This window comes from Sphaerodactylus townsendi, linkage group LG08 (genome assembly GCF_021028975.2).
Source record: "Sphaerodactylus townsendi isolate TG3544 linkage group LG08, MPM_Stown_v2.3, whole genome shotgun sequence".
In the NCBI taxonomy this organism is placed as follows: domain Eukaryota; kingdom Metazoa; phylum Chordata; class Lepidosauria; order Squamata; family Sphaerodactylidae; genus Sphaerodactylus; species Sphaerodactylus townsendi.
The window spans coordinates 67,188,754-67,452,152 of record NC_059432.1 but is presented as its reverse complement, the minus strand read 5'-3'; the positions used below and the strand labels follow the sequence as shown (position 1 = coordinate 67,452,152).

General features: G+C 41.2%; 1 protein-coding gene across 1 annotated transcript; it reads right to left on the bottom strand.

Annotated features, from left to right (window-relative positions):
• Positions 1-39,497: 39,497 nt before the first annotated feature.
• On the bottom strand, positions 39,498-261,680 carry HS6ST1 (heparan sulfate 6-O-sulfotransferase 1). The gene is given in 10 exon segments (XM_048506772.1): positions 39,498-39,575; positions 39,578-39,643; positions 39,646-39,687; positions 39,690-39,770; positions 39,772-39,813; positions 39,815-39,916; positions 39,918-39,977; positions 39,979-40,282; positions 125,424-125,429; positions 260,439-261,680. Coding segments are annotated over 10 exon segments (1,299 nt in total). The 5' UTR covers positions 260,957-261,680.
• Between the last annotated feature and the right edge of the window lie 1,719 nt (positions 261,681-263,399).

Below are 263,399 nucleotides of genomic sequence, written 5' to 3'. Positions count from 1 at the left end.
ACATTTTTTCTACAAAACTAGGGCATTGTAGAAAGGGGGGTTGTAGAAAGATCTGTCTTGCTGGTTTACAGCGCCAATAAGTAAATTTAAATATCATCAGATTCAGCTGACTTGACTTTTAGTATATAGATTTCTAGTGGTCAAAACAGCTGTCTTTCAAATTTCAATTCATTATAGCAAAGAAGGGTGGCCCTTCTAATGCAAGGATTTTCCTTTAGTCCAATGCCTTCTGGGCTTAGGGTAAATAACCTTATCTGAAGGGCAGGCTCACAAGCAAATCACTATTAGAATATAAGGAATACCTTATATAAGCTTGCAAAAGTGAAGTACATGCAGAGTGATGTGCTGCTCTTGAAGAAAACTCAAATTATGTTCACATTTGGGACCCAGATATGAGATTATTGCTGTTGAATGCAGCCTAGGATATATACCTCTATCATAAGGATTGAGAGAGTACTGTTCCCTGATCTGAAGCAACTTCCACCAGATAAGTGTCAGTTTACCACTTAGTAATATTCTGCTTGGTTTTTTCAGGGTATAGTTGTGGTGTTTGTGATACTCTTTGCTGAAACCAAGCAGATTTGACTCTAGATAGCACCTTGGTGGGAGACCTGCTAATAACCCCTTGAACATCTTGAAGGTTGAATATTAAAAAATTTTTCATAGCAGTTGCAAATACATTTTCTACAAATGCTTTGTGGTGAGGAAATGTGTATGTTTATGAGTTGCTCTCTGACACACATTTTTAATTAAATGAAAACCCATCACACATTTTTCAGTCAATGGAGAATAATGTTAACACTTAGCCTTCTGCTGCCTGATCTGCATTCTTATAACTAACCATGTGGAACCAACAGTAACTATGTGAATTCCCTATGGGGGGCAGGATCAGAAAAATACTAAAATACAAGATTCTCAGCAAGGCATAATTTATTCTCTAAGATTTCCCTCCAGCAATTAATTACCATGTGAAGTTAGGCTTTGCCTTATCACAGAATAAGCTTGTTCTGAACTGGTTACTAAAGGATGGGAGTAACTTTAAACACTATGTAGCAACATGCAGTCACGCTTTTAACATACATTCTTTATTTCCCAATTAGTATTTATCTAGCGCTATTTAGCCATGTTTTCTGTTGCACAGTTCTGAGAAGTGTTTATATCATAGTGTCCTGTTCAATAAATAAGCTGTTGTCTTCATCTGCCAGTGTCCCTGAACAATAGTAAAAACAAACCAGGATAGAATCCCCTTTTCCATTCCTACCAGTTTTGCTTCCATTTTCCGGGGTGTGGGAAGTTCTGTTTTGCCAAGGCACACTTACTGCTAGAATATTATGCACTCCATCTGGTTCAAGTCACCTTGCTGAACTTTCTTGACTCCAAGATAATTAACTTCTCACCATACCTGCTTCCTGCTTGCATGCCAGCTGCTTGTGAAAGATTTCTATTCAATTATCTGTATTCCAAAGAGGAAACAAGAAAAATTACTTCTGCCTACTAAGGCTTATTGTTAACCTGGACTGCCCCAGAACCTTCGTTCAGGCATTTATTCTGCAATTTACTAATCAATTTCTTAAAGGCAGAAGAGCAGGGCCACTAATATATACATTTCAACGTATTTAATCTATATATATATAAAAAGCTAACAGTGTTTTTGTTGATTATAGTATAACTCAGTAACTGCTGGGCCAATTCCTCTGAAAATTCCCAGCCACTATGGTCAGCCAGGTGAGAGTGTTTTTAGATGTTCACATACCTGAAATTTCACACCTGGCCCAGGTAAAACGCCTTTTTCCTGGCGCTCCATGGTAAAGGACATGCAGCTGCCTGTGTGTAACTGTCACCCTTAGAATGTTCATGCTGCTTAGAATGTTCGCTCAGATGGCCAGATATGAGCAGTGAAAACAGTACATATGCAATAACGAGGGAGAGGGAAGGGAGGGAGAGGGAGGGGTGGCATGTAAGGGAAGAGAGGGAGGGAGAGGAAAGGGACGGAGGGGGAGGCATGCAAGGGAAGAGAAGTGAGTGAGAGGAGAGAGGGAGGGGTGGCATGGCTGGGAGGGGAGGCAGGGGGCCCAGCATCTTGATATGACCCACCTACCCTAGCGGAGGAGAAGGGAGGGAGGGGGAGGGGTGACATGCAAGGGAAGGGAGGGAGGGGCCAGGCCCCCTAGATTCCCTGAACACTGCAGTTACAGTTAAGAAAACCAGGCACGCATTACTCAGAAGTAAGCTTGGTACAGCAACCGTGACGTACTTTGAATGGCTGCATCGCGCCCCTCAGAGGGTTTCCTCAGAAGCAACACCCATTGCCACCCACCAAACTTTTATTTATTTATTTATTTATTTATTTATATTCATTTTTTAGTCTTATAGACCGCCCAACCCCCGAAGGGCTCTTACTTACTCCCAGGTAAAGGATCATGACCAGCCAGCCTAGATGTGTGGGAGGGGTGCCTTTCCATTCCCCCCCCACAAAGAATGCGGGCACACACATCAATGACATCGTACAGTATCAGGCTGCGTGTTTGCATGAGCACGTACTGCTGGCCTCTGCAGTTGATTTGATGCAACTGTTCATTTCCCATTTCATCACAATAAGCCACAGCAACGCGTGGCCGGGCCCTGCTAGTTTAATTTAAACTACATTCTACATTTGAATCCTACATTTTCTGAATTCTACCAGAGCTTGGTATATTTTTTGAACTCTACATAAAGAGAACAAGGTCTCGGGTTTTTGTAACAATTTTGGGAACAATTTCTGACTGATTAAATTAAATAAAAATAATAAATTAGGGTTAGGTTTAAGGCAAGGGCAGAGGCTCAGGCTTGCCTTAGTGTTACGTTGAGTTCTAGGGCGCAGTCAGAGAATAGGGCTATGGTCAGTTTTAGGTTTTGGGTTTTTGTTACAATTTTGGGAACAAATTAAATAAAAATAACAAAATAGGGTTAAAGTAAAGGCAAGGACAGTGGCTCAGGCTTGACTTAGTGATACATTGAGTTCTAGGGCGCAGTCCAAGATTAGGGCTATGCTCGGTTTCAGGTTTCGGGGTTTTGCCGTAACTCTTGCCCTTGCTTGAAACCCAACCCTAACTTTTTATTTTATTAAATTTATTCAGTCATAAATTGTTCCCAAAATTGTAACAAGAACCCGAAACCTAAAACTGACCTTCAATTAATTTTTGTTACAATTTTGGGAACAATTTATGTATGAATAAATTAAATAAAAATAATAAGTTGTGGTTAGGGTTAAGGCAAGGGCTGGGGCTCAGGCTTGCCTTAGTGTTATATAGAGTTCTAGTGCGCAGTACGCTAACAGGGCTATGGTAACTTCCAGGTTTCGGGGTTTTGCTTAACCCTTGCCCTTGCCTTTACCCTAACCCTAATTTATTATTTTTATTTAATTTTTTCAGTCTGAAATTGTTCCCAAAATTGTAACAAAAACCTGAAACCTCAAACGGACCATAGCCCTATTCTCAAATTACGCCCTAGAACTCCACGTAACACTAAGGCAAGCCTGAGCCACTGCCCTTGCCTTAACCCTAACCCTAATTTATTATTTTTATTTAATTTTTTCAGTCCTAAATTGTTTCCAAAATGTAACAAAAACCTCAAACCTAAAACTGACCATAGCCCAATTCACGGACTGTGCCCTAGAACTCCACGTAACACTAAGGCAAGCCTGAGCCCTGGCCCTTGCCTTAACCCAACCCTAACCTATTATTTTTATTTGATTTATTTTTTGTTACAATTTTGGGAATAATATATGACTGAAAAATTTAAATAAAAATAATTAGTTAGAGTCAGGATTAAAGCTAGAGCAGGGGCTCAGGCTTCACTTAGTGTTATGTTGAATTCTAAAGCGCAGTCCGAAAATAGGGCTACGGTAACTTTCAGGTTTTCGAGTTTTGCCGTAAACCTTGCCCTTGCCTGAACCCTAACACTAACTTTTCATTTTTATTTAATTTATTCAGTAAAAAATTGTTTCCAAAATTGTAACAAAACCCCGAAACCTAAAACTGACCATAGCACCATTCTCGGACTGCGCCCTTGAACTCAACTTAACACTAAGGAAAAACTGAGCCCCTGCCCTTGCCTTAACCCTAACCCTAAGTTATTATTTTTATTTAATTTATTCATACATAAATTGTTCCCCCCCCAAAGAACCCGAAACCTAAAACTGACCATCGCGCTAATACTGGACTCCGCCCTAGAACTCAATGTAACGCTAAGGCAAGCATGAGCCGCTTTCCTTGCCTTAACCTTAACCCTTCTAACGGAGTTACAACGGTGTTACACTGGCGTTACAACAGCGTTGTAATGGTGTTACAACGGCGTTACAACGATGTTATAACCCCGCTACAATGGCGTTACAATGGCGTTACAAAAACTCGAAACCTAAAACTGACCATAGCCCTATTCTCGAACTGTGCCCTAGAACTCAACGTAACACTAAGGGAAGTCATGAGCTGCTCCCCTTGCCTTAACCCTAACTCTTATAATGGCATTACAACAGCGTTGTAAAGGCGTCACAACGCTTTTACAACAGCGTTACAATGGCGTTACAACAGCGTTACAACGGTGTTACAACAGCATTACAACGGCGCTATAACGGAATTACAACGGCGTTACAATGGCGTTACAACGGTGCTATAAAGGTGTTACAATGGCATTACAAAAACTCAAAACCTATAACTGGCCATAGCCCTATTCTCAGACTGTGCCCTAGAACTCAACGTAACACTAAGGGAAGCCTTCAGCCGCTCCCCTTGCCTTTACCCTAACTCTTATAATTGCGTTACAACGGCGTTACAACGGTGTTGCAACAGCGTTACAACGGCGTTACAACGCCATTACAATTGCGTTACAAAAACTCAAAACTTATAACTGACCATAGCCCTATTCTCAGACTGTGCCCTAGAATTCAACGTAACATTAAGGGAAGCCTTCAGTCAGCCCCTTGCCTTTTAACCTCTAACTCGTGATAATCCAAGGGCGTTACAACGGCAAGTTACAACGGCATTACAACGGAAGCGCTATTAACGGCGATATAACGGCGTTAACGGCAGTTAGAACGGGCGTTATATTAATACGGTAACTGTGTTTAAACAAAAACTCGAAACTTATAACTGACCATATCCCGATTCTCAGACTGTGCCCTAGTACTCAACGTAACACTAAGGGAAGCCTTCAGCCGCTCCCCTTGCCTTAACCCTAACTCGTATAATGGCGTTACAACGGCTTTACAACAGCATTATAAGGGCGTTACAATGGCGTTACAACGGCGTTTCAACGGCGTTACAACAGCGTTACAATGGCGTTATAGCGCCATTACAACTGCGTTAACAAAAACTCGAAACCTAAAACTGACCATAGCGCTATTCTCAGACTGTGCCCTAGAACTCAACGTAACACTAAGGCAAGCCTGAGCCACTCCCCTTGCCTTAACCCTAACTCTTATAATGGCGTTACAACGGTGTTACAACAGCGTTATAATGGCGTTACAATGGCGTTACAATGGCGCTATAAAGGCTTTACAATTGCGTTACAAAAACTCGAAACTTATAACTGACCATATCCCAATTCTCAGACTGTGCCCTAGTACTCAACGTAACATTAAGGGAAGCCTACAGCCGCTCCCCTTGCCTTAACCCTAACTCGTATAATGGCGTTACTACAGCGTTACAACGGCGTTACAACAGCATTATAAGGGCATTACAACGGCGTTACAACGGCGCTATAACGGCATTGCAACAGCGTTACAACGGCGTTATAATGCCATTACAACTGCGTTACAAAAACTCGAAACCTAAAACTGACCATAGCCCTATTCTCAGACTGTGCCCTAGAACTCGGCTTTGTAACGGTGTTACAACGGCATTACAACAGCATTATAAGGGCGTTACAACAGCGTTACAACAGCGTTAGAAGGGTGTTACAACGGCGTTACAACGGCGCTATAACGGCATTACAATGGCGTTACAAAAACTCGAAACCTATAACTAGCCATAGTCCTATTCTTAGACTGTGCCCTAGAACTCAACGTAACACTAAGGCAAGCCTTAGCCGCTCCTCTTGCCTAAACCCTAACTCTTAGAATGTCCTTACAACGGCGTTACAACGGCGTTACAATGGCGTTATAACAGCGTTACAACAGTGTTACGAATACTAGAAACCTAAAACTGACCATAGCCCTATTCTCAGACAGTGCCCTAGAACTCAACGTAACACTAAGGCTAGCCGGAGCCCCTGCCCTTGCCTGAACCCTAACCCTAACTTCTTATTTTTATTTAATTTTTTCAATCATAAATTGTTGCCAAAATTGTAACAAAAATCAATTAAATAAAAGCAGTAAATTAGGGTTAGGGTTAAGGCAAGGGCAGGGGCTCATTCTTGCCTTAGTGCTAAGTGGAGTTCGAGGGTGCAGTCCGAGAATGCGGCCAAGGTCAGTTTTAGGTTTTGGGTTTTTCTTAAAATTCTGGGAACAATTTATGACTGAATAAATGAAATAAAAATAATAAATTAGGGTTAGGGTTCAGGCAAGGGCTGGGGCTCGGGTTTGCCTTAGTGTTACGTTGAGTTCTGGGGCGCAGTCCGAGAATAGGTGTATGATCAGTTCAGGTTTTGGGTTTTTGTTACTATTTGGGAGCAATTTATGACTGAATAAATGAAATAAAAATAATAAATTAGGGTTAGAGTTCAGGCAAGTGCAGGGGCTAAGGCAAAACCCCAAAACCTGAAACTGACCATAGCCTTATTCTTGGACTGTGCCTGAGAACTCAACATAACACTAAGGCAAGCCCAGGCCCCTGCTCTTTCCTTTATCCTAACTCAAACTTATCATTTTTATTTTATTTATTCAGTCATAAATTGTTCCCGAAATTGTAATAGAAACCCGAAACCTGAAACAGACCATAGCCCTATTTTCGGACTGCCCCCCCCCCCCCAGAACTCAGTGTAACACTAAGGCTAGCCGGAGCCCCTGCCCCTGCCTTAACCCTAACTTATCATTTTTATTTAATTTTTTCAGTCATAAATTGTTGCCAAAATTGTAGCAAAAATAAATTAAAAAAATAGGTTAGGGTTAAGGCAAGGGCAGGGGCTCATTCTTGCCTTAGTGTTAACGGGAATACTCAGGCACAGTCTGGGAATACGGCTACGGTCAGTTTTAGGTTTCGGGTTTTGGTTACAATTCTGGGAACAATTTATGACTGAATAAATTAAATAAAAATAATAAATTAGGGTTAGGGTTCAGGCAAGGGCTGGGGCTGGGGCTTGCCTTTGTGTTATGTTGAATTCTAAAGTGTAGACCAAGAACAGGTGTATTATCAGTTGCAGGTTTTGGGCTTTTGTTACAGTTTGGGAGCAATTTATGACTGAATAAATTGAATAAAAATAAAAAGTTAGGGTTAGGGTTCAGGTAAGGGCAAGAGCTGAGGCAAAACCTGAAACTGGCCATAGCCCTATTCTCAGACTGAGCCCTAGAACTCAACGTAACACTAAGGCAAGCCCGGGCCCCTGCTCTTTCCTTAACCCTAACCCTAACTTATTTTTATTTAATTTATTCAGTCATAAATTGTTCCCAAAATTGTAATAGAAACCCGAAACTTGAAAAAGACCATAGCCGTATTCTCGGACTGCCCCCTCAGAACTCAACGTAACACCAAGGCTAGCCAGAGCCCCTGCCCCTGCCCTTGCCTTAACCCTAACCCTAATTTATTATTTTTATTGTTCCCAAAACCCGAAACCTCAAACTGACCATAGGCCTATTCTTAGACTGCGCTTTGGAACCCAACGTACAGTAATGCAAACCTGAGCCTGCCCTTGCCTTAACCCTAACCCTAATGTATTATTTTTATTTAATTTTTAAGTCATAAATTGTTTCCAAAATTGTAACAAAAACCTAAAACTGACCATAGCCCAATTCTCAGACTGTGCTCTAGAACTCCAGGGAACATTAAGGCAAGCGTAAGCCCCTGCCCTTGCCTTAACCCTAACTTATTATTTTTATTTAATTATTTTTTGTTACAATTTTTGGGAACAATTTATGATTAACTAAATTAAATAAAAATAATAAGTTAGGGTTAGGGTTTAAGCAAGGGCGAGGCTAAGGCAAAACCCCAGAACCTGAAAGTGATCATAGCCTCTGTTATGGATCTGTTCCTTCTAGAACTCAACGTATCGACTCAGCCATGCACTGAGATCCCGTTGCCATTGTCCACATTTAAGTCACGTAACCCTAACCCTAACTTATTATTTTTATTTAATTTATCTAGTCGTAAATTGTTCTCAAAAGTGAAACAAAAATAAATTTAATAAAAATAATAGGTTAGGGTTAGGGTTAAGGTAAGGGCAGGGCAGGGCCTCAGGCATGGCTGAGTGTTACGTTGAGTTTTAGGGCACAGTTCAAGGATAGGGTTATGGTCAGTTTCACATTTCAGGGTTTTGTTACAATTTTGGGAACAATTTTTGACTGAATAAATTAAATAAAAATAATAAATTAGTATTAGGGTTAAGGCAAGGGCAGGGGTTCAGGCTTGCATTAGTGTTACGTTGAGTTCTAGGACACAGTCCGAGAATAGGACTATGTTCAGTTTTAGATTTCCGGTTATTGTTAGAATTTTGGGACCAATTTATGACTGAATACATTAAATAAAAATAATAAGTTAGGGTTAGTGTTAACGCCAGAGGCGTAGCTAGAGAAAATGGAGCCCGGGAGTTTTGCACCCCACACCCCATATGGACAGCCACCCTCCACCACCACGACCAAACAACATTTTTTGCATTAGATCATCTCAAAGTGACTATCCCATTGTAGAGCATGCCCGAACACACAAATCTGAACACACCCAGGGCTCCCTTGTTTAAACAACATTGAAAGTGATGCTATTTTTGAAGGGGGGGAATCCACTCTGAAACATCATCACTATTAATGTTGTTTAAACTAGAGAGCCCAGATTCTCCTTTTAAATCCACTACAGTAGGTACACATATTCTATTTTCCTGAAATCAAAGGCTGAGGCATTCCCCAAGTTTAAGAATTGGGTTGAGATGGTGGAAAGAGTGTTTGACTGCCAGGTATCCTGTATCCAGAGGTGGGGAGTTCACCGGTAATCAATTCCAGACATGGCTAGAAGGAAGGGATATCCAGCATCGTAAGACAAACCCATTTTGTGTGTATGAGAATGGCGTCTCAGAGAGAAAAAAATCTGTTTTGAAAACTCTTCAGCAGAGTATGTTGTTGGATGCTGGTCTACCAGAGTATTTCTGGGCTGAAGCCATAAACACAGCTACCTATGTGCTAAATAGAATGTGGTCTTCAGTGATAGAGCAAACCCCTTATTTTCTGCTGTATAAGAAAAATCCTGATTTGTCACACATGAAAATATTTGGGAGTAAAGCACATGTTTTGGTTCCGCCACAACAGAGAAAAGCTGGTGAACCCAAGTGGCAAACCTTGACTGTAGTAATGCACCGCTGACCCAGCAGCACCGTGGTCGAGCGCTGGACCCCCCCCCACTCCGCGTCTCGTCTCGTTCTTGCGCTGACCACGTGGGTCGACTACACTTGACCTTCTTAGGTTACGAAAATTTGACTAAAGGTTTTTGTTTTTTCTTACATTTTGGGAAAGTGGTCATTTCCAGAAGTGCTAATTTTGTGAAGCATGCAAATTGGGAAAAGATTTACTCCAATACCGGTGTTGCTTCCTTTCACTGAGCCTGAAGCAGTTGACGGGCAGCATTCTTTGCCAGGCACTGCTCAAGCTCAGGGCTCAGAGCGTAGGAGTACGAAGAGACCAAGAGTTAAACAATCTGACTCTACAGAATCTGAGTCAGAAGGGGAAGAAGGGGAGGAGGAAAAAGAAAAAGTAATCCCCCAAACTTCAAAAAGAATGAATAAGGGTGTTCCACCAGACTGGTATGGGCATAGTCAGAATGTTTATGTATGTCAAACATCTGTCTATAACCCGCCTCCTATAAGGAGATGCTGGCTCTTCCCAAAGATGAAAGAGAGAAATGGGAAGAGGCCATGGAAGCAGAACATAGCATCTTAGTGAAGCAAAATGTTTTTTCCAAGGTGTCTGTACCCAAAAAGCAAAAAGTGATTGGTTCTAAGTGGGTGTTTAGATGGAAGCTTATGCCAGATGGTACTTTAAAATATAAGGCAAGAATAGTCGCCCAGGGCTTTGCCCAAGAGCAACCAAAAGAAGAAAAGGTTTATTCACCCACAGCCAGACCAGAATCACTGCGTTCAGTGCTCGCCTTAGCTAGCAAGTACAATATGAAGCTCAAACATTATGATTTTCAATGTGCTTATCTGAATGCGCCATTGAAACAGAATGTGTACATGAGGCCCCCTGCTGGCTATGAGGGAGATAGCCCTAATATGGTGTACAAACTTCATCGTTCCCTATATGGATTGGTTCAAAGTGGTCGTAACTGGTATTGCTGTCTTGATGCAAAATTGAAGGAATGTGGTTTTAGCCGCACTACAGCAGATGCATGTGTGTATGTAAGAGGACAAGCACTAGAAAGAGACATCATACTTGTGTATGTAGATGACATCTGTGTATGTGCTAAGACAGAAAAACAGTTAGACAGAATATATAAACAACTGTATGAAACCTTTGTGGTTAAAGACCTGGGAGAAATAACTCATTACCTAGGCATTGACATCAAGAATGTGAATGAACAAAGTTTCCTAATGAGTCAACAGAAAAAAATTGAAGCCATAGTGAAAAAGGCTGGGTTGGACAACAGAAAAACCGTTTCTACTCCCATGACTGTTGATTTCTGTAAGTCATCCAGTACAGAACTGTGTAATAACCCAAATTTATACAGGTCATTATTGGGAAGCTTAATTCACATCTCAAACTGGACTCGTCCAGATTTGACGTTTCCTGTGAGTAAGTTAAGCCGTCATGCTGCACAACCAACACAACATGACTGGGAAGGCTTAAAATGTGTCATATGTTACCTCAATGTTATTGCTGATCGTGGATTGTTGATCCAAGCAGAACAGCAAAGCAATAAGCTGTGTGCTGTAGCTGACAGCTCCTTTTCTGATGGGGAGAACCATAAATCCTGCACTGGGTTTGTGATAACCTATGCAAACGTTCCAGTTGCATGGAGCTCACGTAAACAGACATTGGTCAGTTTGTCTACTTCAGAGGCCAAATTCTGTGCCATCTCAGAAACCTGTACTGAGTTACTGTGGCTCAACAAGGTCCCGCAGGGCCCGGACAGCTGGAGGAAAAGTGTTCTACCAGGCAGGGGCCAGGGCTGTAAAGGCCCAGGTAGAGGCCAGACGCATCATTGAAGGGCCGGGGACTTCCAGTAACTCCGCCGTTGCCGAACGCAGCGGCCTATTTGGGACATATGGGGTAAGATGTTCCCGCAGGTATGAGGGCCCCAAGCCTTGAAAGTTAGTACCAACACCTTGAAGATGATCCGGAATTCCACCGGGAGCCAGTGCAGATAATGCAGCATGGGGGTAATACGATCTTGATAAGTACCCCCATAGGAAGCTGAGCTGCTGCATTCTGGACCAGCTTCAGCTTCTGGGTCAATCTCAAGGGAAGGCCTGTGTAGAGCGAGTTACAGTAGTCCAACCCCGAGGTAACCATCGCATGGATCACAGTGGCCAGGAGAGGTAGGGGGCCAGCTGTTGGGCCTGGCGAAGATGGAAAAAAGCAACCTGGGTAACATGAGCCACCTGGCCTTCCATAGAAAGGGAGGAATCCAGGCGGACCCCCAGGCTACAAGCCAGAGTGGTCGGGGCCAACATGACCCCTTCCAAAACCAGTGGCTGAAAATCCCTAGGCCTCTCACCATGGTCCAGCCAAAGGACCTCCGTCTTTGATGGATTAAGTTTTAATCTGCTCTGCCTCAACCAACCAGCAACCGACTCCAAACAATGCTGCAGAGCTGCAGGGCAGAGGCCACCCCCCTCTCCATCAACAGAATGAGCTGGGTGTCATCAGCATATTGGTGACAACCCAGCCCAAAGCTCCGCACCAACTAAGCAAGGAGTCGCATATAGATATTAAATAAGAGCAGGGATAACAAGGCTTCCTGGGGTACCCCACAAGAAAGCGGGCACCTTTGGGAGGCTTGGTCCCCGCACCACACCTGCTGACCCCTATCCCAGAGAAACGAGGCAATCCACTGAAGGACAGTGCCTCACACCCCGGAAGCAGCCAGGCAGTGGGTCAAAAGATCGTGGTCAACCACGTCAAACACTGCAGTAAGATCGAGCAATATTAGCAGCGCTGATCTGCCTTGGTACAGCTGCATGGGGAGCGTAACTGTGATAGCGACAAGGACGGTCTCCGTCCCATGCCCAGCACGGAAGCTGGACTGGAAGGGATCATAACAAGCACTTTGAATTGAACTCAGAAACAAAAGTTGCAAAATGGACAGTGTATGTTCCTTGGCAGATAGTCCCTGACAGCAGCTGGGCTTTGCATTTTGGGCCAGTAGTTGTTTTTAGTTGTCTTCAAGGGCACCCCATGCAGAGTGTGTTGCAGTAATCCAACCAGATGAGATTACAGAAGCAAAGATAAGCATTTCAAAATAGCAAGAAAGTTGGCGAATCTGATCACCATGCCAACCTGCTTTTCAAGCAGAAAGACAGGGTCCTTGAGCACCCCAAAGTACTTACCCTACTCTAGAAAACCCAACATTACTCCATCTAGCAAAAGTTGATTCAGTCCATCTAGAATATCAGCCTTCCCAATCACCATTATTTATGTCTTTTCTGGATTGAGCTTTAGTTTGTTCTGCTTTAGCCGTTTGAGTACAGCCTCAAAGCACCGGTTCAGAACCAACCATCCCACCCTTTAGAATGCATCTGGAGAGTTGGATAATTGAATATACAGCTGGGTAGTATCTGCATATTAATGATAGCCAACCCCAAAGCTCCAGACTCTTTGTGTTCTGTTAGACAGAAAAAAATGAAACCATTGAAGAGTTAAGCCCTTAATACCAACTCCAAATTCAAGCTGGTGAATGAAAATGGAGTGGTCAACTGTACTGAAGGCCACTGAAAAGCTCAACATTATCAACAGGAAAGGTGATCCGTTGCCCAGCTTTAAACAAAGACTGTCTATCAGTGCAACTGAAGTTGTCTCAATTCCAAATCCAGATCTGAAACCAGAGTGAAATGGACCATGGTAAACCCCAGAGCTGCGTTGTCACCATAGGCCCCAACATGTTCCCTAGAAAAAGTAAATTTGAAACTAGATTGTAATTAGCCACCTCATTCCTAGCCAATTAATTTCTTTTTCAGCAGAAGTCTAATAACTGCCTCCTTCAAAAGCTTAAGGAGAGTAAGCATGAATATGATTCAGTATCTCATTTTATCAGCAAAGTCTGCTCTTCTCTGTTTTAATCAGCTAGCTTGGATTTAAAGAGTTGGTTTGACAAAGATTCATTGGAGCTTAGTTCTGGAATCTTTTCTCAATATGAAAACACAATTCTGGAATATGGTAAAGTCAATAAGGAGTGCTTCTAGGAAGTGCCATTCCTTTCCCAGTTAATCAGTTGACAGTATAGGCCTGAATTTGAGGGATAGGATTACAGGTCAGGGGAATTTCAGCTAGGTTGAGAAATAAGCTGTAACTTTGTTCAGATGAGTATAGAATGTAATTAATTTATGATGATTTATGATGATCATCATTTATGATGATTTATGATCATGCTATCAAGAGCGCTCCTAGCCGATTTGTTTTCGAGAACATTTGGGAACAGTCAGTACCTATAGGTGGAGCACTTGTGCTACTGAAAACTCTCCATCTATAATTCCCAGCAGTGTTTTTAAATAGGGGAACACATTTGTTCCATGTGGTTTGAAATGGCATTTAACTTGGGGAAATTAACAGAGAAGAAAGGCAAGTGGCTCTTACTGATCTTCATCAAAATTGGGTCTCAGTACAGGAAATGCACTGTAATTATCCAATGGCAACACCAATTGTGGTGTTTCACATGTGAGCCTCTGGCGTTTCTTCAAAACCACATGCTGGTTTTGAAAAATATGAAGGAGATATGTCGGCCAACTGATTAAGTTCAAGAACTGCTACTGTGTGCTAACACTTTTCCACTCTTCATTTCAGGTCAGAAAGTGCAGGCTTAAATATCATCTATATTATCATAAAAATCAGTGCAGCATGAGTACAGTCTCACAAGCAGCTTTGAGCTACATTCCTGTTTTTGAATAGTCCAGATGAATCCACTGTTTCATTACCAGTTTTCTGAAAAGGAAAGGTTTTAGAAGACATCTATTATAGTGTCAGTGTCTTATTTGGAAGAGAGTTGTGTTGGATTTTAAAAAATCTTAATTTACAAATGTACATCTTCAACTATCTCCATCAGTTACCAGGTTCCGTTATGCCAGGCTATGTAAAGTTTCTTGACTGGACTTCTAAAGACCGAAAGATATGGTTCTATTGTCCTATTATTATGACACGAGGGATCTGCTTTTTTCACTGCAGAAATCTAATTTATTCTGTTTATAAGAACAGGTTGATTTTTTGTGAATGAAAAACCTCCACCGGCTTTGCCAGCCCAGGTGAGTTGTTTGCCAACTGTTTTTCAGTAAAGTCTGACAGTGATACAGCATATGTTTCTACCTTGTTGAAAGAGCTAGCCTTTTGTGAGAGATAACTTTTTTGCTCCAGTTATTGATCTTACCTATATCCTGCAATACAGCCAAAATTTCATCATTGGAACACATGGCACTATATGTTTTGAAAAGGTTGCAATGTTAACCCCATGCTAAAAAATGTGATCCTCTGATCACTAAATGTGTTTGCAAACGGGTGCTAGTTCGAGAAGTGGTATAGGAGGACTCTTTTATTTGAATCTGTTTCTTACAGAATAATACATACCCCGTTTCCTCTGCTCTGCAAGCAGCAAAAATGATTTGAAAATAGTTCTAATGTTATCTAACACAAACTGCTCTTGTGTTTGGAGCAACAGGGTTTTTTATTTTAGCTGTTTTATTTAAAAAACAGTATCAGCAAATCAGAATTATTTTGGAAAGGTGGAGGCTGGGGGAGCGAAAAGAAGCTGTCAGTTCACTACTTCAAAAGCTCATTGTGGAAAAACCTGACCTTGCCTCTTAAGAACTGTCTGGCATGTTCTTTTCATTGGTTCATTTATTTAAGACTGTAAAGTTAAATGCCCATGGAGCAGAAAATCAGACAGAGCAGCTCTCCTACAGGCGCTGCAAAGCAAGATGGCTGCATGGTGCATTAAACAGAGTACTCTGCTGACCCTGTGCTGGGAGGCTGTGGGTTCTGGATCATTGGTGCTGCTGTAACAATAGGAAGTATTTCAGGAGTAATGAGACCAAAAAGGAGAAAAAGAGGAGGTGGGTTGATACTGGAATTTTGCATCTGTAATAAACTACAGGCTGCTTTCTCATATTGGGATAAAGGTGGCCTTAAGAGGCTTTCCAGTTCAGTAACTGTAGCTCACCTGATGCCATAGTCAGTGGTCCAATCTAGACAGTACTTTCCTATACATCTAATTATTTGTGACTTTAAACTGACATGAGTGTAACACGTGCAACTTGAGCAGTAGATCTGTACCAGACTTCATATTTTAGATATCTGCATCAGGGTTTTTGTTTTGTCTAGTCTGTCAATTAGGCAGCAACAGATCAGCATAGGGCTTTCCACATCTCATCATAGAAGGATGTAGCCAGGACCACAGGTTTGGTGTCTGGGGGAAGGGAAATGCCTGCCTTCTCCCTTCCAGTTCAAAACTGCTCCCCACTGATTTCTGGATCACCAGGAAGTCACAGATGAGTGCAAAACTAGGCAGTCCTTTTAGTATTATCAAACAATCTCTTATGACTGAACAGCATTTTAATCTGGGTCTTACAAATCCATCTTAATGTGATATTCAACTTACAAAACCCGGCTGCCTTATGTTTCCTTACATATTTCACAATTAATAGGGAATGGTGGTGCTCCAAGGCCAGGGATAATTCCTTATTACTTAACATGCATGTAAGGACTGTTCCAAATAAAATGCTATTATAGGTCACAGTGTCCCTTCACTTGTAACACTTTGATCCCTCACCCCAATATACCAGTTATTTGTGTCCACCCTCTTGCTTTGTAGGTGCAATTAAACCTTCTTCACCATATCTCCTTGCTCTGGCTTGGTAATGAGGATGTCCATGTCTCTCCTCTCCTGAATATTTTAACTGCTCTGCCTTCCCTCTAGAGCTACAGACCAAACAGCCCTGAAATAGTGCTCCTGGGGTCAGGGGACCCCCAGAACAGAATGAGAAGTGAGTTCTGCCATGAGAAGTGGGAACTGACAAAAACCATAGCCCAGTGGATTTTTTTTTTTTTTGCTGGATCAACCCCATGAGGGTGCAGTGTACATTATCATGGGATCAGTGGCATAGCACCAACAGGCAGTGAGAGAGGTGTGGTTGGGCTGTCTAGGGGGCAGGGCAGGGATGTTCTGGGGCAGGGGCGGGGGCGGGTGACGCTGCAGCAGGGGCGCATTGTGCACGCACCCCCTGGGCGCAGTTTCCCCTCGCTCCACCTCTGCATGGGATGAGAAACATGAAATTTGCACATCTACTTGGAGTCAATTCTTGTTACAGAAGCAGGTACACTTGGGAAGTCCTTGGGATTTTTCCAGTTCTGCTTGCCCATGTGGTTAGTACAGTTTCAAATTCAATGCTTATTATTTGGGACTGAACCACCTGAGAATGAGTTCAAGTGAAAATCTCCCTGTTTTTGAAAGATGTAACTTATCAAGAAGATGATTTCAAGTGTAACTTTCTTACTACTGTTCATGTTGCAGACAGATTTTGGCCTGCGAGGGTAGTAGCACATTCTAATACACATGATCTTCCACTTAGTTGTTTTTGTAATGGTGCTCTAGGTAGAAATAGTCTTATAGGGTTTTTTTTTCAAAAAATAGTTTTTTTTTCAAAAAAATTTCCTCCCAGAAAAATTAAAACATTCTGGAAAGAAACACATGCAATAATTCAGAAAACCTTAAAAATCAAATTTTCAGTAGATGTTAAGATTATGTCATGATTAAGCAGATTGCCAAAAATATTTCAAAAATTTCAGAAAAACTGTTTTAGTATTTGATAAAGGCAGAGTAGTGCTTACAACAAAATGGAAGGTACAACTATGCCCAAAACAAGAGAATTAGAAAAATAAACTACTGGAATAATGGCAAAATTAATGAACCTTGTGAGTAAGTGACCAATTAAAGAATTCCAAAATAAATGTAGTTCATATTATTTATATTATCCCCTCTAAAGAAAAAGAAAAGAAATAATAATTGTGAAAAATGACATTGTTGAAATGATTAATATATATTATCATTAACTTTGATGATGTATTGTATAAGAGTGAAAAGGGGTTTAAAGGGAAACAGGCCAATGCCTATCACTTTAAGAAAAATGTTAATGTAACTTTTATTCTGTGAGAAAAATTTAGGAAATTATATTAGAAGGTATTTTTTAGTGATACTATGTACTTTAGATTATTAGAATTTATATGTTAAGAACAGCCATCATTAGTAATTGGTAATTATTTTTGATTTCTATATAATATTATATGTAGAATTTAGTGTCATCTCTTAACCTTTGGAACCCATTGCAATTGTGAGTTAATTCTTGTTTCTGTTTTCTGCTTTGTCAATTTTCTATTTAAATATTTTTAGAAGGAAATTTTCCTTCCAGGAATACCTTTTGTAGTGGTCTACTTTGGCCAGAAACTATGTTGATGAATCTTAGGTGTATCGTCAAGCAGGATAGAGAATAACCGAATAAAACAGTCTCTGGTGTATAGTGTAAGGCTAGGGGGATAAATAAACTGAATAAAGTAGAACCACCATTGTTTAGGTGAAGCATACATTGCCTGCTGCATGATACATTATTTATTTCTATTATTTATGACCTGTCATCTTTCACTTGTGGACAGGATCTGCTGTGTCACTGGAGAGCTACAAGATCATTAATAACTCAAAGAAATGAATAATGTACCTGCAGGTGGCCCAATAGAATTTTACAGCCGTCTGTTGCTGTGGAGTGGCAGATACTTATTTATTCACCATCAACATTTTGTAATTGGTAACTCTGAATGATTTCTACTAGTATCTTGGACAATAAACTGCTATGAAAAACCAGTGCCTTTTTCAGTCCCATAGTTCTGCAAATGCACCAAACAGAAAACTAGTCAAATATAATTTAAATTCAAAATGGTACAATTTGAGCAGGAAAAAGAGGTCAATCTTCTCACTATGTGCAACTTCTACTGTAACTATAACTTGAAATAATGTTTGACAGCCTAAATCTATGATGTGATGCAGCAAGAGAAGAAGCTCGTTTCCAGGTGACACAGCAAGAAGACAACCTATTATTTTATCACTATTACATGACACAACAGGGTACAAATGACTCTGTGTACCAGTTTGTCATCAGAGAACTATTCAGTGATTCCTGCTGCTATGGTATTAGGACTCAACAAATTCTAGGAGCCATGGCACAAGAGTTGCCAGGCAAGAGATGGGGGGGGGGGGTGTGTGCAATCATCCCCGCACAAAGTCACAATTTCTGGTGCCACCCTGATGTGCTATCACACTGGGGCGATGCTGTAACACTCACATAAAACTCTATGGAAACCATAATGTTGTTGGGTGAATGCTAGAGTATCATGATGGCATCACTTCAGGGTTGTGTTACAAATTGAGTCAACAGGGGAATTACTGCTTTTCCGTTGTTTCACTGGCCAAGTTCCTTCTACCACAACAGTGACAGGTAGCAGGACATCTCCCTCCAGAAGCGAGCATCCATATAAGCCCATGTGGCACCTAGTATTTTCAACCAATACAAACTCTTGACCTCTTAACTTTGCTACTCCTGCTTCTGACAGCTCTTGTCCATCCTTCTTCCCAGTTACAATTAGAGATGTACACTGCTAGCTTTGGAAAGCTCTTCCGTATACTGATTGTTAGGGTCAGGGTGGTTATTTACATCTTGAAAAGGCATAATACAATATTTATGTTGCATTTATACTCTTGAAGCTGAAAACCTGAAGTACTGTATTTTGAGACTGACTTCATTGAGATCCTAACTGCTACCTGGGCATATTTGTTTGTAGTTCTGTTTGATCCCCCCCCCACCCCCACCCCCAGTTTTCTAGTTTTATATTTGGGTAGATATTAGCTTTTTGTTCTGATGACAATCAGACATGTGCATTCTCTCTCTTGATGGTCTTGGAGGTAATCATGTGCCATAGCTGCTTTGCCCTTGTCCTCTGTAAGTCAAGGATGATAAGGCTTCTAAATTCTTTATACTATCATTTTAAAACTAATTTAATGAAGAGCAGAGCAAGTGATAAGATCAACATAGTGTTGTCATTGTCAGCAAGTCCTTAGCTACAAAAAGGATTATGACAAAGAGACACAGGTACTAGGCCCCTCTTACTGCTGACTGTGCTGCTCATTATTTGCAATTAAGAATCAAAATGCTAAATGGCAAATCCTGCTGATCACCAGAGGTCCTGGTATAGGTCAGTAGCTGAACATATTCAGGGTAGAGCTGAATGTTCACTGCTGAAGAAACATGCAAATCACAGGGGCATGGACATCTTGCTATACTAAATAATAGAAACAAATCCTAAATTTACAATGTTAAAAGTCTGAAGACCAATGTTATCAAAAAGAGTGTGAAATGGAATTCTACTTGATCACTGAATAAAAAAATATTACTCTGCCACATATTGAATAATCCAGTTTACTGCTGTGGCCCTGCCCAGCATAATGTCTATTTTCAGCCAGTTTGGGATTGAGTTGGTATGATGTGCAAAACTAGAATTAGATTAAGGTCAGAGTTTCTGTGGCGATCATTAGGAGGGTTTTGTATAGCAAAATTCTCTTGGTATTTTATATCGTATTAGAAATGGAAGATATTATTTTCTTTAAAAAGGGTTTAGACTGGAGTAAATCTGCATAGAATTGCCGTGAAAGCCTCAGAGGTCAATTCTCACAGCAAATGTATAACGGGTTGCAGTCATGACTAAGGAACCAGTTTTCCTGTTTTCCCGTTCACATGCGTCCCATGCAGGCAACGACTGGAGCCCATAGAAACAATCCGGGTTGCTTTCGTGCCTTCGCATGGAGACGCTTCTCATTTTTCTTTAATTCCCTGTAATACATGAGTACTTATGCAGGAATGTAGAAATGAACCCCCACAGCCATGCTGCTCATCCTATGATATGACCAGATGCCAGTGGCGTAGCCACCAAGGGGATGGAGGGAGGCGGAACGCACTAGGCACGCGTCCCTGCAGAGGCGTGGCGGGGATGGATGGGGGCATGGCAGGGGTACAGGGCACACGTGTGTCCCAGGCGCAGTTCCCCCTCGCTCCGCCCCTGCCAGATGCACCTGCATAGCAATTTGCTAAATAAAAAAGAAGAGGCCTCCCTGCAACTACCTGGCAATGGCAAGTGGATTCTTCCTGACTGGGGATGGTGTGGTAGAAGGGAGGGAAATTAAGTGCCTCCTGCTGCAGCAGCTCAAATCTGGGATTTTTCAAAAGGATTGCTGGTTTAGTGATTTTGGAAAAAACAGGTTGTGGGAAATAAAACGAGGCAGGCTCGTTTTGGGGACAGGATCTGTGCAAAGGCCCCCCCCCCCCCCCGGGTTATATAGCATCCTGCACCCATTATATTTGGTCTGTGCAGAATCACCCAGATGTCTAGGGAGAAGATAATTATGGCATCTTCAGTGACACAGGAACTGCCAGAGAAACAGCAGAACAGCTGGTGAATGTCAAGGGGACTGAATAGATAGGATCAAAACCTAAAATAAAAGTTGCGGAAGAGTCCAAATAGATTATAAAAAACCCACAGGCTATAAAAAAATAAACCCACTGGTTGCAGTTTTGGGTCTTTTTCATTTTCTGTTTTGTGACTGGTTGAAGGCAATTTCCTCCTTTTTCTGTTGTTAGGTTTAAAACATCTCCGTATTGCTCCGGGTTCTATCTTTGAGCAAGGCAGATGAGATCTCTGGAACTTCCCTCCAAGTTCCCATTTTCCCAAGCCATTTTATGTTCTTGTTGGTAAGAAGCCAACTGAGAACTGTCAAATCATAGTGAATTTATCTAAGGGACATGTTGCCTTTAATAATTCTAATATTTAGTTAGAGTTATCACTGTAATGCCCTCTGGCCAAGTTAATTAATAGTCTTTTGTCAGGCTATTAATCATCCCTCATGTGGAACTGAGTGAAGTCCCAAAAGGTGAACTGCACTTTTCTGAAGGTTTTGCTGTCAAAGTTAACGGCAGTCCTAGAAAACGTAATAACACAACAAAAACTGGATAGCTTTTACAGCTTCACTTCATAACAGGTTGCAAAATCTTTGCTGTGTGGGGTGAGGGAGCTCACCAGGCCATCTGGAGTTATAATAAATCTGACAGCGGCAGTGATCTTAGAATCAAATACAACTTAATTATATTAGGAAAAATGATTTTCTAATTAACTCACAAGGAAACTGTGTGATTCATTCATGCTAATAGAGTTTGAGAGTTCAGACTTCCTCATCAGTGTCATAAAATCATCGTCCCTTAAAAATTACCCCCCCCTTCTCATCTATATCTAAGGAGACCTTGATAGATTAATTGGGTATTTAAGCAGACTTCATATAACTCTAATAATGATTTTTACATTTTGACATTCTATAATGTCTTAAGCTATGCTTTAAAAAGCTCTTTTGAAGTCAGCTGGCTTTGAGGGAGTCGTCTTCCTTGAAGCTAACTTCACATGAATCAATACTGAGATGTTTGTCAGTCTGATGCCTGACTGTTAAAATCAGGAAATAGAGTCTTACTCCTGTTAAAGTTTTAGACAGCTTAAAAGTAGTTGTAGGGTTAAACAGAATTAATTAATTTTTTTGTGTAAAGATAGCATTATGGAGACCTGGGGGAAAATAATGGAAAATTCTGGAGAACCAGGAGGCTGGTGGTTGGCCTGGTGGAGAAGTGGGCTGCTGCCCCCCTAGGCCGACTTCTTTTTCAGGAGAGGAGAGAGGGCAGGAAGGGAACCAGGAGGCTGAGGGAGGACCCAGTAGAGCAGAATGTCGGGCTGCCTTGGGTTTTGGGGGAAGTGGAAGGGGAGGAACTGGGAGGCTGGTGGCAGTCCCAGTTGTTGGGCCACCTTGGTTTTTGGGAATGGTGGGAGGGAGGGAACTGGGAGGCTGGCAGTGGGCCCAATGGAGCAGCAGGTGGCAAGGTGCTGCTGCGAGCCCATCTGGCTTGGTTTTTTAGTGCTGCTGGGACAGGTTGGTTTTTGAGAATAATGGCAATTTTTCAACCAATGGGTACACAGGAGTCCCACATGCCCATTGGTTGGGGGTTCATCATTGCAATGTTAAATAATTGCATAGGTAAAGATTTTAAACAACATTGGTGTGATCTATGTATTTGGATACACTGCTTCTCATTACTTTAACTCTTGATCCCTAACTCTCCTCATGCTTCCACTCCTCATTATAAACTATCTTTTTGCCATAGTCAGTTTCCAACACTGTTCTTCATTGTCAATCTCTCTACTCCTTTCTTTCTCTTCCACACTAACAGCTGTCCGTCTCTCCAATATTCCATCAGCTCTCATTAGTTGCACACTGAGGGAAGTGGAATGGGATCTGTCCATCACAATCTAACTTCAACTCCCCCTCCCCCACTTCTCAGAGGATGAAAATTAAGATACACGTACTATGGCTGCATAGGTTGCAGCAGTTTATAACTTTTTCAAATATGTGCTTTCAATTTTTCTTATAAAAACAAAGATATTTATATGTATTGTCGAAGGCTTTCACGGCTGGATTCAACTGGGCGAAAACTAACAAAATGAATTTCAAACACAGATAAATGTAAGATACTATACTTAGGCAGAAAGAATGAAATACTCAGATATAGGATGGGTGACACCTGGCTTGGCAACAGTACATGTGAAAGGGATCTGGGAGTTTTAGTAAACCACAAACTGAACATGAGTCAGCAGTGGGGTGCAGCAGCCAAGAAAGCCAATGCAATTCTGGGCTGAATCAATAGGATTATAGTGTCTACGTCAATAGACATAATAGTACCACTGTATTCTGTTTTTGTCAGGCCTTACCTGGAATACTGTGTCCAGTTCAGGACACCGCAATTCAGGAAGGGTATGGACAAACTAGACTGGGTCCAGAGGAGGGCAACCAAAATGGTAAAAGGTCTGGAATCCATTCCCTATGTGGAGAGACTTAGGGAGCTGGGTAGGTTTTGTCTGAAGAAGAGACGGTTAAGAGCTGACATGATAGCCATGAAGGGATGTCACATTGAAAAGGGAGCAAGCTTGTTTTCTGCTTCTCCAGAAACTAGGACAAGGTATAACCCTTTTGGCCATTTATAGTGTGTGGGTATTCTGGGTCAACTTGTGTACCCCCAATTGCATGGTAGCTCTTTCCTTTGCTCTTAGAAATACTGGTCATGTTCTTCAGCGCTGCTTTTCCCCGGGCACACCTTCAAGACTGGTAACTATCACCCTTCCTTAAAACCTTATCCAACTTCCTTCCTTTTCTCTTAGTTGGCTCTTGTAAACTTTGTGTGTATACACTCAGTGCTTGAGACATATTTCTTGTATTACTATTTTTATTCTTTAATAAAACCAATTTTAATTATACAGGGCTTTCCTGGTATACATAGTTTATTGATCCCAGTTATCCTCTCTTGTCTCCAGCTAATTCCCCCAACCAAAGTGGAGATTGCCTGCTTTGAGTAACAATCTGGTTAATGAATTTCACTGTTTTGTCTAACTATACCTTGATTGTAATATTTGAAAAAGGTCTTTAAAAGGCATAGACTAGAAACATTTAGAACACCATGGCCTTTCAGTTTGATGTAAATTTGACGTCACTACTGAAGCATCTGGCTTTATCACCTCAGCCAGACTGAAGAATGCTCTTGGACAGAAGAGCAGAAAGGAAAAACTCCTGCTGTTTCTTATATATTCTGATAATACTCACCTATATTCTTGGCATTCCCCACTGGTAGCCATTTGTGTTTCTCATGGTGTGCCAAGATAATTTAACAGCCCACGTAGTGGATATAGTGAGGTTACTCTTGGCATCATAGTGTTCACTCTCAGTGCAGGTGATACCATTTTTTCACAAGCAAACTGGGTAAAGGAAGGGGCTGAGAATTTGATGGCTTGACTATCAAGAGTGAATTTTATGTTTAAAATAGATTCAGAAAAAGAGAACATATCAAAGCATATGGGTGTGTTCATCACTACCATTACAGTGGAAAACTGGATTATGACTGGCCATTTTGGGATTAATCACCTAATAACATTCCTTGCCTCAAGGCTGCCATCACAGCTGGATTTCCAGGTAGCTGGAACTGCACCCAGAATTCATTGTCCAAGGAGCCACATGGCATGTGAGTTTATATTGGATCCTATATAACATTATCCCTCAGGAGCATACTCGAAAATGTGTCTCCCTGGGCTGATTAAAATCAACTTCCTGTCAAGGGAGGGGGGCTTTTTTGCAAGCCCCGACTGTTCCTTGCTGCTGAGGAGACTTTTTTGCTTGAGCTGCTTCTCTGTCCAAAAGAGAAGGACATAACCTCAACTTCCTTTGTCTCATTAAGTCAAACAGATGAAGAGATTAAATGGTGGTTGGGGGTCATTTCCCTGAGAATTGTCTAATAGTTGCCATACAATAATACAGTTCCTCCAATGGAAGGGGGTGTCACAAATGCTCCCTTAGAGCAAGAAGTGTTGGAGGACAACCAGTGGATTGTCCTCTTCCTGCTATTAATCAGGCCTTATTTGTCCTGATAGAGACTGAAGACTAATCAAATACTGATTGTAGTCAAGATAGCCAAGTAGTGTGACTACACATTTAATGTTTCTTCATCTGTTTATTGCGCCTCTTGACATTTGACTCATGGTCAAAAGGAGATAACTAAGGTAAATTAGAAAGGAAATGAGAAAACTGTCTAGATCTGAAAGCAAAGAACCTGGGCATCATTCACAGCCCATGCTTTTTGCACTGGCTTTCCATTCATGCCTATGGATGTATTGATTGCAGCAGAGCCATGGGAATTCCTTTATAAATATATAAATATATATTTATAAAGGAATTTATAAAGGAATTTATAAAGGAATATATATATTCCTTATATATATATATAAAAATATATATTCACCAATTGCTGTGATTTATCTGGTAGCTAGAACAAATTAAAATCGATAACTACAAGGAAGCCAGGAAGTCTCCATATCTGTGACAGCTGTCTATGACACAATCTTACCTGTCCCTTCCCAAGTTTGTATCATTCATGCACAAAACCAACTTGGATTTTCACAGGCCACAATAATTATTTTGTTCATATTTAGTAGTTTGCTGAGTTTGCAGATAATTTTCTGCTAGCTCCCTTCACAGGACTACAGTCAAGGGTTTCTAGACAGGACCGTGTGATTATTAAATCAGTTTAAGTGTGTAGAATGCCGACTGGCTGTGTGATGAAGGCAAAAGAAAGGCAGTGCTGTTATGTTTGTCATAACTGAATTGCGTTGTTCTTGTGGTTGTGAATAAAACAGAAATAGTCCCCAAAGCCAGGTAGAAGGAGAAATGGAAAAGGAAATCCAAGGTTAGATGCAGATTATGTGCTGTTGATACAGAAAGATATGCACTTCTGAGCAGCAATTCGCCACTGCCCCTTTTGGTGTGATTGTCAGGGTCAGATTTTCATTGCTGGAAGAGCAGGCAGCCACCTGGGGCAGCAAAATAATGAGCACAGCTGCTTAATGTTAGGAGAAGACGCTGGATATATACAGTGGGAAGACCTAAGGCAATTGACCTAAGGCAGCTGTCCTGATGTCCCATGAGCCCGTTCTGGAAACCGTAATATGACAAAGCATAATAGGAACAGATCATTTGTCAGCATTATGGCATTAGGGGTGCATACCTGTCAATTTTTCCAGAAGAGGCAGATGTCTGCTCCTCCAGCCTCAAGATTCTCACCCCCTGCAACAAGCTAATGAACCCAGGACAGGTGGTTTTGTTTTTACATTCATTTGGATCTCCAGCCTAATAAATATGAACTGCAATTGGTCATTGGCAATGTTGTCTTGCTTGTCCTAAATTGGTCTTGCTTGTCCTAAGGCATGCCTGCATATTCACTAAAAATGTATCTGATCTGCATTTTATCCATTCTGAGTGCAACGGTAGCTGTTTTAGCAATCATAGCAGCAGTAGTGTGCAGTTTGCCCACTTTATCTCCCCCCCCCCCACAATAAGAATATGAACTCTGATGCACAAACAGGGGCAAAGTTTAAGAAGACCAGATGGTCACCTTTGTGAACCGGGATGGGGGGTAGGCGGCCACGTGCGTGCGTGCAGCCGCAGGATCGCACTGCCTTCTGGGGCTTGCTGTGCTCCTGAGGCCGTGTGAGCATGCGCGCGGGGCTGCAGGATCGCACTGCCTGCTGGGGCTTGCTGTTTCCCGCCCTGTGACAGGTGAAATGGCAAGCCCCAGAAGGTCGTGGTCCTGAGACCGCGTGCACATGTGCGCGGGGCTGCAGGAGCGCACTGCCTGCTGGGGCTTGCTGTGCTCCTGAGGCCACGTGCGCATGCGTGCGGGGCTGCAGGAGTGCACTGCCTTCTGGGGCTTGCTGTTTCCTGCCCTGTGACAGGTGAAATGGCAAGCCCCAGAAGGCTGTGCTTCTGCAGCCGCATGCACGGTCATGCGCGCGGGAGGCTGCCGCACTGCCTTGTGCCCCAGAAGGCAGTGCGGCAGCCTCCCAAAAATTGGGATAATTGAAATAACCCGCAGGACGCGGGACAAATTGTTTGAAGGCGGGACTGTCCTGCAGTCTGGTCAGCCTGCCAAAGTTAGAATGTTAATCAGGCTAGTACTGGAGAATAATTTGCTCAGAAAATGTGATAGCCACTTAATCTTCAATTTGTGCAAAACATTTGTGAACTGCATGTTAAATACTCATTTTGAAACAGGAAATGGTTGTGTGGACATTTCCTTAACCTGGAAAAAAGCTGCAGTCTTCCCTACAGCTTAACTTTTGAGCACTTCCCTGGCTGAAGCAAGTCCCAGGTCTAATCCTTGGCATTTCCAGAAAAAGGGTTTCAGGTAGCAGGTGTTAGGAAAGACTTTTTTTTCTGCCTGAGACACTGCAAAGTCACCGTCAAACAGAACAGACAATAGTGAGCTGGACACAGCATTGGCCTGACTCAGCACAAGGCAGCTTCATATGTGCTCAACAATACATAATTATTAATGTAGTGCCACGAGTATGTGTGGTATTTTACAGAGCACAAGGAAACAGACCTCTGCCTCACAGAGCTTACAATGTAAAATCTGACAACAGGGTGATAGAACAGGATGAGAAGAGAGGAGGAGTCAGTGATAGCGTCCATTCCCATCACCTATGTGTTCAACTTTGCTTTAGAAGGAAAGGGTGCTGATTATGTCAGTCAAAGACTGGCTCTGAGCAGCGGTCTGAAAGATGAAGGCAGTTTCAGGTGTACAAAGTGGTAAGGGAGAAATGCTGGAGTTGTTTGAAGAAGCACTTTGAATGGTTTGTGTTGTGTGTTGAGCTATTGAGGTTTCTGTAGTTGTGGGGGTGATATCAGCTGAGAGTGTGATGTTTAAGTGAGTGTATGCGTAGTTTCACCCTCTCTGCCTGATGTATTATTATGGAAGCTGTCCATGTAAATAAACCTTGTCTGTTTCTGCACAGCCAGATTTGTGGGGCTGCATTGGCATGATTTCTGCCAATGCAAGCCCTGGGGCCATTTGCACGAATGGCCCCACGGGCTGTGCAGCTGGCAGAGCAGGCTCCGCACAGCCGCACAACCCCCAAATGGCTTCTTACCTTCTCCTGGCTTCTGTCACTCTGAGGAGGTCAGGGGACACGCCCCCACGGCCAGAGCGACTGCTGCAGCGACAGAGGCCAGGAGGCGTGTCCCCTGGACTCCTCAGAGCGACAGAACTCAGGAGAAGGTAAGAAGCTGTTTGGGAGCGGCACAGGGAATATGCCAACTTCCACCTGGTGCCATTTGCTCAGCGGTGGGTGGAAGCTGGTGTATTCCAAAAACCTCGCTCCCTGAAAGCAACATCTTCACATCCCGTGTGTGTGTGTGAGGACGGCGCTGCTGCGATGCAGCAATGCCTCCTGTGCGAACAGCACCCCAGGGATGGTGTTTTTTTCTGTCCTTGGGGTGCTGTTTTTTGCCCATGCGGAAACGGCCATAGTTTTTTACCTTGCTGCTCGCTTGATGATTGAGACATAACAGTTTGAAGGCGGTAGAGTTGAGTGACGTACTCAAGAAAGAGTGGTTTGGGACACAAGACTACAGGGATAAGGAACAACAAAGCCTTAGGGAGCTTGGTATGGACAAAAGTATGGACAAAAACTGAAACTGTCAAGAGGACTGAATGAAATGTTGTAATAGCGAGAAGGCAAGAAAATGATGTGTGTGTAACAGAGAATGGAATTGGATGAGTAGTTTCCATGTTGACATTTAAAAAAATCATGATTGAAAAACACTGAATGAGATTTACATACACAAACAATAGGTACCACATTTGTGGAATAACATCATTGTATTAGGCATAGCTATGTTCTGCAGACACGTAGGCCTGTGCCAGTCTAATAGTTAGTGTCCCCCTAAGCAGAGTCATGCCTTTCTAAGACTACTGAAGTAAATAGGTTTAAAAGGGCATACCTCTGCTTAAGGTGGCACTGCATGTCCTCCTTAGATTAAAGGGAATTCAATTAATTGTCACTCTCTTATGTCCTATTACTTTCAACAGGACATAGCTTGACTTTCCTTGACTAAAATTGGACTATAGACGGAGTCCGTAAATATCATATTTTCCTTCTGAATCTGCCTGGGTTAGTTTAGCGTATGTGTGAACTAACTTGCTTATTTACAGAAGCTTTCCCAATATGTATGCTCTACTATTATCATTACTAAATGACAGTAAGAGCCAGCATGGTCTAGTGCAGGGGTCGGCAACCTGCGGCTCCAGAGCCGCATGTGGCTCTTTTGTCCTTGTACTGCGGCTCCCTCGTCTGGCGCCTGGAAAGGAGTGGAAAGGACATCAGAGGGAGGAAGGAAGGAAGGAAGGAAGGAAGGAAGGAAGGAAGGAAGGAAGGAAGGAAGGAAGAAGGAAGGAAGGAAGAAGGAAGGAAGGAAGGAAGGAAGGAGGAGACATGCTGGCAGGTGTTTAGGGGCGGGATAGAAGCAGCGGTGGCGCCAACAACAGCAAGTTGCGCGGGGCCAGGCGGCGCCTCCTTCCCTTCCTTCCTTCCTTCCTTCCTTCCTTCCTTCCTTCCTTCCTTCCTTCCTCCCTTCCTTCCTTCCCTTCCTTTCCCTTCACTTCCTTCCTTCCTTCCTTCCTTCCTTCCTTCCTTCCTTCCTTCCTTCCTTCCTTCGGCGTCCTTTCCCCTCCTTTTCTCATTGGGCACCCATGACTCTTTGGGTGTTAAAGGTTGCTGACTCCTGGTCTAGTGGTTTCAATGTTGGACAAGGATCTGGGAAACCCAAGTTTGAATCCCCACTCTGCCAAGGAAGTTTTGCTGGGCGATCTTGGGCAGTCACACACTCTCAGCCTAACCTACTGCATAGGCTTGTTGTGAGGATAAAATGGCAGAGAGGAGAACAAGATAAACCGCTTTGGGTCCCCATTAGGGAGAAAGGTGGGAATATGAATAAAGTGAGTAAAGAAGAAAAAATAGATACTGCAATTGTCTTTAGACCTTTATTGAACATGCATGAACAAATTATGCTGCTTTATGCTGAATCAGAGTCTTGGTCTATCAAGGTCAGTATTGCCTGCTCAGACTGGCAGCGACTCTTCAGAATCTTAGGCAGAGATCTTTCACATCATCTACTGCCAGATGTTTTACCTGGAGATGCCAGGGACTGCAAAGATTCTCGACCACCGAGCGGCAGCCACTCTCCACTATTGGAAACTTCATTTGTCCCAAATGCAAATACAGTGGCGTACCTAGGCAAAATGGAGCCCTGGGCAAAACCTGAGTTTGATGCCCCCCATGGGCAGCCACCCTCCCCCACTGTCGCCAAAGATTTTTCCACCAGGTCATTTCAAAGACACCATCACATTATAGAACATGCCCCAACTCACAAATCTGAACACAGCAGAAATATTTTTGAAAACATTTTCAAAATGCTTTCAAAATGTTTTATTACTGCTATGAAAACATTTTATGGTGTTGTATCAAATCCCCCCCACTAGTGGGAAAACAGCATCACTTTCAATGTTATTTAAACTGGGGACCCCAGATTCTCCCTTTAAGGTGAATTTAAAAGGAGAATCTGGGCTCCCTAGTTTAAACAAGTGATGCTGGAATCCACCTCCAAACAGCATTATTTTTTCAATGAGATTGTTTAAACTAGGGAGACAGATTTTCCTTTTTAAAATCCACCTTAAAGGCAGAGAATCTGGGTCCCTGTTCCTAACAACACTGAAAGTGATGCTATTTTAGAGATGGATTCCTCCCCCCATCCTGAAACAACAGCATCACTTTCAATGTTTTAAATCCGGGGACCTCAGATTCTCTCTTTAAATCCATACCGGCGAAGGGTGGATTTAATAATAACTAACAATAACAATAACAACAACAAGCAACAATAATAATAACCTTTATTAGGCATTGAAGAGAATAAAAGAAAGAAAGAAAAGAAACAAGCATTGTCAGAGGGAAGGGGATGGATTTAAAAAAGAAAGAAATCTGGGGAAATTTGCAGGGGTGCCATGCTGTCAGGGGATGCAATTGTTGGAGAGATAGCAGCACCAACATTTCGAGAGTATCTTACGTGAGACTCTGCAGTGGGCACCACCAGGTTTGGTGAGGATTTGGTTCAGGGGTCCCAAGTTATGGACCACTCAAAGTGTAACCCCCCCTCTCTCTATTCCAGCTCCCATTGGAAACAATGGGGGATGGGGAAACTCCCCTTGGGAGTCCATAACTTTGGACTCCCTAAACCAAACCTCACCAAACCTGGGTGATATCATCAGGAGAATCTCCTGAAAAATCCCTGAAATTCTGGTGCTACTAGCCTAAAAGCTGCGCCCTCTGCAGGCCAAAAACAGAAAAACACTGAAAATTTAAAAAATCCCACAAACGTCTGCAGTTTTTGCGCCCCCCACAAGGCGGCGCTCTGGGCAACTGCCCACTTTGCCCAATAGGAGGAACGCCTCTGTGCAAATAAGCTGGAGTATTGGTTCAACATTATCTTAGTCAGCATTGCACTGAACTATAGACTAAGATCTGCAGAACATGGATATTTCCCCCTTTTCTCCTCCCATCTCCTGAGGCATGAGCTTGGTCCCAGCCAGGAGCCTTTAATGAGGCAGCAAGCTGGAGCCCGTCTCCCTGCAGGTATCTTGCAGCAGCCATTAATTTACCCTTGTTCCTGTGCAAGGAGCTGTTGCTAGCCATTAGCAGAAGCCAGATGGTGCTTTTGTACTAATGAGATTTTGCATTTTAGAAGAACAGATAGCAACCTCTGATTCCACAGGTATTTTCTTTGAAGCCTGTTCAGTTAAAACACAAAGGACCTGAATTAAATTCTTGCCTCTGCTTTACAGATTTACCCATGATATATAATGACTTTTTTTAAAAAATGGCCACTTTCATTAAAAACAGAAGACTGATACATACTACTTGCATTACATAATTTTGTTACAGCTGATGTGTGAATATCTCTGAATACTGTATATTAACATTTCTAAATAACAATGATCATATTTGAAGGTGAAAAGAAACACCCTCAAACAATCGCTTTCTGCCTGCATCTTTGTTTTCTCACTGTGCAATACTTCAAGAAAAGGTTAATCTCCCACCTCTTCCACCGTGCAATTTCAATAACTTGCAGCGTAGCAAGGAAATTTCTCATACTTTTGAACCAGTCACATCATTGGAGACTATGCATTGGAGAGATTAAAAAACACACATACACACACTAAAGACCATTTTAAGGATTTATTTAATCTGCTAACATTCAGTCTTGATCTAGACAAAAACAGTTATTGACTTTTCCTTTACTTTATCCACTTTTGTAGCAGTTGTCAAGAAAAGAAAAAGAAAAACTCCCTTGTCCTTAAACATCTTTAAAAAGAAGCTATAAATAAATACATAAAGCTTTAAATGTTACTTGGTGCAATTTAGACATTGCTTTTAGTTCCTGCAGCAAACATGCAGACTTTCAGATTAAGTCCACTAGAAAACAACTGTTGGGCTACTCTCAACCACTTGCAGCAATAAGAGCCTGTTAGAACTCAAGCAGGAGAGAAAGAGAGAATATGTATTTATTTAGAGAGGTCAGATGTAGAACTTGGTTCCTTGGCAAATAATCACACAAGGAAAGGAAGGGATCCCAATATATGAATTGTCCATGGGCTTCCTGATATTTCTTGTACAGCAATGGGAAAGCAAGGAATACATGAACAAAGCAAGCCATGGTGACACTTCTCATTGGTTTGCAAGACTACAGGCGGCAAATCTTGGAGACTTAATTTTTTTCTGGTGGCTGACACATGTAGAAACGTCACAGTGAGTGTTTTTAAAAAGCACTTTGAAAATCAGTTCAAAAGAGGCAATAAAAATAAATTAAAAACATTCCAATATGTACAAAACAAATAATCCTCTGAAAATAAAACATAATAATTTTTCATAGCTCAGCTGTCAAGTTCTGCATGTAAAAGGGACACCTGAGAAAGGAGATGGGAAGAGCAGAGCAAGGGGTGGGGGGAAGTGAAGGAGGCTGTCTTGCATATTATGCCCTTCAGGTTTTATTGGCACCGAAAATATTGATGGAGGGGGCAGAACAAAATTTTAATGACCATTGCCTACAAACAAAAAACAGTTCCTTCCTATAGATTAGGTTACTCGATGCATGAGCACATACAGTCGTGTCTCAAATGACAGTGGTTTTGTTAGCTAATTGCTCTGTGCTTTTTAAACTGGCCCAGCTCAGACTTTGCTCTGGCCATTAAAACCTCTGAATTCATTCAGACTAGTAGTATGAATGAATAAAAAACAGCCAAACAACTGTTGCTTGAAGCATCTTCTGGTGCAAAACAATACAGGTCATTTATCTGTACATTGGTTTGTTAACCAGATAACTATGGAGGGCTAAATGGCTCAAACAGATTTAAGGCTTTATAGGGCCATTACTTTCAAATGCTAGATCAGGCCCACCTAGTCAGAACAACCCTAAAACCATGGTTCATTTAGCAGGTGAGAAAAAGGATGCCCTTATTACAATTAAGGCGATTCTACAATGGACCATTACACATTTCTAGTTTGATTCTTTAGCATTAAACTGAAAGTTCAGAAGTCCCGGAAAAGAAGGTCTGACGTAACATGAGCCCATCTCAGGTTGAAATTACACTGTGAACTGTGTGGCTTTTTCACATTTGTCATTCAAGCAACCAGAGCAGTCAGTGTGGACTGAAGAAGATCTCTGTCTATGTGCAACACAGGTGTCAGGTGTGGCAAGTGCACCTGGCCTTAGGAGAAAGCCCTTTGCAGAGGACATTTAATGTCTTTGTTAAATCACAAGTGAACAACCAGCCTGAAAGCTGAGTGTGCACATACTTCCAGTTGACAAGAGAAAAGCCTCTGTAAAGCAAAGCTTGAATACTATTGTGGGTATTTTTTTTTTTTGCTGCTTTGTGCTTTTCTGAGGCCAGATAACTGTGTGGCAAGTCTCATAGAATGTTGGAAAAATAAGCTTAAGGTAGAGACATTAAGGTAGAGACAGAAATGGCTCTGATATGACTCGCTGAGCAAAAAGTCTACAGTACACTTTCCAGTAATAATAACTGTGTTTTGAAGATGATGTTTGCTTGTGAGTGAGAATCTAGTTCTCAGTTCAATGCAAGGCTGGAGCAAGGGTCTTGGTCTACCAGGCTAGATAGTGATTTGATGTTGCATACTTACTTGCTTTCTTTGTTGTGTAAGTGGACTGCTCCAAAAGAAGGTCAGAGTGCGAACTGCCCAGTTGTGTTGGTGATGGAGGCTGAGACTTGGACATAGAACACTAGACTTTTCAGTGCAAGCCCCTGCCACCATTGTTATTATAGAAAGGGAAGAGGTTTGAAGAACTGGACTGAATCTTCATAGCTAAGCTCCTTCATGTTCTGTGTCTTGATCACATAAACGTTCAATGAAGAGCAAAGGTATATACAGTGGCCTAAATCCCCTGCATTCTCTGCTTAGCTACATGGAATGGAACATTTAATAATATTCAGTGGTGGAGATAACTACAAAAAAGTGACACAAATTTCAAGCTGGTGCCATATGACTTTGGAAAGAACTTCAAGATTGTAATTTTGTTGCTGTGTCCTATCGATCATTCTGTACAATCCACACAGAAAGTCTGCCAGTCCTCATGCTGACTACAGCTACTTGGCAGGGCCTGTACATTTGGCACAGCAGCTGGAGCACAAAAAATGTGCAAGTTGATACTTTTGCAAATATTCTCTTTCCACCCTTTCATGTTCAGTATTACAAGCATTAGGGAAAGCTGCTATCATCCTCATTAAGCAGTTTTGTTCACTCCAAAGTGTTACTAATTATAGTTTTCTTTGGAACAGTCCTGCAACCACAACAGACTGATAACCTAATAATTCAAGTTATAATGAAAAATGCTTTGCTAGGCTGAGGTCCAATCTGTTTTCCCCCTTGGTTTCCTTAGAGCCCTTTCATTAGCTTCAGCAACTCCTACCTACAGAAGGCATCCACCAAACACCATTTCACAAATTGTTTCACTGAGAAAGAACTGCCCAGAAGGCAGCTCTACAAAATCCTCCTTTGTTTAAAAGAATAATGCTAAAATCCTATAGGCAGTGTTTCCATGTACCTACTAACACTCCAGCAGCCAGTGGGAGACAAAAAAAAAATTGCTGTCATGAATGGCATGAGGACACACCTCTTTAGCATTGCTAGAACTTCAATGGTAAAATCATAGAATTTTTGGTAATTTCTAGAAAGGGCTGACATGACTTCCAAGGAAGTCTATGGCCGCTTCCGCACGGCCCATTTATGACGGCCTGGGGGGCCAAAAGCCCCCCAGGCGCCGTTCCACCACGAAGCGCCGCTGCTGCCACGCGCCCATGAGGACTCTTCTTCCCTCCCCAGAGGCGTGATCAAACTGCTTCCTAAAACAACAACCCTTTAAAGCGGTTGTTGTTGAGGAAAGATCTTCCTGCGTAGCGGTCGCGAACTCAAGCGCCCGCCCGGGAAGGCGCTTGTCTTCCTCGTTCTCGCCCCACTCCGCGGTGTTCACTCCTGCATTAAGCTATAGCAGGCGTCGCCTCGCCACTGTCCTCCGACCTCCAGGGGTCAGAGGGCGAAGCGTGGTAGTTCTGGCAGCTAACGAATTACAGGCTGGTATGAGGTGGACACCGTGAAGAGCGCATGAGAGGCGACTCCGTCGCGGAGTCAGCCTGCCCGACCTCCAACCGGCGTCGCGTAGCAAGGCTCCATGCGCCAACCCAGGAGTTCTGCGGCGTTGAAACATCTCTAACGTCCAGAAGCGGCTCTATGCTTTTACTTCGTAGAAGAGTTTCTGGTGATTCCTAGAGAGACACCATGTTATTTCTGGGTTTCCCTGGAAGTGACATCATACCATTGCTGACAGCCCCCCCCCCTCATGTTCTTCCATATCTTCTGCTGGTTGCCAGGCCAGGCCAGGCCAGGGCACCCTACCTGTAAGACTGTGATCATTAGGGAAAGGGAGGAAAGGCATGTGTGTAGCTGAAGTTTTTTTGAAGTTTCTATTGCAATCACTTCCATAGCTGACTTCAAACAGTATCAATAGAAATATCTAAGGCCCCTTCTGCACAGGCAAAATAATGCGTTTTCAAACCACTTTCACAACTGTTTGCAAGTGGATTTTGCCATTCCGCACAGCTTCAAAGAGCATTGAAAGCAGTTTGAAAGTGCATTATTCTGCATGTGCGGAATGAGCCTCTGCTACTTCCAGCATCATGCAGCTTTCTATAGTTGCAGACTATATGTTAACATAAGAAAAGTTCAGTGAGTGACATGCAATAAGAAAGAGTAGAACATCATCCATACTAAAAAATGTATGTGGGCCTGAGTGAGAGGGTTTTAAGCAGTATTTCAGATTTAAAACTATCGCGTGCAAATTACCATTTTACAGCATCAATCTCTTCTACTCAAAACATCTGGTGTCACAGACCTCAAACAGCAGTTCATATAGAATTACAATGAACTGTATCCATACTATGTTAGTTTCCCTACAATGCCTTATAAAGATAGGAGAATTTGGCATTGCAAGAATAAAACTTAACAGACTGCTGACTGCTTCTTCTTCTGCTTTCTAAAGTAGCTTAATTCTATGTGAGGATTTAGCTAGCACTTGTTTCCCATTTTGTAGCTTCTTTGCTTTTTCCTATCTTCTGGAGTCATTTAGTACAAAGCAATTTTGAAAATGTCAACTAGTAAATGTCTTTTTTTTGTAATGGATAAGAGGATAATCATCCCACTTAATTTACATATAGGAAAATTCGAAGAAGGAAACCATTTGCCAGAATTGGGATCTGAAATGGGGACACACCTCACGGCCTTCATCCGCTATCAACCCAATGCATTTTGAGCACAAAAGATCACTTTACATGCACACACTCACTTTCCTTTGGCAGATTTAAAAAGTGAAGTTGATAACCATATTCAGTAGTTTTATTTCTTTAGCTTGTTGCTTAGAGACATGATTATACAAAGAAAATGTGAGGAAAGCCTCCACCAGGAGGTTCCTAGAGCAAGAGACCATTAACATACATTCAGGTTTTTTTTTGTGGAGGTTAAATTTAGACACAAAGAACAACACTGTATCGTTTTGTCTTTTGATCATGTAAGCTCAATATGCAGAAGCAAATTCCTGAACCTTGGGACTTGAGGTGTGAACTGTACAAAGCATAACCCAGCAGGCTTTTTCTACTCTGTACACTGTGATGATCTTTACATTTTTGTACTATTATAGATCCCTAATTTTGAGTGCACGAAGTAAAAAAAGCCACTGGGTAAAAGCTTTATGTACTGCATAAAGAACAGTGGCCTTCTATGGCTGACATGTTTTTATGGGTAAAAAGATTCTTAAAACATATATTTTTTAAAAGGCTTCATTTAGTGATAGATAATGCACAGGTGTCCTATGCATTAGTCAACTATTATTATTTCCAAATTCAGAGTTTTTTAAGCACATGCAAAGCCTCTCCTCCATAACAATAAAGAAGCAATAATTTCTACGTTAAGAGATGGGTTTTCCTGGCCTAAATCTCAAGAATGTGAATATATATGACCAGCTGTGTACACACTCAGAGAACAAATGGGGCCTTCTTCGCTAGAAGCACTAACAAGCCAAGGCAGTGCAGCACTAGTTAATCTTCTTCGATTGACAGGTGTGATCTGGTCAAATTACTTAAGATACCCCTTTGTAACTTTCAATGTGGGGATAGATAGGGGCCCTCTTGAGTATTTGACTTCATCCTATAAGCACTTCATTAGATGGGTATGTTTTTTCAGGAACTCCATGCGTTTACTGAGCTTTTTTTCTTTCTATATGATCCAAGTCCTTTTCACTGACTGCGAGGGGGGGATGACTAAAAAAGATAAAGCCATGTAGATAGAGGTTACATGTAAATTTCATGCATAAACCTTCTGTAATTAGCCATTTCTCTGAATGATTTGCAGTGAGTCCTCATCTGAGAAACTGGTGAGGTCCAATCAGTCCCAGACTTAGCTACTAATGTAACCGGACATTCACTTTCTAGGGACCCAGGTAGTCACAGGCAAGGAAGGTAATGGTTACCCAATTTGTTTTTGCATCATTTCAAACCAACTCTCAGAGATATTGCAGGTAGAAAAGAAACAAAATCAGCATTTTAAATGGGGAGATCCAAATTTATCACTGAAAAAGCTCTGAACAAAGATATGTATAATGTTAAAGAAAGTAATACAGTGGTTATAAAAAGGATTGTAAAATCAAAGCCTGAAGTTGGAGACTCAGTCAAGAGATTTCCAGTCTTCTGATACAGCTGCTTTGTTTAAAGAGTGAAAACTCAAGGCAAAATTTGTCTATTCTGTGAAAAAAAGCGATATGAAGTGCTGTCATCATAAGTTCAATAAAACAGCAGTTATTATGCCTATAGACAGTAGATGTAATCTAGTAAAAGTTAGCTGCATCTAAGTCCCTAGGTTGAAATCAGTGCAGCTTAAAGTGCTCAGTTGAACGCTTATATCAAGAAGCCATGCATGGGACTTTAAATAGGCCTATTTTTATTGCACTCACTTTAGTGTTTATGATAAAATATGTCATGCTTGAATGAGGAGGTATTCTGAAATAAGTTTTAATATTTGTTTCTTTAATTAAAGAAATACTCTTATTTATTGGAGCAAAGGATTTTTTTAGGGCATAAGCAAGAGTTCCAGCATGAGAACAATAAACTCTTGTGATGATCCGTTTGTATGGAAACATCTCTTAGCCCAGTGGACCATCTCTTCTTAAAGGCAAAAGGACTGATGCAATAATAACACAGCTTCATCTTTAGAAAAGGAATTGCGGCTGAATATATGTGGTAAGATTAAGTGTAAAGATTTACTAAGGACATTCCTACCTGTAAAGCAAGTATATGTGAGGATATTTGTTTGCAAAATTCTCCAGTTTAAATGTAATGCGGTGTATATGTGAGTGAATGGCTTGGTCTCTGCATGCAAGATACTAGCACAATAACATATCCAAACCTCTTGTGCTTGCTTTGTGATCCAGGTGTATATTTGCTTGAATATTCTCTGCTTTATTCTTTTCCTTTGTTCTTCTTTGCATTGATTAGGAAGGCGGCATTCTTTTTTTAACCATTGTTTCCCATTTGAGGCCAAATAGCAAGCTGTATTTGGGGCAAAGTCTCTATCTAGGTTGGAGATCTACTATCATTACCACTTGACTTTTTAAACAATTGAAAAACCTTGACATGAACCAGGGGGGAAAAATCCAGATTTTGGAAGATCAACTTGAAAAAAGAGTGGTTACCAAAGCTACCATCAATCCATGGCTTCTAAGATCCTAGACTATGAGGAAATGAAACATTACAATGTATTTGGGCCTCAGAGCCGTGGGTGGGGGTAGGGGAGCGAAATGTTTGTGCATCTGAGCTTTCTAGCATTGACTCTTTATTTATTTATTTTTTTGTTTTATTTTATTTTATTAAAAAAAGAACCCCATTGGTCTTGATAAGAAATAGTAAAAAGACCACTTTGTTTAAAGAAGCATCCTGCACCTTCTGTTTTACAGACTGTTCTTGCTTAAATAAGATTGTTTTTTTAATTCCATGTTTCTTTTTTATTATGGAAACCTCAATATTCTGTTCTTAAAGTAAAAAAAAAAATTCGTCAAAGGTTACCACTTCTCTATAATATGGCTCTCATGTAGTCCCTCTGTAGGCAAGCGTCCTTGCTCTTTCCATCTCTTCCTTGGGAAAGAGCCTCATTAGACCGGTGAAGAAGCCTCTCGCTTCGACATTCTTTATCCCCTCTGCTCCATCCTTCTCCAGCTGTCGCTTGTACTGGTATCGCTGTTGAAAGAGGTCGCTTTGCATGAGTCATACAGCTGCATGTCCAAGAATCATTAAAGCTCCCTCAATCCAACCATTATGGTATTGTTGTCCACCTCCCGCTCCACCTGCCCTTGTGCTGTTGTACTGCATGTAGAATGGCCCTGATGAATTTCAGATTGAAAGTTCTCTCAAATAAAGTACTGTGTGTTTTTCTCTGCAGGAACTCTGTCAAGAGCTTCTCAAAAAAGGCCATGTCTTTTAAGATTCTTCTTGGCACTCTCCAGCAGTATCTGTATTACTTTCGCTTTGTTTTCTGGGATAAAGCGACATATTATAGCAGCCCACCAAGAGCTCAAATCAGCCAGCATCCTCTCTCACTTGGCCGGTTGTTGGCTGAAGTTATAAGCGGCAGTCCATGAACTCCTGAAAGAGTACAGCCTGACCAAGTCTCTGCAAGTGCCTCTCCATAGCATGATGATATGAAGTAACTCTTCGGGGGTTGGTGTTCATGCCATCACACGTATGTGCAAGGATGTTTTCCAGAGTAGCTCCTGCGTTGCACATGTCTCGCATTCAATTGAGGTAGCGGGACACAGGATCTCTCAACCAGAGTGATGTAATAAAATAACTTCCTGTAAGAAAGAGAAAAAAGTATATAAATATCTCTACTAACCATGAAATAATTATTTTGCTACTGGGGCATACTTACTGAAGACATGTAAAAGGAGCAAGACAGTTCATGATCCAGTATCAATATCAATATTTGCTGGCTTTTTTCTCCTTCATGAAACTCTTGAGATAAATCTTTTACATAGCAAAAAAAGATTACAGAAACATTATTTATTTTTTACTCGTTTCCAGCCATGCTTTCCAAATATCACCTTCTCGCAATAGACTGCAGATTTCAAAACAACCCACTCCTCACCTCTTAATAACTCTTTTGGCTAAAGAGGATCCAACTGAACTTCCATAATATCATACACCACAGAGATTTTGATAAAAGGTGATCTATCATTCCTATGGCATGGACCATATACCACTCAAATAACATATATTTTATATACAGGACACCTGAATACAACTGTAATGAACTGCTGCCTAGATGAAGAGCCTACCCTAATTCAAAGCCAGTGGTGTAAAGCCTCACGGGAGGGCAGGAAGGATCGTGGAGTTCCCCAGACTTGGTGAACGCTTGAGTGGAGGCATAGCCAGGAAGTGGCAGGGGGTGATTTCGGGGTGGGGCGGTGCTGTGGCAGGGCAGTGCAGGGTGCGATGCACACCCTGGGCACAGTTTCCCTCTCTCTCTGCCTCGGAAATCCAACCTATTCATAAGAACATATGGGAACAAGCCAGCTGGGATCAGACCAGAGTCCAGCATCTAGTCCAGCTCTCTGCTACTACGCCCAGTGGCCCACCAGGTGCCATTGGGGAGCTAACATGCAAGGGAGGTGAAAGCAATGGCCTTCTGTGGCTTTGATGCCCTCGGCACCCTGGTCTGCTAAAGGCATTTTGCAATCTCAGATCAAAAGAGGATCAAGATTGGTAGCCATAAATGGAAGCTTCTATCCATCCATAAAATCCTTATCCAAGCCCTTTTAAAAGCTATCTACAGGTTAGTGGCCATCACCACCTCCTGTGGCAGCATATTGACGCAAACACCAACTGCACACGTTGTGTGAAGGAGTATTTCCTTTTATTAGTCCTAATTCTTCCCCCCCAACATTTTCAATGAATGCCCCTGGTACTAGTAAGATTAGTGAAAGAGAGAAAAATTTCTCTCTGTCAACATTTTCTACTGCACGATAATTTTATAGACTTCAATCATATCCCCTCAGCCCGTCTCACTCTCCAAACTAAAGAGTCCCAAGCGCTGCAGCCTCTCCCTCATAAGGAAGGTGCTCCAATCCTTCAATCATCCTCGTTGCCCTTCTCTGCACTTTTTCTATCTCTTCGAGCATATCCCTTTTGAGATGGCTGGCGACCAGAACTGAACACAGTACTCAAGTCGCGATTAGCATCCACTGCTTTATATAAAGAGGGCATGACAATCTTTTGCAGTTCTTTTATTATCAATTCGCACCTAATTATCCCCAGCATAGAGTTTGCCTTTTCACAACTGCCATGCATTGAGTTGACATTCCCATGGGACTATCAACTAGGCGCTAAATCCTTTCTGGTCTGTGACTGATAACACTGACCTGTAGCGTGTATGTGAAGTTTGGATTTTTTTTCCCCTATGTGCATCACTTTGCATTTTGCTACATTGAACTGCATTTGCCATTTTCTTAGCCCACTCACCTAATTTATCAAAGGTCAGCTTAGGTCTTTGCAATCGCCCTGCGGTTCTCACCACCCTACATAATTTGGTATCATCTGCAAACTTGGCCTGCAGCTACCCTCCCTGCTTCCAGGTCATTTATGAATAGGTTAAGAGCACTGATTGAGGCAAGATCCTTGGGGACACCACTCTATCTCCATTGTAATTTCCATTCACACCCACTCTTCTGTTTCCTGTTTCTCAACCAGTTTTAATCCATAGGAGGACTTCCCCTTTTATTCCTTGATTTGCTGAGTTTTCTCAACAGTCTCTGGTGAAACTTTGTCAAAAGCTTTGGAAATCAGTGAACAAATGTCCTGGTTCCCCTTATCCGTGCCTGTTTACACCCTCAAAGAACTCTAGTAAGTTTGTAGAACAGGGGACTTGCCTGCAAAAGCCATTAACGACTCTTTCTCAGCAGGTCTTGCTTTCTACATGTTTATAATTTTATCTTTAATGATAGATTCTACTAATTTACGAGAACTGGTGTCAAATGACTGGCGTGTAATTTCGGGTCCCCTAAGATCCTTTCTTAAGGTGGTGTGACATTGGCCATCTTCAGTCTTCAGGGATGGAGCCTGATTTCAGAGGGATAAGTTGCATATTAAAGCGAGAACGTAAACGTTCATGCTTGAGCTCTTTAAGAACTCTTGGGTGAGTCTGAGAAATCCTGGGCCAGGGAGTTGGTAGCATTTGAACTATCAATGGCTGCCAGAACTTCTTCCTTGTCTACCACTATCTTCAGCTAGTTCCTTGGATTAGCCTCCTAAGAAGAATGGTTCAGGTGCGGGAATTTTCTTCACCTCCTCTTGGGTGAAGACAGATGAAAATTCATTCAGCTTCTCTGCAATCTCCCTGTCATCTTTAGCCCGCCTTTGTTCCTTTGTCATCTAACGGGCTAGCACCCTGGCGGCTTCCTACTTTTGATATGCTTGAGAACTGTTGGTTGCTGGTGTTGATATTAGCAGCCATCGTTCCTCATATCCTTTTTTGCCTCCTTACAGCTTACTTGCTTTTCCTTTGCCACCATTTGTGTTCCCTCTATATGCATTTCTTCATCAGTCAAACTGGACTTCCATTTTTTCTAAAGGAGCATTTTTTCTTTCTGATAATTTCCTCCAACTATCGCCTTGTTAACCATGGTGAAACATGCTTTGGACTGGGTGCTGCCTTTCTAACCTCACGGAACACATTCCAGCTGAGCTTTTATTACTGTGTTTTGAATAACCTCAAGCATCTTGGACAGTTTTGACTCTCTTGATTTTCCTTTCAGCTTCCTGCACTATCCCCTCATCTTTGAAACTCCCTTTCTGAAGGCGAATGTAACTACATTGGTAGTTGTCTTGTTTGCATGCAGAGATACTGAATCTGGCAACATTGTGGTGGCTGTTCCCTATCGGCTCAACAACACTGACTTCCTGCACCGGGTCCTGGGTCCCACATAGAATTAGATCTAGGATCACTTCTCCTGGTTGGTTTCACAACCATCTGCTCTAAGCCACAGTCACATTTAGCTTATCCAGGAATGCTCTCTCCTTACTATGACCACGAACATTTTTCCAGTTTATATGGGGATAGTTAAATCGCATTACCACTACATTTTGTTTTGTTGGCCTCTAATTTCTTTTTTTCCATCTCAGAATCCTGTTGTGCTCTTTGGTCAGGGGGCGATAATATATCCCTAATATTAAACTGTCCTTCACCTGGTATTGATATCCTGCAGTGATTCTGTAGGAACTAACTCTATGCATTGTCTATTTTATGTGATACTATGCTTTCTCTTTTATGTAAGGGAACCCATCCACCCCAATCGCCGTGTACTATCCTTCCTATAGAGCCTGTAACCTGTTATAACAGCATCCCACTGGTTCTCCTCATTCCATCATGTCTCTGTAATGCCCACTATATCAAGTCCTTCTTCAAAACTCTGTGCCTCAGCTCCCCATTTTTTTAGGTCTAGGAAGCTACTATTATAGAGACACCTGTATACTAGAGGTACCATAGGTGAAAGGCTTAATAGATTGGCTAATCATGTTACAGAACAAACTAATCATGGCACACACTAAGATGCCTGCAAAACAAGGGAATATATTGAACTTCCAGACTGCATAATCTCTCTCTCTCCCTCCTCCCTCCCTCTCACACACACATAGCAGCAAGTAGTTCTCTTAGGATATGCTGATCCCAAACCATTTTTGCTGTGAAGATTAAAAAATAGTATCTTGAATTGTTCTCAGAAAGCTGGACCAAGCCATACACTGCACAGACAACTGGCAGAACCTGGTCTTAACTCAAAGGAGTGCTATCCCATCTAGAATACCAGGTAATATAATACTATTCAGCATTGAAGAAGGAACAAAGGTAGTGGCCAGGACAGAAATAACTTCTTTTTTGGAGGTACAGATACAACTGATGAAATAATCCATTCTTTGTTGCTTTTATACTCTCAACTACAGTGATTAAAAAACTGTTTATAAACACATTACATTTTAGATGTTATCCCACTCCAAGTATTAAACAATTCAACTTTTCCTAGAACAAAACAGTCTATTTTTTTCAAACAAATGGGTATTTTTTTTAAACTCTCAAATGATACTACTAACTCCTCTGTTCTTCCTAGAACTCAATACTTGAGAGTGATGTGGAAAGCTCTGCCATTCATCACATGAATTGTAAGCTTTACTGTGTAAATCTTCACCACACAACTGGTCTAAACACATTAAAAAAAATGATTATATATGAATACTAGATATGATTCAAACAGGCATTGTAGGCCAAAGTGTTTAGAAAGATCAAGGAATGTGAATGTCCCCATCCCTCTGCATTTTCTATAGAGCAAGAGCAGAACTATTTTCCCTCTATGACAGTGGTCTACTATGGCTGAAAAATAATGTTGAAATTTTAACAAAGAAAAAAGCAAAGATGAATATTTGGAACAAATAATCAGCATTTAAAAAAAAAGGACTATGGGAAGGCTCCATTTGCCATACAGTGTTTTCTTTTGTAGTTTAACCAGGGAAAATACAAAAAAGAAGCTACAAAATCATATCAATTCTACTCATTTAAAATGTGACGCTTGTCATACAATCCAATGAAGATAAAATGGAGATGAAGAAGGACACTTTGTGCTGCTTTTGGGTTTATACTGGAGAGAAAGACAGGGAATAAAAAAGAAGTGGGAACATCAAGCAAGGATCCACATGTGTGGATGTTGCATCACTCATAACATTTCAAATAGAGCTTTCATTTCTCTTCCAGATGATTTCCAGACACAATACTCTTTCAATAAAGGAAATGCACACATTCAGCTTGTGATTATGAGATATCCAGGTAACAAAGCCTATAAATATTCATGTCCATCTAAATTTCTTCCTTTTAGACAGCATAGTATGTAATATTCGGACTAACAGATTCTCTCTCTTTGGTAGAAGTCAGTCATTTAACTTAGAAGAGAGCTATCAAACTTAGAAACAATGCTCACATCCTCATTTTCTAATAATTCACCAATGGACTCCAATGCAACTGCGCCAGATAAATCATTGAGAAAAATTTTCACAAATTTAATTTAATGGCACTGGAGTAAGGCTAAAGTGAGCATATTCCCACCTTTTGATTTTGTAAGCCAGAGCAAGTAAGAATGTCTGCTATTCAGTCTCCTTCACCAAGCCAACGATGTCACACTGTCAAATAAGGGGAAACATTTATAGAGGATGCCCTACAGAAGGAAACATTTCCTTTTTATTCATTTTTTAATAGCAGCCCATAATCATGATTCATATTCCTTGGACCAGGTTGTAGATTTGATTTAAATCATCAAGGATTCTAAAGCTCCCCAACAGACAGAGATAAAATATGACAGTGGAAGGTACATAGAAGTGACGACAGATGCCAGGATGTTCCAAAGACAGACCCACAGACCTTTAAACCTTTAGCCTATTTATTTCAGATGGTGAACTAAGGTTTTGTGGGGTTTTATTATTTTTTAGTATTTTTTAGGTAGACCACAGAAATTTCAAAATCTTATTTTTGGACTTTCTCCCCTCCACAACTCAATGTTTTATTATTACTGCACTACTGTAAAGACTTTGCTTCTCAATCTTTAATTGTGACCATATCAGATAGCGTGATGATAGTTAAGACTTCTTATAAGAATCCAGTGTTTAAACTGCATCAGCCTGAGCCTCTGTGGTAACTTTCGAAGCCACAGTCCTTCCCAGTGTAGCAGCAGTATGTCTGGGTCTCTAAATACGTGCTAAAAAAAAAAGCGGGGGAAAGCTAGTCTTATCTTTGATTCTAGGGCTGGTTGACCATCTCAGCCCAACAGATGTCATCCTGTGTCCCTTTACTGGCTGATTATTAGGCACTGTCTAAGCCCATGTTTAATTTATGGCCCAGCTAATAATTTGGGTGATAATGGCAAACCATATGTCTATTGCTTTTCAACATTTAGCCTCCTTGCCCCAAAGGCACAACCCCCCTTACAACAACCTCCCCAATACTCATTAGAATGTAAAGCTTTTTTCTTGGTTGCTGAAAGCTGTTTTGTATTAAATTTTTTTTTTTTAAAATAAGTTACTGTAAAAAAAAAAATTATAAGTTTAAACCAAAGAGACCCACACTCCAGCAGTCTGCTTTTTTATTTCTACTTTTGTAATTCTTTCTCTCTTGTAGAAAGGTGAAAGTTAGTGCTTCTTTGATCCCTCTTCTTTTACATATTCATAGAAAGCGTGGATTCAGATATGGCTGCTGCTCAGACATTAAAATAGCCTGGGATTAATTAATCAAGCTAATATAGTTCCTAGAAGACTTTCTCTGCTCCAGATGACGAGGCTTAACTTTTCTCATAGTATGTACACTATAACATCCACCTCTTTTGGCATTTTACAAAGCTAACATAATTCTAATAGAATCTTAAGAACAGTTTTTTTGAAGGTGTGGGACATTAAAGTCCGCTTGGTTTAGCTTGACTTTGAAAAGGAGATTAGATAAATTTATGGAGCACAAGATCCATTAATGGTTATTAGTCACAGTGATTAAAATGGAATCATCAAGTTCAGAAGCACAAAACATGTTTGAAGGGGTGGAGGGTTGTTGACCCAGGCGCCACTCGCCTCGGCCATGCTGGGCACATTTGGCCATCCACTTCTTCCTCTCTCACACTGCTTTCCCACAATCTTGCTCTCCGCCTGCCACCTTACTGTCTTGCTGCCTGGCTCTCCGCCCTTCGGCTGTCCCACAACATCTCTCTCCTGCCTGTCCGCTTCACTCCTTCTCACTGCCTTTGCTCTCACACCTGCTGCCTGTTTGTTTTCCACATTATGCCTCTACTTTGGAGAGGCAGAGGCACAATTTGGCTGAGTGAAGCTTAATATTGGGAGGCTGGGGGCACAGCTGAGTTACTTGTCTCAGGCAACTATAATTATCTAAACAACAGTGCTGTGAGAGAAGGGGGGGGGCAACAGTGGTGAAAGAGCTCATATATGTACATTATGCAAAACAGGGATACTGGACTTAGTACAAAGCTGTAGAATTCTAAGGAAAATGATGAAATACAAAAAAGTTTATCATCATGAAACTTTTTTTCCAAGTGGAAAATGAGTAGGAATGAAAAAACAACACAGAGTATAGTAGGGTACACAGTTACTTTGGTATTACTTTTTGCTACATTACTGAATGTGCCTGACATCTCTCTTGCTATCCCTTGCTGGAACACTACAATCTCTTGGGATAATTAGGTGGATAGGAAACTGGTTAGGAGAACTGCACCCAAAAGAGTGCCAATGGCATGTCATCTGATTAGAGAGAGAGGTATCTTGCTGACTGCAATCGCGTCTTGCTTTCTTTCATTGCTGGCTATTTATATACTTTTGAACTGCTAACTTAAACTACTGTCCCAGTGGTATTTTGAGAGTAATGGCAGTATATCCCACTGAAATTGTTTCTTCTGGCCTAGAATACCTGATTGCCTCTCATCTATGTCAAAAAAAAAAAATTCAAGGCTTGAGGGGTCCACATATGTGTTCTCCCCCCCCCTAGAACTCCAATCTAGAATAAGCTTTGGGAGGCAGGAATCTGAGAGGGAGCCTTCTCAGTCACTGACACTCTCCCACACACACCTATGAAGCTCCCTTCTCTCCCTCAGGTACTCCTTAGGAGTTGGTACATCTTTGAGAGCATTCCTAGATGTGTCTGAAAACCTGTCTCTTTTCTTCAAGCTAAATTGCCTTTGAGCTCGTGATTAGATTGGTGTGACGGGCACTCTACAAGAGTGCAGCTAAATATGAATAAATAGTTTTTTATATGATGTTTTAGCATGTGATTATAACTTTGATTTTACATTGAATTGTTTGTAAATCACCTTAGGAACCATTTGGCTTGACTGTGATTCACAAGTAAGGTAAATTTTAAAAAAAAATGAATACAGAAGCATTTCAACCATGAGCTGGATGGGGATCCTCCTTATTTCCCCCAGAGTGGAAAGAATAGGCTTAATCATCTTTTCATGTTGGCAACAGTGCACCATAACAAGGGCAGAGGGCAGCTTCCTGCAAAAGGCACTAATGATTTGTTCTGTCTTCTAGCAGTGAGGGGGGCAGACCTCAGTGTAGGTGTCGCTATTGGTGATGGGCTACTCTTTTCCCTCTTCTTTGCTATATGTAAAAGTAATAACACTGGGATCTTTCAGATGTGACAAAGGAGCATAAGTGAACTATGAGGTGGAGCTGCCCAAGAGACCCAGGACATTCAGAGATACTCTAAAGACAGCAGAACATTTGCTTTGGCACACCATTAAGCTGGGACAACTCCTCTTCTTGTGGCCATCAAATGCCAGCAGGCTAATGGTGTTACATGCTCTGATCTTGTAAGCACTTCCCACTTCAATCCCATCATACCTGCCATAGGGAGAGAGCTGAAGTACAGGATTTGGTGCAAACAGATAATCTAAAGAAACTGCTAGGGATGAACTGTCTCAATGTGATAATGTCTCTTGCTGGTTTAAAAACACTGGATATTCTTCAGTGTCCTCTACTGCTGTGCTGGTTAAATTAATTAAACAGGACTTTTAGCTATATAAAAGAAGTATGAACATTACACTGGAATATATGGCTGGGAAGAAGTCACTTGTATATACCCTAAGTTTAGCTTTGTCACAACCTGGGATGCAAACTGGTTCTGGAGTGGGTTTTCTGGGCTGTGTGGCTGTGGTCTAATGGATCTTGTTCCTAACGTTTCACCTGCATCTGTGGCTGGCATCTTCAGAGGTGTATCACAGAGGGAAGTCTGTTACACACTGTGTCTAGAGAGAAGGAAATATTTAGTGGGATATATATTGTCCATGTCCCAAATTTAGGGAACCAATCCGTAGTAGTGTTTGGGTGGAACTTGTTATGCAAAGATGTGGTTGATAGTATTGTATTGCTTGGTGGGGCTTATCAGTCCAGGAGAGTGATTCACAGTAAGTTTGTGAATTTCAATGGCCTTCCTGTGCAGTCTGACAAAGTAACTTCTGGAATTGTCCAGAATTTCCAGTAGTTTTTTAAATAAAATGTTATGTCCAGTTTTTGTTTAAGACATGCTTCTGCAACTGCAGATTTTTCAGGATGGTTAAGCCAACAGTGTCTTTTGTGCTCCTTAATCAATGAAGTTTGAATGCTGGCGTTTTGTGGTTCCTATGTAGACCTTTCCACAGCTGCAGGGTATCTTTGCATAGGACCCCTCACTTCTCACAAACACCAAGACAACTTCAACAGGAAAGAAAGAGAGACTCTGAGAATTAACGGTCTTGGCTACCAGTACTTAAAAAAACACCCAAAAGCAAACTCCAAGGGCTAGCTAAGTTCATGAACAATGGACTCCACCCAAACACAGAATTTTGCATTCACTGTCTGCTGATGCTGCAGGGCATGAAAATGTGAATCACTCCTGGACTGGATAAGCCCCCACCTGCAATATAATACTATAAACCACATCTTTGCATAAAAAAAGTTCCACCCTAAACACTTTCTTACTGATTGGTTCCCCACCCTGGGATTAAGGACATGGGATTACCGGCAATATATACTCCAAACATTCCCTTCTCTCTGGACACAGTGTGTGTAAACAGACTGCCCTCTGTAGATACACCTCTGAAGATGCCAGCCACAGATGCAGGTAGAAATGTTAGGAACAAGATCCACTCAGACCACAGCCACACAGCCCGAAAACCCACCAGAAACCAGTTGAGATCCAGCTGTGAAAGCCAACTGACAATACATTTGGGATGCAACTCTTCAATCCACAATGTATAATGCTTATCCTGGTAATTGTCCATGATTAAAAGAAAAGGAAAAAAAACCCAGTAGGTCTTAACTGTCCCAGATTTTAAGCAAAACCTATTCCAGGTTTTAAGTACATGAAGCAAAACCTTAATGGCATAGATCTTTGTCTCTCACCCAAAAAAGAAAAAAGAAAAAAAGAATGTGGCCAATTTGTTGTTCTATGCGTTTGTGGAAGCGCTAAATTAAAACAAATTACTGTGCATTTACTGATCTTTCTCTGGGCCATGCCAGCCTTAGAGCACGCTTTAAGGATGAGATGTTCACCCAAGAGGTCACCCAGTCTGCTTTAGGAAAGAAAAAACATCATTCTGCGCTGACTCCCTGTTTGCCATACAAGAATCCCTATAGATCAAAACACACAGTTGAACTCTTATGCAACTGATACATCTTGAAAAGTACAACCGTGAAAAAAATGATAGCAGTGTTCGCCAGGTATTTATTTAAAATGTCTAAAAGAACTTAGGAGCCTATTACCAGAACTTAACTTTCAGGAGCGATGATAGAACCTCTTTGTCAATGCACAAGCTTTCAAGCAAAAGGCAGTGTTTAGCTAATTGGGAGCCCCCAGAACATTCTTGCTCCCCCCTTCTGTGTACTGCATCATTTATTTGATAAGTAGGAAATGGACTCTCACTCTACAAAGAAAGCATCCTTGCATTTGAAAACCTTGCCTTCTTAGAGAGGTCTCGCTCACCTCGGGCTGACGCCACACAATTCGATTTCCATTTTTTCTCCTCCAGCCTTTACATAACAACATCGTCTCTCTGTTTGAATGTAATTTAATATGTGTGTATAATGATTTGGCAAAATAGGTCTAATTTCTCCTCAACCCTGTCTCCTCCTATATGGTATGCTTATTAGGCTTCTTCCTGTTTTCCATCAATAACACAAAATAAAACCACCAGCCTTTTTTTCATAGTGTTCCCTGAGAAAAGAATAAAACCCCCCAACTGGTTGTTGAGGATTTTTTTTTTCTGGGCTGTGGGTTTTCCAGCGCTTCGACAATATAACAAAACAACAACAACAAATAAACAACAGTTCCCTCATGTTTATGTGTGTATGCTTGTGCTAAATAAAGCTCTGCAATGTACCATAATTTGGCAAAAAAGACAAACAAAATCTCTAGTGCTTTTTTTCCTGAATGAAAAAGTAAATACCCTCCTCCACACAGTTTAATATTTTATGTTTCCATCAGTCATGGAATATTGTGTATCAAGTGAATGAATGTTTGGTAAGCTGTATTTATATGCTGAAGGAGCTAGGCTTTTTTTTTAAAAATTGATATATGGTTTCTTTGGGATGTGAAAAAGATTAATTGTTTATGATGTGAAATGTTGAGCAGCTTCATGAACATACACTGCTCTGTCTTCACAGGTCATAACTCAGTGAATGCTTTCTGTGGTCTCTGTCAAAATACCTCATACAGGGATCCGGGCAGATAAGACTGATCCAATGGCTGCTCTTGCGACAGGCACCAGGTCAGGTCAAAAAAGGCTGAAACACTTGTGCTGAACTGAAACTTAGACAGTTAGCAGGAGTGTAATATTAAAAGAAAGAATCCTTAATGGGATGCTAACAAGACAGAATTTTTTGCAAATAACAAGAAAAAGATCAGACACCATTGAGGAGCAATTGATAGCTACACTATTAAAAAAAAGTGTGAAACTAGAACATCCATGTGTTGTAACTTCAAGTCTGTCACTTGAACAAAATCTATTTTAAGCTACTCTGCTCTGAGCATGTTTGCCTAAGAGGAACTCTTTCTGGGGATCTGAGAGGCAGGGATACTCTAGGTAACAAGATTAAAAGGTATAACTGGTATTATAATTTTCTCTCCCTAAAAGAAACACTTCAAGTAGGGAGAGCAATGCTGCCAAACAATTAGTAGCTCACTCCATTTTCATGGTTAACTGAAAAAACCAAAACAAACAAAATCTTTATTGGGTTCTTATTCAAAAAACAACAAGCAACAAAGCAGCTCTGGCTTCAGTTTTAGTCCTAGTTTCCTTTGGTTTGGTCCCCATCATCTGTACATACTTCAGGTAGCAGAGTGGGATACCATGGGAACCTTATGGGTGTTATAAGTCCTGTTGGTGCCCACAGCAGTAAAGGCTGTGGCTTGAACACCCCATGAACATGTGGGTGATTCTGTGCCCATCCCTAGAAACTGGGCACACAGGGATGGCCAGTGTGGTTTGCAGTGGTTAACAGTGTTCTGATATTCTGATTCCTAATCTAGTAGTTATCCAAGAAAATTGTAAGGAATATGAAAGAGAAAGAGATTGACCTATAAATGAAACATTTTAGAAAATCTGCTCCCTGAAAGCTCAACAATGTACAAATGGAGACAAAACAGAGATGGATGTTAAAATGAGCCAAATGGTGCAAATCCCCCCTCCCCATTACAGGAGACAAATACAGGATGTTCTACTCTTCACATCCAGTCTAAAAAAGAGAGGCATCATTCTTCCTTTTCTGATTTGTACTTCTACAGATACATGGTTTGAATGCCACAAAAACTCTTTTTTTTTTTTTTTTTTGGAGCATGGGCACCACTGAAGAATATGTATTCTTCACTGTAATAAAATTTCAAAAGGTTTGATCCTTTCCAAGAACAAATTTATTGGGTTAAACAGCATTTCAAATTTAATTTATTGGGAATTAAAGCACGCTTTCTCTCAGATGCATGCTAAATGGTCATCTCAATGAGTGTGTATATATACCTTGCATCTGCCAGTATTAAAGCATTTTAAAAAAGAAAAAAATAGAACCCAATTCAAGAGATAGCACTAGGAGTTTCCCACTGTACTAAAGCCAAGCACAAATGTATACAAAATCCAAAGTGACATAGCTGTGAATTATCCCCTAACCAAGAGCAGTCATTACTAGTAAAAGATGAACAGTACAAATAAATGCCTGAAAAGGGGACAATTACTTTCTGCAGAGAGTTTTCCACATACAAGATTTGTTGTGACCAAATTTCACAGTGTCAAATTTGTTAATGAATTCCACATCTAGGAAATTTCACACTTGGAATCTTCTCTGTGAATCTTTAATTAGTGTATGGCAACGCTTGAAGGTCATCTTACAAGAATATAACGGAGACATATACTCGCCTGCTTGCATGGCTACTAACCTCACCACATCTCAAGAACCTCCCCTAGACTGCTGTGTTACAATTTACTGGGTTAGATGGGCCTGCACACGCATTGAGATCATTTCAGAGGAAGCTTCTTACTATCACAGAGTTCCAGGAGCTCACATGCAGTGTCCAGATATGACTGGACCTGTTACTTCTATTAAAAGGAGAGAGATGCAGTTACAGGGAAGCTAAGAAGAAGTGGAGGATACAGGATGAGGGGGGCACAGTAATGTATGCTGTAAAATGTTCTCTCTTCTCCATATTCTGGTGGTGAAGGAGAAGAGACTGTGAGGGCTTTGTCAAACATGGTAGAAGCAGCAGTTGCTAATCACTGACAGTCTTAACAACTGCAGCAGCAGCACATGTATCTGCCTTGGGCAAACAGCTCTTCAGTCTGGTTTGCCCAAGCAGGCACCTTATTGTGGTAGAAACTGGGAGTTAGCTTTCTCTTCTGTCTCCTCTTTGTCCTTTCGATTTTTTTCAGTGGGCAAACCTCTTTTTTAACAACCCGATTTTTTATGTTTTGTAAACCAGCAGATATTTCCTGTTTTCTTTATATTGGACATTACTTCTACTTTAAGAGTCTTATTTGTAAATATTCTCTTCTGAACTGGTTTTGGTGGCACTGACAATGGACTTATGAAACATTGGCAGATGTGCAGATAATCAAGCTTCGAGGGTGACAAAGATTGATGCTTTGTTGTTTCAATTAAGGTGTGGGTCAGTATTTGGCATCATTTATTACAGGGGCTTGCCATTTGATTTGTAACTACATTGTGGCTGCTTGTTGTAGGTAGAACCTACTTCAGACTGGAAGCTATTAGCAAGCAGAGGCGAAGGTCTCTACCACTTGAGGCCCATGAGAGGGAACGATACCAGGATGGACTATAGAGCTTTATGAGAGAGCCACTCAAGAGAGTGAGTCTATGGTCTATTCCGCACAGCACAAAAAAGATATCTGGGGACTTCACCAAAAGGCTGCCACTTCTTTGACTCCACACACCCTAAATAAGACATCCTGGGGAGTCTGAAAAAGCCACCTCTCATGTTTGTTCTGACAGCACAGGTATCAGAGGAGAAAGGGAGGTTGTTTCCCTACCTGACCAGTAAGCTTCCTCTGGTCAGTTTCTGCAGCTTGTGCCCAACATTTTGTGTAAGCTGCTGATAGGATTCTTTCTGCCTCCATTTTGCCCCAGGATCGCCTTGCTCTAGAAGGCTCCAATCCTGGAGCGCCTTTTCAGCCACGAAGTGTACATAGTTGTAGCTCATCCTGCCAATTTCGAACAAATATATAGTTTTTTTCTTTCTCTTTTTTTGGCGGGAGGAGCTGTGTTCTTAGGATACACAGAAGACACACATGAGAATCTTAGCTGTTTTTTGGAAAGTGATACCTACTCAACCCATTGAAAAGCATCTGGGTAGACAGAAAAGATGTGTCAAAAAAGGAAGACAGCTGTTGTGTGGAATGTGAGGTGGTTTGACCCCAAGAGCCCTGCTCAACCAAGACTAACAAACACATGGTAACTTCATTTTTAAAATATTTATTTTATTTTATTCAATGATGCAAATTATAGGTTAAGCAACATTTCAAACTCCAATCAGCGTGAAGGAAAGAGAAGAAAGAAGGGATGGATGAGAGAGAGAGGGAGGGGAGAGAGAGAGAGAAATAAGAGTAAAGGAAGAAGTCAAGAAAAGAAACAACCAAGAATGTTAATACATTATAAAATCAAACACCACAATACCTAGTGTGCTACAAACAGATAACACATGCACTTCTATGAACACACTTGGTGGTCTAAGCCTTATAGGCTTTTCTCAGCCCCTCACTTTCCCATCTGTAAAAATGGTAATATTTAGTGAGTGATTTTATCTCATAGAAGTGTTGGGAGAATAAATCAGAACCAGACTATAAAAAGCATTATTTAGTTACTAACATTTTAGTTTGCTTGAAAATCCTACTGTGATGTAAAATCAAAAGAAAACACATTTGTGCAGAATTAAAAATATGTTAGTCCAAAAAATAAAACAAAGACAGGGTGGATAGGATGTGCCAGATGGTGCTGTGGAAAATTAGTCGCTCTGTCTTAGCTTCTGAGCTACTCTTTCACTGGCTAGGATATGCTCTTGAATGATTTACTATAAAGCAAACTCTAAATTAAACCATCATCTGCAAAATTGCAGTAAAACATACTCAATTAGCACATTGTGCTGGTGCAGTGGGACAGAGAGGACATTCAACTGATCAGTGCCATTGCATGATTTCCATTAGTTACACACGGGAAGTGTAATTGAATCTTCACTGAAACTGGTAGGTGAGGGCCACAGACTAGTTGAATGAATGTGAGAGTACACACTACATTTTTGTGCTTTTTAAATTGTTGACATGGCAGGATATATGTACCCTGGTTCACTGAAAATAAATCTCTACACCTAAGCGGAACAGACTTTGTACTTTTTGGAGGACACTTCTTACATTTTCCGCTTAAGCTCTCAAACCCTTATGACAGTTTTATACACATAGAAAGCAGAAGTACCCTAGGCAAACTGTAGCCGAGGGGGACAAAACTTGAGTTTAAGCGCCCCCCATGACTCCCATGACCAAACAATGATTCTATTTTTGCAGGTCATTTCTAATCACCATCACATTATAGAACACCATGTACTCAATGCAGCAATAGTCCATACCACTCAGCAGAAATCAAACCTTTAGCCAATTTTTTCAAAAAATGCTTTCACCGGAAATGTTTTATCACTGCTGTGAAAGCGTTTACGGTGTTCTCTATCCGGCACTTTAATTGACCCCAGCGGTGGAAACACAGCTTTTAGTGCTGGGAGGGAGAGGGAGAGGGACAGTACAGGGACAAATTTCAAGTCATGTGTAAATTCCCACAGTAGTTGCACAATACATTGGACATTTTAATACTGACAAGTTGCACTAACTGACATGAACTCAGTCTTCTGAAAAATAACTTAACTTAGAAAAACATAGTCTTAGAATAACCCTGAATAACTGCTTTTTTCATCTGAAATATGTTTTAAAGCCTATAAGGTAAGAAACTCATCTATGACACTAAAGAAGGCACCCCCTAGATTATCTAAGAAGCCCAGTTCAGAACTATTCCATTGTAGAGATAGAAGACTCAGCCAGCTTTGCTGAAGTTTGGATGTCTGGGCACTCATTCTGTGGGCAGCAGCTTCAATTCCTTTCAACTGGGTGCCCCATAGCATTTGCCCCCTCCAAAGCAAACTTCAGCAAAGTTGACTGGTTCCCTGTCCAGGGACACCTCAGCAGCAGCCCTGGAGGTAAATTGGGGTGCAGGTGCCCCTACCCAGAGCAAGACCCCAGCAGAGCACCCGGCCATTGAAATCTCTACCACAGGGACAGCTTGGCGCAACAGCAAGCCTCACCCAACTCCCACACCTCTCACTGCTTCAAATAGAGAATAGCAGCATTTTTCCCTCCAGAAGAACAGGGGCCACACACACCCTTCCTCACCTGCGCTTCCACACACCCTCCTCCCCTCTTTAAAAAAATGAAGCCCGCTCTACAACACCTAATGAACTATGGACATCAAGGGGGGGGGGGCAAGCATTTGCAAACCCTGAATCTCCCTACCAAATCCACACAGCACTACTAATCGCACTTATTAGCAGAAACACAAGTCCCCCCCCCCCCCCAAAAGCTGGAAGTGGGGGGAGACTCACAGGTTTGCCCAGGGCACAGCAAGAACTACAGGAAAACAAACCACTTCCTAAAAGAAAAGGTTGTTGTTTCTTTTTTTTTTTAAAAGCTAAGACAACAAACTTAAAAGTAGAGACCAAAGAGCAAGTTAGTAAGTAACAGCCTAGCCACCAAAGCAGGGGTAAGGGGGGGACAGAAGCTGGGGAGAAATTTCAAACCCAAACTAACAGTAGAACAAGCAAGGTAAAAATCATGAAATCACAATACTGGGCTTAGTGTGTAAACACACTTCTCTCTCTGAAGATGCCAGCCACAGATGCTGCACAGTGGCGTTAGGAACGAGATCTACCAGACCACAGCCACACAGGCTGGAAACCCCACAACAACCATTTTAATCCATCCATGTAGCCTTTGACAATACAAAATAAAGTTTTTGTTTTGTAAAATAATAAGATGTCAATGGTAAATTTTTTCCTTGCAATAAGAAAAGTCTCTGAAGTTATGTGAACACATCAGTTAAGAAATTAGTTTTAAGTCTACTTATACCTTAGCTAAGATTTGCTACATCCCTCTTTATCTAATGGAATTTAGTTTTTTAAGAATAATTGAATAATATAAAGAGATCCCACCCCACCCTCGTTGTGTTGCTGCAAAAGGCAGGAATGCCTGTTTCTTCAGCTCTCATATGCTTAAAAGGAACAAACCTCTCTGGAAAGATGCAATTTACCAAATCTCTCCTGAATAAGAAATGACTTTTTTTTCCCTTTCTACATTTGCAGGAGAGCAATACATTAAAAAAAGTACAGGAGTCTTACATGGAAGACCTGAAGCTGGCAATTCTAAAACATCCTACCCAGTTGTATTTCTCATTGTCCTCTATTTTTATGTCTTTAGGAAGCTAGAAGCACTGTGGGTTCTATTGGGGGGATTTAACTCTCAAATATATACATTATAGGTTTATCAGCAAAACTTGCAGGGTTTTTTAATGTTTGTAAAAGAAAAAGTCTATATAGTCTATTTATGGCTCCCCGGTTTTAGGATTTTACATATACACAGATTTGATCATGTTGAGAATTTTAGATATATCAATGACTGACAGGCCCACAATACTACCTAAAATCCCCCTCTGTTCATAAAACACAATAATCTCAAAAAAAGCCTGAATATATTCACCTAATCATATTTGCAAACTATACCAACAATTTTCTCAGTAAACACCTTCTGAAATAAAAGAGCTTCTTTACAGGCCCCCCCCTTTGTAAAGCCTAGTATGGAAGCCGGTATGCCACAAGACCTCTGGAAGGCAATCTCCGTGAGTGATGGTGGCCACAACAAATCTGAAAGGACCCACCATAGCAAAGGCTGGCTGAACCTTAGCCATAAAAGAAGGCAGAATCAGATCTGGTAACAGATCTGGAGAAGATGTTTGTGTTCATACCAGCTGCTGCTCTACCATTTACACATCCTGTCCCCTCAAACAGCAATTTTCAAATTGTTGTTTTTTCCAGATGTTTTCTGGTTCCTGGTTCTAACCTTCAGTTGTTTACATAGAAACAAAGAGGGCTCTTCCCCACCCTCAAGATTAGACACAAGTATTAAACATATCTTATTGTGAATTAGATAAGTTTCCATTAATACCTTTTTTAGTCACATACTCTTTCTTCTCCAGTCTGCTAACGATGCAAACATTTCTAATGTATAATACTTCTGGTCGAGGGTAAAGCATGGAGTCTGGGTTAGATTCCCTTCACTCTTACCTGGGTGCCTGCATAACTAAGGGAGGAGGATTGTAATACATATCCAGTCAGGTAGGAAATTCAGCAGGAAAAGCACAGCACAGTGCAACCTAGAACTGCTTGATTTCTAAGTACCATTCGTGGGCAGAAATGGGATTTCAGCTAACTTCGTTGAGAATTCTGCTAATGCTGTCATCTGAAAGTTACCCCAGAAACATAGTAGAATATAATTATGCCTCAGGCTACAAAAGTGCGCTGTTGTGCCCCAGTTACTCTTGCAGTACAGGAATGACCCTTTAGACCATCACTACTGAACACTTTTGTAATTTGTTCCCTTTATCAGTCAAGAAAACAGGTAGCAGAGTGGTAAAGAAAAAATGCATTCTTGTTAAGCTTTTCTCTTTGCTATGTTTTAGTAAAATAGCACTTGGAATAAATCAACCTGAATCCTTTCTCCAAAGAACTACATTATGTTTAGTTACTACATTATGCTCTTAGTTACACTAAACTGAGTAAGTTATCCTAAACAGCAGTCCCCTCATGAGCATACATCTTATTTCAACAGCAAAGGATTAAATCCAGCAAGGTCTTGAGCACTTATCTAGAGCTTTTTTGTCTGACAGCCTTTAGTCACCAAATACAAAGGATCTCAGGCAAGTTTATATGCTGGACTTCAGCATCTATTCAAGGAAGGAACATGAACTATTTGGCAGATCCCTCGACACACATGTACCCAAATCAAATCCTGTACTCTGCCATCCCTATAGCAATTCATACACCTGTTTCCGAGTGGTGAGTAGTGGAAGAAGTGCCACTAAGTCATGGCCAATTTATGGTGACACTGTTGGGTTTTCAAAACAAGAGATGTTCAAAGGTGGTTTGCCATTGCCTGCCTCTGCCCAATGACCCTGGATTTCTTTTAACCCAGAGTTCCATCCAAGTACCCAATTAAACAGGAGCTAACCCTGCTTAGCTTCTGAGATCTAAATCTAGAGAGGTCAGTCCTGAGCAATCTTGTTTCCAGACACAGTCATTCATGCAGATTAGAATCCCACACTGACATGCCCAGAAAGAGGTGGGGGGGGGCTTTCCCTTTCACATAACCATGGCATTGGCGCTACATCAGGGTGACGAATAGGGCAACTAATACAGAGGGAACAATCTTGAGTATCACAGGTGTACAGACAAAATGATGGTGTCTGCAGGAGAACAGAGTAAAGCAGGTTCAGAATGAGCAAGGGGAAATGAAGAGCTATATGTGGTGTTGAAAAGCAGTAACATATCTACCATACAAGCCCCCATAGCCAAAAGATGAAAAGGAGGGGGGGTGATATTTAGTCATTGTTAAAACACAGGACTGGGGGGTGGAAAAAAAAAAAGTAGCTCACGGAATAATGTGCACTTCAGAGGAGGAGTTGAGAGGATTAATGCCAGACTATCTGACAGGCGTGTCGAGGAGAGGGAGGCCAGGGGATTTCTGCCTCGTGGAGTTAACAAGGGTGGGGAGGGTGTCAGGGACTGCTTGAGCGAAGGCGATGAGCAGAGGCTGCAGGGGGGGTAAGTAGGGAAGTGCTTTTACCTCTCCAGTTGGCTGGGCGTGTTAATTCTGGAATACTGAGGCCCGGCGGTGGGGAGTCCAGCAGAGGCTGAGGGGCTGGGGAGTTCCTCTTCGGGTGATGCTGGGTGCTACTTCAGGGAGAGGCAGCAAGCTGCATCGCTAAAGGCTCTTCCGGAGAAACCTGAGAAGAAACGCTTTCAAGACGGGTGGGAAGGAACAGTTTAGCTTCCCCTGGCTCTAAAAGCGGGGATTTTTACTCCCCTCTTTTGCAAAGGCCTGAGCTGCAAACAGAAGCCTGGGGTTGGAGGAGCAAGCCGTGAGGGGGGAACAATGAGCTTGAACACCGGCTTCTTCAGCTCCTCCAACCCCAGGCTTCTGTTTGCAGCTCGGCTGCAGTAAAGGAGGGAGGAAAAAAATCCCCCTCGCTTTGTGTGAGCCAGCTGCCAAATGGCGAATGTCCCAAGTAATCTCTAAACGCTCTGAATGAAGCCAGGTTTCCCTCGCATTTTTTCCCTGTGCACTCAGCTAAACCTCGCGTTTCTTACTTACCTCCCGGACCTGGGAGGTGCTGGGAAATCTCACTCGTGGTTGCTCCGCTGCCCACAGCACCTCCCAGGTCCCAGGAGTAGCAACGCGATGGTTTAGCTGAGTGCACAGGGAAAAAAAAAGCGAGGAAACCTGAGAAGCAACGTTTCAAGATTGGGAGAGACGGGTGGCTCTAAACGAGGGTTTTCTCCCTCTTTTGCAAAGGCGAAGCTGCAAACTCACTCTTTTGTTTGGCACACAATAGTTGAGGGAGCCCAGAGCCTGCGAGAGCCGATGGGCCACTTGCTGCAACACCCACCTGGTGAGGCTGCCTCTCCTGCACGTATCTTGCTGCCTCTCCATGAGTGCGCCCATAGCGGCAGGTAGCCAGCAGCGAGGCGACCATAGAAAGGAACCGGGTGAAACCACTTGTTGGGGAGAGCGATGGGCTGGGGAGGAAAAACAAAACTTCACAGTCAGTGCGTGTGGGGGTGGGGGGTAGTGATGGACTGGCAACAACCTCTCTGATATCTGACTGACCATGGCTGCTCGCGGGGACAATGAAGCTGTTAGTGGTCGGCAGCTGCAGGCAGAACTCAGAGCCAAAAGGGCAGGGCCCGCCTGCTGTGCCCGTGCTACTGCTGCTTGCTTCCTCCCGGGCTGCGTTCCTTCCCTTCTGAGCAGGGGAGGAGGTTTGTTTGCATGACCACACCCTGAGAGGCAAGGCACGCTGGTTCCAAGGAGGGCGGAGCTCACTAATGCTAAATAGACTGAGGTGGAACTGGCCCAGTGGGGCCACCGTCCAGAGTGGGCGAGGCTAAGGCAGCCTGAGCTGCCTGATAGTAATGGCTGCTGTGTAAAGCAGGCTGCCGGTGCAATGATGATGGTGAAGTCTGTGGGGGGAGGAAATTTTGCCTGGCGCCCCCACGTGACCAAAATTGTTGCGCCCGGGGACAAAGGGGACCCCTTGTCCCCTAGGTCGGTACGCCACTGCATAGAAGAAAGATGTGCAATCCACGCTGCTTGTACTGCAAGTTGCAAAATAAGACTACAGCTATAGAAAGAACCAATGAGCTTGTAATTTGCAAACAACCAGCTACCACACATGGGATTATCTATAGAAATGTTCAAAATGGTGGCTAAAACTTGGTCTTAAAAGCATATCAAAAATTGCTCAAAATACACGATTGCTGTGTGGAAAAGCAAGCAGCATCACAACACACCACAGATTGATCACAGTAAAACTTCATTATTCCAGTAGAGTAAGTAAGACTGCTGCTTTCTGAAAATGCGACTGGAGACTTTACGAGCCTCATTAATCATTTTTCATGAACTGCTGATCTGGAAACAGCAGGGCAATTCGTGGTTCTAACTTCATTTGCCTGAAAATACCACAGCATGTTCTGTCCGGAAATTAAGGTTTTCCTCCTGTTCTGAAAAGAATGTGGAGAACTCAAACTGCTTTATGCCACATAGTAAAAAGTATCCGGGCATCTGAATCATCAGTGATCCAGTTCTATCATGCTTAACATGTAGCAGAATAATTTGCTGAAGGCAAATTATTCCAAGGAGGAAATAATCCAGCCCACCACATTTGTTAGCTGAACACTTCAAACCATACAGAATTAAACTGAAGTTTCCAAATCTGAGTTGGAAGGTGCAACAACCCTACGTTTTCTGAGGCATTGAAGAAATCCTTCCCCAACCCCACAACAAGACAAGCAGTTTGTCTCCTCAGGAACTGAATAGTCCTTTTGATGAGTATAGCATGTGATTGACCTTATTAAGGTATACAAATACTGTCCCACCTTTAATTAAAAAAAACATTTATTCAATAAATTGGGCTTCTTCCTCTCAGTCCTAAGGACCTTCCCAGAAAACTACAGTGTCACTTTATTTGCACACTCAGTCTATTTCTTGTAAGAAATTATTTGGCACCAGAGACTTTTGAGCAACTAAAAAAAGAATTACAAAAATTTATTAAAACTAAGTTGTTTGGCATTGCCACAAAGAGAAAACAAGAAATTCTAATATTAGGTAGTTATTTAGAGTGATCATGTTGTTTCAATTTAGACACTGTTACAAGATTCAAACACATTTTTTCAGTCCCTGGGAAAATGGCAAGATGTTACAAGTAACTTAATATACAGAAAGTTTTTAAATGCTGTCAGTTTTCCTTAGAAATTTATAATTCTACTTAGGTCTGTGCTCCTCCAGATAAGAACATAAGAAAAAGCCTACTGGATCAGACCAGAGTCCATCTAGTCCAGCACTCTGCTACTTGCAGTGGTCCACCAGATGCCTTTGGGAGCTCACATGCAGGGTGTGAAAGCAATGGCCTTCTGCTGCTGCTGTTCCCAAGCACTGGTCTGCTAAGATCAAAACTCTATCAGATGCCAGACTTATCAAAACTCTATCACCTATAAATAGCGTGAGTGAGTACTTTCACCCTGAGGTAAAATCTTTAGCAGTTTGACCCTACACCAGACTAAGGATAATCTACCAGAATATTATTCCCCATTGATATGGATTATGATCAGGATCTTCCCTTCTGACCCTTAGAAGAATCTCTTCCTTCGTTGGGTACTGACTAAATTAAAAGCCTCACTGCTTTTTCTTTTCAGTGTAACTTTCCCAAAGATAAATCATATCCCTTTGTGTGTCTGTGTTACACTGCTGCCAGGGAACACAGATCAAACCAGCCATGTCTGTCTGACAATCCCCTCCGAAAGTAAAGCTTTCAGCCAAGAGTACAGAGTTGTTCACTCAACCTCTGCCTCTCCCAAACCCTCTTCCAACTGTTTTTTTCCTGTTAAAAATAATTACACACTGATTAACTGGTACTCTCTCCTATAGCCAATCAGAAGCAAACTCTGTGTGTGTGTGTGTGTGTGTGTGTGTGTCTTATGCTTCTGTAGTTAACTCTTTATATTCAGGTTGGCTCTGCTTAATTACACATTAGCAAAGTTCTGGAATCCATCTCAGAGGTCATATACAAAACATACGTTTGCTCATTTGGATGTAATGGTAAACTATGGGTTGAATCCAGCCAACATTTTCTTTCAAGCTCGACCAATTCTGTGCCCTTTACATCTCATGGCTTGTTTTAATGGCTTGTGTTTTTAACACTGATCATGTATTGTTTTAACTCTGATGAGGTGGCACAGAAAACTGTAACATAAAAAATATATAGTTCTCCTTTCTATATCTACCATTTCACATGGCATGTGTCCATGCAGTGCCAGTATAGCCTCTTGAGGTGGTCAGACCTTTCTTCCCCTTTAAATGAGCAGAAAGCATTTTGGATACAACCATATGTCTGCTATAAAACAGGAAAAGAGGGAAGGAATTGTGCCATGGGATAGGGGGAGAAAAGGGAAGCATAGAATGTGTAAGGCCAAAGACTCCTCCATCTATCAATAAACCATAGTTAGATTATGACTGAACTTTGGCATAACAAAGGTCACTTGTTGAAGCCAGGAAATTTGACTTAACCCCCCCTCCCTTTCCTTTCACAGAAATGATAAAAATAAGTATACATAATCACAGAAGACTGCAAATGTCTAGTTATTTAAATCTCTGTCTAGCTTTTGGTCTGCCTGTTTTGGAACCCAGATTGCAAAAATTCCCAGCCCTGAATTCTTTTAGTTCCTCACTTGTGCTATCTATAAAGTTTCTTTTAATATCATATCCCAGATTAATTAATGCCAATTTAACAATGGCCTGGCATCTTTTTTGAAAAGCCATATGTAGTAATAGATTTTCCTGACACCCTCCCCATCCCCACTGTAAATTTGCATGAATAAAACAATACCAAACCAAATCAATCTGACAGGGGATCCAGAAAATAAAATCCCAAAGGCTCCATCAATTTTAATCTATTTTTAGTGGCAGTTACAGCAGAAAATGTCTCCATAGTCATATATATTCAGGATGTTGCAACTCAAGGAAATATCCAGTAGATGGCACTTTAGAAATCTAGAATATGAGGAGAAGTCCTCTGAGAGCATATTACTATCTTTCCCAAAGAGCAGAAGATTGTAGCATTCCACATTATTACAATATATTACTTCAGTTCTCATGGGGTTTACTATGTGTCTTACATATTAAGGTCACAAGTGGAATTGAATATAATTGGCTATGGAGATAAAATAAAAAAGGAGCGACGGGTGTGTGTGTGTGTGTGTGTCCATTTCCCATGGAGATCTCAGCTGTAGGTTCATAATGTCAGTGAACTGACAAGGACTGAGATGGAGAAGCACCTGGCGTCAGGATACATCTGGGTACCAACTGCATGTTTTGCCAGCAAAAGCAGGCACACTAAGCCAAGCAAGTACACCTTCCCCAAGGAGGCCTTCCTGGCATATTACTGAATCTCCCGTCTGCTGTGCAGAATTTACAGGAGATGCCACTGGTGTTCATGTTATATTACTGCTTATAGCCTTGCAGGACATATTTATTGCCTGCTGAAGCAAAGTGTGCAGTGTTTTCCCTGGACCAGAGTGAATACTCACCATTACAATTTTAAAAGTTCTGAGGACACATATGATAGTGGGCATTTTTTTGTTTTTTGTTTCAATAAACACAAAGATTCCTAGAGTGTCAACTGAACTGTGTGAAGATGGAAAGAGAAAAACAACTGCAAGAAAGTCAGATCTCTGTGTGGCTTCTATATTTTGAACTACCTTGGGTGTTGGAAAAATGCCCATCAAATTTAAATCACAGAATACCAGCAAACCACACATTTGCCTAGTTAGTTTTGAACAACTTTGTTTGGAGGTTTGCAGGAATCCCCTCGAAGCCTCACATAAAGTACACAGTGCAAGGCTACAACAAATACCATCTCCCTCCATGCTGCCTTTGTTTCCTTCCAGGACTCTAACAGCTCTTTTAAGCTGCAGTAGCAATTCCAGAGGGGAAGGGAGTTAGTTTTGTTTCTAGCTCAGTAAATAGCTGGATGCGTGACAAACAAAGCACATGGCTGGATCTCCCCAATATGCAAAAGACAGCTGGTGAAGTATGCATTTCTTTGCAAAATACCATGACTTTCAAAGATTCATTACACTCTTAGTACATGTAAATCTCTTATATTCCTGAAAACACGAAATAAGAAGAGGGACTTAGGGCCAGGGCATATAATATCACAGCTGACATATGGGGTGGAGCAGGTTCTTGAGACTGGCTGATGATTCTACACACAATAATAATGATAGTTAAACATTCACTTGCAACTGATTATCTACAAAGAAAGGATTGCTGAAAGAGGGTGAAGAGATGGCAGAGAAACAAAATATACTTTTTGTATCCTCATGTAAAATGTGTGGCAGATAATCTAAGTCAGAGTCGTCGTTTTTGGAGAAGAATATCTGAAGAACTGAGTCCAAGGTCCTTTCCGCAGGGGCACCTAGCGGGCATTGAACGCACCCCCCCCCGGGACCGTTCACACTATGTGAGAAAGGATGCTGGACTAGATGGACCATTGGTCTGATGCAAAGAGAATTTCTTATATTATAAAGCTTCTGGAAAGCTGTTCAAATCCTATTGTTTTAAATGGCACGATCAAGTTATTTCAACCCCAACAGTCTATGTCACACTGTATCTCTTAGAGCCAATTTTATGTAATGGACAGGATGTCAGATTGAAGACATGTAGGTTCTAATCCCTGCTCAGCATGGCAGTTCAGTGTGTGACCATGTGTGCAACTCACTATATTTCAACTTGGTTGTGAATCTAAAATGAGATAATCTCCAATTTCAGCCCCCTTGGAGGAAATGTGTGTGTGTGTTATGTGCTGTCAAGTAGCTTCTGATTTATGCCACCCTAAGACAAAGACCTCCTAAACTTTGTAATATTAACACCTTGGTCAGATCTTGCAAACTGAAGGTTGGAGCTTCATTTATTGAGTCAATCTATTTTACATTTTATGTTCCTCTTTTCCTACTACCTTCAACTTTTCCTAGTATTATTGCCTTTTCCGGTGTGTCTTGCCTTCTCTTATAGTGACCAAATAGCTGCAGGTTAATTGTTTTAACATCTAGGAACAAGTAAGGCTTGGTTTACTCTAGAATCCACTTGTTTGTTTTTTTGGCAGCCGAAGGTATATGTAAAACTCTACTCCAACTCCACATTTCAAATGAACTGAGGGATCCAAATGTCTCCATCATTATAATATAGTAACAACATTATTATTTTAACATTCTCAATGATGAACCTAGAAGTCCTTTGGTTTAATGGACCCTTTTGATTAAAAAAATCTTATTGCTAATTTATTTCAAAAGAGAAAGTACTACAGATAATGTAATGGTGGGATTTGGAGTTAGAACTCCCTTTGATGTAGTTCCAAATGAAGGGAGAGTATATGTGTGCCATGCCTCCTTCAATTTTGCAAGTGTAAATGCCAGCATTTGAAAAAAAAGTATGACTCTAAGCTGAGCACAAGATAGCTAAATACTTCCCAACCAGCACCAAGATGAGCACAATATATGTTCAACATATATATTAAATATATACATTCTCAGACTAGAGAAACAGAAGAGATGAGATATGTTAGTAAAGAAATTATATTTATTCTATATTCATTGAAGATGTACAGCATGCTGACAGCTCACGTCAGAGGAAAACATTTTAGCAGCACAAAATTAAACAAAAAAATCAAACATATACTCCACTTTAAAAAATTAAAACAACTACCAACTGCAATAAAAGATCTACAAGAAACATACTCCAATTCATTAACAGTCCACACTTGTTACCTTGGGAGACCAGCTGCTCCCAGAATATGTGGCAGTAATATACAAACTACATTTTTCTTGTATTTGATCTAAACCTTTTGGAAGTTTCAGTGATTTGGCTGTTGACATCTCTAAGGTGAGAATTAGTCTTCAGGAGCAGCAAATAATGTTTGGGTAGAGCGTAAATATAATAAGCAAAGTTTGGAATGGGTTCCTTATTTCTGCATATTAGAAGGAAGTGCTAGACAAATGGAGTCGATCCCAAACAGAAATCTACTTTTGCCTATGCATATCGGCAATTAGGAGCTATCAGAAGCAGCTCAGCTGGGTGCAAATGATTTAGGCTTTGCAAACTGTGCTGATCTCAAGACCGTTCTTAAGTTGAAAGGCTTCATTCCAATGGCTAGTTAGCATGATTCTGCGTTCTACTCTGTCGTTGGCTTTTGGCACGGAACAATATATGGTAGGGTGCAAGGAACTGATTGATTCATTCACACACTGCTGATTGTAGTGGTAAGCTTTAACTGAATTCTAAGCAGAGTTGTCCTTTGTGAAAAAATATTCAGTGCTGAAGGTGATGTGAAAAATTAGCTTCTTGAATTGGACAGCAAAGATTGCGAAAAGATCTGCCTGCGTTATTTAGTCAAGAGAAAGAACTGGCCTCATTACACATGCTAGAAATGGTGCTTATGCTGATGTCCTGTAATAATAAACTACAAATCCTTAATCAGTTGACAGCTGTAATAAATAATAGTTGGTTTCTAGAGTTTCCTGTCTGCAGGCTTTGTAGATTTCAAAGTCACCTCTTAGCCACCGATCCATCTCTTAAGCTAAACCAGTCTAAGCCTGGCCTTTCCTTGGTGGGAAATTTCTGCGTAACTCAACATATGCTGTTTTGAGCTCCTTAGAGAAAGGGTAGCGAAGTAATAAATAAAAGGCCAGGCAAGTCTCTTGAGAAAATGTCTCAAGGCTAAGGAAAAAATGAGTCCTGTCAGGCTTGCTTGCTGGAGCCCTGATGTTACAAAAAGCCATTGGTAGGATAATGTGTGGATCCTTTGCTGTCAGGAAGTAATGTTCAAAACCTCAGTGACCCTGTTTCTTCTCCACTTTTCTCATGGCTGAGCTGGTTCTCAGTCTTAACTATGAATCTGTGTTCAGAATTCAGTTAGAGTGTGAATGAGAAATGATAGCAAGGGACAGTCCAGCTGGTTTCCCAAGATGTCTCTGCACCAGCCAAGAGAGGCAAGTAATTTTTAGACTTTTTCTTGTCCCAGTAAAGCCCCCTTCTATTATTTGCACATGCAAATGGGAGCATGGGAATTAGATGCAAACTCACAAGTAGACCCAATGATGAAGAAGGTCCAGCCTATGTTGGCGCACAAGGCTCCACTGTTTTTCTATAAATGGATCTACAGGTGGAATAAGTGGAATGTGGGTGAACAGAACTTCTGCAGTTCTTCACAAGCAACATTAAGACCCCAGAAAGGCTGTAACTTTCTGCAGTTGCTGATATATTGCAAGGGAAGTTCTGTAGTCAGTTTATTGGAGATGTAATCATTTCCTACTGGCCAATTTTTTTCAGAAGGGCAGATGCATAAAAAGAAAGTTGCCCTTCTTCCTAGGACACAGCACACGATGCAGAAAAGATATGCCACCTTTCCTTCTCCTTTCCACCCTATGAATATATTTCTGAAGGATTTCGACTTTCTGATAAAGTTACAACCACATCTTCAAATGAATTGCTGCCATTTGGAGGGGCAGTATTTAAGATATCTGTTCGCACATCTTGAAGAACTTTGTGGGTAAAAGAAGTTTCTCTGGAACAAGCGACTCACTTTCCTGCAATAATTCTGGAAGCACAGCATTGCAAATGTATTCCATCCAGGATTTGGTATTGACAGCACTAGCTGTTCTGGATAAACGGGATGCCGTGAACATGTTTTCAGGATTTGATCATCATATATCACATCTGAATAGTCAGGTTCTAGAATCTAGGCCTTTAGCTGAGAAGGGCAAGATAGGTACACACTATTAGTTAATGCTTGGTCCTAAAAATGTACAGATTTAACCGCTACCTTGACAGAGAGTTTCCCCACTTGACTCTGGGTTCAATAAAAAGTGAATTAAATGAGAAAACAGTCAACTTAAGAGTTCAGTGATGTTCCTACGGCTTTCATAAGGGTGTGTGTGTGCCTTAAAACCCAGGATGGAGTTAATGAGATAACAGTAAAATGGACTGTGCATGGCAACACTCTCCCAGGGAAGGATAAACATTTGTTAATTGAGAATTCTCTTGATATGCACAGTGGGATACTAAAACCAAGAGCTAAACCTTCCAAGTTCCTTCACTACTGTGTTAATTTGTTTTCAGTGAAGTCAAGGGACTGGTTCTCTTTCTACTTGATTGAAAGGGCCTGACTAAATATTCAACAAATGACTATTTATTGATGGCTCTCTTATTAAATTATATTTCAATTATCTTATCTGTTACTAAATTATCTTTCAAAGTGTTGGTGTATAGTTGGAGGTGCTTGTCTTCATTAGTCCCCACTTCGAAACAGATACCAGCAATCCAAGTGTGTTATTAGAGTATCTTTTTGTTAGTAGTCAGTCTGTGCACAAATCTGTGCATTAGATTCTGATGAGTGGTGATGGAATTGGAAGTGGGATTCAGTAGCTAAGATTGTCAGGTGCAAACAGGAATGTCGGCAATGTATCTGGCACTGATCATCTTTTTCTTTTTGGGTTAAAAGAAGTGAAAATTAAATGGACTTCCTTGTCTTTTTATATTGATTGCTCCAAATGCTATATAATTTTAGAAAAGTCTTCTAAACAAGATTTGCTTCTATTCTATTGCTTTGCCGATTATATTTAGAGAACTAGGCAGATAATGCAAATGCCTTCAGAGAGCAGTTCTATATAGGTCTGTCTCTTGGACCACAAGTAAATTGTAATCAAATAGCCCCCATCCACTGACTGAGGTTTTTATGAAGCAAAAGTGACTACTGAAGTAAGAGAATAAAGAAAGCCACACAACAGGATGTAAAAACTAGGGAGACATAAGGTACACAGGATGCTTCTTCTTCCAACCCAGAAGACATAGGGGGTTCCTCTAATACCAATTAGAGTATCTGCACAATATTGTCTCCTTTGACTGGCACTGGTTTATTTAGTTTTTGGGACACAGAAAGGTATTTCCCAACACTTGCCTCTTGACATCTTTCAACTGGAAATGCCAGGAATAAAATCTATGCCCTTCTGCATGTGCTCCACCAAGATTCACATCCCCTCTCCTGAGGATTATAGGTTACAAGTCCAGGAAGCCTCGTTTCAAGAGGAGAGTGAAAGCATAAGAATTTTGAGCAAAGGTGTGGAGTCATGAGAGGCAGCAATTGGGTTGATGTACCAATACGTTTGCATTGCACATTAATATGTTTTATTGGGTTTGTTTATAAATATACTTATTGTATTTTATTTACTATAGTTATAGTCCACTTTTCCAGCAGAAACTCAAAGCAAATGATTTTGTGTGTTACTGGGAACCCACCTGTGGGGAGAGGCACTATGCCTGCTATCCACGAATGACACCAGGCCCCAAAAAGACTGGTTCACAGTTTAATTTATTGCAAACTAGTTAGTCACAATATAACAACTCTAGTTCACACCACCTGGGCTTGCTTTCCTTCCAAGACCTTAAGAGGAAGATTCAACCCAATCCGGTTATCCTTGGCCGTTTCCGCACGGCCTTTTTATGGCGCCCTAGGGACGGGAAAAACGCCGTCCCCAGGGAGCCATTCGCACAGGTGGCGCTGCTGCAATGCCTGTCCTCCGCCGGCCTCCCCTGAGGCCGCATGCACGCTTGCGTGCGAACGGCCTCCGCCCCCACGCCGGCAGAATTCTTGCCGGCGTCGGGGCGCCTCGGGGGCCGTGCGGAAACGGCCCTTCTTTCTTCCTGCTCCTTCTCTCAAGGCTTCTCTAGGCTAGGTCCTCTGCTCTTTGTCTTTCTCTTTGATCGTCTGCCAACAATCTCTCTTCCTTCAGCTCCGTTACTCCTTGGCTGTGCCCAATATTTGCTAATGTCTCATTTCCTATCAGTTACCTTCCTCCACTTAAACATTGTCCCCCCTCATTGCTTTCTCTTTCCCTGCCCTTTTCCTGGAGCCACTGCTCAGCTGAGCAAGGTGGAATCCATAATCTACTCAGTGAGGTTGACACAGCACACTCTATTCATACACAGCCAAATGTCCTTCAGCCAGTGCACTTGGGCTGCCTTTTTAGCTTGCCGGGGTGGGCTCCCTTGTGCCATCACACAAGTTCTTTAGTTCTCAGGTCCAGGGAAGCAGGAAAGTATGGCTGCAGCCCTCATGTTAGTGGACTACTATGGATACAAAGCGGTCAAGCATACAAATTAATACAAATAGAAAAAATAAGGAACAGTTGTTAACTATTTCCTAAATATTCCTAAGGCAATGATTTGTCCTTGACTGCAATGACTGATGTGAGCTATATCTAGTTCTGCACCCAACCCTGTAATATTTGCAGCTTTTCACTGTGATGTATGGAACACGCATACTTTATTGTATCTCTATGCAACTCTTGCTACTGATGAAGTCAAAATGGCTAACTTCCATATACATGCTCACAGATCTCTTGTGTCCCTGCTATTATTACAACCCCTCTCTTCTTCAACTGTCTCAAAGGAATGTTATTTTGAGTTAGAAAACAACAAGTTATTCTTTCTCATCTGTGTCCTGGAACAAAAGAGTCAAGGAATTGTTGCAATGCTATTATCCTGCAGTAGATTAGTGAAAAGAGAAAACTCCAACTCCTGTACTTTAACTTTAGACAAAAGAACATTGCCTCATTGTCAGCACATATTTGCTCAGAGGGTAACCATTCACTCCAAGACAAGCATACAATGTCTGCTTACATTAATGGAACAGCAATCTGGCATCAGAAGAACTCTTACTGTTTATCATAAAAACATGATCAGACCTTTTGGTTCTATCCAAATGAAGTCAACTGCAGCAAAAATGGCCCCAGAAGGCCATGATTTATTTTGTTTTAAAGTATTCAAAGGTTTTAAAGTATAAAAAGCCAACTTTCTTCCTAAAGCCAAGGACAAAATATGTGCATATGTACAAAATATGTGTTTTAAGAGTTACTTATTTGAGAAGTTTTTACTATGTGGTCTCTGATCTACAGCTGCTAGTAATGAGAGACTATATTCTTCTAGAGGAGAAAAATAGTGGTTGTTCAACTTGTGAACCACTGATGAGAAACACAGAACTCTGGCAGGAACTTTAATATCATGTCTCACACAATCAGGCAAATGCAAATATTTCTACATAACTTGAAGCATATGAAAATATATGAGATGGAAAAAGGGATGAACAATTGGCAATTCCTCCTACCCCAACACAAATCTCTCTTCAAAGATAATAGAAACTCTTAAAGGATTGAGCAGCTTAAGCTCCCTAACTTGGATGAGCATGCACAATCCACTTCAGGCCATTTTCTGATTTCTTTTATTTCTTTTTATTTGACATAGTACCATTTTCCTGCATAATATTTTACTGTTCTCCAAGCATGATCTTGCCTGTGGGTGGGCCCCTTCATGACAGACACTTGACCATGAAGCTTGCTGTTATAAGGATGAGCTCACTACATTTTTCTCTTGCTCTTCTTCTCAGGAGTGCAGGGCGGCATTTTATCTTCATAGTACCTTTGTGAGGTAAGTTAGGCTGACAGATAGTGATAGACCCAAAGTCAACCAGAGTTCAGGGCGGAATGAGGATTTAAACTTGGGTCTTATATATAGTGCAGTTTTAATTTGAAGGAACAAATTAAGCATACCAGGAAGGGTCCTATTAAATATTCAGACTGGGAAAGCTCTGAATTTTCAAACAGAGCCTAAGGCACACCAATTCACAGGAAAAGTCTATTTATCTTATTTCTCTCACCAGCAGAAACTATATGACTGCCATGATACCTTAGAGACTAGTCATCACACCTGATGGATGTTAGCTTTACAAAGCATGTTCCATTTTATACCTGAGTAAACCTGCATCACTCCACTAACTATTTTGTTCTTGCTTAGATTTTTGAGAATGTTGAGAGTTGAATGCTTACATTTCATTCCTGACAACAAAAAACTGCCACATAAGTTAATATTTATATTTTTTTAAATACATGAACTGACCCTCCATCTCAAAAACAGACCTTGATCTCCCTAACCCTGCAGCTGAATGATGAGGGACCAGCCAAAAGCAGACTTTTGGAAAAGATAAGATGATCCTAATAGGACCTGAAATTGACAATATTTCAAACAGTTTTTCAAAACCAAAAACCAAAAAGTAATTCTCAAGGAATCTTTGGAGAAAATAGGTGACTAAAATTGATATAGCATTTTCCACTTGTTTTCCTCTACACTTATCTTTGTGTTACAGACTTCTTGTCTTGGGAAAGAGAGCCACTATCCAAGCAACTGCCATTGTGCCATGAGAGGCAGGACAGCAGAACATTAAAGTCGTCTTGTCCTAGGAGAACGGGCATTACAACCAGTGCTGCACTGGGGCTAAATTGTACCCGGGGGCATGACTGCCTCCCTGTGTCTGCCTCCCTGCCCCCCCCACCGCACCCCACTTAGGGAGTCAGGGAGCCAGTGGGGAGGGCAGGGCTCACAGGGCTTGGATGGGTGCCTGGGTGGCAGGTCAGCTCTTGGGCTGCTGAGTCCCATTTCCATCTCCCTGCAGGCCGGCTCCTGCTGTCTCCAGGGCCTGGGAAGGGCAAAAGCCAGGCTGTAGGAAGGGCAGGGCTTGGCGGCAGGTGGTCCAGGTGAGCCTTGCCCACTGGTCTCCCTGCAGGCCTGCTCTTGCTGCCCCAAGACCTGGGGATGGCTGGAGATGGCCTGCAAGGAGGGCAGGGGGGCAAGACTCAGTGGTGGGCAGCTTGGGTGGGCACCGCGATGGTAGGCCAGCTCCTGCCCTCTCCGGCCTCCCAGCGGGGGGGAGGTGGAGATGGCCTCTAGCTGCAGCAAATAGTTAAGCCATGAACGGCTGGTGCCTGGTGCCCCCCATATAACTGAATGTGCACCCGGAGACATGGGATACCCCATGTCTCCATTAGTGGTACGCCACTGATAACAACCAGTTATATTTTAGGTAATCCTGAGAGCTACTTTGAATATATGGAGAGGTTTAAATAAGTATAGAGAATTTTGTAAACATACAAAGAGCTTTGCTGAGCGGAGACTGCTACAGCATAATATGCATGGACAATGGAGAAAAGTTGTGACTGCCTTCTGGTGTTAATTCAACAGGAACCCAGTTCACCATTGGCATCATTTATCCCATGAGGGTAAGGTACAGGAGGTGTATATGGGGACAACAGTACAGTAGGGTTAAAAGCCATCTCTGCAGTGTCTTGCACTACTAGGGTCAAAATTACAGCACAAAATATGGGCTCTTTCCCTGTCATCTGTTTATAAAGCATATTTTAGATCCAAATAATAACTGCTTGAAATCCAACTCATGTTTCAGAACAGTGAATTTCCTTTAGGACAGCTTTATTCTATAAAGTGGAAAATGTGATTCTCCCCAAGGTGAGATGTTCATTGGTAGCCTGACAGGTATGGGGAATGTGGCTGTGGAATTGTCATGGCACTCCAACTAGTTGCCCTTGATAGAAATTGGGAAAAGCCAGAACTCCCTCTCTACAAGTGAGTGGAACTTTGCAGGCTTCAAAATATTTTATTTCTAATATTTCATAGCACTAAGTGCTCCTCCGTGCTATATATCACTCCATTCTTCTTGCCTTCGAATAGACTACGCTTTATCTTTCTCTGTGGCACACAGCAGCAATCCATGTACCTTTTCTTCTATTTGGTTATTTGAATGCTATGTGTTTTGCTCTTAGGCTACATTTAACCAGATTTATCTTTTTTCAAAAAAGGTCAAGCAGCAATAATCTCATAGGAAGATTCTGTTCCCTGTTAACATTCATTGCATCAAGAATGGATTATGATAATCAGCATTAAAAGCTACTGTCCTATTACCTGAACTAGGATGAGGGTAGCATATGTACGGCACATATTTACTAACTTGCTTGATAAACTCCTATTCTCTTCCTTTGTCTTTGTATTTGTGATTATATTTGAAGAGAATGAGTGTCCTTTGGTTAGCCTTGAGTGGTACTGGCCTATCAGTACTGTTGGTATCAGTATTTTGGTACTGTTGCTAACAGTACACTTAGCAGGAGAGATGCAGAAGAGCCTGTATCATAAGAATTATCATAGGAAGAACACTGGATACTTAGGATACAACAACAAAAACACAAGCCTTTATTGGCATATAAAACAGGACAAAATTTTAAAACAAAACAAGGTTAAGAAATACAGTTAAAATTACTAATTTCCAGTATAAAATTTGCAACAGTTTCACAAAAGAGCACATCAGAGCTGTTCAGGAGATTGGGTATTTTATAACACTCCTGCCAATGAGAACATTGCAAGAAAATGGAATTCATGTATTTCATGCGTATCTTATTGTATTTAGGGCATAGAAACAAAGAATGGTCAAGTGTTTCAACCGTAGTCACATCACATGAACAAACTCTTTTAGAACGTTCCATATTCTTAAATCTTCCCTCCAGCAGAGCTGATGGCAGCACATTACATCTTGCAGTAGCCAAGGCTCTCCTCTGGGTGGGATTAATCAGCAGACGCAAATATGTTGCCATAATTTACTTAGGATACCAAGTCAATTCTTTCTGTTCCCCATGGTGACTGTCATAAGGCCCAATCTGAAGGGGAGGGCAAATCACTGTTGTGAGACAGCGTGGCCCTACACAAGAGGAAGTGCACTCCCTGGGGCACTTATCCAGTTGGAGGGGCAAATCTGTCAGTGGGTGCCCACTGCGCACCAGGGGCATTCCAGAAGTGTGGCTGGGGTTGGAGCGGACTAGTGGGGGTGGAGCCGATTTTAGTCAGCTTCCACCCCAGCTTTGCCTCTGAATATGTGGTTCCACTCATATAGGTTTACACCACCCTTTTGCGTGACATAAGCTCATTGAGCCCAATGGAGGGATTTCTGGCAGTGTGTGTGTGTGTGTTTTGCCTCCCTGAAGCGACGAAAAGTCCTCTAGTGGCAGTGGGTTGTGATGCAGCAGAGCCAGTCCCAGCCACCGAGAGCACCATCATTTGTAATAAAATTATGTCGTGTGTCCTTATGAAGTACTGAAATGTAACTATGTCAATTATTATAGTGGCACAAGAAGCCGCAGAATTGGGTATTAGCCAAGAAACCACATGATAGAAAGAGAAATATACAGGCTTTGTGTTAATTGTTAAATTTGGTGTTTAAAACCCATATCTAATAGACAGAGAAAAGATGTTTCTACAAATAGAAGTCACCAAGCCTCTTCTAAGAGGGTGCATGTAGGTTTCCCTTAAGATCAGAAGTCCACTCTGAACAATGCCATCCAGCTGCAGCTTGTTCTTCTAGCAACCTCCCTTCAAGGACAGCTGCATCATGGCTGACACAGGATTTCTTTTCAGCAGAAAAGCATTCAAGAAAGAAAGCACATTGTGTTTTCAGACTGGAAGCATACAGACAATGCACAAGGCATAAGTTTATGGGTCTCCTTATTGAACTGGAAAATTAAAATGTTGCCCTGCATCTTCCCTCTCTGGAAATGCAGCCCTGACTTACCAGATGGGTTGTTCTAAAAGTGTCTCCAGACTCAGCTGCCCAAGATTGCCCAGGCAGGAGCTGTTTGGGATTGCTGCCACCAACCCCCACAGCCCTGAACTGATCCCAGCCAATAGTTGTAATAGGAAGGCCTCTGCCACCGCTCCCCTCTGCTGGGTTGTTGTTTCCAGGCACTGTTGATGGTATAGGCATGAGTAAGCGCGTCCCGCCTCTACTCTCACGCTGGCAGGAAGCTGCTGCTCCCATGGATGGTGGATGGGCTTTGCACATGTTGGTCTTGTTCAAATACACTCCGGTGGGTGGAGGACCTCTGCCACCAGCCCCCACTCAACATCAGTGGACCCAGCAGGCCCAGCAATGTCAACAAGTCCTTGTCCCCTCCCTGCATTGACAGGCCTCCGTAGCCATCGCCGGATCAAGGGCAGTTTTTCTGCTCGGCCAATCCCAACCCAAAGTGGGTGGGGAACCTCTGCCACACTCAACTTCAACAGGCCCAGCAAAAGCGGATCCGCGCCCCTTCCACATGTCCCATAGGGGGCCTTGGGAGTGTGGTAGGCCCATGCTACATGGCCAAGTGAGGAATGTCAGCCTACACCCCCAAGTAAAAAAGGGATGCCCACTCAGAGAGCAGCACTCACCTGGGCTCTCATTACTTGCCACTCTATGGTTTCCTTCCCCACAGCAGGCAGGCAGGGGGTGGGGGTGGGTTTTCATCAGGTTGGCAGGCAGGCTGCCCGATGTCAGGATCCGTCCCCATGATGTGCCTTGGTTCCTTGTGTCTGAACTCAATAAATGAGCTGTGGCCAGCTATTTTACGAAGTGACAGTGATGTCTGCCTTTTTCTGAGACAGCCTATTCACTTATACCAACCTAAACCACTTATACCCATGGTGATTCTGCTTCTGACTGGAAGCACAGCTAGCATTCTCATGCCCTTGTGTCTTTGAACAGTTCCTTTCTCCCAGGCTGGGCTTACATTACTTTTCCGGTGTATCTGAAAATCCTCTATCCAGTACTGGGTTTGCTTGGCTTTTCTTACATTCTTGCGGAATGTAAAACTAACAAGGGCATCCGGAGGTGAACAGGTGACTTTATGAGAATGATAAATTATAATTGGTAATGGGGCAGAAGATCGCAAGAGTCAGTAATAAGGTTTGCAGTGGTTCACCTCTAGATGATGAGCAAGTGAAATGAAATTCTTTCCCTTCTCACAAGCAAATTATAAAGCTAGATTAGTATTGTCTTATATTTCCAACAATGTTGCTGTGCAAAATTTCAGTAGAAAAACTGCCTCTATTCACAGCCTCTACAACATCTAGTTGGAACTTTAAAATTAAAGAAGGCCTCCCAGGACTGTTATGAAAAGAAACTATGGTTCACTTCTGGATCACAGCTTTCAATTACTACCAGTAGTTGGTTGGTACTGAAGCAACCAGCTGTTAACTGGACAATACAGAAGAAGAATCACTCAAATACTTCAGTTCAGCTCAAATCTAAAATACTCATCAAAAGTGGCAGCTGAAAGGAATACCTGGGTAGAAATAAAAATAATTTAGTTACTAAAATAAAAATAATTTAGTTACTAAAAATAATTTAGTTACATTTTAGTGGATTTATTCAGTGGATTTATTCAGTGGATTTATTCAGTGGATTTATTCAGTGACTGACAATCAACAAGCATTCCACAGAAGAGAACTGGGGGAAGAAAATTCAGTGGAAATTAGCTTTTTGCAATAAGAACAAAAGAGACAAAAAAAAATAAATTGCATCCATTTTCAATTTCTTTAAGATATTTCTTTAAGTCAATACATTTGTCCCTCAAAGTTAGGATTCCAGAATTCCTAACTACATGAAACTGAATGGACTGCTGAAGACTAAGGCAACATTCCTATGCAGTTTCCAAAGAGTAAGCCCTATTGAATATTGTGGGACTTACTATTTGAGCAACAAGTATTAAGTACACAAAAATGTGCTGTGAAATGCATGTTCAGAGAGGTCCAGTTCTTTGTATGCTTACAGTAGCATACAAAGGACTGGGCAACAACTTGGTTCACTAGCCCAGATAAAAATGTTCCCACTTCTTTAGTCGTTTAGTTCGCCTGCCACAGGAGCTGTAGAATTCCACCCTACGGCAGTACCACTGGTCAGCCTAGTTGCCAAACTACCTTTCTTACATTTGTATCAGTGAGCCCTCTGATCAACTAAGCCAACATAATATCCTTTTATTTATTTATTTTATTTATTTTTCAAACTTATATACCGCCTAACCCCCAAAGGGCTCTGGGCGGTGAACAACATAAAATTCAGATACAAATAAACATAAAATCAAATATCAATTAGTCACTAATAACATAGTTAAAATGCAGCAAGTTAATACATAATATAGCAGTGCCCGCAAGGTCCCTCTTAGACCCTCCCGAGGGGGGGAGAGAAAAAGGGAGGGTCCAAAGCAGATGGTAATGGACCCTACCTATAAAATGAAAAGGAGGGAGGGGGGCACTTTCAGCGGCCGGACACCCCAAAAGCCCGGCGGAACAACTCCGTCTTACAGGCCCTGCGGAAATCACCAAGGTCCCGCAGGGCCCGACAGCTGGAGGAAGAGTGTTCCACCAGGCAGGGGCCAGGGCTGTAAAGGTCCTGGCCTGAGTGGAGGCCAGCCGCATCATGGAGGGGCCAGGGACTGTCAGCAAGTTGGTCTCTGCTGAGCACAGAGGCCTAGTAGGGATATATGGGGTAATGCGGTCCCGAAGGTATGAGGGTCCCAGGCCGCGTAAGGCCTTAAAGGTAAGCACCCATACCTTGAAGATGATTCGGAACTCAACACAAAAGGCTAGCCATGGTGGCAACAACTCACTTCCAGCCAATTGCCACACATGACTCACTTCCAGTCAGTTGTCATGCAAACATTGCTGGGGGGGGGGGTTATACAAAACAGGTAAAAAACAACACAAAGCAGCAGAATGTGGTGGTTACTCACTCTCTTGCACGCTCGCCCTTCTCCCCATTGATGATAATTACAGCCACTATACCGTCTGCAGCTGTTTGAGGAGGAGCAGCCACAGGCGTCAACTGCTCCTCTTGAGCGGGTCATGGCTGCTGGCGGCCACAACTGCACCATTAACTGTTGTGTGGTAATACAGGTGTCTGGGAAGAAGAGCAGGTGTTTGGGAACAGGAGAAGAAGGAGGAGGGATCTGGTGACACAGGGCTGAGGGGGGAGGAAAGGCAGGAAGAGTCACCCTCCTAAGTGGCCGCCATTAACCCTTGCATTCCAATGCAAATGTCTGGGAAAAGGATGAAGAGGGAGCTGGTGATGCAGGGGAGGAGAGGCAGGAGAGGTTGGGCCCTTTGGTGGGCACAATTAGCTCACTAACAGTTTTCTAAAGCTCACTGTATTTGTTCATGCAAAAGGCTTTACAGCTAGTCCATTAATATTTTGCCCATTTATGGAACAAAGCTGTTTGGAAACAAAATGTCCACAGTCCTGAAAGTTCACTGTTTGTGTGGAACTGAAACATCATTAGGACCCACAGAAGAAAAAAACTATTTGTGGACAAGCTAAATATTTGAAAGCTGATTGGGAGCTGACTGCTTTAATAGAAAGAGTTTCCAGAGGCAAGATGGTGGACAAAAAGGGACAGAGTAGATGCCACTGACGAAATCTCTGCCAAAAGGTGCAGCCTTTCAATATCTTTCACATCTCTATTATTTCAGCCCAGATTGTTTCTTGACTTTCTGGGGTCCCCAAGAAGCTGACGGCTCTGGTCCCTGCTGCCTTATCACACACATCACTTCAGAGTTCTGATGCTGGAGTTTCTCCTGTGGTTCTCTGCCCACAGTCTTCACTCCCTTCTTTTTGCCCCTTGCCTCTTCTGAGCTCCTTGGTTTCCACCTCTAGTGGAAGGCTCAGGTGTCCTTTTGGATTGCATTGAGTCTTGGCCACCTGCACAGGTTTCAGTGATAGTCTCTCCAGCTGCCTTGCTGTCTTTGCCTCACATACTCAGCCAGGCCACTTTCTCTCCTGACTGCATGCTGTCACACTCTGTCTGTGGCTCCAGTGTGCCCTCCTCTACATCACCTCCTGTTTTTCCTTTGTCCCTGGCTGCCTTTTGATCATGCTGCCTTTCAAAGTGATCCACACCCTTCTGCCAATGTCCTTGCATTCTTCTGGTCTGACCCTGGTTTTTTTGCGGGGGGAGAGGGGCTGGACTATGAGGAGTGCACTGATATCACTAGAGCCTAATGGAGCCAACTGAATAGCCACAACCGTTTTTTCATTGAGTAGTGCAGTACAGGGAAAAATTGTACAAAATAAAGATTGAAGTATGAGAGAACATAAAAAGAGCCCTGCTAGATCAGACCAGTGGTCCATCTAGACCAGCATCCGGTTTTGCACAGTGGCAAATCAGTTACTCTGGACAGCCAAAAAGAAATGGAAGCCAAAGCCTTCCTTTGATGGTAAAAGGCATCCTAGGATTGTTGCCTCTGTAAATGGCAGATTCATGTGGGTAATCATGTTGGTCTGCAATAGGTGAGCAAAACTATCTAGTATCACTTTAAAGATCAACAAAAGTTCCAGGGCACCAGCTTTTCAGAATCACAGCTCCCTTTGATGCAAAGGTATGATATCTGATGAAGGGAGCTCTGACTCTCAAAACCCACTGAAAATCTGCTTGATCTGTAAGATGCCACTGAACTTAAATCTTGCTGTTTTGCATAAGGAAGTGCCTTTTAGTTATCATGGGTAGCAGCCATTGATGGATCTACCTTCCATTAATCTATATCCTTTTCAAAGTCATCTATGTTCATGGCTATATGAACATTTTAGTTTGAATTCTGAGAGAAACTGAGGAAGATGATGGTTGGAGGAGAGAGTGTGAACCAAATCTGACAAATTCTCCAGTACGTGTGAGAGAAACTGAGGAAGATGGTGGTTAGAGGAGAGAGTGTGAACCGAAATCTGACAAATTCTCCAGTGTGCGTGTTTGAAGGTATGGCTCAAACAGTATCGTTCTGCTTGTTCAAATTTCATCAATGGTTCCATTCATTACTCCTGTGTTAAGCTTGCAAGAAATACCTGTTACAATTACAGTGCTGCTCTGACTGACAGAAGCCACACCGAGCCAGCATGCTCATTCTCTAGATAACTGGACACTTTAAGAAGTTAAATCCTTCAAACTATTGTTGCAAACAGCATTACTTGACATAGTGACCTGGGACTAAAATAAACCCAAACCCTGATCTACTTAAACAATCGTGATTTAGAACTGCCTCAGGCTCCAACGCAGGAAACAAGAACAGTGAAAAATGAAGCAGCAATAGTAGAGAAAAGAAAGAAAACCTTATTTTTGACTTCCTAATCCCATGTCATGTAGAGTTGGCACAGCACACAGATGATATGGGAGGTGATCAGGTGAATGGATAAGCCACTCAGGCTGTAGTTTAATTTATAGCCGCAAGGCAAGGCATCCTCGAGACTCTACTCATAAGCCTTTTATCTTTTGTATCATCCCAGCAAGCTACATTTGGGGAGTGAGATATAAAGGAAACAAAGAAAAGAAGACTCTAAATTGTGCCGGTACAACAGTGAAATCAAACCAAGTGGTGACAGCTCTTTTGCTCCACATCTCAAACTGCTGTCATACTAGTACGATATACTTGGTGGCTGCAACACAAATTCTGCCTTGAATGTGCAGAAATACAAACATAACGATGTAGGTGTGAAATCAGTGGGGACTGTAGGAGTGGATGTGGATCAATGGTACACCTATAAGATCTAGGGATGTATCTTTCACTCAGTTTTGAACAGATCTGCACATTTATGCCTCATGCCAAAAGTTCTTTCCTCTTTTGTTAATGCTCGTTTATCTGGATTATTTTATTGCACTATATCTCACTGCATGCATGTAATACTCAACTGCAAAGTATTGAGTTTTCAGGTCTACCAGTTGGAGTTTCTTCAGCTACAAGGAATGCTCTGATCACCAACTCCAACTAGTGGACCTGAAAGCGCAATACTTTTCGGTTGAGTGTTACGTGCAATGGGATATAGTACAATAAAACAATCCAGCAGATTGTTTTGTCTACCTTATCCAGCAGATATGGTACAGATTCTAACAGACTGAAGTATTTTGTGATTGATATGTGCTGTGTGTATTTGTGTGTATGTGCTGTGTGTATACTGGGGATAAGGCTCTGTGATACACAATAAACATAAGCTAATTTTTTTTGGGAGGGGGTACTATACTACATTCTTGTATTTTTCTTAAACATTAGAAGTAAATTATAGCATTGCTGAAATGGTATGCAGTTTAATGTACCTTTTGGGAATAGGCTGTATTTAATTGTAAATGAGAGGTAGTGGGTCTCAACTCTTCCTGAAAACTGTGCTCCTTAATCCTAGCTTTGGAGAACGGTGTAGGTTATCCAGCAGTGAGATAGTATACTCTGAAATTCCTGAGGAACTTTTGTGCCAGAAAAGTCCCACAGAATACTAATGCAAGTAGTAATTTGATCCACAATACGGTAAATACATTCCAGGGGTATGGTGAATTTTCTTGGGTACAATTAAGCCCCAAGAATAGTTCACTGTATTTTGACATGTACTGGAGTTGCAAAGTTGTACATTCTGTAGCATTTCTAGATTTCCTGAACTGGGATATAAGGCAAAAACCTACTCAGGATGTACAATCAAATTGTAATTTTGAACCCCGTGGCACTATATGAAGGCTCCTTTTGCCCATTTCGAAGGCCATTTTTGGAAACCTCCAAACCATGAACTTCGTTTCTCCCCAAACATCACATAATGCCTTGAGTTCCACAGTAGCAGCAATGTTTCAACAAACAATATTCTATCTAGAGTCATCCAAATGAATCTCAGACATTAAATTTGTAAACTGAACGTATGTGCTTTTACCAAAGACAGTGTGCCCCATATTATTATTCTTGTCACTGCAAAGATGTGGCTCTCCTTTTCAACGTTCTGTTTCAGCTCACTAAACCTTCTGACATTCCTTCATCAGTACTTTCAGTGCTGCCTGACCTTGATAACCTGCTTGAAGTTGTTAAGTCATGTGAATATGGAATCGGCAGCTGCATGTGCTAGAATACACAGAAATTAACCAAGCATGCATTTACCCCAATTTGAATAGTGCCAGCCCTATCCAAAAGGAGAGGGACTGAAAGGGCTCCTGGAAATGGCACAACCTCATGCTGGCACATTTGCCCCCTGCAGGGAACTTACCCCAGTGAAGGGGGCAGACACACCAGTGGCTGCCTGCAGAGGTGAAGTGAGGGGAAGCTGAGCCTGTCACTCACCCCCAGCCTAGAATGCCCCCGCCACGCCTCTGCCACACCTGAGGCGTCATGCTCCCTACCCTGTGGGTACTACCCCACTGGCTGCATGTCCTGCAGCCCAACTGTCATAAAACCCGGAAGCCAGCACAGGGGGTGGGGCATTCCCAGGAGTGGAGATGACATTCGTTGGCTCCCTCCTGAGTTTAGGGCCAGTTCAGTGCTTTTCAGAGGTCCATAAGTACCATTAACAGTACAAGGATTAAGTTTTTTCTTTAGACTAGAAACAACATTTAATGTGAAACGTTTTGCATCAGATGCACAGTACAATGAAGCTGAATGAGAACCAGGGGTGTCCCGCAGAGGTAATATGCTGTCATGTATATTTCCTGAGGGGTTGAGCATTAACATTTTCAATAAACGGGGAGGTCAGCATTTTCTATCATCTTTTTTTAGAATTGTAGCTGCTGAAAATACACTATGCATGTGCTACTATACATCAATGCCTGAGGCATATTGTCTAGCATCTGCTGCATACTCTGGATCAGCAGAGTGATGTAATGCATTGGTGCAATGCTCTAGGAGACTCCAAAAATCTGAGGGAAAATTCAAGAGCCTCATGCTGACACAATGATATCACTGCCAGATTCACACCAGAATTGAAGTTGTGACATCAGCATGATTTCTATTTGAATGTCCCTGCCCCTCTACAACTACAGTCAGTTGCCAGGCGTATGCTGACAACACTAACTTCTAACTTTGGATTAAAAATTAACATCTGGAAGTCAATGCTAATTACTGTTGGCCTAATTCAGGTGTCACTTTCAGGTGTTGGACCAATCTGAAAGTGTCAGGGGGAATAGCCAAACCGTGGATCCAACCACACATTCCTTGTATTTCAAACCATGGTTTGGAGCACAGTCTGAACTGAGCCATTGATGGTTATTTGCTTTATTATGTTTTACTGAAAATTTCTGGGTTTTTAAAACCTGAACCCAACATTTTCTGAATAAAAAAGATTGTGTCCACCCATATACTACGTACCAAAATGTAGGAGTATTTGTAGAGGGAGAGAGGCTAAAATATTTTCTGGTTTTCTTAGTTAGTAGAAGAGCTCTTTGAGGGAACCACTATGTTGTTAGGCTATGGGGAGCCTGGAATACTGCTCCTGGAGAATTAGCAATGCCTAGGCACTTCCTGCTATCTTTCTAGAATCATGTCATGTTAATCAGTATTGTGACTACTTTATTTTAAATCATAAACAATTTATTACATATCCAAATCTAATACAATGCAACATCTCAAAACAAAAGTTATGTTAACAAGTGATATTTCTAGATTTCACATTCCTTGGAAAAGAACTATGGAAAGTTTGAGGCAATGTTTACTCTTCAGTAGTCAGGAAAAAGTTATTACTGTCCTGCAGAAACACTGACTTCTTATTTTTCAGCTATTATCCCCTGTCCTCCCTCTCCATTTTATACTACATGGCAGGCATTGTATTCCGATTTAGGGAGGGATTCACTGTGATGGACTTAAGGAGGAGGCAGAGGCAGGAAAGCCTGAATCTAAAATATTAATCCCTCACAGAGCCTGAGTGTCTGAGTGACAAATTGGGAGTGGAGTTTTAGGAGTCAAAACTTCTGACAGGATTAGAAGAACAGGCATGTTTAGTGTCTGTGAAAGACCTGTGGTGTTGGCGGGAAAGGAATATTGGGGAAATAGAGATCCTACTCTAGCCAAGGAGAGACATTTACTTCTAAGGAGAAAATAATTCCTAGCCAAGGTTCTAGAAGCAGAGCTAGTTTGTCTTCAGGACAGAGTGGGTAGAACTGAAGAAACTGATTAAAATTAGTTTGTATCGGGGAGGGACAATTCTATAGTCATAAGGCAAATTTATACTAAGAAGAATTCCCATCCCCAGTTATTTAGAAAGATTTATTTCAAATGCTGTGAAATGATTCTAAAGTTTGGGAAGTCCGAAGGGAAAGTTGTTGGGAGAATACACCTTTCCGTGTACTTTAGAGGCACCAGAGTTAATACATGAACCTTTGAGTGCTAGCTTGGGTTGAAACATCTTGAAAGTCTATTATATTCTACAACATTAAAAACTCTGTGACAAACTGGCATCTTATCAATCAACCAAACACCATCAGTGCTGAACTATGAAAACATCTTAATATCTGTACATAAAATTGCTTCTTTTTTATTACCAATATTCCCTTCTATCCTATTTTCCCCAAAGTATTTAATAAAATTCAACTATTAATTTGTTACATTTTGAAAAAGCTTCTTGCTGGCTTATCTGAGGTAAAAGAAAGGGGGCGGGGGGGGGGGCAGGAAGGATCACCTCTGTTCCCTAAGCTGGTTCAGATATACACCTATTTTAAATAGGTACAACAAGGTGGTACAACTGAAGAGAATCTCAAAAGGTTATATATTTATAAATAGAAAAGCTGGCCAGAAGTAAAGATCAGAAGAAAATAAGATTTTATGGGAATAAAAAGGGAAAGAGATGAGACTCTAGAGAGATAGCATGTCAGTTCTCTATATACATTTAATCAGTTCTCTATATACATCTAATCTATATGGAAGAAGAAGAAGAGTTTGGATTTATATCCCCCCTTTCTCTCCTGCAGGAGACTCAAAGGGGCTTACAATCTCCTTGCCCTTCCCCCCTCACAACAAACACCCTGTGAGGTAGGTGGGGCTGAGGTAGGTGGAGCTATATACATAGATACATGTATAGGTGAGGTAGGTGAGGTAGGTGGGGCTATATACATACATACATGTATACAGAAGGAAGGGAGGGGAAGGGTACCTGAAACTCAAGGCCATATATTTCCTATGTCTGACCTATACACTTCTAAGATGCAGAAAGAATTCTAAGTGGAGTTCCAGCATCCACTCAATGTGAAGACTATTATAAAACTCCCTAAAATATGAAGAGAGAAACATCTTGGATAAGGTCAGTTTATGGAAATAGCCAGAAGGGTGGAGGCAGCATACTTATTAAATAAACACCAGCTATAATCTCAGTCTTTCTAAAGTATTTTTTCCAAAGAATGATGAATGAAATATGAATAAAAGGACTGTAATGAGATACACATTATATTGGGTTCACAGGGTCACTGAAATAAGCAGGAGCATAGACTATCCTTATGACTCATACCAGAAAACATGTCAGCCTTCTAACAGGGTGCCTGCTAACATGCCATTATTCTGTGACAGATCAAGTTCACTAGCAGAGGTAATTCATGCAAACCCTGCTGAGAGTGACTGAATAAAGGGGAAGGCAGTTAATAATTCTAGTAAATGAAAACCCAGCACTGTAAGATAACTTATAAGAATTGAATTGGGTTTATTTGGGAGCTCCCCATTCTGCATAAAAACAAACTGTAGAAAACTAATTTACTCTCCTTAGCTTTGCAACAAGCAGAAACATTCCTGATACATTTAAGAGGTTCTATGCAGTGTTATGGATTATGACTTCCATATGAGGACCTTTTATTTCTCTAAGGAATTTAATTTTGTTTCACTGCTTATTGAATTAAAGGTGGAACAGCCGGATCCTTTAGAATTAAAGCACCCATTGGATGCTCACCCACTTGTGCTTGACGTTTCCAGAGCACTGGATATGCAATCACTATGGATGGATTAAGTATAATCCTGAATTTCAGGAAGCTGGACTGGATGGACCTTGAGGATTCTTTCCAAATCTATGATTAAGAAAATATGTTGCATGATCAATTCTTTTCACATATGGAGGTTGTTTTCAGGCTATGAACACTGAAGGCACTTCTAAGAGTATAATTACCATGTGCTGTTAATTCAGGTTAATGTAAACAAACCATACTGCAAAACTGTTTAAAAAAGTGGTTGTAGTTGTTCAAAAGCAGTGGCATAATAAGAAATAGAAGTTTGATTTCATGTCTACTGCTAAGAACACAGAACAAAACTTTGTTTTGTTGTTATGTTGAAGCCAAAATACTACGTTAACAGATCCAAGTTGTTACAAAATCTTGAACATTTTGAGAGGTTCACCGAAGTGACAAGTTTGTACAAAACAGATGCTTTCTGTTTGTGTGTGTGTTGTCTGGAGTCAAATTCTATGAACGTTGTTATTATTGTATTGTCAAAGGCTTTCACAGCCAGAATCACTAGGATGTTGTGAGTTTTCCGGGTTGTATGGCCATGTTCCAGTAGTATTTTCCTCCTGACGTCTCGCCTGCCTTTTTGGCTGGCATCTTCAGAGTTGTCATTATTCACACAAGCCAACTGACAAGCAAGGCAGCAAGACGAAAATGTTCTTCAAACCGTTTAAGGCAGACAGGATAACAGGCCTAATTTAAACTCTGTATCACCCCTCAAGCAAACAGAAAGAGATAAAAACCACAATCAACAATGATTTTCATAATGCTCATATGGGGGGACAGCTCCAACTAGGCTGAATAAATGAAGTTTAATAATTATTTTTAATTACATGGTTTTCCATTTCAGCTTCTGAATGGATCCCACAGTTTTGCCCTCTGAAGCCTCACTGTTTTTATGCAATAATGAATAATTCAACACAGCTGCAGCTGAGAGTTAAAACACTGCCAGTGGTATCAGTGCTGTGATAAATCTACAGGCTGTCTAGCTTCAAAGTTCTCAAATCTGCCTATTAATCACAACACTTCTTGCATTTTCTAATTTCATAGACAACAGCCTAGCATAGCACAGAGTACTCAGCAATCCCTTTTTGTTCTAATCTGCTCTATCAATGCTCAAAAGGGCTACCTAAACATGCACAGCTCAGCGTCATGAAAAACAACAACCCTACACATTTAGTTCAGGTATAACTGTTCACCAAGACGGCTTCCTAGGTTGTCCGTCATGGGAGCAGAACAGAGGCAAATGTCAGAGGAATCTGCCTGTAGGATATGTGCCTAGTTAGAACACAGTAATAAAGACATGAACAAGAGAAGAATTTTGGCTCAGACAAAGGATATACTATTGATTTCCTGAAAAGTGAACATCATGCCTAATATGGAACCAAAGATCTATGATTCAACGAAAAGTGGTGCAGAGAGAATTCAATACGGACCACTAAACTCAACAAGATATCAAATACTAGCAGTGGAAGTGGATGCTGGGCCACAAATACAAATTAAGTTACCTGACTGATTTTCATGCTTTACCAATGCTGATAAAGCAGCTTTTAGATAATCTCAGATAACTGACTTCCAGTGTTGTCAGCAAATATATAATAAACATGACTCTTTAGCAATATGTCTTTGTACATTCTGTGCTGAACATTATTGTGTTTAAAGTGAGATCTCAGTTAACTGATGCGTCTCCAGGAACCATTAATGCTAGTGCAACAATAGAAATTAAACGAATGCTACCAAATGAAAAGTGCAACATTCAGAATTCTAATAATGGCTCATTTATTGTCACATCTGAGAAAAATGTATAGAAACCATGTGGAAATAAAGAAGCTGTTTGAGCCTCCTACAGATCAGAATCTGCAAGCATAAATCATTAAGCAATGTTAAAAACATGGCTCTCACCTATGTCATGCATTAAGGAGCAGAGTAACACTGTTAAGTACTGTGCCAACAGCACTGGCTCATTCCGATGCTGAAGTCTGTTAATAGGGCTGATCTCAAAATTGGTTCTCATAAACAAGTGAAGATGCTCACCTTAGATGGTGAGATGAAAACTTTGGGATCACAAATACACTGTGCAGTTGGAGTTACTATCTGCAGCCAGAGAAGTATTTCACTCCCACATTTAAGAACCCTACATCTGGATGGGATTAAAAAAGATCTCTTGTAACAATCCAACGCATAAGGGAGAACAGTCTCAAAACAGGAAGTGTTCCTCACGGCTCCCGTGTCTTTTGATCAAGAAGTGAAATACCCATTGATCATTTCCTAGCCTTTAAACCATCTGATTTTACACTGAATTAGAAACAAACAAGTGGAAACCTGCAAGAAACTTGCAGACAAGGGTCACCACCCCACTTTTTTATTCTGTTCTCCCTCTTCTTCTCTGCCTCTCACTGTCCATCCTGCTCCCCTACCTCAGCTCTCTCATTCAGTCCACCTACCCCAGCTCTCTTTCTTTCTACCTCCCTACTCAAGTCTCTCTCTTTTTATATCCCCCTGCTCCAACACTCTTTTTCTGCCCCCCACCCCATCTCTCTCTTTCTCCCCCCCAAGTCCCACTCTTGCCAGCTTGCCCAGACTGCTCTGGGCAGGCACAGCAAGTCCCCCTCCACACCCCTGGTCATGCTGATTTGACTTGAGCTGCTCCAGGTGGGCCCAGCCTCCCCCCAGTTCTGATCTCTTACCAGGCCTGTTGCAATTGGGCCCAGAGTGACTCCTGGAGACTACCATGGCTGTGGCCTGGTCTGGAGCCACTCCAGGCATCTACCACTGCAGCAGCCTGACCCAGAGTTGCTCCAGGTGTCTGCAGCTATGGTAGCTTGGTCTGGAGTAAGGGGGAATTCAACTCCCCATTTTCCTTTACTTTTCAGATTTTTAAGCAGGGGGTCCCCCAATTTTGCAGAAACATTGTTTGAGGGGAGTATGCCAACATCTGTAGATTTAGTTATCTGCAGGTAGGGGGTATATGTGGGAATTATATGTATATATATATATCTTTGATTAGAGAAACAGCATCTCTTACCAAGGTCTATTTTTTAAGCCTGTGGGCACCTCTGAAATTCTGAAACAGAATGGTGGGCACAATTACAAAATGGCTTCCACAAGAGACCCAGCCAACCACACAACAGCTGCCACAAGAGGCAGAACCAACCACAAAATGTCAGGGAGTGAACTCAAGCATAATGTAACTCCAGAGCCCTCTGGGAGTGGGCGGTATAAAAGTCGAATGAATGAATGAATGAATGAATGAATGAATGAATGAATGAATGAATGAATGAATAACTCTAATAGTAACTCTTCAACATTTTAGGCAGAAGCTCTGCTTAACAGGACATCTTTTAAAATTGACACATGGTTTTAAAATATTTTCTTGCATAGCTTACCTTCATTCATGCAGTGAAGATCCTTGTGCTGTGGTGACAGCTACTGCTGATGCAACTAAAAACCAACAACCCTGCACAGCCAATTAGATCTCAAATAGCAAAAGCCCTGCTGGACAACAATCCCATCTGGCTTTGCTCACTTCCTAAAATATGTGATGGGCATCAGGAAAGGTGTTGGTGGGTGCCATGGGAACCACACTGGGGATCTCTGGTCTATGGTTTTAATGCTCAGGCCATTGTAGGCTAATTCAGTTCCATCTGGTAGAGAGACCAAGGTGGCTATGATATTGTGGTCCTTTTGAATTCCAGAGAAATTTGGAGTCAGATTCTTGCACTTGCCACTACTATTAGCAAAATCCTTTACTTTTACAAATGAGACATCTTTCTTATTCCTCCTTCCCATTACAGCTCACTGAGACCCCTGCCTTTTCCAGATGACCGTTGTCCCTCTGGAGCTGCATAGGGGGCAAATTGTGGGCCTGCTATAGAACACGGGAACTGGTAAAAATTGCCACCTTCTCTTCCTGAACTGCTGTTCTATCAGAGGAACTATGTGGTTAGATACATATCAGCTTTAACAAGTCTGTTATATTGAGTCTTTGTAGGAGTAATCCTAAAACGTCTGCTCAAAAGTCCTATTTTACTCAAGGGCCTAACTTTCAAGAAAGTGTTCTTAACACTGCAGCCTGTTTTAGCTATGGATAAACTGGGTTGATCATGCTATCATTGTTAATTGCTTGCTCTTTATTTTTCCATGGTCTCATTTTTTGGATATATACTAATGTAAAAATTGGGTACATTGTCCTTCAATGTGTGTAAACCACCAAAAGACAGAGGTGCATTTCAGGACTGAATACGTTATCCTGAAAAGATTAGAGTATGCATACTTTTTGCATGATAGCAAAATATCAACTTTCAACTTTTTTTTCTTAAGAGACCTACATTTTTATTTATTTATTTACACTTTGGTTAAGAACACTGTAAATATTAATGCTATTCTAGTTTTTTATAATAATGACAGGAGCATTACATTGCCATTTCAAGAAATAGCTATTTCTCTACATTGATGTCAATGCATTACATTCCTACCATTAAGATGTATTGCATACTTGTTTATGATATGACAGATATGATATGATATGATATGTTTGGAAAAATATGAAATGCACAGTAAGTTTTGCAAAATATATAGAGGAAATGTTTACAGTTAACTGATGGTACTGGAGTTTCACTCCACAGTCCTGTTTTAATAGTAGGTAATTTTATAAAGTTCTCACCAATGAAGTTAATCCACCAGAACCTTGCACAGCTATTGCAGAGTTGGAAAAAGTAGAGGACAATCAGGACGATCAAGAGATTGGAGCACCCTTCCCATGAGAAAAGGCTGAAGAATGTGGGGCCTTTCAGTTTAGGGGAAAAAAGAGGAGGGGCATGATACAGGTTTATAAAATTAGACATGGAGTGGAGAAAATTGCTGGGGGGAGCCTTTTCTCCCTTTCCCATGCTACTAGAACTAGGGGGGGGGGGAGCCCATGAAGTACATGGGCAACAGCTACAAGAAAGACAAAAAGAAACACTTCCTTTCTCAACAAGTAATTAAACTGCATAATTCAGTACTGGTGGACGAAGAGATGACCATGACCATAGATGAATCTGAAAGGGATTCTTGGAGGACAGGTCCATCAATGGCTACTAGCTATGTTTAGAAAAGGGAACTTCCACATTCAGAGGCAGTATATTTCTGATATTCAAGGCTAGAAGGCAACATCCTGGAATACTTAGCCTGTGTTCTGTTTGCCCCCCAGGGAAACTTGTGGTTGGCTGCTTGTGAAACAGCAAGGTTCTGATTCAGCAAGCTGCTTCTTCTGAAATTGTTACTCACCAGGAATGTGTGCTGCACTGCAGATATCATAGTGTGTATTCCTCACAAGTAAATCAGATATATTTTTCTCTGTCTCCATGAAAATTCCCTGCCCTCAACCCCTTAAGCAACAGTCCCAAGTCCTACTTCAAATGTCCAGTAAACTGAAGGTGCTACCAGAGGATGTTGCCAGCACAGAACTACCTTGCCAGCTCCTTTTCAAGAGATGTGGAGCAATCACACCAATAGCTCACAGAATTAAACTTTTGGAGATGACAGAAATTCACTTGCATCCATTATTGAATGGCTGTGCTTTTTCCATTACTATTCTGTAATTCAATAGCAAGTGGATATCTTCCAACAAATTCCTAGCAGACAATACATTTTATCCACCCGTTGTACTTGAAGTATTCCACAGTCATGGACTTCCTGATCCTTACCATAATGATGATAATCAGAAACACTGTCCTTGTTTTATTTGTCTAGAGAGTGTTCTGTGAGTCTTTAGGGACCAGAAGCAGAAACTCTCCTCTTTCCATTTAATCAGAAGACACCACTTTGATTTATTTATATCACTCAAAGGCCTACAGCTATATGGGGGAAAAATAACAAATCTCCAGAGACTCACAATAAATTAATGGTCTTTGACAGCCTCCTCTTTGACACATCCTGCCATGCATTGTTAAGAAAGGGGGCAGATGAAAATCAAGGAAGACAGCTCAGAAGAGACTGCAAGAGAGAGATGCTTCTTTCACCCTGTAGCCTGACTGATGAACACCATTATTTTAGATTTTGATGTGGAAAAGTAAAAGACATGGTTTTCAAAAGAATTGTAGTACTGACCAAGTAAGATATAAGGTTTTCAGTGTTTTCCAGGGTAGTGCTAAATGAATGGTTCATGCATATTTAAAACCATGCAGTAACTGTTTTCCACACTTCCTTTTGTCTGCCACCAGAACATAAATCAGCATTCCATTAAAATGCACCTATTGCAGCTAGGTAGCTTCCTGCTCTTTCCTTTCTTGTCACAAGCACTGAGAGTTTCATGATGAAGTGACAGCAATTGCCTGCCACCAAATATGCATGTATGTCACATGCAAGTGACACATTCAGAACAGAGCTCAAAAACCAGGGAAAGAAAACAGTAGCAAGTCTATGACTTATGACAGTAATCTGTCTAATTGGAGATCCCGTTTTAGCTCTCTTGGGACGGCTCAAAACCATCCTTTCAATGAAAAATAGTTGTATATCTTGGATATAAAAGAGCCTAGCACAAGTGATCATCAGTTGTTCTTAATTATTAATTATTATTTTAATTTCTTCATGATAATCTCCCAAGAAATTAGATTCAGCTGCTCTACAATCTTCAGGGAGAAATTAATGAATGCCACTGAGTCAAAAGGAGTAGATGGGGTGTTTCAAAGAAATTCTGGGTTAAAAAAATCAACTCGTTAAGAGATTCAGGGGTAAACCTGATATCATTTCCAACTCTGTCCTTATTCATAAAGAAACTCTTTAAGTAAAACTGATCACATTCTAGTCAGAAAACAGGAAAGAAAGGGGATGAAGGCTACGATTAACCAATTTTTTCCCGCAAAATCAAAGTTCATAAAGCACTGTGACCTAATACAGTAAAGTGAATTATAATGGCCCAGGAAGTATCACATATTTGCATAAACAGAAAGGCAGAAACAAGGAGTGATATTTACTATATGTTGGGACTTAAAACGGTATTAAACAAATGGAACAAGAAAGCAGTTGGGGAATCTGAAATCTAGAGACTGACCATACAACTTCTAGGTGTCTTGTAACTAAAAGTACTGGGCCTGCCTGAAGGAATAAAAAGTCGAGACTAAAACACAGATAATACAACGCCTCCTGCAGATTAACACTTAAGTGGTATGAAAGAGAATAAAAAAGGAACAATAGCTTTATTTGGATATAAGCTGAAGACTGATTTAAGTGCAGCTTGTTTCATAAATTCTGGTTAGATTATCAAACGTACATAAACAATCTGTTTACACATAAACTTCAATTAAGCGTGCTTCTTGCCGCCAAACAGAATTCCTCATGCCATCCTGAACACCTGAGAACTGCTCAGCCATAACCAAAATCATCACAGAATCATGATGTGAAATTTTTGCTTCCCTTAGTTGTAGTATGAGTTAAGCACCCTGCCTGACAATCTCTCAAGACCTTGTTCAGGGTGTTTGAAGGGCTGAATTGGTACCTTATTCACAAATTAGAAACTGCAGCTGATGCTTTGACTGAAAGATTTCAAGGAAAAGTTCCTGATCTATACCTTCTATCTCGCTACCCAATCACAAACAACAGGCAAGCCTCCCTCCCGACTTCTTGCTCATATAACACACTAACTTCTTGCCTCAGAAATACTCAGGATTAAAAGTCAACATGGAGAAAACAGAAATAATGGGGGTTAATGTGGAAAAAAGTCAAATAGAGAGAGGATTACTCAAAAAGAGGATTAAATATTTGGGTATCATAATAACACAGAGAAAGGAGAAGATGTTTAAATATAACTATGAAGTAAGGTGGAAAAAAATATTAAAACAAATAAAAGAATGGGATAAGAAGACCTTATCGATCACAGGGAAAATCAAAGCATTAAAAATGTGTATAATGCCGAAAATGTTCTATTTATTTCGAACTCTTCCATTGGAAATTAAGAGGAAACAATTTGAGGAATGGGATAGAAAGCTGAAAGCTTGGGTGTTTAATAATAAAAAACCAAGAATCATGAATAAGATTATATATATGTCAAAAAATTCTCTAGGTTGGGGGATCCCAAAAACGCAAGAATACTATGAGGCGTTCCAGATTAAGAGTCTGATGAGTATAAACGAGGATAATGTCGAAAAAATGGATTAAGTTTGAAAATGAAATAAATGAAGGAGTTGGAGTGCATGGTATCTTCAATAAAGAGTTGAAGAAAGGAAATCAAAAAGCAATAGGACCAAGAAAGGTCTTACTAGATATATGGGGAAAATGGAGAGGTAAATGGATGCCTGGCACCCTGGATGTGGCACCTTTGGGGTGTGTGGTTGGCAAAGAAGGAAAAAAAGTTATAAAAATATTGAAAAGAAAAGGAATTCAAACTGTGGCAAATTTAATCAGGGAAGGAGGAGAAATTATAGCACTACAAAATTTTATAGAGATAGGGGGAAATGAGAACTGGTTGGTTTGAGAGGCATTTGGGAAAGGATTAAGGCTTCAATGGATAAAAGGAGAATGTATAATGTCGAAATGTTTGGAATTATATGGAAAATATAAAGGGAAAATTTTGGGGCACATATACAATCATATGGTAGATGATAAGGATTTTAATGATAAGAACACTGAAACAAAAATGAGAGAAGGAAGGATCTCTAGATACTGGAAATATTGAAAAATTAATAGACAGTTGGAAAAATATAAAGATTGAGAAATATATGGAGTTAGAAAGAAAAGTGATATTAAAATGGTATAGAACACCAAAACAACTAGCCTACATGATAAAAGGACTTAGTTCAAAATGCTGGCACTGTGGAGACCAAGAGGCATATTATAGCCATATGTGGATAGAATGTTCAGAAGTAAAAAATTTTTGGACAACTGTATTAATATATATCGAGAAACTGGTGAAGATAAAGATTGATTTAAATAATGACTTAATGTTTATGGGAGTAATGGAAGACAGAAGGGTGGAAAAACAATATAGTTATATATACAAAATAATGATTAAAGCAGCCCATGCAACAATAGCCTTCGGCTGGAAAGAAAAGAAAAAATGGACAATTCAGAAATGGTTGGAATATATTTGGGAACAAGTGACATTGGATATTTTCGATATACTAACCAAAAATAAGACGTGGCAAGACAAACAGAATGAAATTTTGAAAATATGGATAATATACGTGGACTGGATGAAAGAAGTTCGAGTCATCGAAGAAAAATGGGAGAAGAGGCTACAAAGAATGAACTTACTGCTGTTTGTGTGAAAAAACTAAGAAGAAGCAATGGGGGGTGGGAGAAAAGGGGGAAAATGTATTGTTTGAAAATGTATGAAGAAAGAAATTATTATCATAAATTGTAAAATTCAAATGATACAATAAAAAATTAAAAAAAAAACTAACTTCTTGCCTCCTGTTGCTTGTTTCCCTTCTCTGATATTGTCTTTCTGGCATGCCTCTAGCTCTCCTGCCACCTTCTTGCCACTTGATAACACTTCCCTTTTTCTCACTTTCTCCTTGCCTGTCTCTTTGGCTATGGCATTTCTGATTTTATCAAAACTTTTCCGCCTAGCTTTTTGTTTCTCATTCATCTCTCTCTCTACCTTCTCACAAATATTTTTCTCTCGTCCCATTGTCTATCCTGTATCTCTCTCACCACCACAGTAACCGTTAATAATAAGGCTGTACCTCTGCAAGCACAGTAAAGAGTTAATGCTAATATGAAGGAATTGAGCATAAATTTTGGAACTGGGTAGTGGCCTAGAAGCAGAAAGCAATGCCATGTTTTCTCTGACAAATACACAATGGAAACGTGATTCTTACTGATGTTCTGGCAGCTCCTGTTCCTGTTGTTTTTGAGACTATTTCCATGAATACTACCTCATCCAAACTTGTTCTTCCAGTAAGGGCAGGACCAGGCAGTTACGGTCTATGGTCCATCACATTTAGAACAGTGTATTTTCATGTTCCATTCAGTCTGGGAATCAGCAGTACCAATTGTGCGTGGGCTGCATGAGAGGATTAGCGCTCAAGAGGCCTCTGCCACACCAAACTTTTCTGCAGGATCCACAAACTTTTGTCTTTAACAAACTTGCTGATGCTGCAGAACTGTTTTGGAAAATGCAGTTTGCAAAAGTACAGTTTTAAGGAAATGCATACATAAAGCTGACTCATTTGTGTTTTCTTCTAACAATGGCAAACACAAAAGTAAGAGATTGTCTTTGACATAATAAACAAACTGATCTTTGGGCGTGCAAACTGACCATGACTGAAAAACATTTATTGTAGACAGACAATACAGTTTATTTTGACTTCAACTGTTTTGCATCAGTTCATCACCAATAGAAACACTCAGCTTGAAAAATGCCAAACAAACAAGCTTTGTGACATCTTCCTGCTTTGCAAAGTAATGCTTTTAGGCAGCTGAACTGGGAAATCTCTCAAAGCAACTAATTAATAGCTTGCCATCATCTGTTATCTACAACACAGCTTCAGTGGTAGGAAATTCCCCTCCCTCTCTTGCCTGTGAAAAAGAGAGCTTATACTTTCTCTTTATATGCTTGATGGGCGGGAGAAGAATAATCTTAAGGACTGCTGTATGAATTTGGCTTGAAATGAATAGCAAAGTCTATTTAAATATATAGAACACTCTTTGTTTCTCATCTGCCTACAGTAGAGGCCAATAACTGGCAGACAGTGGCCAAAATTAATACTTCACACTTGCCTTCTGCCAATATGAAAGATGTTATTTGTCTCAAGTGTTGCCACCACCCACTTAAGTTCTTCCACCTCCTGCCCCACTTTCCAGGCAGTGGGGACATGGCAAGATAGATGCAAGTGTAATAGTTGCTTTCTTCTTTATTACGTATGCATCATCACCTTTCTCCCTCCAACACCTTATGCCTGGAATATCTGCTGTCAACTAGCGAGTGAAATAGAACTCTGGTCATACCGCTTCATGATTCTAGACTGTTCATTGATAGAAGTCTTACTCTGGATCTAATTATGTGCTGCATCACTGAGCTTGCTTACAAAATGCTTTATGAATGATTTTTAGCACTCCAAATTTATGATGGAGCTCATAACATTCATTGGTTCACAGCAAAAGGCACTGGATAATTAAAGCCTAAACTTGTGGATATCATTTTTTATCCATAAGTGACCAGTGCATTTGGACCTATATACATATGAGAAACTTATTGCTGTAGTTTAGAGTGTTAAAAATCAGAGTGTATGTAAATGGGTCTACCTTTCCAAAGGTTTGGGTTTTCTGACACTGTTCACTGTCCCATGGCGGAAGTCAAACAGAAACCTCTGTGTGCTCCAGCCTTCTAATTCATGTGAACACACTTGTATTTGAATACTGTAGGTTAAAAGGTTTAAAAGGTACATAATAATCCTCTCAAGACACAACATATGGGTATGGAGGGACAGCATAGATAGTGGAGCCTATGGTGATGGAACCAGCATTCCAACCTTGGTCCAGTGTGCCCTTGAACCATGGAGGGTGGGTCTATTCTGGTTCAATCTCGTCCTTGGAAAAAGATAATGATGGAAGCAACAGAAGTGTGGGGTAAGGAATTGGGACAGGCAACAATCTTCTTCACCTGTGGAAATAGATCAGGGGCTGGAGATCAGGGTATTTGCTGCTGCTTCAGATCCAATCTGTGTCTGGCCTTGTGCTTTGCCTTAAGTTTGGTCTTCTTCACAGGTGGCTCTACAGAGCACCTTGGAACCATTAGGGATATTGCCACTGGGGCTTGGATCACTGTACTCATCACTGTTGCCACTGGGGCTTGGATCGCTGTACTGATGGAGATGAGCTCACTGAAGCTGAAGAAGATGACTTCGACAGACATCCTAGACCTGATGTAAATTTCGAGGGAGTATTGGTTGAGAGAAGGGTTTTCTCCATTTTTTACTTTGAAGCACTGTCACTCCTGGCCTTGGGAGAAAACTGCTGGCAGGCTTTGCATGCTGAAACGTTATGCCCCTGCCCAAGAACAAGAGACAGAAATCATGGTTCCGCTCTTGGTCATTTTAGCAGTACTTCTTAAACAATGTTTTCTGAGCCATGACAGAAACATGGAAGCCCAGCCACCTGCCAAATGGTAGATGAAAGGGCAGGGGTGTAGCTGCAATGGGGACATTTGAGGTGGCTTGCCCCGGGTGCTGCCATCGCAGTCACATTTCGGGGGGGGGGGGCGGGAGGGGCCCCGTGGGCAGTTTATGCCCCAGGCGCAGTTCCCCCTCCCTTCGTCACTGTGGAGGGGGGATTATTGTCAAAAGAGGGTTCATTTCTTTCTATTATTCTTTCTTTGCCCACTTGGAACCTCAAGGGCAAGGAGTAAACTTACTAAGTCCCTTGCAGGAAAGAGTAAATGAAACAACCAAATCTGTTGATGAAAAAGAGAAATCACTGGAACAACCTATTCCTTTGGCAGTGAAAAAGGTATTGATGGAAAGGGGTGGAATTGTGCTGGAGCATGTGATGGTTTAGGCGGGGGACAGCTCAGTACAGCTGTCACAAGTAGCTCCCCCTGGTGGTTTTTAGCTAAATAACCCCTTCAAGACAGACCTGGTCATGTGATGTCCTGATGAAAGAATGCACAGAAGACTGAAGATGAACTAATGCTATGTAAGGACACAATATATATGAATGCTAAATCAAAATTGCCTAAAATATCAGTTATTTGCTAAGGAAGCAAATGTAAGTAGTAACTGTTTCAGCAGAATCCTTGCAGACACAGTTATGCAGCAATACATTTCATTGCTGCACATATTAATTAAACAGTGCCAGCAGAAGGAACACTCTTGCAATGCGAAGGTCCAGGGCTGCTGCATTTGACATCTGAATTCTAGCTAACCCTGCTACGGGTTTGGGAAATGCCCAATGTACCAAGCTCCATTACAAATGAACACACAAGCCTATACTTTGGAATGATGTTATAGCTCCTAGCATTACGCTCTGCAGAAATGGTAATGCACTAGAGCAGACAGGGAAGAAAGAAATTACAAAAATTAGAAAGACGTACCATGTGAATTTCCAAAGTGGTCTTGAGATATAAAAAGGATTTAAGTCATCAATTTGCACAGATTAGGCAAGACTGGAAATCATTGCATTAAGAGGTCCTGTAATTTCTTAAAACCCTTCTTGGCTGGAAGCCAAAAGGCCATTGTAAGATATTAGAATTACTGGGGTTTGATGACTTATTTTGAAAGTGGTGCAAGTGGAAAATCTGAACAATTTAGGATTATTTTCGGTTAACTTCTACGTTATAAATAGTATGTTTTTAAAATCCAGTGTGCTGCATTTGGAATAATGAATGTGCATCGTCTGAGTCATCATATCTCAAAAAGGATATTGTAGAGGTGGGAAAATATTCTGGAGGCGAAAATGGTACAAAAAAAAAGGATGACAATTTAGTGAGTTGGTGCATTTTCCCTTTGAGGGAAGACTTAAATTGTTCAAGACTAGAAAACTAAAAAGATGACTAATGGCTAAAATCTGTAGTGCTTTTATGGCATGTACCTACTATTTCAGGACTCATAATAGCGTCACGATCCCATGCTCAACCAGTAGAAGAGGAAACACTAAAATAATGGCTGTAAAAAGAAAAGCAAACACAGACATCCCCACAGGATCCCTGGTCATAACTTGACCATAATTCACCAACTCTAAAAAACAGTAATTGATGATACATCCACATTAACCTTGCACAGGAATATTATTCATTGTACTGCAATTGCCAAATGATCTCATGACATCCACAACCATACAACACACAGCTGGGCAGCTAGTCAGGGATGAATCTCCTTCCTCACACAAGGTATACTTGGCAGAAAGGCAGCAAGTAATGCCATTAGCCAGAAGGTCTGGACTCTTCCAGACAGCAGTTCAAATCCCCTGGCAACAGTAGCAGCCTAAAAATGCCTACCCTTTGGCCAGGAATGTACCAGAATCGTACAAAGAAGACAACATCACTCTCAGCTCCATGCCCCAGTGGCTTGGAGGAATCCCACACAGAGAACATAGGTATAGGCTCTGAACAGGGTTAGTTTGTCCACTAACATTGTACAGGATGTCTATAATGATGTCTATGTGAGGGGAATGAGTTTGTTTTTGCAAGCAACAATGTGGGGAACCCCTTGGATAAAGAAATATGGCTGCTACACCATGCAATGCATTGTGAGGTGTTTGGTGAACAACTATGAATCAGCAGGTTCCAAAATCCCTAACCAGTCAAGCTGTTCTATTATTATTCTGAGATACAGGGTATAAAGGGAAGCTGGAAAGACCTTCATGCCCTGAAACAAGGTAGAGTTAACTGCCTTGCCCAGCAAAATATGCCAATTCATAGAAATCTGTCTCCTGAATTTTTTTCCCCTGCTTGAGGGTGAGTGATTAAAATATAAAGAAGCTGGGAAGCCACAGTAACATGGGGGAAGGAAAGAGCTTTCTGGGCATGCACAAAACTCCAAGTAAAAGCTCAAAATCCTTCAAGTGAGCCATTCTGTCTCTTTCCCAACACGGTTCCTAGCACTGGCGTAATGCCCATTGGGCAAGATGGGCAGCTGCCCAGGGCATCACCTTGTGGGGGGCATAAAAATGCTAAGTTCGTTTTTGGGTATTTTAGTGGTTTTCCATTTTTGGCCTGCAGTTTTTAGGCTAGTGGCACCAGAATTTCAGCGTATCATCAGGAGACTGTCCTTATGCTACCCCCCAAGTTTGGTGAGGTTTGGTTCAGGGAGTCCAAAGTTATGGACTCCCAAAGGGGGTGCCCCATCCCCCATTGTTTCCAATGGGAGCTAATGGGAGATGGGGGCTACAGTTTTGAGGGTCCATAACTTTGGCCCCCCTGAACCAAACTGCACCAAACTTGGGGGGTATCAATAGGGCAGTCTCCTGATGAGACCCTGAAAGTTTTGAGACTGTGCCTTCAGAAATGTGCCCCCCACAGCCTGCAACCCCCATTGACAGCAATGCAGAAAACTCAATGCAGAACAAAGATTCTTGGGCAAATTTCTAGGATGTTCCTGCAGGGGGTGCATTTTTGGATGTATAGGCACCAAAATTTCCGGGTATCATCTGGAGATGATGGCACCCCCCCAAGTTTGGTGCAGTTTGGTTCAGGGGGGCCAAAGTTATGGACCCTCAAAACCTTGCCCAATGGACATTACGCCAGTGGGTGTTTCAATACCTCACCAAACTTGGGGAGTAGCATAAGGACAGTCTCCTGATGATATGCTGAAATTTTGGTGCTGATATGTCTAAAAATGCACCCCCTGCAGGCACCAATGTCCTGGTGCAAAAATTTTTTTGATCATGGTGGAGTGGCCGCCCATGTGGGGGGGGGGCATCCAACTCAGGTTTTGCCCAGGGCTACAGTTTGCCCAGGGCTGCCTCGTTACGCCCCTGGTTCCTAGTTAGGATGTGTGGGACATGGTGGGACAAATTCATGGAGTGCTGTCAACAGTTTTTAACATAGCTGAAAGGAACATCAATTTAATGAAAGCAAATGCTGGGGACAACAGTGAGGGCATCATCTTCATGACCTGTTTGTGATCTTCCTGTACGGCAACATTTTGGGTGGCAAATATCTACTTCCTTTAAAAGAAGGATTAATTGTTCTGAGTTTTTCAAATCAAGGTGGGCTTCAGAACAATTATCCATTTGTTTGTTCTCCAGAAACTATTAGTACTGATCTAAGATTAAAGCTATAAAAATCCTATGAGAAGAAAGACAAGTTCACTGCAAACAGATCGTGCCTTTTAACAGGAAAGAATTTGAAGCTTTTAGAAATGCGGCATTACAGAAACATGACTTCTCAGGCCAGGACAATTGAGAAACAATCACAGACAATTGCACACAATAAAGTGTAGCTTTATGAATCTGAAGTTATATTTCTGAGTGACAACATAACAGAGGAAAATGGCACATGGTGGGATATTGCTTGATTGTGTGATAACATAGTGAACTAATACGAAAGAAGCAATCAGGACCATTTGCCATTCATTCTAGAAACACTACACTGCCTTGGAGGGAGAGTTTCCAGTATGTCACTGAGGTAGAATTAGATTCTCTTGCCTGTGAATTGCAGCACACGCACTAGATTGGTAGATCCTTCCAATAAAGCAAAATTGATTAAATATAAACAATGTATAGGACAGACAGAGATTTTGACCCTTACCAAGGGGACACTGGCCATTAACATCAATAGACAAAATCTACTTAAATCCGGTGGGTTGAATTATATATAGCAAATGTGGGTTTATGATAAAACCATGATCAGATCACATAAAAAATGCCAAAAGAAACAGATTTTGGGGAAAAAAATCTGTAATATTGAAAGATGCAATTTCAGAGAGGAATAATAATTAAATAGATACACATATACCACATATACTTTTTTTGGGGGGGGGCAAGAATAGTGCGTAGGTTAATTAAGTCATTCAGGGCCTTTTACGAACTTCAGGTAAAAGTTGTAAATGCAAAACACAATAATAATTTACGGTGTGATTAAAAGTGGAAATATAGCTACAGATATAATGATCACATATTGCATATTAATATACTATAATTAATTCCCTCCGGTACTAATACAGGCTTGGCCTGGAACAAAAGCGGCTACATAGAGGGATTTTCTGCATGGCATCCCATTTTCATACCCCAGAAGCTGAAACTTTTCCAGTTTGTAGGCCTTTTATAATGCTTGCTTGAAAAAAAAGAGAAAATGGCAACAGCGGAGGAAAGGGGCACACAGCAGACAAGAATAAAAACAAAAACAAAATGTAGTCTGGAAGTCAGGAAAAGTGAGTCCCCGTAGCACAGCTCCAGGGTTGCTTTCTGAGCCTCTCTGTGGGGACTGAAAGAACTAAAGCTTAGTGGAGGAAACCAAGCTAAAGAGATTAACAGACTTTGCAATTGTATGTGGGGTTTGTTATTTTACATGCTGCTTCCCACGTCTATCTCTATTTCAGAAATAGTACAAAGAAATTTGCCTTGCTTTGCTACAGCCTGGGGAATGGTGATTCAATTTGTATTACAATGCAAATTTTTTTTCTCAAGCTCTCTCCAAACTAAAACCAATGTGTTACATACTTTACTGGACTATTCATTAGGAAGAAGACACTTGACTTTCAGCATATACCTCAAAAACTATGCTGCAAACCATCCCAAGTAGTTGGGAGCAAACTTCTGGCATTAGTAATAAACACACAAATAATAAAAAAGTTTGTATCTTTATACAAAATAGGTCCTTTGTAAAATCTCTTGGTATCTGGGATTTCAGTTCAGATGCCACAAGCCACATGAAAACACGATTTAGTTAAACCATGGTTAGAGTGACTGTCTGAATGCATGCCACAAGCTATAGATAGCAAGAGTCTATCAAACTAGGATCTGAAGTTGGATCTGAGACTGGTTTATCCCCATAGCAGGCCTTAACTATGATTCTGTGTGACATCTTAGTGTCACCACTGACACATGAAAATGCCTTATAATAAATCAGACCATTGGTCCATCAAGATCAGCATTGTCTTCTGTAATTGGCTCTCCTGGGTCTCAGGCAGAGGTTTTTCACATCACCTGTTACTTGACATCCTTCACCTGGAGAGACTAGTAACTGAACATAGACTTCTGTGCAAACCAGATGCTCAGTCACAGACCCACAACCTCTTTCCTGAGTTTAAATCCTAGTTTAATCCTCGCGTTAAGTTTTACCCTCCCAGGCTACAGAGAAGAAGGAATGAAACTAACATTGATCGAAGCAAAGAAAATTTTGAACAATTGTTTGTGAACTGAATCCTGATATCAAACCCAAGGGGTGAAGATATAATCTGCCTAAAAGCCTCACCTCATATCTGACTACAGATGTGAGAGGAAGGATACTCTGGTCTCCCCTACATGCTAGAGATCCAAGGGGCATCAGTAAATTGTAGTCCCTATTCCAGGAAGAATATAATGGGAAAAGAAAAAACAGCCCAATGCAAACCACTGGCAGAAAATGTGTTGAGACAGGGAACTTACTACCTTTTCATGTGGGAAGGACATCATATTTCAGGCAGCCCAATCCAGATCCCTGGGCGGGTTGGGACAGCATTGCTGCTACCCTGCCCCACCTCTAGAGAGCTTTTTGGTGGTGCAGGGAGGCAAAAAATAAAATGAAACCTCCCCGCTGCTAGAAAGTCCTCTATTGGTCTACATGGACTTATGGCATCTAAAAGAATGGCGTGGGTTGGAGGCCTGGGCTAACGCGTACCTGGAGGCAATGCCATGGTGGAAGCCGGCTAATGTCAGCTTCATCCCTGGCCATACTTCCAGAATGACCCCACTATGCCGGCGACTCAGAGGGGTGCAGTGGCCACCCATTGGTGGAGTTGTCCCTCCACTGGGGTAGCTGCCACGGGAGGGCTAATCTGCTGATGTGGCTCCACACGACCTCCAGGAGTCTCTTCACCCTCCTCCCCATCTGGATCAAGCTGTTAATCAGGGGATTATTTAATTGAAAGGCAGAATATTAATCCTTAAATGAATTAAATAATAAAACCCCTGGATCTTCAAAAGACTTACAACATAAATTAGATCTAATTTGGAATATGTCCTCAAAGTAGTGAGTTCCAACATAATTTAGGGATTTGCTAATCACCAGCTATTCTACTGCTCTGTGGCCTCCCCAACCTAGCTGGTGAAGGTTGTTTTAATGGTAGTTTGGAGGCAATGTTCAGACATTCTCCATGGTGGTTTCAGGATCTATACTGAGTCTACCACATTTAGATTAGCTCAGGAAACAGAGGACATAAGAGCAGTGGTGGGATCCAAAAATTTTAGTAACAGGTTCCCATGGTGGTGGGATTCAAACAGTGGTGTAGCGCCAATGGGGCTGGGCGGGGCACGACGGGAGCATGGCCGGGCATTCCGGGGGCGGGGCATTGCTGGGCGGGGCTGTGGCAAGGACGCAGCCGCTGCGCCGGTCCTTGGGCGGGAAACGAATGCACGCAGGCGCAGGCTGCCACGCATGCCGGTGCACCTCCTGCTAGACTGCTTCAAGTTCTGCACACTACTGCTGAGGAGCAGAGGAGGGGTGTAACTAAGGCAAAAATCACCAATTAGTAACCCCCTCTCGGCACACACAAATAATTAGTAACCTACTCTCGGGAACCTGTGAGAACCTGCTGGATCCCACCTCTGCATAAGAGATGTCACTGGGTCACGAGTCATTAGTTTTCTTGCCCACACATAAAGGGCAAGGCACAATGGAATCAGACTGATAGTGTCTTAGAAGTCGATACCTGGTTAATGAAGGTGTATTAAAATATTAATTATCATTGGATCACTGTCTTCTTAAAAGCCAGATTGTCAAGTATATTGTTCCCAGGGGGGCAGCAGACTGATTAAAGAGGCTTGTATAGCTGCATTCCAGGACCATCTGGAAGTATATGCAAATTACAAAGCATTACACTAAAAGAGATAGCTGCAGGGGGAGGAGGTGCTTTGTTTTCTTACTACCATTTTTCCTGAGGGAACACCCTATATGCCGTAAGAGAAGTGCAGGTTAGTGAATGGAATACTCTTTAATGGGACACTATGTTAAACATAGCATACTGTGATGCATTTGCTACATACTTTACATATGAAATCAATAAACTCAAACTCTATCATTAGCTGTGTGCAACAGGATCCGCTATGGTATTGTTTCATCTATTTGTCTGCCTACAACATATGCCTAAACTAAACACAGACTTCATGCACTATCCCACCCCTCTATCCCAAAATAAAATAAAAATAATTATAGAGAGACATCTCGGAACAGTTTTCATTTTTCTGCATCTTGTTTTATTAATAAACCATTATGGAAACTTTCACATTTTTTCTATTTTCCATTTCTATTCAATCAACATTATTTATTGAGAAATTTCCACTGTCTTAAAATTCCCATCTGCTGAGCTTTATAAATCTCACCACCTTTTCCCTCCAGTCCTCTCTCCTGTTCATTTTCCAGTATGTTTGGAAAGCTGCGCCATTATTGTGTATATAATTACTAACACACTTGCCATTTTATGACTTGTGGCCACATTCCAATGTGGCCACAATCACAAAGTGAAAGGTTTAAAAGGCTAATATTTGTGCCTGAGCAATCTTAAATTGAGACAACCTAGTGATTTATTCATGTTATGAAAAAAATTAAGTTGGTGAAACTTCTACTGGCATGGAGAAGCTTCATCCCATGATGTGAGGCAGTCATTCAAGCACAGGCATAAGACCAAAAACACAAGCAGACCTGTTTTCTACCATGCTTATTTGATGTTTAGCACTAATGTAAAAGAGTGACATGTTTGTTGAGAAAAAAAATCTTCCTCAGAAGAAAGGATCTGACCACTAATCTCCAATCTAGAGCTCTGCAACATTCCAAAATCCGCCTTGCAGGGGTACAGAAGTCCGTCTTGCAGGGGTACAGGACTCACGTGTGAAGAAGAAAAACAGGTACTGCATCATGGGGGAGGGGTGTTCAGTATGCCTTTGGTTGAGCTGACCTACTCATGTTGATTTCAGGATTATCTCAGGATGTGTTGATATTAATATATATCTGCCATATGGCTTCTGATATTAGATATCCTAAATTAGACCTATGTGAACTAAGTCAGAACACCAAAAAGCCATGTCCATAACATAATCTCAATATAAATACAGCAGGCCTTTAATAAATATAAATACAGCAGGCCTTTAATCTAGATGGAATACAGAATATCCAGAGAAGCGCTTTTTAACAGACATTGGCCATTTCCACACAAACTGTTAAAAATGTTTTCAGGAAGGAAATAAAATGCTCCCTTCATGGAGTTCTGCGTTGTTATTGTTTTTACTTTGCTTTTGAAAATATTTTATTTCCAGTCTGGAAACATTTCATCTGAATCCCCTTTTAAAATGATTCTTTGGTTTGAAACATTTTCAAGTCATCTTTCCATGCTGTGCAGGCAACATTTTATTTTTCCTGCTGCAACTTTCACGCCACTGTGCCGACCCTGAATTTCCTCCTTGGTGCCATTTTATTGCGTCCCTGAGCTCATTCCATCCCCCCTCGCCTCTTTCATTTTCATCAGTTCTATGGGATTTCTTCTTTTCAGGGCAGGGGCTAAATCTTTGAACTGTTGAATACACATAGCTATGGAGCATTGCAGCTGGGCAGCATTGAAGCAATGAAGCACTGATTCTACAAATACACTCCTCTCCCCCCAGAAGGGAAAAACACCTCATAGCAGCCAAGAATCTTTTTGAGGGGGTGAGTATGGACAAATATTGTGGGAAAGGAGGGGGGAATCAAAAATGTTTTGCAAACGTTTTGGGTGTTTTGTGTAGAAAAAGTCAGTATGAAGATGAAAATGAATACTTTTTTAAATGGGTTGACACTGCAAAGTCTGTCAGACAAGAATAGTACAGAACAGAAATACATTCACCTTTGCCCCTAGAGTACATTGGAACAAGACATGTCTACCATTCCACTTCATTCTGCCACCACAAAGGCCAGACATCGTACAGATTCCCACTGCTGCTGCCTTGATGAAGAAAGACCAATTTCCATCAGTGAAGTGACAGGGAATCTCAGTCTTAATAATAATCCTGTCCTTCTTTTCACAGTCCCAGAAGGAAGATTAATCCACTAAGCTTCTCAGCTCCTAGAAATGATACTCACAGGCAAAGAACCGTTCTTAGTCATCCTCCTTCTGATGACAATCAGAAAAAATGCTGGAATTGGCTTGCTATATTACAAGCTGAATTTGACCCTCTGATGTAGCTAGCCAAGAGCTGTGCTGGTTGAGAAAGCGCACTGCTTGTCCCCTTTTGTTTACACCATAATGGCATCATGAAAAGTACCATAGGAGAGTACAAAGCATTTTCTAGAAGAACTTGCTCTGAGGGTTGGACTGGAAAAGCCACTTCAGAAAAGCAACAGAGCGGAGAGAAATAGTGGTAGTGGTTTGGGGTGGCTGAAAGGAACTTTTAACTTGCAAGTTTAGAAGCCATATTCTTGGTTTCTTTAAGGTTTGCCCATCGCAAACAGCACTGCTGTAAACTGTTCTGTAGTGTAATCCTAAACAGTCACACCCTTCTAAACACAGGATGCAACTCTGATTAGGGTTGAACTGCTGAATTGCTTGAGTTAAATAAAAAATCTTAAGGACCTGGCATTTTTAGCAATATTTTCTTGTTGAAAAACTATACAAATAAGTATGCCATCCCCTTCATTTGCCTGTCCCTCATCAGTCCAAAAAGGAAGATAAATACAATACTATATCTGAATGGAATGTTATGTAAGGCCCCTAAAGAATATGATCCAGATGAACAAAGGAGGACATGCTTGCTATTTGCTCCAATTAATTAATTTCTTTCTAAATCAGCTCAAAGAACCTTGATTATTTCAACACCTTTCTAATACTGCCTAAGGCAGTTTACACAAGCTCACATTCCCCATTAGCTATTGAACAATCTGTCTCACTAACTAATCTCTCATACATCCTCCCCCTGCAATCTGAGCTTCTTTCCCAGAGAAGAAATGAATCTGCTGACTACAGTCTTCCTTCTCACTTTTCTCACTAGAGTTATTCCCATAAATAGACAAATAAATAAAACTGAGTATCACAGTTATACAATTTTTGTCCCTTGTTCTGATCTGGTAGTTCATCACAAGAAAGAAGCACATGGTGTAATGAGGTACTATCCTGCTGCCATTTACACCTGTGCTGGGGAACTGCACAGCTCCACATTGCCCAGGAGCCCCTGCACTGGCAATCCTCCGCTGCAGGAGCATGTGTCAGTGCTGATGGGGGTGACCTTGGTCGGCATCCTGAGGTCTTTAAGCCTAGGAACACCCCCTTAGGCTGGTAGTGACTTGTGTGAAGTTCATGGAGGTGGACAGGGGAATTTCAGAGCAGCTGGGAATATTTCCTTCTTTTCTTGCAGCATACACCGCTGGGAACCTCTTTAGCAGCAATGGGGCTGTCCTTGGCTGCCTTGAAACTATTCCCCGTGTCATGGATGGGATTGTGAGAACCACTTGTCACTCATTTGGGGAGAGGTCTAGGATGTCCAGTCTTGATTGAACTTTCTTCAGCAACAGCTGCATCAAATTATCTATTCTTCTCCATCACTCACTAATAGGATTGATTAATTTTATTCCCTGCCTTGTGCAAATGTTTTCCATTTTCCATTCCTTATACTTTTAACACTCAAGTAACTCTCTGGGCCAAACACAATTCCATTGTACTAATCAGAATCCTGGGACGATATCAGATCATGTTTTCCCTCCCCACCCCCACTCCGGCTATTGGTTATGAAGCCAAACAGACAATTGAAATTATGGCCACTCATGTGGTTTTGGAAATTAATTGCTGGTGGATTCACACTTCCTTGAAACAGCAAAAGTCACTAAATTCAAATGTTCATTTTAGCAATTTTTTAAAAAAGCTCTTATGCTTCTTTAAAAAATCAACATCAGCCTCTCTACCTGTACATTTATTTTAGCTTCCCTCTACTTGGTTAAGTGGATCTGTGTATATAATGTTCTTATGCCAATAAAGGTTCTTTGTTTGTTGTCAATTTGTAAAGTAAGATGATCTCTGCGACGTGTCTGACACATTCGTAGCTCATATAAACTATAAAATGGTGTCATAGGTCTTCCTTATCTCCCCTTCTCTAGGAATGCAGACAGAGGAAAAGTATCTAGCTGAAAACACCATAGCTCTTAACATACACAAACTGAAAAGTAGAAGAAGCACTTGTACTTCTGGGTTCCTTTAACATCAGTAGCATTTAACTATGAAGAGATATGAACTGAACAGAGAGGTAAAAAGAAAACTAGCCTTATTGAGATGTTGCTCCAGATGAAGGAAGAACATAGTTCAGGAGGGCATTTTTGTAAAGGGAACTAAAGCTGTATTGTGGGGTCCCTAACACGTCGCCGGAGGTCACCGTGGCACCTACCATCACCTTTCCTTGCGCACACCAAGTGTTTTTAGAAAATGAGTGAGGTCAGGTGGGTCTTTTGCCCGTCAGAACTTCTGGTTGATAGTGCAGATGTTAAAAAAATGGTTTAGCGGCAGCTGCTACCTCAGCACAAAAGTCTTCACTCCATGACTGAAGACAATCTGTACAGGATTTAAAAAGACATCCTTTGAAGCAGAGGTTCTCACTGAAATGTTCCTATTAGAGTTGTGAGTAATGTAATTTGGAATGCCTGACATTTTATGATTGGCTCTGGCTGCTGCAGCAGCCATTCCATGGTTACATCCACCACTCTGTGCCAAAATTCCAAAGATGTCTGCAAGCTCAGAAAGGTTTGGAACTTTTGATATAGTATAATGGAATGGAGGGTGCTTTTTTAAAAGGAAGAGGATTGCAGTATATCCCATGGTTATATGAATTATGACGTGTTGCATTACATTTTATTTTTGCAACTCCTTTTTTTACAGTGATTATGACATATTTTGTCTGATGGCTTTCTTTCCATTGTTATAATTTTTTGTGATCCTGGTACTACTGAATTATTTGTTGGATGTCTCATAATGTTTAACTGCATTGCTTTACACTACATCATTTTCCTTGAGTTTCATTGAAAAATAGGGGCTATAAAATAAATAAATAATTGTTGGGGGCGGGGGGGGGGCAATATTTTCCTACTGCTTCAGGAATGGCCAGAGTTATTTTCAAACATGACATGAAGATGAAACCTCCCCTCCTTCCCCAAACAGATAAACCTCAATGTTTAAAATGTTTTCATTTAAAAAATAATATAATTAAATATAATATCAATATCACTGTCAATCTGCAAGGAGAAAAATGTAGACAGAACAGGCAAAAGGGAACTCCCCTGAATTGCATGATTTAGGGAACGTGATCTTGATCTCTCTCCCCCATACTATCCCTGTAGTAGAAAAGAGCAAGAGTTTGGCAGCACCTTAACAAAATTTGGGCAAGGTATGAGCTTTTGTGAATTTCTTCAGATCTATATATCCTTGTCCCAGAATTCAGGATGGGTCAGCTACTCTCCTGCCATCAAGAACAAAATTTTACGAAAGACTCCATTTTTTCTTTCTCATTTGGGAGGCAAAACACAGAATGTTGGGGAAGGGGGGGAATATTAGGTTTAGCAGCTTAGGAAGACCATTTTTCAGTCCAGAACATTTTTCAGCAGATGCATAAGTAAACATTTTGTAATGCTGGGAATGTATCAATAGATGAACAACTAGATGCTTCAGAAACTGCACCTGTGTTGATGCCCAGAAAAGTGGTGAGTGATCAAACCACATGGGTGGGGTTGATTGCATGGGCCTTCCCCACAGAACAGACACTCATTATTAATGTGTTAAATCCATAGTTTAACCAACCCCCACCCATTTGACTGGGAGATGGTTTTGAACCTGTCCTGAATGTCACTAATGGGTGAACTGCTGCTGAAATGAGGGGAATCGGAAGCCCTACTTCATATCTAGAAATCAATATACAGCCCTTTGAATCAGCACCAACAGATGCCACAGCTTGGTAAATGCCTTACCATGGTGTCAGCAAAAGGTGCAGTGAGATTTCCCATTCGGATGTAGATTTCGTCACCTAAAGCTGAGCTAAATGGAAGAACTGTACAGACTACAAGGAAAGCAGAACAATGGGCTGCAATCATGTGCACGCTTTCCTTCTGAATGAAAGATATATATTTCCTAATACCTGTGGATTAGTAACTAGCAATTGACATTTGAGGCTCTGAAAGGGCTGATTTGTACTTGGCTACTGGAGAATTAGTGAGAAAATGGATCCAGCTTACTTGCCTGCTGATACCGGAGCTTGCATGGAACTCAGCAGGGAGAAAAATACATGTAAGAAATAGCTGGCAACTTCTTATCCAGGGAACAATAAGACACTAGTGCAGCAGTCTAAACAAGACATGATTCAGTTAATGAGGGCTGACGGTGTCAGGGTGAAACAGAAGACACTCCCCCATCTCCTATAAAAAAGGCAAAAGGAATATAATTGCAGTAATCAGCTCTTGCAGTTAATACAAGAGTTGTCACGGTGGTTTCTGGCAGACCTTGCATCAGACGAGTAATCTACACTACTTAGTGTGCCACAAGCAAAGAGGAATGAGAAAAATGTACTGTAGTGCAAGGAACAGGATTAGTAAGAAACCCCCCAAAAAAGCAAACAATCCATGTTGCCAACTACTGGGAAAGGTAATTTTTTTCCTTTTCTTTTCAACCATAATATTTACCAAATAGCATTTGTTTTCTATTCTTCTATTTCTAATAACAATTTCAGCCTAAAGAAGCACAGGTCTACCAACACCAATGTATACTAATTTCATCCGAAAATACTCCAAAAAATGTAAATAAAATAATATTTGATCTGGGCTCTACTTGGCTTGTCTTTTGATTTCTAAGTCTTGCTCAATCCCCCCATGGCTGGGATCCCTATGGGCTAAATAATGGTTTTTGCTGGCATAAGTCTATACCAGAATGGTGGGTGTTCCTGGCCCAAAAGGGCTTAGGAAACTAACTAATGTTGGTCATGCCCTTGGGAATGTCCCATTTTGTGCTGGGGCCTGTGTTGTGCTCCCTGCCCCATTCCTGGCACTGGTGTAAATACCCTTTATACTGGCACAAGTGGCATTTATGCTGGTGGTGAGGTTACTCTGCCTCCACAGCATTCTCACAACTTGTGGATTGCACTGTTAGTCTGCTACAGGTTTCATTTCATTCAAGAAATGGAGTTTCACTGCCCTGATGTAATTAAGTTTTTCTTAAAACTGTAGAATAGGAATTGATAGTCCAGGGTACTTCACATCCTGATTTATGTCAATGATCTAAGCAGGTCATAAAACAAGCATTTGACAGATGTTCCACAATTCTCTTTTTTCTCCACTTCAGAAGCACTTCTGCTTCAGCATGAAGCACTCTTGGCTTGGTAAGATGGAGGCTGTGTGGTGCTGTTAGGTCCACTGTAGCATGGGGATACTTTTTTGTATGTGTGTTAATACCAGGATTTGTAGCTGTCTTGCAAACCTACTGTCTTACAAACCTATTTGCTATGGCTTACCTATTTGGTGTAGCTTACAGAAAATAAGCGTCATCCTTGAAGAAACCACCATGCATTAACTTTACACAGAAGATGCGGCTGAAATAGCTACTCTACCATGGTAAAACCTGTGAAGTGGGTTAGGCTGCAGGTGTGTGACTTGCCCAAGGTCACCTAGCAAGCTTCTATGGCAGAGCAGGGATTTGAACCTAGGTTGCTCAGATCATATTATTCTTACATTCTTCATCCACAGTGAAGAATTCATGCCTTGATGTGCACAGGAAAAAGTAATCTCCAAAAAGACATTTTGCTCCTATGACGCAGATACAACAACAAAAGAGGAAGAAACCCAGCTTTCTGATCTCCTCTTCCAATGTCTAGCAAGGAGGAAGAAAGCCTGGATCTGAGCTTGGTTCCATCCCCAAACCATGCAGTAAGTATACCTTTAAACCCCTACCCCGCACCAGTCATGGTATGCAGCCCTGAACACAAGCATAGTTAGTAGTAATACACATTCCGAAATACTGCTTTAGCAATATGCCTCAACCTAGATATGAGAAAAGAATATGTGATATTGTTTTGATGACAGTTGTTTAGGGAATGTAGTTGTGTTGAAGGCATAAACAAAGCACTTCTGTAAGTGCTGATATATTAACATTTCTGCATTTTCGAACTGAAATGTGAATTAATCTAGTAGTGTGAAAAAAATCACAACAGCAACAAATAGCACAGTCCAAAATTCATTACTAATAACTTGTTGGCCAATATTAAAGAGCTAAGGATCACATACACATTTTATGCACACATTTTAAAAAAGAAATTACACGTCAGTTCACATGATAGGAAGGATTCCATATGGTATCCCCCCACTGTTTTACAATACATGGTTTACATTTAGTTCAGTAAATGTAAACTTCAAGGGCAAAGGGCATACACATGTACAATGAAGTACCTCTCTCTTTAAAAAATTCAAACATAACAACCTGGAAAGGATTTAACATTCCATTCTTTTTAAGGAAGTACGCTTTGAAGGGAACTTGTGCACATATTTCACATTTGTATTTTGTACTTATACCAGTCTTACAACAGAAGTGTAATCACTACATAATAGGGGAAGAGATTTGACATGCTGGAAAGAGAGACACTTTTTTAAAAGCTTCCAATTATACAGGCATCGAGGAAAGGGAATTTGGTCTCAGGCATTAGAGGTGTTTACAGGCAACATCTGAAAGTGCTAGTGACAATCACACCAAATAAGCACACTTCTGTCACAGTTATCCTACTTGTATTTCTGTGATTAACACTGTGTTAGCTACTTTCAGGACTAGTGTCAGCATACTCTGAAGGGTCCACTGCTGCTGCCTCCCTACTCATGCATCTCTTCTGATGCTGGCACTTATGTTTTTCCCGTGCCTGATTGTGAGTGCTTATCACTGTGCTCCTAGCCACATAGGCCAACTTGTGTTTCTGGAGAAGGATACATGGGTGGTGTACAAAGTATCGTTCCTTAGGGTTGCCGGGTCCCCCCTGGCCACCAGCAGGGGTTGGGTTGCCAGATCTAGGTAGGGAAACTCCTGGAGATTTAGGGATGGAACTCAATGTAGTGCTGACAGTGCAGATTTTCATATGAAACCAGCTATAAGGAATACTCTGCAAAGATTGTAGCCTGTCTGGCAACATTTCTGCTGCCAAGGATATCATTATCAATAGTCACATCTGTGATCCTAAAGCAGGGATCCCCACCATGTCGACAGTGCCTACAGTGCCTACCATGGCACCCGCCATGGTAGGGTCAGGTGGGACTTCTGTGCAGCAATGCTTCTGATTGGCCACTAAAGAACTGATTGGTTGCACAGATTTTTATGGTGCTGCTTTGGTAGCAATTGCCACCACAAGGATCTTCACTGTATGACTAAAGGTAAGCTGTGTTTGCAACAAAATATTTTAAATATTGTTTATTTTCAAAGGCATTCTGTTGAGCAGAGCTTCTGCCTGAAATGCTAAACAACTACGGTTAGAGTTATGCATGATCTCACTCCCTAACATTCTGTGGTTGGCTCTGCCTCTTTGCAGCAGCCATATTGTGGCTGGGTTGCCACCCTGTGTCACAGTTCAAAAGGTGCCTGCAGGATCAAAGATGTTAGGAACCCTAAAGACCATCTGTGCCCTCGATACAAAACAAGGAACACGCAAGAAAACTGTTGCTTCTTACCTTCTCAGCAACTGGGACTATTTTTATTGTTTCATATGTCTCATATCAAAGACTTTAATGAGGGGTAGAGAAGGAAACAGTCTCTGGGCAAAGGGAGCATATTATACAGGGCATAGGGTCAAGTAGCTAGTTTTGTTTTGTAAATGCTAGAGTGTCCATTATGCCATATCTGGTTTTTACTGTAAGTGATGAGAACGCACCAATTTGACACTGACATGCCCTCTACATCCCATTCCCTCCTGCTAACAAAAAGAACAATGATGTCCGGAGGTCTCCAGCTATAGAAGGAAGCCTGAAAAGCAAAAAAAAGTACAGTGGAAGGCCGACTTCAGAAGTTTTGTCAGGGCTCCTTGGCAATGCTAAATGATAATGGGCAGTGACTAAGCTGACCAGGTATCAACACACAATAATCAAACAAGTACATACAGTGAAAACATATATGCCTGGGATGTCCCCACACACATAAATTAAATGATAAATGCATGTTTGAAGCAAAGAGAAGCCATAAGATGTTAGAATACTGGGATAAAGCTTTTATGGATAAATATAACAGAACTTGAAAATAAAGGATTATGCTCACAAATATACACAAGCTTTTTAAAGCTACTGGCACACATTCTGATCTGATATATTTAAATCATACCTCAATATAATAACAAGTGGGGCACAAAAAACCAAAACACTATATGTCCTCTACTTTATTATGTAATATGGGAAAATTAATTGTGTTTATTTAATCTCTATTGGTGTTATTTCCCATACAACTCTCCACAAGCAATTGCCTGACTAGACAGATACTGGGTAAAATGAAGAATAAAGCTTATTGCATATGCAAATACATGTGTGAATTTGCAGGAGGAGAGTGGGAAGATTTGCAGCTGAGTAGGTTAATGATAAAAGCTCTTGCATTATTTTGCACCCAAGCTATGCAGCTGAACACGTTGGAAAGCTTGAAGGACAGGCAGAGAAGGGAGAGATTAAAAAGAACAAAGACATTTTGGCTTCTTAAAATGTTTCTGGCCAGCTTGACAGCCGCATTCGTTGCAAAGCCAGGTGCCACAGCGTGGGAGTTTTGAATGCACGTCTCCTTCTTTCCAGGCTGCCACCCTGAACCATTTGGGAAATGAGACGACTGGGAGACGGAAACCACAGGAGGGAAAGGAGAGGTCATTCCTCTGACTTGGTTTGGGGATCTGAATAAGAGGGTTACTGGTATTGTTGGGAGGCATGGAAAAAGAATGAGGACTGTATGAACAAACAGACAAATAAAAAAAAGCAAGGAAGCTAAAAATCTACAGAAGCAGCAGGCACCCCTTCATTTTCCTTCCCTTTTTTCTCTTCCCCATTTCTTAAGAAGCGACTAAGCACTTTGAAAAGGCTTTTTGTCAAGAACCTCTGTGCAGATGGCTTCTGATCCCATTCGGAAGCACTGTGGTTCTTAATACAGCTGTCACTTACACTTTTCTTGCTGCTCTAACAAAAAAAGGGGTGGAAAATAATACTAATAAATTTCTGCCTAACGGAGCGCACTGCCACTGACAGCCACCCACTGGGGATGTGGGCCTGCCTCGGACACCCTGCGGTCTCCAAGAGAGGCCCAGGGTTTTAAACTGCTTTCTCACCACATTAACACCCTGCTTGGCAGAGGCAAAGCAGAAGAATCCAGTGCTGCCTATCTAGTCCCCAAAGTTGTCAGGAATCAGAACCTGGACTCTTCCTAGAGGAAATGAACAATAGTCTCACTTAATGCAAATGTGGAAGGGGGAGAGGATCACCTTAAACCTCCCCCTTGGTGATTACAAATAGATAACTGTAAAAGCCAAGGCCCATCTGTGGAAGCTGAGCAGACTATCCCAGTTCTGCAGGATCATCCATAACCCTACTTTAAAATCTCTGCGATTTAATGTCTCCTTAAGGAGTGTCATTACTTTATGTCCATTTCTTTTGTTTACCCCTTCTCTCTCTACCCAGCTGTTTCAGTTCTTCTGAGCTCTCTCAGGGTGTTTTTCTGAGGGGGGAAGGGAAATGAATGTGTAAGCCCCTTTGATTCTCCTATAGGAGAGAAAGGGGGGGATATAAATCCAACTCTTCTTCATCACATATTCTCTAAAAGCTGAATCTCTTCTTACAATTTTTTTATTATTATGGCAATGAACATGCTTTCATTATTACAAAATTTGAAAATTCAATTGTATATACAAACATACAGTGCTCTACTGTGAATTCAGGGTTTATACAGCCGTGTTGCAAAGTGTTTAGAAATGCTTCAGAAACAATGCCCTATCTCAGTAATCCCAACACTAACATCTACAAAGGGGGATGACAACAGTATTATTATCACCATATTTTAAAGGAGAATGTATTTGTTTGTTTAGGACTTTTTACACCCCCCCCCCCCTTGTTGAACAAAGACTCAGTCTGGGCCATCAAATGAGTTCATGGCTGAGAAGACTTGTACCAGTGAATTCCAGGTCATAAAATTAGCTTAAGCATCCTGTTACGCCAGTTCACCATTATTCCAGTTCTTAGGGTTCTATTAGAAAAGATTCTGTACTACAGTATTATATCTGGATGGGTATAAATATACCTTGCATGGTAGTAATCCAACAGCAGCCAGTAACCTCTGAGAGTTTTCTATGAATGTGGATAAGAAAAAATATGCTATTCAAACTGAACTTGATTCAGCTATTTAACATGCCCTTTCAATTTTCTAAAATATACCGTGAAGGTCTAATCTTCCCTGAGGGACTGAGCACTGGACCCTTCAGTAACAGTCTTGGGATTCCAGGAAAAAAATGCAAATTAAACAGAAAGTTTAAGGGCATAAAACACTTAAAGGCAGCCCAATCCAGAGGGGAGGGCTGAAGTGGTTCCTGAAACTAGCATGGAGCTGCACTGGTGCATTTGCCCACCCCGCTGGCATAAGTGGTACTTATGCTATTATGCTGGCAGGGAGTGCAAATGCGGAGGTGGGTGGACACCCCAAAGCTCCATGCCACCTGACCCAGAAAAGACTGCCACTGATGTGGAGCTGCACTGTGGTCAGGCCTGCCTAAAGCTGGACTTCAATGTAGCTGGGCACAGGCTAGGGGCATACCCAGGCTTGAGCTGACTTAATCGACTTCCACTGGGCTATTGCGCTGGGAATGCCACTGGTGCAGGCCTTGGGTGGTGTAAGTCTGTTTTGTCCTATGAAGGGCTTTCAGGTGTCTGGGGATTTTCTGGTGTTTGCAGCCTTCCTGCGCTGCCTGGAAGCATGCCACAGGCCACCTTAGAAGAAAGTCCGGGCCTAGCTCAGGTCCAGTCTGGTCATTCTCTGATGGTTTGGGCCAATTGGGAAAGGTCCAAATGCAGGCCCAGCCACCCTAAGCAAGCCTGTGCCTAGTAAGAGCTGGGGAAGGTGGGGCTCAGTCCAACAAGTAGAACAGGGGAGGAATGCCTGGATTGGGCGTGAGTTCTTAGGGCCAAGGGTGGAGCCCTAATTGCGAGAGGATATAAAAAGGATGAGGGCCTGGACAGCCAGGGAAGATGTACCCACGTAACTAAGACCTGACGTAGGACCTAGCAGCTGTGGGAAAGGGTTACTGGAAGTTTAAAAGCCCCCCAAACCCTGTCTTAGGCCAGAGGCAGGGCTCCTCAAACACTGGGAAGGGATGCTACAGGCAGCAGCAGGGTCCAGGGGCTTGACAGTATCCATCTGTTTTGCTGAGAGAGAATCAGCTGCCTCAATTTGTAAGTGAAGGTAACAACAGCAAAGAAATCAAATGTGTTTCTAAAACTTTGATATACAAGAATTGTATAACCAGTTCCCTGTCTGCTTTCTGAATTTGGAAGGTGTTTGAAAAACTAGCCTCCAATGAAATATGCTAGTTGATTTTTTTTATCCATGATTTTTAAATTCTATTTCAAAAGTTATGTTTCAATGTTGCTTCCTCCTTGTGTGCATCAAATCCACAAGTTTTGTCACAGCTTTACTTTTCATTGCATTCATTCCACTAAAATGAACACATTTTCAACATTATTTTAAAATCAATTGCATATAAATGGCATATAAAGTGCACATGTATAAAATGCTATAAAATGTAAATGAAAAAAGGCATCAGGAACATCAGCCACGACCAAAAGTGGAAAAACTTACAACAAAACCTGAAATTTAAAAAAAAATTAAAAATATAAAACAGGGCATATTTGTATATCACTATTTATAATGTAGCATGGAAGATTCACTTTGTGCTGGGGGAGACTCACATGCCTTGCTATACATGAACAAGCCTCTGCTTATGTTTAAAGGGGATGCCCAACTGTACCCTAAAATGTGTCATCCTAGATGAAATGGAAATGGAAATGTTAACTTAGAATAATATTACTGGTATGTCAGGTTTTGATACCTGGACGACAGGTTTCAGTTTTTCCTTTCTGTTAAAACTGGCAAAAACACTTTATTCATATACTAAAACAATGCATGTGTGTATACAGTGGTGGGATCCAAAACTTTTAGTAACAGGTTCCCATGGTGGTGGGAACAGTGGCGTAGCGCCAATGGGGCTGGACGGGGCACAACAACGTGGGCGGGCGAGATTCGGGGTAGGCATTAATAATTTTTCTGTTACTGTAAAAAACTCTTACTGTAAAAAAAAGTTCCTAATTTCCTGCTGGTATCTTTCTGTCCGTAATTTAAACTCATTCTAGCAAGTCCTATCGTCTACTGCCAACAGAAACAACTACTTCTCCTCTAATTGACTGCCTGTCAAATACTTAATACTTTCAAATACTTACTTTTGTTTCTAGAAATCAAAAGAAGGAGACTTTACCATATTTCTAAAACAGGTTTTAACAGGGAGAATGATCCCGTTTTTCACCTTTCAACTCAGCCACACATATAGGAAATAGGCAGGATCCCAGGATTTTGACCTAATGGAATTTAACGAAAAGCAGACCATTAGTAACCTCCCTCTCTCGGCACACACACACAAATCATTAGTAACCCACTGAACTGGCAGGAGAACCTGCCAATCCCCCACCTCTGTGTGTATATATTTTTCTTAATATCTCTCAGAATGGGTAAGTATCCCTATTACCAGTGCAAGGGAAAGCCCAGTTACCATTGTCCTCCTTTTGACAGACAATCAAGGCTCATGATGCTTCCAGGATTCCGGTGCACTTCTTGGTTTTAATATGTAATGCACCAGGGAATCCCAGTGCTCTCTTACTCTCTCTCTTGTGATGATGTCACTGTTTCTATATTGGCATGGTAGGGATCAATGATCCCCTCTTTGAAGGACAGAGAGTCATGGATGTATCAAATACAGCATTTTTTATGGCACACAGATTGTAAATTACTAATTTAGAATGTAAAATCCTTTAATAGAAAATGCCAGTTTGCTTTCCAAGTGTACAATGGTAAACACATTTAGCTGAAAACAAATTCACTGAAAAGAATTAGATTACTTCTCCTGGCTGTTACAAATGAAAGGCATTGCCTCAGATGCTCATCTTGGTTGTCACATCAGAGATGTCTATGTAGAAGATTACATCAGATCAGAGCATGATGAATTATGGTTTATGTGAATCTTTTACAGACTATGAACAGGGCATCATTTTACACCTGCTCAGCATTCCCTTATCTATACCCTTTTTCAGGATAAAGACGGCACCAGATTTGGGAATTCATCTGCCATTTCCTGGACCATCATTGTTCTGGAATGATCCATTTGTGTCCTGGTGCCTATCTTGTTCTGTCCCCTAGGCACTAGGACCTAAGCAGAGGACTCTAGAACAAAGATGGTCCAGGAAATGGAGGATGAATTGTCAAATCTGGCGTCATCTTTATCCTGAAAAGGGTATAGGCCTCCAGGGGGAGCAATAGCATAACTGTTGTTTATTAATATAGACATTACACCAAACAATAGTTAGCATAAACACTGGTTTGCCAAACCACTTCAAACCAATGCTTCTGATTCTAGTATGCCAGTCAAATAATGGTATGCTAGCCAAGTCATTGACATCACTTCAAACAATGGTTAGTCTTCCATGGTTATACTTCTGAACTGAGTCACCACAATAAACACATAGTTGTTCATTGCCCAGAGAGTCAAGTTTCAAACCTGCGATCCTCAACTTGCAACCAGTAATTACAGCTGAAAAGCAATGTTGTACAACCAAGTTTTCCAAGGAGAAGAAATCCTGGAATAGAATTCTGAATAATAACCTGGAAAACAGTCTTAAAATGTAGCACTCTGTCTATTGAATTAAGAAATGCATTAATATAATGGCTGATCTTTCCAAAGTCTCATTCAAACTCAAGATGGGCATGCATTTTTAAACTAAAGTTTCAGAAGTCTCCAGCTAATTGTTAGTTCAACACACACACACACACACACACACACACACACACACACACACACACACACACACACACACACACACACACACACGGTTCTGCAATAGTTTAAATGAGACTATTAGGCTTTTTCTCAGCAAGAGAGCCTTTACCTTGTAAGCTAACTGACAAAAGGTCCAAGTGTGGCAGTCTGAATAAGAGAACAAGCAGCTTTTCAAAATGAAATAAAACTGGGTAAAATTAATTGAAAGGTTGTATAAAAATCTCAGTCTTCTATATAATGCAGCCTTTTGAAAAGAGCACATGTTAAAAATACCAAGTTCTTTTCAGTTCATTCCATTTAACAACCATAATTCCTAACCTGACAGTTTTCAGTTACTTCTAATCAAAACAGCATAAACTGAATGAATGAAAAATTCATTAAAAAGCACAAATGTGTGCTATAACATGTAGCACCTGTGACTAACTTTAAGTCAGTTTAAACCATTCTTCAACCCTGCACCGTTTTTGCATTTTATGGACTGGATTGCTCTGTAGACATGTATTACCTTTAAAGCCTTTCATGACTTACTTGATGACTTCTCCCTGTATCAACCCATACATTCCTCGTGTCAGTTCTTGTTAAATATTTCCTTGCATAGATAAACTGTCACATGCCTTAACCCCATTGTATGTTTTTTCTGAAGTAACTCCCCCTTATGGAATGGCCTTCCGGAACAATGAGAAAGTCATTTTCCTTGCTAATTTTTAGATCATGTAAGGCAGAGATTTTAGGCCAGGTTTCTGTAACATGGATGCTACAGGTTTGTTTTAGATTATATACCAATCTGTCATTGTGTTATTGTTTTTCTTCTTGTTGAATGTGTTAGCTACTTCAAGCCACCTTTTTAAATAAATACATATGTGGACATATGTGGCCACTTTTTACTTCCCTGGGATTTCCTGAAGCAGCATCTAGGCTTTACCTACTAAACTGGAAGAGAACCATAGCTACTAATATAGTAAAATCATTAATATACCCATTCAGAAACAGAAAACCACCCATGGCCACGTTTGGGAATATTTGTATGCATGTTACATGTGTCCAGTCTTCTGTTCTCTTCAGTGATATCCAAGTAGAAGTCAAACTGTTTATTTACTGAAGCAGATTGTGAAGCTTTGTGGAAGAAGGAAGACAGCATAGATTGCCTCTGAATTGCAAAGTCCTGTACTGCTCAGCAAGTTTCCATAATCATTAAATTGTTTTTGAATTATTTTTATTAACTCTTGACCCAGAGACCAGCATATACATCGTTCATTGTGGCCCTTAGAGGCAGTTTCCATCTGAGATAGGTTCTAAAGCATTCTAAACAGTTGATACTCAACAATTTTAAGTAAATGAGCATCACAGGTAGAGGTGAGAACTCCCAGACCCTACAGGTCACCAGACTTTGTTGTGGTGGGCAATGGGAGTGAAAAGGGAGTGAAAAGGAGTTTCCCTTTCTATGGAATTTTTCAGTACATTCTTCCTACTGTTACACAACTTTCTGCACCTGATATACACTTTCAATTAAATGTCTGCCCATTTATCCACAATTAGGATTAGAGCTAAACTGAATGTTCCCCATGTACATTTTTACCTCTAAAGTTTCACTGGAACTGGTTAATTCAGCCATGCTATACTGGTTACAGAATATGTAATGGCTTTCATTGATACCAAACTGGAATAAAAGGTTCATTCATAGCTGAACTTGAATCTTGCAAAGTTGAACAGTTTGACTCAAACAGAATCCCCACTAAAAGATCTTAACACATACAAGGGAGTCTTCATATTCTTCTGGAGAAAAAATAATACCAGTTACACTATCTGCTTCTATCTCATATTAATTACAATTAAATTTCTTTTGTTCTATCTTAGGGAGCAAAACTTAGCAAGTAGAGTTTGAGAATTTTATGCTATGGACTAAATCTCTAAATGGTGAGCAGAACAAGTTGCATATCCCCACCATCTTTTGTTATAGGATGTTAGTCAAGGCAATATCGGTGTCTGAAGGGTGGAGGGATATGCATAGTTAAAACATGTCACCATACCTAATAATTTATGTCTAGAGTTTGTGCTGATGTGAAAATTGATTATAAAAAGAGAATACTTTTGTGTAGACATTTTAATTAACAATGAGAGTAAAGCAGGTGTTTTGAAAGGATATGAGAAGTTAGTTTTCAGAGTGGAAGGAACACTAACTTCAGCATGAGAAAGGTACTATCATTTAAATGTGCATAATTACCATCCGTTCCACCACTGAGCACATACAATGAATGTGAAGGAGTGAATGACAGCTGCCTGGGATTAAGAGAGAGAGAAGAGAAAAGCCAACTGATTCCAAGTTCCTCCCCTTCCATAACCGGCAGCTACTAAGTATGAGAAGAGGAATGCATTTTGCAAGACTCAGAGCATCTTCACAGTGAATTTAATACCTGACAATCAAAAAGGAAAACACAAGAGTGACAGGCTGAAGTGCAGCAAATTGTGGGGAGGGGGAAGTAAGACTTTCTAGCTTCAGCTTCTGTAACAAATTAATTCAATGGGAAGATTTTTGGCATTCCTTCCTTCAAATCTATCCTTGGAGAAGCTCTGCTTTGAGGATAAACAGAGATACAGCCCAGTCAGTACTCTTCAAAACACAAAACGTATATATAATGTGAAGGTCTTTGTAGTACTACTAAATAAAATTCATTAAGCAGTAAGGGGATGGGTAAGTCTCCAATTAAGATTATAAGCAAACAAATGGAAAATATTTAGAAGCATCCTGAGAACAAACACAGTGAAAAGGACAGCCAGGTTGTTTCCTTAGAAACAGTATTGGAACTATTCCAAAAGGACAGCCAGAAGCTAGAACTGCATCCTGTTAAACTACTCTTATATTAATGAACAAAAGAAATCAGCCACAAAAAGTTTTATTGGATACCATACACTCAACTATGCTCAATTTAGTACAAAGATAAGGTAGACTATTGCTCAGAATCTCTTGGCGTAGTATTTGGCATCAAGTTCACTGCTAGTATTTATTTTCACAGACGATCAAAAGCATAGCTATTTTAAATGTTTAAACTTGACAGAAGCTTTTTAGTGGCATAGCACTCAGCCATCATAAGAAGAGGTACAACTTCCCAGTCCAATGGATTTTAAAAAGATGCAACTGTTTAGGATTGCATTATAAGTGTCCAACTGGAAATAGATGCTGAGTGAGGAACTGAACCGTTTCTTCACACATGCACAGGGAAGCATGTGATACCTTGTAAAGGTGCTTTCTTCTTTAAATCTGGCAGAGTTGGCATGGGGTACACCAACAGAAGCAAAATATGGTTACAGGAATCATTCTGGTATTAACTGAAAGTCTACCTATAGGACTCTGTTATTACTCTTAAAGTATATTCTTCTGATTTATAAATATTATATAGTAAAGTCTAATAAATAGAAGGATGAAAATAGAGAGATCAGAGTTGGAAGGCTTAGAATGCTGGGCAGTTCCTGGCCCTTCAGAGCTCCAAGACAGGCAAGGCAAGATTACAAACAGTAGCAGGTATCTTGTACCCACTGGATGACTTGCATAGGCTCCCAATATTTTGCTTTGTTATTATTACTTGAACAGCATATTTCACTGTCTTGTTGAATCTGACTGTAGATGGGACACAAAACTAATGTAAGAGAATGTGCTGAAGCTAATGAAAAATATAAAATTCACCTAGTTCAAAAGAAATACATGTATTTTGATTTTCAACAAATAAATAATTGTGTTTTATAGCCAAATAAAGATTCTTGAATTGAACGTAAATCTCAGTGTATTAGCGAATATCATATATATGTAAAAACAGCAAATGCACATAAACCAAACAGATATTCTGTTGTATCTCAGTAGCAAAATTCAAATATTCTGTTACACTGCAGCAAATATAAATTTTCTACATAAACACAATAAGCAGTGGCTCAGACACTGTCTTATACCCCAACAGGCTTGAGTACCAATACAAAATATGAGTAAATTTTGGGTTCAGAATTTTTAAACCTGGAATTTTCTGGTAAAGTCAAATAAAGCTGCTATCCATTGGTTTTATTCAGCAATTACTGGAAATATTAGGCTACCCCCCCAACCCCCCCCCTTTTAAAATTGTTCAGTTCTCTTTTCCCCACTGCCATTTTCCAAGTTCTAAGAGGCTTGAGAAAGAAGTGCTGCTGCTTTCCAAGCCCTGGAGGGCATGAAAGGCGCGCACGTGTGTGTGTGTGTGTGTGTGTGTGTGTGTGTGTGTGTGTGTGTGAGAGAGAGAGAGAGAGAGAGAGAGAGAGAGAGAGAGAGAGATCCTGTATGCAGGGCTGAGCTAGATTAGCCCCACATGCAGGACCAGGTGGTCTCTCCCCCTGCCCTTGCTTTCCAAGCTCTGCAGGACTTGAAACCATCTGCAGGGGCCAGGTTCTCCAAGCTGTGTTGAGCTTGCTCAGCTCTGCATGGAGATCTCTCTCTCCTTCCCCGCCTCTGCTGGCTCTCAGGCCCACATGGGCTTGGAAAATGGTGGCAGAAAGGAAGGAGATTTAAAAGCCAAAAAAAGCTGAATGTTCAGCCTCAGGTGATATATCCAGCTTTCCAAATACACCTGGATTTTTAAACTGGAAATAGAAAAATCACCTTTGGGTTTTTCCCCTATGATTCAGGTTTACTGAATCACCAAGCTATACCAAAGGTAAATTGTTCACAAGTCAAAAATATTGCAAAAACAAATTTTCAGCAACACCCTGAGTGATTTTCTTACAGTTTCAAAAAGATTTTTTTACATAAACACTCCACAAAGGGAATGACACAAGCACTGTCATGTACTTAAGTGAATCTTTTACAAAACAATAAGTACTGCAGAGACAACTTTTCAAATACATTAAGAAGTTTTCTTGCAATTCAGTGAAATACAGCAAACAGAACTCTGAATTAAAACAACTTTTTCGAATCCTTGTGATTCTTCCCCAGTGTTTTATTTAGAGAGCATACAGCCTTCACAGGGACAAGGTCATTCCAATGCAGAGTAATTCCTTATCACATTAACTGTATTATCAATGAGTAACACTCTTTAACTCATGACCAAAAATATCCCTTTAGCAAGGTACAGCTATCCTGGCCGGAATGTCTGATACACCGAGGTATCTTCCCTGGCATCCAGAGGGAAGAAGAAGAAGGTCTGCTTCCCCACTTCCTGTTTAACTTCCACGAAGATGTACTTCGCTCTCCCTGTACCCATCTGCAGAACTTCTAGTATGCAGAGAGTACAAACAAAACATTTGCTCCAAAGAACAGCTAGGGAAAACCAGTGCTTATTTAGAATTCTCCAAACCAGTGCAGCAAAAACACTGCATGGAAAAAAGACATCAGGAAATATCTTCTACTGAAATATCTCTGTTTCTACACTTTTACTACATTGAAAGTTCCCATATCACTTAAAGTGTCTTGATCTTTCCGGATTTTCGCTTCCTTCCAAACGTGAATTCAACTTGGTCTCTCAAAATCATACAGTTGTCAGAATATCAAACATTAACAACCATTTCTAGATTTCCTCATCATTTATATTGTAATAATGACAATAATGGCTGGTTATTCCCTAATGTCAATGTATGTAATAAAGTACTTGTTATTACATTACTCTTTCTGCAGCAGCTCCAGGTTTTTTCTGATGTGAAGTTCTGTTTTTTGTTACACATTAGACATGTAAGGGGAAAGTTCTGACAGATCAAACTCTATACAAGGCAATCCTGTATATGAGGCACTGAAGGCTCCCATACATCAATTTAATAATGGAAATCCAGGAATCTGAAACCCTTAAGAGGCACATTTCTCATTATAGCCTAAAGGAATGCTCTCAGTGTCTATTTCCATCATAGCAACTTACTGTCATTTATTTCTCAAAATTGGTCAAGTGGGACAAAACATGGAGATGTATGTATTTCAGGAGTTGTAAATGGGTAGTTTTGGAAGTAACAGTTTGTGTTGGAGGAAGGCACTGAAAATAGGCAACGTACCATAGTGATGAAGATCATTTGCAGATAAGATAGGCGTGTAAAGATTAGACCTGCGTCTTTTTTTTAAAAAAATCCAAATTGATCCCCCTTTACCTTGTCAGGGTACTTGAGTCTTAAATAATAAACACATTTTGTTACCATACTCAGAACTTGTTTTCACAACCAGTATTCAGGGGGTGCTGCCTCAGGGTTGTTAACCTACTTTAAATGGACAAGGAATACCAGAGCGTTTCATCCATCTGTCTTTACTCACTTGAGTCAATTACAGGTCACTATGTTAATCTAAGGATCTGTGAACTCCACCCACAACAAAGAACAAACCTGTAGTAGATGGCTGATTAATTCTGCCAGGATGAAATCAGACAAGTAAACACCTGATCTTGCCTGATATTTCTTTCAGCACACTTCAGTTCTCACCTTGAACATGTAAACAGGGCACTCTGAACACAGGAAATTATGTTCAGGCAATTGTTGAACCTATAAAGATCCTCTGGCACTATTTTGGAAGAGCCCATACCTTAAAACCATCAAGGAGGATTCAACAACCAAAAATATAAATTCCATTAAAGAAATATAAGAACATCTTGGCTCCTGAAAAATGCTTGCAAAGTTGAAAGGAAATGTCTCATCACTTGCTATACTCTTTTCTACCAAAAGAACTCAGGAGACGTGCAATTAAACCACCACATCTTCCTGGACTTTTTTCATGGTGGAATGGTCCCCCAAGGTCCTAGCGCTTGCCATTCTGCCCCTTCCAATTCTCCAATAGTGTTTATAATATTATTTAAGTGCTAAATCAATATTTCCTACACTAGTAACATATAACTTTGAAAACATAGCATTTATATTGCATGGGAAGGCTAGCAACAAGACTTACTTTTCTCTATAGTTGCGCCTGCCACTTTCCTCCCTGCAGCAGCACAGAGCCTGCTGAACAGGGAGATAAATGGCAGGTGCAGCTATAGAGAAAAGACTTCTGCTGCAGTGCACACAACTGCACTTCTTTTTGTGGAAAAGGGTATAGAGAGCCAGTATGGTGTAGTGATTAAGAGCAGGTGGATTCTAATCTGGAGAACTGGGTTTGATTCCCCACTCCTTCACCTGAGTGGCAGAAGATTATCTGATGAACCAGATGTGTCTCTGCATTCCTACATTCCTGATGAGTGACCTTGGGCTAGTCACAGTTCTTTGGAACTATCTCAGCACCACCTACCCCACAAGGTGTCAGTTGTGGGAAGAGAAAGGAGTTTGTAAGCCAACTTGAGTCTCCTTACAGGAGAGAAAGATGAGGTATAAATCCAATTACTACTACTGCCACTGCTACTACACCTCTTTTAAGTTTGCTTTGCATGACAGAACTGACTTTTCAATTTCTGCTCTTCTTCAGTGTTACTTTTGCTATTTTACCACTACTGGGAATCCACAGACAAGCGAGACAATAGGCTTTGGAGAGGCACTTAACTGGCCAAACTCCTTGCCATCCGTTGGAAGAGTAACTAGCAGCTGTTGCCTGGATATGCATTTTCTGTCAATTATGCTGATGTGTAGATTTCAGTGAAGGAAAACCTCATGGGTTAATTGAGATATGTCTAAACTAGTAACCTTTTACAATACATAGTTTACTTTTAAAATCGATTTAATGTTTGCTTGCAGCCAATCACTGAACAAATGTGACTTGTAAGTTTTCAGAAGTCAGAGGAGAATCACTTGACCAAATCTGTTTGATTGTTAAAATGGCTCTTTGTTGGGCTGGAAGATCTTTCTGTGCTTTCCTCTTCTGCCCAGAGCTAGGTTGTTGCAAACTCAATGCCGGTTTGACATCCATCCAGGTAACATCACACAAAGTAAAATGCAAGTAAGTAAGTATTCCATAACTGACAACTAGGTCAGCAGTGTTTTACAAAGTTTCTTTTCTAATTTTATTTTTATAAAACACAAAGTAATACTTGACTGTAAAAAAAAAGGGGGGGGCCCTCAAAGCACCTAGAAAAAAATGTAAAAGCAGCCTGCATTTCCACAGGTGAAGAATGTGGAGCCACACATCTCAGAGTGTTTCAACCATATCAGTGGAGAAGATAATCTTGAAAAAAAACTCTGTGCTTGCAGTGCTGCCAAATTTAACCTCAGCTAAAAATGTAAAGAGGTCTGCACTTTTAGTTAAGTAGATGTTCTTATTTTTTATTTTAAAGTCAACAGTTCATTTTAATATTTGCTGTTTGCAATACTATATGAAGTACATGTAAAAGCTACCAAAGCAAATTCTCACTATATCATAAATCTCACTGGTCAGAGAACAGATCTCAGCAGCTTCCAAATGATATCTATTTCCCTGCCTATTTGGCTTTGGAATGCTTACCAGTCTTCATGGGACTGTAACCTGTACAGTGAAATTCAACAAGGTAAATAATAAGCTCTTCAAAATATATATGAAATGTCAATATATTTAATTCTCAACATGATCTCATCGAGGATCAGGGCCATGAAAAGAGAAAAGAGATATTTCTGCAAACATGAGGGACTCCCAGAACCTCCCAGTTTTGCAGAAAAATCCAAACACTAGGAAAGCAATTTCCCCGACAGAAGAATGTCATCTGCACTTATACAGGCAACACTCCTTGGCAGGCCAGTAGCATCCACTCTTATTGCTGCATGCAGGAGAAGTTAGAAGACAGGAAGGAGCTACTTGAATCACATAGGAGGGCAGAGAAAGATCCTGTGCTGCCGCCTGTCACTGCTCTCCACTGAGTGACATGGAGAAAGATAGACTGGTAGACAGAGTGACAAGGCAATGAGGGGTAGCCAGAACAATGCGGGAGAGGATGGATGGATGGATGGATGGATGGATGGATGGATGGATGGATGGATGGATGGATGGATGGATGGATGGATGGATGGGGGAAATGGTGAGTGGCAAGGCAGAGTGAAGGAGGGGATGCGTGAGTGAGATTCTAAGCCACTGCCTCAACCAAGACCTTGAATGTTGCAAAGCAGAAAGTGAGGAAGTGAGGGATGTCCCCAGCAAGCACGCAAGCAGGCAAAGGGCCAGATACAAGGCTAAAACTAGAGGAATAAGCAGATAAACAGCACCATCCAAGGGGTCAGGTAGCTGCTCCCAAAGAGGCTTCCTGGCAGTGTGGGGAGGCCTGAAAAGCGAAAAAGCCTCCTTGCCACCAAGAAGTCCCCATTGGGTTTAATAGACTTACATGGCATAAGACTAAATCTCCAGCTGCTGGCATAACATGGTTAATGTCCAGGAGGAAACTGACACCTGCTCCTCCCCTGGCCATGCCCTCAGCCCACCCCTGCTATGTTGGTGGTGGCAGCAGGGGGACTGGTGCCTGCTGGCATCATGACTCAGCACTGTGGAGGGTGGTGGCAGTCGCATGCCTGTGTAATCACCCCTACACTGAGGCAAGTGCACTGAGGAAGGCAAATCCGCCGGTGCTATGCTGCACCGCTCCCACAGGCAGATTTGTCCCCCACACCCATTAGGATGGGGCTGAAAATCAGGACTGCTGAATCTCCTGACTTTTGTATATTTCAATGTTAAATATCCAGGGTGGCAACATGGCAATGCTTTTAGAAACAAATTGCTTACGTCAAATTAAACTGTAATGGCCATTGCAGCAGCATTAAGACCTGGTCCAAGAAAAGGAGACAGACAAAAGTTCTAGTGCTTGCCAGTTTACATCCAGAATTTGTGACTCATGTGCTAAATCTGGCCTGACAGTCTTTAACCAGGAAGGTATTGAACAATGGTGCCAGTCAATGCAGGAGTTATAGAGAAATTGTGGGCAGTAGAGGTAAGGAACCCTGCTGAGTTGATGGATAGGAGTGATAGGGAAGAACAATTATAGATTGCCCAACACAGACTGCAGCAGTAAGGGAAGCAAAATTAGGTAGGGGATTCTTCTTAAAAGTCAACACTAGGTTGTCATTGTCTGCTACTGTTGTTTCCTTCTCTTGAGGAAGGAAGAGCCCTGCAGCTAGGGGCCTTAGACAGAAGCAGCACGTTTCAGACAACAGGTTATTTTAAAATGTCTTTCCGTTTCCCCTAAAAGCTGAAATCAGGTTACTTCAGTCTTGCATGTCTTTGAAATAACTGCACCATCTTCTTACAACTATGCGGAACTGTTCTCTTTTCTTTCAATTTTGTCTTTAAGCATGAAATATACTTTGTTGGGAAGAGACCAAGACATATTTGATTGCTGTTAGGTTTGCTATGTGAAATCCTAGCCAGTAGGATTTCAACACTGCTGAATTATAAAGTATAACTGAATATGCAATATTTTGCTGTGGTTACTTCAGCTCTAAAATTTGCTGTTTTTACATTTTGAGTGGGATTAACAAGAACAAGAATTCTGAATCTGTCACATGAAAAGAAAGGCTTTAATTTTCTTTATTCAGACCAACCTGTAGAATAAGATTCTAGACGCATAAGGAATAATTTAAGGGAGGGCAGATGTGGATTTCTTTTTCTTGCAATATGCAGCCAAGAATGTCATGATTTTAGCAAGTATTTTCTGGATCACAGATGTGTAGCCCAGGGACAGTCATAAACTAAAAATCAGATTTTCAGTGGTTTTTATTTTGGCAGGAAAAGATTGATTTGAATCTTTTGGCTGTGTTTCGTTTTCTCTCTGGACTAGAGAATTAAATGGCAGAAATATTACCACTCTGATTTCTTACTTCTTGAGTAAATTCTTGTTGCAAAAATTCAAGCGCTCTTTTACTTTATCTCTAGTTCTTTATTTTTGACAAGCAATGCAGCAGGGTGTGTCCAGTATCACATTTTCTGATTTAATTTATGTGGAGCCTATATGGAGTATTACAGTGGTGGGATTCAGAAGGTTCGCACTACTTCGGCAGAACCGGTTGTTAAAATGGTGCTTGTAAAAAACCAGTTGTTAAATTATTTGAATCCCACAACTGGAACCAGTTGCTAAATTATTTGAATCCCACCACGGATTATGTGATTGCTAAGTTTTCCCTTGGCAACAAAACATCATTTTGATACATAAACCATTAAACTAGATGTTCTTGTGAAAGGCTGAAGTTTTACCTTGTTTGTTAAAACAAGATTATATAATGGTTGCAAAACATTAGTAGTGGAGAAGAATATTTGCCACTAATATATTCATATATTACTTCTCAATAGGGACTCCAGGATGGTAAAGAGATTGTACAACTACAATCAAAAATATGCCTAATAGAGGTATTTGTATTGTATTGTAAGTACAATCAAAACAATGAAATGCTATTTTTCTGTTTACACAGCAAATTTCTTTCATTTTATGTCTTTTTCTTTTGAAGGATCAATATGTTCTATGAGGTTGATTGGAGAGGAAGCATAAGAAAAAAAGGGGGGATGGGGCAAGGTGAGTTCCATACTTTGGGGAGCCCTGGGTAAAATATCCTGCAGTGTGCCCACCTTAAGCAAACTGTCCTATCGTTTATGCAAGCACACATACAGCCCACCAGAAGGAAGGAGGCAAGTTCAAAATTTAAGGCCAAGTTGATACAATTTTGGCTTAAATGAATAGCAAAAAGTTGCACTCCTCTCCAACTAGGCTCCTCTCCTAGAATGAAATTGGGCACTTTTCCATTCTGGAGAGAGCAGATGGACCAAGGTTCTCTGGAAACAGACCCAAATTAATTCAGCATGGCTTTCAGACAAAAAAGGCATATTTTATAACTAAAATTATTTATAACTAAAATTATATCAAACACAGTGTGTAACAGACTTCTCTCTGTGAGACATCACTGAAGAGGCCAGCCACAGATGCAGGTGAAACATTAGGAACAAGATCCACCAGACCATGGCCACGCAGCCTGGAAAACCCACAACAACCAGCAAAATTATTTTAATTTCACATTTTTACATCTCTGTAGTAAAACTGTTTTAAATTGTGTAATTTTCATGGATTGGATTCAAAGTACCATCAGTTGAGATTCACTGAACGACAGTATTGTCCTGTCACCTCTTTCTCATTGCACCCCACTGAGTTTCCCAAAACGGTGCACCTGGGGGACCTTCAGGAACAACATGGAAGGCAAAGTCGGGGTTCTGCTGGGAATTCAAGAAAATCAGTCCTGCTTTTCCTCCAGCGCAAACACCTTCCCACACTGGAAATAGGACCTCTGGATCCAACCCAATATAATAACCTATCACGCATTATAATTTGTTAAAATATGCATTATTAATTTGTTGAATCTAGCATCTTTCTGATATTTCTTTTGTGAGGTAGACTCCATAAAACATAAAGATCACATATTTGAGTGGTAAATACCAAATAGGCTGAGTGGTAAATATCAAATAGGCTGAGAAGGCAACCTAAGACTGATTAAACTCAGACTTAAATTTCTGCTTTCTTAGGCAGTATTATTTTTATTCAAGGGTTTGAAACATGGGAGGACAGAAATGAACTGATATTGCAGTAAGGAAAAAGCTAATAAGAGTTGTTGGGTTGCTCACTTTGAGACGCAGAGTAAGGACCAAGTTGTTTTTTCACAATTGGCAACTTATGTTTTCAGAGTTTTTGAAATTTTTTGACTGTCAGGTCACAACTGACTTCTGGCAACCGTGTAGAATTTTCAGGGCAAGAGATATTCAGGGGTGGTTTGCCATTGCCTGCCTCTAGTATTCCTTGGTGGTCTCCCATCCAAATATTGATCAGATCTGACCTTATTTAGTTTCTGAGATCTGGCCAGCCTGGGTCATCCAGTTAAGGGTGCATAGTTGATACAAACTGTGTGTGTGTGCCATCTACCTATCAGACAACTGTTTCTCTTCTAGCTGAAATTGAATTGGTGGCCATTTTGTTCTTTGTTGTCTCTGTGAAAATGGGCCAGGTGTTAATGAAGGCTGTTTGGCACCTTTCAGAGTCCCATATTGTTGTGGAAATCATAATGTTAACTTCTACAAACTTGTACCCAAATATGTATGTTATTTTACTATCCTGAGACAAATAAACATTTAAGACACATTTTAAACTTCTTTCCTTACAAAGATTATCAGCTTTTGATTCCTTTGAAACAGCTCCAACTTTTTAAAGAAATCTGTATTTTTTGCCTCTTTCAAGCTTGACCTTTTTTGCTTTACCTGTGCTACTGAAAAATGGGAATTTTAAGTGGATTGTCCTCAGTGCTCCAAGAACACCTGAAGCAACAGCAAGTGATAAACTACTCCTTTCTGCAAAATCATGGAGAACTTGACTGGTATGCAGGTTGTGGAGACCATAAACCAGGTTTACAATACTTCAATTAAATGTAAACTTGTTTTACCACGTATTATTAAGGTATTCTTAATGCTGGGAAAATACCTGATATCACAGAAATAAAAAAGTTCACTCAGAGAAATGTTCTCAGAACTAGTGGTCACTAATCCAATAATCGTGGAGCGCCAGTTTAATTTTTTGGCTGCTTTATGGAAGGGCTTACTGCCTGGGAGCAAGTGTTCAGAATCAGATTGCCACACCTGCTGGTTTTGTACACACCGAAAGTGACAGAAGAATGATAAGGCAAATTCACTCAGTGGGGAAGGATATTCTTCCATGGCTTTCATCAATGGCTTATTCAACAACACAGTACATCTTAGATCTCTGGCTCCCTTAATCTGTTGCCCACAGTCCCAGAAATGGCACTGGAAATATCGTAACTCTGGCTCCTCATATCACATGACTGTTTGACATACTTGTAGCTCAGTAGATTCCATGGTGCCACTTTGGGGAGGGTTCACTTGGGAGGAGGTCCCTGAAGACTGCTGCTCTGAACAATATATTTCACTATATATGATGTAGTCTTAATGGATAATAAGTATAATCTACTAACTTTGCCAGTAGCGCAGAGGAGAAACAGGATGCTTTCAATGTCAAAAAGACTACACCAAGAATTGTGGGACCCCACCCACACACAAAGCCATCCACACACAAAGCCCGGTACTGATGAGGGGATCTGGGTGAGATTCCCCCACTGCTTGTGACTGAGGAAAAGTTGGGAGGATTTAGTCCCAAATGCTTCAATGTTTGAAAGGGAACCTAAGGTTTTACTTTCTTATTCAACAGCAGGGGTCTTCAAACTATGGCCCTCCAGATGTTCATAGATTACAATTCCCATGAGCCCTACCACTTGGCCATTCTGGCAGGGTTGATGGGAATTGTAGTCCATGAACATCTGGAGGGCCATAGTTTGAAGACCCCTGTTCAACAGTCTCAATGATATATTGTTAAAATCATCATATTCTTAAAACTGTTTGGGCTTCATTAGTTCACTTTAAGTTTAATGATTTAAAATAAAAATCTTAAATCAAGCACATTTTACTTCCTAGCAAACTTAGGATTGTAGATTGTAGAAACAGACCAAACTGTTTGCCTATGTAGAGAATAAATTATATAATCACTACACGGATTGATGTTTTTCTTCTGAGAACTGCATTGCTTCTCTACCTGTACATGTATGGAAGAACAAGTTTTACAAGACCAAACAAGGGGGGCTTTGGAGGCCTGGTGGGCAGGAGAAAGGGAATGACAGGATCCTTTTAATTAGGTTGAAAACTAGCTTGGTGAGAATGGCCTGTCTGTATGGGAAACTCTAACTGACTGCTCTGAAGACAGAGAGTGAATTTGGCATGCAGGTGCAGGGAAGGGGTAATTATTGTCTGTGACAACTTGACTGACATGCTTGTCCCCTTGAGGTGAGCCCAAAAATACAGTTTTGTGGTAAGCCATGAATGGAATAAATTAATTTTCTGAGGATTCCATTACAGAACACTGTTAAAATGGGGCAGTTTTGATGGTGATGGGGTTATAGTAATTTGATCTTGAAACAGTGAACCGGGCAGATTAGGTGGAGATGCAGGAGAAGAAATTTAGAACCAAGAGTGATTAATTTAGGGATGACATAAAAACAGATTGTAAAATCACTTCCCTGTCCTTGCTGCTACATGCCAGATATTTAAAGTTCCAGGAGGCTCCAAGATGGCTTTAGGGATTTATCTTGGGAGACATTATTCAAGGTTCAGTCAGAAACAAACAGGAATAAGTTTCTGTTTTAGATGGGACATATTTTGAAACATGTGCTCCAAGACAGTTAGTTTTCAGCCTAATTAAAAGGATCCTGTCATTCCCTTTCTCCATTCCCAACTTTAAAAGAAGAACTACAGTGATCAAACATCTACTCAGATACGGTGCTAGTGAGGAGCTCAAGTTACTCCCCTTCTCAATATGGTTCCATAATTTTACAACCAAGGAAGACAGTTTTCTAAGAGTTCCTAAGTTGCAATCCTGTTTAGCACAGCTATGGAGTAAAATGCCACCTTCCTCCTCTGGCTGTAGCTCAGAGGTAGAGTATCTGCTTTGTATTCAGAAGGCCTCAAGTTCAATCACCAGCAGTTGTACTTTATGAATGCCACTTCCTTTGCAGAAATGAAGTGCCGTCTATTACCCAAGCTACATGCTCATGAAAAAGATAGTTTTAGCATCCCCTGGAAACTTCTGCTCGCCACTGAAAGTGGTATCATCTGACATAAAAAGACCACAGACAAACCACAGGGATGCTCCTAAACCCTTAGCATATTAAAGTCTTATGCTTTTTTTTCTCTGTGTGGTTTGAGGTGGCAGCTAAATCAGTATGTCACAGCTCATTAGCAGCTTTGAAAACAGGAGCCAGAGCAGGTGACAAACCTGATTAGTTTAGATCTGGAATAACTGTTGTAGGGAAAAGAGTAATGCAGGGCTGTTACAACCTAAGAATGTGTCTGCTGAATATTTCAAACCAAATACAATGGTATGTAGGAATAATTAATGGATCTGGGATTCAAATGTACTGCACTTGCCAAAAGTATGAACTCTCATGACCTAAAGAGAAAGCATTTCAAGTATGAAAGTCAGGCTAATTGGAGCCATACTGACTTAGGTGAAGCTTTTCAGTTTTGCTTCCCACTGTCAAAATCACCAGGAAATGCTTTTTTCCCAAAGTTGGGCTGCTTGGCTGTTAATCTAGCAAATATCCAGCTCCCTCAACCACTAAGTTCAAATTCTACACATAATTGGGATCCAATTATTCTTCCAAACAACATGTTGGGAAGTAGGCTTCACCATGTACCCTGATGGACTAGCCCTATAATAAAGAATCAGCACTATCTTCTATGCACCTCATGCTTTGAATCTCATTGTATTTTTTTTAATTGCAGGGACTATTAGCAGGGATGCTGTTCTCAATTAAAACCAGCCCACTGCTTCTGTGAGCTTAATTAGGGACAGGGGCATTTATTCTGGCGCCAGTTGTGTTTTCAGTGAATGGTCCTAACAGTGCTAGTGACAGTGTCTTCCTTTCTCCTCTTACCATTCCCTTAAACTATACAACCACCATCTTCAGAGTCTCAGGCAAATTTCTTGCAGAGTGAGTGATTTCCAAAAGGCTGCAGGAAAGTGAAGACAAAGCCACTTTAAAAAAGTTCTGCATCTCAATAAAAAGAACCCTCCAGTATTGCTGCCTTCACCATACTACAGAATGGATAATGAAAGTTAAATTATAACACTGAGCAAAGCTTAATAAGCCAGAAATAGCACTGGTATGTACTACCATAGGTCACATCTGCCTTGAATCAGATTTGCAGCAAAGCATAAGAGATGGGTGTGTATATGTGAATAAGGATGACAGAAAAAATATCAGTTACTTTTAGGAGAAGGGAAAAAGAATACCCTTTTAATTTTCAGACTTCCAAATAACAGGCTCTGAAAACAAAATCCCAGGATGAGATTCCCCATTTTTAAATGGTCCCTCCTACTCTTTCTGTGCAAAGGTTTGTGTAAAGTTATAGGAAATGTAAATTTGCAAATAAACAATACTGAACTGCTTGGAGCCATTTAATACCCTATGCACATTCTATTTTGGTTCCTTCAGTTCTGTGACTGGTAGCATATTTCATCTCTCACTTTCCTTCCTTATTCTTACACCCAAGCTATCTTTCCTCTATTCTCTTCCCTGCTGCACTTGCTCTTTGGTAATTGCCCTTTCTCCAGGCTGCAGGTTCTGTGGGTGTGTCTCACCTTTACTATAGGTATTCCCAGTGGTTTAACTTCCTGGCCTTCTTCAGCCCGTGGACAAATGAAAGCCTTCCTTACATAGGCGGATTCTGCATGGGCCAAAAACAGCGGTGTGAAAATGGTGTAAACCCTTTTACACTGTTTTAAACCATTTTACACTGTTTTCACACTGTTTTCGCACTGCTGTTTTTTGGCCCATGCGGAATCTGCCATAGAAAGAGTTGCTAAGCAATGGAATGGCTTCTAGGTCCAATTCTAAGGTGTTAACTATTTAAGTTAAAAACCAAAAGTGCACCATTCACAAGATGCTGGCAGATAAAGACACAATCTTGTACCAAACATTCAGCATTCATGCCATTTAATCTGAGTAGGAAAACTGTATTTACCCCATCCTTATAAGTGATTTGAAGACACAGTCTAATGACAGCCAAGGATACACATGTAATAATGTTTACAGATGAGTTATTCAACAACCATTAACTATACTGCCGTAACTGGGAGGATGTTTCCGCACGAATGCGGAAGCGGCCGGGTCGGCGTATTCGACGCCGACCCAACGACGCTAGGACCGTCCGCATGCAGCGTGTATGTGAAGTTTGGATTTTTTGCCCCTGTGCGCATCACTTTACATTTTGCTACATTGAATTGCATTTGCCATTTCTTAGCCCACTCACCTAATTTATCAAGGTCTGCTTGGAGCTCTTCGCAATCCTTTGTGGTTCTCACCACCCTACATAATTTGGTATCATCTGCAAATTTGGCCACCACACTACCCACCCCTACTTCCAGGTCATTTATGAATAAGTTAAAGAGCACTGGTCCCAATACGGATCCTTGGGGGACACCACTCCCTACATCTCTCCATTGTGAGAACTTCCCATTTATACCCACCCTTTGTTTCCTGTTTCTCAACCAGTTTTTAATCCATAGGAGGACTTCCCCTCTTATTCCTTCATTGCTGAGTTTTCTGAACAGTCTCTGGTGAGGAACTTTGTCAAAAGTTTATGCAAAGCATAAACAAATAACCTAGAGCAAAATCCAGTATTTGACAATCCCAATGCTCCCTGTAAGAACTTAATTTATTCATAATATCGCATTCCCCAGCAAAGCTTAATAAAATTTTAAAAACCAAAATTATAAAACATGCATCACCATTAATTTCACAACAAATTAAATCACTAAATGTTAGGCTGTTTCCGCACGGCCAAAAAACAGTGTCCCAGGGACGGGAAAAAAACGGTCCCCGGGGTGCTGTTCGCACAGGAGGTGTTGCTGCATCACAGCAGCGCTGTCCTGGCTCCCCCCAAGCAGTGCGAAGGCGCTGCTTTTAAACCTCACTCAATGAGCGAGGTTTTTTAAAAGTGGTGTCTTCAAGCTGGTGCGGTACAAATCGCACCGGCGGGAAGACGTTGCTTTCCCCCTCCCCTCTCCCTCTAGTGTCGCTCTGAAGGGCTGGAGGGACATGCCCACGCTGCCCTCCGACCCCTGGAGGTCGGAGGGCGTGTCCCTCCAGAGCAACGCTGGAGGGAGAGGTGAGTGGAGGGGACCAAAGGAGAGGCAGCTCCATGTGGAGCCACCTCTCTGGCTGGGGAGAAAGTTGGGGCTGCTTGCACGCTACCATGCGAGCAGTCCCCGAGCCTCCACCGGCATTATGCCGGTGGAGGTTTGTTTCCGCTGCTGTGCGGAAAAGGCCTCAGATTTTCTGCAACAATGAAAAAAGCAGTAATTGCCTACATAGTAAAAAGCATTCTTTGTGCATCTGTCATAAAAAGTTATTGTGAGCTTTCAGCTTTAATGGTTACCAAAAACAACAGAGAAGAAAAAAAGACAGATTTTGCGATTAAATTTTACTATTTTAAATTCACAGGCCATTATGCAAGATTTAGTAGGACTTACTGTAACTGAGGTTATTCCCCAAAAGAGTTTCTCATGCTCCCAATTAAACAAGAAAGGATGTGAATCAGGTCTTATGAGGAAAAAGTAGGGAAGGAGGTGTAGTTCAGCAGCAGAGAACATGCTTTGTATGCAAGTTACTAAGTTTAGTTCTTAGTACAGTGATGGCGAACCTTTTAGAGACCGAGTGCCCAAACTGCGACCCAAAACCCACTTATTTTTCACAAAGTGCCAACACTTGGCCAGGGGAGTGGAAGGGGGGAAGGGAATTTAAGCTCAAGCTTTGCTTGTGATCTTCAGAATCCTCAATTACTGTTCCTGGTCTTTAGTATTCCCAATAAAGACTAGTATAGTTAATATCTACAGGTTCTTTATTTTGGACTAAAGTTTGACAGCCTCATACAAATCCAGTTGCAAAAGGAGAGTTTTCAGACATTACTGATTGCAAGGGAGAGAAAACAACACACACACACAGATAACTCGTTGCAGTCACAGATAACACAGACCCAAACATCAGGCTCTTTAAAACAACGTCCTCCTTCCTGATCTCTGAAAGAACTTCCCATGTCCTAATAGCATCACCTCAGCCCACAGGAGTGGTTGGGGGTACAGGAAGAAGAGAAGACTTTCCTTACAGATTCTTTCTTTCACTTTCCCCAGAAATCTGCGAAGCTGAACACTTTTCAAACTTGCAGGCTAGACTGCAAACTGGCAGGGAGGAAGAGCACACAGCAAAATCGATACCAAAACCTGAACCCCAGATTGTACAGTAGTTAGCAGCAGCAGCTGCTGCCATAACGCCCCCCCCCCCACCACCACCACGCTGCTAACTTGGACCTGCTGCAATCTGGGCATTGAAAGTCATGCTGAGTTTGTAGATCTTGCTGAGCGCCGCGAGCCTAGGGACCTTGCAAGATCTCTCCTCCCTGCCTTGGGCTCCCAGGCACTAAAAGCCCCATTACTCTCTCTCCCAGGGGAGGGGGGCCCTTAACAAATGGTTCACCCCAATCGGGGCGAGCCACCCCAATCCCACCACTGTGTCCAGGCTGCTGTTTTTTAACCATACCCCCAAAGTTTTAGTTTGATTCCAGAAGTTACACGCCAAGAAAAGCTTGCCAGCCTCCAGTCTCCCAAACGTTGTGGGGGAGAGGGGGTACTCATGGGGTGGTAGATGGTACTTACAGCAAATCAGGTCAACTCAAGAGGACCTCCCTGAAACTCAGCCCCAGCTGGGAGAACGCCTTGTGCACAGCCAGCCTGTGCAGCGTAACTCCCAATGCGTCTGCCAGCAGCAGCCTCTGGTGGGGTGAGGGGAGAAGGGGGAGATGACGGTGCGCATGCCCACAGAGAGAGCTCTGAGTGCTGCCTCTGGCATCGTGCCATAGGTTCGCCACCACGGTCTTAGTACCATCTTGATACTTTTCAAACCTAAAGGGTTATCTCTGCAAATATGAGAACTGCACAATGAGGGAGACCTAAGATAGACAGTTTACTGAGATACATAAAATAAAAAAAAAAACATTTGAGATGGCTTCATCTGTAGATTCAGGGATACTACATTTGTGGAAAGGGTTTCTATAGTTTATGCATTTCAGATTAGTGTGATTTGAATGTCAGAAGCTAAGAAATTTTTCTTAAGAGACTGTCTTGCTATCAAAGCCTCTTTCACTAACAACAATTACACCAGGTAGTTCCTGGCCAGAATCATATTATACAACATTTTCCACTCTGAGAAACATACTTGGCAGCTGGGGTGGAAGGCAGACTAAGCAGAGACAGATGTTGTAGAGTGCTTTTACTAAACAGAACAACAGCTGACCAACCAATAAACAATGTTCGGACGGACTTATCTAGGAAGTTATTGTCTAATTTTGTAAACAAACTGATGAATCATGGCATTAAATTTAACAAAGCTACTTCTCAGAGATCACCTAAATTCCATGAATAAGATCTCAAGAGATCTTTCCAACAAGTATCAAGTGATTCTCAACATCTGCTCTAATGTTCATCATTTCATGAATTCTTTTGCTTTCCGACTGAAGATAATAGTACTAATGGCTGGACTTGGCACAGCCATGCTATTGATGCATCATAAGACTAGTATGGAAGCAAACCATTCTAATTGGCTCATTCTATCCAAGGTGGTTGCGAGGACTTCAATTGTCTCCTTTGGATTCCACCATCTCCCCAAGGGACCAGAATAGCAGAACTTCCCTGGCTGAGTCACAGCTATTTCACTAAATACGGTTAATGCAGTATTGTTAGTTAATGTCAATACGGTATTACAGTTTGTAAGTTACTTTAGGAACTTTATACTGCGAACTGACAATTAGATGCATAAAATAAACTTAAAAATTAATACAGACAAACCTCTCTGGTTCAAATTCTGCAGCACAAAATGCCTGAACAAGTTAATGCTGCAGCTGGGTACTACAGTCAGTACAGGAATATTGGAATGTGCCTATATATTGGTGGCTCTTTCTTTATACCATTGGAGGATACCTGCAGCTCAGTTGCTGGTGCTTTGGAAACAAAACAGACAATCTACAGGCTGATCAAGATCAAGACCGCAAATGACAGACATTTCATCTGGCACAGATTCAGCACTGTCAGACTGTCACATCCAATTAGAAATGTACCAAGGTTTTCATAATTTAAAATGTACAATATTTAATTATGGAGGGATAGATTTTCAGTCAACAGTGGACCACTATAATCTAACATTCCATTTTTAATTAATCCAGAAGAATGCTTTTCAATTGCTGCCTTCCAATACCTTTGCCATAAAAAATCCTTGGTTTAAGGGTGAAGGAGAATCATGAACTAAAACTGTGCCTTTCCATAATGACTTCCAGTAAGCACAACAGGACAAAGTTATCACTTGCTCGTTATAATGATTATGGTCTACTTCACACACACCGAATTAAACTGCAACTTCCCCCTTAACGACTAGTTTTGCTACATAAAAAACATACTTTTGTAATAGCTTTATGAGATAGCAGAAAGAACTTCCATTACTAGTAGCAAAGAACTCTTACACTTATTGGATGGAAGAGAAGGCTAGACTGCGCCTTTACACTTCTGTAGTCAATATAAAATGACTTGGGACAAAAACTGCTAGTAACTGTTAAAGTGATTCAAATCATGCCAAAATCTACTGTATAAAGCAATATTCCTGTCTGTTTCATCATAACAGCTAGTCTTGTCTATTCCTAAAACTCAGGGTGGGGTGGGGTGGGAAAGTACATGACAAAATAATGACACTGGCTTGTTTTAATAGTGTATTTTTGATAAATCATAAATGGAGTTGAGATGTAATCCTTATGACACTTAGTCACATATTCATGTTGTAACATGATACTCACCTGAGACTTATTAGCAAACACACCTGGCTTATATAAGAGAAGAGGCTGCCAGCTTCAAATCTCAATCAAATCATCGCCATTCGCTCTTGTAAATTTTGGAGTGTCTTCTAGCTAGTCTTTTGAAACAGAGCTCTATGCTCTTGGTATTGTTTCAATAACACGTTCTGTTCAGAAAAACAAACATACAATACTACTTACCCACTTACTTTTTAAGTACCAACAGTACTTACATAGTCAATTAAACCCACAAAATTGAGACTCAGTTTAGCAATTGAGACTCAGTCCATATGCAACAGCAGGCTAGAGTCCTTCCCCACCAACACTTCTATTAAGACCTGCTGCTCTGCATGAGAAACAGGTGCCCAACTATTTGTGAATACACCTGGTCATGATTTATTTTGCAGGGCAAGCTGGTACTTAACTAAAGAAGCACTGACTGTTCCAATGTAAGAGGGGAGAGTGAACAGGACAGAAATAGGTTTTAACATGGGACTTTAAGAAATGGCACGTGAACTAGTCCTCATATACCTGGCAATATACGTAGGATTTCTTTTTACATGAATTATAAATATTCTTATTCAATGTACCACCTGGTCTTACCTATTTTTATCCTACAATTGGTATGTCCCTTCTGTTTTATCAGTCCTGATATACCTGGGACATATCAAAATGGGGGGGGGGGGAGAGCTGATGCTGATGAATGCTCTCATTATCTGGGTTCAACAAAGGAATTTTCCCAGAAACAGGTAGTTACCTGACTGTGCCTAGCATTTCCCTAAAAAAAAAAGGTTTCCATTATGTTGATTACTACCTACAGTTTCCTTAAAACTTTATGTTAGTGCATCCTAGTTCACTTGGTTTTGGAATCCTTCAGAACAATGCTTGGCCTGATAAATTCTGCATTTCACAAATCTGTCCATATATTTATTTATATTTATTCATATTTTCAAGTTACATCCCGCTCAATTCAAATAATTTAACAACCGGTTCCGGTGGTGGTATTTAAATAATTTAACAACTGTTCGTTAAAAGGTACCATTTTAAGAACTGGTTCTGCCGAAGTAGTGTGAACCTGCTGAATCCCACCACTCTGTGTGTGTGTGTGTGTGTGTGTGTGTGTGTGTGTGTGTGTGTGCACACGCACACTCTATACTCTCTCTATATATAGTGTATGAATATTATATATACATATAATACACACACACACACACACATCATTTAAAACTAGTCAGAAATCAACAATAGATGGCACACTAAAGTCTCACCCTGCCCCAACAGGCCCACAATCATTTGCTAACAACAGGGAACACAAGGGGAGTATAGAGGGGGAGGTTCTCTTTGGAAGTTGGTACTCTCCCCCATCATACACATGAATACATATGAAACTACCATACACAATCAGACCATTAGTCCATCAAGGTGAGTATTGTCTACTCAGATTGGCAGCAGCTGTATGAAGTCTCAGATAGAGGTCTTTGCCATCACTTTCTACCTGGTCACAGATAGATATAGTTACCTATACTGGCATACCTGTTCATTTTAACTGGAAGTGCTGGGGATTGAACCGGAATGCAAAGCAGATGCTCTACCACTGAGCCACACCCTCAAATATGGGAAACACTGATGAGAAATTATGGAGAGAATCACAGTTAATCTCAGGTCCTTCCATTAATCTTTCTAACGCCAAAAACAAATTGGGGTGCTGACAGGAACCAGAGGGTGGTTAACACTGGGTTCAGAAAGATTGGCAGGACATACTAAATTCCTCCACACATTTTTATCACTATTGTACCAGGGGACTTTTAGCTTCTCAAATCCAGTCATTTAGGGTGGCAACAGAACTCACTTTTCACCTATCATTCAAAAATACGTTAATCACTTTAGAGTTTTAGTGATGTGACCCACATCAGATTACTTTTGAGGTCAAGCCAGTGGTGGGATCCAAAAAATTTAGTAAAAGGTTCCCATGGTGGTGGGATTCAAACAGTGGCGTAGCGCCAATGGGGCTGGGCGGGGCACGACAGGGGCGTGGCCGGGCATTCTGGGGGCGGGGCATTCCTGGGCCGGGCTGTGGCAAGGACGCAGCTGCTGCTCCGGTCCTTGGGCGGGAAACGAATGCATGCAGGCGCAGGCTGCCACGCACGCCGGTGCACCTCCTGCTAGACTGCTTCCAGTTCTGCGCGCTACTGTTGCGAGGAGGGGCGTCACTAAGGCAAAAATCACGTGGCAAAATCACCAATTAGTAACCCCCTCTCGGCACACACAAATAATTAGTAACCTACTCTCGGGAACCTGTGAGAACCTGCTGGATCCCACCTCTGGGTCAAGCTCTGTGGTACTCCATGAAGTAAATAAAGCAGAGGATGACTCTCAGGTTTTCTAATGGGATTTTCTGTAAGATACTTGATCTAAAATCAGAATGTCCTTATGAAAGAGGTGCCGACTCTACCCGCTGAACCACCTCAATCTGAAACAATTAAGCCTTTGAACAATTAAAACAGCCATCCATGAACACACAGCAACATTTTCATGAGAGGGTAAATAGTTGTAATCCTTCAATGTAACTTTGTCTCCATACATTCTGGCTTCGAATGATTAAATTTTTGTGTAATAAGAATCCGAGGAGAACAATGTTTCTTAAAATTTCCAAACATGCTTTTACAACTCTTTTCTGATATACCTGTTATCGCCAATTCAATGATTTAAAGAAATGCTAGGTTTCTTTGTGAATAATGATGATGAAAGATAAAATACATAAAGTATAGAAGCAATGCTACTTATGGTACTATTCTAAGGACACTTTCCTGGGAGTAAGCCCCACTGAGTAAACGTGAGTAGCTTGAGTAAGATGTGCTTAAGATAGCACCATTAAAGGATTAAGAATACTATAGAAGAATATCAATGGTTAGCAGAAAATACCCAGGAGACATGAATAGCTATAATACTTAATGTTTTTTTAAGGAGCCATGAATATAGCATGATAATTGAATCTGACTCACAGCACTTATTGAACAACATAATGAAAATAGAATTTGAAGCTATAAAACAGGTCAGAAATTATCCCATATTTAATTGGCAATTGCTTACCAGTGTCTGCTTTTTGGTATGGACTTTTGGCATGAATTACTGAAAAACACCACAAACACTATTTTATTTCCGTTCCAGTTTTGTATGCTTCAAGCCAACGGAAGATATTATGGTGTCCCATGCTTTCAACACAGCCACCAAAACAAGACTCCTGAAGGATGGGATGGTCAGGTTAATATGCCTCAATATGCAAACGAAGTATTAGGTACAGATTATTACTTATTCACTTATTTCTTTATACCCCACTTTTCCCCATCCAAAGTGGCTTCCAATATTATCCCCTTCTCCAATTTAACCTCATAATATACCTGTGAGGTAAGTTAGGCTGTGAGTACAAATGGTCCAAAGTCATCCAGCAAGATTACTTGGCAGAGTGAAGATTTGAACCTGAGTGTCTCCTAGACCCAAGTCCAACCCGCTAACCAATATGTGGGAGTTTTCATAGCCTTTTGAAGCCTGTTGTTTTGGTGAGCTTCTTTTGGTCATCTATGCCCACTTTGCTTTCTGTTTCTTTGTTAAACAGGTATGATAGATATTTATTATTACGGCCTTTTGGCCAGCCAACTGTTTCTTTGTTATTTTCTTTGAATCAGAACTTAAGGTCCAGATAACAGCCCTCATGTACTACTCCCATTTATTCTAATTTTGTTAATGTGGAAGAACTTTCTACTGGAAGTGCTTAAAGTTCCCGGAAAATCAGTTGTTGCTAGACAATGTGGATGTGGCAGTAATAGAACATGGCACTTGTGCTTTCAAGTCAACCTGTAGGAACCATGCCTAGTTAATTTATTTCATTTTATGAGATCAACAAGTTATGAGATATGTCATGGTGAGGAACTATATCTTGCTTAAGGTGACCCAAGTAAGTTTCCTGGTTAAAAAAGAGTATTTCCGAAGGGGGGGGGAGGGGAATAATTAAACAGCAGGTAAAGTTAACATAATAAACATTGTAATGAAAGCCAATGAGATTAATCCCACTTAACAAACCTGTACCTTATGGTGAAAACATTATCATTAAATGTGCAAAAACCTCATTATAGAACATTATTATAGCTAGATAGACCTAAGAGCAGCACAATACTCTCACTGTAACTGTATCTGATTATGCAATTAACAGTTTTGTGGTACTATCTCTCAAGCCTTTAAATATTGGTAAGGAAAGACAAGTACTAACACGCAAACAGTTTTTAGCACACAAATAGAGCATGTTGACAGATAGACAGATTGGCCTTAATATCTGTTAAGGTAAAACCTGTATACAAGCTGTAGTCAACCAAATACTATTCAGTTGTCAAGGACTTCATAGCTGAAAGATGTGTTATGTCAAATGAGACTGCTTTTTGATTTGGCCTGAAATTGTCAATGGGAAGCAAATTTGGAGAAACTAATGGACATCCCTCTCTAGGACTACTGCTCCCAAACAGGCCTCTCGATCAAACTGAACATACTAATGCAGTTCTTCTGAAGACTTTCCTATTAAATATTTCTAAACACAAATATAATTATCAGCAATCACATAACAAGCAGATCCACTCCTGTGGAATAATTATCCTAATTTTTGCAGCCATCTAACTTAAGTAAATCATATGTTGGATTTTTGCCAATTGACAGTTCAAAGAGACTGCCTTGAGATAAAATTGGAAGCAGAGTCCTTGCTTAAACTTCAAAACAAATGTATTTATGGATGGAAAAGAGACAAGTCATTAATGTTTATCCCACATAGTTTTGATTAACCTGCTTGCAAGGAATGGGAAAAGTGCACCATGAACAAAGCCAGCATGATAGAAAATTTAGACAAAAGGTTATAAGGCAACCATTACATTAAAAAATGCATGATTGAATCCACAGCAGCATTTGTAATCTACGGCAGAGAGATGGTGTTGTACTTTGATATCAACGTTTTCAATTATATGCATGTAACACTACTCATAAAAAGCCAGTTAAATACTGATTTTTTTTCAGATGAACAGTAGACCACAAGTGCATTTCATTCAAAATATATAATTTACTTTGATATCCATTGTGTTTTGTTCAGACAACTGAAGTCATATATTAAGCGTAGGAATGCATGGGCCCTTGATATACCAGGTAGCAGCATCAAACATGAATACGAAAACCTTAGATGGTTCCTAATACAGAATGTTTTCCTAAGGGCAAGCTGATATGGCCCTTGACTCAATGAGACCCCTTATGCACATATTAGGACCAATTTACAATTGCCAAGATTTTGCTGCACCTCTTCATGTCACATCAAAAAACATTTCTGAGATTAGCCCAAGAAGCTTGTTTTGTGGCATAGAGGACTCCATACAGAAAGGTGACTCCATGTAGTTCACAGTATAACCTTTGTATTTATTGCTTGTCAGGGCCCCATACCATACAGGCCCCTAAAAATGTTTGCAAAATGTTTTCAATGTCCCCCGTTTGTTCGAACTCACCTCCTCAAAATGATTCCTGGCCACCATTTTCTACTTGTTCTGTTTGTCTGTTTTTTTTAAAGCTCCGTGGATCTGATGCTTTGAAGCTTCAAAGCCTCATGCTGCAATTCTTCAGGGGTTGTCACCTCCCAAAATAAAAAAGCCTCTGACAAAAACAAACAGCCAAGATGACAGAGCAAGCTCAGGAGGAAATGTGGAGACTGCAGAGATGTGTGGGAAACATCTTAAAGAGATTGCACAGCAAGTGAAAATGTTTTCAAAACTTTTTCAGAAAAAGAAATGATAAAATTCACCATGCATTTAAAACATTTTCAAGCTGGAAATAAAATGTTTTGGGGTAAAACACTGTGAAACTCCTCAGAGGAAAAGTTTTATTTTCTGCTTGAAAATTTTATTTTGGTTGTGTGGAATGGACTAGGAACTTGTAGCAATATGCAAGGTTAAGCAACAGAAACAATAACTACTATACAACTTTATTTAAAGCACTTCTATCCCATTCTAAAGTGAGATTTTTACCTTCTATTTCTCTTATTGATTATAAAAATGTTTATAAAACAATGAGCCTTAGACCTTAAGCAATTAGTAAGAAGTCTAAACTACTGCAAAACCAGTCTTGGTGAGATTATTTCTTTCCAGGTGCTGGTGATCAAAATCAGACCATTCATTCTGTACCTATATAAGCTAAGCAACTACGCAACTGAAATTATTAACAACAAAGCCCTCTGTCCCTTTCTACTTAGTCCTGTTGACAAATCAAGGTCTGGAAGCATATCCAAAATCTATCCCAAATCAGAAGCATATTGAGGGGAAATGGCACCCAGGGGCAACACCTCCTCCAGGCGCCACCACTCCAGGCGCCCCCATAGGTGATCCCATGTCCCTATAGGCTGTATGCTTCTGTCCAAAATCTATCCACCCTTATTGCCCCCAGCTGAAACAAAACACTACCATGGTTTCTTCCCCCAGGAGCAGCAGTGGCGTAGGAGGTTAAGAGCTCGTGTATCTAATCTGGAGGAACCGGGTTTGATTCCCAGCTCTGCCACCTGAGCTGTGGAGGCGTATCTCAGAATTCAGATTAGCCTGTATACTCCCACACACGCCAACTGGGTAACCTTGGGCTAGTTACAGCTTCTTGGGGCTCTCTCAGCCCCACTTACCTCACAGGGTGTTTGTTGTGAGGGGGGAAGGGCAAGGAGATTGTAAGCCCCTTTGAGTCTCCTGCAGGAGAGAAAGGGAGGAATATAAATCCAAACTCTTCTTCTTCTTCTTCTGAAACATAGTGAAGCTAATCCTCCTGCTATAAAAACAGAACTGTGCATATCTCCCAACAAGGGAGATTACATGCTAACAGATTACATGCTAAAATAGCTATCTGAACTGGAATTGGGAGGCAACTCCACAAGAAATGTAAAATGGGGATTGAATTATATTTGATGAAGGAGATACTAGATGAGGAAAAACTCCCAACTACAGATTCTAGCAAATTTCAGGCATACAGACCTTGGCCAAGATAAGAACTGAGATGAGATCCAAGCCTCAGTTTGTAAAGAAATTTAGAGTCACATTCAGCAAGTTTTTGGAACAGTACAGCTTTCCAGTGTGACCTATGGATCTGAGATTGAGCAACGCAACAGGAAAAGAATGCAGAAATATCAAAAGGGGTAAAAGCCTTGCAATTAGCCAGTCATCTATTTGCCTACAGCAAATAGTGCCTGTCAGGGCAAGATGATCTGCCTAATTAGCCACAGAACACTCTTGTGAAACAGTATCCATAGAGGCCAAGGTAATAAATGGTTTCTGCAGGGTGGTAAGGTTTTCAAAATGGTATCCCAAGCTAATGTACAGCATAAATTATATGGAGAGAAAACACAAAGAATGAGATTAAACTGGTTGTTGGGGGTTTTTGGGCTGTGTGGTCGAGGACTGGCAGTTTTAGCTCCTCACCTTTCACCTACATCTGTGGGTGGCATCAACAGCCAGTTGATTCTGGCTGTGAAAGTCTTTGACAATACAATGAGATTAAATTTAAGTACCAAAAACTGTTAGATGCAAAAGAACTGATAGGACAGGTCCTCTATAGTTATACACAAAAGAAATCCTTCTGGGATATCCAGTTCCCATACAGGTTGATTATAAGAGGAACGTGAAGGCAGTTACCTGCCAACAGAGACATTTAAACTGGATTTCAGAAGACTGAGGTAGAGAACAAGAAGAAATAATGAATCTGTTCATGATATTTATAGAAGCCATATTTCATTTAGTTCAACCACTACTATTGCAAAGGAACTGCTATCTAAATTTCTCCTGTGAAAATTATTGTAATATTCCCTCAACAGAAGTTCCACCTTGAGGGAAGGAGTCTGCATTCTGTGCTGTAAAAGAACACCTGTTTCCCATTTGCTGTATCATAAAAATATCTACTGAATACTTTTTACTGCAATAGAGCAAGAAAGGTCTTTGTCCTCACTAGCAAGAAATAGCAGGACATCTATTGCTGAGTATTCAAGTATTCAAGTATGCTCACAAATATTGGCAACAAGTCATTCCACGTAACAGATCTAAACTGTCAGGATTAGAAAATGATTGAGAATTAGTAAGATCTGAACACTGTCCTCACAATTGTGTTTAAATAGTTTAAATATTTTTCTTCTGCAGTTGCAACAACATTTAACAAGGTCACAAAATCTTTTGCAGCCAATCTACAAAGCACAGGTTTTTCATAGGACAAATCAAAATAATGACAAAAGGAGCAGAAAGTGTAAAGTTTCATTGGTGAACCTCAAATTAAAAAAATAATGAAAACAAAATGATTTTTGTGATAAAGCATTTTAAAAGACTTCGGAACTCCTCAAATTCCCATTGGAGATACTCCTTCTGATCTACTATTACTGCTAGAACACTGTACCTGACTTCATAATCTTTCTAGATTTTTAAAGTACATTTTAGTACACATTTTTAGAACATTTTCCAGTGCTAATCTCTTAGTGATCCCTGGCCCCAAGGACACACGGCTGGCATCAGAGGTGTAGCTTCAAGGGGGCGGTGTGCGTGCATGTGTGCGCGATGCACCAGGCGTGCACCCCTGAGGGGGTTGTGGTGAGGGTGTTCCGGGATGGGAGTGTTCCAGGGTGGGGCGGGAGGACGCATCAGTGAACTGGGCGCTTTCCCCCCTTGCTATGCCTCTGGCTGGCATCTACTAGCCAGAGCTTTCTCTGTTCTGGCTTCTACATGGAGGAATGAACTACTGGCTAACATCAAAGAGATAGCCAAAAGCCAAAACTACCACATATGGACGGTGAGGCTTTAACACCTGCCTCATCTGCCAAAAGCCTGGACATCTTTACTGCAATGGCTGCTTATCCTTGTAGTTAGCTACCTAATCTTCATTTACACAGAACATTCGTCACATTCGTCACAGAACAACACAAACACAAGAATCTGTTTCTAATAATCTGATTAAGATGGCCAGGATGACCTTCTATTTTTAGAATGCAACTTACTTACTAAAGCATTTAATATATATGTCTATTATTTCATTAACAATATTACTTAGATAATTGGCCAGTTGTTTGGGGGCGTGGTGAAATGTTTGGAACAGAGCTGACTGAAATTAAATCCACTGAAGATGGAAGTCCTGTTGTTGGGACAGAGAGATTCAGGAGGAAGATCCCGGCTCCTGGCTCTTGATGGTGTGCAATTAACACCTGTGCTATCTGTCAAGAGTTTGGGGGTGATCCTAGGAGCACTGCTGTCTATGGAGGCATAGGTCACTGTGAAGGGCCCCTTCACGCTCCTAACTTTCTGAGGCAGGCTAAACACACTGACTGAGCTGGCCAGTTTTCCCACCTGTTCTTAGTGACTGAGTTGTTTCGGATGGTGGTGTGAGGTGACATAACTTAACTGCTCAGTTTTATAATTCCACAGAAGATGAAAGAAGACTGTTATTTAAACTATAGCAGATTTCTCTTATCAAGGCACCAAAATAATGAGGCAGATTCAATGAACAGTAGTAAAATTTATTAAACAGATGAGCTGGGATAGAAGAAACTTAATTGACTGGAAAGTAGGCAGGAGATAAATATATACAACTTAAGCTTAGTTTTCAGATTTCAGTTTTAAGGCACAGGCACAAAACTTAATTAGGCTTTGTAAGTTTCAACTGCTTAGATGTTCTAGAGGTTTTTACTTCAGACAGTACAGTTTGATGTTACTGATGTAACTGGCTAATGGATTAACATAGAGTTTTGATCCTAACAGGCTGGTACCCTTTTACAGTACACACACACACAGCCTTGACTTTGTTAGCTACCCAACTCAAACATAAATTTCACCCCGAGGTAAAATTCAAAGCAAAACCGTAATACACCAGATGGGATTCACCTAATGTGTACAACCCCACACTAACTGGTTCAGGAATTTTTCTACTCTAAAAAATCTATTCATCTCCCAGTTTATGTTTATGGCCACTTGTGGTAAGTCTCTGCTCTACCACCTCAGCTTTTTGCTCCTAAATATGTCTGAGTTTTATTTGCTTCCTCAGTTTGTGTTGAAATATACCCTCAGATCAGATATATTTTAGCACACAGTTAAGGCAATAGATATTCACTCTCAGGAATCAAAATTCAAAAGTACACTCAAACCCTTTCTGTCAGAGAGATACCCGTCCTCCTCTCTGAGTCATCCGGTTACTATTAATCAGAGCACAGGTCAGTGTATCTAATCAGGGTGCTTCTCTGTTCCCAGGGGCCCCATCCTCACATGAGGAATAATGCACTTTCAATCCACTTCCACAGAAGTGACCAAGGAGTGTATTTCCCCTCTGTAATATATAAACATCCTGTCTTGCCTTTTAAGCTCTTTTTTATGGTGCAGTCTGTCACAGTCACAAATGTTGCCAAGCTGGTACTTTTCCATCTTTGCCAGCTGAGGCTGTTGGCACCCTACCTGTCTAGGTGCATTGCTGTCTATGGAGGCATAGGTCACTGTGATGGGACCCTTCGCCTCCTAACTTTTTGGGGGCAGGCTACCTGTCTTATCCTGACCTAATCATGGTGATGCATGCAATTGTTACCTCCAGATTAGACTTCTGGAGTTCTGCACAGGGCTGCCCTTGAGACTTCTCTGGAAACTCCAGCTGGTCCAAAATGCAACTGAACAGTGTCCTTAGAGGACACTGTAGAAAGCACATAACCAATCAGCTCCAGGTTCAAGGTTTGGGTATTAACTTTTAAGTCCTAAACAGTCTGGGACCCAGAGGCGTAGTTGGGCCAAAGTGCGCCCAGTGCGCAGTGTTTTTTTTTCAGCCCCCATGCCCCCCCCCTACGGCGCCCCCCCTTCCCACACTTACCTACATTCCTTTTCTATTTATAGTACTTTTCTGAGGCTGAAAAAAGCAGCCTCTTCACAGTTCAGGGAAAAAACTGCCTGACGAACTATACTTCCCAGAAGACCTTGTGAGCTCCAAGGACTCCTGGGAACTGTAGTTCCTCAGGCAGTTTTTAGCCTGAACTGTAAATAGGCCGCTTTTTTCAGCCTCAAAAAGTACTAAAAAAAAAGAAAAGGAATGTAGGTAAATGTGGAAAGGGGGGCGGTGTGTGTGTGTGTGCCATGGGGGTGGTGGAGAAAAGAGGAGGGCCCGGGGGTGATTTTCCACCCCTCAGACGTGTGCCCGGTGCACGACGCACCCCCTCGTCCCCTTGGTGCTCCGCCACTGCTGGGACCAGTGTATCTACAGGACTTCCTTCCCCAATACATCCCCCAAAGGGCACATCACTCTGTGAATAACAACTTGCTGGTGGTCTAAAAAATATCCAGCTATCCTCAAATAAGGCCAGAGCTTTCTCCACTCTGGCCCCAGCCTGGTGGAACACTATTTCAAATGAGACCCAGGACCTGTGGGACTTGCTACAGTGTTCTCATTCTTTTGTTCCTTGTTTGTTGATTGCATACCTTTTGATTGTTAACTTTTCTCCTCCTTCTGGCTGACTTGCTATTTCTCAGGATTTGAGGTGATATTAGCATGATTTTAGTATTGTAGTTTGAAATGTTGCAAGCTGCCCTGAGCCCATCCAATGGGGAAGGGTGGCCTATGCATCTTTTAAAATAGATAAATGAAAAAAATTGTAAAAGGTTTTTTAAAGTAGAGGTTTTGTTTTATGTTGTGACTGAATCAATACACCTCATAATTAATGAAAAATAATCTGAGGAAGCTGTGAAAGGTTTTAGTTAATCAAATATCACATATAGTTGACATATAATCAATTATAACCTTTTTTATCTTTACATTATCAGTAAGGAACTGAGGAGTTCCCCAATTTCCCAGTGTTCTCCTGAGGGAAATCACCATGTCATGAACTGCCACAGGAGGAATTACCTTCCTTAGTGAGACCACATCAGGAATCCAAAGACAACTCTCCTTCAGAAGACAGATGGAACTGAGTCTATAACTAATACCCCCACTGCAAGAGGAAGGCATGCCAGAGGTTGGTGGGAACAGAAGACAACTCTATTATTATTTAAAACTATATAGGAAGTGAAAACGAAGAAGCCAAACAATGGTCTGTTCCACACAGCAGAAATAAGACGCCCCGAGGATGCAAAAAGAGGAAGAAACCTTTTTCCCTAAAACATCCTTAGGATGCCTTATTTCTGCTCAAGATATTTTTTTAAAAATGCTTCAGATGTCGCCTGCTTGGCTGTGCAGAATGCAGAGCTCAGGAGGTGTCTTATCTTTCCTGCTTGACCATTTTGATCTCTGGTTAGTTTACTGTCAGCTCGCCCAACATTTTGTGTGCTGCCATTTTCTGAAAGTTGCCCCAGGACGTTTCTCAGCAGGCTCAGATCCTGGACATCTTTTCAGTCTGAAAAGTACATAGTTGTACTCAGCTGGTCTTGCTGATACCAGCAATATATAGTTTCCTATTTTTTTTAAAAAAATCGAGGAGCTATCTTTGTTGCTACGCAGACACACAAAAGAGAACGCTAGCCCTTTGGAAGACAGGTCTGCCACCTACTGAAAAGCACTGGGTTGACCTGCCCTCTGTGCAGACTTTCTGTGCAGGTTTCTGTTGCCTCTTTTTAAGATGTCTTACACACATCTGTTTTGTGCTGTGAAGAACAGACCAATGTCTGCCATTAAAATGTGGCATAAAAGCTTGATGTTTTAATAGCATCAGTCTCTGAAGCAATTCCAGTGTGTACAAGAACAATTTGTCCGGTCTAGCACACACACAAAAATTAAACCTACCACAATGTTAGTGCTATAAAAATGACAAAAGATCAGCCGTAGTTAGTGTTGGGTCGTACATGAAATACAAATGGGTCACACATGAAATACAGATGTCATTAAGCATGAAATACCTTAGCCACTCCAATTTGGCATTATAAGACAATGTCAATGGCTTGTTGTGACTAACCTACTGTTCTATCTTTTTCTCCCGAAAGAGCATCTCTCTCACACACAATAGGTTGGTTTTGACCAGCAAATGAACCCAGAGTAAGTCCTGCCATAGTCTTCTGGAAGAATCTCTAACCATCCAAGCATTAATATATAAGCCAAGGTCCCTATTCATACTTCGTACATCCCAGACATACCACCTCCTCCTCCTGCTGCCTCTATCCCTTAGAATGTGTATTTTATCAATGGTTACAGAACAGCAAAACAGAAACTAATTTCCTGGACTTAGCTCATGTCAAAAAGCAAGTCTATTGCATATTAAGAAACAGTAGATTGTAGGTGATTGAGGGAAATTGTTTCTAATGACAGTGAAGATTTTATACATAAACATACTTTTTTTTTAAAAAAAAGGTAGCACTTACATTTGAGGAGAAACAGTAGTGGATATACATTAAATTATATTTCATTATCATCCATAGTTCTTTCAGATAATCAATAGAGTCCCTTGTGGCTGCTATACTGCATTTGGATTTAATGCCTTTCCCCTCCAGTGACCAATTCATCCCCCACCTTCTTACAAACGATGACTTGTGGGTCTTAACCTTACAAGCAAGGATGCATGTGACCCATTAGTTACCCTATTTAAAGGCTTTTGTTAACCTGTAATAAGTGCTTGGAGCCATGGTTTTATTTGGAGGCTCCAAATCACAGCAGCAGATGGTCTCACAAAACATATCCTTCCAACCCTTTTTATTCACCTTCCTCAACATGTTCTCATTATAAACCTTTTTCTTTGTCACATATTATTTTGGCCCAGGGTGGCTGGCAGCAAATGATATAGATTCAGGATAGGTTCGGAAGTTTGTAATATTACTCAACACTTGGAAGCAGGATGCTCGCCCTGATTTAACATGTTTTTAACATACCCTGGAAAATGTATTTTTACCTGGAAGAAATTATTAAAATACTAAAGTAAATATTTATAGAACAAATACTGTAACCTTAGCTTTCCTCCAACACAAATTTTTGTATGCACATGTTTTAATGTATGATACAGTCAGTGTTCTACTATTTCTAAGCATTTCAACCAAACAGCATTGGTAAATATATTTACTTTAACTGAATTTAAATCTCACTGTTCTTAAATTATGGAACTCAAGGTTATATACTTAATTCCCCAGAGGCGTCTCAGCCAGGCATTGACCAAATCTAAATCCCGCTTAGCTTCTGCAAGGTTGCTATATCATCTATTCTCCAATCTATTTTTGGACATTCACTGTTTTCATGAAGCTAGCTGGTGAAAATACTTTCCCTTCAAGCCCAAAGGCTGAGAACACCCATTAAAATTAAGAGATTTATTGAGACCATCTAGGTAATAACCTAGTTCTTTAAAATTTAGACTTTCTGTACAACAGTGTGAATGTTACTCTGAAATGGTATTGTTTTCCTCTCTTAATATCCCTTTCAGGTTTTAATCTGCCACTGAGTTTACTATCTGGTGGTTATTTTTACAATTATACTATTTTAAATTTAATTATGAGCATTCATTTCACCTGATTGCTTTCTGGTTTTATAAGAGGCCTTGTGTATTCTTCAGCTGGAGAGCTGGAATATCAAGATGTCTATTTCTCAACATGGTCCCATCTGTGGATACTTAAATCTGCAGACTGTGGCTATAAACAGAAGCAAAGGATCTATCTTCAAACCTAAGGAGATCCCCTAGTTTACGGTAAAATCTAAAATCTTGAAAACAGCAGCAACAACACTGAGGCTCAAGGCCACCAAAAATAATAGAAGAAGCAGCTGTATATTTAAGAAAGGAATGCCCTCTCAGTGGACTTTGTGGCATTTGCTAGACCAGGGGTAGGGAGCCTGCGGCTCGAGAGCCGCATGCGGCTCTTCTGCCCTTGCACTGTGGCTCCACGAGCCGAGCTGCCGGCCCCATCCTTGCCCGCCCTGCAGGCAGCAGGGTGGGCGCACCAACTGCCCACGGTTGGCTGGGCCGCGCTGCGGGCTTCCCCTCTCGCCCACCCCATTGGAGAGGGGTGGGCACTTTCCCAGGAGCTGGCGAGGCCGAGGTTCCGGCTTCATCCTTGCCCACCCTGCAGGCAGCAGGGCGGGCACATCCATGCTCTTCTCAGAATTAGCGGAGTAAAAGTTTTTTAAAAAACCCTATATGTACAGTGTTATCTTTATTTTAAATGTCAAAAATTATTTGCGGCTCCAAGTGTTTTCTTTTCCCGTGGAAAACGGGTCCAAATGGCTCTTTGAGTGTTAAAGGTTCCCTACCCCTGTGCTAGACCAATCACAATGTTCCTGCCAACCTTCAAACCTTGGTTTCTGTTAATAAAATTTAAGCAGAGAGGGCAGGGATCTTTCCAGAGCTGCTTTGTTCTTTGAGGGAAGATTTGCTGAGCCAAAACCCAGCAGTAACCACACAGAGACTTACTACCACACAACTGACCTGACTCACCTGGCCTGTCTGCTTGCTAGTGTTCAGCAGCAGGGAACCTATAAAAACCAGTGTACTGGTTAGAGTTTTGGTCTGAGGTCTGAGAAACCCAGATTCAAATCTCCACTCTGCCATGGAAGGTCATTGGGTGATTTTGGGCCAGTCACACATGCAGGTTGTTGTAAGGATATGGAGGTGTGGAGAATGATGTACCGGTAAGCTGCTTTGGGTCCTCATTGCAGAGAAAGGTATGGTGTAATTGAAATACATAATATAGTGGGGGGTTGTGTGGTTTCCAGGCTGTATGGCTCCTGCAGGTGAGCTCCCAAAGGCACCTGGTGGGCCACTGCGAGTAGCAGAGAGCTGGACTAGATGGACTCTGGTCTGATCCAGCAGGCTTGTTCTTATGTTCTTATGGCTGTTTTCTAGTAGCATTTTCTCCTATGTTTTGCCTGCATCTGTGGCTGGCATCTTCAGAGGATCCTCTGAAGATGCCAGCTGCAGATGCAGGCGGAACGTCAGGAGAAAATGCTACTAGAAAACAGCCATACAGCCCGGAAACCACACAACACTCTAGTGATTTGGGCTGTGAAAGCCTTTGACAATACATAAATAATATAGTTGAAGACGAGGGGCAGGGGAATATAAAGTAAATTGGTAGGTGAGAAATAGCAAAGTAAACTGGGAAAGGTGAGGATATGAGGTTGCTAGGAGAAGAGAAACAGAAAATGGGGTGGGGCGGGAAATACAAAAAAAGTGAGACCCCCCCCCCCAAAAAAAAAGCTAACTGGTTTTCAGCCATTGGTTGACACATTCAATTGGGTTGGGTCCTGCAAAGTTATCCTGTGGAGAGGCTGCCAGGGTTAACAAAGGAGAGAAAACTGAAGATAGGAAGGCAAAAAAGGATAGATTTGCTCATGGATGGGAAGGAGAGAATGAAGCAGGGAAAGAAGAGTGTTTCAGGGACAGGAAATAAAACAGTGGTGGAGGGGTTCACTCATTCATAAGTATTCTGTACCACAACAAGGCAATTAAAATATTTGTCATGAAACAAATTGTTTGCTTTTTAATGTAAATGCTTACTTTCAACATCCCCCCTCCCATCTCTTCACATCTACTCCAGTTTAACAGAAGTCCACAATTCTAGAATCAATTTCTCTCTTTTAGCAGCCTGAGGCAAACTTAGGGAAACCGCCAGTCTTTACCCTTAAGAACAGAGAATACAAAGTGGATTTATCTCTCCTTGTTATTGCATTTAGCACAGAGTCGTCTGAGTGCCATACTATTGAAAAATCTCTGAGGAGCATTTTCACACAAAGTGGTTCTCAGTTTAGTGGGATGTGAAATGTGAATGCAAAGTCTAAATTGGCCACAATGTTCAGTCACATGACAAATGCATCTCCTCTACTTGGGGAATGATCAGGCATCAATATAAATAGCATGAGAAGGGGTGCACATGTGAAAATGCCCTAAAACTTTATGGGCATGAAAAAGTAAAGTTGACTGGACTTCTGGCAGCATCATAAGCCTGCCTGGTAGAACAGATAGTGACAATACAGAGATAGGAGAAATAAGATATGTAAAGATCCTGCCAGAACACACAGACTGTGATGAACAGCTTCCCCACTGAAATGGGTAAAGATATGAGATATATGTAAAAACAAAGGTTTGTAGATCTTCAATAGGCAAAGAACATATTAACAAAAATAAGAGAAACCAATTATCTGCTTCTCTGAAAAACCACTGTCAACTCCGCTAGCGCAGCTTTTTATGTGATCTTTCTTATATAGATTATCCTAGCACATTAAGAATTCAGAAGGAAAAGGTTTATGGGGCAATAAAGCAGCAATGTATCAGAAGTACTCTAAACACCATTAGATGGGCACTTAAGCACAGAAATAAATGCTGCAAATCAGTTTTATTAAGCATGCAAATCAGATGCAAAAACAACGAAAGTTAAAAATGCTGAAAAACATGGCTTGCAAGTTAGAAGAAGTTAAAAGGGAACCTCAATATTGTTTTGTTCCAACTTCTGTCTGATAGAAGACAATAAGATGGATAGTAAAAATATATCTCAAATCGCCCTGTGAAAAATATACCCTACAAGAACAGAAAACAAATCTGCAAGCAAAACCAAACAAGAGTCCAGTGGCACCTTAAGAATAAACAATATTTTATTCCAACACGTTTTCATAGACCCCACTTTTCAGATGTAGTGTACTGGCTCTTTACCAGGCCAATCTTTGCACATCCATAGCAGTATACTGGAGAAAATTATTTTAGTCCATTCAGGGCCATAATACTTCTGTGTATGTTTACTTTAACATACTACTAAGAATATTCCTCTGGAATTACAATTGTGAAGATGGGATCGTTGTAAACTGACTTAATTGCATGACAGACGCTTGTTCCTCCAAACTGTTTCTGGAAATATGCAGCTGTCTTATTTACCAAAGCTCCTCAGGAATATGGGATGATGAAAGCGGGAATGTAACAAGCAGCATAAACATCTGACACGTTAGGTTGCTAGCTTCTGTTTGATCACAGTATCTTCAAGTTTTAAACAAGTTTGTCCTAAATGGACAAACGATAGGTATACTTTCAATCCTTTACTTTTAACGAGGATATTATGAAGAAGAGGTTTACATAATCAAAGTTTTTTCTTGACTTTGCATTCCTAGGTGGTACTTACACGCATTCCTAGGTGGTACTTACACAACAAAACCTAGGTTCACAACATATGTCCTCCATTGAACATTTTAATTTAAGGCCTTAACCTTTTATGATGTCGATGAAATCCCCAAGAGGTAGAATAGAGATGCTCTGGGAACAAGTTCAAAAGTTCCTGTGATGATTAAGAGCAATAGTTTCACAACAAATTATGCATACATGATCTCTGCAAGACATGAAGAGGATCTGAGTACCACAAAGCAAGAAAAGCTTCTTGGGATAAAACTAGTATCCTGCTTGACAGAATGTGCATTCTTGTTATCATTAATGGTTATATATAAACTCTTGTCATATTCTTACACCAAAATCACAGTTATGTGAATGGATGTCACAAAAATCATGAAAAATGCCAGTGGTGGTATATACCAATAGGGCAGCTGTGAAAAGTCTTATGCTCCACTCCAAGTGCAATACAAGTGCAATAGCAGCTTTGGGTTTCCAATGGAAACAAAGAACAGAGGTGAAATAAATAAATAAAATAAATAATAAACAGGTTTTTTTAACAAATAAAGCGAAATGTGCCTGCCAGTGTTAAGTGTTCTTCTGGTTTTCTGATTTCATTCCAAACAAGAATACATACTAAATGTGTGTTTTAATAGCGCAGTAAGTATCGCAATTTTCAGTTTAGCTTAGAAGGAAACTGCCCTGGTCATTAGGTTTTTTCTTGCAAAGGTATTGCCACTCAGCTGCTTTTCCCAGAAGAACGCTAGTACCTACATAGCTCCGCTGCAGCCAAGAAACTTGGCGCTGACCAAGGTGCTTAATGGAAGATTTTCTTCTTCATTTTTTTCTTTCTTCAATTGCTGCCAGTGTTAGAAAACACCCACAGTGCTACAGACATAAAACACGGTATCAAAAACTCTGCAGCAATGATGCAAGGAATGCCTAGACCTGCAGGTTTGAGATATATTTGCCATATGTTTTTGTGAGTAGCAGAAGCAGCTCTGTTGGCAGGGCAGAATTTCCCAGGAGTGAATTCCAAGCTAATTTATCTTCCTTGGTACACAAAGAAAGCAACTTCTTGTGAAGATGTCTCACTTGGGAATATTTCTACTTGTTTTTCCCTTGCAACCATAGCAGGAATCATCTGGATAATCACATAAGTTTAATGGCACAGTAAAGTTCTAGCATCCTTTGTCAGCTAACACTGATCATCGTACTTCCACTCTTCTCTATTATGGGACCTCAGAACAATGCAGTATTTTTGGACAGATGAAGTCTATTCTTTATTGGAATTGGCAGGATGTAAACAGCATCAGGGCTGAACTTCTTGAAGCTGGAAACTGGCATTATGAAAACAGGCAGAAAGTCAAAACTGCAACAGCAGTCCACAGAGAGATAAAGAAAGGGAGGGTGCAGACAGCGGTAGAAGATATGACTACACTGCTAGTTAATTGCCTGAGTTATACTTTATCCCCACTGAAGTCATTGGTGTTACTCTGCTCAAGGCTGTACTGTAAAGAGCATGGTGTTCCCTGGTGGAAAGAGAAGTTGCTAAGAGTAAAGAATAGGGTCAGGCTATGTGACTACAAACCTCTTTAGTTTCCTGGATCACTTCACTGAGCTTCCATAGCAGAGTGGGGTTTTAAACCAAGGTCGAACCTAGTCCAACACCGTACCATTGCACCACTTGGCCTCAGCAGTGCCCAAGAATAGCTTTACAAGCAACATACCCTTCTGTCAACTACTTTTGATACTTTGGTGTCTTATACTCTGTTATTCTTTGATAACTGAATTCTTGTGCATCTATTGCAAATTAGTGGTGGCACTCAAGTTTTAAAATAATGTGACTCATTCCGTACAGTTCTATTTTGTTCAGTTTAAATAACATATCACTGGTGAAACATTCTTTTCATATAATATTAGGTTCTCTGGAGATTTCTTATCTCACATTTCCTAAATACCACAATACAAGACATACATTTCCTAATTGCCGCAAAACAAGACATGAAATCATGCACTGTGCATCAGCTGTATGAAAAGCTGATACAGAAGATGGATTGGACAGATAAAAATATGATAATGGAAGATGAAGTTTGTTTGTAATAGTGAAAGAATAAATATACTGACATCCATATTTTCAGACAATCACTTCAATGCTATTCCTTACAACTGTCCAAATACTTTGTGCCTGCTATTCTAGATCAGTCAAATCTATGATTGGAGAGTAATTAAACCCAACTTGACACTTATTCCAATAGCTGGTTTTTGATGGGAGAACAAAATTCCCTGAAACTTGCTTCAAGTGAACCACACAAAAACTCCAGTGGGTGTGAGACAGAAATAATGTGTCATTATATGTAACTTTTGAAGATTCTGAATCACCCATTTAGAAACCAAATTTAGAAAAGTCCAATGTATAAGTGTACCGAGTGGCCTCACTGCAGCTTGAAAAGGCAACCATATGTAGGAAACTCCTTGCAGAAAACCAGAGTGCAAAGGGGCTCTCCAGACTGTTATAACAACTTCAGCAGCCATCACAATTCAATACAATAAAGCTATGGATCCATCCAATACTGCCCTGGCCACGTAAGAATACAGAAGCAATGTAGAAGGAGCAGGGTTATATGGGAAGAATCATACTAGTATAAGACACTGCATTGTGATATTCTTCTCATGCAATCCTGTTAATCCATACATAGTTTTCACATTCTTATATTCCTAAAGCACCAATGGAATGGACCCAAGAGAAAGCAGCAAGAATGTGCTTCCTTTATGACTGGAGAACTGCTTCAAACATGCAGTTTGCCCTAAAGTGAACACCACTGTACAACATGGTGATCACGACTGCTCCTTTCATGTATGAATACACCCAGAGAAAACTGCTGCTTATTGCAGAAGTGAACAGCTTTTACAACCAGTTGTGTACTGCTGTTTTGTCTGCACTCTTGTCCAAATCCTGTTTTTGCATGACAAAAGGCAAGTATAAAAATACTTGTGTACAGTGGACTTGCAGGTTAATGCAAATACAGTTTTTCTGTACATATCCAATATAAGGTTTATTGAAATCGTAATGTAGTCAATGAATCTTAAAAGTATCATTAACAGTGTACAACAGAAGAAGAGGAATGGGGAATGATTAAACCAGCATGCACAGAAACTTACCTAAATGCGTCATCCAAATGACAAGTTAGGGAGGACAATGTCAGGGATGCATAAAAGAAAAAGAAAAAAGGGAAAAATTAATAACTCCAAATAACAGAGGCTAAATTTAGAAGCAGCAAAATTCAGTGCAGTGCTACTTAAAGGGACAATGGAATAACACTTGCTTTACTGTCAAATTTGCCTGACAGTTCAGTTTTATGAGGGGGTTAACATACTACTGGTATGCAGTCGCTACTTTGATTTACAAAGAACAGAACTATTTGAATCACTAAGCAGTTGCGGACACAGTCTCAGGAAGCACAACCATGACACTGTAAGAACTGCCTTTTGGAATACAGCAGTTTATCAGCAAAATGTTCAGGTACTATTTATTTGTTTGCACATGTAGATTTCGAAGTCTCAGGATAAGTAGCAAGAATTTGAAGCAAGAATTTGTTTAAATGCATAGATATTTTTACATAATTTGGAATGGAAGCTGGATATTAACTTATTGAATTTCAGTTTCTCTGCCAGATACCCGAGAGAACTGTTGCCAACCACAACAGACAATATGGAGCTTCATAGAGAGATGGTCTGATTTCGTAGAAGACAAGTTCATATATGAAGACTTGGGTAACAACAACCAATAAAAATATATGAGATATTTCTTTGAAGGAAATTACAATGGTAAAAAATACATCACTGCTAAAATCTTAAGCCTTTTCACATTCTGCAATAAATGCCAAGAGTGAGTAATGACCTCATTAAATTCAACAGTTCTTAGTTTGATATTAAGCCTGGGAAGAGTGGAAAAGAAGAAACTTTCTAGCTTATGGTACTAGTAGGGGTACCTCTTGCAGCAACACTAATATTGAGCCATCAGATGGCAACTTCTGTTACTTCTACTCCTTGTTTGAACAGTTCCTCCAAAATCACAGAGGCAATAACTCTTCCCCAAAGAATCATAATATAGATCTCCTAATGTCTGAGGGGAAAAGGGCCAATGTCCTGAGGCAGGAGATGTTGGCCATGCTATTCTCAGCTACAGAAAAAATCTCGCTCAATCAGAAGCTTGCCTAAATGAACATCTCCATCAGGTCACCATCTGACTTTCCCCCTGTGTGATGTTCTGCTCCCACCTGTTCCCAGGGAAAACATCTGTAAGGAGAACAAAACATACAACCCAGAACATACATGGAGAAAACTGCAGTAGTGTGATCTTGTGATTAGGGCGGCTGAAAAATATGCTGCCAGAACAGTAGCTGACTGCTGTCAAAAAGTTATGGCTGTGTTGTTGGATTAGTCCAGTCACACATTAATTTTTCCCCATGAATGTGCTTCTGGAGACAGCATTTCAAATACCTGAACTTACTGTGTTACTTGGTGAGGGCTCCTAAGGTTAGTTTTTTAAAAATGTGATGATGGTGCAATCAAATCACTGTTCTGCAGCGTTTTCAAGACAAGGGATGTTTAGAGGTGGTTTGCCATTGTCTGCCTCTGCATAGCAACCCTGGACTTCCTGAAACCATGTTAAAGCACCAAGAGTATTTAACATTTGAGCCATAAGAAAATTCACCATTTTGTTTTTATTCTGTATCTTATAAGTTTCATGGGTGCATGTACAGAGCCATTCAGAACAGAGAGAAATATAAATCCAATGAAACAAATAAATGTCATACAGGAGGTATATCAGAAACATGCAAAACATTCAGAATATCTCTAAAACATGTAACCTGAGACAATTTATCTGATCCTTATGATCTAAAATTACGCATAAGCATTTGCAAACATTTAGTCAGAACTGGTTTTCCCTGAAAATGTGAAATTTCTATAGAGTACCTATCAGGAAACTATCTCCAACTCAGCATAATGAACAATGCAACCCACAGTGCCTTAGACAAGGAAAATCAGTTCTCCAGCTATAGGCTGGTCTAGCCAGGATACAGTTTGCAAGTTCCTTCCATCCCATTTTTCAAAGTTCCCGGGGGGGGGGGGGGGAGAGAGAGAGAGAGAGAGAGGGAGGGAGGGAGGAGGACGAGTAGGAAGAGGAAAGCACATTTTACACCATCCTTAAGACCTAGTGTCAATCTACAAACAACCCAATGAAATAGCAGAAGTAAACTGGTGGTTAGCAGCTCTTTCTCAGATGCCAGTGTGCAATTAATCCCAGCCAGCAATGCAATGCAGACAACAGTCTTAAAAGGTCAATTAGGCAGTTCAAGGTCACAGCAGACCTTTGACCTTCAGCTGCCAGTCTCAACAGACTTAAGTCTTCCCCCACCCCAAGAATCTGAGCACTCCCCCTTTTTCCTTTCATTCTCTTCTTTTGGCAAAGGAATTTCTCAAGAGCGATTCCCCATTATTCAGAACAAGTACAAATGTACAACCTAATCAACACAGAGAGGTTTTAACAAAGGAGAGGTACATTCAGCTAACTTGTTTTGAAAGGGGTACTGTCCATCCCTCCTGCATTCCCAAGAGGTGTCAAAATCTGAATTAATCTGTACTGGAAACCCTGTTTGCTGAAGGCATCTCTTCATTCCCATATTTCAGGAATGGATGCAATTTATTATTGCAAGCAGCCCAAGAGCACAAAATCCAAACCATAAAGGGAAATGTTAAAAGATGTTACTCAATAGTTTCTCAATGGCAGTAAGCAGAAAAATTCGTTTAAAAAGGAGGAAAGGAAGTTTTTTAAAAGAAAGGCTGATTTAGTAACAGGGACCAATTTTCCACCCTCTTGTTTTAAAAAGACAGTCTGAAAGGAACAATATAATTACTTATTTTCTTACAGAATATTTTCTTTTTCTAACATCCCCAAGGAAGTGGCAGAGTTCTTTAAAAGCCTGCAGAATATGGACACTTTCCCACCCATTAAAAGAAAAAGAGGAAAGTTTTGCATTTCTACACTTTATTTATTTTTGCTGTAAAACACGAAACACAAAAGCCCTGTGGGTATCTGGGCAGATATATACTGCTGCTCAGGACAGGGAAAGCAAAGCAAAAAAGAAGAACAGCCCACAAAAGCAACACTTTTCCATAACAAGGACAAGGCTGCCGTGTTTTAGAAGTATTAGTTCTGGCTTCAGTCACAAGCATAAAAGAATTTGGCAAGCCTCATTCAGCTCCTTCACTGCTTCAAAACCTCAGACCATTCTGGCACAATTAGCTGGCCTTGTTCAGAAGAACGCTGCCAGCTAGGACTGAGGTGTTTCATCAGAGCATTTTCTGCAGTTTGACCCTACCATGCTAGATTCCAATAATAATTAACATCTTTGATTTTTGTTAACATTTGAAGTTAGTTACCAGGATTTTTTTTTAAATTACTTTTTGCATCATTTGACACTTTGGGAAAAGTGCTCGGCATGGTGTTTTTATTTCAGAAGTCTTACTTCCAGCTGCTCAATTTCTGCAGCATTTCTATTACATATTGGGTCTCACTTGGCAAGTGAGGACAGGGGAAGGTTTGTAGATAAGGCAAAACTGCAGGGATACTGTGTAGGGCCGGAGATATGGCACTCTGTTGCAGCAAAAATAAAGAGTATTTCGCATCTCAAAGACTAAATATATTTACAGTTTAGGCTTTCATGGATTAGAGAACCCTTCTTCAGATTGGCTCTTTGAAAGTCTATGAAAATCAACAATATTTTATTCCAGCATAAGCTTTCAAAGTGCCACAAGTCTCCTATTTATATGTTGGACATACAGTGCAATTTTATGTCTATGACTTTCTAAATTCACGGATTTCAATCAGCAGATGGGAGAAACTCTGCACAGGATTTGACTGGTGTTTCCCAGATCCATAAAACATATGTAACTGATCTTATTTATACAGAGACACATTAATGTGGACGCCATCTCCTGCTTCCAGGTAATCCACTCAGTCCACCTCAGAGCCTAAGAACTGTAACAGGAAAAACAATGTTGCACTTACCTGTAACTGTTGTTCTTTGAATTGTCTTCTGTGCAGTCTAACATGGAGGACTGCGCATGTGCAGACCTGCTGTGGAGAAGAATAGCAAGCTTTCTTCAGATATTCCTGTAGCAACAGACTGCTCCCTCATGCTCCCCACTCAGAGCTGTAGGTGGGAAGATTTCCCACCAAAATGATCAGAGCAGGAGGGAGCAATCCCCTCCATTCTCCAACTGCCTTGAGAGTTAAGTGAACCTATACAAGTAAGCGTCAGAGTGATGAAGGAACAGTGCACTGTGGGGAAGGATGTGTGCCTGCACAAAAGACTACTTGATGAACAATAGTTACAGGTAAATGCAACATCATTTCTCATCTTTGTGGTCTTATGTGCAGACCTACATAGAAAAGTAGCAAGCTGACCACCTTGGAGGTATCACCACACAACAGTGGTTTATTACTGTGTCTACTTAAACAAGCTTTGCAACAGTGTTCTCCAACAGCCACATCGCCTCTGAAGTTCACATTGACGGTGTAGTGCTAGATAAACGTCCATGGACTGACCATGTCACTACCCAGCAGAGGTGTCCAATGTCTATATGAGTGCTGAATGCAGCAGATGAAGCCTGGGCTCTAATGGAGTCAGCTCGAACAGAGAGAGATTAGTGCACTTGTGCTATGGAATAAACCTTGCGGATGGCCTTTGTCACACATTTGGACAGTATCTTGACAGAGACAGCACAACCCTTGTGTGGTCCCACAAAACAAATGAAGAAAGACTTGACTATACAAAAATTTGTTTTGTCTTCTCTAAATAAAACAGAAAGGTCCTTCATATATCTAAACAGTTCAGGATACATTCCGCATCTGATGAAGGATGGGGAAAGAATATAGGAGGGACAATACCCTGGCTTAAGTGGAAGATAGACACCACTTTGGACAAGTGTTCCATACTCTGATGAAGCACCACCCTATCTGAGTGGATCTTAGCTGATGTGTGGCTACCAGAAATGCCACCTTGTACAAAGAGTCAGCCAAGTCACAGGATGACATTGGCTTGAATGGCTTACTCATCAAGTAGGAAAGTGCCAGGGATAAACTCCATTGAGCTATCAGGTCTTTCTGAGGGGGATATAAGTTAGCCAGGCCCTCGAGGAACCTTTTATAATAAGGGTAGAAAAAAAAAGAGTTGCACAGTCAAAACTCATGTGGAATGCTGGAATGGCTGACAAATGAACCTTTATAGAAGCATCGGTGAGGCCAGCTTTGTTTAATGTAACCAGATAATCAAAAATCAATAGCAATTTATATGAATATGGGTCAGCACCTTGTTCCATGGCCCAAGTCAAAAACTGTTTCCACTTTGCCCTGTAAGACCTTCTGATGGAGACTTTATATGAATTTAGCAAAATCTCTTGAACCTTCTCTGACCACTCCACGATCAGTGGACGATCAGCCAGATGTCAGACGGAGCAACTGAATCTCCTATTGGTACAGAGCCTATCAACAGGAGGTCTCTGCCTGGTGGAAATGTGCACAGCTTTGCACTAGTCTCTGTAGGGTTGGGAATCAGTGCCTCCTGTTCCATGCTGGAGCGATGAGTATGCAAGACGTCTGGTCCATTTGTAGTTTCACAATCACCCTGAAAAGCAGAGGGAAAGGGGGAAATGCACAGAACTGCATCTTGTGCATGTGTAATGCACTGGCCTTATGAATAATTTTCTCTGAGTACCCTATCTTCCTGATCCATTCCTCCCACTGTTTTTCTAATTTAGTTCTTTTGGTCAGATTTGGAAGGGGTGGGGGAACTGATAAGCCTTGAACAGTGAAACCAGTGAAAATGCTCATACTTGCTACCCAGACGCCAAAGTATTTGATGCTAGACCCTAGGAATTTGAAATATTTGTTCAACCTTGAGTATTATTAAAACATACTGACAGAATCAAACTTGAGTACAAATACCAAAGCACACATCAATTACACTGCATGCACAATTAGTCTGGAAAAAGGTCAGAAGTAATAGACAATGGAACAAGACACAGAGTGGTATGCTAGAATGGCACAAAGTTTAACTCTACTTAAAAATGCTTTAGCTATGCATTTTTATAATTAATTTTTAATGTTTTCTAATGATGTCTCTATCTTCAATTAACGTCTTCTCTAAGCAGAATTCCATAAAATCACGCACTCATAAGCAGAAAGTATCCAGCAAAATCTCTATTCATGGTAGAAAAACTGGCTGAATTCAAGTATAATGGCAAGCTGAAATTTGCTCATGACGAGTAGAGACACAGATTGTTACCAGGCTGACTGACAATGTCCTAGTTTGGGAGGTCTTCATATTCTGACTCATTGCACTGGCCAAATACAAATGCTAAGGGCAATTAAAACATGTTCCCTTCCCATAAATTGGGATAGGCTATTTAGAACTTGACTTGTGAAAAAACCAAACAAATTTGTTTACTTCTTTCTAGTCATGGACCCACCTCATATTGTCATTAAACCAGAGTGCACGCACACTCTCCTTTCCTGTATTTCTTCATTTAAAAAGGAGAGGGTTTTTTTCCCTCAGGTTCCCCCTCCTCCCCCACAAATATCAACAACAAAAAAGTACCAGCACTATGTTGCTGATCCTGTGTCCCGCAAAATCCCAACAAGGAGTGAATGAAAACCAGCATCTTTCTGTTGCACAGTGGACTACCTTCGCCATTTTTATAGAGGACATTTGGCTTTTGAAACACTTCAGCAGAAGGACAACCTAATCCCTTGCTTCAAGCTCTTTGCACATGACACAGGATTTGGGGGAAGGTAGGAAATGAAGACAGATGCAAACAAATGTGCTGGACCCAGCAATCTGTGATCCTTGAATGAGGGGATTTTCCCATCTTTCTCCTGTCCCCATAAGTCCATAGGAAAAGTGTGTCATGGGACCCACCATGGAAGTCAGAAGGCTGCAAGAAGTATAGGAAAAGAGTACAAAAATGCTCTTTCCCAAATGGAAGAGGCAGGATTTCACTCCCACCCCTTCCCTATTGAGTCAAGCTACCTGTAAGCAGGGACATAGGTATAGATTTTTATGGGGAGCTGAGGGGGCGGGGCCAGGCCCCCAACCGCCCCTGGGGGCATGGCCATGCCTCCCCAAGCCCCACCCCTGGCCTCACTGCTTATAAAGGCAGCTCTCCAAGGCCAGGGAGACTCCCCTGCCCCGCCCTCCCCACCCCCTACCAGCTGGGCTCCCAGCTGGCAGCCGGCAGCCCCTTCTGCCCTCCCCTCTGGGCAGAGGCATAGCTAGGGAAAATGGAGCCCGGTGCAAAATCTGAGCTTTGCGCCCTCCCACCCCCACATGGACTGCCGCTGTGATCCTGGAATTCATCCCCAAACAGCATTACTTTCAATGGTTTTTAAACTAAAAAAATACAAAACCCCCACAAATGGTGGGCGGAGCTTTGGACATGCAATGGGGGGTTGAACCCGAGAAAACCCCCACCCTTTACCCACATCCTTGCCTGCAAGGTATGTTTGTCCTGAGATCCCCGGAATCAGCTATTTCTGGATGAGAAGGCACTGGTTGGGAGAAGGGATAAGCGCTGATAAATCTCTGGATTGAAACAAACAACTTGGCTAGAAAGTTAAGGCAAAATTTTAGATTGTTATCTTTGATTACTATCTATCACCAATTGCCTAAACAAATGATTCCAAGAAGGGAAATTCAAGAACCACAAGTTTGTCCTAAAAGCTGCACCTTCTGCCTTGGGACAGCTTCCCGTTAATCCCTCATGTCTGACTGCTGTTATCTAGAGGTGAGAGAATTTTGAATAGGTCTGAGCACTGCCATGATGTTATACACATTTCCTGAGATAATGCAAGCTAAGTTAAGTTCTGACTTGAATTAGACCCTCCAAAACATTCCTTTCTGAAGACACTTCTGACCCAAACCAATAAGAATGCTTTTTAAATGCAAAATGTTGCAAAAGTGGCTAAAAACCTGGCTCCTTTAAAAAATCTTAGGCCCAAATTTACAAAACACATTTTTGTTCAAACATACTAATGAAATTCTGCTTTCCAAATTCCTAATCACAACATAGTAAACCCCCACCCACTTTTCTAAACAAATTTCTCCAGTAAAAGTTGCAGTCTAAAGGCTGGGATCACCAGAAAGTCGTTTTTTTTAATTTATACTAGCAGTCGACACTGTGTTTAGGAGAGAAAATCATTATAAGCAGCCCACCTCATTTCCAGTCCTCCAAAGCTCAAGGTACACTTGAAAAAAGAGAGTCTGGTTAAACTGGTGGATTATCTGACACGGTGCAATTCAGCACACAAGAAAGCAAACCAAAATAACAATTTTTTAAAAAAATTACAAGGCAATGCAAGCGAGATATGAGCTTCAATATAAGTTACGCAGTGTCAGTGATAAACTGAAGGCAATTATAGCTTTTTCAGCCAGCAGGTGCTGCTCTGGTAACAGACATGAGTTACAAAGGATATAAAGAAATAAATGAACTGCTTAAAAATAACAACAGAAAAACATCATGTCCAAGCAATGCAAGGGCCAAATGAAATCCGCAGCCAAAGCTTGGAATGCAAATTGCCAGCAAACATTCCTCCTGTACTATCACAATGGTCCAACTGTCAATAGAAATCACAAGGTCATTTCATTAAGCCTTATCCTGAGTATATATACACACATTCTATCCTGTTGCCCACTGCTACTTTGGAGCTGTTGCAACAACTGCTGCAACCAAAACAAAGCCCAAACCCCACAAACCATGAAGTCTTTCCCCCAGTTACAGTGTTCATTTGCCTATTACTTGGCACAATTCCTTTCCCTTTATGCACACAGCCCGTGCTCCAAACTTAACAAGTCCATACGCACACATAATCTGGAGGAAGAGTATCAAGAGTACCAAATGAATATTTAAGCAAATGGAAGTCCAAGAATAAACAGATAACAAATTCAAAGAAAGAATGTGATTCCAAGAAAGAATATGATTCAGAAACAAAGAAATTCTAGCACATACAGAAATAGAGATTCTTTAAATCTTACTAAAATTAGGCAGGAAAAGGTGATTCCACTTTGTTTCTTATAGGATCATTACTGGTTCTACTTCTATAAGGAAAGGTAAAAGGTGGTTCATTTAATGTTACCATGTGGTTTTTATTGGTTATTGCTTGGCCTACTAAATGAATCACAATTTTCAACCACCGAAACAACTTTATAACTTACTAAGTTTATAATATTGTGCTGAGAAACAGTTATTAATAAACAGAGGCCCAATAAATTAGGATGAGATTATTTAAGCTTTCAGAAAATTAGAACAGCATTCTTGTCAGAACATGGAAACATTTGAATTTTTTCATACATAAGATACAGATTTGGCAGATTACATGTATTACTTATGCTCAGATTGGTCAAATACAAGGCTTCAGTCATTTAATTCCTAGACCATCACATAATAAAACACAAGGAAACATCCAAACAGGCCGACTAGCTGAGTTAGCCAATGGAACAAATAAGTTTCAAGTTCATGGAGGTTTTTTTGTCTATGGTGTAATGAAGCATGAAAGATAGTGAATGAACTTGGAGTCAGCATAAATTTTCCTCAGAAGAGACAGACAGCTAAAATGGAGGAGGGGTAAGGAATAAGATGGGAACCAAGGTCTGTTTTCTACAATAGTCTTAGTTTAGCAGCTTTACGGAAGATCCTAATCTGTCATAGACTATATTGTTAACAAAAAATATCCAAATGTTAAAAAATGCAAGAATTCAGGAGTGGTCAATTTTTGGGATAGAAAGAAAGAGATGTGAGGCTGCTGCTATTGGAAGCTGCCTCAGACTGCTATCCATAGTTGTTGTTGTTGTTGTTGTTGTTGTTGTTGTGTGTGTGTGTGTGTGTGTGTGTCTACGTGTTTACAAGTCAGCCAGAGCTACAGACAATATTATTGGTTTTCTAACTCTTGGAACTGGAGGGTTCAGACACGTTCAGTGTTTGTGTATAGGCCTGTGGTGTGGGTAGCAAAAGAAGACTTGGGGGAAAGGGATACTATTTTGGCCACAGAGGGGAATAACAGAGCTAGATCATCCCCTGACTGAACTGTGGGTGTTGAACAGAGGGAGATGGCTGAATGAATTTAAATCTTGTGTGGGAGAAGAATTCCTATCCCTAGTTCTGAGGTGGATTTACTTCAAAAGCTCTGAAGTAGCCCTACAGTTTGAGAAGTCTTAAGGGAGAAAGGGAGTTGAGTGAATACTCCATTCCTTCTAGATTTTAGGCAGCAGAGTTTAGACATGAATCTCTGAGTGCCAGCTTGAGTCAAAGCTGTATAACAAGAACGTTTATTTTATTTCATAGAGTTTAGGAATCAGTAACAAACTGAAATCTTATCAAATAGCCAAATGCCATCTGAGCTGTACTATTAGAAACATCTTAATATTTGTATATAAGACTGCTTCTTTCCTGCTCACTGAATTTCTTCCTGCCCTTATTCTATTTCATTGAGCAGCTTAATAAAATTCTAATTGAACTTTGAAACACCTCTGGCGTTATAATCTCTGAGATCAAACACAGGAGAAAAAGGGGGAAATCACCGCAATTCGTTAAACTGGTTCAGTGGGACATGGGGTGGGACAATTGAAAAAAAACCCCTCCACAAGATTATATGTAGTAAAGCTGAGAAGAGATGATCAGAAGAAGCAAAATATGGAAGAATTAGGGAACGTTGCTACCTCCTGGAGGTAGGAGATACCCCAGCGTGACAAGAATACAAGGATACTGGGTCTTCAAGGTTCTTTAGCTAAGTTTCAAAGTATTTTAGTAACACAAGAGAAATATCCCAGAAGTCCTAGGAGTGGATATAACACCTGCAGTACATACATAACTCAAAGGCAAGTGATAAACTTTTTATAAGATGAAAGCTTAGTTTTTAAAAACCATTTCATTAACCATACCCAAGAAATGTGGAGTTTGGGCGAGCACACTCTGACAGACTTACTCCTGTTCATTAGCCCCTCAGCTCAGATTTCTGTTCACTGAGCACTATATGCCCATCCCTCATGCTTTGGAACAACTGCAGACATGTAACTGACTTGTGCTGAATTCCTTGTCACTTAACTGGAGGGCATGGAAGTATAAAAAGCTAATAAAAGAGGCTGTCACTGTAGATATATTTCTTTATTTTCAAAAATCAAAAGAAGGAATGGAGACTCAAGATACCTTCATAGCAACTTGAACTGAAAAATAAAATAAAATTATGCTTTTTAGTACTCTTTTAAAGGAGCTGAATTTAGTGAACTTTTTTTTGATGGTTAGAGGTGAGGCAAAGAGCAAATGTCCTCCTGGGAGGGAGGAGAGAGGCATTCCATTTCTAACCTTCCCCCTCTCCCTGGGCTGGGAGGTTCATGCATATTTGACATGTTTTCCATTCAGACAGTAATTTCAGAGCCTCCTCTCTCATTCTAGTTTCTTTGTCCTTACTGAAAGCCTTAATTTACATACAATTTTATCTACGACAACAATTCTGCATTTTAACATCATTTTGACACATTTTACCATCCAAGGGCATTTACATTGGTGGAAAAAGCTGCATGTGGCAACTGGAGTACATTAAACATATGCACACACACTGACATGAAAAATCATATGATAAATAAGAAACAGGAATTGTGTGTACATTATTTCCTATTTATCATGTCATGTTAAGTCTGTACAATTCATCTATGTGGATACTTTAAAGAGTATAGGAACTGTCTATCCAATTATCAATTACCAATTACATCTTCATCCTGCCCTTCCTCCAAGGAATTTGTGTGTGAGTACATTATTGTCCCACCTTCCATTTTATTTTGAAAGCAAACCTGTGAGATAGATTAGACTGAGAGTATGTGATTTGGCCAACATCATTCAGAAAGATAAATAACAGAAAAAGATTTTGAACCTGGATAGGAATGCTGTCCATGAATTTCTGCAGATTACTCGTTCTGTGCTTGCAGGAACACTGTGACCTGGATTGTACAAGACTGGGCTGATTTATGAATGGGTCTGCATGATAGCAGGAGACTGGACTAAAGGGTTTAAACTGAAATGTTAGGATCAAGTCTAAGATGGCACAGTTTGCTAGTAAAAGAAGTGGGAACAAAAGTTCCTGTCAAAATGCTAGCATGCTTATTTATAAGAGAAATGCTCTCTCCTTCAGGATCCTCAAAAAGTCACTATCGTTACATTAACAAATTTTAAAAATTAAAAAGTGATTGATTAAATTGATTAAAAGTTTCCAATAATCATCAGAAAAATTCTTGCTTACCACATATAAACATTTGTACAACTATGTTATCCTGAAAAATTCTAATGTGTTCTTTTTTGCAAGAGTTGCAAACAGCTCCCAAGCATAGAAATAATAGTAGTTAGTATGAATTACTACTAGTTACCAGCACTGCTTTGGTAAAGGGAGTTTGGGGAGGATGTGACATCACTACTAGGTGATTCTCTAGGAATTACCCCTTATCTCTATGGTAAACACCACAGAGACATAGGGAAATTCCTAGAATGTCACTATGGAGGACATTGCCTAGCCAATTTTGTTGCTGCTGTTCAATTCCTAGAGGCTAGGCTTGAGGTCAAGAGTGGGGGTTTACCTGCCGAAGGTACACAAATGGCAAGCCTAAAAACCAAAAGTATTTAAAGTATTCAGATATAAACATTTAAATTGAAATGTAAAACAAACCGCAATATTAGGATGAAGAATTTAGTATAATTCTTAATTCTGGTGGCTACCTGTAAGGAAAATGCCACTGCATATACCATTTGACTGTTTTGAAGATAATATTTTGCAGAACTAATTATGTTAATGTTTGGAACTTGAGCATATAAGTGTAAGTATGGGAAGCAGTAGAAGGAAATCAAATACAGTACACCCACAGTTTTGGAAAAGAAATGACATGTAGCAAGTGTCTACAGCATACTAATTACAGTAAATGCTGTGGGTTATCTCTCTCAGCACTTTCCTGTCAAAGTTAAATAACAATAGGGACAAGACAGAACCTTGCACAAATGCTGAAGGTCTAACTCACAATACAACAGCATCACCTAATATTATTTGATTAAATAGGAACTGAACTACTAGAATGCAAAATTTTCATCTTAGTCAACTAGGTCAGAATACTACGGTCATTAACATGAAAACCACTAAGCCCCCCAAAAATCAATCCCTGGCCAAAATAATTAGGGTATCCAAAGCAATTCTAGTTCCAAAATGAGGATTGGAACTGGATTGAAATAGGACCAGGGAATCAGTCTCATCCAAATAAGCCTAGAGTTCTATTGTCTCTGAATGTTTGAGCACCATGCCCAGAAAGATTATTCACCAGTTGCCACTAATTATTAACTCACTTAGGTCCAGGGTTAAAGTTCATGACTACTTATTTAAAGGTGATTGAAACTATACACACTCTTAAGGAATCATTGGACCCAATCAAGCAGCTCCCTGCAACTAGAATAGAGATGATGGGCAGGGACCAAACACTGACATGGCAAGATGTTCCCCCCCAATTGACTTGTCAGCATCCTCAATCTGTATTAACTGAAACTCATTCAAACAACTTTACCTACCCTGGACTGAGTTAGTACCCTAAGAGTTACTTGCTAGAAAGGGTGAAGCCCAATTCTTGGTAGAAATGAGCAATTTTATCTGTGAAATTCCGAGCAAATATGTCAAAGACAACTTAAGAACTATTCAGGTTTATATCACTAGGAGCCAGATGTAAAATTCTCCTCATTGCTTAGGAACAGCTTTATTGGATTGTTTGTTCAACTTGTAGCCCACTCCTTCCTGACAAGCTGGACTCAGGGAGACCTCCAACAATAACAATGCACAACTTATTTTATTTATTTATTTTATTTCTTCGACTTTTATACCGCCCACCCCCGAAAGCTAGGTGGCATCAGTGCAACAAGGAGCCCAATCATAAGGAAGGGACAAACAAGCAAATAAAATGAGGGACAGACAGACAGACAGACAGACAGACAGACAGACAGACAGACAGACAGACAGACAGACAGACAGACAGACAGACAGACAGACAGACAGACAGACAGGCTGCCCTTCCAGGATCAGGGGGGCTTCCAACAGAACAATTCACAGCCCTACAAAAATTAATTACAGATAATCTTAGAAAAAGGAAAAGGGGAAGAGGTGAGGGAGGAGGCCAGAAAGATGGAAATAATTGCTACCTCAACCATAGGCCTGGCAGAACAACTCAAGTCTTGAAGGCCCTGCAGAGTTGCATCAGGTCCCGCAGGGCTCAGGTTTTACTTGAAAAAGAGTTCTACTTAGTCAGAGCTGAAAAGGCCCTGGGTCTGGTCAAGGACAACTAGATTTCTTTAGTTGAGTTGACTTTAGGGACCACCCGCAAGTTGATGCCTGATGAAAAAATGCTCTGGGGGGGGGGAGCTGTATCAGGAGTGGTGATCCTGTAGTTACAAAGATCCCACACCATTAAGGGCTGTGAAGGTTAATACCAAACCCTTGAACCTAATTTGGTGCTCCACCTGGAGCTAATGCAGCTGATGGAGAACTGGTTGAATACATGCCCACCACGGAGTCCACATAAGGATGCATGTCACTATATTCTGGGCCAGCTGGAGCTTTCAAGGAAGTCCAAGGGGTAGCCATGCATACAGCAAGTTACAGTAGTATTAGCCTGGAGATCACTGTGTAGGTCACTGTGACTAGGTCAGGGTGAGATAGGTAGGGGGCCAAGTGAAAAAAATGCCACCCTGTAAACACTTGTGACCTGTGTCTCTATTGATAAAGAGGCATTCAGGACAAAGAGGCATTCAGGACCCTAGATACTTGGCTGTTGGTACACATGTTAATTGCATCCTGTCAAGGATGGGGTGCTGACACCCTGATCCCAGGTCTCCCTGATACAGTCACAGCATCTCCATCTCTGATGGATTCAATTTCAGCCAACTCTGTCTCAACCACCTGATCACAGCTTCTAGACAACTGGCCAATACATCTGGGACAGAATTCCGCTGGCTGCCTATCAACAGACATAGTTGGTGTCACCAGCATACTGATCGCAACCCAGCCCCAAACTCCAGAGTAGCTGGATGAGAAGGTGCATATAGATGTTGAGGCAGACTAAATACTAAAAAGTGTCATGATGACATCCTCACCCCTTATGCCACTCTCTGCCCCTGACCTTGAAGAAAAGACTAGCCACAGTAAGGCGTACCCCAATATCGGCAAGGAGGTGCCAAAAGCTTGTGGTTGACCATGTCTGTCAGATTGAGTAATAATGGAAATGCTGACCCACTGTGATCTAGCTGTCTACAGAGATTGCCTACGACGGCAACCAGTACCATCTCTGTTCCATGGCCAGGCCAGAGCTCAGGCTGAAATGGGTTCAGAACTGATGAATCCTCCAAGAAACTCTGAAGCTACTCCACACCTGCATTCTCAGTTATCTTACCCAGGATTGGAACATTTGACACTGGGCAGTAATTGGATGGATCCACAGGGTTCAAAGATGGTTTCTCAGAGTAGTTTCACCAGGGTCTCTTTCAAACTCCCTGGGAACGTCCCCAAACTGAGGGACAGATTGATAATGACTACCAGGGGGGCCTGTAGCCCACCATCACTGATTATCACCAGCCATTATAAGCATGGGTCCAAGAAGCAAGCGGTAGGCATCACAGATGTCAGGATCCTGTCTTCATTGGCCTAGGAGTGTTGACTGAACTGGCCCAGAGCAGGACCTGAAGAAGGCTAAGGGGCCTCCAATTAACTACTGTCTCAACATTGATGGGGAGGTCCTGGCAGAGCGATAACATTTTATTTGTAAAAAAGCTTGTGAAAGCCTGATAGCTAATAATCTCTGTTATTCTGGGGTTCCTGTGGAAGGGACATCAAAGACCAAATTACCCTAAAAAATTGTGTTTTTTACCCCTACTCCCAATATATTAGGGACTGGGTGATAAAGATTTCCCTCCAGCCTATAGTATTCCAGTTGTTGCTGCTGTCTTCCCAGATTCATAGTTGCTTTAAGTAGCAAAACATAATGGTCGACCACTACAGGAATAGGGACACAAAGAAGTGCTTCCCAAGTGTGTCTAGCCCTCCATTACTAACAACATTATTACAGCATCAGTCACCATTTACAGTTTGCTGATAGCCGACACAAAGAACTGAACTAATGCTTTATTTTTGGAAATAAAATCACACCTAGAACTCCAGACTGAAATATCGTAAGTACACACAGGTGTTGACAAATTCTTTTACTATAAACAGCTTTTGCACCTGTAATGAAAATAAAATGTGAAAACAGTCTACATGCATGCAGGATGCACGGCAAATTTTAGTAGAATTAATTCCACAAAAATATAAGAAAGATCAACAGATAGAGCACTTGAAAGTATATTCCAGAGTACCTAAGAAGCTCTGAAGACTACACCTGTGCTTCTGGCTGAGCTATCTAATGGCAAGCAGTGTTTAAAGCCATCTAACAAAAACAGCATTATCTCAGCAGGTTGCTTTTCATCATTTCTGCAGTGGAAATGATTTCCCCTGGCAATGGCTGACCTCAAGAGACTTCATGAACAGTCATCAACTCAACTCTGTGTATTCAAATGTATAAACACTTAATAGGTGCAGTTTTCTCATGCAACTGTATCTCCTCAAAATGAGAACAGATGGGGGGGGGTTGTCACTTTTTTTTTTATCTCTACCTTTGCACTGATGCGCAAGTTTTCCATGTGGAGGGAAATTTGAATAATTCAATTTTGCTTAGTTCGCTTAAAATCAGGGAGTAGGAGCCTTTCTAATGTTATCAGGCAGGCCATTCAATAAGGTGGGGGCCACAATGGAGAATGTATGGTCAATTGTTGATTTGGCTTATTTGAAGGCCAACACGTGCAGAGGCTCATGGTAATGGGACAGCCACAAAATGAATATCAACTGTACATTTTTAGTACATAAAAATCTAGGAAGAGCTCTGCTGGATCAGACCACTGGTCCATCTAGTCCAGCATTCTGTCTCACATAGTGGTTAACCAGTTCCACTATAGGGCCAACCACAGGGTATAGAAGCTGAGACCTTCCCCTGAAGCTGCCTCCTGGTACTAGTATTCTATGGTTTACTGCCTCTGAAAAAGAGGTTTCCTCTAGTCACCTTGGCTAGTAACCACTGATAGACCTATCTTCCATGAATTTATCTGACAGAACTCTGTGAATGAGAAACTAAAAGTAGTAAGTGCCTTGTGCTTTATATATTTTATATAATTGTATAAGTTAAAGATCAAAATATTTTAATGTTTGAATCATACTATTTAAGATAATGTAAGGTTTAGAATTTGTTGTTTAGATTAAGAATTTAAGTTTAGAAATTTTTTTGTACAAGAAAAGTCAGCATTTGTTATCACAAGCAGCACTGAATGTAAATCTGTCCTGAACCTTTACAATGGTTTTGTAAAGAAACCACTTGACCCTGAGTCTGTGTCTGAAGCTATCTGGAGGAATGTCTTGTCAGCCTGCCAATAAGCGAGTTACATCTTCTAAGAAGGATGGACAAGGCAGTAGATCTTGCCAGGTGCCATCTTGTTTTGACACTCTGAGAAACATCTGGCCTGTGTTATCATCCACTTGCAAATGAGACATTACTCCCTCCCTTTTGCTAATAGAGATGGTCATTGCTATGGCTATGAGTTAGATTATCAGCTTTGGGTGATCTTGAGCAGGAACAATTATTCTTCTGTAGTAGAGAGGTTGGCCAGGAATAGTCCTAGGGTATCCAACAGCTACTCTGATTGTAAAGACTCCACCTCTGGGTGGAAAAACTCAACCTGGAGAGCATGGGCCATGGGTAGAAAGCGGCTTAACCTCTATTCTCATGAACAAGGTTGACTTAAGATAAAGTCATGGGTCAGGTGGTGATGTGAAAGTAATGGACAGATGTAATTATATACTTCAGCTTCTGCTTCTGTTTTGTTTCTGCTGCAGCTTAAATAAATTCATCCCTCACTTCTGGAGCTTCAGATTGATGTTTGAGTTTCCAGGGATACAATCCTGATTTGCTATCAAGTCTAATGTAAGCTGTCTATGCCTATGGTCTTCACTACATTCTCTAGTAGTGAATTCTACATTTTAATCAATTGCTGTGTAAAGAAATTTCCTCTTGTCCATCCTGAATCTACTGCCCACCAGGTTCATTGGATGCCCTTGAGCTGTAGTCTTTTGAAAGAGGCAGAAAACGTTCTTGTCAACTCTCTCCAGTCCATGTCTTCCTTTAGTCCTCTCACAGGGAAGGTGACCCAACCAGTTTAATTTGACTCAGTTCTTCAGACTCCCTTCCTAAAAGTAGTGGCTGTGGCATGAGTATATGCCCCACACTTTGCACAGAAAACACAGAATCAAAAAAATTCACTGAGCTTCTCTGCATCTCCACATCTTCCTTCAGCAATTCCTTTATTCCCTGTTTATCCATAGACCCAACTGCTTCTGGCTGGTTTCTTGCTCCAGATATAAAGAAATGTTTATTGTTTGTGTTGATGCTTTTGGCAACCTGCTCGTCAAATTCTCTTTTTGAATGCCTAATTATTGATTTACATCTTTTTTGCCAGAGCCCTTCAGTTCAATTCACTGGGGCAGAACTTCCAATTTTTAAAAGAAGCCTCTTTACATTTTACAGGTTCCTTGACTTGTATTGTTAACCATACAGGGATTCTTTCAGACGTGGCAGTGCTGTTCCTAACTGGGGAATGTATTCTCTTTGGGTTTTAATGGGAGTGGTTTTAAATGGCTTCCAAGTATAGGGATCTGACTCTCGTTTATTTCCCTTTCAGCTTCCTTTTAACTATTCTCTTCATTTTTGCGAAATTCTCTCTTTTGAAATCAAATGTTACAATTTGGATTTTAGAGATAATTTTCTATGGACATGAATGCTGACCTTAATAGCACTGTGATCACTGCTCCCAACTGATACAACCTGTGTAGTTTCACACAAAAATGTTTCCCCTAAACAATTCCTCATATAGAAAAGCACCCTGTGAAAATTATAGTCCAAAATAATGTTGACACAGCAGTTCCATGATGAGCTTAATTTTTAGGAAAAACAATTCAGAGACAACAGCTATATTTTAAAGAGCTTCTCAGATTTGCCCAAAACCTGACAGACAGTCATACCCTGGTGGCATGTCAAGTTTCAGGTCAATGGTTTTGAGGCTAAAGATGGTTAATTATTTAATGTGGAAGTGCTGTTCAACATGAAAGCTGCAACCTCTGTGTAGTCTTCTTATTTCAAATACACTTGTGTTAAATTTTGCTTGCTGACAAGCTGTTTCCCTCTTTTAGGCCCAACTGTAATGAGAAACCCCCAAACTCCTCTTCCTGCCCAAAGCAAACTCACAGAATGTAATAAGAGCAATATTTCCAAATTAGTTTCCTTTTTCTACCTTCCCATTATATGCCTGCAAGAACAAGATCAAAACCAGTCATTTCCTACAATTGTAAAGAGAGAACTTTTACCAAAGGTTGATAAAATGGGAAGCATGTCAGATTTTTATCTTAAGGATTTCCTATAGATTTTAAATTATTTATAGAGCTGAATGATGGAGACAAGATCAAGAATCCCCTTAAAAACACATTTTTCTCATACACATTTTACAGCTGCAAAATTCTGTATCCTGCAAACAGAGCAAGCTTCTTACATCTTGGCTATTCTATTTCATCTCCATGTTGAAGGAGCTCAAACACAGGGGGGACAAGAGTGTAATGGAGGAGACTCACTTGCTTTCTATCCGATTCGAATGAAAAACTGCCAACAAAATCTTATACATTCATCTCTGGACTGTGTTGTGATAAAAATGATATGAACTATCATAGCTACACCTGAGCCTGATCTGGCTCTAAATAGGAGACTCTCTAGGAAAACTATATATATATATACACACATAGAAACCAATATATTCTATATTCTATATATATAGAAACCAATATATATATGCTGGTATGCACACAGCCCACTTGTTAGTGTTAATAATCACAGAGGAGAGAAAGTTTCAAGCAAGAGAGGACTGAATTCAGCCATGTATGCCCCCTTCCTTCTCAACCCTGCCCCAAGATTGGGCTTCTAGTCCAAGAAAACTTCTCAGCTATGCTCCAAGTTTGGGCTTCCAGTCCAAGAGTCCAAAATGGTCTCCATTGTGAAAGCATCTTCTCTCTTCTTGGTCTAAACAATTACATGCAATATCACTGCATCTAAAAGACAAATGCATGTTGTATCACTACAGTGATCCAGAAGGATTGTAATATGCAGTCTTTCACATTATACAGGAAATGGATAATAAATCCAACAATAAATAAATCCACAATAAATCCATAATAAATCCAACAAAAGTGCAGTTCTGGGATATGATACTGCCCTTAAAAGAAAAAATGGATACACAAATTATGTTAGATTTAAGATCTAACATAATTCCTACAAGTTCGCTATGATAGATGAATCATGGTTAAAGCAGTTCTTCAACAGCATATAACAAAATAGCTGCAAAACATTAGTCTGGGACAACAGTTCTCAAAATTGGAAGCACCTCCAAACAATTCCTTACCCATAAAAGTTGCCTGTAAACTTTGCTGATTTTCTCCTTACCAGTTGTCTTGTCTCGGGTGAGCTTACTGAGACCAGTTTATTTTCACTCTTTTTTGACTGCAAGGGTAGTCCATGAAGTGGCTTTTATCTCACTTGTTATCATGTGGAAAAAGTGAATGCATCATTGGTTTCTATGACACAGTAAACCCTGAAATGTTCTTTAAGTATATCTGAACCTTGAAGTAAAGCCCGGGATACAAAATCAATTAAATTAAAATTCAGACTGGAGCAATTCTTACAGATTGGACAACCCTTCAAAAAGGAACTTTAAAATTATGATCTTCCTACCAAATGAAACAGAAGGAAAAATTACAGTAACACCCTTCTAAGTCAATGATACTTAGACAGATTTGGATACAACTCTGCTTAGAATGGCAATATAATAAACTCAATCACTATTAAACTAACAATTAGACTTGCCAGCTCTGGGTTGGGAAATACCTGGAGATTTCGGATGTGGACCTTGAAGAAGGCAGGGTTTGGGGAAAGGAGGGACTTCATTGGGGTTTAATGGCATAGAGTCCATTCTTTAACATGACCATTTTCTCCAGGTGAATTGAAGTAGCAGGAAATCTCCACTCATCACCTGGAGGTTGGCAAACCTGCCAACAGCACAATTTTAAGAGTGCTTCCTGGGTGTATGCCCCAGTTAACAGACCTGTGTAGTGCTGGGCGGAAACTGCTTAGGATTGCTGTCTCACATCATGAAGGAAGGAATTTCACATACTGAGCTCCATCATAGGAAAAGTCTGATCACTTGTTAATATATTATGAGATGGCAGGACACTCAAGGTCCCAAACCTAGCTACAAGGGTTATTTTCTTACTGCAGCTATGCCATAAACTTAGCTACAAGAAGGAAAAGCAAATATGTGAGACATTTAATGTTTTTCAAAGAGTGCATATCTCAGGGAAAAAAGATGATTCAGTTCCCAGTTGTATCAGTCAGTTCTTAGAGTTTATGAACCATGAGAAGAAGAAAAAAGAGAAGTCATACCATGTCACAATTGAGGAAATTCTAAATCTGCTGAATCATAACTTCTCAATTAAGATCTGCTGAATCAGAACTTCTCAATAAATATTTTAGGCAAAATCAATTTTAAAAACTCATATCATTTGTTTTTTATGATACAAAAGCATAGTTACATCTTATCATAAGAAGGTCAAACACTAGCAGTTGCTTCCCTTCATTACTGATAAAGAAAAAATGGCCCCCCAGCAAAGGGATGCTTTCTCATCTAAAAATCAGGAAGGGGATTTTTCTCAAAAATATAGTTTGATAGAATCTTCTGAACACCACGACCCTCATTTGCTTGGTTAGGATTGCACTGAAAATCTGCGCTCCTGCAACTCCCTCCCATTTCCCGCCCTTCGCCGCTCACCTGTTCAAGAGGATCCACCAGCAAGAGGATCCACCAGCAAGAGGATCCCATTTCCCGCCCCGAGCCATCATCACCAGCATCAGCCAACCAGGCAGCTGGGACAGGGAAACCAGAGGTGGCTTGGGATAGCAGTCTTGGGCTGTGCCTCTCTAGGAACTGGGACTCTTTCCCATTAACCTTTAGGGCGACTCTCCAAAGGAGGCTGGGAGGACCCAAGCCACACGGAGCCGCAGTACAAGGATGAAAGAGCCGCATACGGCTCCAGAGCCGCGGGTTGCAGACCCCTGCTCTAGGGTATAACAGGTTTCCTTAAATGATACATATAAATCACTTCAGGAAATACAGAACTTATGCATAACCTTGATACATTTGAACTACACTAGAAAAACAAGTAAGGCATTGAGGAAAAAGAAAAGAGACGGGATGAATGAGTGGAGCCAGTAAAATGCAAGTGGAAAACTGAAAAAAGTACATTAGACATTAATGCAGTTTGGTAAAAGCTCTACTATAAAATTTATTTTCAATTAACTTCATTTGGTTAAGTTTAGTAGTAATCCTGAGGAGTGCTTTTAAAATTTGGGGTTTTACCTGACATGTTTTACCTATGGTATAAACCTATTCACCTCCATAAGGAACAAGGGTGGCTAATAAATGTTTTAAATAAATAAATACCCTACCTCTCTCTCCAGTGGGGACCCAAGGCAGGTTATATTGTTCTCCTGTCCTTTATTTTATTCTCACAACGACCCTGTATGACAAGTTAGGCCCAGTGTGAAAAGTGCAAGGTCACTCAGCAAGTTTCCATGGCAGAGTGGAGATCTGACCCTGGATCTTCCAGATCCCAGTAGAACACTAAGCACTGTCAATCATTATCAATAATGGTACAGATACAAAGACAATTTAACTGGTCCATACCCTGAACCTTCGTCACATCCTTTTCATATAAGCTGCTCACATCGTAGAATTCCCCACGCTTTCTGCTTACTTTAAAATCTCCTAATCATGAGAAATTGACTAACTTCATTCAGTTCCTACAATGAAATAAAAGTACTGTCCGTGAATGTGATAATTTTCCGCAAAAAAAAATCAAATATGAAAATGTGAAAGACAGAAACCCTCGCTCTGTTATGTTAGAAGGACTATGCAGACTAAAATTAATTATCATGCAAAACCTGAATTCACAGGCACACGCAAACAGAACTAAGAGATCAAAGACAGTGCTGAGCTCAATAACTCCCTTTAAAAATTTCCATTCATCAAAGAGAAAACTGAGGCTTGAAAAAGGTTACATATAACTTGAAATACAGAACAAAGCAGGTTTTCAGGAGCAATAAAATTATTCTATATATTTTGCACTAGAATGTCAGAAAGGAGATGAGCAAAGAGCCACAACTCTGGGCACTAACCATTGCACAGAATGAATGAAAATAGTTGTGTCAACTTGACTCCCCTCATGAGTAGCCCCTCTCTTTCTCCACAATCCAACAATACTTTTTAATCCTTAATTGTACAAACAGTAGCTTTCTTTCTCCTGCAATCCAATAAAGCACTTAAACACAAGTTAAACACAGGTCTTGCTCTGCTGAAGACAATTAATGGCATTTGACTTGAGCACTGAGCTAATTTTGCAGCTATGTAACACCCAAAGATTATATCAAGTCTGGATGGCTTCGTTTTTTAATAAGATCATTATTGCTTATAATTTCTATGGTATTTTAAAGGGTGAAGGGCTTGCAAAAAATATTCATCAAGAACAGCTGTATGAATACATTATGCAAATCAGACAAATCTGTTTGTCTTTAGCTATTTACCATAAGTTATTCTGCTTGTGTTAGCTGGGGGCAGGATAAGGGGGGGACAAATATGTTAAGTATTACACTGCTGCCCTGCTCCTACCACAAAATCCCTCCTTGCAATCTGAGATATAATCGGATACTCATCTTCAGATAAACATCATTAGATATGTGCACTTTTTCAAGGGCTACTGATACACAACTATAAAGATTTGACATTACGTTAATTAAAAAGAAAGTTGGGATTCCCACAATACTGAATTCTGTAATGTGAGTACAAACCCATGAAATACACAATAGCCAACCAACGAAAGCTCATGAAACTGAAAAAACACATGCCCAAATTATGCCACATTGGTTCTAAGAAGATTCTTTGATATATGCACAGACTTTTCTTTTGGACTAGGAAAATAATCTACGTTGCAGGGCTCAGCATCTGTCCCTGAACAGCTGTTTAAAAAGTGGTAGGAAACAATTTCCATTCATTTGTGGGGGGTTTTGTATCTACTTTCCATACAAAGACACAACCCTGATGTATGACAGATGGATACTTGTCCTTTGCTTCAGTTTAGACACCAGGAGGGTCTATCAGTTCAACAGGGACAAATCAACAATAGAAAATCCATTAGCTTGTAGTTCTGGAGCATCACAGGTCTATTAGCAATTGACTGATTAGCCTGTCGGATGCAAGTCAGACTTTCTCAAATCTCTTTCTCAATAAACTGTTAAAAGTCAATACTGGACAGAATGGAAATTCAATTTAAGGTATGGGGGGGAAATGACTAATTATTCTTTTTGGAACTCCATTGATCTTTCCAGCTTAGGGCACTTGGCAAAAAATAACTCCTGATAGATCACATTGCTTGAAATGAAAACGTACTCCCTTCAGAAAGGTTCCAGAGTGGATAAAAACTAAATATTAACCTGGAAATAAATTACATTCCTACATTCCAGCCTGCCTCCAGTGGGGGTTAGGGAGAATTTATAGAACTAAAAACCAAACCACAAAAATAGGGCTATTGTAGTAGGTTGTTTTGTTTTTTGGTATTGGGGATATTATTCCTGTAATTGTTCTTTCCATTTGCTAGCAAAAACAATGACTGCATGAGAATTTTAGAGATCCTTCAAATGTTACCATAGCTCTGTGGAAGCCATTTTTCCACAACTAGCTTGCATAAGACTAGAATAACATTTGAACAATCCCAGCATGAGGAACAAATTTTGATTCTGGGGGCAGAACCCATGAATTTGATGTCTGACAACATGGTTGGAGTAATTTAAATGTTACCACAACTAATTAGTCATGGGAAAATGACTTCTATGCAGCTAGATTTTATTTTACTACATTTTTATCCTGCTGTTCCTTTGGTCAGGTCAGGGTGGCATCTCCTCATTTTAGTCTCAACCCATCTCTGTGAAGTAATTTTGGCTGAAATGAAAAGACTGGCTCAAAACTACCCACTAAACGAACTGGATAATTGAATTTGGTCTTTCTGATTCTAGCCCCAAATCCTGCTCATTAAACCACACTGGCTGTCAAAGGGCAGCCATGTTGGTTGCCGTAGAGCAGCTAGATACACTTTCACTAGTACCTTAGAAACCAACAAGATTTTCAAGGTATGAGCTCATTAGTGGGGATCAGATCCTATAGGACTGAGCTTAGTTTCCTTAGCTATTAATCTCTTAATTGTTCAATATTAATTAGAACATAAAGACTATATTTGGCGGGGGAAGAATGCAATACAACAATGCTTGCAGGTGAGCAGTAGCAGAATATATCAATGGGGAAAATTTGCACATCAGATACAAGTCAGTATTTCAAAATTATTATTTTATTTACTTCATTTTGATCCCCTTTCTCTTATCAGCGGGGAAATAACATGGTTTACAACATTCTCCCCTCCTCCATTTTATCTTCACAACAGTCCTGAGACAGGTTAGCTTGAGAGAGTGTGAGTGCTCGTGATGTCCCTTCTCCAATCACAAGGAGTATCTACCACCCTCTACAAATCTCTCTCTCAGGTTCAGGATGCACATAGATCTGGATGTCATCCTCGACATACCCTCATGTCTCTTAAAATACAGAGAGCGCGATGGCCATTTCACACATTAGGTCCTCTTTTCACTCACAGAGATATCAGCAGACAGGGTTCTCAGACCCCTGTAATAACAAGCTCTCATTCATCCAGAGTTACTGAGAATGGGCGATGGTGGGGTAAAAAACTGTTCCATTCACATGCTCTTACCATTAATTCATATCCTATCTATCTATATATATAAAAATCTATCAGTGCGTTTTTCTGCTGACAGGTAATCTCCCAAACTACTGGACCGATTGCTTTGAAATTTTCACACAACCTCGCATTTGCGTGTGGCCAGGTTTCCATACTGTTTCCACACCTCCTGTTGTGTACATGTCACAACTGTGCCCGTTATTGTGTACATGCCACACCTGTGACAGTTGGAACCACAGTTCTGTTCCGCAATAGCGCCATCTGCTGGCTGTCAAAGCAACACCCTCTGATACAAGGGAAACAACCATGCCTTCCTTGAAAACTGCTGCCATCTGGAGTGAAAAGGATGCCCCCCCCCATCTGGACATGACCCATCCACCCTAGCGGAGGAAGAGGAAGGTGAGGGAGGGTCCAGGGGTTTGCTGGACCAAACACTCTGAAATTTGATTACAACGTAGCTCTTGCCTCCCAGCGTGTTTTCAGCTAGGTAATTCTCCTGCAAGGGAAGGGAGATAAAGGGACAGGTCCAGGCACCTGGACATGGCCCACCCACCCTAGCAGAGGAAGGGGAACATTAGGGAGGGACGGGGCGGGTTGCCATCCAAGGGAATGGGAGAGAGGGAGGGGAGAGAGGGGCCCCTTGCCCCTCCCCTCCCTTGCAAGCATTGTGCAATACCACATGTTTGAACCATTCGCATCCCCTTTTCTTTCTTTTCCACTTCACCAGACTGAGCCACAGCAACGCATGGCCGGGCCCGCTAGTAATATATATAGACCGAAATATTAAAATTGTGTGTGTTTCGTCCCCTTATAGGGTTGAACAAAACAAGTAGCTAATTTTTATTTATGGTATTAATACAGAATTGAAGTAAGGTAGAAGTTACAAAGTTTCACTTCCGCTGAACTGTGGCCCCACTCCTGCAACTGGGATCCTTTCATTACAAACTGTTTTCAGCTCCCTCCAAGTAGATCTTCTGCATAGTTTTACTCAATCAAAGAATTCCCACTCTCTCTCTAGAATTCCATCAGCTTCAATTGGTCGGTCCCAGGAAGAGGCGGAACTTAAGCTGACCATTACACAGTCCTCAAACCACCCCACAAGCCTGCTTGGCAGACTGGGGATTTGGATCAGAGTCTCTCAGATCCTCTAACCACTACGTCAAACTGAATCTTGAGTTAAAACAAGTTACCTTTCCAAGGGGATTCTTAGGAAGTACACTTGCATGAGAATACTGGAGTTTATGAGTGCTGATACATCTGAATAAGATTCAAGTGGAGTTGATCCCTATTCTGATTGTCTCCAGAGACAAATACATTTGTGGTATGTGCCCCCTGCACATTCACCTACATATAATTCAGTCACACACTGTTAGGAGATACAAGATTAGCTCCAGAAAAAAAAAACAACTGGCAATTTCCATTGCAGGCTCCCATGACATTCCCTTAGGTCAGCTATTGCCCAGAAGCAGCATTTATGGAGACCAGTGGATTGCAGTGGGAGAGAAGAGACAGTCTGGATCTAACACATAATTTTCTTCTTCTCCCATTTTCAAACTTCATTTAGTAACAGCAAAAGTACCTATACCATAGCGGCTGTTTTTAGCACTCATTTCATGTTAGTAAATCTTACGATATCCTCATGAGGCTGACTTGTATCTTCACTTTTGTGTGTCATGTCAAGTTACAGCTGACTTATGGTGATCCTATAGGGTTTTTAAGGCAAGAGACATCCGAAGGTGGTTTGTCATTGCCTGTCTCTGCTTCATGACCCTGCTTTCCTTGGAGGTCACCCATCCAAATACTAATCAGGTCGGACCCTACTTAGCTTCTGAGATCAGATGAAATCAAGCTAGCTAGGGCTACCCTGTTGAGGGCTGGGTATCTTCACTTACATATTGCATAAAATGAGGTGCTGAAGCTGAACGATAATGATTTGCCTAAAACTATACAGTGAATTCCAAAATTAATAGGGATTTGAGCTGGAAATGGTCTTCTGTTGGTCATCCTCTTAACTGCTGTGCCACATTTACTTCGTTAAGTTAACAGAACACACCTGAAGTGCTAATTCATTTTATTTGATTATATGAAATGCTCCAGGCACTAGCTACTGCAAGGATGTTATACAAGCATCAGAAAGAGACCAGCTAAAATGCTCTGAACAGCATATTCTCTCCAACCTCAAATTCTTAACACCTCAAATTTTTGTAAGCAAAAAAAAAGTCCTCTCCTGTACAGCCTGTTCAGTCAAGCATCATGTTCTTAAATGAGAAATCTGTTCCATTTTTTTCTGACAAAGAATGGGACAAAGAATACAGCATCCATGAGAAGAACGATGCCTTTTTCTCAGAGAAATATTAGACCTATGGTGAGGTTCCCTGAACAATTCATAAAATGAATTATGTAAACATACATAAAATGAATTACTGATGGTCTTCTAACAAAAGGCAAATTCCCAGATAGGTGAAACTTACTGATCGCTTGAGCTAAATGCACAGAAATAATCTTCTACACATGTGTACTCAAGGGATAATTTAGGAATCATGGCCTGGAGGCAGAGTGTGTCAGTGAACTGACTCCATGATTCAACAGGGTCTCTAAAGGATCTAATTCTTATGATCGTTTGGGAAATTTGTGCATTACAGTGTATTTGTTTGTTTAATTCTAACATATAATCTGCATTTTCCCCTTGAAATATTGCTGCTGGTTTGGGGATTTCATTTTCTGAGCAAAGTGCCTTACTGCAAATGGGGATAGTTTGAATGATTATGTGGAAAAGCACTCAAGCAATAATAGCCACTACTGTCATGAGAGAGCCTGTGAATTGAAAATCTATTTGTCATTTTGTAATCCTCACCCAGTCCAGGCAACTGGGACTAGAAATAATTATCAGTGTCTTCAAAACACTATTCTGTGTCATGTGGTTATTGCAGAAACACGTGTCTGCCATAAAACTGTAGCATCTTTAATGTCCTCTTAAGTAACAAGATCACTTTCTCTTCCATTTCTCTTTCCATTTAACCTTCTGATAGAGGAGCAGAAAGGTTTCTTTTTGCTGTTTCTCCTGAAATGCAGAAAGGAAATTGTGCGCATCCTAGGAAGCCTCAGTTTCCTATAATATGAGAGTTTGAGGAAGAGGAGAGAAAAGCTGTGCAACTTTGCCATCTTTAACATGTATTGAGCATATAGCCTCAAATCTTCAGATGGAAACGGTTCAGACCCTCTTTCCGTCCTATCATCTGGTTGAAGTATCATCATCTCCCTCTGAATCTGGATCCAAACCTGGCATGGAACTGTTCAGATTCAAGCCCCGACAAGCTAGCATAGCATGGCCCTTGGAAGTCCATAGGTGCATGCCTTGGTTCCAAGGTCAGAACGGAAGTAATCCGCTCCAACCCTTGATGGAAGGAGGGAGACAAAAGAAGTTGCAGCAGACTCCTTGCCACATCCGATGTCACTGGAATTGAAGACTGCAACTCTGTCAGAACTGAAGCTGGAGTTGGCTGCTCCTGTACTCACATTGGAGGCAATGGGACGATTGCATCTAAGGCATTCATAGCATCAATGTTCCCCTTTCCTTTTCACCTACACTCTGGTGAGGACTACCATATGCATCAAGATGTTTACTCTTTTTCTTTGCTTTCTTTGTAGGTGGCTCTGGTGAACTTCTTGAAACCAAACTGAAGCAGTTCCAACCCCGTTCTGAGGAAGACCCTGTTGGTACTGACCTCACAGAAGACACCAACAGCGACCTCACCCTCTTGTCCACTGATGAAGATGAAGACCTCCCAACAGGAATGTCCACCGCTGGTAACACTTTTTCATAAATGGCCTTTGACTTAACAGCCCTATCATGCCTTGCCTTGGGGGGAAACTGTTGGCATATTTTGCATTCAGCTATGTTATGTCCTTCCCCAAGGCAAATCACACAATGAGAGTAGCTATCTGTCTTGGTCATCTTAGACCCACACTTCTCACGTTTTTTTTAAACAATGCCATCTTCAGCCCACACTAAACTACACCCTAGTGAGATAGGAGGGCCCAACAAAACAGCCAGAAGACCAAGCAACTCATGCAGCTCCTCTAAAATCCAATCTATGTTGCAGTGAAAAAGGAACTGAAAGGAGAGTGCTTTGCTGTTGGGCATGTGACAAGAACGTAGGTAAGGGGAGGTTCCCGGATTTACCCCCCCATTACATGTCCACAGCTATGCCCCCGTTTGTGGGTTTTTTGTATTTTAAAGTGTTTTTTCAGTTTTTGGCCTGCAGGGGGCGCAGTTTTTAGGCTAGCAGCACCTAAATTTCAGGGATTTTTGGGAGACTCTCCTGATGACAGACTCTCCACTGGATGTTTCCAATCGGAGCTAACAGAAGATGGGGCTACACCTTTGAGGGTCTATAACTTTGGACCCCCTAAACCAAACTTCACCAAACCTGGGTGCTATTATCAGGAGAGTCTCCTAAAGATACCCTGAAAGTTTGGTGCTGCTAGCTTAACAATTACACCCCTTACAGCAGGCACCCCCCAAATTTCCCCAGATTCTCCTTTTAAATCCACCCCCTTCAGCATGGATGTAAAGGAAGAATCTGAGGTCCCCAGTTTAAACATTGAAAGTGATGCTGTTTCAGGGTGGGGGATAATCCACCCCAAAACAGCATCACTTTCAATGTAGTTTTAATTGGGGATCCCAGATTCTCCCTTTAAGATGGATTTAAAAGGAGAATCTGGGCTCACTAGTTTAAACATCATTGAAAGCGATGCTGTTTGGGGATGGATTCCAGCATCACAGTGGCTGTCCGGATTTTGCACCGGGCTCCATTTTTCCTAGCTATGCCTCTGTCCGATGGGGCGGGCAGAAAGGACTGCCAGCTGCTGGCTGGGAGACCACCAGGAGAGGGGGAAGGGGAGTCTGTCGTCCCTGGCCTCAGGGAGCTGCTTTTATAAGCACTGAGGCTGGGGTCGGGGCTTGTGGATGCGTGGCCCCACCCCATAAAAGGTCTATACCTATGTCACTGGCATGTGACCATTGGGAGGGAAGTGCATAAGGATGCCTAACAGCAAGAGTGCTTTCTATAATAAAAGCTCAAGATCTTTCCATTGCTGGCTCTAAGCATTCACAGTCCACCAATGTGGGTTTACACAGAAGAGGGAGGTTTACAACAACAGAAGCAGGCTCATGGGCAAAGGGAACAACCTAAAAGAGCCTATGCCTCAGGAAATGTGTAATACTCTGAGCTAAAAACATAACTGTTTCCCAGGGAGGCAGGATCTAGGACAAGTATATTTATGCAGAGGAGTGGGTGTGGCAACCCTATCCACCTTCTTACACCTTTGGGAGGATTCAGAAGCACCACTGGAAGAACTAGTTGCACCCAATGTCCTCCTTTTGTAGTAGCAGATCCCAGCTCTAACTGTCAGGTCCATAGGCAGAATAAATCCCACCTCACAATGAATCCCTGAAATATTCAAGGTCCTCCCTTTACTTAACAAACCCTGGTAGCACCTGCACTCATCAGCTTTGGCTACCACTTTCTAGCAGCTCTGGGAACCGCCCTCCTCCCCAATCAACTGATATTGCCACAACAGTAGCAGCGTCTTTGCCACTTCTTAGCTTTCCTAGGCAAGCCCATAGGCAAACTGAGACTTAAGCAGGTTTCATCGTTACAGGGGAGAACTCTCTCTTTTAAAGCCTCAGGAGTCTCTGCATTAGTGCTGGTGACCATTTTCAAGAGCCAAGACCTGCTAATTAACCTTTTAATTTTCACTGCATTCTCTATTGTGTGACTTGCCTGCTAAACTCTGGAGTCCATCCCTTGGTGGGACAGAATACACTTCCCAGCCTGAACTATCTACTCCTGGACAGTGTCATCTTTGTAAGCCTGTCTTGAATGGTATCATACTTATGAAATCTAATGTAAAATTGTGTTAAAAGCCAGTCATTTATTTTAAAGGGGTTCCCAGGCTTGCAATGAAGAATGAACAATAGATGGCTCTTGTTCAGCTCTCATCACCCACTGCAGCTTCAGCAGCTAGCAAGGGATTTTTTTTTAAATTGATGGTGACATGATGGCCTTAAGTCACTTCTCGAGGGAAATCCAGAAATGACATTACACCAGTGATTTCCAGAGCAAAGTGACATCACTTTGGGGAGTTCCCCAGAAGTTATCTAACTTTGTTATGCCAATAGCACCCCATGTCCCTGCCCACCCAGACTTTTCTGCCTGTTGCTAATCTTAATGGGCTCTCTGTTCTTTTTCATACTGTCATACTTTTTAAATGCTGCTATCCATTAAAAAATCAACTAGTGAAACCATACAAAAAGTAAGAAACCAGTGAAGTTTCAACCACCACCACCAAAAGGCATGGTTTACACAGAATAGTATACTGACATTTTCTATTTTCTATAACATAAGCGACTCGGTAACTTGCTATATATCACTTTTCATGCATCCAGTAGCTGGATTTTACGCAAACCTTAACCATGCAATAGGAAGAGAGTCCAAATAAGTAACCGAAAAATCCTACCAGCTGCTTAAGATTTCACTTTGGCAATGGTACTCTCTTGGCAAGCCTCAAGGGAGCAAATATAAAGTTTACGGCCTACAATCTGAATTGGTAAAAATACGACATCCTCTCCATACACTCCAGTGCTAATTTGTACCATTTTACTCAATGAATCAATTTTTTTAAAGTACTAAGTCAAATACATTTATCTTTTTACTTACCTTTGAGACTGAATAGGGGACTGAACATTGTATTTTGGAACATTAATGATATGTAGCTGATCACCTTTATTCAGTCTATGTGAAATGCTGAAAGCAAAGAAAGACAGCTGCTTTTTGATTATTATACAGGCTACAACGACCTCTAATGACAGTGTCATGGATGGTCCTAATATGGTACCTTTAGAACGTCTATGATGTCTTGACTACTCTGGTTTCTGAGGACTTAAAACTTTCAGTTGAATGTGACAGCCCTGTTCAGCATTCCTGAAAGTACAAGTTATGGAGTATTTGGAGGTCATACTGTCTGGGTCTGCAGAAGCTAATCTTGTCTGCTAAAATTGTTTATGCTAATGGAACCACAACATTCTAACTTGTTGTTCTGTGATGCTTCATGGGAAATGTTATGAACTTTCAGATTAAGAGGAGGAAGAGTTAAGTTGAAGGAGCAGAAAGAAAAATGTCATTTTTTTCTGAAAAAGACTGTTGGCCCTAAAATTTCCATGCCTGTCCTTTAAATCTTTAGATATGCTTTTATAATTAAAATTTACAAAAAGGACACAGTGTTTCAGATGGTCTTTTTTATTCTGTAGTTGAATAATCCTATTACTGGATTCTCCCCTTTTCTTGTAGATTAAAGGTTAGCAATTGTAGAGAGCTTAGTGAATTTTTAGATTTTTTTAAAAAATAGGGAAACTATTATATTGCTGAAATCAGTAGGACCAACTGGTTACAACCGTGTACTTTTTGGGCTGAAAAGGTGCCCGGGATTGAAGCCTGCAGAGCAAATGTCCTGGGACAACCTGTAGCAAATGGCGGCAGGGAGCATCCCTTCAGCTGCCCACAAAATGTTGGGCATAATCTGAGGATTAAACTGACCAGAGAGCAAAATGGTTGGGTAGAAAAAACAAGATGCCTCCTGAGCTCTGCATTCCACACAGCCAGGCAGGAGACATCTTGCAGGAGGCTATGGGGAAAATGGTGAACTTTGAAGAATTCTCCAAAAAGGATGCCTTGAGCTAAAATAAGATATCTTGAGGACATCTTGGGAAGAACACTGCATGGAGTGCCATCCCCGGGACACCTTTGTTAGCATTATTTAGGCTATGCAGAACGGACCATTCAGAGGTGGTTTGTCATTGCCTACTTTCGCCTAGAGATCCTTGTTTTCCTTAGTGGTTTCCTATCTAAATACTGGTCAGGGCCAATCCTAGCTTCTCAGGCCTGAGGAGATCAGGACCTGGTCTGTCTAGTCTCCCCAAAAGTGACATCTGTGGTAATAGTAGAACTTGCATGCCCCAATACAGTGCCTAGAGGCACAGTGCTTTCTAAGGTTTACTTGGAAAATATATGTCTTACCAGCAGTAGCTGGTAAGTAGTAGCTTACTGGCTGCTAGAAAACTTCCTAGCTTTGCAGCCTCTGTGGCAAAACACTTAGCAAATGCCTCTGAAAGTTACCATCACAGAAATTGCTTCCTTGCTAAGCCCACTGGCAGAATACACTACACATTGCCAAGTGAGAACATTCCCTCCACCTTAGGAGTATACTGAAGGCTGTTCAAATTTTGTTTAAAAAACAAAAACAAACGTCTGCTTGCAGATCTGGCACAGCTATGCAGAGAATCTGTAAACACACTGGCGTATGCATTTGAGATTCATGAATACAGAACAGGATTGACAATCAAGGTGGTTTAAATTCCTGGATTTTAAATAATTAGTACATTAATTAATTCATGATATGTACATATTGTGAAACTTTAGTGAAGGTGCCTTTTTGAGGATTTTGAAGGGGACAATTTCTTTGAAGAGTGAGCTCACTTTTAGTTTGATACAGAAAAGCTTCCACTTGTGTTTGGAAGACAAGGGTGTCTTTAACATTTTCTTTCCAATTTAAACTTTACAAACATAAAATACAAAAAGGGACTCCAGAGATAGCATGGTAGTATGCGGAGGACAGAGAAATGCACCCTCCTCTGACAACCACTGTGCATGCAGATGCACTGTTGTGTACTAGTTATAGCAAGAACCAAAGTATCAGAAAAGTCCAGGTTAGTAGAAACCATAGCAACTGTACACAAGAAACTAAATTTATAGCTAAAACCAACATAATATAAGGAAATACATACCACATAACAGAAGATGGGAGTGGGGAAGACTATATGACTCACAGGCAACTTGCAATTGATGGTTTACAGAGTAGCAGTAATATATATGCACATTAACATAAGGAAGTTATAATGGCCACAAAATTAAATTAGTTCAGTGCCCATTAGTTTAATTGACAATCCAGGGTGTTTTTTTCTGTTAAAACAGCATATTTAGATATAACTAAGAACCACCATTGTCCGTTGCTTTTGGTTCTTGCTATTCAACAGAAAGTTAAACTACTGATTAGTTTTAAGTGTAAATTGGAAGAAAAGGCTATTTAAGTTTCCTTTTGATAACTACAGCATCTAGAGCAGGGATGAAGGTGTCAACGCAAATGTGCCACCAACAGGCCATTCAAGCTTTAATTATACGGATTAGATTAAGTATTATAATCCTGACATAAAATCTTCCCACTTCAGGGGAGGATGGGATATAAATTGAATAAACTAAACTAAACTAAGTGCATTCTTCTGAATAAATGTAGCGGGGTAAACATCTTCCACTGGGGACTCTGAACTCACTAAACTCTATGGTCAAAATCTTTGTGGCACTCATATTATACAGTGTGTAAATGTTATTCGAAGGATTGATTCTATTTTCTTCTGAATTTGGGTTAGAAGACTTTCAGATTTTTTACTTCCCACCACATTTCTATGTTCATCCTCATGAGGGTCCCAATTTATCTGTCAATCAATCATTTGAACTGAGCTACTCTTCTCCTGCTCTTGTCGCTATCTGTAGTACCAGGGGTGTGTTTCTTATTTACCTCTAAAGAGTTAAATCAGGGCCTGTAACTGACCAGAAGATTAGGGGCTGTTTTACCCTAAACACCTTATCAGTCATTGTACAGAAGAAATGCACCACTGCCAGCAGTTTTGATAGTACAAAGGCCTTTTATACTGGAAGTTTTCAATTGCCAATAGAATAAAACTGTTGCATAGAGTAGCAACCTATTATCTATTAGAACATAAATATAAACATTGCACTACTTGGTTTGCAATCCCAAGTACAGTTTCTCAGAAGAAAATTCCAAGTGAACCAGTGTGAAACAAATGTTCACCATCAAAGCCTGTCACTGCCCCATCCCAAAAGGAATTTGGTAGATACAAGGAGATTATGCCAAAGTTCTCAACCTGGATAACTTGACCTTATCTTCCCTAGACTTCATCTCACAATATTATTTATTTATTGTGTGCCCATGAAAAGTACCAGTTCAGAAAACAGCACTGACGAAATAATTCTGAAGCTGTTTTTATATGTTTTTCCAAAAAAGCAGAACAAAACAAGGAACAATATGAATACCAGGTCACCTGCATTGTATCAATTAGTCATGTTCACATAACTAATCAAAACTGATGCAGCCATCTGTCCAAATGTGTGTGGCTTTAATTGCTCATTTCAGCTTTTCTGCATAGTGTGCGAACAGGTTTATATCATTTCCCCGAGATATTCTGATTATGGGAAGGAGAGAGACACAGAAATGAATTAGACTAATAATGAGGCCATTTTCTGAAGGAGTTTGGCCCCTTCTTAACAGGTGCAGCTACTGGAATGCTCAAAAAGCCAATTAAATTAGTAATAATTAGGCACTGAACATCAATGTCCCATCAGCTAATTGCCAAAATCACCCTGGCTACATTAAGAATAAGAAGTCTCTCTCTTACAATATGAAAACCCTTTAAAGATGCAGCAAAAACATGCATTCTAGTACAATGTGCAAAATCTCTTGGGCACAATCCAGAGAAAGTTAAGAGTATTAAGTCCTATTGAAATCAATGGGGCTTGAATGCACAATTAAGCACTTATATCCCATTGATTCAATGGGATTTAATTCTCGTTGGATTATGCCAGTGGCTGCAATCCAGGAAAACATAATGTTAGTGAAAATAGTAGGTCAGGTTCACCAAGCTTCTTTCAACTCTTTCAACTTCACAGCAACTCCCCACACCAACATTTCAAGAGGTACTTTCTTATAGATTTTTTTTAATTACAAGGTCAGGCCTGACAGTGTCTGAAATTTATATTTTCTCAGAGAGCTGATACATATTCAGCACAATTCGCAGAACTACAAGTCTTTATCCATTTTCAAAGTTTAAAATGCTGTGTATCTTGAAATAATTTGCCTTCCTGGCCAAGGCAAGGACAATATATTGGATCAATACAGAGACCAGCTCATTGATACCTCAGTGATATTACACCTTTTCAAACGCAGGACCGGAAATACTGTGACAGAGACACATGACAGAAAGAAGGAGGAGTCAGTCATGAGCTCAGAGCAGGACAATGGATAAAGTAGACCAAAAAACCTAGAGGAAGAACTATCTGGTGGGACTATGCCAGTGGTGGCGAACCTTTGGCACTCCAGATGTTCATGGACTACAATTCCCATCAGCCCCTGCCAGGATGGTCAATTGGTCATGCTGGCAGGGGCTGATGGGAATTGTAGTCAATAACATCTGGAGTGCCAAAGGTTCGCCACCACGGGACTATGCTATGCTGGTGTACAGTACCCAGATGCCACACAGCTGTTCCTCCTTTTTCACAGAATCAGGTGAAGCAGTTTATGGAGTTGGGAATGTGCTGCATGCAGATTAATAAATGAATGCTCAGTTCCAAGAAGACTGAAGTGCTGTTAAACAACAATGCATTTAATCAAGGATTGAGGTGTTGGCCCGTTGTACTGCTCTCCTTATTTTAAAAAAGGGACAGACTTGCAGCTTAAGAATGCTATCAGATCCACTTGTGAAGATGACGCTCAAATTTCATATGTGCCACCCAGCACCTTCACCCACTTTAAGTTGGTTCATCAGCTGCATCCTTTCCAGAAAAAGCTCCAACTAGTCACTGTTATCCATGCTTTATCAAGGCTAGAATGCTGATGCACTCCACAATGGGCTACCGCTGAAGTCTGTTTTGGGAGCTTCAAGTAGTTCAAATTGCAATAGCAGAACTTTGAGCCAAGTGTGGAGAATATCTTGCCACTTTTGAAAGAGCTACACTGGCTGCTAACAAGTTTCCAGGTCTAACTCCCCACCCTCAGAAATAAGTGGGGCGGGGGGGAGAATTTTTGGTGTGGTTTACCGTTTCTTGAATTTCCCGCTTGCATCCACATCTAGCTCTCACCATTTTGCCTTTTACATATCAGGTGAAGAATTTTTTCTTGTTATTCCACATTTTTTTGTGGTTTAAGAGGTGTTTTATGTTTCAACTTAAATTTTGTTGAAACAGACAGCCACACCCATGTCATATTCCAATCAGTTGTTGAGTGAGCTGAAATAAATGTGTTGATAGTTTTCAGTGATTCAGGGTTTTTTTTCTTAAACTCAACAAGATAGGAGAAGTACATACTGTATTGTCTTCAAATATTTACAGTATTATTCCATTAAAAATAAATTTACACATAAAGCTCTTAACATCTAAATCACACAGGAATAACTTTTTTCTTCACTTCAGTTTAATAGTTTGTTACTACAGGGACTGACAATTAAAATAGGATACCTCTAAAGTTTTGTTTATTAAAAATAAATCAAAACACACAAGATGAATCAGGTTATTAGGACATTTTTAAAAAATCTGGAAAACCCACATCACTGTAAGCCATGTGCAGTCTAATGAACAGACTTTTGCCATACTGTTGTTTCAAAACCCACAGCATAGCTTAGTTATACTTCCATTTGACCGCTGGTTTGATTTAATGGAAAGCAGTTCTTTAGGAATTCCACTGAAATGTCTTGTTCTAGCATTGTTCTGCAGTAAACAGTGTACCAAATATAGGGCTGTTCTCATTTGAGGCAGAGACTTTAATACCATTAGTTCAAGTGGTGAATTCTGCAAATAAAGCACATTCTTCACAATCTAGGAAAGGATATCCTTGAATGTGAGGGCAAAATTGGCACCTTATTCATAAAATTAAATCCTGCTATTACTAGGTAGGAATTTGGGGGCTAGAAGAATATTTCTAGAGGGTATTTTGTGGATCTAGGGAATAGTCAATTTGTTTGTGGCAGTTAAATCTCCAGCCAGGATTCTGTGCATATGCCCATATGAGTCTTGTTCAATTCCTCCATAAGATGTCTTACCACATCACACAGCAGGGACTGCATGGTAAGGAACAATGCATCAGTAACGACAAGCTGGTCATGGTGGGAAACACAGCCAATTTAATTTAACAGAAGGGATTCACATCATGGCGCACAGTTGTCCATTAACAGAACAAACACCATTCTCCACATCACCACTGCTACCACACCCTGCACTCAGCAATTGAAGCAAATCTTCCATGAAAATACATTTCCTGTAATGTCCTGGTCATGGTTGGAGGAAGCTGCAGCACATTTCCATAAAGCCACCATGTGGAAAATTGCCTTGCTGTTCAAATGGACTAATGTGAAAGAATTTCTTTTTTCTAGTTGAGAGCCTCAATCATTTAAAAGAGACAGAGTCTAGAATATTATCAGGTCACTTGCCAGCATCAAGGGAGAGACCTCAAAATTAAGACTGCAAATCAAAAAGCTTTAAATAAAAACCAAAACCAAGCTGTACATCACCACCCACTGGAAATAATCATGTATACACAGCAAGCCACTAATCAAAACTATTATCAGCATTACTAGGTATTGACATGTAAAAGTCATCCCATGAACACCGACAGAAGTTACCCCAGCTAAATCTCAGCACTATCTAATGTTTCCTGATCAAGATGTTCTCTACTAACTGATTATAATAATCCATCAACACAACAGTTTGCCACTTGCAGACAGAAGTGAAATTGGCCAGCTGTGAAGACAAAGACAGTAGTGTATCATTCTTGAAGCCACACAAAGCGAGAAAGATTTACTACCAGGTATAACAAAAGTCACCTTTTGTATGTTGCCTTGTTGACTTCCCACAGCCTGCTTCATTCAAATTGATGCATTATTATTTATACAGCATCAATAACATTTCACAGACCTCATATGCAGCCCTTTGCACACACAAAATTAAAACCACTAATAAATAAATAGGCAAACAAGTCTGTATCCACAAGAAAATAACATTTAAAATTTTGACAGAGGGGGCACAATAGAAGTGGTGCTACTGACTTGTGGTGCTACTGACTTGGCTTGGAGAAAAGAATAGAAGGTGAAATCAGCACGTATTTTTCACCATCTATTAGACAAGGAAACAAGACATCTTCTAAATTCAGTGAGCTTTATATTATTTATAAATATAATTATGATGTGCAATGAGGACATGATGATTTATTACATCTGTCCCTAGAATTTCCCCTCAAAGGCAATTCATTAATATTCACACTTTACAGAAAAGAAATAGAAAGAACGGAACAACTGGCTGTAACCCACTTACAGTTTACAGCAAATATTTCAACATAAGGGACTCTCCCATCTAGTTCATTAGCCACTACGGTGACTTATCTCAAGTTAACAGAATAGAATTTCTGTTGTTCGTATTTAACTTGGTACAACGTGCTCCACTTAAGACAACAAAGTTGGACAAGCTTTAGAGATCAGTTGATACAAAACAATGCAGCCAGGATGCTGTCTGGAATCCAGCATGATGAACATATAATCCTTCAACTTTATGAACTGCACTGGCTCCCAATTTATTCTTAGGCCAGGCATAAGTTGCTAGTTTAAAGTCCAAAATATGTACAGGCTCATTTTCAGTGATTTTAATCAATTATAGACTCGATGCAATTAGATTTTGACAGCTGCTCTTTTGACTGGTTTAGCTTCTCATTGTCATTTTGTTTCCCTTTATTTTGACATTTTTTATAGATGTTCTTTAAAAAATTCCTTACAATGTGATATGACATTACATTATATTTATGCTTTTAAAAATATTTCCCATGGGCATCCACTAAATATTTTTAAAAATACACTTGGGTAACACAAACAATATTTCTGCAAACCTATGCAAGTTGCTTTCAAGCGCATTTTACCACCTGCCTTCCTGCTTCACCTCTTCTGTAGTCAAAATAGCTTACAATCAGCAAAAAACACAAACATACATTTAAAACAGTGAAACAGTAAAATATTTATTTGAAACGACTATGCCATTAATTTTCCCTATAATCCACACAGCTGTCTACAGTTAGTCCATAATAGAAGAAAATAACTTGGAGGTCTATTCTGAGGTTGTACAAATTTGCCAAATGCAGAGTACTGATGAAAGGGATTACTGCAAAGATCTAAACTGGCACACGGTTTCATATAGGGGGAGCAATTTCTTTAGGTATTTGGGTCAGAAGTTATACAGGGTCTTAACAGTAAGAACCAGCACCCTGAACTGAGCCCAGAAGCAAACATAGGTGATCAGTGCAGCTGTTTCACAACAAACTTAATATACTCATGTTGCCAAATACCTATAAATAAGTGAACAGCTGCATTTTGCACCAATAATAGTTTCAGCGTTATCTTCAAGGGCAACCCCATGTGGAATGTGTAAGTAATTCAGCCTGAAGGTTATAGAAACACAGGCCAACTTGCTCAGCTCAGTTGAATCTTGAAGGAAGGATAAATTCAAAAAATAAGTTAAAATGAAAGAAGGGAATTTCAAAAACAAGGTTGGGTCCAGGCAAATCATTTGATCAGCCAATCATAACCTTATTACTTCTAAGACTGGCAAATCAGTCCATTCCAGAACATTAGTTTTTTTTTCACCAGCATTACCATCATCTTACTGAGATTCACTTCTTCACTTGACACAGTATTCAAGCACAGTTTTGGGAAAGAAATAGCATAGATGACACCCAGCTCCAAAACAGCTTTGAAGAATGTCACGGTTTGTGTCTCAATGATTCGATTTTCCCAACTGAAACTGATTTGTCACTGATATGGAAGATGGAAACCATTAGAGAGCAGTCCCCCAAACTCCCAGCATCAGTTGTAAACTGTCTAATGACATGGCCAACTACGCCAGAAGCAAATGATGGATCAAGCAAAATTAGTTGGAAAGAATTTCCCTTAGCCATTTGTAAATTCAGATTATCCACCAGTGCAACAAATGCTCTCTCTGTCCCCAAAAATCCAGACTGGAAAGGATTAAGAACAGAGAGTGTCATTTAAGTACATCAGTAGTTATCTACTTAGTCAATTTAGACAGATAAAAAGACCGCAAACTGGTATATAATTAGCTGACTCTTCCTTTGCTGAAGATGCAGAGGCCTCACCACCAACTCCAATAGTTGGGAATTTATCCTCTTCCCCCAAAAGTGTTGCTTATTCTGGTTAGAGAAATACTCAGATTTTGCTGACAGGAATTCCCCAACCAGGAAAACCAAGGATCACGCACATATCAGTCCAGGAGAACAACAAAAACCCCTTTCCAAACAACTGTAAAAGGGAGGTGTTTGCATGCAAATATTTTGCTGGAAGCATGAGAATCTCATAACCTAGTCAGAGAGACTTCATCAGCAAAAATATCCTGCAAATGCAGGTTACCAGTACCAGTATTGTTGAATAATCTTTCATTTCTTGAAAACAGGAATGTATATTCTCACACAGTGACAGACTGGGAAGTTAAAATGGTCCAGGAACAAGATCAGTTGAACAACCCCTGGTGGTAGTGGAACGTGCTTTCAAATCACAGCGACCCCATAGGGTTTTCAAGGCAAGAGATATTCAGTGGTGGTTTGCCATTGACTTCCTTCACATCACAACCCCGGTATTCCTCATAGGTATCCTACTCAAATACTATACAGGGCTGACCCTGCTCAGCTTCTCAGATCTGATGAGATTAAGCTAGTCTACAGTACTATAAATTCCTGAAGGGACTACTCACTTAGACCAGTGACAAAAGGAGGGTATGAGCTGCCCACGCGCCCTCTCCCGCCCCGGCCCCCGCCCTCGGGCCATGACGGCAATGGTGGTGCCCGGGACAAACCGCCCGGATGTCCCCATTGCCTCTACACGTCTGGCTTAGACTGAGCAAATATTGCCAACTATGAGGATTAGTTAGGGTTGTGAAACTCCAGATTGGGGTTGGAAATCTTTTGGAATTACAACTGATCTCCAGAATATATAACTAACTAATTAATATGTTTATTCCACTGCTTCTGGGGAAAATGGCTGCTTTAGAAGGTGGACGACATCAAAGTTCCTCCCCTCCCTAAAGCTAAATTTCCCAAGTTCCACTCTCAAATCTCCATCTATTTCCAGAATCTAAAAGGGCAAGCAAATAATCCGATATGCCATCTTCTGCATTAAGACACCAGGACATGATCCAAACAGCAGCAGCAGCAGCAGCGGAGGAGGAGGAGGAGGAGGAGGAGGAGGAGGAGGAGTTTGGATTTATATCCCACTTTTCTCAACTGTGAATCTCAAAGGAGCTTAAAAACTCCTTTCCCTTTCTCTCCCCACAACAGATACCTTGTGAAGTAGGTGGGGTGAGAGAGTTCTGAGGAACTGACTAGCCCAAGGTCACCCAGCAGGTTTCATGTGTAGGAGCGGGGTAACAGATCCAGTTCACCAGATTAGAGTCCACCAGTCATGTGGAAGAGTGGGGAGTTAAACCCACTCCAGATTAGAGTCAATCTGCTCTTACTCACTACACTACACTTTGATACAGACAGGCCAAGGTTGGAAGGCTATGAAATTGGTTTACATTTTTTTCTTATAATACCTACATAATAAAGACTTTGTCCAATGCCCAGAAATAACAATGCTTGAATTAAACCCAAAGGGCCTTTTCCAGTGCACAGGAACAAAGAATGCCAAGATCAGGTTGAAAATTCAAATAATTTATTTTAAGACAAGAAACACTCAACCAAATGAAGATTGTTTTACATACAACACATCTAGACAGAAGGGACATTTGTATACCATCATGTGTGAAGAAATTTTCCCACATTTTTTGGATGCTGTAACTATAGAAAAGTTTCTTTACAGTTTTTACATGTCTATGCATGATTTTTTTCCTTTATAGATTTTTTTTTGCCTGGGAATTCATGCCCAAACAAAGAAATGTAAAATTTTCAAAAATGTGGAAGCCAGGGGAAACCCCTAGCATGTTAATTTTTGGCGGGCGAGCAGGGAGACATTTTAGGGAAAATTGAACGATATCCAGTATTTACTTTCTTACCAAACCTAATCTTATTTCATTACTTTTACAAAATAAACTGTATTTTTGTAACAAATAAATATATTGACATATATATGAAGTGCAAATATATATATAAATTCACCAATACTGTAGATCTTTCATATTACCCTTTCGACTGAGTAAAATCTTGTCTTACAAAACATTTTACTCATTTCAAAGAGATGTTTCATAGGAGTTGTTTTTTCCAGTATTCTGGAATAGTTTCTTTTGGAAAACATGAAAAAACCCCTCCAGGAAAAAATAGTTTTTCACTGAATTTTTTGCTCCTCTTCACATCTCTACCTATACTTATTCCAAGGACTTGTTTAGGACATCTTTATTTCTCCAGAAAACTCTACAGTATATATAAATGGACAGAAGCTCATAAGCTTGTACAATAGAGAACAAGAAGCAGATGGTGTATTAGTATTATTACTGTGTTATTGACAAACTACTCAAGAATGTGGGTTTATACCAGTCACTTGGTATACCCTAGAAAAAAAGAGAAAAATGACAACAACTACAGAACAGAACTAAAAAAGCTGATAGTTTAGAAACCAAATCTTAAGCAAATTTTGAAAAATTGGTTTAGGGAAGCTAAAGAAAAGATATGCAAAAAGATTTCAAAACAGAACATGAGTTACTTACTCTGAGGACAGTAAATTTTCAGGAAACTGTTCAGATTTTCAGTTGCCCCATTAGGAATTTTATGTCTCCTTCAATTTTTACAGCAGCTTCTTAGCAGCCAATGGTAATCAGCTACAAGTCAATTCTCTTCTAGCCTAAGTGTGCCCAGACTGAGATCAATAATGGCAAAAATGCGTGGTAAATGCTACTACTTCTCATATTTATACAAGTGGAACCAAGTTATGGCTTGCACATCTTAGAAGAAAGCAAAAGGTCTGGTCCCCCATGAAGGGTACAAAAAGCAGCTAGAAGGATGTATAAAATCTTATCAGAAGCTCTCATGGGTAGTGGTGGCTGGCAACCCAGGAAGCCTCAGCTCAAACCTAACCAATCACATTTTCTTGTATTCCTAGCAGATAGGAAAAATCTTTTGATCGGTTAACCTTTTAAAAGAGCCCTTTTAAGTGTCTTTTAAGCAGTCCACTCAGTCCTTAACAACCAAGCTCACGTTTGAATGTGGAGGTTGTATCTGTTCAAAGTAGATTGGACCCCCCCCCCCCAAATGTATCAGCAATGGGGCAATCTTTTCTTTTTAAAGCTTTACCTTGTAAGAACAGCACAGTTTTTCAATGTTTGTATCTCCAAAATAAAAATTATTTTTGCCTCCTTGAATCACCCTTGATATCACTTGGGGAAAAAGAACCCTCTCAGATTAATACACATGAACTTCAGGAATTCTGCCATAATTTACTGAGATTGTAGAAACAGTAATAAGGGAAGAGATGACATGTGAATTGAATAAAGATGCCACACAGTATGTAGAATATTCTTATGAAGAAGTTAACTGCTGGTAGCACAGCCTTTTCTATTTGTACTCCTCTGATTTAGCGAAGGTTTAGCTTGACAAGGGTCAGTGAGAGCTAAAATACCATTAAAGCAAAACCTAACCTCTCCTACCTACGTGGGTTTCCAACAACTCTTTGCCTGCCTCCCAGATTTATGACCTTCCCCTTGCTGTGATTAAAGCAATAACAGTTTGTTTCCATTTAAGGCTGATTATTCCCCCCCTTCCCTTCAGGAGAGGAGCAAGTTGTTGAATACACCACACTTTATTCAAGAAAAAGCTGTAGGAGCTTCGTCACCAGAAGGCTAGGAAAAGAGGCAAAGGAAGTCAACCACAAATCATTCTCATTTATCAAATCAATGTCACCACTAGAGCCAATATATACTACAAGGAGCAGAAGGGATAATCTGTGAGAACTGATGCAGGGTGGATTTGATTTAAATCACGATTTAAATGTTTTCCACATAAAGACTCATTTACTAGTATAATCTTAATATTTGCAACCAGATGAAGGTTTCATTTTATGAGGCCCTCCACCCCTGCAGAAAGCAGCATAAACTGCAATTTACTTAGGGGTGCGCAGTAAGACACTGCTGATACAATAAAATGCCCACTATTTCTAGTATTCGATTGACAATATCAGCTTGTATGATACTCGTGAGTGTGCTGTTTATTCCCAATAAATATTGGCATCAGGCGCTCAGGAACCATGATAAGGAGCTGGGATGGGAGAAAGAATGTTTGAGTTAAGTGCCAGGTCTATCACCCACTGATAACAAGGAGAGGAATACCTGGCCTCCAGAGGATACTATAGTAAATTTTAAAGGTTAAAGAGGTTACAATGGAGTACTCTTCTTCCCGCCTCCTCCCATGCCGCTCCTACTGCTTAGAGGAGGGGGATCTGGTCCATGGCACACAGGCCCCTTCAAATTATCTTAGCCTTTAAAGGTTGTATTCAGTGACCCTCCAGAGTCAGGTCAATTGCTCCTTTACACAAATGCTCAGCTCTCCTTCCTCGCTCTCTGAGATGACAAATGGAATGGATCTCCCAAATCTTTGGGCACATACTAGGCATACTTTCCTTCACTGGTCAGGCTCTTGGAAACAACAACGATCTTACAAAGCAAACTGGTCCTGTTGAATGATTTGGTAGCAGAACTGTCTGCATTCATATTATTTTGTACATAGGAATTGTACATTAATGAATACCTATGCAGAGGTAACAACTTTTATGGGATACATAAAGCCAATAAAGAATGTGGACCAATGTTGTGTAACATCTGCTGGACCATTTCATATAATTCCGCTCAAATTCTATAAGATGACTGCAAGGAAGGCTAATCCAGTTGGCCAACTTTCATACACAAAACACAAAGACAAGCTGGTGCCACATTTGTAGTTTCATCCAGCATTTCAGTCAAGTTCTTCCTTGGAAGAACTACAGCAAAAGATATTTTCCAAAAGTCCATACATTAATTTAATTGAAAATATTTTATCAAAAACTGCCTGTAGATAGTGTAGATTATAAAAGACTGTCACAATTCAAGTGACAGTGACATTTATGTCTGGAATTTAACAATATTTTCAAAACAGAAAGCACCCACACAGAAAGCTTCCAGTGGAAATTTCTCAAGTGGGAGGACTGCAATGAATCAGCCAAGAATTCACAAAACAAACAAATTTTAAAAATAGTTTAGAAGGTTCTGTTTGTTTTAAAGGGTTTTTTTGGTCACATTTGGAAAAGCAATTCAAATCTATTCTAAAATATGTAGGGAGTGGGCTTCCTGTTTTTATTCTGCTGATGGCTTTGTCATCCACAAAATGAACATGGGTTAAGATAAGGCACACTTCCTGAAATGTGGCAGACACATGGCAAAATCCTAATTATATTTCTGCTTTTTGTGTTTCACCTTTCTTGACCTATGTGGTTTCCGATCTGTTCCTAAAAGTAAACTACTAAGATAGGAGCCATTTAAATTAAATTCCTCTACAGTGAAGTATACTTATTAGTCAGCAACCTGACCGTGGGATTCAGAACTGAAGTTCGTTATATTAAGAACCATTTTTATATTTTTCAGATAAAATGGAACACTACTGGGCTATTAGCACACTCCCTTGTCCTAGTGAACCCTCCCCAAGGGAGGAGGGAACGGGCACAACTGTGGTTTGGGGTTCCCAGCAGCTGCCTCACTGTGCTTTGTAGATCAGCTGACCAAGTAACCATGATGTACCCATTGCCTTGCAGGAGCAGACCCCTATGCATCTGCACCAGGTGAAGAAAGATGAGAGCACACCTTCACAGAGTCATCATTTGGCTGTCTACTGCATCTACCACAAGAGGTTCCACAGGGGTTAACCACAGAGCTTGCTGGGGGCCCACAGCTAAGGCTCTAGTGGACACATCATCTATGCTGTTTGCCATCACTGGACAAGTTTGTTTGGCATTTCTGCAGGTGTAGAACTTGTGCAGTTCCTGCTACTCAGCTCAGTCAACAGTTCCAGCCTGGAATACCCTGTCTTGGGCACCCTTCCATACAGCAAGTCTGCCTAACCCACTATGCTTGGGGCAGCTTAATATGGCACAGGAACCATTTCAGACAGAGCTGGTAATGATTGACCTCATCAGAATTTGCTGCTCAATAGAGTCTGAAGATATGTTGCCAATAGGTGTCAACTAGGACATGACCAGACAGAACAGAGTCTGGGGCAGCAAGCAAGATGTAGTCAAGACAGGCCAGAGTCAGGGCAGACAGCAGGCAGAGGCATAGTCAAGGCAGTCTAGAATCAAGGCACAGGCAGGAGATCAGGCAGGCAGGTTGATAATCAGAGATCAGAGAAAGACCAGGCACAAGAGCTTACCTGGAAGTACATTTGCTGTACCCAGGCAGAGTCAAGCCCACAACAGGCTTTATATAGGAGATCTTGGCTAATGAGGCTAGGATCCTGCAAGGACTCAGATACACAGAGTCTTCTGTCATATCTAGCAGCAAATGTGAGCACTTTTCATTTTACTCTGTAACTGTAGCCTCGGTCTCCTTTGTGCAGCTGGCTCCTTACTCAGCATTTCTGAGATTCCTGATGACTCTCCCAGCTGCATAACATCAGGCTCTGCCTTGGCTTGCAGCAAAAGGTTTGGAGCTGGCCCTGCTGCCTGCATCTCCTTGTGAGGAGCCACCTCTGGCTCTTCAGTGTCTTTAGGCTCTACATCAGAGTCCTCAGTGTTTAGGAACTGGCTCATGACAGAAGTGTTCTATAACTCTCTCCCTCTCTGCCTGTTTTTGAGCATATGAGACTTGAGTCATGCCCTTCTACGCCCTACCTCATTCTCCCCTCGTCTATGGTGTTCCTTTAGGGCTTCCTGAGGTGGTCTCCCCTTCCCAAGTTTGGGCTGTGTAGGAGCTGACTCAGGGATGCCCATGTTGGGATTGCTGTTGTTGGTATTTATGGTGCCACTGGACTTCTGTGTTGTTCAGCTGCATGATACAACAGAGGTCCTGTGGCACCTTGAAAACTGACTACACCTATATCCCTCACCCCCTTCTCACACACATCCTCTGCTGTCTGCTGCATACAACATGCACAGGAAGTGGATGAGTGGTATTAGTGAATGTGTGGCTGCTCTAGCATGGGGCAGTCTCTGGACTGCACACTACCCCACACCACTGCCGGTATCTGATAAGCCATGCAGCTTGGTGGTACAAGGCAGCTGCTGCAATGGGTACCACAGGGAATGGGTTGTAAAGGGGCATCTCTGCAAAACTGATGGATCCTCAGTTGGCTTCTCCTCCTGCAGGGATTGAACCAGGAGCTCTGGTTGTATTATCCTAGTGCTTTTGCATGGAGCCTTGCCTCTTTGTGTAATGTCCTCTGCCTGGCCCCATGTGACTGGTGGAGACATCTTGGTTCCAGTAGAGTGCCTACTGCCTAGATCCTTTCCATCTCCCTACTTAGCCAAGGGGTTAGGATGCTAACCTTGGGTGCGGCCACTGTGGGATGAGTGTAAAGGATTCAATGGTGTTGATGGTGAAGTAACCTTGAGTGCATTCCACAGCCCGGGCGATGGGCCAGATGCATCGGCGGAGACTTTATCTTTGCGCGGGAGATGAAGCCTCTGTTCCCATGGGAAGCAGGAAGGGGGGATGGGGTGACTGGTATTATAACCTGTGCTTCTGGCGGGAAGTGTCATTCCTGCTACCGGCGCTGGGTACTTGAGCTTTCTAAGATGTCTTAATAAATGGACTTTACTCCCAAAGCCTTTTATTTCCTGGCGTCTATGGAATTCCCTTACATTGTGGCAGGAATCCCACCATCTATATTCTTGTGCAGTGGACCTCTTGTCTTGCGTACGGAGAGGTTGAATGTTACTGCGAAGGTGCGGTAGCCCCTAAAGAGGGTCTTCAATCTTTCCTTCTGGATCTGGAGAAACCGGCAGGAGAACGGCCCGCTGGTGGGCTCTTTCCCGCTTCAGATCAGCACCTAGGCTCCTTTTACTCCGCTGGAACGGCGGACGGACGACGACGATGGGGACTTCCATACAGTCGCTTTAGCGCCGTCCATGGATCGAAAATGTGGATCGGATCTCTACCTCGCTGCAGTGGATTACAAACCCTCAGATGCAACCTGTCATGGAGGAGACGGGCTTTGACCACCTTTTCATGCAACTCCAGGAATCCATTGAACCATTCCTGGACTCAGATTTTGGTGATGCTCCTCAAGGAACCACCGTGGCATAGCAAAGATCAGTCTGCCCAGCGACACTGACTCAACCTGGAATTGGGAGGGTATCCAGACCGGCTGTCGGACTCCATCCCGGTCCGCCGGGCGATCACATTCCTGAGGTGTTCTTCGGGAGCCACTGCGGCTACGGGCGGCTACGCGTGTCTCCGGTGGCTCGGCTTCCTGATGACGAAGAGTCTGAAGAAAGCCTGCATTCCCAGCCCGGACCGGTTCTTAATCGGTGGAGAAGACTGGATTGAGGAAGTAGCTTTACTTCGAGATGCCCAAGCATGGAACCGCAGAACGCCAGCTATGGGAGGAGAGGAACGGCACAGTTGCAGCAAGATAAAACCTGCAGAGGGACCGGGAACAGCAACGCAAAGAAGTCCAGGCCTCGAGTTGGACCGTGCGCTAAAAGACGCCTCCAACGCATAATATGCCCAGAATCTGCTCAGTCCATGATAAAGTCCTGGAACAGTCCAGACTGGATTTATAAACGGCAACGAAGGTAAGCCGCTTCAGGCTCTGGGCAAGACGCAGTGTTGTGCCTACTGAAGCCCTTAAACGGGACCTAACTGGCTAAATTGAACGAGAAAAGCTGCTTTGCATAAAGACCAGGATGCATTGACTCCGGCAAGGAGAGTGGAGCTGGCTGGCGCTGGAGAGGGAAACCCATGAGGCAGCGGACCAGGAAGCCCTGCTGGAGTCTATGCTGTTACTGATCAGGCCGTGCCAGGGGGGCCGGGCATCTGGTCCTGCCACTCCAAACGCCAGCTTTATTCGCCCCTCCCCGCATAACAGCGCTGCCTGCCCAACCTGCTCAACCCGCGAACCACTCCTCCCAGCAGGCGCCTAAGAGTCTGCGGGCTACTACCGCCCCCGATACCAGCCCGTTTTGATGGGACCGCCTTAAACTTCCTTACTTCGTCTTGCAACTCAATGCCCACTTGGAAGATCTATGCGATGATCGGTACCGTCTGAATCGCTAAAATACGACATCGGCTCAGTCCTGGATGCAAGTGGTGCAGCAGCCGACTGGAAACAGGATCGTTTTGGATTTGCGGATGAGGATCTCGTTACAGTGCCGCATTCCTCCAAGCTTTAAGAGCTGGCTAAGATCCAGGTACCGGTGAATGAAGCTATCCGCACTATCAAAACCATCCAGCAAGGCAACCGCCCGCTTTGCAGAATTTGTCCATTGAATCCTGCGGCGGCTGCTCGACTCCTGAGTGGCCTTGAACGCATGAAATGCGACATTTCTCGGATGCTGTGGACAGCAAACTACGGAACGGTGTTTTAATTCGGTTCCTCGTACTCTTTCATTGCAGATTGGATCCAGTTGGGGTCTCTGGCGCATGCCTCGCTTGGAATACGCTTCGGCTGCTGAGGCCGCACGCCTCTTAAAACCACTACTGTGTCCACTAAATCAAGCTTCCAGCCAGCTTCCAATTTAAACCACCTCTGAACGTATTTAATTTTGGGTTGTGTCTTTATCATGGAGGGCCAGGTCATTCAGTCACTAACTGTCCCAAGAAGCAAAACCAACCGCTTCCAACTCCGCTACACTGGCTTCAAGCCACCAGCAGATCAGGTCAGCCTTCCCACTGGCCTGCCTTAAAGCGACCGTGACGAGGCTTACCTTTGGTGAGGAGGGTGCTGTTTGCTCTTTCCTCAGCCCCCATGGACATAATTCACTCCTGACGCGGTGAGTGAAGGCAGCGCCCTATTACTGTTCAAGCATTTCTGGCCAACCCCGCTAAACACACTCGCATTATAGCCTCAGCCCTTGTGGATTCCCGCTCCCATCATAATGCCCAGGTGGCAGAGGAGCTAGGGTCTAGATCAATTCCCCTGGCTAAGCCCATACCATTCACTCCAGATGGCGGACGGGTAGCCCCTCGAAACGGCGACCGCCCAGTACAAAACACAGCCGTTCTCCTCCGCTATGCTCGATCTTCATTGGGAGAAAATTAGTTTCATCTTTGGCCAGTGGCCAACACTCCATAGTTTTGGGCATGCCTTGGTTATTGTTACATGAACCAAAATTCATTTGGAAAGAAAGGATCCTAGAATTCACTGACCCTCCCTGTGGTAGAACATACATGAATTGGGAAGAAAACCCAACGCCTCCCTGACACACACCCCTCTCTGGCTTCCTCGGTGATTGCTCTGATTTTATTACATCCCACCTGCATATCAGGATCTAGCCAGAGTTTTCAGGAGGTGGAATGCATCAGTTGCCAATCTCTCACAGATTACTGACTGTAAAATTGTCATACAACCAGGGTACAACTACCTTAAGGGTAGAATCTTACCGCATTGAGTCCCAATGAGGAGAAGGAACTTCGTATTCTCTTAGATAAGAACCTTGCTCTCGCTGGATTCATACGGGCGGGCTACCAAACACACACACGCTGCTCCGTTTTGTTTGTCAAAAGAGATGGGTCTTTACGCTTTGCGTACAGATTATCGAGGTCTCAATGTCTCCCTGTCCAATAAATATCCTTTTGCCTTTGATCAAGGACCTTTTAGATGCACTCGGCAAAGGACGATTTTACTAAATTGGACTTGAGAGAAGCTTACTACAGAGTCAGAATTGCTGAAGGATATGAACACCTGACTTTTAACAGTTTGGACAATTTGAATATTTAATAATGCCATTCGGTTAAGGGGCCCCCGATGGCATGGCCCTTTATCAACGAAGTTCTCCATGGATTTATCTGTACAAGGGAGGGTTGTATACTTAGATGACGCTTTAATTTACCTCGCAGAAACTATAGAAGAGCATGAAATATTGGTTCGCGAGGTATTGAAAACGCTTACTTGACAACCTCTTTGCCAAACTTCCAAATGCTGTTTTCATCGGACTCCTCCATTAGATTCATTTGGTTACCGGATCTCGCCGAGGGCTTAACAATGGATCCTGCTAAAATTGAAGCAGTCCTCCAATGGCCTTTCGCTCCTCACCAACTGCAGAAGAACTCCAGTGCGCTTCTGGGTTTTGCTAATTTCTATCGTGATTTTATACCCCAATTTGCTGAACTGACTCTCTCACAGACCTTCTTACTACTAAAGGTAAAGATCCACTGGTCCGCCAAGCCCGGCCCTTCTGGTCTGGAGGAAATGTCAAACAGCCTTTCAACTATTAAAAATCTGCGCTTCATCAATTTAACCTATCCTTAAAGCACCCTGACCCGGATCTCCTCGCTTGTGGTTCACGCGGACGCTTCGGACAAAGCACTTAAAGTAAGCCTGTTGCAGAAAAATAAAGATGGTAGACTGGTTCCGTGCTTATTTGTCTAAAATTCCTCTGGTGCCGTAACTCAACTGGACTGTGGGAGACAAGGAGACTGCGCCATCAAAGCAGCACTTCCACTTACGCCATCATTGAGGGGCTACACCCTTTCAAGTTTGGTCGGATCATAAAAACCTGGCAGCTCTTTCCAGCACCTCAAGATGTCCGCAAGAAAACAACTTCAAGCAATGGATTCTCTTTTCGCTCTCTTACAGTTCATTTTTCCCTGGGAAGACCAACAAACTGGCTGACGCCTCTACCAGAGAGGGGTGGGGCTGCCCTCACTTGGTGATGATCCACGCACTGCTCTTACCTCTGAAGTTGGTTGTCACCCCATCTCAAGCGTCCACTTCTCCACCCCGGCCCCCAGTCTCGGCCCTCCTTCCTAAGGAATTGGAGGAGGCGGGCTGCATAGCCTCAGCGTAAGGAGACCCCACTGCGCTTGGAGAATCGAGTTTGGCGGAGGGGAATGTTGGTACGCATCTCTCCGCAAGCAAGCCCTGAAGCTTGCCACATGCCCGCTCGCTGGACATTTTGGCTTTTGAAAATCTCTACTCAGCCCGCCGGCAGTTCTGGTGGCGCCGCGAATGCGCAAAGACATTGAGGCATACATTAAAGGCTGCCTCGGTTTTGTGCAGAAGCCAAAACCATCCCGGAAAGCTCCATGGACTATTGAACTCTCCCGTAGCTTCCGCCTTTGGGAAGTCATCTCCATGGATTTCATTACAGATTTGCCCGAAAGTCATGGCAATACGGTTTTATGGGTGGTGGTAGACTTATTCTCTAAGCAAAGCCCATTTTATTCCAAGGTGCTTCCATCCTCCGGCCTTCTAAGTTGGTACGGCTGTTTATTCAACATGTTTACCGCTCTCCATTCCGCCTACGGTTAAGGTGGTCTCCCGGTAATCGCCCCCAATTCATCCTTCAAAGTTCTGGAAAAAAGCTGGGTTGTTAGTCACGCCTCTACCACGCTCAAAGGACGGCGGTGACGAGAGAACTAACAGAACCCTAGAGCAGTATTTACGCTTGTTACACCAACTACCACCGCTATACCAGGCGAGCTTATTCCGGCCTATGAGCACGCCTTTACAACAATGCGTTCATAGTAGTACACAAAGAAAACCCCTTTGAAAATTGTATCTGGTCGCCCCGCCAAGGCCACAACTACCCGCGAGCTGCTTTGACCCCCCAGAATTTCAACAATGGGATTTTCTTATCCCTAGCCGAGGGATGGAAGGTCGTCCAGACCGGCTTTGCAACAAGCAAAGGACTCCTCAAAACTGCAGGCTGATAAACATCACCGGATTTCCTCTGGCGGTGGGCTCCCTGCATTTATCTACAAAAATTCAGGGACGCGGGTATAAATATTCCAAACTTGGCAAGAGACGGTGGGACCTTTTCAGATTACTAAAGTGATTAATGATGTCACTGCCCGCTTAGATTTGCCTTAACTCCTCTTAGTAAACATCCATCCTGTCTTCCATTCCAGCTTGCTCAAGGAGGCTCCTGCCCGATGTTCGGCAATTTTAATCTGGCCGTGGAGAGGCCCCACCGACTATTATTGATGGCTACAAGCACTACGTAAATTGACGCTTATCCTGACTCTCGCTTTAATCGCAAACGCTTTGCAATATTTAGTTTCTGGTGGATATTCCTTGGGTATAATCAATGGGTTTATTCCGGGGAAAACATTGAAGCTCCCCAATCTCTTTATTGCTGCTTTCCACCGCCGCCTTCCGACAAAACCTTCTTTTAGGGATGTTGGCAGAGTGTAAAGGATCTGAATGGTGTTGGATGGTGAAGCAACCTTGAGTGCATCTCCACAGCCCGGGCGATGGGGTCAGATGCATCGCTGAGACTTTATCTCGGCATGTGAGATAGTTCTGTTCCCATGTAGCTATGGGAAGGGGATGGGTGACTGGTATTATAACCTGTACTTGGCGCTGCCATTCCTGCCACTGCGTGTACTTGAGCTTTCTAAGATGTCTTAATAAATGGACTTTTACTCCCAAAGCCTTTTATTTCTGCGTCTATGGAATTCCTTATTAATTCCTGATTTCTGTCTTCTTTTTTGCTGTACTTTTTTCAGGGGAATGGTGTTTGTGACTTCAAGCAAGGATAGCTACATCTAAGCAGCACTTTGGGGGCAAATCGGACCCTTGCTGGAGAGAGGTGGATGTCTTGTTGGCTGCACAGCTGGCTCATCTTCTATGAGTTGTGGGGAGGGGAACGGGACACTGAGGTCAATGCTGCTGGTTGGTAGGTGCTGCTGGGGTTGCTTGGGGCTCTAGCACACTTGCTATGGTGTCTGTGCTGCATATATTATTCTTCCCTTTCTGAAGAATGTCGATAGGGAAAGAACCAGTGGTGCCTCAACTGAGCTGCCATTGGCCACCTCCATCACAGAGGCCCTCAGAACTAGTGCTGTTAGTACCACAGCCTCTGACCACTGATGTATACCTACACACCAAGCAACATCAATATTCGATTCACACATTTTGTAATACCAGACATGAATTCACTATCTGCTGAATACATAATACTGAGCCACAGTAAAGTAGGAAGTGCATTGGTACAAAACACATATTTTTCACGCTCACATGGATTAACATGTGAGCATTTTATGCATGGATTAACATGTGGGCATTTTATGCATGTGAAATATCCCTAAGGTTTTGGCAAGGAAAGCTGCAAACATACTTAATTCAGAACATACTGAACTTTTCAAATCCATGAGCTTTTCAAACTACCGTGTTTCCCCGAAAATAAGACAGTGTCTTATATTAATTTTTGCTCCCAAATATGTGCTATATCTTATTTTCAGGGGATGTCTTATATTTTGCACTTCAGCAAAACCTCTACTAAATCTTATTTTCAGGGGATGTCTTATATTTGAGGAAACAGGGTAGCCTCAAATGTTCCTTTTAAAAACTGTGCATGCCCCTCTATTGACATAAGTTTTAAATAATAATCTCACAGAACAGCTTCTAACATGTGGCCTTAACAATCTGCAATAAAATTTGCCAACCCTGTTTCTCTGATCAGAACAAACATGAGTCACCTGATGGCTTCATTTGAGGAGTGTTATCGTAGAACTTGCTCAGGGAAGTTAGCTGAAACAATTAAACAGAGTAAAATCTAATGGCTCTGCTACATCTGCTTGTTCTTTCAGCTCCCATGTTTCCAGTTCTAGGAATGAACAGTATTTTGACTGTTCATATGAATTGCCTTAAAATGTTGTGATTTAAAGTTCACAGGATTTCTCTTTAATTGTTCAGCCCTTCCTGGTAACAGTTGCTACAAAAAATAGCGGAAACACATTAGCGGCTTCCACAATACCTATGAATTTGGGAATACTTGATGTAAGGAATGCATGAAAACTGCCAGCTCTTTTTTTCAGATGGTTTCATTGATACATCTTAAAAATAATGATTAAAATTACAGTTAATCAATAGCTTGAGTAATACTGCCTGCTCTTGACAACTCAAATGACTGGGGTGGTGTGGTTTCCGGGCTATATGGCTGTGTTCTAGCAGCATTCTCTCCTGACGTTTCACCTGCATCTGTGGCTGGCATCTTCAGAGATGCAGGCAAAACGTCAGGAGAGAATGCTGCTAGAACACAGCCATACAGCCCAGAACCACACAGCACCCCAGTGATTCCAGCCGTGAAAGCCTTCAACAATACATTAAACTCAAATGACTACTGTTTTAAAACTGAATATTCCTCCAATCCCACTACTCACCCTCACCTTTTATTTTTAAAAAGAAGAAACTGAGAGACAGTAAATGGTTCTTACACATCATTTCTAAAACATCCAGTGAGATTTTTGTCATGATTATCAATAAAGCCTTTAAGTAGAGTTTGAAAATAACTATATATACCACCTGGAAATAGAAATGATGAAGAATGTAAAGAAGCCCGGAAACCACACAACACCCCAATGTAAAGACACTTGCCATCATGCTTTACATGGTTCTGACACCGTTTAAAACTAAGATAAGCCTACCCTGCTGCCCAAAAAGGTTAGCCATCACTGTGCTAAGGGATACAATTCCTGTGCTCCCCACGTCTTTAACACTCTACTATTAATACTGTCTTTAACCACTACACTAGAGTGGTGTACTGGTTAAGGGCAGGTGGACTCTAATCTGGATAACCGAGCTTGATTCCCCACTTGTTCACATGAGTGGCAGACTCTTATTTGCTGAACTGGATTTGTTCCCCAGCTTCTACACATGAAGCCTACTGGGTGACCTTGGACTAATCTCTCAGAATTCTCTCAGCCCCACCTACCTCATAAGGTGTATGTTGAGGAGAGAGGAAGGAAAGGAGTTTGTAAAATGCTTTGAGATTGCTTAAAGAAGAGAAAGGCGGGGTATAAGTCCAAACTCCTCCTCTTCCTTCTCCTCTTCTTCTGAACAACATTACTGTTTAATTTGAATCTTAAGGTTGCTATATACCTTATATACTCGCGTATAAGTCTACTTTTTCAGCACATTTTTTGTGCTGAAAAGCCCCCCTCGACTTATACGTGAGTGAGGGTCCCACTTAATTCTTGCGTGGCGCTCCCTCTCTCCCGTCTTTGCTCTCTCCTGCCTTCTTCTCTGCCTTCCCGCCGCTTTCTCTGCCTCTGCTTCGCTCTCCTCTGCCTTCTTCTCTGCCTCCCCCTTCCAGCTGCTTTCTCAGCCTCCTTCTCAGCTTCGCTCTCCTCTGCCTTCTTCTCTGCCTTCCCCCTTTCAGCTGCTTTCTCTGCCTCTGGCTCTTGGCAGCCGGCCCCTGGCTCTCGGAAGGTGACAGCCAGTCGACCTGGGTGAGCTGGACAAGCTGCGAGATGGAGAGGTCGGTGGCAGAGACCTTGGGATTGGTGAAATGGGGGGTCAGTGGCAGAGACCCCCAAATAGTGCCCGACCGTATTTATTTTTATTTTTGAAATTTGCCAGTAGCTGCTGCATTTCCCACCCTAACTTATACTCGAGTCAATAAGTTTTCCCAGTTTTTTGTGGTGCCTCAACTAATATTTGGATTGACTTATAAAGTACATATGGTAATTTAAATCTTAAGGTTTCTATATATAATTGAATTAATATTAAATTAATGTTTGGTCTGTCACAGGTAGAGAAACCAGAAACCCAATGGCATCTTAAAGTAACCCTCTACCAGACTGGCAATTGCAAGGTGCCTGGCTGAAACGATGTCTGTTTGCTTCACCACACTATCATCATCCTTCTACTGCCTCCAAGCTTTTAACGCATGGCCTGAAATTTCATTAAACAGATTCCTGCTAAGAATGTGTTCACCCCAACACATGAAAAGGAGGGTGGTAAGATTCTTTCCTACGGAATTTTACTGCTGTTCTTCACACCAGTATGTAGTTGTGCTTCTTGTATTACTAACAGCCTAAGGGACAATGCAGTAACCTAAATCTGGTTTGCTCATAAAACTTCGTAATTAGATTCCAAAATCAAGATATACAGCATCCAGGACTTTATTTTTCTCTTTTTAGTAAACATTCTCTTTTCAAAAACCAACTGAATGATAGTCATGATCAGAAGTCCTGAGCAAAACCAGGACACTGTGAAGTTTGCGCAACACATGTTTACAGCTCAGATAATACTGAAAAGGTATTGCTATTTCCACATTACAAATGAACTGAGAAGATAAAAACGCTTGAGTAGATTTCAACCCTTGACGTCAGTTCCCAGGCCAGTTTGTAATTTGTCTCCATTTGCTCATTTATATACATATACTCCTTGTTCATCTGGATGGCACTTTTTACTTGCCAGTCTAGTTTTTGAACTGGATATGGTATTCAGACTGTAATTGTAGTTTTAGATGGCTATCTTCATCTACAGAATGCAAGTGACGACTGTATCCTATTGATGTATGTAATCTTTGATGCCTGGCAGAGTGCTGAGGAGAATATGAGCTGGAAACACCTCGTCAGGTCTAAATTTCTGGGTGGCCTCAGTTAAACCAGTCACCACTGCTACCTTCAGCCCTCTCCCCCCTCTCCCCACAGTCCACCAATATAAGGAAAATAATATGGGCCTATCTTTTTGTTACAGTCTAAAGACTAGAAGAAGATAACATATATGCTAATTCCATAAATTATTGCTAGTATGGGGTGCTGATTTGTGATCTGCCTGCAGCTAGAAAGGAGGTTCTAAAACACTAAGCTCACCATCTTCCTTAAACTCTCCCCATGGGGTCCTGGTGCCTTTTTCTACTATCTGTTTAATGTTTATATGCATCTGAATTCTAGCTCTAATTCCACCCACACATCCTGGTTAGAAGGATTAAACTGTTCCCTTCACATTCAGGCCATTCATTTGTTATACTTCAGAGTCTCCCTGAACAAACGAGAACAAGCTATAACATGCTGTATAGTTGGTATACAATATACTTCTTTGATGCTTAATGGAGATGTAGATGGTGCTCCATAACCAACTTCTCCTTTTAGCCTTCTAAGTATAATTCAAGGTGCTGTTGCTGACCAATGAAGGTCCAAACAGGCAATTTACTGCAATTTCTATAATATCAATGAAACTTCCAACTCCAATCTGTTCTGTGTGCTCAGATGAGGAAGGCACACCAATCAGCATTCTTAATAGTAGCGTCACAATTATCACTATGAGTAAAGTTGCTGTGGAACAAATCAAACTACCCACAACACGGTGGAGATAATACATATTCAGGAGACTCCCAAAGGGTGCAGAAAAATATGAAATTAACCAGAAAGGAAAAAAACAAAACAAATATTGCCTGATAAGAATGGTGTATACTGCAGAAGAAATGGAAGCTGCTAGTTCTTTCATCACCAAATTTAAAGGTAAAGGTCACTGACTATTACTGACTCATTGGGCAATGTATCAAATTTGGATCATAATTTCCCAGGATTTGCTAACTTGGGCTGGCTTTTGAGAATCAGCATGGTGTAGCGGTTAAGAGCAGATGGTCTCTAATCTGGAGAACTGGGTTTGATTGCCCATTCCTCCCATGAGTGGCAGACTTTTATCTGGTGAACAAAATTTGCTTCCTCACTCCCACATTCCTGTTGGGTGACTTTGGACTAGTCACAGTTCTTTGGAACTCTCTCTGACCCACCTACCTCACAAGGTGTTTGTTGTAGGAATAGGAAGGGAAAGGAGTTTGTAAGTCACCTTGAGTCTCCTTATAGGAGAGAAAGGTACGGTATAAATCCAAGCTCTTCTTTTGGTATTCTGCAAGAAAATATAGTCTTTTCATTTAGAATCATTATTCTATTATATTTTGGGAATTCTAAGGATTTTGCTTGCCACCTTGTAGAGAAACATTCTTGAATTAAATAGACTTAAAGTTCATATTCAGAGATCACATAAACCCTTTCCATCTAATCAAAGCAACCAGTAGCCCACATACTCTGAGGATAGTAGGCTATAAAACAAGTAGTTAAGTCAAGTTTGTAGAAGTAATCTTCAGTCTTCCACTGTTATGTAATATTTAACAGCCTGCCACTAATGGATCCATAAAAATTTGCCTGTAGTAAAGGACTGCTCTGGTATCTCTCTCGAAATAATGTGAGTAATACAGGAAGATCAGCATGAAGAGGAGACCATTTGGTTATAGGCAAATGAATCTCTTCTCATTCTGTCCCATTCCACCCAAATAGATTTTCAATTGGACAGTGAAAAGTCAATTAGGAAAAGCACCAATATTTTGCCAACCCTTATGTGCCAATCACCAAGATAAAAGAGAGCAATTTTTTTTCAGTCCAATGCAAATTTAGCAGAGAATGGCCACTAGTACTTACACGTGGATGATCCTTCTCCTCTGAGCACAGGAAGATAACTTTTGGGTGATTCTCACTGTCCAATTGGGGAGGCAGGAAATGGAGCTTTTCTCCTTTCTGTGGACATAGGATTATTCTTCCTCTTCAGTTCTGCAACTAAATTTCACTGTACCTATAACTATGCCACTGAAAGGAGAAACATTCATCTTTATATTACAACATAGATTCAGAAGGAAAGAGATGAGGTAAGTATAGTAATTTGAAAAATTACTGCAAGGTTGTTGAGGAAGAGAGACGATGATGTCCTCCTGTGCTCAGAGGAGAGGGACCCTTCACAGTTAAGTACCGATGAGGTCAGAAGAGAGCCCAAATGGAAGCTCCTTGAACTGTAAACGAGTGCCATTGACGCAGAAACAGAGGTATTCCCTGTGCCCCTGGAAAACGGGAATGTAGAAGTAGGCCTCCGTCAAGTCTATTGAGGTGAGAAATTATCAATCTCAGAGTCTCCATCTGGAAATGTCTCTGTTTCAAAAAGCGGTTGGGGTATTTTAAGTTGCATATCACCCTCTAATTACCACTTTTCTTGAGCATGGTGAAAAATATTGAACAGACACCTTGTCCTCTTTCTCAGATTGGCACCAGTTAAATTGTTTGAAAGTCTAGCAGATTTTGAATGGCTGACATGGTTCTTAGTCTCCTGATCAGGTTTAGATACAACTGAGAGACTATGATATAGTTTGGAGGAAGACAAATGAACTCTGTTGTACAGCCACTGGAGACCACCTCGATGGCCCATCTGTTGAATGGCCCATTGAAGTTGTCAGGCATCCTCCCTAAACTGTTGATAAAGCAGGCTTTCCCTGGTTTGGGTTCTGGTTGGCTCTGTCACCTCTGTTGGTGAACTTGAGTCCAAACTGGCCTGTTGCCTTGATCTTGTCCTTAGCTTAAACAAGAATTGTCTCCAAACGTGAGTTCTAAAAATACTTGTCTCACTTAGGTGGTTCATCTTTTCCTTGGGCTTCCTTGAGACCTAGCGCCGTGGTGGCGAACCTTTGGCACTCCAGATGTTATGGACTACAATTCCCATCAGCCCCTGCCAGCATGGCAATTGGCCATGCTGGCAGGGGCTGATGGGATACAATCTGCAATAAAATTTGCCAATAACCTGTTTCTCTGATCAGAACAAACATGGAGTCACCTGATGGCTTCATTTGAGGGAGGTGTTATCATTAGAACTTATGGGAAGTTAGCTGAAACAATTAACCAGAGTAAAATCTAATGGCTCTGCTACATCTGCTTGTTCTTTCAGCTCCCGTGTTTCCAGTTCTAGGAATGAACAGTATTTTGACTGTTCATATGAATTATAAAATGTTGTGATTTAAAAGAGTTCTGGGATTTCTCTTTAATTGTTCAGCCCTTCCTGGTAACAGTTGCTACAAAAAATAGCGGAAACACATTAGCGGCTTCCACAATACCTATGAATTTGGGAATACTTGATGTAAGGAATGCATGAAAACTGCCAGCTCTTTTTTTCAGATGGTTTCATTGATACATCTTAAAAATAATGATTAAAATTACAGTTAATCAATAGCTTGAGTAATACTGCCTGCTCTTGACAACTCAAATGACTGGGGTGGTGTGGTTTCCGGGCTATATGGCTGTGTTCTAGCAGCATTCTCTCCTGACGTTTCACCTGCATCTGTGGCTGGCATCTTCAGAGATGCAGGCAAAACGTCAGGAGAAATACTACTAAATTCTAACTCAGCAATAGGGCTCCCCAGCACCCAATTGATTCCAAGCGTGAAAGCCTTCGACAATACATTAAACTCAAATGACTACTGTTTTAAAACTGAATATTCCTCCAATCCCACTACTCACCCTCACCTTTTATTTTTAAAAAGAAGAAACTGAGAGACAGCAAATGGTTCTTACACATCATTTCTAAAACATCCAATTGAGATTTTTTGTCATGATTATCAATAAAGCCTTTAAGTAGAGGTTTGAAAATAGCTATATGCACCACCTGGAAATAGAAATGATAAGAAGGAGATGTAAAGAAGCCGAATTACAACACCCCAATGTAAAGACGCACGTATCATACTTTTACATGGTTTCTGACACCGTTTAAAACTAAGATAAATACCCTGCTGCCCAAAAGGTTAATGTCCACTGTGCTAAGGGATACAATTCCTGTGCTCCCCACGTCTTTAACACTCTACTATTAATACTGTCTTTAACCACTACACTAGAGTGGTGTACTGGTTAAGGTCAGGTGGACTCTAATCTGGATAACCGAGCTTGATTCCCCACTTGTTCACATGAGTGTCAGACTCTTATTTGCTTAACTGGATTTGTTCCCCAGCTTCTACACATGAAGCCTACTTTAGACCTTAGACTAACCTCTCAGATTCTCTCAGCCCACCTACCTCATAAGGTTAATGTTGAGGGAGGAGAGAGGAAGGAAAGGAGTTTGTAAAATGCTTTGAGATTGCTTAAAGAGAGAGAAGGCGATTTATAAGTCAAACTCCTCCTCTTCCTTCTCCTCTTCTTCTGAACAACATTACTGTTTAATTTGAGATCATGAGTTTGCTATATACCTTATACTTTTCAGCATTATAGAGTCTACTTTTCCAGCACATTTTTTTGTGCTGAAAAGCCTATCGCTTATCGTGAGTGTGGGAATCCCTTAATTCTTAGCGTGAGCTCCCTCTCTCCGATCTTTGCTCTCTCCTGCCTTCTTCTCTGCCCCTTCCCTTGCTTTCTCTGCCTCTGCTTAGCTCTCCTCTGCCTTTCTTCTCTGCCTCCCCCCCCCCTTCCAGCTGCTTTCTCAGCCTCCCTTCTCCAGCTTGGCTCTCCTCACCTTCTTCACTCTGCCTTCCCCCTTTCAATGCTTTCTCTGCCTCTGGCAGCAGCCGGCCTAGCTCTCGGAGGGTGACAGCCAGTCACGACCTGGGTGAGAGCTGGACAAGCCCTGCTGAGATGGAGAGGTCGATTGGCAAGAAGACAGGATTAGGATGGTGAAATGGGGTCAGTGGTAGAGACCCCTAAATAGTACCCGACCATTATTTATTTTTATTTTTTGAGGAGATTTGCCAGTAGCTGCTGCATTTCCCCACCTAACTTATACTTCGAGGTCTATAAGTTTCCCAGTTTTTTGTGGTGCCTCAACTAATATTTGGATTGACTTATAAAGGGTACATATGGTAATTTAAATCTTAAAGGTTCTATATATATTGAATTAATATTAAAATTAATGTTTGGTCTGTCCTGGGTAGAGAACCAAAGAAACCCAATGGCATCTTAAAGTATCCCTCACCAGACTGGCAATTTACAGGGTGCCTGGCTGAAGCTTGATGTCTGTTTGCTTCATACCACACTATCATCATCCTTCTACTGCCTCCAAGCTTTTACTATGGCCTGAAATTTCATTAGAGCGATTCCTGCTGGAATGTGTTCACCCCAACACATGGAAAGGAATTGGTAAGGGTCTTTCCCTCTGAGAATTTTTACTGCTGGCTTCACACCAATTATGTGGTTATTGCTTCTTGGCTACCTAACAGCCCTAGGGGACAATGCAGTAACCTAAATCTGGTTTGCTCATAAAACTTAAATTAATTAGATTCCCAAAATCAAGATATACAGCATCAGGACTTTATTGTTTCTCTTTTTTTGGTAAACATTCTCTGCTCAAAACTAACTGAATATTAGTCATAGTCCCAGAGTCCTAAGGCAAAACTCAGGACACTGTAGAGATTTGTAACCTGTGTTTACAGCTCAGATAATACTGAAAAGGTATTGCTATTTCCACATTACAAATGAACTGAGAAGATAAAAACGCTTGAGTAGATTTCAACCCTTGATCCAGTTCCCAAGACCCAGTTCTTAATTTGTCTCCATTTATCATTTATATACATATACTCCTTGTTCATCTGGATGGCACTTTTTTTTACTTACCAGTCCTAGTTTTTTTTGAACCTGGATAATGAGGTATTCAGACTGTAATTGTAGTTTTAGATGAACCTCTTCATCTACAGAATACTGAAGTGACGACTGTATCCTATTGATGTATGTAATCTTTGATGCCTGGCAGAGTGCTGAGGAGAATATGAGCTGGAAACACCTCGTCAGGTCTAAATTTCTGGGTGGCCTCAGTTAAACCAGTCACCACTGCTACCTTCAGCCCTCTCCCCCCTCTCCCCACAGTCCACCAATATAAAAGAGGGGAAATAATATGGGCCTATCTTTTTTATTTACAGTCCTATTAAGACTAGAAGAAGATAACATATATGCCTGAATTCCATGAAATTATTGCTAGTATGGGGGGGGTGCTGATTTGTGATCTGCCTGCAGCTAGAAGGAGGTTCCTAAAACACTAAATCACCATCTTGTAAACTCTCCCCATGGGGTCCCTGGTTACCCCTTTTCTACTATCTGTTTTAATGTTTATATGCATCCTGAATTCTAGCTCTAAATTCCACCCACACATCCCTGGTTTAGAAGGAGTTAAACTATTTCCCTTCACATTTCAGATAGCCATTCATTTGTTATACTTCAGAGTCTCCCTGAACAATGAGGTGACTATAACTTAAGCCTGTATAGTTGGTATACAATATACTTCTTTGATGCTTAATGGAGATGTAGATGGTTGCTCCATAGCCAACGTCTCACACAGCCTTCTAGAATTATAAATTCAAAGGTGCTGTTGCCTTTGACCAATGAAGGTCCAAACAGGCAATTTACCACATTTCTATAATATCAGTAGAAACTTTCAACTCCAATCTGTTCTGTGTGTGCTCGGATGAGGAAGGCACATAATCCAACATTCTTAATAGTGGCGTCACAATTATCACTATGAAGTGTAAAGGATTGCTGTGGAACAAATCAAACTACCTGGCTACCCGGTGGAGATAAGCCCATATTCGGGAGACTCCCCAAAGGGGTGCAGAAAAAATATAAAATTAACCAGAAGGAAAAACTTGAAACAAATGTGCCACAATGGGAATGGTGTAGCATGCATGCAGAAGAAATGGAAGCTGCTAGTTCTTTCATCCGCAAATTTAAGGAGTAAAGGGTCACTGACCCCTGTTACTGACTCATTGGGCAATGTATCCAAATTTGGATCATAATTTCCCAGGATTTGCTAACTTGGGCTGGCTTTTGAGAATCAGCATGGTGTAGCGGTTAAGAGCAGATGGTCTCTAATCTGGAGAACTGGGTTTGATTTTGTTTCCCCTCCATGGAGGTGGCTAGACTTTTTATCTAATCTGGTGAACAAAATTTCTTGCTCAACCACATTTCCCTGTTGGAAGACTTTGGACTGATCACAGTTCTTTGGAACTCTCTCAGACCCACCTACCTCACAAGGTGTCTGTTGTGTAGGAATAGGAGGGGAAAGGTTTGTAAGTCCTGCTTGAGTGCCTCACTTATGGGAGAGAAAGGTACAATTATAAATCCAAACTCTTCTTTTGGTATTCTACCAAGAAATGAGTCTTTTCATTTAGAATCATTTATTCTATTATATTTTTGGGAATTATAAGGATTTTTGCTTGCCACTTGCTTGTGAGAAACATTCTTGGGAATTCTAAATGAACTTCAAGTTCATGTATTCAGGATCACATAAAACCCTTTCCATCTAATCCAAAGGCAACCAGTAGCCCACATACTCTGAGGGATAGTAGGCTATAAAACAAGTATGGATTATTAAAGTCAAGTTTGTGAGTAATCTTCGGTCTTCCACTGTTATGTAATGTTAACAGCCTGCCACTAATGGATCCATAAAAATTTGCCTGTAGTAAAGGACATCAAATCTCTCTTTCGAGCCATAATGTGAGTGTACGGAGAATCAGCGCCAGAGAAGGAGGACCGAACACATTTGTTTATAGGCAAAATGAATCTCTTCTCATTCTGTCCCCATTTCCATAAAATAGATTTTCAATTGGACAATTGAAAGGAGATCAATTGGGAAAAGCACCAATATTTTGCCAACCCTTATGTGCCAATCATGAGAGATAAAGAGAGCAATTTTTTTTCAGTCCAATGCAAATTTAGCAGAGAATGGCCACTAGTACTTACACGTGGATGATCCTTCTCCTCTGACCACAGGAAGATAACTTTTGGGTGATTCTCACTGTCCAATTGGGGGGCAGGAAATGGAGCTTTTCTCAACACTTTCTGTCGAAGACATGGAGTTATTCAGCTCTTCAGTTCTGCAACTAAATTTCACTGTACCTATAACTATGCCACTGAAAGGAGAAACATTCATCTTTATATTACAACATAGATTCAGAAGGAAAGAGATGAGGTAAGTATAGTAATTTGAAAAATTACTGCAAGGTTGTTGAGGAAGAGAGACGATGATGTCCTCCTGTGCTCAGAGGAGAGGGACACTTCACAGTTAGAATTACCGATGAGGGTCCAGAGAGGCAAATGGAAGCTCCTTGAACTGTAAGCGAGTGCCATTGGCCTTGAGAACAGAGGTATTCCCACAACTGGAAAGCGGGGAGATGTAGAGTGAGCCCTCCGATCAAGGTCTATTGAGGTGGAAATTATCCAATCTCGAGTCTCCATCTGGAAATGTCTCTGACAAAAAGCAGTTTGGAGTATGTTTGGGTTGCATATCACGCCTCTAATTACCACTTTTCTTAGGCATGGTGAAAATATTGAACAGACACCTTGTCCTCTTTCTCTCCAGATTGGCACCAATTTAGAATTGTTGACTTGAAAGAGATCTATTGCGTTTTGAATGGCTGGACATGGTTCTTAGTCTCCTGGATCCAGGTTTCAGATACAACTGAGAGACTATCATATAGTTTGGAGGAAGACAAATGAACTCTGTTGTACAGCCACTGGAGACCACCTCGATGGCCCATCTGTTGAATGGCCCATTGAAGTTGTCAGGCATCCTCCCTAAACTGTTGATAAAGCAGGCTTTCCCTGGTTTGGGTTCTGGTTGGCTCTGTCACCTCTGTTGGTGAACTTGAGTCCAAACTGGCCTGTTGCCTTGATCTTGTCCTTAGCTTAAACAAGAATTGTCTCCAAACGTGAGTTCTAAAAATACTTGTCTCACTTAGGTGGTTCATCACCCTTGGGCTTCAGCATGAGACTAAGCGCCCTGGTGGCGAACCTTTGGCAGCTTCCAGATAGTTGAATGGACTACCGAATTCCCCATCTAGCCCAAAGGCAGCAATGGCAATTGTAGCCCATGCTGGCAGGGCTGACCTCAGAGTGTAGTCCATAACCTGCTATGAATGTAGTGTAAAAGGTTCACCACCACTGACCTAGGGCAACTAGGGGTTTGGAAAGGAGGTATTAGTAGTGCCCAGCCTTGAAGAAGCAAATAGTTTGTTCAGGTACTTGGACTTCCTTATCATCCTCCTCTTATACACTTCCACAATACAAGCCTTAAGTGTAGAACTTACAGCTGCCTTGGACATTTGCTTCCCTATGCTGGGGGGACTAATTGAGATAAAGAGTCTGATTTTCTGATGCTACTTATACTGATGATGAATTATTTAATGGTCCTCATCACATCTAAATTGTGCCAAAGTTTTTCTTTGAGATGAGTTGGATTAGGACAAAATGATGGCAGGCAGATCTCCTGACTGGTGTGGAATGAGCAGGAAACCTTGGGTTTAAAGGTGGGATCAGTTCTCATAACCACCTTGCCCTTATGAAAAGTGCACAAGTATGATTTGATGGATAATTTCCTTAGTTCTGGAAGCTATAATTGGTAGCTATAACAATAAAACATATTGCTTTGCAGTTAAAACCTTACATTACTACCTAGATGCATAAACCATAGCCTCTGGTCATGCAGCCCTGATACAGTTTACAGTTATCATACAATTATTTCTGCTTAAAGATGGGGTGGAATAGTAATTAAGAAATAGTGAAATTTATTTCTGCTTGTCTTTTTATATAAATGCATTAAGAAAGATAATGTATCAAAAGATAACTAACAGAAAGGTAAATAATTTGGAGTGTGGGCTAAATGCTCTGAAACAAGCCTTGTATGTATGAGGAGATAAATAAGTTATTTTCGCTTGAGACAGAAAGTAAATTCCATTTCAGCTGGGTGTAGTCATATACATGCAGAATTTGGTGTAATTATGCAATGTATACACATCGTATTTATAACACTTAACTTCAAAAATCAAATTTTCCACTTGCACAGTTTCCATGGCTTAAATTCAGTTTTGTATTGGTTCACTACAAAGAGCCAAGGGTAGAATGTAACCTGTATTGTCAGAGGAGCTTTTTTCACAGCCAGCATAATCACTGGTAGGTGTTGTGTGGTTTCAGGCAGTAGTGGCTATGTTCTCTAGAGTTAAGCATTTTCTCCTACTAGAACGCATTACTTAGACATGGCTATACATGTTTCCAAACTCAAATACTAGCCTGGAATGTAACCTGTTTGTGTGAAATTTAGATTATTGTTTAGACCAGATTTTTAAAACCATACATATCTTTAAGTTATTCCCTTCTTTAAAATGAAAACAGTCCCAGAGCTGAAGCTCTAATCAAGGTCTTAACAAAGATAAAAAAATAAAAAAAATTATTTACCCTGCTTTTATTTTCATTTATTTTCATAAGAAACGATATTATAAACAGTATATTCAAGAGAAGATAAAAGGCTCTCTCTTAAAGTGGTATTTACATATTAATTTGTTGGAATATTAAGTTCCATTCTGTTGTATTTTAGTTTTATGGTTAGGTATTTTTCTGTTTATTATTCATATGTATATTTTCTGGAATTTCTGTTTATTATCTTCTGTATAATTATTTTGAGAAAATCAATAGCATTATATTTAAAAAAGAGTTGTCATGATGTGTGCAACAGTACCTTTTTTAAAGTCAAGAATTTGTAATCAAGTGACAAAGTGTGACCAAGAAGTGGAAAGGTCATAATTTTTTTTTCATAATCCCAATTCAGGGTAAGATCCAGATTACTGTAAGCTAAAAAATCTGAACTCCTTGAACAGAAGAATCAGTCACAACAAATTCCACTGCTCCAAATTCCACTGCTTCTACTATGGAAGGACCAAATTAAAGAGCCCTTGTTTCCTTCTCCCAAGAGTGTATATTGCAAACTGTTAGTATGCTTGTATTTCTTTGCAAAAAGCTTAAATTAAACCCACATTTTTGGACAGTGTGCCTTATGAATCCTGTACAATAAGGTCATGCTGCTTGTTTGGCATTATGCCACAAAAGCTAATTCTATCTACTCTGTCAGACTACATTTATAAGACTCAAGTCTATAGTTCCTGATTTTACTGGTGTGAACAACTGGAGGTACATAAGGGGAAAACAACCATTCTGCTATGGGGAACAGTTGACAGCAGTGTCTTAAGCACCAAATAAAACTGGCACCTGTTCTGGTTACAAACCCAGGTCTTTACATGATACCAAGTACATTACATTCAAAATCCTACCACAGTAATTGAAGCTGATCTCCCTAGAAGTCAGCTTTTATATTGACTTGTTGGAAATAAACAATCAAAAGCTGTCCAAAGCTCTGTATTAGTACCTATTTTAGTGGCCATTGTTTCCCTTGTAAAAGTTCAACAAATCTCTTTCAAAGGCAAAAAGAAATGATGTCTGACAAACTGCAAGAACCAAACCTGGAACAGATTTGCACAGCTATGGCTTTTGAGGCAATTTTAGCTTTTCAAAGAACTGGCCCATTTCTGTTTGAGACATGCAAATATCAGTCCCTCGAGTACCTTCCCAAATCACAAAATGGACACAATTCAATTGCACGCATGCCCTGGGCTTATCAAAAGGCAACTGCTGTCATGGATTACAAAGGCTGCCTAACCTATACTGGTTTTAGAAAAAGTAAAGAATGTTCCTCTTATTCAGCTCTTCTCTTTACATTATGGCCTATGGCCAATAAAAAATAAATTATTTGCCTAGCTGCCTTTTCCTCTTTAAAAGCAAGGTGATAAAGAACACAATGCCATTTTTTATAGAGAACAAAAACCAGGTAAAACCACTTTCAGGCATAGTGCTGGGGGATCTATATTTGTACTAAATTTTATGCCAAACAAGATCCCAAAGTTTTACACAAGATGGGATGGCTTTCTCCTCCCCCTCCAAAACACTGGTATTTTCCTAGGGAAATTTTCAGAGGAAAGTGCTACGTTTACTACTCTAGCCAAGGTTACCAATGCTAATAAACAGCGTAGTGAAACTACAGTGTGATTACCCAGAATGAGGATATCAACACAAGTTTGACCTTAACCGACTACAATGTCAGGCCTTGAACAACAAAGTGCTGATCTTCCTCTTACTGGTGTTGTTGTGAGATAGTCTCCTATTAGTTCTGTTCAAGTTCCAGTCCAGGATTGAAGAGCTCCTTCCAGTTGTGGGAGGGTATGAGGCAGAGAGAGGTGTCTGTATGTGGAGTGTTTTCAGACTTCCCTGTTACATGATCTGAACAAAGTCCTCGTGTCCCTGATTTTTAGAGGGAAAAAAACAACTTGGAGCTTCATGGATGTGTGAGACTCCCTGGTTCCCCGGTTCCCCCATACAAAGAGGGATGAAGAGCACCCTCATTCCCTAGCCTCAAAGTGGTTGGAGAGGAGATTCAGGAGCCTGGCACCCTGGTTCTCTTCCTTCCTTCAGTAGCCTGCCTTACTCTGACCAGTTTTTTAAACCCATAATAGACTACAGTATGACCTACCCTGCTCTAGGAGATATTCTTTCCATAAAATATATCAACCAAATTAACTTTAATCCGTTCTTCTCTTCCTGCCCTGCTAAAAAGAGTAGTGAGTGTGACAGCTGTATTCTAAAGAATTGTCCTGGTCATAGAGCCCCCACAATTGACAGAGAGTCTGAACATAATTCTGAGAGTGGCATTAGAACTCCCTCTGGCCATTTCTGCACAGCCACGCTGCGGGGGTGCATTGGCATAAACGACGGTGACGCACCCCCCCCCCAGGACCGTTTGAATGGACGGTCCCGGTAGAGGCGAGGGAAGATACATGCAGCCTTTGGGCGCTCGCCCGTCCCAGATACTGCCACCATTTACCATCCTCCCGACCTGTCCATTGCGTTGCTCCAGAGCCAGGGGACGCACCCCCTGCCCTGTAGCGACAGCTCTGGAGTTGCAGGGAGAGGGGGGGCATGTCCCTGGCCTTCAAGCGACGCGCTGGAAGGTCGGAGGGACAGTAAGGTGTTCGGGAAAGGGGAATGGCCCCTAGAAGCCGCTGTTTCCGAAAACCTAAACGGGCAAGCGGTGGCGGCCATGCTGAACCTTCTTCCCCAGGGACGCTGCTTTCCAGCGAAAGGCCCCTGGAACCACTGCTGATATGTATCTCGGCCTGCGGCAGAAACAGCCTTTGACAGTTAAGAACTGACAGTTGATTGTGACAGAAGTTAACCGACAGAGCTTGGAAACAGCTGTGTGAGCTGTAAGCTATCTGGTGGTAGATTCTCAGGAGCGAACAGGGACACATTTTGGGTTTTAGATAAGGACAAGATCTTTAATCAGTTACATATGGAAAATATCTCTAAGGTTTATAGAGTAATTCCTAATAGGTTTTTAATTTTTTAAATAATTAAACTTTTAGATTGCCCTCCTATACATGAGAAATATCTCTTGTGAAACTGGGAAAGCGTGTTAAGGTTCCAAACTCTTACACTTAAAGAACCACTGTGAAAAGGGGGGGGGGGGAGCTTAAGTTTAAGGAAATGTAAAAGAGGCTTAAGTTTACAAAACAAACCAGAGGCTGCAAGAGAAAACACTCTCAGTAGAAAATAAAGGTTTATATACATGTATGTGAACCACCTTGATATATTTGGAAGTACTTGAACTTAACAATCTTAAATTCTCACTTCTGTTATTCTATTACAATCTACATTTCCTGCTAAGAATTGCCAGTTTTTTAAAAAAAATTCCACAAAAAGAGACAAACATTATTTTAACGTATATTTTAAAAAGTCTGTTGATTGCCAAATATTTCTGACAGTTTTATTATTCAGCATAAGTTCCTCTGTCATACTCTCCGCCTGACCTGATACATGTCTGGCCTACACAACAAGGACAGCATTAGCTGTATTATAGTTCTTCCTTCCTCTTTTCTCCTCTTTCTCACCAAAGTTTCAGCCAGGGAGAAAGGGTTTGGACTCCAAGAAGTGGCAAACTGAAGTGCCAGAATAATGAGAAGAGTTAGAGCATGTAAACGTTTGCACATGCCACCGGCAAAAGGACAAGTGCTGCTGTTAAGACATGGACTGATAATATACTCAGCACTGCAAACTTATTCCAGCTTCAGAAATTAGAATTTATTGAAATAACACAATCATGATATAAACATCTTCCTTAAAAACCTGGGAATCAAGCTGTAGGGCATTGAATAAAAACAGCATCAATCTAATTATAGCCTCAGTTATTCAGAACTACTCTAAATCCCTTCTTGCAGACTTGCACTAGACAGTCTTGTAAAACACTGCTGGTTCCTGAGGAATTAGGTAAATGGCCAAAAAAATCTGTATACCAAATATTGCACAAATATATTTATAAATGATCTCAATGAGGGGACAAAAAAAAACAACCCTGCAGATGACATCGAATTTAGAGGAGGCACGAACACCCTGGAAGACAAAGATAGAATTCAACAAAATCTGAACACACTGGGAAAATGGGTAGATGTGAACAAGATGCAATTCAACAAGGACAAGTGCAGAGTTCTACATCTGGGTAACAAAAAACACACATGCTGGATAGGGGATACACTTCTGCGTAATACTGTGTGTGATCAAGACCTAGGGATATCAATGGACTGTAGGCTAAATATGAGCAGTGTGATGCAGCAACAAAAAAAAGTTTAATGTGGTCCTGGGGTATATCAACAAGGACATAACATCCAAATTGCAATATGTCTTAGTCCTGTAAACCACATTGGTCAGAATTACCACTCTCAGAATTATGTCACATCTGAGGCACTGTGCGCAGTTCTGAAGGTCTCACTTCAAAAAGGATGTGGACAGAGCAATGAGAATGATCAGGGGCCTGGAGACCAAGCCCTATGAGGAAAGTCTGGGGGACTTGAGAATGTTTGGTCTGGAAAAGAGGAGGTTGAGTGGGGACATGATTGCTCTCTTTAAGCATCTGAATGGCTACCAGAAGACGGCAGGGAGAGATTTCTGTTGGCAGCAGAGGATAGGACTCACAAGATTGGGTTTAAGTGACAGGCGGAAAGGTATCAGCTAGACATGGGCGGGGGGGATTACACATAGTTTAGTAGTGCAATCAGCTGCCTAGGGAGGTGGTGAGTTCCTCCTCGCTGGCTGTCTTGAAGCAGCAGCTGGATGAACACTTGTTAGGGATACTCTAGGTTAATTCTGAACTGAGCAGGTTGGACTAGATCAGGGGTAGGGAACCTGCGGCTCTCCAAATGTTCAGGAACTACAATTCCCATCAGCCTCTGTCAGCATGGCCAATTGACCATGCTGGTAGGGGCTGATGGGAATTGTAGCTCCTGAACATCTGGAGAGCCGCAGGTTCCCTACCCCTGGACTAGATGGTCTATATGGCACCTTCCAACTCTATGATTTTATGGTTTGAGTCAAAGATCATTCCTTTGGCTGTTGCAGAGAAAGAAGTTCCTCCGATAATACATACATATACAGGTCAAAGCTGGTTCTGGTTACTGCAATAAACTCAATTTATGATTAGCTTTTATTTCCCCCCCTTTCCATTTATAACCCACTTAAATAAGACTAATGGCCAACATCAAAATTACAGAGAGGAAGTACAGCATTTTACACCCTAGCTCAGGGTACAGATTAAAACAAAACCCTGATTGTTAAAATTTCCTTTGAATTCCATAAAAGTTCATTCTCTTCTGTGCAGTGCTTTTAAATCACACTTCCAAGTGCTTGTGGGAAATTGCTTTGCAAGTTCATTTCTGATTTTTCTTGGCATGGGTCTGGTGAGCCAAAAAGCAGAAAAGAGGAACAAACAATCTAAACAAATGAACTGTGTTTGAAGGGTAACTTCAATACAAATAAGTGAGTGAAACAGGGTAAATTGAGGGGAAATGGTGGAGGGAATGGTTATAAAAGGACACAGAATCTTTCATCTTGAGGTAACTGGATCAATTCAGACATTTTAGTAATGAATGACTACTTGTAAGTAACTGTTGGGTAATTCCAGACTGAGGCCATTTTCAGATCACACTGGAGACAACCATGTTATAAAAATAATATAGGTCACTAGTAAGTGCGTATCGGTGATCATTAGCAATCCCATGACTGAGAGACTAAACCTAACAGTAACAGAAAGACTATGTCATTATCTACAAGCATTCCCGTCATTTGTTATTTCACTTTAAGTGGATTGAAATGGCTGTTTTTACTGGATTCGTATGTCATCTTGATAAAAGAACATGTCACCCAGTCATTGAATGACACATTTCCAGGGAGAATCACTGGAGATCATTAAGATCCCTCCCTCTACAACCACCACTCAAAATCTGGGCTCAGAAAAAAACAGAACTGTCATTTTCTACAGCATGGATAGGGTTTTTTTCCCCAGATGTAGCACTATTTGATTTTGACTGAAGCTCTCTGACAGAAGGACAAGCTGCTTGAGAGTCTGACAATACTATCTACCAATAAAACTCTAGAAAAATCAGAGTTCTTTTAGTGTTCAGAGTTCCACCCCTGTTCAGAAGTGAGCAACTTTTGGCCTACAGTCTGCATCCAGTCTTGCTCCAGACCTCCATCTACAACTCTCCTGAAGTCAGCAGGTTATAGGAAAGGAAAGTAGATCCTGCACAAACCATGAAGGACAGATGTAGCCCAAAAGAGTCTGTCCCTGGTTTATGGCCCATCAAGCAGAAACTTGCTCTGCCAAGAAGATAGTTTTGTTCCTTTGCAGAGACAGAAAGCATACATACCGATACAATTCAGCCTGTTTCTCCTTTCATTGAGGCAGCAAGAGGCATGTGTCTCTTTTCAGGTGTTCTTTCTTTGTGAGATATGTGCAGTACTAGTCTGCCAAACATTTCTTATAATCTGCACTGCCAGAAAGGAAAACAAAGTCAGTCCAAACAACTTACCTTATTGTAATTATTAAGGTAATTCATACTTAGCATTAGAAAGCCCGCGAGTTGGCTTGAAAATCAGCACTCATGGCATAGTGTCAGAATAAGGCACTACAAGTACTGGGCACAGCAATCACCCAACAGTCAATTACCTGGAGTGATAACAGTTTTCAACACGCTGGAGCTTTCTAGAAATTGACCTGCGTTTGTTTTTGGTAAGGGGCACAGAAAGTATTTTCTGTGGCGTGGTTATTCATCTTAGCAGATAGTTTCTGTGTTAAGACAGGATAAAGCCATTCATTCTTTCCTCTTACGCAGCAACACAACTTGTATCTGCCACTTTGCTTTGAAGAAACCCAGTTAAGGGACGCTTTAAAGGCAGGGGAAAGCACAAGATTAATCTTGTCTTTTGTGATTTAGAGTACAGTAACAGAAGGAATAGGTGACCGATTATGATTACACTTTAATTCTTCTGCTCCTTCCCCATCCACAGAAAAGCAAAGAAGCTCTCTAGAAAAGATGAGTCAGCAAGCTCCTACAATTTGTCACAGCAACACAACACTGATTCCTCCCTCCTCAAATACTTGCAATACAGTCACTGATATCCTAACACCAATCTTTACTGAAAGGAAAAAGGCTGCAAACATACGATCACCTATTTTAAAAACATTTTAGCAGACACACAAAAAAATCAATTCTGTGTTTGTTACATTAGATTGGAGAGGGGATTTGTTAATGGAAGAAGGTACGGAAATGAAAGCATCTACACAATGACAACATGAAGGAACACCTCAAAATGTATGCAGATATCACTTAAGAATTCGTATTTACTTTTTCCATACATGATGCTATTTTAGCAAAAAAATAGAAGGGTATTTATGATAGTCATGATTCCCACCCTCTTTTTATATACACTGCATTTTCCTTCCTAATGGGCCCCCAGAAGAGCTCATACAATAATTCTAATCATCTCCATTCCATTCTAACAACCAACCTCTGAGATTGGTTAAGCTGAGTAAGTATGAGTGCCCAAAGCCACCCAATATGTTTCCCTAGCAGAGCAGGGATTTGAATTTGCCCTGACCTGGATGGCACAAACAAGGCTGATCTCATCAGATCTCAGAAACTAAGCAGGGTCAACCCTGATTCATATTTGGATGGGAGACTGCAACACCTCCCCCCACTATATGAAGAGAGACAGAGGCCCAGCAGGGGGGAGTGTGCTGAGGGGGTGGATGTTTGATAGCTGTTGTTGGCCTAGGCATGCCCCACTCACGCACCAGCCCTTTAGTCAAAAATCCTGTCAGGAAGACTAATAAGCTGCCACCAGTTCTGAGGTAAAAACAGGGAACTTTGAGATGCTTTTAAAAGATAAAACAAAACTAGTTTATTTACAAGCTTTCTTCTCAGTTTGTTGTTTTAGAGAGGTTCTTAATTGTTTCTTGTTCGTTGAGGCAGATATTTACTTAGAGGTTACAGATTAAATGTAGTTTCACTTAAATATGGTTGTTTCAGTTTCAAGGTAACTTCACACACACACAGGTGTGTCTGTTTAGGGTAAACCTTTTCAACACGGTCCTGATCACTCTCCTAAAACACCCACCCCTAACTCCAATAGGAATTCACACTGACTTGGGACAGATTAAGCTCCTGGGTTTCTCTAAACCCTCACTTAACTCTGCCAGTTAAGCTAACACCCTCATGAGCTCTCTCTGGTCCAGTATCTAGGTGTGGTCTTCTCATGAGACAATAGCCAAGTCCTCTGTGTGGTCTTAGGAGTGTCCCCAAGAAATAAGCTTCCCTCTTGTTTTCCACCACAACCAGGACTCCTAGCCCCTAGTGAAAACAAGGATCTTTCCTCTCAGTCTTTGAGATCTTTTTGAGAACACTGGCCTCCTAGCTGTTCTCCCTCTGTCTCTCTCTGCCTTTAGACACGATCTCCAACTGACTGAATCTGAGGACTGGCACGATCTGTGTGGCTCACAAGCTGTATTCAAATCTCTCAATCTCTCTGCTAAAATCTCCCTTTCTGACAGGCTTTCTCTGCTTTTATATAAGAGAGCACATCCTCTTTGTGGCTTTTGGCTACTCCATCTCAGCCAGCCAATTAGGTGGTGCTCTGGTTAACGCTTGGTGCTCCTGCTCTGGCTGAACTGCACCGTTTAAAATTAACCATTTTAAAGCCTAATCTGACACAAAGACCATTAAGGAAGTCCAGGGTTGCTAGGCAGAGGAAGGCAATAGCAAATCACCTCTGCTAACGTTTTGCCTTGAAGACCCTACTTGCATAAGTTGGTTTCATAAGTTGCATAAGTTGGTTGCATAAGTTGGCTGCAACTCGCTGGCACTTCACACACACATCCCATAAAGCCAGCATGGTGTAAAGAGCGGTAGACTCCAATCTGGAAAACTGGGTTTGATTTCCCACTCCTCCACATGAGCAGTGAACTCTTATCTGGTGAACTGGATTGTTTCCCTGTTCCTATACATGAAGCCTTCTGGGTGACTTTGGACTAGTCATAGCTCTTCAGAACTCTCTCAGCCCCACCAACCTCACAACATGTCTGTTGTGGGGAAAGAAGTTTGTAAGCTGCCTTGAGTCTCTTTACAGGAGAGAAAGGCGGGGTATAAATCCAAACTCTTCCTCTTCAGATCTAGCCTATGACATGACATCTTAAGACCAAGTGACTAGCCAATCTGTATTGTTTTCAGTGTTCAGACTGACATAGCATTATGAGGTTAATGTTTGCTGTTTGTCTGAGGCTAATGAGAGTCACTTGTTTGCTGAGCAAAGAAATAAACTGTTTGATTCATAAGAATAGCTTAAAAGCTCTTTGCTTAGTTTCCTCTCTGGGCTTGTCCACTTAGTAATTTGGAGTTTCACATATGCTGGTCTAAAGCAGGACACAAATGTAACAAGTAAATAATTTTAAAATGTGGCGTTTGTTGCAAGTTTGAAAAACATTTCAGTAAAAACTTTGAACTTCATATTACCTGTGACTTCCATCAGGAAATACACAGAGGCTTCAGAAGCTGAAAAGGGGGAAAATCAGATAATGCTGACAAATTTTTTAAAACAGTAGCAGAGTGCAGTGGAGAAATGCCAGTGATGTAATATGTGGTGAACTCTAATCAACAAATCACTAGTTACCTCAGAACAGTTATGCAACCCAACATGGTGCTAACAGCATAAAAAAAATCACTAATTGCAAATCACCATTTTCTTTTTAAAGATGACAGGCAATTGCCAACAGCAGCTTCTCTAAAGGGGCTCTTAGCTATTAAGATGAGCTTAGCATTAAAACAAGGTAATACATACAGCACAGCAGAGTAAATTTAGACCTATTTAAGATGCCACCTGCATGAAGCCAACCTCAATTCAGGCAGAAATTAAGTGGCTGTAATTAAAAGGAAGATGTGCTAAAGAAACAGTTTGGCTTCAGCATGGTTAAAGACACAGCTGATCCACTGATGCCCGCACCAATTTGAGATACTCCCTCCCTCCCTCCCCCTCCCTCCAAAAGGAACATATATTAACAGCTTGCCTTCCTCATCCACTTTTTAAGACCTTCCTGTTTTACTACTCTGATCAAAATTCCCTTTAAGGTTACTGGTTAACACTTGGACTGTTGAATAGTCCCAAAGGTAATACTTACCCAGCAGTAACTTTACAGAATGCTTTGAGATACATGGTTCAAAAGCAAAGCATCTTTTCAATTAGGAATGAGACCAGAGCCCCACAACCATTTCTAGGGAAAACGAACATCTCACATAGTTAGACCTAATCAGAAACCCTCCAGGGAAGACTGATTTGAGCATCTGTTAGATTATGATCTAAGGAAGCAGATTTTCAAAGGAAAAAAGCATGTGCCTTTTTCGTAATAAAAAAGAAAGAAAAAAGCACCCAAGTGCATAATTACAACCTACTTCTAATTATACTTACAAATTCACGAGTTAAACTTAAGAAATCTTCTCCATAATGGATATATTCTGTTTTCAAAGAGACTCAGATGTATTCTTATCACATGCATTAAAACTGCTTGCTTCCAGAAGAAACTGACCTTTACAAAGGGTTTTACTGCAAGAAATTTGGAGTTAACACATCTTCCATGGTAATAATTCCAAAGTAGCCACCATGTTAGTCTATTGCAGCTACATTAAACAGCAGTCTGGTAACACCTTACAGACCAACAAAACTTATTCCAAAAAACCTTAAATGTGGAATAAGTTTTATTAGTCTTTCATTGGTAATAGTGTATCAGATCTACCAACAGTGTCTGTCTGCTCTAAAACATGAATTTTTGTCCTATAGACAGAATGAGGCCACTTGGTGCCAAAAGTCAATTTTGTTATTGACTACATTTGTAAATATGGTCAAAAAGCTGAATGGTCAGGTTGAGAATGTGAATTAAAAATGAATCCCTTTTGTTTTATAATGAATGAACAGTGTTCACAAGTGATGTATTCCAGACTGAAATATTTTCTTAGTATCACTTCTAATAATGCCCTGTGATACTAGGATGGCAATAATCTCCAGATGGATTATTTGGGAGAAATGAATAAATGCTTTAATGCCTGCTCCAGTGTCTTTACTGAAGGAAAAATGAGGCAAGAATACAGACTGGAGATGTTTCTGAATTAAAGTAGCCAAACACTGTATTGACTAAGGAATGACAGAAAACAAAGATACTAACTACCAAGGCAGAGTTCAGTACTTTCTGCCATCCTACTGTTAATCTCTTTGTTTAAGATTGGATTTGGTAAATTTCCAGCAAAAGTGTTCCCTATCTTGCTTGTCAGGGGTGAATGCCAACTTGTTTTGTAAGATACTTTGATAACTTCCAAATAAGTGAAATTTTATCCAATCTAGTACAGTTTTTCCAACAGATCTGACACTGTTTTAACTTTTTAAGATGTGCAAATTATATAAAGAAGACACATACTCTATCCCTCAACAATCACTAAGATACCATAAATACTTGAAGGGAAGAATGGGTTTTTCAAAGGCAAACGAAGCATACTATTAAACAAATATCCAAGTTACCCATTTGATGAGTGCAATCCCCACTTCTATCAGAATGTATCAACTCTGAAAGTTCGTGCTCATTCACATTCTGTAGAAACATCTGAAACTTACCCATCTCATAAATATCCTTGATTGTATGGAGACATAAACATATCACACCCCTCCCCACACATCTCAATAAACTGGGCAAAGGATATATAATGAGCACAGGTAAGATAACTCCAAAATGTAAAGACAGATCACATACAAAAACAAAAGAGCAAATTCAAAAAGAAGTTCATATATGTCATAAAAACTCTACAGAAAATAAATTTAAATCCTGGCAAACAAGACCAGAACACACTCAGATAAAAAGGTACTATACATTACTGGTTCATGATGCAACAGAAGATGCTGGGAATTCTTTACCCTCCCATATAGAGTAAGTATTAGGACTGTCATTTACTATATTTTATTCCCTGGACAGTGCACACAATCCTCACACCATTTTTACCTTGGCAAATACCCTAACCTATGAAAGCTTATGCTGTTGAAAATTTTGTTAGTTCTAAAGATGATACTGGATTTAAATTTGTCCTTCTATTACAGACTCATCAAGGCTACCCATCTGAAACTATAGTCCTATAAGGCAATTTTGGAGACAGTGGTCTGTTCCTCACAGCACAAAAAAACCATCCTGAGAACCTTAAAGAAAAGGTGTCTTGAGAAGGAATTTCATGCAGCCTTTTTCTCCAAGATGTATTCAGGACACCTTATTTAAGCTCAAGGCATCCTTTTTAAAGAATGCTTTAAGGTGCACCTTTTTTCTCTAAGCCGCCTGCAAGAAGTCTCCTGCCTGGCTGTGCAAAATACAGAGCTCAGCAAGAGTCTTATTTTTCCTGGCCGACCATTTTGCTCTCTGGTCAGTTTCACCCTCAGCTTGTACCTGACATTTGCATGTAGCTGGAGGGATAGTTCCTGGAAAAAAAATATAGGAAAATTACATATTGCTGGAATCAGCAGGATGAGCTGAGTACAACTATGTACTTTCCAGGCTGAAAAGGCACCCAGGATCAAAGCCTGCAGAGTAAACATCCCAGGGCAACCTTCAGCAAATGGTAGTGGGGGAATCCCTTCAGCTGCACACAAAATTTTGTGCACAAGCTGAGGGTGAAACTGACCAGAGAGCAAAACGGTTGTGCGGGAAAAAGTCCCTTTTCCCCTGTGACACCTTTGCTGTCTGGAAACAAACCAGCAGTCATCTCTCTTTAAGATGTCCCCTGGACAACTTATTTTGGGTATGCAGAGTGAAAAGAAGCAGTCGCCTCTTTTTAAGACATCCCACATATGTCTTTTTTTGTGCTGTGTGGAATAGACCAGTGATTGGCTACTAAGTAAGCTTCCTAGCTGAGAAGAACTTTTTGCGAAAGACTTTGAATTCTCAAGGTGACTTTCTTGAATTATGAAGATTTTTCTGATCAAACTGTTTTCTGTTTGTTTTTGGTTATTTTTGTACTGTTTATTGTTGTTACCTACCTTAGGTTCAAGCCATCTTGGAAAAAGGCAAGATTATAAATGTTTTAAATAAACAAGTTCTTAAAAAGATGTACCATCTGAGCCAATGTTACGTCCCATACCAGCTGCAATAAAAACTCATCAGCATAGGTGCCCTCACTTTATTAAAATGCTTTCGAGTCTCCAAAGCCAACCCTTCTCCCCTCACTGTAATACATCCCAAGCCGGACAGCGCTATGCAATGGTGGAGCGCCAAGGGGACGGGGGGGCATCGTGCACCGGGCACACGCCTGGGAGGAAAATCACCCCGGCCCTCCCCCCTTTCCCCGAGCCCCCCACGGCACACACACACACACACCACCCCCTTCCCTCACTTACCCACGTTCCTTTTCTCTTTTTAGTACTTTTTGAGGCTGAAAAAAGCAGCCTATTTACAGTTCAGGCTAAAAACTGCCTGAGGAACTATAGTTCCCAGAAGACCTTGGGGCTCACACCAGAGTCCATCTAGTCCAGCTCTCTGCTACTCGCAGTGGCCCACCAGGTGCCTTTGGGAGCTCACCTGCAGGATGTGAAAGCAATGGCCTTCTGCAGCTGTTGCTCCCGAGCACCTGGACTGTTAAGGCATTTGCAATCTCAGATCAAAGAGGATCAAGATTGGTAGCCATAAATCGACTTCTCCTCCATAAATCTGTCCAAGCCCCTTTTAAAGTTATCCAGGTTAGTGGCCATCACCACCTCCTGGGGCAGCATATTCCAAACACCAATCACATGTTGCGTGAATAAGTGTTTCCTTTTATTAGTCCTAATTCTTCCCCCCAGCATTTTCCTGGGTCTCCTGGGAAGCATAGTTCGTCAGGAAGTTTTTTCCCTGAACTGTGAAGAAGCCGCTTTTTTCAGCCTCAAAAAGTACTAGAAATAGAAAAGGAATGTAGGTAAGTGTGGGAAGGGAGGCGGGGGGACGCCATCAACTGCAAGTTACATGTCTGTATTGTTTGTACATGGATTAAAAAGTCAGGTCTCAAAATGGAACGAACTCTATATGGACAAAATTTAAATAACTCTGACCCAATTTCTAATCAGTCTCACCCCCTGATTAGAAGAGACTCTACACCAGAGACCTCAAGAAACTTCGTTATTAGTAAACAGCTTCTAGATGGAAGAGTTTTGAACAGGGGTGGGCAGGGATCTGGAAAAGCTTTCAGAGCCACTTGGAGGAAAAAGCTCAACATTACAGTACACAATACCTGATTGTTCAGTATACAACTGAAAACTGCTATTGCCTATTATTACTTAAGGACACAGAATAGCATCTCTACAGTAAAATCTTTTACACTGAAAAACAGAATTAAAGCCAGATCAATTTTATATCTGAGGACAATTATGACTCAAGTAGAGTTCCCAGGACTGAATTACTGAATTTCTTTGTTACCAATCAATATATCTTCTAGCAAGTGCTGTGAGGTAATCTGGGAACTCTTTGGCTGTAGCTGAAAACAATTCTGAGAGAGGGGAAAGATGATTCTGTCCTCTCCATCCATTTTTGGAAAACTGAGACAGCTTCCTTTTTGTATTAGTGGCACAAGAGTGAGAAAGGCTCCCCACCCCCACCTTTACAAAAGATTCCTTGAACCCTGGAGTATTCTTGCAGTCCCTTGGAGATCCCCAGGCCCTCATTTGAGGAGTGCTGCAATAGAAATCTAACCTGCAAATTTAACTTAAAGACTTAAATATTAGTTTTGAAATGTAGTGTTTCAAACTCAAGCTTATACAAGGAGAGATAAAAGTGCAAATCGAACAAGATCCTTTTAGCAAATAAAATACCTCAGTTGCAAATAGCAGCCATGCACTCAAATTACAGAAACTTCACATTCAAAAAACACGAACAACATTCAAAGCCTTTGTAGCAGGGAGTCAGGGAGGGCTAGTCTATATATTCAAGCCAGAATGTCTACTTCGAGTACTACATGAATATAGGGTTCTAGTTGACCAGTTGTCCATGATACATGTTGTTACAATCAAGCCTCTATTCTTGTTCCTCTCGTCCAGTCATATGTGCTATCTACAATATAAAGGCCAGTAGAGAAGGGACATAATAAGAATTTAATTCTACACAATCACTCATGTTCATCAGAAACATAGCAGCCTCCAAGAGAATCAAGCTTCCCCTTTAACTTAGTTCTCAGACCATTAATTAGGATCTCTCAGCAACTAGTCAAGAATACTTTAATACAGAGTATCTGGCTGCCTGAGTATTCATTCTTTAGAAAGAACAAAAACTCAGATCAGTATTTCCTCCTAAGAGGTTTCAAGTTCAGAGTGATCATATTTGGACTATAAAACTGCTATTATAAATCTTAGCTCACTATAGTGATACATCTAAAACTGCTCCCAACATACCTGCTCCTTGCCTAGAAATCTCCTCTCTTTCCTTACTTAAAAATATCCCCTCGAAACGTGCAACTGTCTCCCTCCCTAGCCAATCAAGCAACACTGCCAGTTAAATGACAGATATCCAGGTAACCAAGCCTGAGAAAAGGCAATATTTTATTTTATTCAAGCTTTTGGCCTTTCAGATGAGGCAAGGAACTGAAAGGGAAAATTCTATTTACCGTATATACTCGAGTATAAGCCAACCCGGATATAAGCCGAGGCTCCTAATTTAAGCACCAAAAAATGGGAAAACTTATTGACTCGAGTATAAGCCTAGGGTGGGAAATGCAGCAACTACTCATAAATTTCAAAAATACAAATAGATACCAATAAAATTACATTAATTGAGGCATCAGTAGGTCAAATGTTTTTGAATATTTCAAAGAAAAACAGTAAACTAGCTCTGTAAATGGAAAAGAGGGTCAACAAAAACAATATAGTATCAACAATAACTTTAAAAGTACAAAAACCTTAGCTCAATCAGCAACCAAGCTAAAACACAAGAGTTAAAATCCTTCAAAATAGGTAAGTAGGACCCTCACTCAAGTATAAACCGAGGGGAGCTTTTTCAGCATAAAAAATGTGCTGAAAAAGTCAGTTTACACGAGTATATACGGTACTTCTTTTTCCCCACTGGATCTCTGCTTAGACAACTGGTAGTATGTGCTTCTAATCAGCTCTATATCACCCATGTTTGTGTAGGTGTCTGTCCATGTCTTCCATACATTACAGTAAATATCGCAATCCTGCCTTCAGAATTATAGAATGTCCAGATGTTTGAGATCCTGCTGATGACACAGCCCAGTAGCTGCTTGAATTTTTTTTGTTTGATGTCAAATCATAGCTGACTTATGGCAACACCAAAGGGTTTTCAAGGCAGGGGACGCTTTGAGGTGGTTTGTCATTGCCTGCCTCCATGTCACACTCCTGGTATACCTTGGAGGTCTCCCATCCAAATACTTGACAGGGTTGAGGCTGAGAGAGTGTGATGGGCCTAAGGGTACCCAGCAAGTTTCCATGGCAGCGTACAAATTTGAAACTGGGTTTCCCAGGTCCTAGTTCAACACCTTAACCACTACATGAAGCTGGTTCTCACTGTGCTTAAACAGGTGGCAGTGATCTCCTGGTTGTTATACTTTCCTTGGCCTCTTGCTTCCTCCTCCTTGAAAGATACATGTTTTATGTGATGTTGGCATTTGGAATAGTATATCTTAACATGGGTACTATAGTGTAAGTACATATTACTTATGCTTGGTATTACCATGACTATTTGAATGTGATAATTATTATCTTCAATGAAACTCTGATTTCATTATATTCAAGGTCTCAGTAAGAACTTCTTCAAAACTTGCATGAGGAGCCTATCACTCTGCCACATCACCCTTTGACTGCCTCTTGCACTGGTTAGTGCCCAGACTGTGAATATAGCTGGATGTAAAATCCAAGCTCCTAGGAGTGAAAGACAGTGAAAAGAAGGTTCACTTCCTTACACTCATGTTACCCCAGTGCACTACCCCAGACTCCAAATCCACTTCTTACGGTACTTCCAGGGAACACCACTAAAATAATGCTATGTGGACTGGGCCATTCAAATGTGGCATTAGGGCCATGGATCTCTTCCAAAAGATAGAAAGGTTAGGTCCTAGAATCACAGCACTGCCATATTGGATTAGTATTTTATTTCCTGAAAACCTGAGAATTTCTGCTGGTGTGGCCCTGCAATTTAAGCAATGTGTATTTTACACAGTGTGTAAAATACCTCAAGCCAGACTGTCTTTTGGCAAAGTACAACATGAGCTTTCAAGTGTTCAGAGGTCATACCAAGCTTAAATCTGAAGGGAGGGAGAGAGAAAGCCCTAAAAGTCCACAATACACAAAACAAAATACGCCATACTAATAGAGCTCTGTTGCTTCCATTAAAGCTTTTTTAAAGGGGGGAAAATAGCTTGAAAGAGATGCTCAAGAAGCCATTCCACTAATCCACTTAGCAATATTTAAATCACAGAGACAGGGAGACAGACAAGTATATTTTAGCCTAGGTCCTCTCACACTGCAATGAACAATCTATCAGCTGAATCACTTGACAGTAAAGGAGTTTTTTTATTATTTTAATTTTTAGATTGTGATCCAGGGGAAAGGGTGTTTCTAACAATTTTGCAGGCACAGTGAGAAATTAAAACGAAAACACAGCAGGTAGAGAGTTCTATGATAGACTCACACATAAATGTGCACACAAAACCCAAGATTAAGTATGCCTCTTGAGGAGATTCATGTAAAGGACTCAATTTGGGGAGGAGAAAAGAAGGAGAAGAAATAGAGAGAGTGGGAGGAAAGGCACAGCAAGGAACAGGGGGAAAATGAGGAACACTGCAGTTCTAGTATTCTCAGCAGCAGAATGTGGCATCCTTTCCACTCCAGCTAACTGCCTGTACGAAAAAGTTCTAAGAAATCACGTGCCCAGTCAATCACTTCAGCAAATCTGGGAGGGGGGGGGATCAATAAATGTGCTACAGTACCTACTTGTGTGTACTGCAAAGCAAAATCGATAATTAACTGATTTCAGAAAAGTCAACAATAAACATAGCTACTCACTTATCACTGAAGTGATGTTTGTACAGGTTTCTTCCTCTTTTTCCATCTTGAAATAAAATCCTTTATTTATAAAGCAGGTCACCCATATATGTGACTCATTGGCAGATCACTGTTTCTGTATTATTCCGGAAGTATGTGGGGTAGGGAAGGGCCATACACAAACTGTGCTCTGGACAAGCCACCAATATGTGTCTCTAATAACTCAAGATACTGTCACTGCATATACTTCACTAACAACCTCTGCTCACTCCATTCATTCTATATTCAACCACTAAGTGTAAACATTTCAAACATGCTGAATTTGGATCAGAGATAATGGAAATTCAGGAAACAATTTATATCTCTCTTGAAAAAGGCCTCAGTGTCCTTAAGCCCAAATAGAAGCCAGAAAAACAATGCCCATTGTTTTCTGAATGCATTTGCCACACACAGGTTATAGAAAGCAGTGCAAGAATGCACTTAGTGAAAAAAATGGCATTGCTTACAAGGTTAATATTCTCAACTCAAGGTCTGTACATATTTACAGGCACTACAGAATGACCTTCATAGATACCTGTAAGACACTGACAGAGTACACCAGAAAGGGTATCAAGTACTTTTATTTTGAGCACACATAATGCTTTCCTACTGTTTCAGATCTGATGCAATAACTTGAAAGAGTACTATGGTGAACAGCAGAATACAGAATACATACCTTCAAAATGATGACACTTGAGAAAAAAATGCTGTAAGCAACTAACAGCCTGATCCTATGCATGCTTACACAGGAGTGTAGTACACTGATTTCAGTGGAACTTGCTCAGTAACAAGTGTGCCTAGAATTTCGTGCTAAGTAACTTCAAGTAAAAGAAACCCAAAGCAATGGATCTATCAGAGCCTCTTCCCAAGAGTAATAGTAAAAAATTTGCTGCCAGAGGATGTAGTGATGGTCACAGGCATTAAAAGCCTGTGGAAGATAGCTTTATCAGTGGCTAGCTCAGGGGTAGGGAACCTGCGGCTCTCCAGATGTTCAGGAACTACAATTCCCATCAGCCTCTGTCAGCATGGCCAATTGGCCATGCTGGTAGGGGCTGATGGGAATTGTAGTTCCTGAACATCTGGAGAGCCGCAGGTTCCCTACCCCTGGGCTAGCTTTATCAGTGGCTACTAGCCATGGTAACTAAATGTTCAGAGGCACGCAGCCTCTGAACACCAGTCCCTGGAGGCAACATCAGGGGAAGGGCTCAGTTTCTTGCCCTGATGTTGACCCTACAGAGGAACTAGTTGGCCACTGTGTGAGACAGGATGCTGGACTAGATGGACCATTGGCATGAGACAGCAAAGCTCTTTTATATTCTTATTTTCTGAAATCATCGACAAAAAAGATTTCAACAAAAAAGAGCTCTGTGAAAGTCAAAGGGTTGTATATACTCAGTAGCAAAAGCAAATCCAACAAAAGATACTGTCTTCTTTCACCCACTGCCTTCTTTCAGCAGCCTCTCCCATAATGTGTCTCCGACATAAAGACACAGGCTGTTCCATTATCCTAAATACATTATTCAAAGGAGGGAAATGAAGTGATACAGTCACCACTGTAGTGGAAATAATGCAAGAATGAATCCCTTTTCCATCCCAACAAAGGAAACTTGCTCTACCAGTGGTTTTACATAAACAGCTCTTGTTTATGAACCCAGATTTCATTACGAGCAGGAGAAACGTTATCTTTCTGTGGACATACTGAAATGGACCGCAGTACAATAGGCCTATGTGATAGAGCGACATTATAAAATCAGCCAACAGTTCTTGTTTGTCATTACCAAAACCATTCTCAAGTACAGAGTTAATGAACGGCCAGAACACTGCATATTAATAGAGCAAGGTTATGAGCTGAAGATTACTAAACACATCACCAGACTCTTCCTTCCCAAACATCAAGATCTCCTTCAATTTAATTAGGACAGTATAGGACAAACAAACAAAAGGGCAGGCCACAATGAAGCAACGGAGCATGCATGTGGAATAGGATTCTCCATCTCATAAATTTTACAATGTTCATTTAAGCTGTGGTGCTATGCATACTTACTTGGGAGCAAGCCCTGATGGACTTGGTGGGACTTACTCCTGAATAAATGTGAACAGGATTGGGTTGTATAAGTGATACAAAGAGATATTAAAAGCAGCTGTTTGGAAAAAGGAAAACACAGATTGTATTGTGAAGGTACTTCATGCCCCAAATTCTAAATAAACCCAGCCTAAAAAGATTCTCAATTATGTGAAGTCCCAAAACAGTCTCCTTAGCCAAGCTAAACAATTCAGTGGCCATGTCTACCTGAGCAAATCCTCACATTCCTACTCTATGTTCTCTTTGCCCTAGCTTTTCATTGTTCCAGCAAAAGTGAACCATTTCAAGATCAACATGTAACTTAAGTTGCTGGGTGTGTGGGGGTGTGTGTGTGTGTGTGTGTGTGTGTGTGTGTGTGTGTAACTGCATATACTACATAACTCTGTGTGCCAATCTTCAAGCAAGGTTAATGGTTTGCTAGCCAGGAGTCAAAGTTCAGATTTCATGGATAACCCAAGCTAGCTCTATCTCTGTAGATCTTGGAAGCCAAGCAGGGTCATCCCTCAGTATTTGGCAGGAAACCATCAAGGTATAGCACGGTCAATACACAGAGCCAGGGAATGGCAAACCACCTCTGAATATTTCTTGCCTTGAAAACCCTGTTGGGTCATCATAATGGTAGTGACCTGACGACAAAAAAACTAACACCACAAAAGGTCCATAAACCATACACCACATTTTACAATGTTCTGCCAAATATCAGTCCAGTAAACATGGAGGCTAATGCTTACACATGGCTTTATAGGAAAAAAAACCTGAACAGATTTGGCCCTTTTGGATGCTTTCCCTGCCTTGATATTCTCTAGTCAGCTTGCATAAACCATAGGACAGCAGGAGAGCAATTAACACAGAAACTCACCGAGATGGGTTGAAAAGATAGTACCAACAGTAAAATCAATAAATATAATTAATAACTGCATGAAGCCTCGTATGCTAAACCAGTCTTGTTAAAACGGGGCAGAAAAAGAGAAAGAAATGGGCATAGCAGCATGATTAAGGCAAAAAAGTTTTCGTTTCCAAGGATGTCTACTCTCTAGAATCAGAAAGGATATTAACAATGTACATACACAGCGGATGGCTTCAGCAAATGAGAATAAAAGCCAGTCAAGCTACCCGAGACAAACTTTGAAACAAAAGACACTAGTGAGTGATTTACTCACTAGATAGGTGAATGTGTCCGAAGAGCAAGCAGCTCTTTGAATGAAAGTCCACATTTAAATGGAATTAGCAGTATCTCCAAAGATTTAAAGAAATAAAACTAGCTTTGAGGATCAGGACTGAGCTTAACAACGTAGAGAATGACTAAGGGATAGAAAGGAAACATGTGAAGATGAAAGGGAACATTTTTAAATTAATTTAAAACTATAAGAAGTGAAAATGAGTAATGGGCAGGGGTAGTGGTGGAAGGTGAATGATCATGCCTAGTGATAACCTCCCTTGTTCTCAGAATTAACTGTTTATCTTTCAGAACTAATGGAACCCAAGTAACGAAAGAGAAAATTCACTAACACAGAAAGAAAATGAAATATTTGGATAGACAGACTGGCTTGGAGCACACACGGGGATGCAGCCAGGTCACAACTGAATGGTGCTTTGCAGCAAAGTAGATTTGTACCACCTACAGTGAGAAGAAGGGATGGGGGGCACAAGCTAATCAAGGAGCTCTGTCAGTGGGAGAAAACAGAAGCGGATTGTAACGGGATGAACAACGGGGCAGTCTAAGATACAAGCTGCTAGGCAGGAATCGGTAATAGAACGAGGGCACAAAAGCAGGAATGCAGGGCATTCCTTGAATAAAGCACTCTGCACCTTATTTAGATAAAAGAGCACAGCAACTATTACTAAGGCAATGTGGGGTCCAGAGTCTACAAAGGAAGTGTCCAACATGGCAGGAAAGCAAGACAAGCTATAAATACAGCCAGAATGTCTAGAACAGGGGGTGAAGTTTTTTTTAACAAAAAAAAAAAGGTGGAGGGAACTCACAATGGCAAAAGGTGGATTATAGGTGTCCTGCGTTTGGGATGTGTTTACAGACAAATAAAAGTACCCCCAGAGTCAGAAGGATCACGAACATGAGATGTTGGCTGCAGTACACGAGAAAGATCTGTAGTCCAGGGGAAATATTGCTGAGCATGTTAGGAAGAATCCCCAAATCGGAGTAGGGCAAAGTGCCAGTATGCGTGAAAACTATGGCGCAGGGGGAGCAGTGCTTACTTTATTAAATAAAAAGTTTTGAAGATCATGTTTGCACTAAACTGATATTCTGATTTAGACACTTGTGTCTAGACGTGTGGTAATAGAGATAGTGAAATCGAAGGGACAGCACCCTGTACTCATGCAGTTACCACCTTCTTTACAACCAGTCAGCAAATGTAAACAAACAAAGGAACCATAGCATATCACAGCTCTGGTATTTAAAACAGACTGTGGGCCCAGGATCTAAGTAAGGGCTATAGGAAAGGTAAGCCATGGATGGTACAGAGCAGGAATTGAGGTAGAAATATAAAGTTACAGGAGAGATATTGTAAAATACACTGGACACACTAATGCCCAGTGGGCAAAGCTGTGACAGATAAGGCCTGCCACTTTTGTGTCAAGGTTCCTACTGCAGTTATGTGACAAACAGAAATTCAACAGGTACAACGTTCTCGCCTTTCTCCCCTAAAGTTTTTCCTGCTGAATTTCAGCCTGCAATGCAGCACAAAAGCCCAGTAGCTCTGGCTACTCTAGAAGTGGAGGAAGCTGCTAGGAGAACAAACTCACCAACCTAAGCAAGAAGTACTGGCTAACTGAAAGACCACTGGGCTACCTACATGGCAAACCGAGCATCTCAGGGCACACAACTTGCAACTCTTGACTTTTGCCCCAATACAAAATTATCAGAAGTGGGTTGAGCAGCAGCACAGTCTGCAGAGGAGGGGAAAGTCAGCTTCCAGAGGAAAAGAAATCACAACACAGCCAGCTTGTCAGCACTGTGGTGCCCCAGCTCCAACAGGCTGCAGAGGATAAAGAGAGGAAAGCAGTGGGCAAGGGGCCACGAGGAGACCCTCTCCAAGAGGGTAAGGTGCAAAGACGGGTGAAAGACGGTGCGCTCGGGATGGAGAAGGGGCCACCTGACCGGCTTTGCCCTCCTCCTCAGTCGCCTCACCTGGGCGGTTTGGCGGCCGCGTTCTCCCGCTTGTCCAGCACGCCTGGCACGCAGTTGGTGAGTTCGGTCCAGTCGGCGTGCAGCCCGCAGCTCCAGCCGGTGGAGAAGCGCGAGAAGAGCCAGGTCTCCCTGCGGTTGGGCCGGTAGCAGGTGCACTTCTTCTGCCCGGGCCGGCAGTCGCAGGGCACCTCGAGGCGCACATTCTGCACCAGGTGGCGGCCGAAGGTGGTGCCGCCCGTCTTCTGGATGTGTAGGAAGACGATCACGTCGTCGCCCTTCATGTCGAAGGCCAGCTGGCGCTCCAGTTCCCGCACCGGGAAGTAGTACTTCTTCACGTAGTGGGGATCCGGCGTGGGGAAGAGGTCCAACTCGTCCTGGTACGAGCGGCCGCTCGGCGCGCCCAGACTCAGCCCCGGCCCCACATACTGGTACAGGATGAACATGAAGCACACCGAGCCCGCCACGATCAGCAGGAACTTGCTGCTCCTTTCAACCATGGTCCTTCCAGCGCGCTTCATATGTCACCATCTCCCAGCAATGGGCAAGCGGGGAGGCGGAGGCTGTTGCTGCCGACGGCGGCGAAATCGGCTTCCTTCTCCTTTTTGCCGGCTCCCAGAAAGGGGGGAGGGGAATCCAGGTCCTGCTTGCAAAAAGGGGGGGGAAGGAATCCCCTGCCCCTCCCCCCTCCTCCCCCCAGTCAAATACGAAAGGGGGGAGAGGAGGCAGGCGAAATCGGTTCCAAGGGACCTCTCGCCACCGGGGGTGCCTTTCTCGAAAACCTCGTCCGGCTGCTATCAACAGGACTTTGGGGTCTTCTCCTTGGTCCGAGCCCCCAAGCGCGCAACCCACAGTGTCCTGCCTTACGCGGAGCTGCCTGCCGCCGCCGCACGCTAGTTCGATTCCTTCCTGCCTCGCTTCCTATTGCAAAGCCCCACCATGATCCGAGCCCAGCATGCACAGCGCCGCCTCCTCTCACTTCGCCCGCGGCTCCAGGCGCACACTGGAGAACGAGAGCAGCCGCCGCACAGACACGCCGCAAAGCCAGCACTTTCGGGCGACTCTCGAGTTGCAAGCGCCCGCCCGCACAGGAATTTCCCCTCGTTTCTTGCGCTCCTTCTTTCTAGACTTTCAACTTCCCTTTTCGCTGAGCCAAAAATTTCATCACTCCCAAGAATCGGGAAGCACGAGGGAGCTGGGCTGCCCAAATTCAGGGACAAGTCTCCGAAATGGCAGCTCTTTCTCTCTCTCTCTCTCTCTCTCTCTCTCTCTGATGTTATATTTTGTTAAGTGCAGTGTCAAATTTCTAAATTCTGAATTGTTATGAATCAATCTGTTTTTCTCTGCAAGTCTACTTAATTGTTTTCTTTATTGGATGATTGGTTCCTCCCCCGTGGGTTGCTGTTGCTGAAAACTGTATGGTTGGCAGAAACTCAACAAATGCTGCTTTTTGCTGACGTAGAGATGTCGTGATAGGCAATGCTGTCTTGTGTTGGTCTGCAATTTCTCAGAATCACTATTTTGAGGGCCACCATGACATTTTTATCGACAACTAATTTGTAAAGTTTTAACATTCTATGGATGTTTTGTTCTTCTTTGGAAGTCTTCTTCCCCTGGAACTTTTGGGGTACATGTGTTCCAATCACATTTTAGGGTTTTTTTAAAATAACTACAAGCAGCAGTGAAAATGGAACTCACATTTATGTGAGAGTGATTAGTAAGTCTCATAATTCAGTCTTGAAACTTCTCAAATTACAAGAAAACCAATTAAATCTTAACACATAACTCTGGAAGACTTTCTGTTGTCACTTTTTCAAGCCCTCAGGGTCACACAGTGTGGAGCAGTCAAAGTCTGAGGAGTCAAAGATACTAAGTGAAAATTGCTGAAAGACATTGTGAATGTTTCACTGAACTATTTACTTTGTCTCTGCAATTATCACTTCAAGAGGAGTCTTTAAATGCTGCCCTTTAAATTAGCCAGCATAAGAGAGAATCTTGTCACCACCACTAAAGTTTTGATTATTTCTTTTCTTCTTCTATAGAAAATGCCAGCAGCAAGGACATTTCAATGCAAAACACACACACACACACACACACACACACACACACACACACACACACACACACACACACACACACACACACAAAAGTGGCAGCCACAGTAATCCTTTCATTCTGATGTCAGACTAACAATTGTTTGTGGCATCATAATGATGGGATTATGTGAGTGGAACATGATGGAGAAGATATAAAATCAAGCAACAAATGGAACCTAGTGACTCAGGCATGAGGGTACCTTGAGTAGCCTTGTGGGCAAATCCAGCTATGGTATAGGAAACTTATTTGGCAAGTGCATTTATGAAATTGAAAGGTGTTTAAGCAACACACAGGGCAGTCAGAATAGTTGAAATGTTGTTTAAAAAGTGTAGGTAGAATAGGCTAATTACGCACAAGGCATCTTCTGCATGGTGAGGGCAAATGTGCATTGCTGCAAACTTTCTTGTATAGACAATGTATTTCCTCAAGCCCCACTTTCATTTTGTATTCATCCTGCAGCAAGCAAGACCACTTCTAGCACAAATTTAATGTTGCTTTGCAGCCAGAGCAGTCAGAGTTGCCATTAAGCACAGCTTTTTCCCTGGACCTTTTCCCTCCCCCACAGCCAGCCCGCCGAGTCTCACCCTCCCCCCATCACTCCTTGCACTGTTTTGCATGCTTTCCCCTCCGCCTTTCTAAATGCTTGTATTAATACATTGATAGGAACAACACAAGCAGGGTGTCTTTCTGACTCCACCCCATCTCCCCTGCTCTGCTTCTGTCCTCTCCGATGATCAGGGGGGCATTTTACAACTTTATTTCAAACTGTATTTTAAAACAATTTTCCTGATTGTAGCAATGGCAGGAAGAAAGGGGGGGGGAGAGAAGGGAGAGGGATCTAGCACATGGCCCCCTTCTTCATCAGGG